This window comes from Lagopus muta, chromosome 8, assembly GCF_023343835.1.
Source record: "Lagopus muta isolate bLagMut1 chromosome 8, bLagMut1 primary, whole genome shotgun sequence".
In the NCBI taxonomy this organism is placed as follows: Eukaryota; Metazoa; Chordata; class Aves; order Galliformes; family Phasianidae; genus Lagopus; species Lagopus muta.
In genome coordinates, this window is record NC_064440.1 from 25,365,383 (window position 1) to 25,612,523 (window position 247,141).

The 247,141-nt window shown below is 40.6% G+C and overlaps 9 protein-coding genes and 1 long non-coding RNA gene across 39 annotated transcripts; 5 read left to right on the plus strand and 5 right to left on the minus strand.

Annotated features, from left to right (window-relative positions):
• The first annotated feature begins 4,677 nt into the window (after nt 1-4,677).
• On the plus strand, nt 4,678-15,870 carry LOC125696915 (uncharacterized). Of its 2 annotated transcripts, none has more exons than XR_007378606.1 (3): nt 4,678-4,788; nt 6,787-6,917; nt 14,951-15,870. It is a non-coding gene; the product is annotated as an uncharacterized LOC125696915 (long non-coding RNA). The 2 variants fall into 2 exon arrangements; XR_007378607.1 differs by lacking the exon at nt 14,951-15,870 and adding an exon at nt 11,918-12,979.
• Nucleotides 15,871-47,183: 31,313 nt separating this feature from the next.
• Nucleotides 47,184-81,186, minus strand: CDK15 (cyclin dependent kinase 15). Its single transcript, XM_048953255.1, has 13 exons — nt 81,076-81,186; nt 80,032-80,181; nt 79,784-79,881; nt 79,114-79,193; nt 74,969-75,063; nt 74,133-74,195; nt 72,058-72,181; nt 71,368-71,488; nt 64,723-64,816; nt 62,463-62,526; nt 55,640-55,688; nt 53,067-53,206; nt 47,184-48,208 (listed from the first exon to the last, which is right to left on the minus strand). The coding sequence occupies exons 1-13, from the start codon at nt 81,184-81,186 to the stop codon at nt 48,099-48,101; spliced, it is 1,299 nt and encodes a 432-aa protein (XP_048809212.1). The 3' UTR covers nt 47,184-48,098.
• Nucleotides 81,187-81,904: 718 nt separating this feature from the next.
• ALS2 (alsin Rho guanine nucleotide exchange factor ALS2) lies at nt 81,905-120,617 on the plus strand. Of its 8 annotated transcripts, none has more exons than XM_048953162.1 (34): nt 81,905-82,021; nt 85,574-85,660; nt 87,756-87,910; nt 88,451-89,370; nt 91,523-91,883; nt 92,556-92,724; nt 93,154-93,250; nt 93,642-93,719; nt 94,694-94,867; nt 97,050-97,221; nt 97,606-97,786; nt 99,577-99,642; nt 102,241-102,403; nt 103,190-103,321; nt 103,562-103,690; nt 104,052-104,122; nt 104,503-104,569; nt 104,763-104,965; nt 105,110-105,175; nt 106,900-106,998; nt 107,395-107,559; nt 108,421-108,532; nt 108,843-108,920; nt 108,999-109,159; nt 110,950-111,138; nt 112,152-112,269; nt 112,825-112,982; nt 113,700-113,822; nt 114,718-114,894; nt 115,296-115,341; nt 117,101-117,162; nt 117,753-117,902; nt 118,193-118,289; nt 119,680-120,617. In XM_048953162.1, the coding sequence occupies exons 2-34, from the start codon at nt 85,641-85,643 to the stop codon at nt 119,716-119,718; spliced, it is 4,998 nt and encodes a 1,665-aa protein (XP_048809119.1). In that variant the 5' UTR covers nt 81,905-82,021; nt 85,574-85,640; the 3' UTR covers nt 119,719-120,617. The 8 variants fall into 8 exon arrangements, with proteins under 8 accessions (XP_048809119.1, XP_048809124.1, XP_048809125.1 ...); XM_048953167.1 differs by having other exon boundaries at nt 110,971-111,138; XM_048953168.1 differs by having other exon boundaries at nt 109,026-109,159.
• Nucleotides 120,618-120,728: 111 nt separating this feature from the next.
• On the plus strand, nt 120,729-147,473 carry MPP4 (MAGUK p55 scaffold protein 4). Its single transcript, XM_048953254.1, has 21 exons — nt 120,729-125,936; nt 127,063-127,184; nt 128,075-128,152; nt 128,824-128,904; nt 129,455-129,586; nt 130,219-130,300; nt 131,536-131,621; nt 132,597-132,668; nt 133,106-133,302; nt 134,371-134,435; nt 135,150-135,167; nt 136,144-136,182; nt 137,424-137,444; nt 138,410-138,424; nt 139,279-139,320; nt 140,124-140,294; nt 141,341-141,421; nt 142,360-142,453; nt 143,198-143,306; nt 144,397-144,531; nt 145,459-147,473. Exons 1-21 carry the CDS (start codon nt 125,876-125,878, stop codon nt 145,648-145,650), a joined length of 1,893 nt encoding a protein of 630 aa, XP_048809211.1. The 5' UTR covers nt 120,729-125,875; the 3' UTR covers nt 145,651-147,473.
• Nucleotides 147,474-147,524: 51 nt separating this feature from the next.
• TMEM237 (transmembrane protein 237) lies at nt 147,525-160,867 on the plus strand. 7 transcript variants are annotated; one of them, XM_048953232.1, is made up of 13 exons: nt 147,878-147,960; nt 149,254-149,285; nt 150,246-150,256; nt 150,774-150,830; nt 152,223-152,336; nt 152,591-152,705; nt 153,411-153,571; nt 154,169-154,292; nt 155,312-155,503; nt 156,312-156,385; nt 156,708-156,801; nt 157,686-157,807; nt 158,766-160,867. In XM_048953232.1, the coding sequence occupies exons 1-13, from the start codon at nt 147,931-147,933 to the stop codon at nt 158,831-158,833; spliced, it is 1,194 nt and encodes a 397-aa protein (XP_048809189.1). In that variant the 5' UTR covers nt 147,878-147,930; the 3' UTR covers nt 158,834-160,867. The 7 variants fall into 7 exon arrangements, with proteins under 7 accessions (XP_048809192.1, XP_048809189.1, XP_048809193.1 ...); XM_048953233.1 differs by lacking the exon at nt 147,878-147,960 and adding an exon at nt 147,990-148,850; XM_048953235.1 differs by lacking the exons at nt 147,878-147,960; nt 150,246-150,256 and adding an exon at nt 147,525-147,544.
• Nucleotides 160,868-163,384: 2,517 nt separating this feature from the next.
• STRADB (STE20 related adaptor beta) lies at nt 163,385-173,943 on the minus strand. Of its 5 annotated transcripts, none has more exons than XM_048953245.1 (14): nt 173,696-173,943; nt 172,946-173,045; nt 172,234-172,305; nt 171,818-171,874; nt 171,411-171,491; nt 170,919-171,018; nt 169,687-169,808; nt 169,136-169,244; nt 168,449-168,572; nt 167,824-167,995; nt 167,338-167,442; nt 166,869-167,098; nt 166,225-166,267; nt 163,385-165,772 (listed from the first exon to the last, which is right to left on the minus strand). In XM_048953245.1, exons 4-14 carry the CDS (start codon nt 171,827-171,829, stop codon nt 165,620-165,622), a joined length of 1,251 nt encoding a protein of 416 aa, XP_048809202.1. In that variant the 5' UTR covers nt 171,830-171,874; nt 172,234-172,305; nt 172,946-173,045; nt 173,696-173,943; the 3' UTR covers nt 163,385-165,619. The 5 variants fall into 5 exon arrangements, with proteins under 5 accessions (XP_048809202.1, XP_048809201.1, XP_048809200.1 ...); XM_048953244.1 differs by having other exon boundaries at nt 173,815-173,938; XM_048953243.1 differs by lacking the exon at nt 172,234-172,305 and having other exon boundaries at nt 173,696-173,942.
• Nucleotides 171,412-205,423, plus strand: TRAK2 (trafficking kinesin protein 2). Of its 5 annotated transcripts, XM_048953175.1 has the most exons (18): nt 171,412-171,508; nt 173,336-173,445; nt 182,805-183,129; nt 184,028-184,222; nt 190,807-190,860; nt 191,393-191,463; nt 191,778-191,894; nt 193,188-193,397; nt 193,949-194,027; nt 195,563-195,693; nt 195,889-195,963; nt 196,824-196,940; nt 197,853-197,932; nt 198,536-198,736; nt 198,870-199,168; nt 199,506-199,781; nt 200,940-201,039; nt 201,517-205,423. In XM_048953175.1, exons 3-18 carry the CDS (start codon nt 183,093-183,095, stop codon nt 202,193-202,195), a joined length of 2,721 nt encoding a protein of 906 aa, XP_048809132.1. In that variant the 5' UTR covers nt 171,412-171,508; nt 173,336-173,445; nt 182,805-183,092; the 3' UTR covers nt 202,196-205,423. The 5 variants fall into 5 exon arrangements, with proteins under 5 accessions (XP_048809132.1, XP_048809131.1, XP_048809135.1 ...); XM_048953174.1 differs by lacking the exons at nt 171,412-171,508; nt 173,336-173,445 and adding an exon at nt 173,996-174,079; XM_048953176.1 differs by lacking the exons at nt 171,412-171,508; nt 173,336-173,445 and adding an exon at nt 174,147-174,292.
• Nucleotides 205,424-205,535: 112 nt separating this feature from the next.
• LOC125696904 (caspase-8-like) lies at nt 205,536-214,799 on the minus strand. Its single transcript, XM_048953228.1, has 8 exons — nt 214,211-214,799; nt 213,343-213,448; nt 212,119-212,257; nt 211,972-212,028; nt 211,708-211,775; nt 211,089-211,224; nt 209,419-209,920; nt 205,536-209,120 (listed from the first exon to the last, which is right to left on the minus strand). The coding sequence occupies exons 1-8, from the start codon at nt 214,513-214,515 to the stop codon at nt 208,985-208,987; spliced, it is 1,449 nt and encodes a 482-aa protein (XP_048809185.1). The 5' UTR covers nt 214,516-214,799; the 3' UTR covers nt 205,536-208,984.
• A 4,779-nt stretch (nt 214,800-219,578) lies between these two features.
• Nucleotides 219,579-228,255, minus strand: LOC125696903 (caspase-8-like). 4 transcript variants are annotated; one of them, XM_048953224.1, is made up of 8 exons: nt 228,141-228,255; nt 226,043-226,372; nt 225,716-225,821; nt 224,542-224,680; nt 223,491-223,567; nt 222,671-222,782; nt 221,091-221,580; nt 219,579-220,518 (listed from the first exon to the last, which is right to left on the minus strand). In XM_048953224.1, the coding sequence occupies exons 1-8, from the start codon at nt 228,173-228,175 to the stop codon at nt 220,359-220,361; spliced, it is 1,449 nt and encodes a 482-aa protein (XP_048809181.1). In that variant the 5' UTR covers nt 228,176-228,255; the 3' UTR covers nt 219,579-220,358. The 4 variants fall into 4 exon arrangements, with proteins under 4 accessions (XP_048809181.1, XP_048809182.1, XP_048809183.1 ...); XM_048953225.1 differs by lacking the exon at nt 228,141-228,255 and adding an exon at nt 227,242-227,343; XM_048953227.1 differs by lacking the exon at nt 219,579-220,518 and having other exon boundaries at nt 221,125-221,329; nt 221,431-221,580.
• A 3,453-nt stretch (nt 228,256-231,708) lies between these two features.
• On the minus strand, nt 231,709-243,425 carry LOC125696899 (caspase-10-like). 5 transcript variants are annotated; one of them, XM_048953211.1, is made up of 12 exons: nt 242,580-243,425; nt 241,214-241,328; nt 239,942-240,279; nt 239,712-239,811; nt 239,275-239,410; nt 238,407-238,495; nt 237,249-237,285; nt 236,754-236,825; nt 235,270-235,358; nt 233,733-233,841; nt 232,561-233,065; nt 231,709-231,865 (listed from the first exon to the last, which is right to left on the minus strand). In XM_048953211.1, exons 3-12 carry the CDS (start codon nt 240,253-240,255, stop codon nt 231,709-231,711), a joined length of 1,608 nt encoding a protein of 535 aa, XP_048809168.1. In that variant the 5' UTR covers nt 240,256-240,279; nt 241,214-241,328; nt 242,580-243,425. The 5 variants fall into 5 exon arrangements, with proteins under 5 accessions (XP_048809168.1, XP_048809171.1, XP_048809170.1 ...); XM_048953214.1 differs by lacking the exon at nt 242,580-243,425 and adding an exon at nt 242,375-242,554; XM_048953213.1 differs by lacking the exon at nt 242,580-243,425 and adding an exon at nt 242,213-242,554.
• Nucleotides 243,426-247,141: the final 3,716 nt, after the last annotated feature.

Here is a 247,141-nt window from a genome sequence, read left to right on the forward strand (position 1 = left end):
TAAATCAGATTTTCCTGCCTCAGTTTGTGTGACTGCTGGATTTAGCAGCTTGCTTAGGTCAGCCTTGGCTGGGTTAGCTCATCTGTCTTCCTGGACCATCATCTGTTAGGATGGGTTTGGTATCCGATCTCGAGCTGTGTTGCCTATGATGACAAAGAGAGTTCTGAACAATGGTGTTATCTTTTTGTCCTGACTTTTGAGTTGCTTCAGTTCTTTATTGGTGAAAATTCTTGCAGAACACTGCAGGTTTGTTAGACCTGGAAGGAAACTTCCCCGGCAGCATCCCATTTCCCAAGAAGAGTCATGGAAGTCGGGGCAGATGACAGCACTCTAGGATATTTCTTTCAGGTTTCTAAGGCTGCTGTTCTGAGTGAGCACAAGGGCTGAACCTTTCTTCTGAGACCTCTTTTGTGCGTGGTCACCAAAATCAGGTCCTTTACATTTGTATCCTTTCCCATCCGTCGGAGTTTTCTTTTGCACATGAGAAACTTGCTAGGAAATAAAATCTGCAGCTTTTGTTCGTGCACCTCTAGCAGAAGCCAGCCTCCCCAGTCTGTGCTCAGGGCTCTCTTCTGTCTGTCTCATTTTTAGTAATGCACGCTTTCTGTTTCTTCAAGCTCAGCTCACACATCTGATTTTATCTGCTGTTCTCCTAATTGTGTTGCTTTCAGAAATGTCAGCATAAGGTGAGATTTCTTCCCTGGACGTTTTGTAACAGGCCAAAATTGTCAGAACAAGATCTTTACTTCCCCAAGAAAAGGAGGAAAGTCCTGTTTGTTTAATAACGAACCCGATACTTTATAAACCTAAAAATGCTTGTGACAGATGCTGATGCACAGGCACTGCTGAGCGGTTCCTTTTGTTCCCACAAGCAGCTGGCTCACTGTTACACCTGAAGAAGTAATTAGGAAGATAAGTTGGAACACTAATTTGCAACATTCAGGCCTTCCCTGGGAAGGTATTGCCATGACAAAGGGAAATAAAGGGACTTGCAGTCAAGAACAGGGGCACTACCCACCATTTTTCACTCTTACTGGCAGCTCTAGGTAACCTTTAACCTCTTCCCACCAGCTCCTCAAAGAAGCTACAAGATGCAGGAGAGTGAAGGAAAAGGGCCCGGTCTCCTCATACAAAATACCCCTCACATTTAGACTTAGAACAAATGCCTTTTATTCCAGTTCCCTCGGGCTCTGTTTCTCTCAGGTACTCAGAAAGGATAACAATAAAAGAAAAAAACCTAAAAATATCACACATGCAAAGAGTGAATTGCTTTATAATAGTATGATTAGGTATCTGAAATCAGTTTTGTAGATTTCTAGTAGTTGAGATGATTTTGTTTGCTGATCTAACCACCTTGGATAGAACAGTGCTGGAATTTGAACCCACTTTGTGCAGATGAATTAATGAACTTTGCAGCACTGGCTGTGGATGCAGCATGGCTTGCAGGGAGAGCTGCAGCTCCGTGATGCCCGCACAGAGCCGTGACGAGTTCCACGCTCAGCTTTAGAGCTGAAATCTCATCCTGTTAGGGAGCGGGGCTCCTCTGCTACTCATTTAATTCTGGGATCAAAGAAAGCTCGCCTTGTGCGCTCTGTGAGACTCTGTAGCGCTTTCACTGAAGCCGATTATTTCACTGAGCAGAAGATGAGACCTTAGAAAAGGAAGCTCTATCAATAACCTGGAATCAACCAGTATAAAATTTCTCCTTATCTGGAACTCTACTGGGAGAAATGCTATCAGCAGCCAGGTGCTGGTTGGCAGGAAATTGCCCGCCCTGGGCTGCCTCTCTGTTCCTTACCCCTCTGCCCCCCCGCTCCACCCAAACTCCTCTCCGTGCTGCACTGCACTCCGTCTGACAGCAGAGATGAATTCCACAAACAGCAAAAACACAACTTTCCGCTCCATCGCAAGGAGCCGGATGGCGGATACTATTTTCAAAGACTTCTTTGTCCATAAGATGGCGTTTGAATTAGGAACTTGTTTAGCCAGATTCTCTTGTTACAATTTACTGATTCATTGGGTGGAGAATGGGAGGGAGAATGACAGAGCCAGACAGATTCAATTAATGATTTTTTCTAAAAGATCTTTTTCAAGTACAAATGCATCTTAAAATACATGCAGAATTAGACAGCAGGAAGAATTATGAATTTTAATCTGCTTGTGCCTTTAAATGGCCTTCTGAGAGGAAATAAGCTATTTTATCAGTACTTTTCAGAGAAAAATTGCTAAGCTGTAGCAGATGAAATCTGTGGCATTTTTCTGAGGAAGCAGAGATGGAGGAGAAAGGCCTGAGAAGAAAAATCTCCAAATCCCTCCTGGTCTCTCAGTACGACCATAATAAAAATTAAGTGTCAGGATTAGTAACATGGAAATGAATTCATGTTTCAGCAATAGAAGGAGCAAAGAGAAGGATCAGATTCAGTTCTCACACCTTTTCTGTACAGATGCAGATCTTTTGACTTCTCTAAAGTTCTACCTCTGCATCATGTCAGCATGGATAAGTCTGGAACCAGATCCAAGGAGATGCTTCCATGTTATACTCCAGCCTGCTGCTTTCTGCAGTCTGACCCGTGCCGCTTGGCAACAGGGGCCATTTATGCTGGGATACCCCAGCACTCACAGTGCCAACTCTGCCTCACTTCTTCCTCTGCCCTTCTTCAGCCAGACCTGAGTGGTTTGTACCTGCCTTCATGCACTCCCGGCTTCCTCTCTGAGATGCTGAACACTGGTGGTTTTCACAGCTTCTACTTTAATTTGTAAAGTTCCTTGGAAACATCCACGGGTGTCTAATCTTTCTCTGGGGGGAAGGGGAAAGGTCTGGGCTGGTCTTGTGTGACTTCAGCCGTTTAATTTGTCTGTCATTACTTCATGGGTATAGGTTACCAGGAATGTAATTCTCAACCTTCTTGCTCACAAAAAAGGCAGTGGTCTAAGTTTTCATTCATTTCTTTGACTGACACACACACACACACACACACACACACACACACACACAAAAAAAAAAAAAAAAAAAAAAAAGTAATGTCTTTGGGAGCTTATTTTCCTGAGTCTTTCTTCTTCAGCACACATACACATGTGGTCATTAGAAATGTCACACACACAAACACTGTTTTATCTAGAATTTAAGTAGGAAGAATTCTGGAACACAGAATAGTGATATAAATAACATATTTTTTTATTAAGTCCATTTTCACATTGAAGGTTTATTTAGAAAATTTTTCAACTTTCAAATTCCCTTTTTTTCCCCATTTGCCCCCTTCAAGATAGCATTTGGAATAGGTAGCTGAGTGCAGGGAAGGGAGACTACTTCTGAATGAACTTTAGTCAGTTTAATAAAACTAGAACAAATCAATGAGCCACCCAGGTTTCTAATGCTCTCAGTATTCCCACTGATGGTTCCACAACATCAAACAGTATGGAAAACATTTTCAAAGTAAGTCCTCCGTATTCTGAAACACGTCCCTACAGGCAGAGAGATGGAGGTTTTCTTGGCCTACCTGCTCAAAATAGGTCGTGCTCTGCATTCACAATCGACTTGGAGTCGGGCGTATTTCTTCAAAGCGAAGCCCCAGCGAAGGCTGCTCTGCAAGAGCTGGGATTGCACCACAACCCAGCTCAGGGAGGTGGCCCGAGAGGCACGGAGCCCTCCTCTTCTAGGACCTGTTCAGAAGGGCTCAGCTCTCCCTTAGCCTTGGCTGGCACAGTGAGACCACCTGTTCCTGACTCCATGCAATGCTCACGCCCCACACCATCCTGAGGCTAACCTCACTTTTCAGGTTTTAGCAGCCACAGCTCTGCAATCAAGCTGTGATACACAGCTACACGCAGCTTATAGGAGACAGCCAAACTGAGCAGCATCTGCAGAGCTGCTGTATAAGCACCTGAACATGAGGCCATGTCTCCACCCCAGCACGCTGCCAGCGCAGCGGAGAGTCATCTCTCCATCTGCTTTATCTGCACCACCAGAGCAGTTTTACTGTCCCAGCAGTGGGAATGTGTCTTCCTGTGATAGTGGATGTCCTGTGCCAAAGGAGCACATTTCTGTTCCCAGGGAGCAAGAACTACACAAGTAAAACTACTTCCATCCATACAGCTACCTCATGGTTTCGTCTCTGTAAAAGTGCAAACCCAGAATGTTTTCACTGGCAAAAGGTTCTGTCTGAGCCTTACGTCAATAGAGGGACATTGCAATAGCGCAGGGCCTTTGGGGCAGGGACAGCTGCTGTGGGTGAAACAAGTAATTTCTCTCTTTTGTCTCTCCTTCTGCCATTCTTTCCTCTTTTTCCTTCCTTTTCTCCCTCCCCCAGGTGAAGCTAGCCATACCAATCCATTTAATGGCATTTAGGCATCTGTCAAACAGTGAGGCTGTTCTAGGATCACAGACATACAGACCTGGTGTGCCCTGTGTTCTGCTAGCAGGGCAAAGCCGGTTCTCCCAGTGTATCCTTTTTTGCCCTCTGTGGCAGGTGGATCACACAAGGACCACCTGCTCTTCCTTTTTTGCTGGCCCACCAGAGCTCTTATTCTGTGGAGGTAAGAGGAAAAGCTGGAAATTGAAGTGATGTGGTTAGTATCCAGCTGTGGTCACAACAATACGCAGCTGTAGGCTGTTTGTGGTTAGCTTGGATCAGTGTATTCAGCTGCGTGAGCTTACCTGGCTCATTGTGTCTGGAAAGAGCAGGATGTCCTGGTGCATGCTGCTGTGGTGCCTGGATTCTGTGGCTCTGGTGGCTGAAGCCTGGTTGTGCCAGCATGCTTTGTTTCACTCAGCACAGAAGATGTCAAGCGGTAATTCTTGTGGATGCCCCCTCAGCTACTTTGCTTCTACCTTGCTATTAGAGGGCTATGAGCACAGACATAAATTTGCTGCTCCAGGTATTTTAGAGAGGTCTCTGTTTCTCCCTTCTGGCATCAGAGATGGAGGTGGGTGCTGCAGCTCTTAAGGCCACTTATCTCTAAGGAGTTAGCAAGTAACAGCTGGCTTTGCCAAATGAGCTGCTGTGTTCTCCTAGTGACAGCACTGAAATTAAGGGGTCCTTTACTCATCCTCTCAAGAGAGGCTTTGGACAGTAACTGTAATTGGCAGAAATTGCTCATGGTTCTGGGATCCCCAGATGCAGATGACAGTGTGGATGCCAGAAGGAATGAGGAAGTCAAAGGGGGGACCACGCTCTGTGCTTTTGAAAGCCAGAGGCACCCTGAATTAGCAGCTGAGTTCAAAAAAACTTCTCCTCATTCATGTTTTTTCATTATGGCATCTTTAGGTCATTATAAAATCACTGACTTCAGCTGGGTTATCCCTAAATTTCTTAGTTTGAGTGCGAAGGAAGCAGTCTGCTTTTCATTGTGCCCCAGTGAATAGCAGCAGCGTTTCCCACTGGCAAAGGAGTGTCAGCAGTGACTCTACGAACCAACCAAACAGGGAAATACATTCAATTGTGTTAGTGGTGGAGGGGATTTATAGCACATTGGGAGCTCTCCACTTAGGCCAGAATGTAATTGAGGAGGGGGGTGGGGGTAAAGAGCTGAGGAAAACACAGTTCCCTTGTTAAAATGAAATAATGAGTTTAATATATACGGGCAGAAAGAGGAGGGAAGTCCTTTCCCTGTTAAATATTTACCATTTGAGCTCTGCTTAGGCTCCTCGCTTTCTGTATCTCTAAAGGTGGTGGCACTGGTGACAGTAGGATATGTTTCTTAATGTATTCCTCCCTCTCAACCCACCTTGCATGGGAAACAGTGGCGGTAACAAAAAGCAGACTGTTCTCTCCTCATGAATATTAATCAGTAAACTCCCCCTGCTATTTTAAATCGAAGGCTGGTGCTAAAGCCCTTTTTTCCCCAACTCAAGCATCCCCTGAGGAAAACCCTGAAAGTCCTGGGAACGCGGTGCACAGAGGCTGCCGTGACTGGAGGCCTTCTCGGCAGTGACATATAAAACTCCGAGGTCAGGGGGCACAGTGAGAGGAGGAATCAGCTTTGTTTCCACTATGTGTTGCTGAAAGCTAAACCTTTATGGAACTTTTCTAGCTGCATTTTTGGCTATTTAGCTTGGAAAACAAAAGATTTATTTATTTTTTCCTATTCATCGCAGTTTTTGTCCTAAGCTGACAGCAGTGACATAAGAAGGACCCTCCCTGCTCTGTGCTGGAGCTGTGCATGCTCCATCAACCATCACTGCTTTGGAACAAATATTGTATGATCTTTAAGGGGAAGGAGAAGAACAGAAAAATGATCGCTGAGAGCCAATGTAAACAGTCATGACATAAATGCATTCTTCTAAATAAGAAAATTAAAAATCTCCCTGGCAAGTAAAATACATTGATCAGAACATATACAGTACTAGATGATGTCCAGAAATCCAGCTGTGTGTCTTCACAATCCACTCAGCTTCACATCAAACCACAGCAATATTCCCAAGGACATGGGGTGATACAGCCGGAGGTTGGCTTGCCTCCTAGATAACCCTGAGCAGTGCTGAATAATTCTTTGAACTCAAAGCAATTTGCGACTGTGTTCAGAAATAACACACAAACTTGCCGAAATCCAGGAGTGTATCAGCAACCAAAGTGTATTTTTCCAGTGCCTATAATGATAAGGTGATGCAGAGTTCTGTTTTCTCTTTGGAGCAGAGCTAGCACTTGCGGTGTGCTAGAGGATTTCCCATGCCAAAGGTGCAATTCATGTTCTGAAGAGTTTGCAGTAAAGAATAATGTTTTAAAATCTTTGTCCTTTATGAAAGGATCTGGATAGACTTCAAAGAACATTTTAATCCATATCTTACAGCTGGAAAAGCTCAGGCAAGGAGAAGTGACATGGCTTCCCCAAGGTGATGTGCTGAGTTGGTGTCAAACCAGGAGGAAGATGCTGTGTTTCCTGCCTGCTGTGTGGGTGCTGTGTCTCATCATGTTGGCAAGGTCAGTGCCGCGTGCTGTGCAGATTGATATGCTGGTTGCAGACTTTAAGTGTGAACTGAATAGTGTTAACAAATGTAGGACTTGTTGTGGGGCACGGGACAAACTCAGGCTCAACAGCCCAAACAGTCTTGTGGTTGCTGTGAGCCTCTGCAATTCTTCAAACATTTCAGAGTTTGAAGAGTACCACCGCGTGAGATCAGCATCTTAGGTTGGGTGGCTGCAGTGATTTTGGTCCAGAGCCCTAAAACTAAATGTTGTTCCATATCCCTAAAACTAAATGTTGTTCCATATCCTGGAAGTAATTCTGAGATAAACAGCCAACTGTGCTCAAAGGAAAAGATCTTCAGATAGAACCTGTGCTTGTACTTGCAAGATCTAGTATGTGTATTTCAGCAGCAAGGTCTCAAATAAAAATCTTGGTAGATCACAGAAGGTTTAATAGGTTTCATCCAGCTGCAGTTGTCTTGTTCAGCACTTCTCAGAGGAGATGGCAGCAGTACAATTTTTCCAGGACACAAGAATGAGAAGCAGCTGTACCTAATAACTGCAGGTATGGACATGTATCTGTAATTAGAGGTAGTTCACAGTGTCCTGGCTTTAAGTGCTTGCAACTGATATATATTCTTGCTTTTCACCCTTCTTTGGAGGAACTGGAGTACAGCTGAGTGGTCCAATTGGTGGAAGATGGAAATAGCACCAATCAATTTTAATTTAAATGCATAGAATGTAAAAAAACAACTATTTTGCTAAAAATCAGGTTACTCATTTCAAATGGAAGTGTTTGGCTATGAATGTATTTTGAATACCATATTGCACGATGGCAAACAACTCCAAAAGAGATCAGAATTACTGTAAATTTGAAAAAAAAAAATTATTCAAAGTGTACAGAAAGAATGCAGCAATTGTCTGTTCAGGCAGTTGCCCTGAAGGCAGTGTTTTGTGAATATGTAAAATAGTTACGTATTAAATGGGAGGCCCAAGTACAAATTGAGAAATGTGTTTTGAAATGGACTTGTAGCAGAAACTGGGAGAGATCAGAAGCACATTGTGAGAACTAGTTATTTCCTCTCAGCTGAACACTTTTCAGGAATCCTTTTACCTCCATGCCAAGAGGCCATATTTATTCTAACAGTTACAGGTATTCACCACTGCGTTGTCTGATGTGTATAACCAATAACAGGGAATTTTCAGCAGGTACATGTAGCACACTGGAGATCAGGTGAAGGTGACCCTTGATCTCAAACTTGTGTTTTTGTCTGGGAGCATTACCTAGTCCTGCAAAGTCAGAGCCAGCTGTACTTATCCATTGTACTTGTCCTCCCTGGTTCTTGGGAAGAGAACAGAAGGGGTGCTGAGACATCAGCAGTCAGTGCTGTGGATGCAGTACTCCTTTGCCTGGCAGCAGTCAGCTATGACTGTAGATGCCAGAGCCAAGGCTGGTCATGTTTTGGAGATGCTTACTGTCTGAGTACTTTCTTATGGTGCATGTGGGAATGGTTTCTACTTTTTGTTCTGCTTTTTCCCCTGACTGCCTTGTTGACTTCTGCACTCCACAAATTTATCAGGTAACATCTCTTTCTCTGTGGTCTTTTCTCTTTACTTATCTAAGGACTTGAATACCTCCCAGTTATGATTCCTGGCAGAACAATGTATGCCATTGATAGCATAGCTCACAGCCTGCTTGCCTTTTCACTTTCCTGTTTGACCTTTTAAATTTTGCTATTTCACAAATATTCTGTCTTGAAGTTTTACACTCTTAGGGTACTTAAGGAAAATTCTCTCCTGGTACACTTGTCTAAACAAGCTAGCCAAACCTTGAAAGGATATCATTTCCCTTGAAAGTGTATCCACATATTGATAATTGATAGCGTAGCCATCTTTCCAGCCAGATGGCTTCCTTTTGGATGCTTACACAGAAGAAAGTCTGAGGAGCAAAGTAGCCCTTGCACCCTCAAAACAGAGCCTGCCATTGCTTCTTAGACTAAAATCAACACTCCAGAAGGATACAAGCTAATGAAGAGAATCCGTGCATTTCACCTGATCATAATTTGCTTCATAACAAAAGAAAAGTAATTTCTATGCATTTATTAGTTCTTTCTCCAATGTTTATCATAGAAAGATACAAAATATGGATGCGTATGTATGTATGTATACATATATATGCAAAGAATTTAGTGCTGCATAAGACATAATGTTACACTGCAATTTATACTTGCTTTTATCTCACACTCTTCTTCACAGAGATCTGTAGAGGAGTAAAATCTGTGAAGTCTTCCACAGAAATGAAGCCACTTCCTCTGGGGAATTAACGTGGTGTTTATAGTCCTTCATAATCATGTCAAATAGCTAAGGTTGAGCTAGTCTCCCTTTCACTTTTGGGACCATCATACAACTTATAGTAGTATCTGACTTCTATGTTGAATGTAGAACATGGCAGCAGCCTCTTCTTCCTCCTTTGTGGAGAAGCTCTAGGCACTGAGTTGTTCACAGTACATGAAAAGCTGCCATTTACTGCTGCCGTGCGTGCTGTATGCTGCCTGAGTAGAGGTTCCCCCTCTCCTCTGGAAAGGATGTGTGGGAGTGTCTTGAAGGATGGATGGTCTGTGGGTGGATTGTGCTGGTTAGTGTACAGGTAGAAAAAGCGATCATCAGTTTAAGACAGGAGGACTTGGGGGAGGCAGAGAGGAATCAACCACATGGAAGCTTGAATGCAACAGTACACTTCGACAGTTCTTGCAGAAAAAAAGCCTCATTTGCTGAGATTATCTGTGTATTGTGAAGGGAAAATATCGTGTCATGAATCAGTGGGAGCCTAACTGGAAATTGTCTCAGATGTTGCTTGTTTGTGCTTTGATGAGGGCAACCACAGGACTGTACTCTCTTGAACTGATGAGAATAGGGGATTGTAATAGAAAAGAGGGGATAATGGAGCCAAATAGGAAGGAAAACACATATCTTCTTAGGAAATAATACTTGGACATCCAACAGTGGGAATCATGGTGGCCATACAGTTCTGCTTATTGTCGCTCTTTGATATGAGCCTAGAGAGCCATAGAATCAGAAGTACAAAGTCTTCGAGATCATCTGGCCATATCTGGCAGAAGGGACTGCAAGACCAGCAATACAGAGATGATAGGAATAGAAAAGCTTAAAGTTTGCGAAAGCTAAACTGTGTAAGAGATTGATCTACTGATGGGGCACGATTGGCATTAGTATTAAACTGGGGGTTAATATACATAAGCATCATACTTCTCCTTATTTAATTTCTTTTTGGTTCTAAGAAACTGCTTCATCAGAACTAAGCAGTTAGGTAGGTGATTCATGTAACACTCATCACTATGTCCAACCTGAGTAGTATTGTCTGACTCCTGGAAGCCTTATCCTTCCCATCTGTTCTGCCCTTCTCTTACGTTGTGTTCAGTCTGGAAGCAGGCAGGGGACCGAACCTTGCTGGCTCACATTTTTGCAGTTTGTGCAGGAGAGCCCCAGTCCTAATGTTTGAGCCTTTGGGGAACAGTGTCAGTCAAAGTAATTGTATCCTATGGCTTCCTGGTGGAGTATGAGAGATTTGCCCTTGGATAAGGAATGCAGAAACAGTGCAGGCTCTTTTATGGCATAGTGTTTGTGGAGGGGCTGCACTCTGCCCAGGGAGCCTGGCTATGCTAGCATTTCCCTCCCTGATTCCCACCAGGAATTCCCAAAATACCAACTGCTCTGGTGAGGCTGAGGCCTCACTGTACCTTTGGAAGGGAACAGATGCCCCTCTGTGTGCCCTTTTGGGTCTTGGCGTAGCCAGGCGTTGAGAAGGACAGAGAGGAGAAGGTCAGGACATGAAAGGAGCTTTATAGTAAGGGAGATGGAAGGAAGAATGACTTTGTCACTCAATTAGCCTGGACTTTCAAAGCATGGAATGAAGTGTCTGGTGCAGTAATGCAGCCCTTGTAAGCACAGTGTGTGGGAAGCAGCAGTAGAGGGGAAGGAAGTGCAGAGTGTTCAGCAGCTGGCACAGCAGCTGGCCCTGCCCAGCTGCTCATGTACAAGTTGCTTCGTGTCTGTCGGTGACCAGATTCTCTAGCCATGGCACTTGGCACTCTGCTTTGTCTGTTCCTAGTTCTTCCCTGGCGTGAGGTACATTGGCAGGCATGTGCCCTGGGAAAGCAAAGAGCCCAGGGTCAGCACTATGCATTATGCAGAGGATTTTAAGGCCTGCTTCTATTAAGAGAGAAACACATTAGAGTTAGTGGCTTCAAAACTATCCCTACATAGTGACAAAACTACTTCGAAAAGCAAAATAGACTTAAATTATATGATTAAATTTCTATTAACTACTCTGTCCTTGTTAAATGTTTTTGCTTGAAGATTGGTCCATTTCATGCACCCTTCTCTCCTGCTCAGTGAACACTGGACAAACTCCCATCATGAACTTGTGGAGCTCAGAACCAGGATAGAGAAAATAGCTCTCTGACTAGATTCAAAAGCCTCCATAGCTGTGCAGAATGGATGTAAATAGTTGTGGGGATCTTCTTCCAAGGCTTTTCTGTCCCAGGCTGTCCAGTCCTCTTGGCTCAAATATACTCAGGTATCATCTGTATATATAGCTAAGTCTGCATCACTTGCTCTTTTCAGTGCAATATGAACAATGAATGTTGGAGACGTGCACATGATGGCTGAGATTTTCAGGTCACAGGAATTAAAACTTTTGTAATGGAGTTGATACCCAAATCTCTGGGACTGCCTAGCAAGTCAGGCACAGACAGTGTTATGAGTGCCCTTCTTTCTCCATAAGCCTACTGCACCTCCTGGATTACAGCAACTGCTGTAGTGCGCCATCATAGAGATTTCTCACTCTGAAAATGGAAATGTGGCTATGTTCCCACTCTGTGCCAAAGGAAAGCTGAAGCATAGCTGAGCATTTTTTCCCATGCTTCTGCTCAAGAAAAGATTGCTTTCACCTCTCTATGTTCTGCTTGACTCAGACCATCCATACTATTCCACTCCAGGCTTTCATCTCCAAAGAGTTGCATTGGATGCACTGCTTGAACCCAGACTCTGGAAGCAGGCATTTCTCTTGGCTTGGAAATCAAAAAGAGAGTAGAATACAGAGGCTCTGCTCCTTCCAGACAGCCATCACTACATTGCTACATTGTGATGACCCAGACTGCTCCATGATATGGTGAAGAACAAAGACTGTATGGCTGTCACCTAAGTGTCCTGGAAAGGATGCTAAAAACTAACCAGATTGGTGGGATGACTTGATGATACCACCCATACTCATCTTCAGTACCCTTGGTGCTACTGTAACTAGTGTTGTGTGGCAAAGGGAATTGCACCCACTGCAGCTTCTTGACTGCCCTGAGTTTCAGCAACTCATTTGTGAATTATCACTGTGCAAAGCAAGGACTTCCTATTATATCTTTTGTCAAGTTTTCCCACACACCACTTGCCACCAGAATCACACCAACATCCATCAGAAAGTGAGAATGCGTGTTAAAAAAGGCCGTTGGCTGCTTTCAGGAATGAAGAACTGGTACCAATTTACAGTTTCCTGTCAGGGAGCCTGACAAGTATCATGGAGAAACTGATGGAACAATTGGCATCGACTGCATGGAGTTCAGCTCCAGCATGAAACTCTGAGTGCACTTGCAGCACCTATGGCTCCCTATGTAGCTGCCTGTGAAACCTGAGCTGCCTTCCTTCCAGCCCCATTCCATCCAGGTTGTCCTTCCTTTCTTTGTTCACTAAATTTCTTGTTGACTAAATCTGCTGGGACAAACGCATAACTGGTGCTTGAATCTTCAGACAAAAGCAAGCACAGATATCTGCCTTTGCTGCTTTGAAATATACATCCTCTTTCTCTGCATACCAAGAATCTGTGCCCTGAATGGACTCCGGGAGGGCAGAAAGAGGCTTGCTGTCTGCAAGGCCTGGTTAATATGCCCCTGACTGGCCGGCTTTGTGCCTTCTCTTCAGCTCCTTGTGAATGAGAATGGCCTGCTGGCAGGTAGCCTAAGGGCTAGATATGGCTCGCTGTGAAAGGATGAACTGCGAAACAGAAGCAGGAATAAAAGTAGGGGATAGAAGACCAATAGAAGGGAACCCTTCTCATTGATGAGCATTTGACTACTGAGACTGCATCTGTGAATACTGTTCTATTCTTTTTTTTTTTTTTTTCTGCAGCAGATCCCTACAGCATCAGTTCTCCTTCTCATTGTTTCTCACCTTCTTGAGGAGTTGCTCAGAGCAATGTCTGAGAGCCAGCCTTGCTTTGCTGAATATGTTTTCAGCTCCCTCAGCACACAAGGCTGAACCACAAGTTCTGTACCTGAAGGCAAGGGTTTCACATGCCATGTGAGAGTGGCACTGATTCTACTTCTTTGTACGTGTTGTTGTTGATGTATTTTCTAGTTTGGGGAGTTCCCAGTCATTTCATTTGCAAGACACACACTGCAGGCACACCTTTATGCCCTGTTATTTGCCTGACTCAGTTTTTTTAGATACTAACAACAATTTTTAGGAGCTGAAGTTTGTTGTTGAATGCTGTAAATCAGAAATAGTGTCCTAAAAGGGTTCTCTGCTTCAGCAGGTATCCTGCTTGCAGCTTCTGGATCTTGCTTCGTAAGTCCAATCACACCAGATTTTTATTTTTTGTTTCATATTCTTACTGTGAAAGCAAAAGTGTGTGAACTTACAGAAGCTCTGACAAGTATGCAAAATATCAACTCAGTTTTCCAGGTATCTTCTAAACCTGTATCTAAAAACCTCACAGTGGGGCAGGCCATCCTCCAGGGTCTGGCACTTGGAGCATTCATAGGAGCTGGCAAGGCAATACATTTCCCTCAGCAAAACATGGGGGTCTCCGTCCTTTGGTGGCTCAAGGGAAGTTTGTTCTCCTCTTCTGGGGGGAGCTCAGATCCTTCAAAAAGTGCCTGTGTCCAGGTCCTAGTGCTATTCTTCAGTCCCATGTCCGTAGGAAAAGGGCTATGTGGGAAGGGTGGGAAAAGCTCTTCATTCTTTTTGTGTGTTGCTGCTATGATTTTTAGCCTGGGAAGCGGTCTCAGACATTTCATTTACAATAAGCATTTCAGGGAGAGTTTTTGGCACTAATTGTCATGCTTTTTACTGCCAGAGATGCAGGATTTAGTACTTCATGCACTTTAAAACTGGTGGAGGGTGGCAGGGTTTTAAGATTTAATCTCTAGCAAGTGTCTCTTTTGTTGGGGGTAGGTGAAATGCTACTATCATCTGTTCAAAGGTGGAATGACAGTTTTGTACCAGAACCCAACTAACTGCATCTCAGAAAAATGCTGATACAATCACACATGAGAACTGGATGAGACGAGACACTTTTCTCTGGGTTTCTGCAGCGCACAGTGGAAGCTGCTAGTATTTGATGAGCAGTAACAAGCTGCCCTACTGTGAAACCGCACCAGGGCCAATTGTTAATGCCAAATCTGCTGAGCAACCAACACGCCAAAGAGACAGAGTCATGTTTAATACAATGAGATCTAGGGACCTGGATATATTACAGTGTTAATTCCTGATTATTGTTGCTGGTGAGAATTTTTCCAGTTTCACAGGTACGGAAAAGTGCACTCTCAAGATGACAGGAAGAATGGAAAGCTGTTGTTTCTGTATGAATTGGTCCTGTCAGGTCAGATCTCAGCCTCCATATGTGCTGGGTGTGCAGATCCAGCGTGCTAGGTTAGCCTAACCTCAGTGTTGAAACTGCAAATTACACTCAAATCCCCCTCAACCTCATTAGTTTTATTATAGAGGAGTGCTTGCAGAGAGCACCTTCAAGATGCATTACCTTAATTCATGGTTTGCCTTGCCTCCCTCCACCTCTCCTTCCTGTGTGCTCTGAAGTTTCCCTGTTCTCTGCTGTGCTCCAGCCTTGCCTGGATGCAGTGCAGTTCCTGGTCCCCAGCACTGCTCTACCTGGCTCTCCTCAGCAGTGGGGCCCCGAAGGGTCACTCTGAGGACTGGGCGTTGTCCTGGCCCAGCTCTGAATTTGGGCACTGCTTCTTGTACAGGTTGGGAGTACCTGCCCAGAGGGGCACCACAAGGATTGCAGATGTCTGCAGGACTCCAGGCTCTCCTATCTCAAAGCTACGTGTTTGGCCAGGAGAGAGTGATAGACCTAGCTGAAACTGTGGAGCCACAAAAGTAGGTGCAAACACCTATTATCCCTGTAACTGCTGCAAAAACATCTGTACAACTCTATATTCCTCCAACAAATCCAGGAGTCCTTCACTACAAGCCTTGGAAAAGCCAATTGACAAATACCTGAGTTAGAAAATGGACTTCTCCTGAAAGGAGTCTGGATACAGTGTTAGAAGGGAGAGAAATTTGGAGTCAATAAATAGGAAAGGACAAACTCATCATATTCTGTACACGTCTTAAACACAGCAGGAAAATAGTGTGACTGTGCCTCTCCTTTCCTCACAGAAATGGCTGGAGTCCTTATTTCAGCAAGTGCTGCACAGCACACAGCTATGTGACTCATTTTCATTTTACAAGGCTTCTTGGTTTTAACTGTGACAAAATTCAGTGCCTGTAAATCTCCTGAATTTTTATTGTTACCTTGAGAAAATGGCACACCTTGATTTGGCTGTCAGTGGCCTCAGACTTCCTCTTCAGAGCTTTCTTTCTTAGGACACATCGGAAGATGTAAGGGTTGGTCAAACAATTTCCACATTCTGCTGTCTATGCAGTTCATGAACTGTAACAGTGTAGGTACAAGGAATATGTTTTGCCATATCAACTTTTTGTGTCCTAAACACAGTCAGGAAGGCTCTAATTCTATTCTGAGTGCTTCTGCAAACCAGTCCAGCCCTCAACATATTCTCTTGCCTTAGGCTTTCTCAAGGGGTAGAGGAATATTCCTCCTCTGTGTCTGTTTAATCCTTTTCTGACCAGCGGTTCTTTGTCCTCTGGCTCTGATGTGGCTTTTACCTTTTCCTAAACTGCAGGTGACCTTGTTTTAGTGTTTACATAGAGGCCCTTCTCACCCCCCATTCATACCCTGGGGAATCTGGTTTTCTTCACAGAATCTCAAGCTCTTTGTGTGGATATGAGTTAGGCACTCTTGAAGCCCAGCCTTAGCAACTGCACTCTGAGCTGGTCGGTCCTTGTGAGACTCCTTGTATCTCAACAGGGTAAATACATACGTCAACCCTAGAGAACTGAGGGCAGGAGCAGCTCACAGGGCTGGGGTGAAAGAGCTCCGAGCGTGTCCCTGCTGCTCTCTGTGCAGGGATTGTGCCAGGGCAGCTGTGGCATCCAGGGTGGCCCAGCATTGCCCAACCTGCCTCGCTTCATTTAGCAGCAGGGGATTTATCCAGCACTGTTGTCCTTATGCCAACACAGCCCTGGATTCAGAGCACCAGCACGACACTCTCAAAATACATAACGAGAGCATCATCTTCCTGATGCTGTCCCTCACACTTGCTGTAAGAGGCTGTAGAAGAGCAGTGTTGTCAGCCCTAGTGCTGCCAACCATCCCATAGCTCCCTTCTGAAGTGCTCAGGAGAGGGGCAGCTAGACCTGGTCATGGCACAGCGGCTCCTGGGGCAAAGCCTATCTGCTGTGAGACCTCACCTGATGAGAAGTGCTCATCTGGTGCAACGCTTCTGGAAAGCTGCCTGGAACTGCATGCATAGTTTGTAGAACAAAAAACATCACCACTGAGGTAATGGTAAATTTGAGCTGGATACATTTTAAGGGGCTACTATTCAATTCATAGTAAGTTTGGGTGAAAGCAGATGTTGGGATCAGCCATCCAAGGGTGAAATCCTTCTCTGTGGTCTTTACACAGAGCAAACTTGTTGACTGAACATTTTCTAATGACCTACTTGGCTCCCCTACTCTCTAGACACAAGAACAGTCTCAAATAAGTCAGTGGATTATTTTTGTTTCAGCTTTGTATTGTGGCAAGCTATCAGCAGTATAGGGAAACTGCATTATTCCCGTAGGAAAAAGTCTCTTTCATCTTCCAGTACACAGTTCACTGTGCAAAAATAACTCAAAAAAAAAAAAGTTTTTTTTTTTTGCCCAGATCGTTCAGTGCCTGATTTGCATCACGGCTTATGAAGTCTTCTTTTCAGGCACAACTGAGGAGGCAGTGAGCAGTGACATGGCCTGGGAAGAAACAGCAAGGGAATGGGACAGGAACTTCTTATTCATATAATTGCCAAACCAGTATATTATGTGAGTGTGTATTAAATTCTCTGATTTGTGTCCTCTTCAGATGTGTCTGATCATGCTGTATGACAGCACACAGAGGCAGGAACTGGTTTTTGGAGATTTTAAGCAAGAGGTGGAGAGGGAGTTTCTAAACTGTATATTTCAGTCCATTGTCCCTAGGAGCATGATGATTATTAGCGTCAATGATTTCAACATACTGTCACAGAAGAGGATTTTTTCTGTTGAATAGAAGAAGTATATTCAGGTGGCAAAAACATAGAAGAAGTATATTCAGGTGGCAAAAACATAATTCTTATCTCAGGTGTTCCCAGTGAGCTAAATCCAAGCAAGCCGTGGATGGGACACAGGAGCTACTCTAAGTAACAGAAAATTTTTGATCTGTAGTTTTGTCAAAGAGGATCATTTTCTGCAGCAAAGAGTTAAAGAAAAAATGTAATCCAAAGAGTGGAGAGTGATTTTTTTATTGCTGTTGTCTGCTAGAATACAGCAGAATAACAAGTTTCTGGCTGGCATTTTAGAGACAAAAAGCCCTTAGCCTCATCACCTCCAGCAGAAGCTGCTGCATGGCACTATGAGTGCTGGAGCCCACAAGAAGCTGCCCAGCAGTGGCAGGCTAGTTGCTCTCTGCAGCAGCATTCTGTGCCCCAGGCACTGGCCCCAGGCCTCGCTAAGTTTGGACAAGCTCTAGGAAAGGGAGAAAATGGCTGTGGGGAAATGCGGGTGTATGTGTCACTGAAATAAAATTTACACTGTTATCTTCAATATGGGCTGTTTTCCCAACACCAGGAACATCTGCTAGCTTTTTCTCCTCTCCTCCTCCCCTGCTACTCTTATTCACCATTTCCATACAGAGTCTGTATCTCCCTATTAATAAAGGAATAAAAATTCATCACTGCAGCTGTCTCACTGCTGCTCTGCTGCTCCACGCTAAATATTCAAGCTGGAAAGCCGGTGATTTTAACTTGGAAACAGGAGAAATACGACTAACACTGCAGATCTGGTGCATCTTCTCTGCTCAGCCTACCTCCTCTCCTTCTGTGCTGTGTGAATACGGTCTCATATTTCAGTGGTAATTTTCTGCTCTTAGTGTCAAATCCTGAAGGGCTCAGCTCCTGGAGTTGTCACCAAATCATCAGACACCCACTGGAGATCTTGCTGAGATTTAGTTGTGTGGATGAGAGGGAAAGAAGGAAGAGTGGATATGATAAGTAAATAATGACCTGGGTGTGAGAACCAAGGGAATTCTCATTTGCTTCCCATCAAATACTATTCATCTTGCCTTAGAGACTGGGTCTGGCGCTGTCATGTTTCACTGAGTTTTTTGGTGCCCAGATGTCATTAAAACTGGGAACATAGGGCAGAAAATTTGCATTGAAATCTCATCATCACACCTTGGTTCAGCCACATAAATACCTTCCACTTCTGTGGTGTTTTCTCTCCAGTAGTGGAAAGTCCCAGGCTGAACCCAGGGGCAGGAAGATGGTATTGCAGCTGTGTCCACCCTGGGCTCTGGATCATATCCCTAGGTCAGCCACAACCCAGTTACCTTCAAACAAGGATTATGTTCCCGTGTCCTCTAATAATTTTTTTGTTACTAATGTAATAATTTTGGTTAGAAACTCCAAGGAGAGGAGTCACTTAAGCTGTAGCACGTTGCTGTACGTGCAAGGAGTCCCTTAGGTTGTATAAGGAGCCGGTGCTATCAGGCTGTGCTAGTACAATGTTGTGACAATAGCTGCATTTGTTCTGCAGGACAAAAGGAACATGGCAGCTGTGGCACAGGTTGCAAGTATCTCACTCTGGTGTCACTCGGCCAGGAGCAAATGAAGCCCGGGTTGTGAGGGCATCTTGTCTTTAAAATAACAGCAGAAATGGTGTGGAGGGTTAAGTGAAGACCTCTATTAGTCTTACTCTTTGGTGCCCTGCAGCTTTTAATTAATCAAGTCCAATTATTCAGCCTATATCCATTTGAATAGTGGATAATACTGGAAGGAATTCACTTTCAATGGGATTTATGGCTCCCTTCCCTCAAGTCATTTTCAGATAAAAGATTATAAATGTTATAAAGTCTGCATGGATCGGTGTGATCCAAGCAGCAATAATTCATTGCTGTTAATGCTGCAGTGAGTTTATTTAGGAAACAAATTGGCAATCAGGAGAGGAGACAGTTAGCCTTTTAATATGCAGAAAAACAATTGTTTATAATTATTCTGCCTTTAATTCAGAAAACAAACACAGCTGTTGTTTGAGGCTCCTAATCTGATTACAGAAGTGCCACCCTTTCAGATCAGAGTAAGCCAAGGGGACAGGCGCTGCCCTGAGCCAGCAGACAGCAGTTTTCTTTTGCATGGGAGAGTCAGGTGGAAAAAGGACTGGATTTGTTTCCAGCTTATGATTAGACCCATGTGCTTCAGCTTGTTTCAAACATACTAAATTCCATCTTCTATTTCACATATTCTCAGCTTGGCTCATGTACCCAAGGTGGACTGGGAACCAGTCAGCTGTGGCTTTGTGCTGCTGAGTGACTACTTCTGATGTGCTGGGAAAGTTTCCAATGGTTTTTCTCACCTCGCCTCCACCTCCTGCCTCTTCTGTCAACTGCCAAAACATCACACTTGTGGTAACGACAAAGGAGTTGAGGTAGCATCCCATCTTACACAGCTGATGGTGGTGTCTGGAAGCTACAGCAAAGCTCAGGACACCATCATAAGGAAGGGTTGTGAGAACGAGCTCCACTCAACTGAAAACCTTGTGCTGTGAGGGATGAGAGGCTCTGGGAGGGAGCAAACATTGCTGTCCCACCTTGCTCCATGTCTCCTCTTCCATTCTGCCCTTCCTGTAGAGATGACCATGTAAAAAGCTTTGTCACCCACAAAGGAACTGCAGAACTGGGTCAGGATGTTTTAGCTCTTACAAATACATGAGCTACTGAAGAATAATTTAAAAACTATTAACTGCCTTTCTGAAATGAGATGGTATCATATTCCTTTTTTTTTTCTCGTAATGGAAACTTTAGTGACTGATCAATTCAAATGAACTTCAATCTATGTGTTAATATAATATATATATCCCACATCAGCTGCTGGTTTGGAGAAAATGGAAACAGCCAAACTGTCATTTGGGTATCTGGGGAAGTTTGATAGGATTCAGACTTTTTCTGCTACCCCCATCCTCTGTAGTATACAAAGGGAAACAAATGTCCTTGAGTGCTGGTGACAACTTTCAAGGAGCAGAGGTGGTGAGCAGAAAATAATATAATGAAAAGAGACTGTAGGGAATGAATAAGAGCATATGTCCTATTTTGCTGCAAGGATCCTCTCTTTAAAGCAAATGCTGGATTTTGGATGTAGCATTGTTCTACCTATGCAACTGGTGCAACTGTTGTTTTTTTTTTGTCTCTGTGCTTAGTCTTCAGCAATGGAGATCTCTCAGGTTTCAGAGTCTCTCTGTAATTAGAAAGAACAGCTTAAATCCTGACTTCAAACGAGAAGCCACCAATCTGCTGTGTAAACAGGGAGCTTGAGAGAGCTCCTGGGAAGATCTTTAAAATCTGTTCTCCTAAATCCCTGGGGAGCAGGAGCCAGATCGTGCAGGGGATGAAGCCCATCGCTGCTACCAAGTAATCGCATGTGAACGTTGTTAGGGGGGGAGGGGGCACTGCCTGGTACAGCAGCACAGTGTATAGATGCCTAGTGTAAAAGCATAGCTCATCCTTCTTTAATGCCAGTTCTCTGCTCTTCTGGGTCCCCAGGCTGCACAACTTTGTCTGTATTGGGGGAGAGTCCAATGATTTCATCCCAGGTAGCTGAATGGTGCAGTGCATGGTGCAGGCTTCTGTCAACTACAGGGAAGAAGGACGTTTGGAAAATACCGTGATGCCAGATCCAGCATCAAATCTGCAAGGATAAAGTTACCTCTTTAACTTTTTTTTTTCCCCTATATAGTTGAACTACCAAGTGACCTCTCAGGTCCTTGAGATGTACCGTGCTTCAAACAACTGGCACAGGGCTCCTCGCAGTCGTGCCTATTTTCCTGGAAGCCACAGCTCATGTGGATTAAGCATGATGTGTCTGAGTCCAGAAACAACACAGTAGGCTGCAGGGCCTTCCCACCATGCTGGATGCCTAGCAGGAACACCATGTGCTGCCTTTCCAGGGTACTGAGGGCATGCTGAAGGGTAGGCTGAGGTGTGAAAGACCATCTGCAAGGGATAAGAAAATCTATGGGGCAGATCTCTAGTTCCTCACTGCCCCTCTTATCTGTGCTAATTGTCGTTAAGGGGATTTTAATGTTGCTAGAAACAGGAATCTGTGGAATTCCCTGGTATGCACTTGCTGCTGACTTGCCCTGGAAATGGCAGTAGAGCAAATATAGCTGAGACGCTGCTCAGTTTACAACAGCTCATGGAGACTTCGGCAGGTCAGGAATGAATGAGACCAGTCCCCAGTAGTCTCAGCTCTCGGCAGAGAACAAGAAAGCTCCTGACAGCTTAAGAACTGATCATGGAGCATGTGGCTCTGTAAATGCACCTTTATTTCCCCTTACACTGCCTTATTCTAGTTTAAATTCTTCATGAAGTGCCAGTCTTAGTGTTGCAAACTTGTCTGTACAGATTTCTCTACTTACTTGCTTTTAAACCTGGTCACTATGAAAAAACAAAGAATAGACCTGGAGAAGGGCATTTTGCCTCCTGTAGGCCTTTCATTGCAAAGCCAGCTGACATTCTCCACAGAAACTGCAAGCGGTGAGTGTGGTACATGCAACCTTCATTTTTAAGGAAAAAGCCTGTGGGCAACCTGTCCAACTCTCACATCTGCCCTGTCACCTCATGGGATTCTGATTCTTCTCATTTGCCTACCCCACTTTCACAGAGCCTGCAGGCTTTGTTAAATCTGCACAAGCTGCTGTGCTACATGGATACGTTTTGGAGTTCTTGGGAACAGGGTGTTGCTTTAACACGGGGGTGTAAAGCACATCAAGCACATCTTTGGCTATTGACACAGGCTAGGAAGGACTTTGCTTCTCAGGGCCAGTACGGTAAGAAGCCAGCCCCCTCTACCATCCTCCCCCATCCTTCCATACTCAGCAGCTCTCCATTTGTGGGATGAATGGTGACAAAGTGGCAGTCGGCAGCACAATGAGTTGGGTCCCCTGGCCTTGCGACCGCTTCCCTGAAGCATCATCCCTGCCATTCCTGGTAGGGACATGCAGGCTATAATCAGCTTTATTATCCTGGTCTAAAACCAGATAACCCTTGAGCAACATTTTGTGCAGCTGGAAAAAGACACGTGCACTGCAGGAGCTAGTTCTGGAAGGGCTCTGTAGGAACTCGCCCTGCAGAATGGGACTGAAATCTGAAACCCGGAAAGCCGTGACGCAGACAGCCACAGCTCACAGATCTCAGCACTGCGCTCCTGGGCCCTGCCTGCCTACCAGAGTTACTGCCACTGAGACCAGAGGTAGGGAAGTGGAAAATCAGGCACAGCATTGTTGGAACTTCACATTTACAGTCATTCTGGAAAGGAATTATCATACCTGGCCTGCTGACTGGAACATGGCATGTGTATACCACATATGCACTGTTGGAAATGAAAGGCAGTATTTTAGGGAATAAAGTGACCAAAGGGGCAGAGCACTCAGTCACCTCATAGACTGCTGCTGGGAATGAGCAAGTGATAGCAGAAAAAGTTACAAACATCCTCTCAGGCAGAAGTCTCCTGAAGCTGCAGAGATCAGCAATATGAGCAGGAAGTGACATGAAATTTGACCTGGTGTAAAGAAGGTTGGTTGGCATAAAAAGGAGGCATTCCAAACAGAAAGCCATATATTTCACTGGTGCAAGTCAGTGTGTGTCATTAGATCAGCTGGGTCATAGGAGCTTATTGAAAGAGGGAGATAGAAAGCAGACAGGGATGGGAGTGTGATCATAGACAGCAAACTGCATATCATGTGAGGCTACAGTGTGTTACTGTAGCAAGAGAAAGCAGGTAATGAGATTCTTATCTACATTTGGAAAGGCATCAAATCACAGCTGAGGGAGGCACCCGTTCCCCACAGTGCCTCTGATGAGAACCCAAGCAAAATATGCTGCTCTCAGTCCTGGGCTGCAGCACTCACACCAGAAGGTTTTAGATAAATTAGGGAGGGTTCAGGCAAAGGCACCAAGATGTACAGTGGGACTGGGGAGGCTGATTGGTGGGGAAAGAAGAAAAATAAATAAGTGTAACATAGATAGTAAGGAGCCTGAGAAAATGAGATTGTGTGTGTCCATGTGCTTGCCAGGTGTGAGTTCCACAAAGGAGGGGAATATAGCTGTAAGAGACTGTAACAGGGAATAATGAGATAAAAATATAAAAGAGAATTGACACTAATATTAGGTCATTCCTCCCTAGGGTACCATACAGAAAAGTCTCCTCCAGAGAAAGGGGCAGGGAAGTGTTTTTGCACAGCATACCCAGCTGGAGAAAAGATGCTTGAGGCTGCTGCTTGGCCCTGATCCTGTCCAGGATAATGGTTCAAGTGACTGCTGCAGTAAGGTTTTGGGTTTCCCTACTCTGTTTTTTTACATCTTTACTTGTATTATGATAGATATTGATAGCTTTGCCCAAAGCACTTCCCTTCTCCTGACTACTTGGATTCGTAGTGTGAGAGCTGTGCACAAAAGGGTCTTGCTTCAGATGTTCTCTATTGAGAAGTGGCAGTGCTGGGGACGAGTTGCTTTGGAGGGAAGTCTGGGTAGATGACTGCCATTAGCAGTCTGTTGGGAGAAAGTTGCCAGAAGTAGGGAAATAATGGTGTGTTGTGCATGTGATCCTTTGCCCTTTTGGCTGATGAAGGAGCCTCAATCAGGCCTGCCCCTCTGGGTAGGGGAAGGGAGTGCACACTGGGCCCTCTGTTAATAGCTGAGAAGAAATTCAAGCAGTCAGCACTACCTCCAACACAGGCAACCCCTCAGTCAGTGGAATAAGGCGTGAGTTTCTTGACTGTAATGAGCTTGTTTTTCCATGAGACTGCTGCAATAAGCTGTAATGAACAGAGAGCTGCAGGATACAGAGTGAGTGGGTGATAGAATGGCAGATGAAATTCTATGTTGATAAATGTAGAAATAGCATGAAGAGAAACAATGATAAAGAGACGTGTATGTACATTAGCAATTACCACCCAGAAAGGAGATCCGCAGCCATCCTGGGGAGGAACGCTGTGCAGCATCCGTCAAACTGAAGGTGGGGAAGGAAATGGTTAGGAAAGAGCCGGCAGCAAAATAGAAAACATCATTATACTGCTGTATAAATCTGTGGTGTATATGTATCTTGAATGCTGCATGCAGTCCTGATCCTCTAGAGAGAATATTGTGGAATGAGAAGAAGTGTGGCAGTGCTGGCAAGCAGACTTCTGTGTGACAGGGGGCTCTGGCTAGCAGGAGTGGCTGGACAGAGCTGGGAGCAGCCTGTCATCTTCAGATGAAACACTGAAGAGCTGCGAATCAGGAGTGGCAAGCACAGAGACAACAGACAGTATGGAATGACTCTCTTAGGAAGGGTGGCGGAAGAGGTGAGGGCTCTTCAGCTTGGAAAGGTGACAGCAAAGGGGGTTATGCTACAGTTCCATCAAACCACAAAGTGCACAGATATGTGAAATAGCAATTATTGTGCACTATTACTCATAGTGCAGGGACTAGGAGGTACCAAAGTTACCAGGCAAAAGTTTTAAGGGAAAATGAAAAGAATTGCTTTCTCATCAATATCACAGAATCATCGAATCATAGAATCACAAGGTTGGAAACGACCTGTAAGATCATCCAGTCCCACCGTCTCCTCATCACCATTGCCACCACCAGCACTACATACTACTACTACCATATCATGCAGCACGTCATCCAGACGCCTCTTGAACACTGCCAGGGACGGCGACTCCACCACCTCCCTGGGCAGCCATTCCAGTGCCTGACCACTCTCTGAGAGAAATAGTTCTTCCTTATGTCTATTACGTCTAATATGTAGCCAAACCTGGAAATTACTGCCAGAGGTCTCAAACAGTGGCACGATTACAGATGAGTTCATAGTTGATAATAAAGGGCTGCTGAGATCAAGGGTGTAGATACAACCTCCAGCTCTGGAAGCTCCTGTACTCCAGACTACAGAAAGGTGGGAGAATCTCTGTTCTGTTCCTCTCCTGTGTTTTGTGCCACATTTGCTGCTGCCAGATGGGATGCAGAAAGAGTTGAATTTGAAGTCCACACCTGGTATTGTCAGATGCACTTACAGGTCTGGTTGTGGGTAGATGAGTGCAGGCTCAGCTTCCTCCAGGAAGCAAGTCCACACTTAGCAATTAACGTACCCGTTCTTGTGATTGGTCCTCTTTCATCACAGCCCTACTCCAGGGAAGGGTTAGCTATTGAGGAGCATGTGAGATTAATTCCTAACAAAGAATGGTTCAACCGTTTCCTTTTGGGGAGCAGTCACAAGAAGACAGACCTTTGTTCTGCATCACTGGACTGCTTTAGGTCATCCCCAGAGATGGATTTAAAGCAAAACCTCTTGAACCCTCTTGAACTTTAAGGAAACTCATTCCTGGATTTTCCATCTGGCTCAAAGGCTCAAAGGCAAGGGGCTGAAATTCAAACACCTCTGAACTGAGGGGAAGTCTGGAGCCAGATCCACAGCTGTAGCTTGAGGCCATTCTGAGCTTTTCATGTCAACTTGCTTTGAGAGCGCCGGCTCCATTCTGCACGGTGCAGCTGGGCCACGGGCAGTGCAGCAGCAGAGAGGAATTCCTCTCACACTGCTCACGCAGGAAATTTACCTTCAGGTAAACTGCACTAAGAAGGCTTCATTATATCGGACAGCTGTTTACTCTGCTGAAGACTGTGAGGAGGCCTTCTTTTCTGCTTTTCCAGGACTTTCATCTCCCCTCTCTTTCAGGAGGAGTAGGTGTAGGAAGATTTAAAGCTCTGCCATGCGATTGTCATGAAGTTTGTATCCCATGATTCCTGTTTGTGAGCAGAAATAAATTAAGCACCTGGACCAGCTCTCTCACACTCCCCTCTTCTGAGTACCAAATACGATGAGAAAACTGCTGAGAAACAACCACAATTAACGATGGGGTCACATTTAGTTCAGCACCATCGGCTGGTTAATTGGCTGACTCCATTACAGTTCCCTTATCTGCGTGCCAGCATTGCTTCTAACAAGCTGCTTGCTGGGTAATTAATCCTGCCTAGGGCTTAGATCCTGAAGCTGGGTCTGCTTCAGGGGGCTGTGCCATTACACAGTGCAGGGCTGGAAGTGATGCTCCACTCAGAGCTCCTCACAGAGCCTTACCAGGGGTCCATCTGGGAGAGGGGGCATGCAGGGACTTTGCTGGTCTGGAGGAAAGTTGGCCTGCAGTTTTGTGAAAAGAACCCAGACTGTATTCAGCTTCTTGTGCTTGATGCTGCCTGACAAATCAGCAGCAATGCAGTGCCTTGAGAAGTCAGCCCCCCTCTATGAAAATGCAGGACATTTTAATGAGGAAAACCATAATGAGATATAATAATATTTACTAAATACTGGGAATGATAACTTCAGAAAGTAATCAAACGGAGATCTGATCAACAGAAAGAAAGAACAAGATGAAAATGGAGATGGAGAATCATTCTCCTCAGGTGCGCCGGCTAGACACTGGCATAGGCCAGGCGGGAGGGCTCAAGCAGAGACAGCAAGTGGGCAGCTGCTGGCCTGGGAGGTCTTCAATCACTGCTATACCTCCTTTTCACAGGCTGGACCTTTTAAGGTGGTCTGTGACCTTATCTCGGCGAATGGATGAGACAGAAGTGCAGATTTTATGCACTCTGATCTAAAAAAGTCCTTTCTGGGATCTCAGATAAGTGAGACCAAGGAAGCATTCACCTCAGCCTTGCTTAGGCTGTGCTGGGGTGCATGTCAAAAAGCCAACAGGAAATACGTACAAAGTGATATAGGGAAGAAAATCCCCATCTGGTGGAGGTGAATTATTGGAAACATTAATTTGTGTAGCCTCCATCTAGTAATGTCTCACATAATTACTTCTAATAATGAGTACATTGGGAAAATAGGCTGCTTTGGAATAATGTCCTTGGAGATAGGGCCATTGGAAGGGCCCATTTGCATCTTGGCCAGAGCAGGAGTACCATGCTCCTCCTGAGCTCAGGACCTCCGCACAAGTCCTCTCCGCTGAGCTGGGGTCTGCTCCAGACCAATGAGCCTGAGGATGACCCCGAGCAGTGTGCAGGGCCCAGGATGCCCAGTTCAAAGCAAACTTCAGAGTAAGAAGAGAAGCCATCTACCTCCCAGTCAAACAAGGCATGAAAGGCTTCTTAGCTTGGTTACTTGGGCTACCAGGAGACGGGAGGGACCTAACACAGCTTGCTGATAGTGAAGGTCTGTGGTGGTGCACATCCTGCTTATCCTCCATGAAGCAGGCACACAAAAATCCTCGTTAATCAATCACTTCATAAATCAAAGTTGGACATTGACCTGCAAACTAGTCTTCCCCTAATCACTTCAAGGCAGGTGAAGCAAACACACCAGAGGTGTGAGATAACAGAGATACTCGTGATGAGAACGGATTGCTTCCAGAAGTGGTGCCCCTGGAGGAGGTGGGGAAGGCTTTGTGGCTCAAAAGTAGGGAGGAGAGATCAGCATGATAAAGACTGGGAGCTGAAAAGACACAAAGGGAGCTAGGGAGCATGAAGGGGAAGGCTGAGCAGGGCATGGGGTCAGCAGATGAAGTCCTGAAGTGAAGGAAGATGTGACCCTTGTAATGAAGTGGGGGAAGGCAATCACAGGAGAGAGGTTTGGATGAGCTAGAAAGTGGGGACAGGTGAGATTGCATGGCAGCAAAAGGACAAGATGGTCATGCTTGTTCGGTTCATTTTGCCCGTAGTCATTAGGTGAGAAGCTAGCTTCAGCCACCCTCAATGAAGAGTTACAAACCAAAGAGGTTTGTAGTATGAAGTACGCCTGATTCTGTATGTTCTCCTTCTCTGTCAGGAAGGACATCTGAGCAACTAGATGGTTTTTGCTCTGTGACCACTGGTGCGAGAAGGGAAAGGAGTTCCAGCCCTTACTGTCAGTGTAGGCTGCCATTTTGTTTCTTTCCTGAAACACATCCAGTAGCAATGCTGGATGTGACTCGCTGTCCACCCTTGAAAAGTGTGCCCATTCAACAAGTTCCCTTTTTACCTAGAGAGCCCTTCTCCTCTTCTCCTGTCCTGAGTCAGGTTACCCAACCACCGTGCTCAGAAGACACACTCCTTTTGGAGCAAAGCTCCCTGATGTGGCCCACCCTTTAGGCATAGGGCTCCCAACCCCACAGCAAGGACTGCACTGTGCTACTGCCTTCAGTTTTGCTGGCTAACAGTGCTCACATGTGAATATCTCTCAAATTACTGCATGGATGAGAAGGAGGTTACATGCATTACAGCTGTTCAGCTGTGCAACTTTGCAGCTTCAGTTATGCCTGCACTGGGAATATTCCCATTTCATACAACTTTGGAGCTCAGAATCTGTGAGAGGTGAACAGATTTGAAGAAAACTATCTTCAGAAGGCAAGAGGAACTCCAGTATGTCAAAGAACAGACGGGGACTATTGATGTATTTGGTGCTGTGTTTTCAAACTGCTGCCTGCTGGAAGCATATCTGTCATTTGTTTTTAATTCCTCCAGAAGTCTGAACTAAGTACCATCAGATTTACTTAGAAAGAAGGAAGCAACCACTGTTCAAGGGAAAATGTAATGCAATTCAGGTCATCTTAACTTCAACACCTGAAGTCTTTGATATCATTACTGAGAATATTAAAATTGGTGAAGCTTTAAGTACTGCATTTAGAGCCTCAGGAAGCTGTTCACTTTGATTGCTAATGGGGGTGATGCAGGAAAATCTTGAGACAGAAGCTAAGAGTTTGTTGCTCTCATTGTTACTATTATGATTGTCTAATGCAGGCTGCCCTTACAAATGTACCAGTGAGAAATCACATTGGTTTTCCTCTGCAACTGCATAGCCCACAAGCATCTTGAATTACAAACGCAATCTGTCGCAATCAATAGTCCTGATGTTCTGCCAGAAAGGAATATATGTATATCTTACAGAAAAAAAATGGTTGGGTGGTTTTTTTGGGTGTTTTTTTTTTCAGAAACTCAACGTTACTCAATGCAATTCTCCAGGGAGGCAAGAATTTTAAGGGGCCAGACACATTCTGTTACCATTGATGGAAACTCACATTTCCAGTGTTCCACTGTTATTAGTATATATGAGTACATTGTAGCTTTCCGTTGGTCGTTGTTTTGTTGTTCTTGTTTTTCAGTAAGCCTAGCTAACATGCAGTTTCTGTCCATTTGCTGACACTGTGGAAGATCTGGATTTTGTTGATCTGCCCATACGTTGTAAACAATGTGCACACATTTTAACCAGATACTGTGCTGCCCTGTGAATGTTGTAGAAGCCCCTGACTATCTCAGATGGAGTCATTTGTGTCCTGTGGACTGCAGCATGTAAATCCAGCCAGCAGAAAGATGCATCAGGCCTCTTTTGATGCATCCTTGCCTTTTCCCATAGGTTTGCTCTGTGCATTCCCTCTGAGACAGTCCGAGCTTGCTTACAGATGTGATGTTTTGCTACCAAAACAGTAATGCTAGCACTAGCTCTGTTAGATGCGGTGATACCAAATGTGCTTTGTAAGCAGTGCTCGTGCAGGGAAAGAGGAAGGGATGGAGAGGGCAGAGATGTGTTGCTTTAGCTACCCTAGCCTAGTAAAAGTAGCACCATTTTTGTGTGTAGACGAGCTGAGGAAATGTGCAGGCCCTAGTCTAGGGGACGGGACTTTAAAGCAGTCACTGAAGCCTAGTGTCGGTTTTCAAGGCTGAAGAATATTATTTTATTTAGGCTTCCAGACCAGCCTTGCTTCAGGAATGCACTTAGGTTGTTTTTAAAGCAAACACACAATCAATAGCCTGGTGTTCTGCTCTGCTGTTTCTTGCCAGAGCCCGAGGACCACACATGGGCTTTCCCTCCTCTCCGTCACACTGCCAGGCATGCTCCTGGTAGCGGCAGGCAGGTCTGGGGGATGAACGCAGAGAGCTTCCAAATGGCCAAACAGGCGTCGGACATCTGGGCAGTTTTTGCTGCAAAGTATTTTCCGTGAGGCTTTCCTCCAGGTACCGCCGTGAAAGGACCAACTCACGCCGCCCCATCACGAATGTTATTCAGCCTCTGGCTTCAGTGGGAGTTTTATCTGAGCGAAGCCCAGGCGGGGGCTGCCAGCTTACCTCACCGTCAGTAATATTCCTGGTGGGGCCGAGCGCTGCGGTTTGCCTCCTGACCCCAGCAAATACCAGCGCCGGGAGCAATGGGGCACTGTGCCTCCTGCTCATCGCTGCGGAGATCGGCCCCGGAGCGCACTCGCACAGACCCTTCCTAGGTGCAAGAAAAAGCCCGTTTACCTCCCTCCCGTGCCGGGCTGCGAACAAGGCCCTCAGTTACAGCACAGGACTCTGAAAGCTCGGCTCGCACGGATCGCCTTGCGGCCGGTACTGACTGCGAGCAGCCACCTCACGAGGTAAAAGAGCCCCGTGGCAGCTGCCGGCCCCCGTAGCACGCATCCCCTGTACGGACTCCCGGGCTCTCGCGGACTCTGCCCGGGGCTTGAAGGCGGCGCTGCGGGGCCCTTGGCTGCCTCCAGCTGCAAACGGAAACCCGCGTTAGCGAAGAGGAGAGAAACAGGCTGAAATTGGAAGTGACCATTCTATGTTTGATGTTATTCAGAGGAGCCTGTTCTTCATTTAGGACATTAACAGTTGTAACAGAAGCTGTAATATTTCAACAACAGCGGTGATTAGGAGCAAAGAGGCAGCTAATCTCCATCTAAAAAGAGCTAACTAGCCCGTCCTTTAGCCCCTACCGCACCGCCACATTTAAATACCATGAATATTCACCGCTTGGCACCCAGCTGGCAGCTGAGCTGTTTTGACACAAAAACCTTCAAACTCAAAGAGTTTTTAATCAGTCTGCAAGAGAGAGAAGAAGAAAGTGAGAGAAAGAAATAGGAACAGAGAAAATGAATCAATGAGTTCAACGGAGGTGGGGGGGGGGGGTACTCGAATCCGGTTAACCCCTTCCCTCCTCTGTGTCCACGAGCGCTCTCTGTAGCTGTGCAGCCCACCCCAGGACTGCAGGGATGGAGAAGGAGCACCCCATGCCCCTGGTACCCCCTGAGCCACCCATCCCACTGACTCCAACATGCTTGGGATTTAGCACCTCATGCCGCTTTTTGCTTGTTTCCACATGCAGGAAACATTTGAACTCTTAGGCTGGGCTGTGTTTGTGACTGGCTACCAGTCACTTTTATTGCAGGCAGTGCAATTTCGCTCACAGTATGGGATGCGCTTTAGTGCAGTCAATCTTGGCCTGTGAGAGTGTTCATCTCAGAAGGATGGCTGGCAGTGCTATCTGCTGCCCCCTCCGATGTCCTTAATGGAGTCCCGGAGTTGCCTGCTGTCCACACAACATCCCTTGCTTCAGTTTTTGATGAGATCTTTGCAGCAGGATGAACCACGCAGCTGCAAACACAGAGAATTTTGCTGTGTCCAAGAGGAAAGTGTCCTCCAGCACTTTGAAGGCCCGTGTTTCACCAGCACTGTGGGTCTGGGCACTAACAGAGCATCCGGCAGACTCCATTTCACCTGGGTTGGTTGTGGACACACAATGGCATCTCTGTCAAAGCCGCCTGAGCACGCAGTGCAGAGTGTGTGCAACACTGTGCTGTTATGTCAGCTATGGACTGGTTGTGATGGGCAGCCCATACCTGAGCTGGCAGGAAGAGTGGGCTGCCATAGGTGGGTATACATGGCCTGCTGCAGTGCCCTCCTTTTGAAACTGATTGGTCTGAACTTTTTAAGAGTATTCAGACTAACATGTCTAGATTTTCTAAACGCATTTTCTAAATGCACTTGGCAAAGCAAGCTCAGGCTGGATCTGTGCTCCATGTCATAAGGCTGTGGCATTTTTGATCTAATATGGGGAACCACTAAGTTAGTTTTATTTCATACTCAAACCCCAGCCTAAATGTCAGAGCTCTGTGGCCCAGACTGCATACCTCTACCATACAAGGCAAATGCACATTTGTACCTTGGCTGGCAGAGCATCCAGAGCACAGTAGGGCACCCCTCAAACCTGCTCCTGCTGTGTGCTCATACTACATGGAATGTTGTCTCATCTGTTACACTGAGGTGCACCTCAGAAACCCCTGTCCTTGTTCCTCTCAGAGAAAACCACAGAGATGGTGAAGGATAGAGGCCGGGGACTGATTTAGGCAGATTGTTACATCCACTGCAAAGAGTGTTTGTACTGAGGAAGGGTCTAGCCAAGGCAGTACTGTTCAGACCTTCACAGACAGGCCTGTCCTGAGGGGTGAAGAAAGCAAGAAGGCAGTTGTGGGGAATGCAAGCAAATGAGGCAAACAGGCATCTAGCCTTGGAGGAGCGTACTACTGGCAGTGGAGAAAAAAATCTGGCAGGTAAATAAGAAGAATCGGGATGAGAGCTTGAAAGTTGTGTGCTGTGGTGTGGTGGAGTGCTGCAGTGGAAGGATATAGAGAAAGCAATGTGGTGGCAGTGCTGCATGAGTCAGATCTGAGCTGCTCTGATCTGTCTGGGCTGGAGGTGGAGCATTATAGATGTCAAGGTATGACCACAAGGAGAAATTAATGTAACCAAGATGGGAGATGAGGGTCTGGGAGCAGGTTTTTCCTGTGTGGGATCCCCAAATCTGGAGCTCTGTAAGATTTATTAGGATTTACTGAAGCTGTGGTGAGTTTTCCCAAATAGAGACTGGGACTCCTCTGGGACGAAGAAGCAAAAAGATTTGGGTTCCACATTTCATTACTGCTCTCCAGATACTCTGATGGTCTCCAGACTCAGATCTCACCCAGCACTTTAAAATTTACAAGCATGCACACAATAGCCAAATGTGCTTTGTAATCTATTCCCAGGCAGCAGCCAAAGTGGCTTTCACATAGATTGGTACTTATATTCTATTCAAGTTGATAATTATTTTGAATGGAATACTCCCCATGAAGCGCGCCTGGAACAGCATCAAACCCTGCGAGCTGTGGGAGGCACATACATCAGCTGTACTCCAGGATGTATTCTGGAAAGGCTCACAGCTGGGTAGGAGGATCCATTTTCCTATATACTTAAATGAAAAAATAGTACGCGCTTTTCCTCACTCTCTGCTTGCCAACATCTGGCCACTACTTCCAGTGAATGTGCACGGTTGCTAAGAACTGTACCTGGGCATGCTTCCTTTGCCTGTGGAAAAAATGTAGGAATCTAATCTTCTAGTACAAAACCAAAGTGTTCCAGCTAATGTGTGTCTTTGAGACCCTGAGGACACATATTTGGAATGTTCTGAAGGAGGTGGATTGCATTGTTCTACTCTGCATTCACCTACAGAGTTTTCTGCTGCCTGTATTTACATGCGGTTACTGTGGTCTTTGCTGGTAGGGAAACCCAGGTGGAGCAGAAGCAGCACTGGGGGCACGCTGCCCTGTCCCAGCATGTTGGGAGGGGACCATGGTGGTGGTGTGGGGGTGATTTGGGGGTGAGGGTTCAGATAGACATAGAACAGAAGCTGTGGCCATCTGTGGTCATTAAAATTCCATTACACCTTTTGGTACTGAAGTGGCGGGTGCTAAAGCTAGCCCATGTGCGGCATGGCAGCCCAGGCTTCCTCATGTGGTTTTCTGGGTGTGTTCTCAGCCCTGAGTGGAGCGTGGAGCAGGGACTCGCACTGCCAGCCTGAAAGTTGGTGTTGACAGAGCCAGGATGCGGCCATAAGGGTGCTGCAACCCTGTGAGCCTTACTGGTGTGGCATCTTGGCACTGAAAAGCAACAGTAGCAGCACTTCATATCCATCCAAGTTATCTTCCAGGGTCATTTATTTTTTGTCCTTCTCCTGTGGAAGAGGACAGAAATCCAGCATCGCTCTTTGTCTCTTCTTTGTCACATCCCATGCACCCAGGAACTTGCTCAGCACCCCACTGTAGTCCCCTCTGTTAGGATACCACTGTGTCTGCACCCTGAGGGAAGAGCTGCTTGGGCTGGCATCATCTGTGGCGTCCCCATGGCACCATCCCACCCTTATGTGCACCCTGGCTGCTGCACAGCATTCTTGTCAGTGGCTGCTGTATTTCATCTCTCTGTGCTGCTGCCTCCCAGGCAGCATGGGGTGCTCTGTGCTAAGCTCTGGCTATACAGTGAATGGGTTAACACTGTAAAATGGTCTTTTTATGGAACCTCTTGGCAACGCAGAAAACTTTCCCATTGCCAGGGTGTTCTTTTTATTCAACAATTTGTTCCCAGAAAGCAACCCATTTAACCAGATTGTCTCTATTAAGGGGTTTCAGCTGCTTTTTTTTTTTTTTTTTTTTTTGTGTGTGTGCTTATTTGGTGTGCTGTAAACTGCAAAGCCTTGTCCTACAATAGATTTGTCTGAGGGAACTGAAGTGTGTACTGCTGTGATTCTGCCTGCTGTGGGAGCTCCTTCAAAGCCAGATGTCACATTCAGAGAGTAATCTGTTTACAAACACATATAGGGAACACTTTCAACAGACACCAAACCAACATTCAAATCTTGCAGTTTTTCTTCTTTACCTGCCCACCTGCTCTGCATCCAGCCAGAGCAAGAGAATCAAGTTTGCAGAACCTGGACAGGCACATTTCTTTTATTCAGATGAGGAAAAAACCAGCATTGTTTGCAGAGGGCTGAATTTAACTTCCCAACTGGGGCCTCTCCTCTGTAAGTTCTTGGAGACAGAAAAACACCAACTGCTAGCAAGATAATCCAATTTCCTTCCCTCTCTCTCTGAGGAAGGCTGCCTACCCCCATGCCACACTGGGTTTCAGTCTAGCGAGAACTTCTCCCCTCCACTCTACCCCCGGCAAGATCCATATCAAAGCTTCAGCCCCCCAGGGTTCATTAGAAGGCATTTATTTCTGCATATTCCTGGGGGCGGAGGAGCCAGATAACTTTATTCACAATGCAAATAGGCTGCCCTTACTTTCAACCCTTCCTTCAAACTGGGAGACATTAAAAAAACATGAGCTCTTCTAAAATAATAAATACATTAATTCTGGGTGTTATATTGCTGGTGCCTCCAGAAAAGTGCCCCAGCACCATTTGATGAGAAAGCCAGGGAAATTTGTTAGCTCTGCTCTTGCCCTCACACCCTGAAATACTGTTAAAAGTTCAGTTGAGTGGGCTGAACCTGGGTCAGAGCACTTGGCTCGTTTAAGAGCAATTGTTAGTCAGGAGTTTTGCACAACAGGACTGAGATGCTTCAAGGGATGAGCCCAATTCTCTCTGCAAATCTGAAGTGCTGGTCTGTGATTTACTAATGGGGAGCAGTGAGTTGTTAAGCTCATCACAATGCAGCATCCTGCTCCCCCGGTCCGGAGGGAGCCAGCTATTAATAAATCAGAACCCAGTGCTAAGCTACAGGGATAAAAGGATCTACATTAATATGAAAATATTAATATCTGGAAGAGCAGATTATCATCTAAATGGGTTAGAATGAGGTAGTGCCATTGTTTAGAAGAAATGGCTTGCTTCAAATCTCATTAGAGCTGCAGTTAGACTGGCAGTGAAGGATACATTCAGACTCCTGAAAGTGCTTTGGATGCTTGGCAAACACGGCAGCTTTGCTGAGGGTTTGCACATCTGCCTGAGGCTCGCCTTTCCTCCTCAGTGCCAGCAGCCAGGACTGTGGGTACTGCTGCGGGAAGGGCTGAGAGTGCTCCTGGTTTGTCAGGTGCTCATAGCACCGTGCTCTTCCCTGCATGAGCATTGCCTGCAGAGACACCAGTGATGGGCTTCTTTGACCCACAGTCCTTCCATCTTCATCCAGAGCCATGGTGGAGGTGGGCAACATGTGCACAATGAGGCCACGTTCCATCTCCCATCTCCCTCACTGATGAAAACTGACAGGCTCTCCATCTAGCCACGCTTGCTGTGCAGGGACGGGGCAGAACAAGTGGGGCCGCATTCAGGGGATGTTTTCCCCTGGCCTGGACTTCGGGGCATCCCTTACGGGTCACCTGCTCCCCAGCTGTCTGAGGCACCATCTGCTCACAGTTTGCTGCCCTCCAGGCCGAGAGTTCTTCCCAGGTGGTACCAACTGGAGCAGAACCTGCCCCCCACGCTGGCTGTGCTGCAGCCTGGCAAGAGCGGGCAGCTCTTTGAGAACATAGTGGGGTTCGTGGTCTGTCTGCATTCACTGCCCAAGCAGTGATGGGCCTTTCTCTGCAGGCTGGGCTGCTGCTTTCCTGGGGTCTCAGCTCGCTTTCACACCCATCCCCACAGCAGTCTCCTTGTTCTGCCTGCAGGAGCTTCAGACACAGCCCGGAGCATGGGGCCTCGCCGCTGCCTTCAGGCTTGCCTCCTGGCTCTTTCTGCATGGAATCTGCAGTGGGAACAGCATCTCTTGCAGACTGCATGCTTTCAGCTGAACAAAGTCTTGAATTTCAAGTCTGTGTCCAGCTGACTGGCTTTTGAGATGGTTTTGTGTACGGTAGAGACAGTCAGGTGAGCAGACCTCAGCAGCACCCAGAGCAGCATGGTATAGCTCGCCTCACAGCATTTCAGTGCTTGCAGGATGCAGGCTTGTGCCTCTCCCTCATGGCTCTACAACATCCACACAGGCACTACTCAGAGACAGATGTAACAGCACTGCATTTATCTTGCAAGGATTATTCCCAGATTCATTAGGGGGAAAGCTGGCTTTGATAGTACTGCCACATGGCAATGAACTCAGTCATTCTTTTCAGTAGCCATAGAATCTCTTCATCCTCTTGATTTTAATTCCAGTCAAAATGTAAAGTAGCCTCAGATTTCATTAGTGGGGAAAGTTCCACAAAGAAAATAAAACAACTGCTACCAGTGAGAAGGCTGAAATCAAAGTTAGACCACACTGCTCAAAGCTTTTATTTTCCTTTTGCACCTGTGGCTACTAAACAACAAAACTTTCCAGCACATCCTTCAGGAAATTGCCCAATCAGGCCACCTTTCCAGCTCTCACTTGCTTACATACAGATGCAGGAGGACCCGTATATCATAAACAAACTGCAGCCCAGCTGTCTAGGGAAGTATGTGATATTTAATCTATAGAAGACATGAAGAACCTTTTCATAATGCGTGTTTTTGATTTTCAAAAATATTAAGACTGTTCTCTGCATTAATGATGGATTGGATTAAATGTGCCCATTTCCTAGGTAATGCCCCTCTGGAGTTCCACTGGGAACCCAGCGAATCTGGCATTTAAACTGAAGAAATCCCTGTTTAGACTGTGCGAGTTCCCAGAGGGGCCACAGATCTGCATTGCAGCTGCGAAATGCGGCGTCTTTTCTGTCTCTTATCAGAGATCTGTGCTTCTCCTGGGAAAATTCATCCCAAAGGGTTCAGCCCTTGCCAAATTTTCAACTGGATTTCGTTTGTTTATTTTAAATTTCCTTTTAAACATCTGAAACCATCAAAATTAAAAACAAAAACAAAACACAAACCAACAAAAACCAAAAGAGAAACAAAACCACTATATCTAACTTGGGTGAATGCCTCTCTTTCTGTCTATGTATATATTAATTAATTCCTTCAGGCTGCCAGCTTGTATTGCAGGACTTAGTCTAAAATGGATTTAAGTGACCGAAAAAGTGATCTGAAAAAGTGGAGTTTAATTGAAAAGTATCAATGTTTTTCTTCTCCCCTGTGGTACTGCACTGTCACCTCACTAATCTTCCTGGTGGCTGATTCACCTGAATTTTAAAATAGTTCATATCGAGCGCTCAGTCATGTGCAAGATGCCGCTCTTCTGGCCCCAGTGCCGCGCTGCAGTGACAGAAAGGCAGTACCCCAGGGCAGGGACCCGAAGGCAAGCTGCCCACCCCAGTCCTGCCTTGTCTCCTCCCATCAGCCTTCCAGAGAGCTTTTCCCCACATCTTCCTTCTTCATATCTATACTGATATATCACACAGAATATCTAGGTTGGCATGGGGCCAGATATCTTGAGTCCAGAACAACTTCATGCATTTTTTCCCCAAGTCTTCTACTGTGCCGCAAGGCAGAATTTTAATATGATGCTACATGGACCCTGGAGGCTGTGTCAAGCTACAAACGCAACTTCATCTCCCTCAGCTTCAGGGGTTCTCTGAGCAAGTGGGAGGGTTGCGCTCTATAAATAGAGTGTACCAATCCATGCTTCATTTTATGGAAAGGGGTGGTACAAAACACACAGCTACAGTCTATTCAGGGAATTTGTTAGAACCTCAGGGACCAGATCTGCTTACTTCTCAGACGCCTGTTTGTTGGAAATACCAGTTTAACTGACAATTTTCTCAGCCTCAGTATCTTAAAAGTACAGGCGTTGCAGATGAGAACAACTTTGCAGACTTTTCCAGTCCTCATGTAGCGTTGTTCTCCCCATTACTGAGGTGTAGTCCATATTTTCTCTCACAGACACCTGCAGCATATGAAACACTTATTTGGTCATTGGCAATTATGACAAAGCCCACAAATGGAAACCTCAAAAGGGCACACTCCTCAGGGAGCCTTGATTCCTCTGGATAAGACCAATCTTCCAGTATATCTCAGCAATAAACATGCCTGTCTTGGAAATAGCTTCAAAATGTGAATGAACTCTCTTTGCTTTAGAAAGAGCTGGTAGTTACATATCTGTATGACCCATACCATTGTCAAGAATGGTGGTAACATATAACTGCACTGTGGAATGTGTGTGGAGAATCCCAAATTTCTGCCTGTTTCTCATGGCTATCCAGGCAATATTGTATTAATCGAGGAGAGTAGCAGATAGGAGCAACCCTCCAGCATAAAGTGGATTCTGTGTTTGTATCCCAGCTATTGCAGAGTGCACACTGATTGTTGTCTTTGAACAACTTTGCGACCCATCCTGTTACTCTGGAAGAGACATTGGAATACAAACAGAGGACAAACGACCCCCTTGTCAGCAAATATCCCCCTAAGCAGTAAATATAGTAGAAGAGTTATACTTGTCCTAGCAGATGTTGCTTGTTAATGTGATCTCACATACAGAGGTTATTGCATTTGACGTTTTTCTGGAACTACTTGGCGAACGTGGCTGTGATGGAGTAAAGGACTGGAATGTGATTTAGCTTTTAAAGATCTGCCCTTGTAACAGTTCATGTCTCTAAAAGATGTACTTCACTGTAAGACCAGCAGGGCCAATGTTGTGCTGTGATGTGGCAGCATCATTGTACTTTAAGTCCTAAGGGCAGTGCTGCATTCAGAACCTGGCTGCAGCTGACATTTGAGTTGTTGCAATGCACTGTTTGGGGCCAGCTGCTGCGGAGCTGGGCAACAGGAGCAAAGTGAAATGCAAGGCTGGATCCTGACCCAGAGTCCCCATTCTTCCGCTGCTAGGAGCACTAGGTTTACCCTACAAGTCTTACTAGGAATGAATGGAACTGCTTTGGTTTTCTTCCAGTCTGGTTGTGCTTTGCCTCATTATAAACTTCCACATGTCCTGTCCTCTCCCTGTGCTATCTCCCAGTCTCTTTCAAGGGCAACACTGGAATGCAAGAGAGGTGCTTTTGTTGAGAGTTGTTCTGAGCCGAGAGGACAGGCAAAAATTAACCTTCCTCCTGCCTGGTGTTTCAAACAGCTTCCACCTGCAGGGAGGGGATGTGTTGAGAATGTGTGAGAGAAAACACTGAAATGGGAGAAAGCGCACAGAAAAGGAGAAAAAAAAGTACAGCGAGGAAGCTGGAGACAAACTTCAAGTTGTGGATTATTTCTCACCCAGGCTCTAATTAGGAAGCCTCTTATAGAACTGTGAAGCTGTCAGGCTGCCAAATGTCAGCGTGTTTATCGGAGATCAGGCGAGTCTCCTGTCTGCAGCACTTACAGTTTGGTGCCATGATCCTCTGGGTTCCTTCCGCCTGTGTGAGTCACACTCAGCACTGGCACATTTTGGGGTGTGCAGGCAGAGCAGAGAGCTTTTCCTTTTCCCTTAGGAAGCCGGGAATGAACCCTTTCCTGAGATCTGGTCTCTTCATCTGGTTCAGTGCAAAGAGGGTTAATCATAGGGCTTGGAGCAGCTTCAGCATTATGTGCCATAGTGACTCAGATTCCCAGGGAAATCCCCTGCTTATCTGATGGAGCCTGTTAGTCTGCTAATTGAATAAGCTCCTATTAAAAGTGCTATGTTTTTTAATGACTGCTAACAAAGGGCCAGATTCGGATCTGATCTTTTTGCTTGGGATCATTTTTGCTGATCATCCAGCCCTGCCTGAGCTCTGAGACGGGGCTCCACAGACCTGGGGCCCAGAGCTGCGCACAGTGTGGAGCTGGAAGCGGAGCACCAGCTCAGGGTGGGACAAGTGAGATGGCACTAGGGCATCAAGCCTTCTTCTCTAATGAGGCAAATCTTCCTGACAAGTGATACGCAGGAAGCTTTTAATGGGGAACTTCACAAAGAGGGAGAACACACCTGTGGGACTCTGTGGCACAGCCCTCAGAGGGAAGCGTTGGTTGGGAGACTACCAAGGCTCCACGTAACGTAATTGCTGCAAATATCTAATACGTGATCCAACTCATGCTCTGAGTAATTAACTTACCCAGTGTTGAAATCGGGTTGATTTGTTGATTCTGCATTTGAGATGTTGTCTATGTCTGCATAGGAAAAATGCTTTGTATGTCACTGCATATGCACATTCAAACCTTAATTTTAATTAAAATTATGTGCATTATATCCGTATCTCCTGTTCCTTGTGAGAATAAGTTTGAGAAGATACTTGTCTAATAGGAACCAAAATAAAAGTGGTTAATCTGTGAAGCGCACGTAGCTGGGTCCCAGCTGCTCAGGAAGAAGGGTGTAATCTGCACTCTGCCTGCAGCTGGGCCTGGTCAGCCCTGGGGCTGCTGGCATCATCCTGGGACCAACATTTCCCTTCTTCATCTCACCTGAAACCTCTGCTGACTTCCCTGAGCTTGTGTGACATCAGACGTGAAACATTTTCTAATAGAAGAGGACTTTTTCGTTTTTCCTTGCCGATGGAGGATGGGATCTGGCCACCTTCACCGCCACGTGTCCCCACGCCTGCTCACTTCTTTGTGCCTCCCGTTTGTTTTTCTCCTCTGAAAGTTTTTATTAAAATGCAGGAGCTTCTTTTAGAAGGTCCCACGTATTCACGCTGCTGCGGTGCCGCTGCTTCAGAAGTTTCAGAAGCAATCCATAAACGATGTTTTTTTCACACAATAACAATAGGGAAGTGTCAGAAATCTCAGGCTGCTGCTATCAGAGGCAGAGTCTAAAAAACATTTTTCAGGCTCTTCTCTATTCCCTGCTCCCGAGCTGTCAGATGCAGTGACACGGCTCCATCACTCTGCCACTCGCAGTCCCAACAAACAGAAAATGATTTCCAACTGGCAAACACGCTGTTTACTTTCCAGAAAAATTGCACTTTCCAATCTGACAGCTGATCAAGGGATCTCCTGCTGCTGTCAGCATGAAGGACTGTTTAAACACAGGGATGGAAGTTTAAACATTTTCTCATTATCACAGAATAAAAAAAAATTAAAAAATAATAAAAAAATAAAAGCATTGAGACTCTCCGACCACCTGCTGTGAGAGTAATGAAGCGCTGTCACATGACCAGCCGGCGAGGACTTTTATCTCTGCCCCAATATCATTACTGAAGTGACACCTGTCACATGACCCACATCAGGGCTTTCATCTGTGCTCCCCAAATGCAATTCTGGGTTGTGCGGGGGATTTTTTTTCCCCCTTTAAAGAGCATTGCCCACTTGTGCCACTACAGACAGGCTTCTCCCAGTATTAAAGCTCTCTGATTTTTTCTTGGGGATGTGTAATTTGGCCAACAGACCTGCTCTGACCCGAAGTAAAACAGATTCTTGGCCTGGGAAAGAAGTTATTGCATTTAGTTCAGGATATTTTTAAAGCAAATATTTAAGTCTGCTGTTAAACTCTCTTTACATAAAAGACGATGTTCTCCGAATTAGAGGATTTCTCCAAAATCTCAGATTTGTTTTCAGTTTTTTATTAGGTGGTGAGAAGAAACAGCTTGATGACCCTCGAGAACAAAAATCTCCATTTACTTGCACTTACAAACTCTTACCTGCTTTACCAAGGCATCCTACATCTGCCAAGAGGAGTTTGTTCTGGAAAAAGGAAAGGTCAGTCTTTACCAGCGTCTGGGATTTTTTGTGAGGTCTTCACCAGCCGACACGAAGATTTGTGACAAGCCCACATATATCATAGCAGTACTGAGCGCTAACTCACCAGAACCTGTTCAGTCATTACCTCAAAACAGAATGTGAAACATCCAGATGTGTCAGGGGGTGCCCAGCTACATCTCAACTGGATGTGGGCAGGTTGGAGATAAGGTTCAGAACTTCATGGCCTTTCATTGCTCCTCCTTTCCCACTCCACATTTAGCCATGCATGAGCTGTAGTACTTGTCTGACTCCTTTGTAATCTGATTCAGTTCATTAAAGCAATGAAAGACTAACCCAGCAAAAGAGTGAATCATTTTCCACCTGTTTAGTAAGTTAAGTCAGCTCGTCTAGGTCTTGGGAAAGCACCAAAGAGCAAAAGTGAAAGACTGTGGCAGTACAAGCAGGTAGAGAAATGGGGAATAATGACCACATTTTGGATGGTGCTAACTTGATCCATGGATCCAGGTGTGTTTCTTGTTCTCTCTTCCTGACTTGTTACAACACAACATCCATTTTCTCTGAGAGCTGTTGTGCTTGAGATTGGGCAAGCCAGGGGATGGAGAATCTGCTGAAGTGAACACTCCTGATGTAAACAGTAGACTGTTAGTATGTGAGGCGGATGGTTCTGGGGCAATCGTCTCTCTGGTCTGATGTATTTAAGGCACTGGCCCTCAGATGTTGTTGTTAATGAGCAGATGAAGAGTGCTGGGTTGCAGCGTATCCTTCTGCTCTGCCAGCGTCTTCCTGGCTTTTCTGTCCTCCAGATACAAAGGTATCAGGTATCATTTGGCCCTTTGGCAATTTAGCGTAAGAGCTTCGTTTATTATGGGAGTTGCTGCAATGTGAAAACAAAGCCATTCTAGGCACCGTGAGGAAAGTGCATCTGTTCCCATCATTAGATCACTTACTGCCCTTGCAAAACAAAAACATTTCATTTAACGTTTATTGAACTGTTCTTCAGTGTCTCTCAATTTGAAGTAGACATCCAGCCATAACCATGACAGGCATTATAAGTGTTGCATCTTCACTGCTCTTCTCTGCCAACCCCAAAAGAGCAAAAAGAATGCAAATCTCCCTGTCCCAAGCTGGGCATCATTTATAGACTCTCTGAACATGTGTATTACAGTGCAATGTAGCTCAGAATTGGAGAGCTATTTCTTACCAACACAGATTCACTTTTAAAAGACATCTTATTTGTAGCATTTTGCAATGCAGCAGCCAGTGCTTATGTGCTTAAGAGTTGTTGCTTTGCTTTGAAAGAGATTCCTGTTGCTCTTCTCTGCACAAATAAACCTGCATGTAGGAAGCTGACACAGAGATACGTGCCCAAGTAGAACTCTATAGGCTCTAGTCAGATTTTGTTTATACAGCTGTGAGGTCACTGTAATATTCATTGCAAAACAAATAAAATGCATAAGGTCCTGATACTGACACAAAATTCTCTTCAGTGTTTCAAAGTGAGGTCAGGCATCCGTACTCACTTTGAGTGCTTGGTGTTTGGTAGACATGGATCCACACAATCTACAGCTGGAAGAACTTTTTGAACGTAGCTGGCTTTTTTATCAAAGCACAGACTATTGAGGTCTCTAACAATAACATAAGGAATACTAATTGTCTTCTTAACTGAGCAATACCTGCAGCTAGCCTATATGCCTTTTTCCTCTGCAATTATGTATACAGCGAGGGCAGAGGGGGACATAAACAGCTGTGCTGCTTTCTGTTTGTATCTGCAGTGCTTAGTCAGCACTCAGAGGAACTGTAGCTCCTTTAACCCTAAATGACTCTTCCATCTCTTTCTGTGGCTGCCATCTACTTCTCCAGTGCCTTGTCATAGCTCCGTAACAGGTTTCGTCCTAATACCTCAATGCCCTGCATAATTCTTGATCAGAGAAGTTGCCCCAGTCCTGCCAGTGACACTATTCAGACGAATAAGAAATACTCAAGAAAGTTTGCATGCCTACACCATAACGATCTGTCTTTGTATTCTTTTTTTTTGCTCCCAGATCTGCTGTGAGATTACAGTGAGGCATCTGACTTCTAAGGACCGAAAATAAGAGAAAGTATCCCAGATAACTGAGACCAAGCACCCCGACCAAGCTCATGAATGCCGTGAGTTGTATTTCTGATTCTTCCAATACAAATTATATGAGGAATTTTACAGTAACTATAGCTGGGAAAGAGCTCCTGCACATTTCCCCATGTATCCTGATCAGCACTCACCTCAAATTAGTTTTCCTTCTCATAGCCTGTCAGCACCCCTTGAGATCAAGGAGATTAAAACACCCTGGTAACTCATTAATGAGCCAGGACTCTGCAACAGCTGGACCAAAAATGGCCTGTGTTTGTCTTCATCTTAATTCTTTGCCATCTCCCCTCTGCTCACCAGCACCTGCACACACTTGAGACCCAGTATAAGAAGACCCCTGAATTCAGCTCTAAGCAACCAGTCTGCAATGCATATGTCTAATGCTCTGCTGGTGTGGAACCAGTATGCTGGTAATCCTGTTAGCAGTGGCAGAAGCTCCCTCTAGGAAATTATAACAAATAGTCTTAAACAATTCCTTTTGTTGACAACTTTATCCAAGAAGCCATCTTCCCTGGAGACTTACTCAACTTTTGACTAATCCCCTCCTTCCCTCAGGAGCTCTTTTGTTGAAGTAGATTGTAGGCAAAACCCAAAGAATGACAGGTTTCTGTAAGCCTTGGATCAGCCTCTACATTCTTTCAATTGTCAGTCCCCATCTGTCCTGTTTGTACAACGATCTTCGGGTCCAGGGATCTCTCTATTAACTGACACATGGCTGCATTTATTCTGCAAGTCCAGTGTTCAGACTATGCTGTTACATCTTCATTGCCAAGTCAATCTTTCTGACGTTGCTTTCTGAAAAACAACAGGCAGGGCATCTGCACGCTTTTGTTCTCTTCTGCTGAAAGGTGATTTTAAGAAGTAAGCCACTCTGGACCAGATTCTGCCCTTGTTTTACACCTGCAAAGATTTTGCCTCATTTTATCAATATGAAAAGTTATTTCAAAGGTCTTTGTTGAAATGGAGTATAGAATCTACTCCTGTTGCAAAGGAATTCTGTTAGCATATGGCCTAAGTTCTGAATCAGAAGGACAAATAAGTCCTAATTCCAAATATTCTGCAGGGCCAGTGACTTCAGTTACTTTCCTTTCTCTTTGTATGAGAAAGCAAGCAGATTCCAACAATCCATACATTTCTTCTCAGCAGATAGAGGGGAAAAGGTGGAATAGAGTAGAAGATAGACGATGTATTGGCATGGAGTGTATGTCACCCTGGGATAGATGCCTGGCACTATCTGGTCCCTTCCTGAAACCAGAAGGAGAACAAGGAAAAGACTGTGATGATGTTTTGTCTCTTGCTGTGTGGCTCAGGGCCCATGGATTCAGGATTGAGCCTGGTATGTTTAGTTATTTGGTTTTGTCTATTTTTATAACTTAACTCAGGTTAGCCAATGAAAGAAGGCTAGCCAGTTTCATTATGTTCCCAGGAAATTCCATTCTCTCATGCACCAGCGTGAGGCTGTTGAGCCTTAGATGCCTATCTACCTCTGATTGGATTTGAAAAAGCACACAGAACCCCTGCTTTCCACTGGTAGCCTATTAAAATGACAAAAAAATTACTGTTTCATTTTTAACTTTGCTTGCCTGTCCAAATCCAGAAAAAAAAAGTTTGATAATCTGAAAAACATCACTTACAGAATGTCTTCTTGTAGTTAACTGCAGAAGAAGAAAACTTGAGCTGACATTTAAGCTTGTTTAATATGTTCTGCAAGCAGCTTAAAAAAAGGGACACCATCACTTTGAAGCCAGGTTAATATTAAAAACAAAACCAAAACAAAACCAACCAACCAACCAAATCACTGAAGAGAATCTCCTACTTTTTTCATAGTTTCGCTGTTTTAAATCTTGTGTTTGTGAAGTGTCATCAAAATCAGGTTAAATTGGCCAGAGCTAAGTCAGTAAACACTGAAGCATGTGTGCCCTCCTCAAGTGAGCTGTGCGAGGAGCCTTACCGGAACTGACAGCCATTTTTATGGCAGGATTAGTTTTTCTCTGATCACAGAAAGGGAACAGCCACCCTGTCTGCCCTTAGCCAAGCAGGTGAGCTGGGAATGAATCCAGGCTGCCACCAAAATCCAGTCTGGCCACAATGTTGGCTCCTTCTCAGAAGTACTGAAGGCTGTCCTGTCTGCCGTTGTCCACATGACGAGGACAGATGGGGTTGAGCAAGGTTGTAAGACCAGGCACTGGGGGCTGGGGTCTGACCTCACAGCAGTAAATACCATCTACATGCATTTAGAAGCACAGGAGTATAGCTGAGATTTGTCCTGATATCACAGCTAAGTTGCAGACAGTAAGTCAAGTTAATTTGGCTTCAAGACCAGCTTCCATGTCTGCCCTGTAAGCACAGGCTCAGCTGGTGACACTGACTGGACATTTGCTGCTAGCAAATGCACAAAAAAAGCAAAGAGACAGGATATATGAAAAGGGTATTTTCGTGTAATTTCTTTCAGTGATGTTAAGTGATCTTTTGTTAATAGAGGTTTTCTGTAATAAAAAGGAGATAAATGTTGGTGCTGGAACAACATTTTAAATCCTGGATGTCCAGCTTTTTCGTTTGCCTGAGCTGCACTGAGTGAAGAGGAATTGCCTTGGGTGCATATGAAATATGCAATATAGTTAATGTACATAAATAACAGAACTTCTTTTATTTTTAAATAATTTTTATTAAAACATAAGAAGAGATGGGCAACAAAGACATAATGTTTTAAAGTGACTCATACTAAAGTACAGGTCAATTAAAACCATGAATGTTACAAACCTGAGGGATTTTTCCTAGGTCAGCTCAGGTTCTGGCACATGCACAGGAAGCTGTTTTATCACAAAATTAGGCAGATCAATTTTGTGACATTAGTCCAACATTGTGCTCATACAGTGATATAGATGAAATCAAAGTATGACATGTGGCAGAGTAACCAAATCACATCAGAAACACCCAAATGTCTGCTTCAAGCCACAGCGTTATATGGAGTTCTGAGAGAAAAAAGACTCCAATGACAAACTCCAGTTTGCTGATCAGTGGCTTGCTGTGGCAGAATGTGATGACACAGGCTGAACCCAAGAAAGGTGGAGCTATGGTTTCATCACTCCAATGGAAGAATACACATTGCCATAACATCCATTGCGACATTGCTCTTTTCCCCCCTGGGTAGAGCTCTTTGTCATTTCTGGTACTTCAGTGAGCAAATTCCATTGTGTGTTAAATCATAACAAGTAAGCTATAAAATGTGAATTCAATAGACATAGACAAAGGCAAACAAAGCAATTTGGTCAGTTTAAGCAATGTGGAAATGAAACCATATTTTGACTGGGGAGGCATCAGAGGAAAGGGCACTGGTCTGAGATTTGAGAACGTGACAAAACAGACCCAGACCTCCCACGATACCACTGTGCATTGTGCACTGGGGGCCACTGGCTTGCTGACCTCTTCTTTCTGAGTGTGAGAAGATTTGCCATTTTGTCCTCAGCCTGGGATGTGGTGGTCCAGCTATAGATATTGGTCGTTTTTCCACCTTCAATGCATAAAAGAATTCATATGCTAGAGAATGATGGCAGCATCTTTCATAGTGGCAACCACATGCTTACCCAAGAAGTAGCCAGTTATTTCTACTTCTTACCAAAACTTGCTTGAACCTTCTGAGAGATGTCCTTTATGATAAGAAGTAAACAGGTCACAGATTTCAGGTTGCAGTCTCACTGCTGGAACTGAGAGCACTGATTGTTCTTTGGAAAACAAAACAAAACAACAAACAAACAAACAAACAAAAAGAACAGGTTAAGGAGAAAGCTGCAAAATAGTCCTTTTCTTACACTGAGCTACCTTCCTAATACTCTCCTGCAAACTAATTCAGGATCCTGTTGTTCACATCTCCTTTTCTCCTGAATTTTTTGGAAAAGGATTTCTTTAATCTAGGCTTCCTTCTCTAGAAATCTCATCTGTGGTTTTTCTTTTTTCTTTTTGTTTTCATGGAGCAACCAGCAAAATATTACTTGGTAGAACAGTAGTGCAATCCACTAATCAAAAGGATTCAAATGGATCTACCTGCTGCCAAGCTCTCTCCTTCCCACCCAGCAGAGGAGGAAAAAAAAGAAAAAGAAAAAAGAGATAGAGCAAAGGCACGGAGCTTCTCTCCTTCAGCAATCTCACAAATGCAAAACCTTCCACTCCAGTGACTCCTCATTAACTTACCAAATCTGACAGTCTAATTATCGTAGCTGCTTCACGCTTAGAATAAATAAATACTAAAGTGGGTGTTTAAAGAAATTGAGCAGTGAAATTCAGTCATCTAGACAGTCAATAGAGAGAGAGTTTATTTTAAAATTTTATATTCTTACGTATTTATATCATTTTAGGAAAGATAATGAGATAGTTGTCTTTCAGGCTAATTGAGTTCCTATGCTCATGGCTGCTTGCTGTCACAATCTCAAACTTAGCTTTAACTTTTGTGCCTTAGAAATCTGATCACTGCATCCCCATTTGCTCTTCTCTACTGGTAACTGGCTGAAGGCAGAAGTGCACCTGAGGACGGGAAATAAGTACATGGAACTTCCAGACTGCATGTCTTTGACAACAAAACAACTAAATCTTCTCAGATTTGCATTTAAGAGCATTAAAAGGAAAGTGAAAGAAATCTTAGATATAACTTTGCAATTAGACAAATAACAGAAGAATCTCTACCAACCTCTGATACAGTAGCATCTGCCTCTGTGAAGGGTATTAGTAGTGCTCCCTCCCAGAGCAGCTCATCTTCCTGAACAATAGGACCTTTATAGAGATTCTCTGGCTAGAGATCAATGGGAGTTAGAGCATTTGATCCATGTCTGTAGGACTTTGTTTCCCCAAGTCATGTGGGCCAAACTTGGTGCCAGTTATCCTTTTGCAAGAGCATGAGCTGGGGAGTGAGCAAAGGAAACCCTCCTTTTTGTCCTTTCCATTGCCTTGTGCTTCTAAACCTGCAAGCATTGTGGCTGCTCCAGGCCAATGCCCAAGGAAGATCTTAAGCAGGACAATATGTCCAGGGACTTGTGCCCTTGCCATGCTGCTTCCTGGAAACATCTATGAGGTTGCAGTGTCTCTTTCTGAGGATGGTGACTTAATGACATAGCATAAGACCTCAGAGTCCTGTCAGTATTTTCACAAGCCACTACTGTGGAGATCAGGCCACAAGAGCTGAAGTATGTTTTGCCTGAGTTAAGAGAAGATTGGCTTTATCAGCTCACAGAAGACTGCTTCTGGTTCAGAAGTGACAGCTGAGTTGCTACTCATCACCAGCTTTGGTTTATTCCCTTATAGACACACTATAAACTGGATTCATACACTTGGTGGAAACGTCAATTTCTAGGTGTCTGTATCTGATTTTCAGTGAAGGATGTCCATTTTCTGTATACAGAGGTGGCAAAGCACACACAAGTGAGTGTAAAAGCCTTTCAGCTATGTAGAACACAGGGAAAGCAGCCAACCCAAACAAGCTGTCTGTGAAAGCCAGCTCTTCTTTATACATGCCTTGTGTTAACAACTACCAGAGTTAGCTGATCCCAGTGGAAATGGGATTTTTGGTAGGCAGCGCTTGCAGCCTTAACATCCCCATGCCTAAACTTGCTTTGTGCAAGTTTAGATGCAGCAAACATTAAAATAACAGTTCTCTGTCACAATCAAAACTATCTCCCCCTCCTTGTCTCTGAAGGCATAAATATGGGGAAGTTTTTGGACAAACAGGGAAGTGTTATCATCACCTGGCACACTGATCTTGAATTGCTTTGGGGAGCCCACCTGTAGCCAAAAGGAGCAAGCCTAGTTTGATCTACAGCTTCATGGCTGGAGCTCTTCTCACAGTACGTTTTGCTGGCAACTCCCTGGTGCTAACTCCAAATGCCACTGTTCACCCTCCCTGCTTACCAGCCTGCTTTAAAGTGTTTGTGGCCAAAACAGATGGAAATAAACCAAGGTTATGACTAAGAATATTGGACTGAAATTGCTATTGTGTCTGACTTGACAACAGAGTAAAATACCTTCTCAAGAAGCCTTTTGCACTTCAGGACTGACACTGGGTTGAGAGCACAGCTCATGGTTTCTTGATTCAAGAATCTCATATTTCTTCCAGGAGTTATTGGAACAGATCACAATTGGTCAGAAAACATTCTGCTTTAGCAGGTGGCAAAGGTTAGGCTGAAGTTTTATCAGAAATACTGTAGTACAGGGCCACGCTCCACAAGTAATTGTCTCAGGATTGGCTTAGGCCAGAAAAAGGATGTTAAATGCTCTCAGAGGACAAAATCTTTTCTTGCAGCATGAGTTACTCTTTTTATTTTTCCTAGCACTTTGCATCCAAATGAGCATAAGCAACAGCAACTTGTTCCCCACTCTGTGAGCTGACCAGGAAGCACAGAACCCCTTGCTCCCCTCCCCATTCCAAGGGCAGCAGCCAGGGTCTGGTCGTTCACGTTCTCCTCAGTAATGAGAAAGATGCTATTCATAGAGGTTCTTTGAAACTCATTTCTCCAATTATTTTTTTCCCAGGAACTGACCTTTGAAAAATATCCTCTGGCTTCCAGCTTGTCATAGCAACTTACAAAAAGGACAGTTATGTCTACAATTACTTCATGACAATAGAAAATAATTTCTTATGGGAACATTATTTTTTTCTAATGTTGTTTCCTGCTTACTCTCACACACTTTGGATCAACCTCCTCCTTTCACCTTTCATCTCCAACTCATTCTTTGCCCTTCTGCTTTAACTTTCTCCTTCAGAGGATGGGAACTAATAGCCAGCATCCTTCAGAACAAAGTAGGAACAGAATATATTTAAAACCTGCACTGTGTTATCATAGCAACCAGAATTTTAAAATGATACAGTTAAATTCTCAAGTAGTGCGATACTAAAATGACACAAGAGAACAAATGTCTTATGGCAGTAGGGATGGGTACATGGGCAATTATTCAGAATTGCCTAATTTTTACAGGCGTAATGAGTCACTCATGAATATGGTCTTGCAGGACCATACTGCTCTGGTTTCTGCCCTGTGCACTTTGATTCTGCCCTCGGTATGTTGGTTGCTAAGTTATTGCCATGCAGTTGCCTGTCCAAAAGGTATTTCTTGCTGCATTATGGAGGATAATAAATATGGGATTGTGTAGAAACCCAGGTGAAATGAATCTCTGGAAATGTGTCTGAGAGACTGACACATTATGCCAATCTGTTTTCTCATTCCTTCTATTTCTCCTCACTTTCTCCCTTACTCTCACACTGTCTGTCTCTGTACCTGTTTTTTTCCACACTCTCTCTCTCTCGTGGCACTGACACTTTCATCTTCTCCCTTGGGGATTGGAGATGTCACTGCGGGAAGTGCTTGTCCGCCTCTCCGGCAGCAGCAGAGCCCTGTGGCTTTGACAAACCTCATTTAATTGGGAGGAAGCCAGGAGGGTTTGAAAGAACTGAAACATCCACGAAACTCCTTTTATCAGGCATAATTTAAACTCTGCATGGAAAAAACCCTATATGTATAAAGAAAAGTCAACTTCCCTCCTGCTGTGCGTGCTCCCCTCCTCCCCCCCCACCCCCGGCACAGGCAGGCTCCTGCGAGATTCCATCTTTTCATTTTTCTAAAAGTGTCAAAGTAGATTTGTGCTCTGTGGCTGGGTGAACAGAAAAGGAATGCAGATGTCTCTCACTCCTGCTCACGCACACACAGCACCTTCAGAAGGGCGGCAGTTTGGGAGAGATGCTGGCTGGCTGCTCCTTCACTTGGGATATGTCACAGAAGCCAGAAATTAAGTTTTCAAATAGCTTGACAACATAGTCTTAGAAGGTTTCTTCTTAATTGCCCCTATCTTTAAAAGAAAAACACCAGAAAACAAACCAGCATAGCTGGTGCCTGGGAGACAACAGAGAACACCAGGGCTCTCTGGCCTGTCTCCCAGTAGGAGGGAGCTCTTCCTGAGAACCAGAACCTATAACTTGTGAGACTCTCTCTATATATTTATCGTCAGCTGAGGGCAGGAAAGGCAGATGTGTGTGTTGTGTATATGCAACTGCATGCTTAAGAAAAGGCAGCAAGGGGAGAAGAAAATAAGTCAGGTAAATCTGAGGGAGAACTGGTGTGACAGGGTATGAGGAACAGCTGTTGCTTCCAAACATCAAAGGGAGCAGGAGGAGCAGACCAAGGGAACTGGGGCTAGCACATCATGCTGAGCAGCTGCGAATTCAGGACATTGGGAAGGACCAGCATGCCAGTTACACTGAATACACAGCTTGAGCCAGCCTGAGGAAAAGCTCAGGGCCCCTAGGGCTATAGAACGGGGGAGAAACAGCCCATCAAAGCACACAGACCTCAGCTTTGAAAGTGCAGCATGGGCATATCCCATCCAGGTCCATTTCTGTTATTCACTCTGCGGTGGAGTGGAAGAAAACGGAAAAACAAGCTGTGGAATTTGCACTGGGATGTAAACTTTGCAGCATACAGGAGTGGGGAGGGAGGGCAGGAAGAAACAAGATGTCCAGGTCCAAAGTACTGAAGAAACTTGTTGTGAATGGCTATTTGAAGTAGGTCTTTGTTGGTGAGGTGAAATCAAGGGTCAGCTTACCAGCGGGCACTTGATAGAGCTGAGGAGGCAGAGGGTTGAAGAAGCCATGAAGAAGGGCATCTTGTGCAGAGATTCGCCCTGGAGGGAAAGCTGTGAGCATTCTGGAGGCCAAGTCCTCTGCAGCTGGCATCCTGCCCAGCCTAGCAAAACAGATGGGAAAAGTAGTCCAGGAGATGAGCACAGGCCAGAAGGCCGGAACAAAATTAGATCCAGCCCTTCTCAGAGCTCGAGGCAGAGATAGTGATCCATGGAAGCTGGATAAGCTCACCACAGATACATGGCTTCCTCGGACATTTACTTTGCCATGTGAGCTTGGTTATGTTGAGGAATATATCCAGGATCTCAGTTCAGGCTTATCTTTTCAGGGGAGTTTTGAAAATTAGTTGTTATTTTTTTAAAGCAGTTTGTGAGTAAAAGGGAAAATGCTGGTGGGTGAACTGTATCTTACATGGCATAACTGGAAAGTTGGAGGTCAGTGTTAACAATTTACAGGGAGAAGTGCAAGTATGCAGAATTACCTGAGTGGTCCACTGAGCAGATCGGAGGTCAAAACTGAAAAACTAAAGGAAATCTCCTACCCTAGCACCAGTCATGTATCTGGTTGTAAAATGTGTTAGGGATTCAGGGAGATGAGTCTGCTTTCCAGGGTGAGAGATTAAATTAGATGCAACACACATGCTCCAAGCCCAGCAGATGCCAAAGCCAAGCAGCTGCTTCCTAGAGGAGCACGCAGCTGGGGACAAGGAAGTGGAGGAGAGAAAACAAACCAACAAGCAAACAAATAAAAACAGTCATTTAGTTTTACAGCTTTTACTTTGTTTGTTTGCTCTGATCATGTTTCAGCACCAGGAGGCCCATGGAGCCCACTCTGCTGGGCTTCATCCCTCTGCCCCCAGTGCCCCATCCCCATGAGACTATGGCCGGGAACCCCCACCCCTCCGCTTTCCCTCTTTCCATTTGACATGGCAGCAATTTTGTTCTGAGGGTATAAAATGTCTAAGAAGCATTTGTGAAAGGTATCCAGCCTCACCATGGTATTTAAGGGCTGAATTCTCACCTCCTGCAAAACAGTTTACGTTTGTGCAGTCAGGGGTGCAGGGACAGACAGGGAGCTGAAGCATCCAGAGGTGCTTACTAGATCCATGCTACCCAGGATATGGTGGGATCTTACCCGAGCCCTGCTGCCCCATAACCCAGCTGCTGCAAGCTGCCACCATGGCAGCCTCCCACCACTGCTCAGGCTTCCTGGTGACAGGTAAGCTCTGCACAGAGCTCCCCTCTGATTTCTTAATTGGCCATAGAGACTCATAGCTGAGCATTCTGTGTGAAGCAGCTCTTTCCTTCTCAAGAAGGCCTTGGGATGCCTTATAGGTCTAGGGCCAGCCCACATGCAGCCAGAGCTCTGCCGTGGCCTGTCAGCATGCAGCACTGAGGGAGCCTGTCAAGGGACCACAGCCAAAAAGCAGAAGTGCAGTATAGCAGAATTTCAAGGAACATAGTTATTTCTTTGTTCAGACTAAGAGAGGGTCTCTTCTGTTCTAGGATGTATGTTATCAGGGGTTGGGATGTACTGAGCTTTGTTTCTTTCTGAAGATGTGTATGACAGTGGCTGGCATCTCGGCAACCTGTGCTTTGCTGAAAACTTCAGCAATTTTGTTCAGCAGCTCAGAACAGTCTGGGAAACACAGCTCTAAAGGACAGCATATTTCCTTTGAGCAGTGGTGAATCCAAAGTGATGAGCGGAACAGATAATGAACAGCAATGATGAAAAATGTGGCTACATCCACAAAGAACAGTTGATTCTTGACCTGAGTCCTGAGGACAGATCCTATCTATGAAGTTTGTTGTGTGTGAGAGACCTGTCAAAATCAGTGTAGGGAGTGCTATGTTAATGACTCTCTGAGTTGTTAGGCACTTTGCCTGCTGATACATTTATTTCACATGTGTATATATATGCATGCATGCATGTATGCTTGTGTGTGCATGCACATCATATATACTTGAAAAATACTCCTTTCCTTTACAGGCTCAGGAGTGTTTGGTGGTGTGGGTGCCTGTTCAAGCTGAGGTATGTAACCAAGGCCCTAGTCTTGTAGATTTTGGCTACTGAAGAATATGAATTTTCCTCTCCTAACTAATCAGGGGATTGTTTCATTGTCTTGTGTATGTCTTTCTTACCACTATTGAGCAATGTTCCTACAGCATGTTTCTAGAAATGAAAATTGAGACAGTGCAAAGTCTGTCTTTGGTCTGGGCAAGAGGGCTTGGGAAAGCAGGACCTTCTGAATCAAATTGTGCCCCGCAAAAAGCTGCATCTAATTTTGCTTATCTGAGAATTGCTGCTTATCTGAGAACAATCCCTCTTCCTCATAGCATAATAGCCCCACTTTGTGCCTACCTCTACTGCCATATCTCAAAACCAGATGCATAGCTGATGTTAGATTTACTTTTTACTGCAGAGCCACCCTGCCCTTCCTCAGCTTGCCAAAAGAGCTCATTTCAAGCTAAATAATTGCATAAAGAAACAAATAAACCCAGCGGCCATTTTGACATTGCTGTTACAGGTTGCTTACCTGTCACAGATCACTCCAAGTCTCTGAGGTCGCCTGGAAGCAACGAGTTCTAGAAAGTGTAATATGCAATCACACGATGAAACAAAAATCAAGCCAAAACTCATTCTTTGAGCCCTTACAAAAACACGTGCTCAGAATTTCAAAGGGCCCTATAGAATCTGTCATCTTAATATTTATAAATATACATTATTCCTATAGGATTTGAGTACTAGCACTGATGTTAGTAAGACTGTTCCAATTCTGTAACCCTTTCCTTTCATGCATCAATACAGGCTTTGGGTCTCCATCTGTTACAGTGAAAGTCTTTGCTCTGACTTCAGTAAATGCAGCATCAGCCCCCAAAGCCTTCACAGTGAGGAAGCAGAAAGAGGTTTGCAGGTCTGCATCCCCAACTTACAAGGGCTACTGAGGTTCATGTATTCCCACATGGGCACATGGGGCTTTTCTGGATGTGGCTGGATTTTTTCGGATGTGGCAGAAGGACTGTGGACAAAACAAAGGCACTTGGATCCCACTCTGTTTTTGCCCACTGCTCTTGCTGTCAGTTCCTCACTAAGTTCATCATTCATCATGTTAACCATTTTCATGCATGCTTTGTACTTATTGATTCAAGCACCTCTACCAGACTGGAACACTGCAGAGTTTGCAGTTTTGGGAAGCTGTGTTGTTGTTGCTATTCTTCAAGGACAGATTTCTAAACAATCCAGAATATGTGGAGAAACACATTCTTCAAATGTTTTCTTACAACACATGAATTTTCTCAAGCTTAGTTGTGAATAAATGGCTTACATGTGGAAGATTCCTCTTGCAGCTGATTAATGAAAACATTTTCTTGCATCAGAAAAGCCATAACATTAACTGGCCTCTTAAGTTTGGCTGGACCTTTTCCTGCAAAATCCTATGGCATCTGCCCTTCTTTGTGCCAGGGAGCACACCAAGCTGCTCAGCTCAGCCACACTGTTCAGGGACAGAAGTGTCCAGCTGCAGATGAAGCAGGAGGCCCCTTTGCCTTCAACCTGTGCAGCCATTTCCAGAGCAGCAGGCCCTGGGGCTGGGTCACTCTGAGTCTGACTTGATGCACAGACAATTTGAAAAAGTGCAAATGGCTGAACTTTCAGCACTTAACCTTTCCAGCAGCAATCTTTCACCATTAAGCCAGGCAAGCAGGTTGTTAAACCTGTCTATCACAGTGTAAGTAACAGGTCACAGCTGAAGCATTCTCTTACACCCAAATAGTAAGGTAATTTGTAAAGCGGTAAATGGCAATATAATCTGGGGTAGGATTCATGACTGCTTAGGTGCAAGAGCTCTGGAATTATCACCATTATATAGAAGATATATATCTTTAGTAGCCTCTTCCCTGGTCAATCACTGAGATTAATTCTGTCAGAATGCTCCTTTTGGATCGCTATTAACATGTTCTCAAGGTCCTCCTTCCTTCTCCTTTCCCCCTCAACTGTAATAAAAGTGTAGAAATAAATTGTCTGTACCAAGTAGAGATGTAAAGTTTACAGGAAAAAGAGAAGAAAACTGAGTTAAAATAATGGTTTGGATTTTTTTATTTATTTATTGCTTTTTTTTGTGAGGCAGGTTTTGCCTCTTCACTGAGCTGGCCTAAAACTTGCAGATGCTGTAACACTCTATCAGAAAGTTTTGATTCACTGGAAACATTTCATGGCAATATATCAAATCCCTTTAATATTTAACAACAGTGCCAAAATTACTTAAATATTGTTATTGAAATCTTTTAACTGTAATATTCTTTAAGGAGTTTAATATAGAAGTTAAAAAATGCAAGTTTGGTTGCTAATGGCAGGGAAAAGGTCTCAGTTAAATCTAACTGGAACATTATTTTGCTTGCGTGAAACAGGGAGGAAACTGGACTTTCCTTACCTTACAGATAGTAATACCAGCTCACTTGCTGGGAACTGGGAGGAATACTCAAATTGCTATGTCTTGAGCAAGATTCTTGACTATAATTTAACATTTATATAACTGAGAGATTAATAATTGTCTACAAGGGGTAGTATAAGTGTCAGTAAGCCAACTACTGCTGTTCCAGTCCAAAGAAATCTCTCAGTACAGAATTCTGCTTGAGTGAGGACAGCCAAACTTGCCACTTAGAGTAGACAGAGCTTTGATTATAACTGGAAGATATGGGTAAGAAAACACTGTGTCTCTACACAAGATTTAATGCAGTTAACTAAACCACTTTAAATCAGTTCAGATTAGTCTCCTGACTGACCCCATATAGGCAAACCCACAGAGAATTCTGAGGCCCCATTGTGTTGAGCAGGGTAAGAGCAGAGCAGTAAATATTTTTCCTACTGTAAAGATTAAGACCAATCTAAAACTGTAAAACAGTGTAAACAGCTTCTCCTTGAAGGTGAGAGATACCGCACAAAAAGTGGATGAACTACTGATTTAATCATCTTACAGTGATGATAGACATACACACGAAATGATGGGATCCTGTAGGGCTGATTGGTTTTTTTTTTAATAGTGTGAGTAGATCTGAAAGGTAGTGCTTGGGTTTGTTATTTTCTATCAGTATGCAGTGCAGTGTGTGCTAATGAGGAAATACCTCCCTACATGAAAACCCAGGTGGAAGTGGCTAATGAACTGATAATGAGGCAAGCAAGCCAGAGGACAAAAGTTAAACTTTCCTAATTGATGAAGAGAGAGATGCCTCGTGCTGTTGGATGAAGGCGCTGAGGTTGCAGGCTTGAAGAGAAAATTTCTCTCATTAGTGAAATCTGTGTGGCTGCAGGACAGGACGAGCTCTGCCCGTGTGGCAGGCTGTAAAGTGCAGGCTGTGCCCAGTGCCAGCCAGATAGGGAGTTTCCCTTCAGTCTGGCCAGCATATACTGTGCCTTAGCTGCAGCACAGCTTTTCCCTTTGGGATCAAAGCCGTATTGCAGTTTATAACAACAATAAGAATTTCATCATTTTAGAATTCAGTTTCCAACCATCCAATTTATTAAATGAAGCAGCAGCATAAAAAAGTGAGATTAAAAATAATAATAATAATAATAAAAAAAGCAGCGTTCAGAGTTCAGACTTCATCTGCATTTTCAAAAATGCCATTTGATGTTTGTGTTTCACTGCCTGCTGCTTGTTGCCTCCATCTGCCGGTGGCATTTTGGAAAAGCAGGAGATACTGAAAATGTTATCAGGAGAAAGAGTTGACTCTTAAATCTCATTCAGCATAGCAAAGCTTGCAGACATCTGAAAAACGAGGATTAATATGAAAACTGTTGGTGTACCTGAAAAGGCAAGTGAGCACCATGAGTCTGCAAAGGGAAGCGATACTACTTGGCATAGGAAACTTTATAGTCAGTCTGTGTGATAAATGGAGGAGCAAAGCTCGCTCACAGCAAATTACAGCTCACAGCAAGCTCACTGCATTATAAACAAATAAGCACTGCTTCCCCTCTTTGCAATCCAAATGTCAGAAAAATGAAGCATAAAACAATGCACTGGGTGCTCCAAGTATTCCCAGTTTGGCAAAAGCACTAGCTTAATGTCATGGGCTGTGATTCTTAATCCTTTCCTGCCCTTGACCCCTGCTGTCTAGATTCAAACTTGTAACCATTAATGGGGCTGGATCAAAACACTGGCCTTCTGGTGTCACCAATGGTGTTTAGAGGGGATTTAAACTCCCTGCTTTTCAGTGCAGTGAAATGAACACAGCAGTAGATTAATGCAAGGATTTGAGCTCACACAGCATGAGAGCTTTCAAAAATAGTGTTAACAGAGCTACAACTGCCTCTTTCAGGGAAAGCAAAATGAGGGGAACTGAACAAATGAACAAACACAGGGCAAAGTCTTGTCGCTACGGGCTGGGCTCCTAAGCACAGAGAACTGGGGAGAGGGCCAGTGAGCACACTGGGCATGGGGCTGGAGCTCTCCCAGCCCTGCACATTCTGCAGCAGCCAGTTCTGAAGCCAGGGCTGGGGGAATGTCATGCTTTCAGGATCCAGGTCTGTGTGTAACTCCCTGTCCCAGACCTCCAGTGGAGATCAGAAGCTACAGGGCTGGCCAAGGAGGAGTTTCTCACCTGTCTCCCTGCTCACCTGGGTTTGGATACGGGCTGAGATTTTGCCAAACTTCAGGCAAAGGGCATGGGGACCGTTTCTGAATTTCTCTAAGCAAGATGGCAAGGGCGCAGGTGGACAAGTATTGCCTTGCACAGTTCTCCTACCAATTTTCCATAGGGGAGCTAGGGGAGCCACTCTTCCTGCAGCTGCCCTATGTGTGCCTGACTCTCACACTCTGTCTCCTCTTCAGGGTTTGCAGCAGGATGTGCTCAAGCCCACAGTAGTGACAGGAAAACATCTAAAGGTTTCCAGCTTTCATTTCAAAGATTCCTACTAATCCACCTGGCTCAGGAACCCTTCCAGTAACAACCTCAGTCTGGGGCTGAGCGTACACTGCTGAATCCAGTGGGAGTTTTGCCATCAACTTCAATGAGAATAGGATCACACCTCAGAGCTTTGTTTTGCGCGTGTTCGTGCATTGCCTCAGGCAGGAACCTGTTTGTTTGTTTGCTGCCTGTGCTCGCTGCAAACATCAATAGGACTAGCTAAAAGCATTCAAGCCATCAGATCTGGGGAAGCTTCCCAAGTTTGTTTGCTTATCTGAACTGTCCCAGGCACTGGAATTCACTCCACTGGGCTGGGAAGAACCTCAAGAGGGAAGGTTTCCTCAAGCAGCTCCAGAGCTTTTCCTGGGGGGACAGCAACATTTGTGCCTCGGGGAGAGGGGGGAAGTACTCAAGGCATGTTTAAAGCAGATAGCTTTAAACAAAGAGATTGATTTGCCTTTTTACTGGCAGCCTCATCAAAAACTGACTTGGTTTAGTTTATGACTAGAGCATAGTCTAACCACATATGCACAGCCTTATTCTAAGTGGGCTGGTTTCTACATCCCAGGTTTGAGCCACGTGTGGCTCCACTGTGTGGCTGGAGCATCTTGGATCTCCTTCAGCAGGAAGGGAAAGGATGCTGGCTCTCCAGTTGGCAGAGGTATTGCCCCAAGCACTGGTTCAGCAGCCCTCTTCCATGTTCTTGCCAGCACGGTGGGATGCTTCCACGGGAGGGTGTCCTCTTCTGCACTGACTCCTGCATTTCTGTCTGCTGCAGCCACAAATACCACCAGCATCATGGCATCATGGCACAGGGCACTTCTGGCCCACTGTAGTCCATTAACAAAGCATTCTACCCAGTCTGAAAGCAATTCAGGTTTGAAAACTGTTTATACTGACTGCAGCTATTTCCATGCTGCCTAGGTGCGTGTCTTCCCCTCCCAGCCCTGTCACTGGCATCCTCCGCAGCGGCAGAGGACAGTGCTGCTGCTCAGGCAAAACAGTGCTTGAAGGAATTGTTGCCCAGGACAATTCTGGGCACCCAGATATTCCGTGTTGATTCTACTAATTTCTTCATTAGTTTACCATTTGTGCTCCCACTTTTCAAGTATCGCTCAGTATTGGGAGAGTTTTTGGCATTGTATGCAGAGATGACTGCTGTCAAAAATTGTCATTGGTTTGTCATCCACATGAGCATGTCTTCCCCCCCTTCAAAACATGTAGAGTACCCTACCAAGCTTTCAGCAAGTTAGAGAAGAAAGTGCTTCCTCCAGCTGTCTACTCTGTGCTCTCTCCCTATCCAAATTAAACTTGCTGTGGACAGCGACACATTCCCATTTCACGCTGGTTTGATTAATGTGTCTCAGCTAATTGTGTGAAGGATTCCAGCCCCTTCGACTGTGAGACCAGGTTTTTGTTCAGCCAGTCGTGGCTACCATGTGAAAATGGGGGCTGTTTAGTGTTCATGCACCAAAATCAAAGGAGGGGCATCTTGGACTGGGTCACAGAGCAACACCCACTTCTTTGAAAAGATGTTACTATGCTCTACTAAACCTGTAAACCTCTTGCTCAAAGCACGTCTTCTCCCTCCTCCTCTTCCCCCTGCTCTCTTTTTTTCCCCTCTAGAGAGACAGACTCCCCCCACGCTCTCTTAGGGTACAAGAGAGAGAGAATGGCTAGAGTGCAGATGGGTGGATTTCACATTCTAGGGTTTTTAATATTTCACTTTTATATTTCTCTTAGAGAATGATCCTGCTGAGAGGCTGAGAATCAGTGCTCATCATTTCCCCCTCACTGACACTTGAATATATTTTCCCAAGAGAAAACATTAAACAAAAAGAGAGAGAAAGACAGAAAGGGGGAGAGAGAGAGAGAGAGAGAGAGGGAGAGTGACTGAGCTAGCTTTTCAAAGCATACTTCTCAACCTGCCCACATCAAAATAAGAGACAACTGGCCCTTTGAAGTCCAGGACACAGACTTCTCTACCAGCCCATGTGGAAATAAAAGAAGCCAGCTTTATAAATCACACAGATTTCTCACCTTGCCCACATCAAAATCAGGGACAGTGACCTTTAAAACCGAGGCTTACGGCCCCCAAACTAATTTCCATAAAAATAGGAAGAGTTCAGATAAACTGTGTCCCCCAGTACCTGTCAGCTTTCCCAGTGTAAAACAGGAGACATTGGTCCTTTGCACTAAGGACTAACTAGATTGGGACTAACTACTTGGGACATTGAAGTCTTCCATCAGCCTAACATGTATCTCAGTGAGGCAGCTTTGCCATGCATGTACTTTTGCCTGTATCTTAGGGCACTGTCTTAAAACAACACTGCTGTCAAGTAGTTTAAGGGATTTAGTAACTCTGTCTTTTTCCTAATATGAATTAACGATCCAAAAATTATTAAGTGATCAGCAGCTCTGACCAAAAGCTCCATATTCTTGTGAGTTAAATCCTACCTGGCTTATAGTTGGGGAGTTTGGAGAGTCCTGGCCAGGTGTCTTCAGTTGGGACCCCTAATACCTGTGCAAAACAAAAAAAGAGACTGAGAAGAGCAATAGCCTCACTATACTGTACCCTGCAGAGCAGGATGACTTGGTCTCAATGCAGAGAGACTGCCTTAAGTGGTACTGGATCTACCTCTGCACATAAATGACATTCACATTTTAGCACTTGATGTTACAACGGAAGGGTTCCTGCTGAGACTTCATGTTGTCACTCCTGGGAACATCACTGGAGGTGTATGCAGCTTCACTGCCAGGTGCCATTCATGCATATGTTCACCAGCCCAGGGGTCACACTGCTCAGCTGCTTTTGCTGCTGGAGGCGTCCTCCTGTGCCAGCACTGCACCGGGAACTGCCCACTGGCATTGGCACCCACTGATACTTTCAGTGGCAACTTAGGCTGCAAACTGTGATAGAAGCTCCACTAAGTGAGGGGTAACACAGGCAGGAAAGACAGCCAGGAACATAGAGGAGGATGGACACCATTTAGGGTGGTATTTGCCTCTAGAAGAAATGCTGATGAATTCACAGTCAGACTGTCCGATGGTTTGACAGGATGAACACATATTTCACAGCATGGAGATTTTCCAGCTGTATGTCTATATGGTGTTTTAAACAACAATCTGGCATGTAGATAAGTGTCTGGATGACATAGAGTCATGCACACAAATGCAAACGGTCTCTAAACCAGTGCCTGATGCCTCTATTATTAGTACATGAAAGGAGCTGACTATTAAAAAACAGTAGGAATCCCCATTCTGAACCTCCAACTATGCCAAATATCTCAAACTAGGCATCGAAAGCCTCTAAGGAGCTTTGAAATCTTGGCCTAACACAGAGCCTCATTCCAGGCTGTATAATAACATAAAACCTACTGTGAAAGGCACTAATTATTTCATGGTTCTTAAAGCTTCCTCATGATTTTTAAATAAGTTTTTGCCTTCTATAGCACAAATCCTATTAATCACGGTATCAGTTCTAATACCGGAGAAATGACGATAGGGCTATAACCCTCCAACTGTAAAACCACAGGAAACGTATCCAGAGATTTCAGCCATATGTGGAAGGGTAGCCTTCATTCACACTGCAATTCACTGAGTCCTGCCCTGATCTTGAACTGTGTTAATTGGCCAAGTCTGGATTTCTTTTTTCCTCAACAACTCTCTCTATTCACTTTCTATGACAGAGAAATTCAGCATTTATTTCAGTGAACTGAACTCAAGTCTAATAGCTAGACTTACTTGTAAGTCTTTTTAACAAATTCTAGGTAGAAGCAGAGAGGAAAACCCAACCTGACAGGTGTGCTTCTGGATGAAGGAATTAAGAAGTAAAAGTTTGATTTCAACAAACTTGAGGCTATAAAGTCTTCTCTCACCACTTCCCAACTTTAAGTCTTCTCCACTTTCTGCTTTGACACCCCATCATTGGAAAACTGCCTGTGCAGAAGAGTTAATCCCTGGGAGATGTGAAAGGGCAGATACCTACGGCAAAACCTAACGGGAACCTCTGGCTTGACCTTTCTGGAGAGCCAGTAGTGGGATCAGCAGCGAGTAGTCGGGATCATACAGAATCCACCAGTGCCAGGAACTATCTCAGTTTTGCCAATAACCACTGAGGGCGTAGCAATGTGGTTTTGTTTCCCCTGCAGAAAAGTCATCTTAAGAGGCTTTTAAATCTCTCTGTTCTTATTCACTGCTACTTTTGTAAAGTATTTTTCACGCTTTTCATTGTACCAAAGCAGTCCCTAGGGCTGCACCATAATCTGGTTGATAGAAAATGTTCCAAGTCAATACAAAAAGGACCTGCAAAAAAAACCTGGGCCTTGCCATTTTCCAAGATAGCTTACTAGCAGTGTTAGACTTCTTTGTGAGATTATAGTATGCTGTATCCTACAATAAGTAAATGAATTAATGAGAAGGAATAGAATTTGCAGTACCTGCACACCTTTTATGCCTACTTCAATTTGATGTCACTTTAATTGGCTTTAAATTTTTGATGAGATGACAAACATCAAAGGAAAGTCATTTGATTTACTCCTGTGTCTGTAAGAAAGTTGCCAAATATAAAATGGGTTACCAAGTCTGCTATGAACTTGGCAAACCTAACCAAATTATTTCTGCTGTTCACAGGACCTATGCTCCAGACTTCACAGTCAAGTACAGAGCTGTAACAACAGATTCCTTTCTTTCCCATTTCAGGATGTATTTTACTCACCGTCCAGATCTTCTCCAGCTGTTCAGGAGCACTAGAAGTTCCTGCAAACGTCGGCTGGCCCTGGATCATTTCAACAAAGACACAGCCTGCACTCCTGCAAGAGACCCAAGGTATTAACTCATTCACATGCTTCATCTGCATTGTGTTTGTGTGGGGTTATCAAGGGAGAGAGAGCAACTGTTGGAATGGAAATGTAAAAATCTTGATCTGCAAATTCTGAAATCCTGACATAAGTAAATACTACATGTTTTGCTTCTCTTGCAAAAAATACAAGTCTGATGTATAGATACCACGCATCCACCTGTTTTTTACCTAGTGCATGTGTATAGGAAGCAAGGCAGGACACGAGGTGTCTGCATACATGTACCTAAGCTTCAGCAAAGGCTGATCTACCTCTATGGTACACTGTTAGGCAGGGTAATTCATTATCAAAAATCTCTACTTCCTATGGGAAAGACCATGCTATACAGCCCTGGGCTTCCAGCACTGTCCTAAGTGCTTGCATCTGGCCCTTGTTCCCAATTGTTTGCAGTAATCAGCAACTTCATCCAAGGCCTACACATTGAAACGTTTGACCTAAAGACCCAGCAAGCAAAATAAGACCAAAGGAGACTAGCGATTCATCACATTCGCATCCTTCCACGTTAAATGTTTTAGAATAACACGGAGCAGTCGAAGCTGCCTGTGAGTTATGGTCCCATCCACTTTTCTCATCAGCCCCGCCACTTAAAAAAAACAACATTCTTCACCAGCAAAACAAGACAGGTGATATCCTTGGAAGAGAAACTCACTAAGTACCATCTTTTTTTTCCCTTTTTTTCTTTTTTTCTTTTTTTCCCCAGCAGCAAACTGTTTCTTTCAGGTCTCTTTCAACCTATCCTATTAAAAACCCACTTCAATAAAGATAGTCAGGGCAGATGCCTGCACAGCTGTAGGTTGTTTTCTGTGAGAAAAAGATACAAAATCTGTGTGATAAGAAAAGTAGAAAAAATAAATGGGGAACTACTAGACAGTTTATGGGCTAGAAGGGTACATTAGATGCAGATAAAACACAGAAGAACTAACCAGTAGAGTGATTTCCCTTCAGAAGCAATTAGCCCTCCTCTAGAAAACTGAAAGCAAGATTTCACAGCATAAAAAATTCAGTGGCAAAGTAATCCTAGTTTTATGTCATCTTCTGCTCTACACTTTTGCTAAAGCAAACCAGCTTAAAAACAAAAACCAAAAACAAACAAACAAACAAAAAAAAAAACAACCAAAAGCAAAACCAAAAATCCCAATACACCAAAGCCTGCAAAAAATGCTTAGTTTTATTAAGGTGGATTAGTCCTGTTGGGAAAAATGATTAGATAGTTGTGGTCAGGATAGATTTATCTATTTGCAGGTGTTTCAGTCTTTTCTTACGTGTTGTAAAATTCTGCTCATTTACTTTTTATCTTTACCCTCCAAACGTTTTCTAGATTTTCTGCCTTTTCATTAAGCCCCAATCCAACTTTTCAAGTTTCATCTTCCTTTTATACCAGATTTGAGTCTTTCAAGCTTAAATGTTGAAACCCCAGGTTTGTCTAACTGACTCTGACAGTATTATTCTCACTCACAGAGCTACAGCTAGTAATCTCCTCTGGTCATCTGTACTGCTCTCTTACCACTTACATCTTGTTTTTGCAATGCTGCAGATGCTTTTCCCACCTGGCTGTAGTTGGTTGAAAGCCTGACATGCAGCTCATCTCTGATACTCATTTTGGTCATCCTCCAGTGATGTCAAGCCTGTTTGCAGATCCATATCTAATGCTGTTTTCACAAACAACTCTGATGCACTTTGGGTCTTGCGAGCTTAGCTCCTTATTCGTCAAATGTGCTTTCACACAATCCAGGCTTGTCATGAAACTTAACCCACACTTTTGCAACACGGATTTTTGTGTTTCACAGTACTACCACATCACTAGATATTATTTTGGAGCCTACTCTGCTGAGACGAGTGCCATAACAACCTTCTGTTTTCACAGCTGATATATGTACTCAGCTGGCTCACCCTATTTTGCAACCACAGGGGCTGCTGCAATCCACTGATGCCATTGCACAAGTCTAACCACATGTGGTCAGTGCAATTTAGGTACTTTTGATTTGTGCCGTGAATAGAATCAACTTTGTATGTTTTTGAAGCAAGAAATCCTGACATTTATCCACAGTTTGGGTTCTGATATCCTAGCTAGAAATGGCCGTTAGACTGGCAACAACAGAAACTTCATATGGATTCATTATAGCCCCCATGTCAGATACCACTAGACATCCTGCAGACATTAGTTCTGATGTGCTGTGAGGTTTTCTGAACTGAATCTAGACATACACAACACTAAGGAAAAGGGCTAGTAACACTGAAAGTATTCTGTGACTGTGATCTTCATGACTTAAATTGCTCTGATGAAAGATTTGAGGCAACATTGAAGGCAGACCAGATACGTTATTGCTGAGAAGGCATACAATCCAGGCAGAGCAATACATGGAAGTAAGAACTCTTTTTTTTTCCGTCTCTTTTTTTTTCCCTAGATTTTTCTAGATCCTATCTAGCTCTTTCTAATAATTTCTTAAGAGCAAATTGTTCAACTTTCAAATCTAATGAAACAGTCTTTTTGCTACTGGGCAAACTGTCAGTTTGAGGAGAGGAACAACGTCTGAGTTCTTACAAATTTGCCTTCTGATAGAACTCTTCTTTGTATTCCTGGTTTATTCCAACAATATCTGGATCTCTTTCTACTCCAGTGTCTCTTATAAAGACAGAGCTATCAGGGCAACCACAACAGCTGGGAAGGAAGAACTGTTTCCTGTAGTGTGACTCAGCTGATGGGCTTCCTTTAATGCTTACTTGATACCGCATTGATTCACCAGTGACAATTGTAACTGTTCCTACCTCCGTGTGCTTCCAGGCTGATATATGCTTTTCCTTACAGAAAATCCAGAAGTAGCTGGAAGTAGTAATGCAGTGACATATGGGCACCCACCTCTTTTCCCAGGTAGATTTTTCTATGGGCTAAGGTAGGACTTTGGGAAAAAAGACCTCTTCGGTGCTAGTCATCTGATTAAACTCTCCAGAAGCCCCAGTCTTCCAATATATGAGAGCTATAGGCACTGCCCTTCCAGCATTATGGAGATCCTTCTGTTAATGCGAATGGTCAGAAAACAACCTTTTGTTTTAAGTATTTCTCAAGAGTTAGGCCTAAGTCAGAACTGGTCTGTTTTTCTCCCTCTTCCCCTTAGTGTTCTGGTGTTCATTCCTGAGGTGCCCTTGCCTCTGAAAGCCCACACACTTCTCAAAACATGTCAGTTCCACAGAGCAGTCTAGGGAAGCACTGGGGCAGAGCAAGAAGTGCATCATAAACTGCAGAGGATTTAGATGGGGTCCAACAGAAAGTTCTGCCAGGAGGAGGAAATGCAGAGCAGCCCTTCACTGACTGCTCTGTGGCTGTTCAGTAGTCACAGCTACCTTCTTATACTTGCTGTATCCCTCTGAGACTGGTGTATTTTCATTAATGGGATCCTAGTAGTGAGAGGGGAAGACAGAAGTGCTGTGCTAGGGCTGGTCTCCCTTGCAGTGGTGTTAGACAGAAGTACCCTGCTGAGATCAGTAGTGTTACATCAGTGCAAATAAGACCAAGGACTTTGTGGTACCTCCTGGATCAGATTGTTTTCTCTTTTGTCTCCTATCTTAAGCAGACATTGTATCATCCTGCATGAGAAAACAACAGGCAATTTTACCATCTGCAGGCCCTCATGATGTCTTTCAGGAAGGAGCCTGGGCATGATGTTTCAGCATGCACCAGACATGTATGTGAAGCAATACACTGACAGCTAAAGTAGCAGGAGAGTTATAACTGGTTGCACATAGTGAACATAAACAGGGTTGGTTCAGACAGCGCTATCACATCAGCCTGCAGTCCCTGGGACAGATTGGATACTTCAGTTAATTCTCAGTTTCCATTACTGCATCACACAACAGAGAAACACCTTCATCGGGATTAAGATCTAAGGATTCTCTGTGGCATCCTGCAGTTTCCTCTCCACAGATTTTCTGTCACTGGGGAATTGCAATTTGGCATTTAGCCACAAGTATATCTTTCTCCTTGTACCTTGCCAGGCAGTGCTGCACTTTGGAGCCCCTGGCCTAAGTCTCCCAGTTTGACAAAATAGGGCAACATGATCCAGATTTGGGACAAGTCTGTAGTGGCCTGGCAGATCTATGTCAAATGACTGCATAGGAATTCTTATTCTAGGTGAATCTATGTGGGGAGATTCCTGCAACTACCGTAGAAGAAATTACATGGAAAATGTGTCTGAAAAGAAGACATGACTCATGGGTACTCATGACGTTGAAAACTGAATTTTGAAAACTAGTACTGAACATGCATAAAGCCTTCAGTGTTTAAAAAAAGTCTCCCTCATATGCGGCGTAATCTTGCTGAAACATTGTCAGTCTCCCTGAAATCCCTTAATTGAATTTTCTAAAGTCTTGAAGTGATAGTGAGGGAGAAAGAGAATAAAAAGATACAGAGAGATTAAAGCAGCTTTTCTAGTTAGTCCAAGAGCTAGTGAGACTCCTTCTGTATCTCTTTCTTCATCTATTCAAGGCCTCATTCACTTCCCGTGTGCCTCCCACTGACAGTATTGCTGCTTAAGCACACTATGCATGAATTGCCATAATGTTTTATTTTGTTGTAATTGGTTTCTTTAAACCAAGGCTTTAACACCCACTGTCTCATGCCATTAGCAAGGGCATTCTGACCTGCCTTCATGTAAATTGCAGTATCCAAAAGAAATAGTTTTTTTTTTTCTTTCTTCCCAATAGACAAGTAACATCTGTGTGAATTCACATTATTTCCTAATAGACAAAAATTGAACTTAAATGCAGTGTACATCAAGATAATAAATGACCCTTGTTAGAGGAAGTTACTGAATAGAGCTCACTGAAGAACTCTCTATTCTCTCAGCGTGACATCTTTCTTTAGGGCCAACACTTGGAATGTTGTTATTATAAGGAGGCGTTATAACAAAGGTGCCTATAGTGTGAATGTTGTTCAGCACTCAGTTCAGGGACTGAGTACTCTGCTGTTAGAGCTGGACAGAGTGCTGGATGGGATCTTTGTATTCCAGCCCTCTGTTGCCATTCACTGCTCTAGAGCAGAGTTATGTAGTGGGGATGCTGGATTTGCACAGGCAGAAATGCCAGGCTTCATGCATGCAATCAGGACTTTGGACAGGCCCCAGCTTTCAGGAAAAAAATACAGGTTTCTACCAGCATCTTCCTAATGCAACCCCTCCAGTCTGTTAGGCAGGCATCACAGCAGATGTTCCTGAGAGACTGTCTGGAGAACAGAGGTGGCAAGGAGTGGGAGGGAGAAGTCAGGACATTTGGACTGGCTTAGCAGCTGGAAGCCATTAGAATTTAGCAAGGTTTTCTTCCTCAGAGAAATCTTTAAGCAATTAAATTATCATCAGCCCTAGGGAAGTTAACAAACAAATCTCCTGTTTCCCTGAACTGCCCTCCAGGCTTAGTTCATCAGAGTCTCCAAAAAGCCACAGATCTCTGACAGGAGATACTGGCTGGAGCTTTGCAAACTTACAAACCCTCTTCTTATGCATACTTCAGCCTTCTGTGCTCCCACCCTTTCACAGCCTTCAACTCTGCCCAGCAGTAAAGTGTCAGTGTGACATGCACAGGCAGAGGATCTGCTGATCTGAAGAAAGGGCAGAGCTGCAGTACTATCTACAAAGGTAAAATTGGCCTGAATAAAGATGCTCTGCTGCTCCTTCATGAGTTCTACATTGTCCATGAGTAATTCAGAACTGCGTTGCTGGGAGCAGGTTCATGGTGATGCAGGAGAGAGCCAGAAAGTGGATGCATACTCAGACCCATCCAGGCCAGCTCAAAAGGTCCAGTGAGAACCCTGTGAAACACTCATTCTCTCCTGCATTTTACCTGCTCTCAGGAGCTTCTCTCCCTTCAGTTTTGCTATTGCATAGCTTCCTTCCTGTGATTCCCAGGCATTTTGTGATTCTGTGATAGGGCTCATAAGAAGCCTTAACAGAAGACAGTTCTTCTCTTATATGAAGTGTAGAGTGCATTTAAGATGTTCTTTAAGATGAATGACAAAGTATTTCAGAAGTAATGAACATCTTAGACACTTTTATACCTCCAGACCTATTCAGAAGTCCTTTACTGCCATCTTTTGTTACAAAGCCCAGAGTCATCATTTGTGTATTCATGCTTGCATTCATTGTTTCTTCACAAAGCCATAGCTGTAGAGAGCTACCACTGACTTAGCCAACCACATATCTACAAAACTGTAAGTGCTTTAAGGAAACACAAGACCTGAAAGTGCTTTATAGATGTCATCAAATGAGATTTACATACTTTATAAATATTGCCAGGTCAGATTTATACAACTCCATAGCTGATACATACTGACACCATTCCCCAAAATGTCTACGAACCCTGCAGTACAAAACTCCTCCATGCTCACATGCTTTCTACTCACAGGTGTTAATTCCTCTGCTTACAACTGTAACTACCGTAACTTGGTTGAGTTCATTTAATTCAGATAAAGATGGTTTTTCCCAAAAGACCCCAGATGATTTGACATAGGCCAGTACCAGATATCTAGATCAGAAGAATAATCTGTAGCTCCAAGCAAAACATCAGGAGGACGGTACCAGAGTGTCACCACTTCAGAGGAGTATGTCTGACTGGGGATGGACTTGGCACGAGCGAGGCCTGCTAGAATAAAAAATACTGAGTGCTGTGGCAGAACAGTCTTTCTGTGGGTACAATACATAAATGATAACAATAATTGGAAACAGAACATTATTTCCTCTCAGTTCAATAAACACAAGGAGTGCCAGTGCAAATTCCAATCAATTGACAAAAAATTGTGTCTGGAAGATACCTCTAGGGCAGATCAGATCATGCAATATGCTAAGATGTGTTGGGCTTTACCATTTTTGACTGAAGCAGCCATCACAAACTGATGCCAAGAAAGCCCGTCTGTTCAGTACGTTGTTGTGGACTTTACACGTCACTTGATTTTCTGAAGATAGAGGGGTTGATTCTCAGTTCTCTTGAACTGACTTTATGTGGCAGTAATTGCTCTGACTTAAGTGAGGTTACTCCCTGCAACTAGTAGTGCAAAGACAAGAAAGACAAGACTGACCACAGAAATACTTTTCTGAAGTTCAGTAAGAGGTTATGCTTCTGTGCCTTTACTGGCTGTGGATGCAGATCTATATGCATGCTAAAGCTTCAGTCTGAGCAGATATATTAGCAGCATACAAATTGTGACTCACCGAAGTCAGCTAATTTGAGCTCACCAAGACAGCTGATGAGCAAGTTCTGGGGTTTCAGATCACGGTGAAGAATATGTTGCTGGTGGATGTATGCCAGGCCTCGCAAAAGCTGGAACATGAAGAGCTTGAAAAAGCCAACAACAACAGAAAAAGAAATGATTTGGTGTGAATTTGCATTCATACATGAGCTCTGAACTTTGTAAGTCCTGGAACAAAGCAGAGGCAAAGCAACTGAGAAATGAGTAAAAATCTCAAAAATGAATAGAGTTGTCTGAGAAGTAGAAAACTATGGTGGGATATGATTGCTTTCAGGTGGAATATTTCTCCACTAAGGCAATAAAATGCAGTCCCTAATTTTGGAAATTCAGCTTCTCTCTAGAAGTGGAGTGTTGACTGCAGGAGCTACGTGCCAAAACACAGTCTGAGCTTTCGGAACAGCAGATATTCTGACCTCAGTGTTGATAACGAAGACATGAAGCTAAGCATGATGAAGGCTTAAGGAGCTGAAGATTTTCCCTGTTGAGCCAGTTATACCAGCAGAGGGAGATGTGGGGCTGCTTCTCACACCTACACTGCCTCTCCTCGGCCCAAGCTTGACCAGTGAACTGACTCGTTTGGCAATGTGAGCTGTTATCTTCAAGCTGGGAAAATCAAGAAAAGAGAAAGGCAAATAAGAAAGCAAACTAGAAAGAAATATCTAACTCCTACCGCTATGGCACTATAAATAAGCCTTAAGCAAAATAAGTTGGATAGAAACAAGGTATGAAATTGGATAGTGGCTAGAAAACAAATCACAGTAGAAGTATATAAATAGTTATCAGAGAAAAGATATTTTTCACAAAAAGCTTAACCTGAAGAGGAAGATAAACAGTGACACCCATAGGTAACTTTTTGTACCAGAAAAGTGTCCCTATGATATTCTGCACACTTGCATAACACTCAATAGGAATCACTCAGAGGAAAAAAACATTTGCCAGCAAAAATGAAATGAACTAGATTAACCCCCTGGAGGACCAGTAAATCATTTTTGTGATTTGATTTCTGCTGACAGTGAGGGCTTGAGGCAGGAAAGAAGAGCAGCTGGCTAGTTTTACTCACACAAATGCCAGGGAGTGCATGTTGCAGCCGTGTACTCCATGTGCTTTACAAGCCTGCCTGGTAGTAGAGCCCTGGAAATCTGTGCCCAAACTACAGCACCGCATCTTGGACATATCAGAGCTTTAAGGATGTTAAAACTCAGGGCCCCAAGAAACTACATTAGAATTGGTGTTGCTTAACAACTATCCGAAATAAGATGTGAACAAGGTGGCAGCATTTGAAGATGACAGAAGTATTTAGATTAGCCAAGATAAGAAGTGACAGTGAGAAACTTCAGAGAGATCTGACAAAGTCAGATGAATAGGCGGTTTGATAAGGTACAAAGTTACTGTTGACAGCTGTAAGATAAATTAACTGACGCTACTCAGGAAAACGACCCAGGCATTCACCGAGGACATCTGCACTGAAACTGTAAGTCAGTGTGCAGCAAAAAGCCTGAAAGTTAATTAAATGTGAAGATGTGTACAAAGAAGAATCAGAGACTATTATAACATCAGTCTACAAAGTAATGGTACATCTTCAGCCCTGCTCAGTTCTAGTCAACCTATCCCAAAAAGCTGTGGCAGAAACAAAAGAGGTTTAAATGACTGAATATGAAGACATTATCAAATAAAGAAAGAGTGACATTTGAGAGCTTTTAACGAGAGGGATTAATAAAGTATTCTAATTATAAGAAGATACAAATCTGTGTAAAGACAGATTTGCTTGCCACAAGATTTCATTGTCCACAAAAGCTGAACTGGGCTTATGAAGTGGAAAGAACTAACTGCAGAAAGACTTTGGAGACCAAGAGGTAGTCTGTTACATCTTTTATCAGTCAGTTTTTCTCCAAAGTGCTTGTCATATATGGAACAAATAGATACTAGTAAGAGCTTAAAGATGTTCGAAGCACTGCAGCAATTTACTGTCACCATATACAGAGAAAAATAACATTTTCGTTCATACTTTAAGGGATGTGAGTCTTTTAAGGAACTCACCATAACATTGCAAGGATGAAGTCCTCCAGGATGCTGGGCCATGTACTGTGCCAGATCTGTGTGCTAAATAACAGCAGATAACTTGAGGCAAAACAGTGAGAGTAAAGTGCTTTTACCAACTGTGTCTCTTCTGTATGTAGAAAAAATGAAGATATCGCTTTGACCTTGGAGAACATTTAATTTGATGCAGCACATAAGGATGTGCCTAAGTGCTTGGTCACATCGGGGAGCTGGCTGACCTGTTATCTCTCCCTAGCAGTTAATGGCCTGAAGTTGATAGTTAACAGAATTCATACTTGTGCCAGAATTAATCATAAAACTGCAGAATGAATAAAACATTCTCATAATTTTGTTGATAGCTGTTAGCAAAAGCAACAAAAGTAGTAAAGCTCATGCAGAGAACTCATTTAATTGGCATCCTGCCCTACCCATGATAGTATCCTGCAGCTTGGTCTTGGTGAGCCACATGAGGTCAGGGACAAATTTGATACCAGGATGTGAGCTGGCATCGTTATTCCCTGTCCTTGTGGTGCTCAAGAACAGTACTGTTATTGTATTGTCATGGCAGAAATGGACATAAATAGTTTCTGCCACCTTCGTGTAGACGAGATGTGGAATCATTTTGCGTACAGCTGCTGCATACACTGAAAAAACAAAAGCAAAATTGTGTGTGGTAATCAGGAGATCAATAAGGGAAATCAGTCATTGCACTAAAGGAATGCAATTTGTTTCTTTGCCAGTGTCTCATAATGCAGCAAATTCATTATGCAGCCACTGGTCTTCCCAGTACTTCCCAGTACTAGCTTCACAGGAAGCCAGAAAAAGGAATAACTCACCATGTACTCAAGGACAAATGTTAGGGTCTCCTTGGTCTGGATAATATCATGGAGCAGCACAATGTTGGCATGTTTCAAATGCTTGAGAAGAGAAGCTGGAGAAACATAAAAGTAAGATCAGCTTCAGTATGCTTCTGCAAGTTCAAGGAGACTGTACGTGCAACAGAAAATAAAATTTGGGGGGAACTATTCCAATCTCAGCATTTCTGTACAGCAGCATATACTGAATGTGGAAGAGGATGGAACAGCTCCTTAGAGAAGCAGGAATTAGTGCTCTGGGCTAGGCAGGAGCCCATCTTCTCTCAGAGGCACATTGCAGTCCTCAGCTGTCAGCTTCTGAGCCAATGAGAAATCATTCTTCCAGGAAAACGCTGAGAGAAGCAGGGGCTGGGAGCTCCCAGTGCCACAGTGTGGCAGACTTGGGTCACCACTGAGCTTCACGTTCAGTCTGCCATCCACCTCCCCGCATATGCCCCCAGAAAGGCCCTTACTGGACTTATGGGGATACATAGGTTTCCATCAGCTTCCAGCTTTTGGTGTAAAAGCTGACAGAAGAAATCAGTCTATGCTAAGCTGAATTTAGCTAGGTGCTTTTAGCATATTGGTAACTTTTTCCAGCTTTAGACTCAAAGAACAGAGATGAAGTCATTGAGTGCACAGTGATTTATGCAGCTCTGGCATGTTTTGTCTATTGGCCTGTCAGCCTCAGAGCTGCTCCAGCAGTTTGCTTCAAACAATGCAAACAAACAATATTTGAAGGTTTTTAGATTGGCAATGCAAACTTTGCATCTTACAACCTAACAATTTAGGCTGGTTCTAGAAGCCTTATAGGCCTAAGTGCATGTCAGTAGTGAGACTGCTGAGCAGTAGAGATACTTGGTAAGTGCTGGAAGCAGCAGAGAATGTCAATTAGCTCTTGCACGGAGCTTGGTGCTGCTGGAGCTGAACTGCCACTGGTACTGCCACGAGTGCACTGTGGTATGAACCTTAAATATGCTTCACACTGTACCTAATAGCCTGTGAACTCAGTAATTATACTCTGGCTATATCCCAGCCAGACTCTATCTGCTATCAGAAGAGACTGCCAACCTGGCTATGTGATACCCTGAAAATCCCACATGGCCAAACTAATCTGTTGCTCCAGAGGAGCAGTTCAGAGGGTCTGCAGTGAAATGAAGAATTCGGCCCCTGTGCCTGAATCAGGCCCCTGGGAACTGCTCCTTGTTGGTTGCTTCTACAGCCTCCTGCTGCGGTGTCTAGGTGCTACAGCTAGAACTGAGCTTAAAATGCATTTCAGCTCTGTGGTGCTTCCTGGGGTGAACTGGCTCTTTGTCAGTGGTGTACCATTCCTCCAGGGTAGATGAGAATGTGCCACATGAATAAATCTTGTGCTTTGTTTGCACTACTGACTTACATTGTAAATTTGAAGTGTCAGATGCTGCAAAGCTGAGCAGTACACAAAAGATCTATTTAAAGTAGACTCTTTGTGAAATCACCCTGGTTTTCTCCCATACTGAATGAAGTTAAGACTCTCAACCTGTCCTAAAGTAGAGCATGTTAAAGGGGTGCTGATCATTAGAACATCATTAGTTCTACATAGATAAAGCTTTTAAGACTTATTTCTTTAGTGGACAAGTGTAAAACCAGAGCAGAAAACACCACAGCAAGTGGGTGTATGCAAACTGTATAGCACAAACCATTCTGTAAAGAGCTATACTTTGGTATCTCTCTGCTTTCACTCAGAAACAAGCTAAAGAGTTTGTTAACTTTCTTATCTTAATTACACTGGTATAAGCCTGGAGCGAGTCCACTGACATCTCCGGTTTTTTCTGAGCTTCAAAGGGAGTTGTATGATGTGAGAGTCCCTCTGTGCTTGGGCTGCTGTGAATGCTGGCACATCCGGCCTCTGACACTCCATCTCATGAGCAACAAAGTCCGCCCTAGTTTTGAACTATGTAAGAAGTAGAAAACAAAATACGTGTGGCCTCTTACATGTGTAGCTCTCACTGACACGAGACAACAGTCTGGTGCAAAGGTTACATACTTCTGTGAAAGGAAGAAACTGGATTATGGTCCTCTTGGGATAGTTGCACAGATGAAAATAGCAGCTTAATCAAGCAGGCAGTTTGTGAACTTGTGTCTGTAGGGATGCATAAATGCATTCAACCAAAATCAAGCACTTAAACAAAAGCATTTCTTTCTCAAGGAACTTGAGAAAGCAGCAGATACTTTGCCCCGTGCTCTGTGAAGGTGACCGATAGAATTTCTCGCCATGCTGAAAAGGTGAATGTTGTTAAGCACTGGATTTACTCAAAGTATTTCTCTTCAAGCTGGGATGTGTGATTCTCCACATATCAGCTGTGTTTGTGCTAACACCATGCAGACTTCCAGTTCACAACTGCCCAATGTAAAAACTGCTATGCTCTGCTAGTTCCTAGCAGACCTAGCTTGTGGAGGTGGTTGTGTGGCTTTGCATTTGTCAAAACAATAGCATTATAGCTGTGTCTGGATTTAACCTAGCTCACTCCAGGCTTCATAGAGGCCTCTAGATTAGGGCAACCTTGGCTGAATGTTGAGTGAAAGGAGCACAGGTCAGACTTCTTACAGGCAAGCCCAGAGCCTGTGCATCTGTGCACTAAAAACAATTTGCATGTGTATATTTAGATGTTTAAAGCTGAGCATAAGGAATCTGAGCCTGTTTCAGTATTGAACACTGAGACATCAAAAAGACATTTTTTGAAATGGTTAACTCTGAGCTGTGGCCTGTGGATACCTTGTGGATGTGCAATGAGCATTTCTGTCAGCATGCAACTCTGACAGGAGGAGTGAGCTGAGAGACAGAGCAAACACAGGAGAAGCTGCCTGCTGCCCATGTGGCTAACGGTACAAAGGCTGTTCTTCTCTTTTAAAGCATGAAATTTGGGAATGAAGGTCAAGCAGTGCACACAACTGACTGACTTCCTCTGTCCCACCAGGAATTCCCTGCATGCCAGGTTCTCTGTCCTTTGACCACTGGATCTGTTAAAGAATTCATTGTGGTGAAGCTGCATGACTTCCATGGAATTACATCCACTCAAGCCCTAGTGCGGAGGTGGGCATGGCACACAGCAGGATTGATGCCAGGGAGGTGAAGTGTGTTGACAGAACAGAAGCCAGGTGAGTCCAGCTCTGCTTAGAGCAGTACATCATTAATGAAGTTTGATCCCAACACAGTCAGTGCTGGAGCATCCAAGGACTGCTCTGGAGAGCAGATTTGACGCATGTTATTATTGATGTCATTTATATTTTTATTTTTAGTGTTCAAAATATGGACAGTGAGGGAAGGCTTCTCTCTTATTACACAGCCATAAAGGGTATAGCATCAGCCAGGCATCATACTTCAAAAAAGATGATGCCCACTAAATAAAATCTTAAATCTGTTCCAAAAACACAGAGATTGAAAACCTAGCCCCTCTTTGATATACCTTGTATTAAGCTCCTTTATTACATATACTATGTTTGTTCCATTGCTTAGAGCCCAGAGTCTGCAGCTGCAGCCCAAGTTGTTCTTCCTCTGATTCTCCATGTAACTGGGACAAAACATGTATCCCAAAACATGTATCCAGAAGCTGACAGCTGCAAAAGAAGTTACTTATCTCCTGTCATATCTCCCTCAGCTTTGGAACTTGTATCTGATACATCTTGACAGGCAACCTGTCCCACATCCAGTAGCCCCACCTGGCAGATGCAAGTCACTCTGATCTGCCACTGCCAGAGGAGTTTAGAAATAGCAGTGAGAAAGCAACCTGGATTGCAGGTAGGAGGTGTGAAGGGGTCCTATACTGCTGGAACAGACAAGCTGTGGCTGCAGCCAGCCCTTTCCTTATCACAGGCTTGGCTGTATCTGCCTGTCACATGAGGGAATACACAGGCCAGCAGGTTCCCCCTCCTTCTATCACATGCTTAGCCCCTACAACACAAAGATCTCCTTCATGAAGGGATCAGGACACTGAGAGTTTTGTGAGAAGCACAGCCTTACACTCAGTCAGCAAGAAAGGAATTAGGAAGCTGTCACACAGAGTTTTTTTCAGATTAAAACAAGTACTCTTCAAGAATGATGTTCCTCCTCTATACCAGTGTTTGACAAGGTTCGAGAAGGTCCTTACCTTCTCGAATGGCTGTAAAGGGCACTCCCTCCTCTGTCTCCAGGCTGATAACTTTCAGTGCCACCAACTGACCATTGATCCTGTCAGTTCAGAGCAGAAGGTCACACAGAGCACCTCAGTGCTTGGCATGATGACAACATTAACAGACTTCTGAGATGCTTCACACTCACCCAAGCAAAAGTATTTAGGACTCACTCTCCCTTCCAGGCCAAACTTAGAAACGAGTTACAAATCTCTTGTCTTCTTGAGAAGTGGAATGGAACCAGCCCACCAGAAAGAGCAGGTATTGCTAGTGTGCCTTAGTGCTCCCATTCTTCCCTCTCACAGCTTTCCTGCCCCCATGTGATGGCAGTGTGCCCTCAGCCTCAATTTTGCTGTCACTCAGGAATTCCTCATTCCCAGGAAAACCCTTGCTCCATTTCTGATCTCCCTGGCATGCTGCCATGCAGCAAAATGCACAGGCAGAGAGTCCATTGCTAAAGTGGAGGAGTTCTCTGAAAAAATTGGATGGGTCTTTGCAAATATTCCACTTAAAAGCAAACCCAGACATTTGATTAGTCTTTATCTTCCTACAAGTACTCCAAATTGCCCAGCTTCAAGCTTATTCTTCTGATTTCTGTAACTGATAGGCATTGGGAATGCACTTACAGCGCTGGTGGTCCATGCTCACCTGCTGATCCCCCTGTAAACAGTTGCAGAGGACCCTTCACACAGCTTCTCCAGATGTACATAGGATGTGGCAGCTCCAAATGGGATGCCTTGCCTCTGCTTCATGAAAAAAAATGGTATACATGTTAGGTTGCCATGAAGAACTACAAGCTACCAGCATGTAATTCACCAGTTAAATATGGATTCACGGTTGGAATAATCATAAGATGAAGTATCTTCTGTCTGTCATTGTGGATGCTGCACACTCACCCATTTAAAACTCTCCACAACATCCTGTTCTTGGAAGGGATCAGTGTAAGTCCAAGGCCTCCACATTCTGCACCTTCGACTCTGGAGAGTGTGGAAATGCTGTGGCTGCTCTGAGAGCACAGGAAGGGCTGCTCTGGTTACATCTCTCAGCTGGCACAAGAACAGAAGGCAAACCATATCACTGGTGAACAACCATTTAACTGCAGTGGTTCTTCCCTTTCTCTTTGACTGCACTGGCTTTAAGCACTTCATTTTCAGCTCCCTCCCCATCATTCATGCTTTACAGTGATGATTTCCAAGACATGCAGAAGGGGAAAAACTGTCTGTATGTTTCTGTCTTGGTAAACGTTAGCTCTGACAGCACACAGAGATAAAACTGCTGCAACTACTGAAGAAACTTCAATCTGAATCATTCTAAATACATGATATTTTATCTTACCATTGATTTTTTCCTTTCAAGATAGTAATCTGTTAGGGCAGGGAATAAAAAACAAATGCAGGAGTAAAATTTAAAGAAGTTTAAATTTATGCCATTCTTCTTCTTCTCCCCCCTGCCACATTAAGCCTTTCTCACCACTGTATGCTTTGCACAGCCTGGTAATTTGGCCCACACTTCGTAACAGTGCCATAAACCATAACACCAGTAGTAACGAAGGGCAGGCAGCCTGCAGTCTCCTCATGGGCAGCTACATGGGACAGATGCCTGCATCGTCATTGAATTCAAACACAACAGGACTTGTAATCTAAGGCATGATGCCTCCTTCAGAACACTGATAGATAGATCATTAGCTCCCTGTTTTATAATCTCTCAGTGTCACAGAGCTTACTGGAGTGCAATCTCTTCCCAGATCATCACATCAAAGGAACTTATTTGCTATCTAAGGCATGAAGCGCTCTCTCAGCGGTTTCACAAGCCTGAAGCTGCAATGTTTGATGCTGTCTAGTTAGAAGCTAATGTGAACACTGGCGCTTCCTTACAACAAGGGGAAGAGCCCAGGTGCAGTCTCTCACAGTGCAGAATCATTGCATGGTGATATTAAATACCTCTTCTGTAGGTGCTCCTTCCACGTGCTGAAGGCCTCTGCTGTGCTGGGAGCCCCTTCCCTCAGAGCAGCAACTGCAGCACCGCGCCCTGACAGCACTCACACACAGCATGTCTCCCCTGCTGTCCTGAGTCCTGCTAGCGCTGTCTCTTTTCCCATTTGCTCCCCCCTCTAGCTGGTCTTATGACTTGCGTGAGACCTCTGCCTCGAGCGTTCTTATGACTTCTGCAGTTTTTCTTTTAAAGTGCAATATGCGGTGATCCAAACTCATGCTTGCAGTAGCTCTGTTGGCTTAAGCTCATTGGGTGCATGTCCTCTAAAAATATCCAACATATTTTCACAAAAAAGGAAGATGGAAGATAGACGCTAAATCTAAACCTGCTCATATGAAGCTCTTTTGCTTAAGTAACTCTCAGTGTGATAGATGAGGTAATTAACAGATTAGGTAATTGTAATGTATTGCGCAGGAACAGGCTGTGACTTTACTCATGTCTTTACAACTACAGTTTTGTATGCCGTTAGCTTTAAGCTGAGCTGCCCGAGAGGCGTGGGTGAGCAGCGCACACAGCAGCTGTGCAAGCGTTGGCTGCCCGTCGCTGCGAGGCTTCCCACGCAGGAAGGCATTTCTGGGCGTTATGATCACGTTCGTACAAACGGGCTTTGAAAATATATTTAAACACAAACAACGCGCGCGGTTTTGCAGCGGCGCGACCCTCCTGACCCACGCTAACACCACGGCCCGGCACGGAGGGCGGAACGTTTAAGCGCGGCCGCGCACGGCGGCGTTTTGTCTCAGGCGGGGACCCGTCGATGCGGCCGCCCGAGCCCGCCCCCGGGCTCCTCCATCCCGCCCGCTGCGCGGCGCAGGCCCCGCCCCGCGTCCCCCAGCTGATCTGTGCCCCGGCGGCGTGGGCGGGCGGGCGGTAGGATCGAGCGCGCGCGGCCCGGTGAGGCGCGAGGCGGCGCGCGGCGCGTTTTGCTCACCTGAGGCGTCCGCGCGCAGCTGCCGCTCGCTCGCGCTTTCACGCCGACGGTCTCTCCCGTGGGGGGCCGAGGGGCCGCCGCCCTCCGGCAGCTACCGAGGCGGCGGGACGGGTAACGGGTGCGGGAAGTTCGGGGGAGGCGCGGGGACGCGGCCGGGCCTCTGCAGGAGAGGGGCTGGAGCGCGGCGCCAGGCGGAATCGCGCTGCCGAGGGGCCCCGCGAGAGCTCCGTGCGTCGCCCGGGCCGTAGCGCGGGAGGCGGCAAGGGGCCGCGCTGCATAGGTGAGCCTGTTGTGGGCCTCCGCCGGGCCGCACTGACGGGGTGGCGGGGAGCGGGGCTCTGCGGAGCGGGGAGCGGTGCGTTCCTAGGGGTTCCTGAGGAATTTTCCCTTTTGCCGTGAGGAGGTCACCCGAAGTCACTCTTTATCTCTTTTCACTTTCGCTTTGCGTGACTCGGTTTCTTAGGGCTGAGCGCGCTTTCACCTTTCGGCGTCCCTCAGAGGCAGCCCGGCCCGGCTGTGCGGGCGGTTACTGGCGGTGTGGCGCAACCCGAGTAGTTGTAGAGGGGCCGGTGTTCTCCGGGGTGGGGGCCTCGTCGCCGCTGTCACGGTACGCTGCCTTCATCGAAGGAGCCGTGCTCGGCAGCTGTCTGGCTCGGGAGGGAAAGCATCTGCATGTGTGCTGAATGAGGAAGGTGTGGTTTCAGAAGAGGGGGCTGAGGGATGCTCACAAATCTTGGAGCTTCTTGTCTGTTCGGTAGACCTTAAATTATTAATTGGCTGTGTAACGGATAATTTTCATCCCAGTTCTTTTGGCTTTCCTAATGCTAGGATCTAGGAAGCTTGGAAATAACGTTTTCAGCGGCTGTGTGGATAACTTTGTGCAACGAAGTTGCAGTCCTCTTAGTTACATGCTTACCAGCTCTACAGTTCTGTAGCAGTAAGCCAACATAGGGGGATGTTATAGAAGGATTTGTTTTTATCTGTCAACTGTAGCAGGTAAATAAACTACCAGACGGTGATACGTTTTCAAGGCTGATGGGAGTTCCCTTATCTTTGCAAGTCAGAGGTGTACAGGTTCTGTTCAGCCTTGTTTCTGTTCAGCCTTGAATATGAGATTACTTTTATGTCTGTGATACTCAGTACTCAATGTCCAGTGAGAGCTGTAGTCCTGTAGTAATCAGATGAATGTTTACGCCAGGTCATTCCTTGCAGTAGCAGTTGTTGCAGTGTGGCAGTGTTTGATTTCTGGAGAATTGGAGTTAGCAATCTGCTCTGCTAGTGGGAGCCATGACATCACTGTCACAGTAGTAACCATCTGTTTGTAACAAAAATCCATTTCATAATTTGGATCCGTTTGGCAGTGTTTGCAGTTCTTCTCTTGCAGTGTTGAAAAGAAAAGGTAGAAAGTAAGCATGTGGGCAGAGCAGCGCAGGTGCTGATAACTTGCCAACCCTTCATACCATGAAAGTGATATGTGGTATCTGTTTTTTTCACTTCTGTGATTATTAAACTTTGCTACTTACAACAGTTCAGGTGAAATAATGCAATGGTAAAGCTACAACATTATTATATACAAATGAAATTAGGTGATAGGCTCAATAGAAAATGGCGTATTCTGATTGTGAGAAAACAACTTTATAATGAAAACTTGTTACTAGAAGTAAAATAGTAAATTTTTGTGCAGTCGAACTTCATGAGGCATATACATTTTTGAGCCATTAAAAATAAATTCCTCAATGATAGAAGCCAAGCATATTAAGAGTTAGTTTCTCTGGTCTTAAATATTTATTGTGTGATACGACTGTTGATACTCTGACAACTCTATCGAAGCTTCATATAGTCCACAAGGAAGTTATATATTTAGCTGCAGTCCTTCACAAAGAAGTGCCAACATCTTCAATAAAGAAATTCTAAGAACTGTATTTAAATGGACTTATTCCAAGCAAGAATGCATCACAAAATCAGAAGTTCTAGGAATGATTTCTTTTGATGTTTCATCAGCACCTGCATTACTGAAGTGTTGTGTGGCAGTTTCTTTATCTTCAGACTTCCTCTGTTAGTGTGAAAATTGACAGTAGTGGGTTTGTTTTAGTTATTTGTTGTTGTGGAGAAAGAAGAGGAAGAAATGTCTTGAAAGCAGTATCTTTCTGATGATGAATGCAACTGTTTCTGATCCTAGAAAGTCTGATCTGACTTGATGTTTCTTAAGTGCAAAGTGTGTATGGCTCATTACAACGCTATTTTGTTATGTTAATTTGATTTTTTAATTTTATATTTTGTTTTATATTTTTGTGATTCCTATCTGTTCTTTGCCAGTTCTGAAGCGCAAATCACTATTTTGGTGTCCTGCATCTGGTGTTACAAAGGTCTGCGTGGTACCTCATTATTCAGAGCACCCTAGTGCTGGAGAGTACTGGAATTTGTGTGTTATTTCAGTTATTTGTCACCATGATGAGCATTATTTCTAATTGTGAATTGAAACTTTTCTGTATGCAGTTTACAGCTTTGTATATATTATCTCTTGTGATCAAGACTTGTCTTTTTCTGTATGAGGGGTTCAAATATTCTAGATTTTTTTCTTGGAGATGAACTGTCTTTAAAAGGCCATTGTGTTAGAATATTTTTCTGTTTTTGTTGCAGTAGATATGAGACAGCAACCATGCTGAGATAAAATGGCCGAAAGAATTAGTCTGAAACTTATTTCAGTCAATGTGATCACGTGTTCCTTAATGTAATTTTGAGTACTTCATCTAGCCAGGTAGTGCACTGAGGAAAATACAGATCTCTCTCTACCCAACAGACTGTAAGAAACAGGTATTCTCTGTAGTATCACTTTTCTTACAAGACAAGTAACACAAAGGTATCTTTGGGAAGATGGAAAGGTGTGAGTGTAGATTTCCAAAATTCAAAACAGAAAAGGATAAAGGCATTAAATAGAGCAGCTGCTTTTTCCTCGTTGGTTCATGTGGGTTTATCATATAGCTACTCTGCTACCAGATTCTGTGAAGAAATGTTTTGAATTCTTCCATTGGTTTTCTGCATTCCTGCACAAGCTTTAATAGAACTGTACTGTTACATACGGTAATGTGATTTGATAATGTGAATTCCTAACTGTTATCTGTTCCTATAAATATATTTTCCTTATACATTTGGTTTCAGTTTAGGATTCTTAAACTGAAAACAAATCAATTACACTGCTTCAATGTTTTTTTGAGTGTGTACTGAGAATTAGAGAAGGTTTTTCTGCCTTTGAACTAGATTTTGATCAGTTTGCCCTTACAATGGGCCTACTGTGAGAAGAGTAGGTAGGACAAGTCTGACTGCTTAGCTTTGTCTGCTGGCTCTGTGTGAGTGAACCAAACCATCCTTGTGTCGTGGAAGTGATGATTGATTTCTACATGTGGGATCTAACACTTTGCTTCTTGTTTCTTGGGGTTCTGGGATTATTATTATCTTGGTTTCATGTTGTTTGCAGTTAAATAGCTGTATATATATATATTTGTTTTGTTTAACAGTTTGTGGAGAGACTGTTCCTTTTGAAAGAGACATGATTTGGTGGTGATGGAGTGCTGCCACTGACAGATGGCCTCACAGGAAAGAAGGTGAGAATGAGTGAGCAGCTAGAGGCTCCCAGAAATGTGCCAGCCAATGATTGCCCTGTGAAACTACTGAGTAATGTCAGCATACTCTGTGTGTAACCTAAGGTGGAGGAGGGAGGAGTAACATAGCTTCAAGTTTCAGTTATGTCTGGAACAGTCAACTTATTAAAACAGCAAATTCTTCTTTATTTATTGAACCTTGTGGACATGGGAACTTAAAAGTAACATTGTCTGGTGAATGGTAAAATCATCCCTGCTGCTTGAGATGGAAAATTAGTATCTTGTAATAAATTCTGGGATATAAGTACCCACACAGTGATCTGAAGGTTATCAAATGAATAATATCTGGAGTATAAGGCTGTAAACTAAATTGAATGCACAGTATGCTGACAAAAGCTCTGTTATCCAAGAACACAGCACTGTAACATGTCCTTTGTCCATCTCAGTTAAATCCATGTTCTTGTTTCTAGCCAGGTACCCTAAATGTGGTGTTGGATTTTTCACAGAATCACACAGTCACAGAATTGTGAGGGTTGGAAGGGAGCTCTGGGGATCATCAAATCCCTAACCTCCTTTTTCTGGCCTGTACGTTACTTGGTTCTTTTTAAATGTACTTGTATTCTAAACTCAGGTTCTCTGCATCTAAAATGCAGGATGGACTCTGCATTTTAATATTATGTTTGTCATTTGGATTGCATTACTTATCTGAATCATAGAATAGTTCTTGTTTGTCATCATGAAGTTCTTTTTTTTTCTTTACGTGGAAGAAGAGATTGAGGATAGGTACTGGAGCTGAGAGAGGCATAATTCAGTCTTGTGTAAGTTCCTCTCAGCTTAAATGTTGCAAAGGCAGACTGTACAAAGGTGTTGTTTGGCTGATGCACCACAATGAGCAAAACTTAGTTTAAAAAAAATTAAAAAATCAATGGTCTTCATGAATAAAGCTTGTAGCTTTTGAATGTGCTTCTTGGGTGTTAAAAGTTGTCCACAACATGGCTTCTCAGACTTTTTCTGAGTTTGCTTCAGTAATTGAATATGTGTGTTATTTAATGTCTTTATTTTAAACAAACATTGCTATTCCATCAAACCTCTTTCATTACCTTTTTGTATTTAATTTCAGGTTCATGCAAAGCTGAGAAAACTGTTTTATGTAGGCAGTAAATGACTTGACAGTAGCCAAAGAAAGAGCTAAGCCTGCTTTTCCTGCAGGGTGGAGAAGTATTGTATATAAAATTGGAAATCTGAAGAAAACTCTTAATTTGAAAGTCTCTACTGATGTTTGAAAAAACTTTTTTTAAGAATACCAAGTGACTTCACAATTTACTAAAAGTATGCTTGCTGTCAAAGTCCAAAAGAATTTCTTTTGCTGAATGGGAAATGTTGCTGGCTGAGCATTCAAACCAGAATGCGAGTGTTACAGAACCTTTGGATAGCTTCAGCTGTCTGTGAGCACAGATACTCCCATGATGTTTCAGGGTTGTTTCTTTTCCTTGGTCCAGTTGATATGAATGACTGGTTCATTTAAACCTGAGAAAGTTGCTAAGAATTGAAAGATCAGAATGTTTTTTTTTTTCTTCTACATCCAAATTTCCCCAAATTAAATAGTATAAAATATGAATAAACTTAGCAATCTAGAAGTATTCTTTCTGTTTTCTAAGATGGGAAGAGTTCATGTAAATCTCACTGCAGACAGGAACAGAGTTGCTCGGAAGAACTGATGCAGCAGTCTCCCCCAGCACATCCACAGTGGCAAAACTGTGCATGGATTTTATCTTCTTGCTATGAGCAACAAGTACAAGATGTAATTAGTTGTATTATTTGCAAATAAATGTCTTTAAGGGTTGCTGGTAACAATTGCTTTGAGGGTAGTAAAGGAAAAATGAAAAATCAATAAACTCAAATAAAAGATTTTTGTTTTTAATTTAAAGAGCATTTAATTTAAGATTACCAAATCGTGAGTTCTGTTGATGCCCTGAATTTAAAACTAATATAGTAACCTCTAAGTTTTTCCTACATACATGAAAAGCAAGCTTTTGTGATATTGCAGTACCACAGAAGATTTCAAGCCAATTCTGCACTTCCTTCAATCTTTTTGTAGCTCAGAAGAGGCAGAAGGAGCCAAAGAGAGAGGCCTGGTCTATACCTGGAGGGCTGGTTCCTGCTCTATAACTCCAGAAAGGCTTCCAGGCCTCTGTGGAAAGACTGTACTGCAGGCAGCCCTTGGTACAAATCACGGCTTACTTCTAACAGAAGGTAATAACTATGTTAATATTTAAGATTTGCATCAGTAACAAACTTTAATTATCGCCAGCCTTTCTTTTAGAATGTTTCATTGATTGCATCTGCAAGTCTCATGTGCAACTTTCAAACTGTTTTTTAATGTTGCCAGTATTTCCTTTTTAGTTATGAATACCTTAAAACTATGTTGGAGCAGAGTTTAGTGTTTTCTTTCCTATTCTTTTTGTGATGGCTCTGGATTTCCCATTTGAAAATGGTAACGTAGTCTAAACTGTCCTAACTCAAAATGATATTTATGCGGTGTATTTCATTCAGAAAAGACATCACAGTGAGAAGTTCTCTGGATTTCTAGCAGCCTTGTTTTCCCATCAAAAGAGGCATAGAACTCTGCAGTAGTGGAGGGCAAACAGCAGTCTTCCTATATTAGTAATCACAGTTTTGTTGAGATGGGATTAAGCTAGAAAATGGTATTTATCATAATGTTTTCTCAAACTGCTGTATTGATTTAACTTCATTAGAATTGTGAATAAAATTTTTGTTCTTCTTTTTTAATAGGTGGTGAGGTCTACAGTTTTGGAAAACTGCCCTGGAGATCAGGACCAGAGGAGTTCTGTGCTAATAGTCCCATTTTAGAAAATACCTTGCTTGGGCAGCATGTTATTACAGTGGCAGCTGGCAGCTTCCATAATGGAGCTGTGACAGAAGGTGGTGTGGTGTACATGTGGGGGAACAATTCTTCTGGACAGTGTGCAGTTGCTAATCAACCATATGTGCCAGAACCACAGCCTATCAGTATTTCTGATTCTGAAACCAGTCCTCTGCTATCAGTAAGGATTTTGCAGCTAGCGTGTGGAGAAGAACACACGCTGGCACTATCGCTAAGCAGAGAGATATGGGCTTGGGGGAGTGGCTGCCAGCTGGGCCTTATAACAACAACTTTCCCAGTGACAAAGCCACAGAAGGTAGAGCACCTGGCAGGACGTGTTGTGCTCCAGATTGCTTGTGGAGCCTACCACAGCCTGGCTCTGGTACAATGTCTCCCTGTGCAGGAGATGAAGCCTATTCCAGAGAGGTGCAATCATTGCAGTCAACTCCTCATTACCATGACAGACAAGGAAGATCATGTAATCATTTCTGATAGTCACTGTTGCCCACTGGGTGTAGCATTGGCTGATAAACAACCAGAAAACCATGCCTTCTGTTCTTCGTTGGAAAACCTGGAAGGAAAAAGTGTAACAGGCAGTGAGAGTGAAGACTGTAAGAAGCCTCTTGTGGAAGAGCATGCGCTCGTTGCTTTAGAGTCTGATAGAGCAAGTTTACTTTCCAGCAATAATGGACAAGAAGACAGTGGAATTTCTAGCCCTGGAAATATTCTGTGTGCTGACAAAAAAGAAGTGAAAGAGTACTTAATCAGTTTATCTGATCACACGTTAAATGAGAGCCTGGAGAAAAGTATCTGCACAGGATCTGAGCAGGTTGGTAGCCAGTAGATTGCTCTGATGTGCTGCAACTCCTGTTACATATGTTGTGCTTGATGTTACTCATCACAAATGAGATACTCAGTTTAATGGAGCTGTGGTATTCCTATAGTTTCGAAGTGTTTCATCACTCAATTACTCTCAATTTTGAAGTGTAAGAGTTTTTGTCCCCTATCCTTGTTGAGTTGTAACCCTTTGATGCAAGTAGCAGTGACAGTGCTATAGTCTTAACTCCTCATGCTCCACAGTATCAAAAGCAAGTAAGCTTGTTTGCCTTTCTCCTCTCTAGTCCTTCTGTGTTGTGTGGGTTTCACACTTGTGCGGGAATTGTCAAATTTACCTTCAAGGTAAAGCTTCCTTTATTTTGCATGGAATAGATTCTTCACAAATCTGTTTAATTTCTTGATGTTAAAACATTGAATAAAAGGCTTCCGATATTAATCAGTACACAGTGGCACAAATGGATAAACAGGGGTAAGAATTCATAAATACTGCTCTGTTTTCAGCAATGCAGAAAATAGTTCAACAGTACTATTTTGATGCTATAGCAGAGCAGTTAAATAAACTTCCTTAAAAAGGAACAGGTTGTTGTTTGATGTGACTGTTTCCCAGCTCCCTGACAAAATATCACCATTTCTATTGTTTGGAAAAAAAAAAGTTGCATATCAAAGGGGGATAAAGTATATATAACCCAAAAGCTCCTAGGCTAAAATCTAATGCAAAACTTGACAGTACAGTCTTGGCAGTACCTTCCTGAGTACTACATGATGTGTGATAAAGGTAACTTCTGTAAGGTAAACTGCTACTCTGGTTCCATTTGTGAAAGTTAAAGCAGAAATAGGAAAATTTCTTCCATTGTTTCAGAAGTGAGTATATACATTTCTTAAATTCATTTTACAATTATCTGGGATGTGTTGTTGTCTCTGCTTGCTAAAACAAACGTAAGTAGTATTAAGAACAAAAGGCTGTCCTGTAATTTGGTATTTCAACATGTTCTGTTTTCCTATTGAGAGAGATCTATTTAATAAACATTACCTAGACACAACTGTCCTGGCTGGTACAAATGCAGTCTCACACTTGTGAGCTCCTGATAATCTTGCAAGCACTCCTGCCATTAGGAAATAACTGAAATAAGTAATTTCATGCTCTGTCTTGATTTCTTGCTCCAGGAATGGTTCTAAAATAGTTTTTCTCACACAGTTCCAGGAATTAGACAAATATGGGATTGATCCACTGAATCTTAACATAACTGAGCATCTTTATCTCTGCTCTTCAAGTTACTCATGGATGCTCATGTAATGTTTCATCTTAGTTTTGGAAAAACATAAATGACGACGAACCTGGTCTCCCAAATTATAATGTGCAAATGAGTGAGACAATCCCAGCCCTTTAGGCTACTTTTTCACAAAAATATCAAAGATTCTTTCCTTTCTGATGGGATAAAAATAAGTTATAATGTTTTCCACCAAATATTGGGTGACAAAATAGGACTTGCTATTCTGTTTTCACTGTACTATCTTGCGTATCGGCTCTTATTTGATAGGTAAAATTATTGTTGTTGCAGGCAATGATGCACTGATACTAATAACTGCCTTTAGTCAGTTTATCACTAGTGTAACTTGATGACTTACCTAAGTGTTTTATGGCTGCAGTAGCAGCGTGGGAGAATAGATAGAATAGAGTGGTCTTAAGGCAAACCTTGGAAAAGAAGTCAGTGAATTATTGTTTACCTTTTAGTGTATGAAAAGGAGACCTTACATTTCTTTTAGTACACTGCTCAGTGATGCACTCTGTTTGTTGACAAAGTTGGTAATGAGCCTAAAATATATGTTTGTAAAGATCCATTTTTCTGTATTTAAAAAAAAAAAATCATACCCACAGAAATAGCCTTCAGCCCCTTATGAATGAGCTACAATGCGTCAAGTCCAGAAGACACTTGGAGGTATTTTTGGTCATATCCATAGAAGTGTGCTCAATTGTAACCTGTGATTCCAGGGACCAGTAGCAGTTTATGACAGACTATTAAAAAAAACCATTTCTTATAATGTCTTGTGCAGTATAGCTCTTAGTTTGATTAGTGGATCAGCCCACTGTTACGTGCTGTCTTTGTAACACTTTGACTTCTGTTGTTGTTTTTATTTTATTTTAGCCTTCTCAAGGAGAACAAATTGGTGCTTGTATCCCTGGTCCTCCAGGTACAAGTGCATCTGCCTTAAACAGCCTGGTGGCCTCTTGTGCATCAGCAGTCGGTGTGAGAGTAGCTGCTACATATGAGGCTGGAGCGTTGTCTCTGAAGAAAGTAATGAACTTCTATGGTACACCTTCAAATGAACCAAGCCCTCAGCCTGGCAGTGGTTCCACAGGGCCTGAAGCTCTGAAAGACAGTCGAGAAGAGCAGGTCAAACTGGAATCAATGCAGGGGAAGAAGAGTTCCAGTTTAGTAGATATTAGAGAGGAGGAATCAGAAGGAGGAAGTAGAAGACTTTCCCTGCCTGGCCTGTTATCACAAGGTAAAAAAAAAAAAAAAAAAGGACAAAACTGAAAATATGACACATTTATTGATCATAAAGTTACTCTTCAAATGGGCCCACTGTGTTAGTCTAGCCATCTTCTTGCAACGTGACTGTCTATACACATTGTATAGCAGATGAAATATCTGTGGCCTCTGATCCCTGCTGTGCTAAGGTGGTTTTGATCAATGGTTTTTGGGGTATTCCAGCTCTCGCCACCAAGATTCAAAGCTGGTGATGTTTCTCCACCATAGGCTTCCATAATATTAATTACTCTGCATATGTGGTTATGTAGCTTGGTTCTGTATCAGTCTGGTGTCTGTACAGAAATTTCAGAAATTGGAATATTTCTGTTTGCTGCAAGTGTATATTTTCCTTAAAAGTATACTTACTGTACATAGTTTGTTTCGGCACATCTGCAGTGTAACTGCGCTGTTCTCATATGCTGTTAACTTCGCTAGCTGGTAAAAATTACTTGGGATCCATCTGCCTTTAGCCCATCCATGGCTGCTTCTTGTCAGTAACTTATCTTCTTGCACATCAGCCTTTGCTCTTAATCTTAATTAAAACTTCTTGCAAAAGCCTTGATTTTGCATAATGCTGAGTAACATGCCTGTGTAAGTGATGAATTTAAAATGATGACCTATTTTTTTTCTCTTGGCATGTTTTCAGTTTCTCCTAGGCTCTTACGGAAGGTAGGACGGGCAAAAATGAGGACTGTAGCTCTCACTCCAACCTACAGTGGTGAGGCAGATGCTCTTTTACCGTCTCTAAGAACAGAGGTATGGAGCTGGGGAAGGGGGAAGGATGGACAGCTAGGACATGGTGATGTTCTACCAAGGTAAGGTTTCTTTGATAAATGTTTCTTTATTCAGTCAATCACTTGAAAATCATAAGTATCCAATTTAATTTTGATCATCTGCCTTGCATTGTTCATGTTCTTTGAGGTGTTCTGACCTAAATTCTTCCACGAAACATGTCTCATGCTGTGTTGTTACTGATCTTCAGTTAGTCAGAATTTCTCCCTTGCAATTGCTAGGAGTTCTGGTGATATTTTGACCATGTTGCCCACGCTAGGGTGACACTTGTGTCTACTTTTGCACCTTGTGGCCTTTTTGATTAAGTTTATTATTGGATTATGGATTATTGTCAAAAGACTTAATATATGTTTGCTATGTTTGATTTTTCTGATGTTCTGTGGGAGTGGGGTAAAGGGAAGAAAGACCTTTTTTATTTTAAACTCTTCTTTATGGGTTCTGGAAATTGACAGGCTTCAGCCACTGTGTGTGAAAAGTTTAGATGGTAAAGAAGTGATTCACATCTCTGCTGGCGGTCATCATTCCTTAGCACTCACTGCCAAATCCCAGGTACATGTTACTGTATCATTTATTGCTCATCTATCACGTTACTGTCACGTTGAATGTTTTCTAGGTTTCTGTTTCTTGTAAGCTCGAGTTTCTGTTTATGGGAGGGGACTTGGAAGCAGTGTGCCTCATGAAATTCTGATTGTATTGAAGTTCTCTATGGGCCATCAGTATTATGTTTGAAGACTGTAGTGACCTGTTGCATTTCTGTTTCTATTCTCAAACTGTCTTCTCACATTCAGAAAGACGCAAAAAAATTAGTGAAGAGCTTCTTAGTACATTCTTTGTATGCCTTTGGCTTGTATTTGCACACTCAATGCATTGTGCTACTACAATTCAGATTTCATCTGTGTATATTGGTTGTTAAATACTGATATTGAGCTGTTTCTTACAGGTGTATTCATGGGGTAGTAACATTTTTGGTCAGCTTGGTCATACGAACTCCCCAACAACAGTCCCTCGACTTGCAAAGGTATTTTGTTTTCTGCATTTTTCTTCTCTGAGGTTAGGCCTATTCCTACAAAAGTGAATACAAAGCAATTTCTGAAAACTGACCTTATTTATGGATCTGCATGCTATATAGTAGCAGAGTCTTTGCTTTCTTTGGTTTATACAGTGACTGTTATTTTTAAATGAGCTTGTGAAAAAGGTGTTCAAGAAATCATATTTTTTATATATATACACTTATATACTCACATATATACTTGCACTGTTTTTGACTGCTTCAAAGTTCTAATACTGAGAGACATGACTGTTTTGTCTCCTTAGCAAACCTGCCTAACAGTTGGTTCTTCTGATACAGATATGGAAGTACTGAAACTTTCCTATCTGTATGGAATAGCTAAACAAATGCTTCTAGCTTTTTCCAGTTTTGCTAGATCATGACCATATTTTTTTCTTGTGTATTTATAGAGCTGTTAGTTAAATCTTACTCCTTTTAATAGGGTTTTCAGTTTGAGTTTTTCATTATTTTGAGTGAATAGGTTAATAATGATTTTTTGAGTCAGACCAGATCCTTGCCTGTTTTCCCCTGCGACAGGCAAGCACCAGAAAACTAGCTGCAGAATTTTTCTGCTTAGGCCGTATGCAAATTAAGGTACAGCATGTTAGCTTTCCCACATATTTGTGGGCTTCACAGCTAAATGGACAGGGAAAACTGGTGCCGTAATTTTCATTAAACCTGCCTGATGCCACTTAAATTATAAACCAATTTTATTTTTAAAGGTTAAAAGAAATATCCACTAGAAAGAAGAGTGAGAAGAGATGATTTTCAGTGAAGGACAGAAAATATACTTGTTATAAAACGCTGATGTTAAAAAAATTACCATTCCTGTAATACATTAGCTTGTTATCAGGTGTATTACTTGCATTCTTGTCTAGAAGCTGTGCGTACTCTCCTTCCAGTTGGAGATGACTTCTAATTCTTCCTCTTCTCATGAATTTCAGGTGTGTGGTAATGGTGTTTGGAGTACAGCAGCAGGATCAGATTATTCTCTCTTCTTAGCAGATGAGGAAGACTTCCAACCTGGATTATATTATTGTGGTCAAGAGACAACAACAGATAGTTTGAGTGAAAGTAATTGTAGTAAGAGTCCAGTTTTGTTACTATCCTGTAGTAAGGTGAGTGATATTTCCCCTAAGTTAGTACAAGTCATACTGATTGAAATTGAATCTTACTGTTAACTACCAAGAGGTTGGCTTGAGGTGAGGGAATGTGTACTCTGATTCTGTGTATTATTTGGGCTAATTTGAGTTTAAGATAGCAAAAAGGAGATGCTCTGCGAAGAAGAAGGCTGCTCTTTTCTTTCAGTTAATCTGAGCCTCAATCCTACATCCCTAGATCTAGTAGAAACACAATAGGAGAGAGGTTTTGAGGTGGGGTGGATTTATACATATGAACAAACCCAGTATATGTACGTGTGTGTTTCCAAGGAATCCTCTTTTTAACAAAAAAAAAAAACAACAACAGGGAAGTGGAGTTCAAGCACTGAGTTATGATATAGTATTGCATATGAACTGAAACTGGTGAGGAACCTCAGTGCATTTAGATTAGTGGCACACATACTGACTTGAGGGAATTTTTTTTCCAAAAACTGTAAGTTGCAAGTAGTATTAGTGCAGGTATCAGTATTAGTCACAGAATCACAGAATCACCCGGGTTGGAAGGGACCCCAAGGATCATGTAGTTCCAACCCCCCTGCCTAGCAGGGCCACCAAACATACACATTCAGATCAGGTTGCCCAGGACCCCGTCCAACCTGGCCTTAAACACGTCCAAGGACGGGGCATCCACAACCTCCCTGGGCAGCCCGTTCCAGGGCCTAACCACTCTCCTAGTAAAGAACTTCCCCCTAACATCTAACCTAAATCTTCCCTCCTTCAACTTAAAACCATTTCCCCTAGTCCTGCTGTTGTCAGCCCTTTTGAAGAGTTTACTCCCCTCCTGGGTGTAGGTTCCCTTCAGGTATTGATAGGCTGCAATGAGGTCACCCTGCAGCCTTCTCTTCTCCAGGCTGAACAAGCCCAACTCCCTCAACCTGTCCTCATAGGGGAGGTGCTCCAGCCCCCTGATCATCTTAGTCGCCCTCCTCTGGACCCTTTCCAAAATCTCAATGTCTTTCTTGTACTGAGGGCTCCACACCTGGACACAGTACTCCAGATGGGGCCTCACAAGAGCCGAGTAGAGAGGGACAATCACCTCCCTGTCCCTGCTGGCCACCCCTCTCCTGATGGAGCCCAGGATCCCATTTGCCTTTCGAGCTGCCAGAGCGCACTGCTGGCTCATATTCAGTCTCTCGTCCATCAGGACCCCCAGGTCCTTCTCTGCCGAGCTGCTCTCAAGGACCACTCCTCCCAGCCTGTACAGGTGCCTGGGGTTCTTCCGGCCCAAATGCAAAACCTTGCACTTTGCTGTGTTGAACCTCATCAGGTTCACCCGAGCCCAGCCCTCCAGCCTGTCGAGGTCCCTCTGAATGGCATCCCTTCCTTCCACCGTATCAACCGCACCACTCAGCTTGGTGTCGTCAGCAAACTTGCTGAGGGTGCACTCAATTCCCTCATCGATGTCATTAATAAAGATGTTAAAGAGCACCGGTCCCAAGACAGACCCTTGGGGGACACCACTTGTTACCGGCCTCCACCTGGACATAGAGCCATTGACCACCACCCTCTGTCTGCGGCTTTTCAACCAATTGCTTATCCATCGGGTCGTCCACCCATCAAATCCACTTCCCTCCAATTTGGAGATGAGGATGTGGTGGGGGACCATGTCAAAGGCCTTGCTCAGGTCCAGGTAAATGACATCGAGGTCCAGGTAAATGACATCGGATAGTCCAGTTTGTTAATGCTGTAATATTCCTCTTAGCAATAAATTGACCTCTTTCAGATCGAGAATGCACTGTAGTTCAGAGCACAATTACATTAAGCTCTTGTTATCCTCAGCTCCTAATTATCAGGAAAAAAGAGCTGATGTGGTATTATATTGATATCAACATTGTTTACATAGGCGTGTCCTAAAAGTGGCTAAACTGAAGGTAACTGTTTCTTAAACAGGCAATGATTGTTGTCTTTAAAAGCTTTTTTTAGCAGTAGTATAACGAACAACATTGACTATAAATGTTTCCCCTACACTATTAATTTTGTATTAAGCCATTGAATAGACTGCTTGACTTTAAGTTTTAACTATCTGTGGTAACCCTTGGCACTAACGATGATAGCCTTTATTCTGTATCATCCTAATTTTTATTTATTTTTATTTTCAAATGTAAGCTGTTTTTCCTTTTGTTGTTGTTTTGTCTTTCAGATAGGATATATAAGCAATGTGATAGCTGGTGGAGACAACTGTTTGGTCCTGGTAGACAAAAACATAATGGGGTATATTGCCAGTTTGCATGAGTTGGCTTCTACTGAGAGAAGGTTTTATTTCAGACTGAGTGAGATCAAATCTCAGGTTCTTAGACCTCTTCTAGGTTTAGGTAAAATTTTTTAAATATTTTCTTTAATATTATTTAGTCTGTGATCTATAGTAAAGTCCATTATGTGAGACTTAGGTCATTACGTATTTTTAAGTTAAGCCAAGATTGTTTTTGTCTCCCTTGTTTCATTCAACTACTGAAACACAGCTGCAGTTTGATACCTGCGCAATGTTACTGGTATTTGTGCTTTCTTAACTGTTTCATCTGAAATAATTGTTTGAACCATTATGTAATGTAAAGTCATTGAATTCCTGAATGTGGATAATGTTGCTGGGAAGTGAAATGAGCTGATGTAACGTCCATACAGTGTACTGGGGTAATTCTCTTATTAATGGGTTATCTACTTTTATAACGTAAGCTAAACTTCTTTCTGATTTATTACAGATAATTTGGGCAGTGCAAATACGATCCAGTTGTTGCAAGAAATGGCAAGCAGGTTCAGCAAGCTATGCTATCTCATTGGTCAACATGGGGCTTCCTTAAGTAGCTTCCTTCATGGAGTTAAAGAAGCCAGGAGTTTGGCCATCCTGAAGCATTCCAGTCTCTTTTTGGATAGTTACACTGAGTAAGTGTCTGTCTCATCTTGAGTGTCTGCAGGCCTAATCCACTGACCACAGCAAGCCCTGTATCAGGAGAAAATAGATCATAAAGGAAGTTATGTAAGAAACTATAATTCAAGTTACATTCTTGCAATTTAAAATTTATTCAGTTTTTCACAGGCTAGTTCATTTTGTAGTAAGCTTTGTATTTCAAACTTTGCTAGTGTGCACGCTGGACAATTTTGGTGTTGGGAAAGCATTAGGAATGTAAAATTCTGTACAAACACTGAATTGACTGCTGCATGTATAACAGTAAAGCATGACATACTTGTTAGTTAAAGATATCCTAATATAAAGCAATAGAGTTGCTGTTACTTGGCCACTAAGTAAAAATACCTTTGGAATTTACTGTGGTTACTGTGGTCTTTTGGAAAGTCATTAACTAAAAGTTGTTTCCCAGAAGAACAGTTCTTTTGTCTGGTATCTGCTCATAGCAGACCTTATGCCTAGAAGACACGGTTGTGTTAGCGCTCAAACTGTGGTCTGAATTATCTTTATTATTATTATCTTAATTATTCTGGGAGAGGATGTCTATGCGATTGTTTGCTGTCTTTCCTCTCAGTAAGCTTTGCAGTTGTTGGATAACTTCATCCAAATTCGTTTCAGAAATCTCAAATTAGTATCTACAGGCTTTGTGAAAAATACTGGCTTAAGAGGAAAGGGTCTAAAAGTATCTTATCTGAATGTATCTGTCTTACTAGATATCTGAAAATCCCTAAAGGAACAGAACTTTGTGATTGTAAACTCAAAAGCTTCACTTGTTTTGCAGTAGCATTCTGAATGTGCACTTGCACATTTTATTAAATACAAGTTGTCTTTCCTGCTGGGTCAGTGACAAAATTAAGCCAGGTCACCCTGAAACAAACTTTTCATCTCTGTTTATCAGATGAGTGATCAACAATTTTCTCCATTTCATCCATACTGACTGCAGTTTTTATTTTAACTTGGATGCCTGGAAATAGTTCTCATTATTACTAGAATTTCTTCTTTTTATCCTGTCACTAACTGCTGTGCATAAAGTCTGTTCTTGATTATTTGCATGGCTTCTGCTCTTCCCCTTTATTTTCTTAGTTCTTCAAATATTAATCTGTGTATGGTGTCAAACCTATGCATGCTTCTCAGTGTAGTGTCTTTACCATCTTCCAAGGATCCATCAAGCCACATGAAAGACTATCAGTTAATTGGATTAAACTGAGACCTGCTTTTGTTGTGAATGGTATCTCTGTTACAAGGGAAGGAAAGAACCTCTGGAGGCTCTCTGGTCCAGCCCTCTGTTCAAGCAGGACCATCCAGAGCAGGTTACCCAAATTGTATCCAAATGGTCAATTTTAATTTTTTTTTTTTACTAGGGAAGAAATGAAGGGTATAATGATAATACAGGAAAAAGAGACATTTCTATCTTTAATACTATTAGAAGCTAGTGTTATTAAACTGTTGAAACAGATGACCTATTCTGTACATGTTCAAACTTGGGGAAACAAATACTTCAAGTTTCTGTTGTAAAATAGTTCCTCTGGCAGCAACAGTGTGTAACAGTAATGCGTATTCTGTCCTTCATGTGGAAGGTGAGTACTCAGTGTTCTAGTAACATTGAGTATTTCAGTGTTTGATATTTTCTCAAGCCCTTAGGCTTTTGATCACTTGTGTAACAGGTAATGAGGGTCTCACTGATATGCTGATGGAAACTACAATAGATGCCATTTCCAGGGTTGTTCCTAGTTTGAAACTAAAGGTTTCTTTTCTTTGACCATTTTAGGTACTGTACTTCAATAACAAATTTCCTTGTAATGGGAGGATTTATGCTTCTCGCAAAGCCTGCAATGTAAGTAAACTTTTACCATGATGTGGAGTTTTTGGTCAGCTTGCAGTGTTCTAAAGAAGTATTTGTGTGCATGTGTGTGTGTATAGTAATGAGCATGTAGTGGCATTGCCTCAGCATACTTGAGTACAATAATTCATCTTCCATTAGATGAAGAAAAAGGTTTCTCCCTTTCAACTATGATAATAATTCATGTTAAAATGCTGCTTAATTAGCTCAATTGCTATTACATCTAGGTGTGGAGAGAGGAGGAAAAAGATCATAAGTGATGGCAAATTCTTTGAAAGAAGCATAAGTGGATTTCAAGTAATTCTTGAAAGCTTAGGAGTGATGTTAAGTTTTCATTATAGATTATATATAGAATAGATTCAGTGTTTGTCAGTATTTTATGCTTTCAGTTATTGCTCCCTAGATTATACAGAACGGTGAACATTTCTTTAAGAGTTAGTGAGAGTAGATATTGTGAATTCAGTTTAGTTTGAATTCTTTTATGTTTATATTCTTTTAAGTTTGTGGAAGCTCTCTAAAAGGATGGAGAAACAGCACACTTTCTGCATCAGACTTGCTTTACTTCTTGTATAGATGCTTTTAGGCTTGAAGAAAGAAACTGTGCTTTTAGATCTTAGAATACAGCCTTTTCTCAGTGAAACAGTATTTTTGCCTATGAATTGAAGTAGTGATGCTGTACAGCTCTCGCTCTACTGTTGTGAGGAAATCGTTGTAATGAAGGAGTTTTTTTTTTTCCAAATGTTGTCAGAAAAATTGCCAGTTTTCATTCCTTCCTAAAGTGCCTCATCTGGACATGATTTTGTTACAGCTGACTATGATACACTTTGAATGTAGCATAAGCAATGGTACTGGAAGTTCTTTAAAATATTGGGGTATCTAACACAGGGAATTTTCTACACCTGTGGAGTAGTGCCAATGACTGAATACAAAATCCCACTGCAGAGAGACATTGAGAATCTTTCCACAGTGGGCAGGATTCTTAGGGTGACTTGCAAGAAATCCGAGTTCAAGTATAAGCTTATTTATTATTAGCAGTGACAAGTTCTGGATGCTGAAATTGTGTACCAGATTCTTCACACTGGTTGGCACTGTTTGGTATCAAAGCTTCTCCTACTGCAGCCAGGGTCTCGTAAGGTGAACAGCAATTTTTAAGGGTTCTGAGACGTCAGAGAGCAGATATCATGGAAGTTTTGGCCCTTACCTGTAAAGGGAAGCCAAGAATATCTTTGCTGATAACGATTTTGTTTTTGCAGTGAATTCTGTCTCAGTGAATGGTTAATGGCATCAGTGTGTCTTTTCTGGATGTTCCAGGATATTCCAGAAGATGAACAGTTAGCCTTAACAGTTAGTCTTAACTTTCTTTTAAGCTAGCTGACTTCATTGGGAAGTTTAGTTATATACATCTATAGTATATAGATGTGTATAAGAGTATACGTGTACTTGCCATTATTATTTGACACTTTCCTATGGAGAGAACTCCCTGTGAGGATCTTGAAGCTCTTCAGAAATGCAAGCCACCCATTTAAGTGGTTGACTTAGTTTAAATTTACAACTAAGTTAAATAATTAAATTTATAGTTAAAAATACAATCTTGTCTCTAAAGAAGACTCTTCTTAATGCTTATTGAGCAAGAGAGTTCTTAATATCATTAGCAGACCTAGAGAAGATACATAAGATACCATTTCGTGCATCAAATTAATCATGTAGAGTTCTAGGGAGCCTGATGTGCAATTCTCTGATCTGGCTCTTTGTCCCTGGGGCTTACTTTCTCAGCCTCACCTGGTTCTTGAACTTCCTGGTTTAAATGCTTCCCAGCTGGATGTGTATTAATGCAGATATGTCACGTGTGCACATGTGATGGCACAGGTACTGCGAAGGAGAGGGAAAAGCAGATTTGTTTTCACTTTTATGAAGAAATCCTGGTCTTGTGTGCTAATGCATTGTCTTCAGAATCATTTCCCTCTTCTTCTCTGAACTAGATTAGTTCTCCCTCTTGGAAGTCAGACTGAGGATTGAACAGATTTCCTGCCTTTCTTTGAGGTAGGATGTAATTTTTCTAGTTAGGGGAAAAACTGTTCAGCTTTCTTGAGTAACAGGGGTGGGGAAGAGATTATTTGGTTATATTTAGGAAAGTGTACTGGAGCAAAGTTAAGATTCATTCAGGCCTCCTTATATGAGTCAACACTGCTAGAAACTCGCTACTTTAACAATAACCATGACAAAGCTAAAATGTTCCACCTATTTTCTCTTTTACTCGCCATGTGTCAAAGGGGAAAAAGGCAATTAATTACTCTTCAAGTGGGGCAGCTAAGTCAGCTTTCTTCAGCCAGCATAATGACTGAGCTTGTGCGAGCAGAACTGAACTCCTGTATTGCAGTTGGTAGAGAGCTACATGATTTTATTACAGTACTTGCTTAAGTTAAATTGGGAATAGATTAATAAGTAGCACGTGTTTGCCTTTGTTATTTTTGTTTTATGGAAATCCAAAAAGGTGCATTCTGTGCTAGTACAGTGCTCACTGATGCAAAGTATCACTGATGTCTTACTGTCATTCTTGTTTCCTTCCTGTTCCCCAATGGTCCTATCGTTTAGAGACTTCTTGAGTAAAAGTCAGGAGCTGTTACAGAAATTGTCTGAGTACAATGAGGAAAACCTGCAGCTAGTGGATGTTCTAAATGCTCTGTTTTTCATGCCGTTTGGACGACTTCATGATTATGCCAGAACCTTGCTAAAGCTTGCCACGTGTTTTGAAGTGGTAAGCTGTCTTTATTATCTATATCTTAAAAAATATCACACAAAACATATTGCTTGGAAATAGCAGTGAGAAAGCAGATGCTGGGTAATTAGAAGTAGCTTAGCCCTCAGTGAAGCTACCTTGGATTCAGCTTTGCTACAGAGAAAGATAATGTACATTTACTTGCAAATTCATAAGCCACACTTGCGTAGATCACATAAGTAAAATGTTGTTACTCTGCCAGAACTTTCTAGTGCTTGAGTGCCTAATTGAAAATTTTTCTTGCATTATTTTGACGTCCGCGTATTGTTTTTCACTTCCATCTGGCATTTTTAGAGTAGTGATCCTTGGCTTTAGCACTACTGAAAATAATGTGTAATATTAGATATACGTCTTTATACATAGCAAATGTCTACAACTGCATGCTATTGAAAGAGCAGGTGACTACCCAGCAGTAAAAATTACATGCGTGTCCGTCCCAGTGCGCTTATGAGAGGCGTTACTCCTGAAGTTATCATTTTTTCTGCTAATCTCGTTAAGCTGCAAGAAAGTGAGCCATGTAATTATGTATGTTAATCATTCTGCCTTTAGTGTTGATGGAACTTCTCTGGTCTAAACTCCTGTCACACCAAGAGAACATGTGACCAGGAAAATTACCTAGCTTCCATTGTTGATTTTATTAACTAGACCAGCTGTGATACACTTGGTGCTAATTTAATAAAATGGGATACTGTCTTGCAGCTTGGTTATTGTTATTGGTACAGGCCCTCAGAAACTCTGTCAGGTCTGTCTTGCTTTGTGCCCTAGGCATCTCCAGAATACCAGAAGCTACAAGATTCTAGCTCTTGTTATGAGAGCCTTGCTGTCCATCTTGGCAGAAAAAGGAAAGAAGCGGAGTACACACTTAGCTTCTGGAAGACGTTTCCTGGGAAAATGACGGTATGATGACAATTGTCAGCCTGTTAGTAGCTGGTATGTCTGGCTGTGAACTTTATATTGTCTGTTATCTATGCTACTCTCAGTTGCAGATTGCATTTTTTTGGCTTGTGTTGCTGACGTAATGTAATTTTAGAAAATTTTGGCTTATGAAAGTACACTATGAAAAATAAATAGCACTGATCTTAAGTCATAATCAGTGAGAAGTAAACTTCTGTGACTATTACTAATCTCTACCTGTAGGATTCTTTGCGGAAGCCAGACCGTCGTTTAATCTGTGAAAGCAGCAACAGGGGGTTGTCCCTACAGCATGCTGGAAGATTCTCTGTGAACTGGTTTATCCTCTTTAATGATGCTCTGGTGCACGCTCAGGTAAGCCTGCTTGCATCCAGGAGCAAAGCTTTCTTTCAAACAGTGTGACTCATTTTTCATACAGCGAAAGTAAGTTTTTGCACTATTCACTACAATATTTCTTAACACAGAGTGGTACTTTTTCATGTTTACTAAGGAATTTGAAATGATCTACTAGTGTTTTCTTTCAGTGTATGTTTGGTGTTGCCTTGTGGTTGGCATGGTTTCTGCTCTCTTTTTTTTAGAGAGGAAAGTGTGCATAAGGAGCCCGTAATACCATTTTCCTTAGTCTGTAGAGGAAGAAATTATGTTCAGAAAAATCATGGGCAGGTGTAATGAATCAGGTAGTACTCAGTGAAGTTTCTCTTTTCCTTTCCTTCAGTTTTCAACACACCATATTTTTGCCTTGTCCACACTGTGGGTAGAAGCTCTTTCAGAAGAAGCTGGTAATGTGTGAGTATGAGTATTTATTGTGTTGTGAGGCTGAAATAATCAGATGTCTTGGGTGGGAGGATTAGGGCTTTGTAAACAGTTACTGTAAGCTAGGAGCAGAATGAGGTGTAATCATGTTTAGCCCCTTTTCTTTCAGATGATTTTCTTTTATTTCTGTTTAAAAAAAAAAAAAAAAATTGTTTAGAAATTAAGAACAACAAGATAGAATAAAGAGATTAGCCAGTAGTCTTTTCTGCTGCTTTTTTACTCATGACCTAATGTTAAAGTGAATTCTAATGAGTTAGGGCAACGGTGATACAATATTCATGCTCTAAGAAACATTGCTCTTTCTTTGGATGAAATTTCACTAGATTACAATGACTCTCTTGCCTTCCTTGTAGGAATGGATTGAAGATTACAACACCAGAAGAACAGTTTGTTCTGCTTTCTTCAACACCACAGGAAAAGGTAGGCGTATCTGCAAGTTTTTCATGGCTTCAGTGACACAAACATTTTTCTCTCCTACTGTAAAAGCAGACAGGGAGAAGTAGCAGTACTGTACTGCAGAGCGCAAAGGAGATAGCTATAGTTGCTGTAAAGGAGAGAGCTTCTATGCAAAAACAGATGCTAGCTAAATTCTGTGATTAAAACTCTGTTTCAGACTAAGTGGCTGAGGGCAATAAGTCAAGCAGTGGATCAGGCCCTTAAAGGGACTTCTGATATAATTCTATATGGAGCTGGAGGGAATGTTCCAAGACAGGAACCTCCTATTTCTCGCAGTGCCAAATACGTCTTCTATAAGGACCCAAGATTTAAAGATGCTGTTTATGATGGGAGATGGCTCTCAGGAAAACCCCATGGCAGGTAAAAGCATTTGAACATAACAGTTGAAAACAAAATGAATTGGTAAGTGGGCTTATTCACAGAAGCCTGTTTGTGAAGTGCTGAGTGAACTGATTATCTGGTATGCATCTTTGTATAAGAAGTACAACTTTGTTTATTTTCCAGAGGGATCCTAAAGTGGGCTGATGGAAGAATGTACTCAGGGACCTTCCGAACTGGACTGGAGGATGGGTAAGATCTTCCACTACTTGTGGAGGGAGAGAGCAAGAAATACTTTTGGTGTAAGTTATAGCAAGGATTATAAGAAGATAGTAAATAAATCTTTTAATTAAAAGATTTTGCAGTGAATCTCATTGAGCCAGGGTTGTGAATGTTAGGATATCCCTGTGCATTGATACTTGAATAATCCAGAGCTATGTTAATTGTCTTCAGAGTAGACTCTGTAACTGCAATTAAAAGCTTGCTGTTTAATAAACTGGAACTAATTGGGGTAATCAGCTGCAGGATAGAGAGAGAGAGAGAGAGAGAGAGAGAGAGAGGTAAAACAGTTGAGAAAGAATGAGTAGGTGATGTGAACTTTTAACTGGGTTCCTCTGCTTAGAAGCTGTACAGTCAGGTTTTCTTTATATAGGTATCTAATGTTTTGTGTTGCAGCGTTCTTTCAAAATGTCCAGTTGGTGCTTTATTTTCCCTTCTAGGAAAGGCAGTGGTTTTCATACAGTGTAGTGATGCAACTTCTTTCTTTCTTTTTTTTTTTTTTTTTTCCAATGTTTGTTGTGGAGTGGGGGTGTAAGAATTTTGGAAGGAGATGAAGTCTTGAAATATAAGCCTTTTGTCTTAAAATGCATGAATATGTGATCCTGGTGACTAAGATAATCATGTCAGAGGAGTTTGAAAATAGGATGCACAGGAGTGAGTCCTGGATATTAATAATTTATCTTATGAAACAAGTGAGACCACTTAAAAGTAAACTAGTAGTTGATTATACAGCTTTGAATTAATCCATTGCTAAGAATCTGCTTATGGCATTATTGAGGCTGCAAGGTTAACTTCTTTCCAAACATTCTTCTACCAATCTTGTGAGCAGACATGTCTGTACAGGGCAAGGTTAAAATATCTGAAGAGTCCTGTTGAATTCCAGTTTATTTTTGAAGTATCAAGTCAGAGGAGACGTTGAAATGTGATCAGGCTGTGGGCAGATTGTTAGCATGCACCTTAGTTATTGGCATATGTTAAACTGTAAAACCAGATCAGAGCTTTTTGCACATGTAACTAGTAAATGTAACTAACCACGATTCCTTTGGCATTCTTGGAGATTCCTAACATAAATAGATTGATATTTAGCATTATTTACTATGATAATCAAATGCATATTCTTGCGTTTCAACATTTCAACATGCACGCTGTTCTCAACATTCAGCAATAGCATTATGTGGTGGGCTAGATGTGCTCACAGGAGAATCTTTTATAACAGAATTTTAGCCTCTTTATAAGATCAAGTCCTATGAATAAGTTGTCTGTTCAGGTGTGAAAATATGAACAATTTTGTGCATCTGCTTGAGCATAATTAGAAGCTAGCATCTTGTTTTCTTTTAAATGTTGTTGCCTTGGAATAATGGTGCACTTGAGTTATCAAGACTTGAAGACAACCAAGGTAGACACAAGATGTGAGAAGTCTTGTGTCCTTTAATAAGTCGAGAAGAATGCTGCAGCGCAGTAGAGAGGGGAAAGCTTAGAGCAGTGTCAAAATCCGAAACCAGAAGAAGCAGTACAGATTAAATTGACCTAATGATGCTGAAATTTTTGCTTTCTCTCTTTACATCAAAAAATCTAACTGTTGTAGCTAGAGATCTGCAAAACCATAGAGCATTTTGATTTTAGAATGGGTGTTACATGTTTTTATTGAAATGAGTTAGTATTATAGCTGCTTGTGTTCCATGTCTGTGCGCTGACAGGTATGGTGAATACAGAGTGCCAAATAAAGCCTTGAATAAAGATGACCACTACGTGGGGTACTGGAAGGAAGGCAAAATGTGTGGGCATGGAGTCTACAGGTAATACAGCATTTGTGTTCCCATCACTGCAGAAGGGAGTCCCCTTACCAACCAGCCCCATGTATGTAGGTGTATTGTTAGCTTAGCTTATTTTCTGCTTTTACTTTGAATTGCTCACATTTACACTCATGTTGTGTTCTGTTGATAACATATGTTTTACAGTTGCCACCATCTTTCAAAAATTCATGATATTCTTTTCTTTAGAGATAAGTAAAATATACCAGTGTTGCTTGCTGGGGAGAAGTTGCCTTTAAAACACAAAAGCTCACTTATGTCCCAAATATACTTTAACTATAGTTTTTGTTTGGTATGACTGTGATGTAGTTCTTATAAGGAAAGAAGGGGTGGCAAACTGGAGGAATCTTGCTTATTCCTTTTTTTTTTTTTTCTTCATAGCTATGCTACTGGTGAAGTATATGAAGGGTGCTTTCAGGATAATATGCGTCATGGCCACGGGCTGCTGCGCAGTGGGAAGCTTACCTCTTCCTCTCCCAGTATGTTCATTGGACAGTGGACAATGGATAAGAAGAGTGGTTATGGTGTTTTTGATGATATTACAAGGTAACATTTAAGGTGCTTGAATTCTTAAGCAATAATACAACATACACGTATACAAGTAAATACATTAAGTAAATGTTTTCTGAGCACAAATTAATATAGTTTTGTCTTTCCAGTCACCAAATCAATGTTTTTTTCATCCCTGAAAAGAGGGGTTTTAGTTGGAGCTCAAGAAACCAGTTTTGGTTTAACTGGACTGAAAGTGCACTTAAAAAGCAGAATAATAAGAAGACTGAAAGTGGAAGAAGTATGTGTGTATTTCTTGAAACAGAGCTAATAGTATTTTCAAATGTCAAGTGACTTTGAAGGCCTCCTTCTCACTCCCTGCAAAGAACTTTTTTTTTTTTTTAATTATCCCCTCAATTTGAGTCATCTAGCTTAGGTAAAGAAACCAAAACTTAGGCAGCAAATTGCCTAAAATAAGCTTATAGCATCTGTTCTAAGTAACTGTCAAATATATCAAGTAGATGCCTAATGAAGCTGAAGGTCTCTTCACATACAATTTGTTTGCTGAACAGGATCAGATTCAAGTTTCTGTGTTTCTTATTTGCTGCAACTACAGCTTGGGTTCCTTTAGGTAGAAATTGATCTTAACTGGGCTTCAACTATTCCAGGCAGTCAGGAACAGTTTGCTTGGATGTAGCCAACCTGTAATGTGACTTGTTAAAGAAAGTTCTTTAGAACTCCTTTATATCAAAAAGTCTTATTCTCTTTAATCTAGTGAAACTGGATTGACAGGCTTGTAGCAAGTGATGCGTAACTCATTTATAATGTTTTTTTTGTGATGGTCAAATACCAGAATAAAGCCATAGAAAGAGAAAATATATATTAAGCTGCATTATTTCTACTTCATTTTTTCTTCAGAGGAGAAAAGTATATGGGAATGTGGCAAGATGACCTTTGCCAAGGCAATGGTGTTGTAGTTACTCAATTTGGATTGTATTATGAAGGAGCCTTCAGCACTAATAAAATGATGGTGAGTTGAATACTAGGATTTGTGCTACAGTAATTTGTCCTTGAGATGAGGTACTCTTCTGGGGTAGATGGTTGGTCATATAAATAATCTGTTAGGTTGTGTAAATCTTTTGTTCTTCTAACCTTCTGTTGTGCTGTTCTGTTTTTTAAATGTCTATATTGCAGTTTTGTTTTACCTAGGACTGCTGCAGAAGTTGCTTCAAAAAAAAATAAATTAAGAATTAGTAGCAAATATTTCAGTGTATCTTCAGATCTGTAGTCTGGCCTTCTGTTATAATTACAGTGCTGTTTTTTTCTGATTCTTTTTGTAGGGGACTGGCATTCTGCTCTCTGAGGATGATACAGTTTATGAAGGGGAATTTTCGGATAACTGGACTCTGAGCGGAAAGGTTGATATTACAATAATTTGTTAACTGTTATTTTTAAAATAATAATAATCTTGTACTTTGAGTCCTAATAGCTTTCAGTTGAATTTTTGTTGTCTTTTTTTCAAGGGAACACTGACCTTGCCAAATGGAGATTATATAGAAGGTCTCTTCAGTGGAGAATGGGGATCTGGAATAAAAATCACAGGAACCTACTTCAAACCTAGCTTATATGAGAGTGAGAAGGATAAGCCTAAAGCATTGTGAGTGTTGAGTTGAAATATTTTCTGATGAGGTTCAGTAATGCTGTCAGATGTAACCCTTGGCTTTTTTCAGAGGCTGATTAAATTATTTTCCAAAGAAAAAAATGAGATTTTGAGAAGATGCTTCCTCCTTTTTTATTCCTTTTCTCTCCTCTCTAAAAAACAAGATAAAACCCTATTTCATAGCTGTTGTGGTATTTGTTACTACTTGAGTAATGATATAAAAATTACAGGATACTTGACACGTTGCTACTGACCTATAGCAGTCCCAGAACTACTTGTTTGTACCTGGACTGGCTGTTAGAACCTGAATTCGTATCTAATGATTTATGATTATATTTGCGAGAGAGACTAAGTTGCATTTGAGGGATTAAATCATTCACGGAGTGTTCTACCTTCTGCTAATGACTCTGATGGTAATTTAAGGTCAGTAAGGGTGTGTTTTAGCTAACAGAATTAGCTAACTACTACAACTTTTCCAAACAGCAGAGTACTTGAACTGCTGAACTGCCAAAAATGAAACAAGGCATTTTAACAAATTATTTTGCAAAGCATATATAATAGTAACAGCTGTCTAATCTCTGGAAAGAAACAGTGTGTTTGTTCTAGTTAAATCATAACTGAGATCTTTAAGTAGAATAAATTTAAGTAAATTTTAAGAAGAGTGGTAGATGAAAGTTCAGTGTTTAGTAGTGCTGTATATTGGTCTGCAATACTAATAATAGTTGTACAGAATTCAGCGTCTTTGAAGCTTACTCCGAAATTTCAGATTAAAATGGGAAACACAACTGTTTTAACCCAGATTACTTCTTGGTATGCTTCCAGAAGCGTTCACTGCTGATTTCTTTTGACAGTGCTGACACCCACAATGGGATGTAGAGTTACGCAGGCCTCCCCGCTGTACTGCGTACTTAAAACCTTAGCAACTGCCTGTTTTTACCCCAGTAGGGAGTCTGTGAATAAATGTATGTACATGTTTGTGAAGACAGCTTGTGAAATAAGGGTTTCACCAACCCTTTCCAGTCTCTTGAGACTGAAAATCTTCTGATATCAGTTGTGGAAAAAGCTTGAAAGCCTTCTTTTTCTGCTCTGTGAGACTGGAAGCGTGGAGAAATGTCAGTGTTTCTAGTTCTCATCTAAGTTTGGTGGGGAAAAAATATTTATGAAAGATCTGGCAGTTTCTGAAACTTGATTGAAATCAACAAAAGCACTGCCAGACTTAACAGTTCTATTTGCTTTCTGAAAGCTTTTTGAAGCCCTGAATTCAATTTTATGTCTTATGAATATGGATGGGCAGCAGCTCTTGGTTTTGTGTATAGAGAATCCTTGAGCAATGGCTGTCAGGGAAAAGATGCCCGCGCTTGTTTTGCTTGCTATGACCTCATACCTAACGTGATGCAGCGTTATCTGTAGATGATGCTTTTGGGCCAGAGACCATAGATGGATGTTTTTGTCTGTGTAGGTAGGCTATTTGTACATCCCAAGATCGTGAGATGCTTGGGATATCTCTGTACTATGTTGTTCTTATGTTAACATGTACAATCTTCTGAATCAACGCCAGTGATGTAAATAAGCCTCATCAATCACAGTATGTCCTATTTGATTGGAAAAAAAAAAGATAGTGCTTTTATGTTTAAACAAGTACTGGGTTTATTCTCAGTGATGAACAGTAAGAAACTATTAAGTATATGAGGTTTTGGTAAAGTTCTTTGAGATGTTAGGTTGACATTAGCTATGAAAAACCACTTATGTCTAAATGCGTTGTTTCAAGTGTGTTTGATTTTTAACAGACTAACTGATTGCTTTATTAGGCGGAAACTTGGAATCCTGGCAGTGCCTCCTGATGAAAAATGGAAGGCTGTGTTTGAAGAATGCTGGAACCAGCTTGGCTGTGAGAGCCCAGGCCAGGGTGATAGATGGAAGGCTTGGGACAACATAGCAGTGGCTCTGACCACCAACCGACGGCAACACAAGGACAGGTTGGTTCCTAGAGAATGTAGTGTGCAAGATGAAGAAAGTATTGACAGAAACTGGAATTGTGCTCTGCTCTAGAAACTGATTCTGGTAAAAATCATTTGTGTTCTGTAAGCAACAATAACAAAGCATCAAAACAGAACTCCTAATACAAACATCTCTCTCAGGGACATGGTGTCTAGGATTAGTTCAGGTGTTACAGTCTGTTAGATTATTCAGTGTGTATTAATAAGATGCTAGCTAATTACTACTGAAAGATCTTTAACTGATAAGGGAATGTTCAGTTGTCACAACTGAAATAGTGCAGAAAAATCAGGAGAATATAGGGAACAGAAATTCAAGGGGTGGAAAGAAAAGGTTTCTTGGATAATAATTTTTTCTGTGAGATTAAAAAATAAATAACAAACCAAACCAACAACAAAAGCCACAAAACAAACAAACACAAAGAGGCTTAGACTTCTTAGGATATTGCACAAGAGACTCATTTAGCAGACTTTGCTAATTAAGAGAAAAGTAGCTGTAAGTGAGCTCAGAAGATTAACACAGGAAACTGGCTTCTAACATCAAGAAACTTACAGTAAAAACAGTAGTGTGACACTTAGTTAAATACTGCTGATGTCCAGGAAATGTGTAGTGACAAGTTGCTGGTGGTTCTTGAATGTCTGTCAGAGTGGGAATTGGTATCTTCCATGTTCCTGATTTTACAGACTTGGGATTTTATGGTAAAACAAGTCTGTGGATGTGTATTTCCACAATGTTATTTCAAATTAAATTTGCTTAAGTGAAATTGCAGAATTTTTGTGCAACCAGTGTGGAAGATGAAGTTCAGGCTGAAGGATTCAGTAAGACTTTGAAAGTTCAAGGGCATAAGAGATTGACTAGTTTCCTATGTGTATTTCTACCATCTTTTTCTTTCTGGCTCATCGCTTTCTTGTTGAAACTTCCATGTTTTGCTTCAGTTTTTATTCCTTCTCTGTCTCCAATAATCTGTATGTATTTGTCCTTTTTATGACTGCAGTCCAGAATTACTGAGCCGTTCTCATACTCAAACACTGGAAAGTCTAGAATTCATTCCGCAACACATTGGTGCCTTCACCTTGGAAAAATATGAAAATATAAAAAAATATTTGATTAAGGTATTGTGACTATCAAATGCTCATATAGCTTGTTGGCAAGGCATTATGTTAAATTCATTTGAGTTATAACTTGTGTAAGAGCTTCCTTGAATCCCTGTAGTATTTGCATGTTTATAGTCCATGTTGAATTCATTCATATTTACTTATAACTTTCTGAGTCACTGAGTTCAACAACCATTAACTAAGACTAAAATCACTGAGTATTTAACAAATATTTCTTTAAAGTCAGTTTTTTCTCAGTTGCTGTTTTGATTTTTATGTAGTGGATCCCAGCAGAACATTCTGAAGTACTTATTATATCATGTTAAATTTGGTATTTATCCAAGCATGTTCTCGAACTGTCTTGACCACTGTATGAGTCTGTATTCAGCAATGCATAAATTTCTTAGTTCTTCTTAGTTTAAATGGTCATTTATTGATGCATCTGCAATATTTTTGTTTCAAATTGTGTTGTTGTTTTTCTGATCCATCTCTAGTTCGACATTTTTTTTTTTTTCTTCAACCTGCCTGGCAGGTTGATCTATTTGACCAGGCAATTGGTATCTTTCACATCAGGCATGTGATACTCCTCTCCATCCGTTGGGCAAGCTTGTGGAAACATTAGTAGCTGTCTACAGAATGACTTACGTTGGAGTGGGAGCTAATCGACGATTACTGCAGGAGGCAGTAAGAGAGATCAAGTCCTACCTCAAACGCATCTTCCAATTGGTTAGGTAATGAGATTCCAGTGTTCAAGTTACTGCTTATTTAAAAATATGTCCAATACTGAAACAGTCTAGTGTTTATGTAGTCTAAGCATGCCAGTATTTTTACTCTGTTTTGGGTGTTGATTGTATTTCCTTAAACTTTCTAAAAGTTCTTCAATATTCTGTCAAAATAATAATAAAAAAAAAAATCAGACTTCAACCCAATGACTTACATCCCACATTGCACTTCAAAATGCACATCAGAAGAGTTCAGTACAGATTTCCAATTTCACGTCTTTGGATATTCATGCTGTGAGAGGACAGTGTCCAAAGGTTTAGAAGAGTAGCAAGAATAATGGAATATGCTGCAATTCCCTAAAGTTCTAGGAATCAACTATGGCTCATCCATGTTGATATGAAGTCTTTGCTTGAATTCTCAGTGCAATTGCAGCTTTCAATTGAGTGTTTTTGCTTTCAGTTTGGCAGGATCCAAATCAGTAACCACTAGAAGCCTTATCTGTAGGGAGGTAATGTCAGATTGGCCAAGGTCTCTTTGACATATAAGGATATGGCCTTTCTAAGTTTTCTTCCAGGTGGGTGGCACTGTACATATATTATCTGTGCTGTCTTAGTTATGCCTCGTTGTAATTAAGGAGACTTTTCTTTCTTCTCCAATCATCTCTTATGCTGTTTTGTGGAAATTTCTATGGATTTTCATACATTACTCTGTGTGTTTCTATTTAGGTTCTTGTTCCCTGATCTTCCGGAAGAGGGCAGCACAATTCCATTTCAGCCGACGGAAGTGAAAGGAAGGCGTTCATTCTGCAGTGGGAAATCTGACTCCAGATCAGAATCACCTGAGCCAGGGTACATGAAGCAGAACATGAACTAATGAAAGCCTTGCTTTATTTTCTGTTAATTTTCAGGTTTTCTGTTATTTTCAGGTTTTCCTTGAGAAGGGTTTAAAAAAAAAAAAAAAAAGGCAAAACAAAAACAGAACAACAGAATAAGCCCTGTGTTTTACTGGTGGACATAAGCAGTTATTTTTTTTCCTTTGGTTTTGATGATGGTTTTAGAAACAAGTTCAGACTTAGGCCTGGATTTCAGAAGGACGTTTGGAATATGGGTATTGGGCTAATGCAGATCAAGTGCAAATGTCATGTGGAGCTTGGCCTTGATTCCACCATTGTCCTGTCCATAAGCACTTCAGGTGTGGACAACAGAAGGAAAGAGGGATCAGCAGGGAGAACCTTCTGCGAAAGGCCCCATTTATCTGTATAGATGATATTAGTAGGTACCTGACATTCAGCTTTCCCTGTTAAGGTTATGGCTTGATGCGAAGAGACTCGTGTCTTCACGATGCCTTATGGTATGAGTATGTGGAGCTAGGTCAGCTAACTTGCTGGGGCGTTGCCTGTTTTTCAGCTTGTGCTTAAAAGGTAAAGTTACATTATCAGTGGAGTGGCTAAGAATGGGTGCCAGATAATAGCCTTGAATATGCAGGTAAAACTTGAACTACAATATAGTATACAGCTCCCCAGGGGAGTGTTCTTTGTGTGGATGCAAAAGAAAGTAATTGCTAAGCATTTCTTAACACAGATTTTTTTCTTGTACTTTCTATATTGTTAATTCCTCACAGAATAAATCCATATTAAATTAAAAATCTGTTTTCCAATCAGTATTTTTTTTATTCTGCTTTTATAGTTTTCTCCCTTCTTAAATATCTTTCTCTTCACCCCATTTTCTATTTCTTGTGTTATAGCTATGTGGTAACCAGTTTTGGCTTGCTACTCCCTGTACTACTGCCACGACTCTATCCACCTCTATTCATGTTATATGCCTTAGACAATGAGCGTGAGGAAGATGTTTACTGGGAGTGTGTCTTACGTCTAAACAAACAAACAGATATGGCACTTCTAAGTTTTCTTGGAGTGCAAGTGTAAGTATGCTTCAACGTTAAGTACTTAAAGAAAGATAACAGTATGTAATTAGATAAAGCAAGTCAGTGATTGTCCAGAGCGCATTTCTCTGATTAAAATACATGTAAATATATTTTCAAACTAATTACTATGGTTGAGAGAATGAATCAAAGCTTCTCTTAAAAAAAATAAATTAAAAAATGCGGATAGAATGGGAAAGAAGATAGGTATCACTACAAAACCAGAGGGAGGTATTTCAAATCTGAGTATTTTTCACTTATCTGTGCTAGATACAGTTCCACCTGTTGGAACAGATACTCTGACTCAGAAAAGAACACAATAATTTCGTTTTCATAAGGAAAACAATACTTTAAACTAATAGGCTCTGTTATCTGAATAGATTGTTTTGGCTTTCTTGCAGGAAATTTTGGCCAGCAACTGTATCCATCCTTGGTGAGAGTAGAAAGGTATGTTCATTGGGTCTTGACTTACAGTGTACTTTGTTCAGTTTTCTTTAGAGAAGTCAGTCATAAAGAATAGGTAGGAGAACTTTTGACAAACCTTTTTGCTGAAGAGATGCTGCATTATCTTGATTCCTAGAAAATTCTGCTACTTAAAAGCAACATCAGTGATTTCTTAGAATAGCTCTTTCTCCAGCTTTATCACTTACTGTTTTACTCTGTAAGAAGTTCTAGTTCAGGAAGAAATTTGAAACCCTTTTGCTTGGTCTCCAGTTATGAAAACATATGAGGGGAAAATACCAAATAAATTTTCAAGATGTTTGAAAGTTGTGCTACTGTATGCACTGAATTATTTTTATTCTTAGTCAGAATGTTTACAGAGGCTGAATACTGGTCTTAAATAGTGGTAATATAGTGCTCAGTCTGTATGCTCCACTAATAATTAATTCAAATAATCATGACTTTGAACAATTTCAACTTTTACAATATATTTTACATTACGTTTGTTTATGAGCCAGTGGATTTTTATTTGAAACTTTTGATTTCTTGAAGCCATTTAGATCCCACTACCTTCAGAATTACTTTTTCTGTGTTAATAACTGTAGCTTGGCCAAAATTTTAAATATACGAAGTGTGGTTTTGGTCATGCTAGTTGCTGAACATAAGCAATGTGCCATTAATAGAATCTTAGAATCACCAAGGTTGGAAAAGATCCACAGGATCACCTAGTCCAGCCATTCCTTGATAGATGTGAAATGTTACAGATTTATAGTAATAAGCAAAGCTGCTGCTTATCTTCCCCCCCCCCCCCCTTTTTCCCCCTCCTCCTTTCCCTGAGGCTGTGGGTTCCCAGCAAGGCATCTTCCCTCTTTCCCAAAACATGAATGGTGGGACACTTCAGAGTTCAAGATTCACCTAAGGAAACATGATGCAGACCTCCACTTATACTTGAAGCATTCCAAAATCCAGCAATATGTTGAGTTGCTGCAAATCTTTTGTGTTTTTAGGTACTAAGCAAAATTCTTATTAGCTGCCTGAAATTTTTTACCCAACTGTATGTTTGGAGCTGTATTTTCTGTTGTAGAGCAGAACCCTTCCACTACATACATGTACTATGCAACATGTCTTTGAATTACATGGTGTCTGATGCTGTCTGCAACTATTTATTTGCTGTGGTCATCCATCTATTAAACAGGATGTGTTCAGCGAGACGTCATGTTTATCTTGCTTCTCTCATTGTTTTCTTATTTCTTTGAATTTCTGTGCGTCTTTCTGCATCCATCTATTATTTCTCTCCTTCATTCAGAAAGTTGTAGGCTCAGCTGCTTATTAAGAGCTCACAGAGCTCACAGTTATACCAGTTCTTTTCTGTTTTCTCCAAGCCTATGGATCTGCGATTCTTAACTGGTATGACCTTTCTGGATTTGAACTATTTCAGTCTTAAGTTTCCCTCTAGCCACTAGGATTCTAACCATGTTAACCATTAAGATTCACTGATTCTCAGTCTTCCTTGACCTGGAAGATATCCAAAAAGTCTCTGATTCTCATAACTTAACCACTTGTTCAGTATAGGCTTTTCTGAATTTTGAAGAAACTCAGTAATACATGGACAGCTTCCTAAATGACTTTATCTTCTGGGCATGTTCCCTTCTCTTTGCACTGGAAATCTGAAAGTCTTTTATGACAGTGTTGCACGATATGCTGCTTCTTTCCCTGAGTAGTGTGTTGTGAAACTTGAATGACAAATCTTCTCATGTTTACACAGGTATCATCGAATACAAAAGATGCCTGTTTTGCCTCTGCAGTTGAATGTTTACAGCAAATCAGGTAATTCTCTGAAGCTTGTCTGTTAGTTTTTTACTGGTTCTGCTCTAATGGCATCTACTTAATATGATTGTTCTTGTCTTATCTTTGTTCACCTTGTTAGGCAAGGTGTATTTTCAGGTAAGCTAGAAGTTTCAGAGTTCCTATTATAAACATTAAAAATTGTCTTGGTGGGGAATGACATGTAGCCTTGGAAAGGTGACTGTTTGGAAATTTGCCTGTAGACACTTAAATTCAAAAGCAAGAGGATATCTAATCAAGTATGCATGTGAATTTTTAAGCAGTTAGGATAAAATGACCTGTTATATCAGCGTAGTTTGTTTCTGTCAGCTGGCACAAGGAATTCTGTTGTAAGATCTTGAGTTCTTTTTTTTTCCTCCCCCTTCCACAATGTTTAACTAGCTTTAAACTGTGAAGCCAGTCTTGTTCAAAGCACACTGCTGCAAACTAGTAATTATAGACCAGGGTGTACTGCAATGAATGATCTAGCTTCTTGCATGGAGGGAAGGCTAGCTAATAAGTTGTCTCCCAAATTTATGTGCAGATACATTGCTTCTTATTGTTATCCTGTTTTGCTTTTGCTCTCCAAACAGTACCACATTTACACCAGCTGACAAACTGAAGGTAATCCAGCAGACTTTTGAAGAGATATCTCAGAATGTGCTTGAGAGTCTTCAGGAAGACTTTCTGTGGTCCATGGATGACCTTTTTCCCGTTTTTCTCTACGTGGTGCTACGAGCCAGGTGGGTGCTAGCATTGGCATCAGGCACAAGTTGGGCGTGGGCTGTTTGAGAACTCATGCCTGTATTAAACTTTCAAGCTTCTCATTACATGACTAATTCTTAGGGTTTTTTTTTTTTTGTAGTTTAGTCCAACTTGTGGTTTAGTTGTTTGCTTTGACCTGAATAAATATTGGAGAATCAAAATTGAGATGACTGCTCTCAGAATGGGGATAGGAAAAAGGCTGTTTCTTGCCCAGTATCTCATGTACCATGTCATCATCACTTGTCCTCTTTTGTCCCTCGTGTGACAGGATAAGGAATTTGGGCTCTGAGGTGCACTTAATTGAAGACCTGATGGATCCTTACCTGCAACATGGGGAACAAGGCATCATGTTTACCACTTTGAAGGTATGAAAATTATCCAACATTATGGAAAAAAAAAAAAAAAAAGGAAATTAATCAGCTTTAAGCAGTGATGACTGACTTATGTCAATTGTGTGAATGTTAGGATTTAACTTTAAGTTTTTGTCTTATTTTTATCCAGGATAAAAATAAGGAAACCAAGGAAACTTAAATTAAAGCTTAGGATAGCCTAACAATTATAGAAACTGCTAAGAAAATGTTGCAATGTGCAACTGTATTTTATTCAAATATAAAAACAAGTTGCTCTTGACTATTGTGTATGCACAGATGTACCATGTCTTTCTCCTGCAACTTAAGAAACCTTACTCCTTTTATAAACATTGGAAAGAGGTGTTGGTTTTTTTGGGGGGGACTAAATTCTGATAATGCTTAAGTCAACGATTCCATCAAGGTGGCTTAAGAATTCAATTTTGTGAAATAAAAAAGTTGTCTTCATTTTCCATATGCTAATTAGTATCCTCTTTGTAAGTACTGGGGAGGGGAGAGTCTGTCCTCACAATAACCCACTGTACAACTAGGATCTCCATAGCAAAAATTGTTTCATCAAGACTGTTGAAACAAGAGTTTCATGACAAGTCAGGTGTGTAGAGCTTTTCTGTGGAGTTTTGGGGGATGCTGTTAATCTGAAAATTAAAAATCTCAAGCTGATCTCTAAATTGAGTATGATTGTTTTTTTTCTGTCTGTGCAAATTGGAAAAAGAGTAGGGTGCAGAGTATTTTCATATCTATTGTAGTACTGTAAAAAGGAAGGCTTCAGTTGCTTAACTTCCTTCAAGAATCTATTTAGTGTTAAACTATTTAGTTTACTGAAACAGATCAAGTTGCTGGTAATGGCTGATCCGAGGCATGTTTGAGGCAGCATTAAGGAGTGAATAGCAGCAGATCATGTGTGAAAGTTAAGGTCTGAGTATTTCTTCAGGAGACAAACTTCGCTCTTCAGTCTGCGTGCTTTTGAAATGCATTAATACCTACATCCTCGTGTAAGGAAATGCTTTCATTTTGAGGTCCTTCTGTCAAAGGGCAAAGAAAGACTTGTGAGCAAAAAAAAGTACGTCGTCTTTGCAAAGCGGAAAAACAAAAATATTCAGAGGCCCAAGTCATATATCGTGCTATCTTTATTAAGAAAAAAAGTTGAACGTAATTTATATCTTAAAAGCTCCTGTTCTTTCTGATTGTTTACTGTGTCAGAGGATTGTTGTGTGTTGCAGTTTTACTGTATCATACCTGCTTGCTGAAAGCCTACTCCTGTTCTTTTGGACAGGAAGGAAGGGTTGGGGCGGGTTGGAGGAAATCAACCTCTTTGTATATATATGATTTTTTTATCAGCTTGCTGAGAGCTGGTACGTATGCTAAAATGACCTTTGTTTTAATTTAGGCGTGCTACTACCAGATTCAACATGAAAAGCTTACCTAGTCCACCATTTACGACGTGTCTGGGATTATCTACTGAGTGAAACTTCAGTGATACACTTAATTTCCTGACATGACACTTAAAATTGAGAATACTCTGATGTTTCAGTTCTGTTGTTACAGATGAAAGCATCTCAATTTTAATATCAGAAAACTGCAGCCAGAGGTTATCTGTGAAGTGCTGATGAAGAACGGAACTTGATTTGTTGAATATTTGCCAAGAGGAAATAATTTCCTGTTCTAACAGATCACTTATTAATTTTAAATTAAAAATACTATGAAAAGGCATGGCATCTACATAGAGTACATGTAAAAGTCTGGATCGCATGGCTTCTAAAGCAGTAGGTTTCTTTTTTTTATTCCTGGTTTGTCAACAGAAGCGTTTAAACGGGATGAGTTGCACCATAGAACCATTCAGTCTTCCTGAATTAATCCATTAGATTTGTTTACTTAATAGAAATGTTAGTATTTATAATGGATATCCTATAGTGTGTTTTGGCTGTATAAGTTCTGAGGCATCTTCGTAAAAGAGAGTTACTGAATGCAGTATTAATGTGCTATTTTAGAACTAATCACTCTATTATGGACTTGCCTGTTTACCAGAATTATGTACAGGCATTCACCATGCTTTCTGTTTATGAAATGATTAAAATGGCACTGACCGATTCAAACTCTGGCACTGAATTAATTAATAAATCTGAAGAGTGTTAAGTTTCATTAACCAGGGGTGTAAGGACAAACTTTCTTTAGAAGCCCATGTGATAAGACAATGGGATCATGCTATTGAGCAACCTGACACTGAATTAGATTTGAGACTTCTGCTTGTTAACTTATTTGGTCGCTTACATATCAGGATTAACAAAAAAAAAAAAAAAAAAAAGACAACCTTGGTGCATTTTTGAACATTCAGAGAACAAGTAATTTCCCTGGGGGATTTGTGTGAGTGTGTTCTTCTGTGGTTTATGGTTAATTTAATTTATATGAATAACACTAATGGATAATTTGGGTATTGTAGAAGCTGTTCTTCACCGTGGCTGGCACAAAAAATGAGGAGGGGGGAACTGGTAATAGAATGTTATAATGGTTTGAGATATGTCAAACTACCATAGATAATGCTAATAATATTTTTGAAATAGTAATCATGGCTTGTGTATTGGCACTTAAATGGAAAGAAACCCAATGTCAAAATACTGTTTTGAACAGTGACTATAATGTAGCAATTTTCATAATAAAGTGAAAAAAGATTGGTCTTTCTGAAATAATTTTTAGCATTATCAGCAAAAGGGGGAGAGTCATTCTGGCAGGGCAGTGCTTAAAAGTATTGTTATACTTGTTCTCCTTGCAACCAAGAATAGAGATAGACTTCTTCATGTTCATGAACAAATTCTTTTTATTTCAATCCTACATTTAAATTATACTGAACAATATGATAGACGAACGAAAATATGTTTAGAAGGTAAGCTATCAAATATTTGGGTTTTTTTGGGGAAAAAAAAAAAGTGACTAAGGGTGGAGAGTGTATTGAAGTATAACACACCAGCTCTAACGCTTTATCTTTTGTGCTGAGTATCTTTCCATGCAGTCATCTTTTAGAACTCGATGTACAAAAACGTTTAAATGAAAACTGCAGGAGTAGGATTTCTTCTTGAATAGGAGTTACAGTGAACAGCCAGGTAAACTAATTTTCATCTGCACAGATTAACTTGTTATTTATTTAGCTTTTTGTAGGAGTGCAAATGATTAAAAGCATTCTTTTTCCTTGTAACTGTTCAGCATCAGTGATCCTCCTTTTTAGGTATTTCAGAAGAATAAACAATTTCAATCATAAGCTTTGACACATGAAGAACCCTTTTCTGTATGACTTTAATTCCATATTGCTTCTCTGCCTTAAGCTGAGAATGCACCTGCAGATGGAAATGTTTTTCCATTCTCTTCCTACCATTGAAAAAAGATGGTGTAGCTACAAATATGTAACAGCTTCAAATGTTTAACTTCATTAACTGTGAATGAAACAAACTTGAGTATTAAAAAAATCTGCCTTTTCTACCTATATACAAAATACTGTAAAAATAGTAATGAGATCACTTGTGAATTTAGTTTGCTGATTATTAGAGACCTGGGCTGGATTTTCTTTTTTGCCTTTCTGGCAAAGCTAACTGATAGCTTAGTTATTGGCTGAAGTGAATCCTCGGATTAAATGCGTTTCTGACACAGATTCCAGTTTACAGCCTACGTGGGCTTGATGCATTGGGCAAGTAATGCACAGCAGCTTTGATTTTCATATTTCTGTAGCTACCCAAGGAACGAATTAACCTGCAGGACTTCCGTCTCTATTGCATCATGGTAATTCATTTATTTTCTTCATCTTTTCATTTTTCTGAAGTTGAAAGCTGGTTGTTTCTTGTGTTGCAGTGGAAATCCTGTAAGGAACAATGGAAGATGGAGGCTAAAGTATAACACACTGTAATTTGTAGGCATGGTAGTTGAAGACAGACCTGAAAAGCTGCGTATCCTACTAAGTGGGGAAAGTTGCTGAGAATGAGAAACTACTTAAGTGAGAGACAAAGTATGCTTTTTATGCAAGAAAAGGGTTAAGGGGATTTGTTCTTCATGGTAATGAGTAGTTCTAAGGTTAGGTTTCTGCGGATTAGAAAGGAGGGGGTGTCCATAGATTAGCTAGGGCAGTGAGGATACTTGCTCTGTTAACGTCCAACAAATATTCTTTCTCTCCAGAAATTCTACGAGAGCTGAACATGGTGTATTCTGCACTATTTGCAGGTAAGAAATTATGTACTGTACTGAAACCATTATGCTACACAGATGCATTTCCCCCGTGCAGTTGTGAAATTAATGTCTTTTGATAGTTACGGCAAAGCTAATTAAACTTGTGTTAGGTGTTCAGTTCCCACCAGCCAAATACTAGAGATGTGTATGAATGGGGAGTAGGAACTAAAAAGATAATTTTTCCTCATTCCCAATCTTCACAGAATAGTCTGACTTGAATGTCAGGTGCTATGTTGACCCTTTTTGCTGAAAGTAAATTGACTTCACAACCATCCCTGTTGTAATAACAGTCTAGGAAACTACCTCGTGTATAGTGAGAGATACTGTAGAAGATGGATGTGAATGGAAAATTTTACCTTTGAACTCCCTAACCTTGTAGTGTTTAAGTTGATTTAGTGATCAGTGTGCTCATCTTGTCAGTTTTGTCTTCAGTCCAGGTGGTTGGCAATAAACAGCTGGAAGTAAAGCTGCCTGCTTCCCAAGACTATGGTTTGCTGTGCTCAAGTATTCTTTGAATGTGCTGCTCTTCTAGGAGGTGATGCTTCAGAGGTGTTACCACCATATGAACAAGATAATAGCACCATCAGTGTAGCAATATGCTTTTCTTTTAGAAGAAAGGAGGATGAATCAAATCATCAGATATATCTAGTTACAGTTATAACATACTTTTAATCAGCAACTTTACATATGCAAGTGTGATTATCTAAATACTGTAGAATGGCTTACTGAATGAATGTTCTTTTAAAAAAACAAACAAAAAAACCCAACACCTGTGCCACCTCAGACTTGCAGTAGTTATCCTTGTATATATGGTTTTAAACAAAGTCTCAGCTGTTGCTTAAAATGTATGTTCTGCTTATGTTTCAGATGGCAATTTAAATTCAAGCACTTCTTGCTTTGAAGTTTTTTTTTTACACTCACTTGAGAGTGACCTATGTCAATGGGAGGACTAATTAAGTTTTTAGTGTGGGACAAAAAAAAGGTCTGCATGGGCATATCATTAGAAGAAGCTTATTCTTCTTTATTTGCCTTTGTAATTTACTGGCATTTGGTGGCTTACTTAGGACAAAAGCTCAAGGATATTCTCTGCCCTCAAACTAGTTTACTATCTTCAGTAATCCAAACAATTCTGACAAATTTAAATTGAGTGGTTTTCCTTTTTAAAAATGCTCAGTAACCATGCAAAGGAAACCCTAAGTATGACCCTTATAGTGTGTGTATATGTCTCAGGGAAGGAAGGTGCAGTGTTTTTAATTAGCTTTCCCCTTAAGTAAGCAATTTGGTAACTGATAAGCTTGCAGTCTTCTCTTTGATGCCAAAAAGGTAGTCAGAGCAATGAAGCTATTTGTGTTTCTAAATTAATACTCAGTGAAAAGTAGGGTACGATGTCCTGAATGTAGTTTGCAATGTATTTGCTTGTCTAAACCATCCCACAGTAAAGATTTCTGGCCTACTCCTAATGTCTTCAGTAATTAAGAAACAGGTATTCATGGCTAGATTTATATGGCCTGCTTACTTGATCTGCCTAATGATGGATTTAAGGAAGCTTAACAAAGGAGAAGGAAAACCCTTAAAGGAACAGAACTCAAGAATATTGAGGGATAAAAAATACTAATTGTGGCTCAACCCAGTTGCCAGTGAGCATGTGGTAGGAGGATTCAGTGTTACATAAACTATTACATAGATAAAATATGGAGAAACAGTTTTTCCTCAGTGGAAGAACGGTTATGCAGTATAATGCAGCAATTCAATGGAAATGTTGTGTTGGGTGGGGGAGGGAGATCAAACTATGTATTTGCTGGTGTCTGAAAGGAGAAATCAGAGTTGTAAAAGTGGTCTTTGGGTTAGAATTTCTGCAAGACATAGAACTGAGCATCCTGTGGAGGTAGCTTGTAATGAATTAGCATTACTCAGCAATAAAATGTTTGAATCAGAATTTCCTAACTTCTGTTCATTTTTTCCTCCTTTCATTTCCACTGCCTTCTGAAAACAGTTCTGTGATTTAACAGGAGAGAGGAAAAATGGTCTAAAAATAAGTATTAAGATGTGCAGTAAAAGTGGCAGTAATGCCTTCTGCTTTTATAAGCAGATCAAGGTAATACATTTCCTGCATTTGCCTTTGATATGTTCTGTCCATAGAACAATTTAGAGGAAAATGGCTGCATTTTTGCTTTACTAATCTAGGAGATGCGCTACCGTATATTTAACAGAATTTGATGAGGCATTCTCTGTGCATACAGTGTCATAGTGGTGTTCACTGCTGGCTGATGTGCTCAGATATTTGGTGTTGCAGACTTTTTAACTTGTTAACTTTTTAAGCCGTTGACCTGTTCAAATACGTAGTTCTTCAAGAGTAATCTTACAATAACGGCAGTCTTGGCAATATCTTATTTGTATCAAATGTGATTTGAAGTTGGCTTAACTGAGATGTGTAGTAATTCAGCATCTTTGTTACATCTCTCATACATGGGTTTTTGATACTTTGGTGTAGAAGTACACCAAGTTATTTCACAAGTCTAGGGAAATAGCACAAGTAAGCTCAGGACCGTGTAAATGAGAGAAAACAGTGTGTTACCTGAGGAATTCCCATGCTTGTTGGAACTTTTAAGTGAAGAATTGTGAGCATTCTCTAAGGCAATCCCCTACTACATTGTTTCTTGCTAGAAATAGATGGAGATCTTCCTCCACTTCTAGTCTAACGTATCACTTAGTGCAATCAGCTGTAAACGCCTGAGTCAGATGAGGTAAGGTGTGGGATTTTTTTTGTTTGTTTAATTCATTCATATTCATTAATTCATAGGAAATTATGAAATCCTTTCAAAGATGTTGCATTTATTTTAAACAGAGATCCTTTCTTTGCAAAATTATGCCTTCAATTGTTTCAATTTTAATAATATCAATAACAACAAGAATAAGTATAATTTGTTTTCCGAATATGATTATTTTTCAGCTATGTAAAACTTATTTGTTTTATGTAAAACAAGCTTTTAAAATCTTGGGGAAAATAACTTTCTGTGGTAGCACACTTAGAGGTGGGGAACACGTTATATAAGTAGATTGTTATTTTAGACAACTTAATAAAGCAAGCTACTGACAATTCTGTGAAGAAATAAAATGATATTTTGCAGCTTAGGTTTATCTCTGCGTTTTGGGTGGTGGTGGGTAACTGACTTTACATTTGTGGCTCACGTGTCTTCAATTTATGCTTGCAACCGTTGTTGCATGTATAAAAATGATTGTCATTGCTTTTTTTTGTTGTTCTAATTTTGTATCAATTTAATATACTTGATTTTTCAGTGTCAACATACACTTTTTCCCTAGCTCAACGTCTGTCTGTGAAAACCTACTTGGTGTGAATGCTGTAGTCAAAAACATAGATGGAATCTCCTGGAATGAAAGCAAAAATGGAGGTGCCAGCAGTCTGCGGTCAAGATAATGGTACTTGTAACTCTTGCATTTCTCTTGCCAAGAAAACTGGCAAAAAGTTTTGTTCCATGCATGTATGACTCTGACTTGTGGAAAGACTAATTACATCTAGTTTTACTACTTAATAATGGGAAAGACTTTTGGTCTCTAATGTTGTTAGGTAGTTTATAGGGTTTCAGAAGAGAATTACTGCCATTTGTTTCTGGCTTAAAGTCAAGTTTCTTTAACTGTATGAAAACATTCTAATTTGTAATAGGGCTTTTTTCTTCTGAAGTAAATGATTCTTTTTATTTAAAAAACTTATGCTTCTATGCAGAGTATTTATAAATATTATAAATAATAAATTATAAAATATAAATTATAAGTAATAAATTACAATATTATAAATATTGTATTATTTGAGTTTGCTTTGTGTAGGTATTGCATTCTTAGAGGTACTTAGTGCAAGTTCTTTCAGAGGAAGGCAGTGAATAATGAGGAAGAGACCTCAAAAAGGCACGTTCTCTTGGGTGATAGGAAGTTCTTGCAGCAGATAATCCTTTAAAGTTAGCTGTGCTTTGAAAGACAGATTTCCCTGTGGGGCTTTTACAGTCATGGTTCACAGAATTCATAGATCGTTATTCTTACAAGTGTTTAGACGTCTGCTATCCTGGAACAGATTATTTCTTTGGTAATGAGGTACATTTCCAGGCTTCCCAATTGGGATATTCGATAATTCTGCCTGATGGTTGAGGTAAGAGTCCCATCTGGAGAAGCTTAGTGAGGAAGTACCTGTATAAAAGATTGTATAAAGAAAATAGCTGATTGAAACTAAAGTTGATCGAATATAAGTGTTGTCATCGTTACAGTGTAGAGTTGGTATAGGAAATAGGGAACAGTTAACTGTCAGTGACTAAAAAATCTTGTTCAGGAGAGAAGTAAGAGCTGGTTTCTGTGTTCAATTAGCTGTGGTAACTGGATAATGGCAGCTGGTTATACAGTCCATTGCAGAAAACAAGTAAAGCAGACAGAGGAAATCAGTGCGTATTTCTTGCAAGCATAAAGATGTTGCTTTTCAAGGAATGGGTCACTGATTAGCTTTGGTTGATCTTCTATTTGTGCTGAAATTGTGTTGCACTTTTCTGTTTCTTGGGCTCAGGTTTATCTCATGTTCTGACTCTAGTGCTACAAGAACTGAGTTTGCTCTGTAAAAGGGATGTCAATGGCGTTGGCGTGTTGTATGACCTGCTCAGATCTCGCTGGCTGCAAGCACTTTTAAAGGTAAAATAATATTCAGCTGTGAAGACGGCTGTTTCCAGGTGATAGCTACTTTATTTTGCCATGTAAAGACATGTAAAGAATAATTCACGCTAAGTGCTCCTAGTCCTTATATTAGAACTAACATCAGCAGTCCAGGTGAACAAAACTACTTTAGCTTTATGGAAAAAAAAATATTTTTATGAGACAAGCTCTTTTACTTGATGCATCCATAATAAGGTTAGGGCTGTAGAGGCACGAGTTGAATATGGCATTGCTCAGCTGTCTTTTTCCACTCTTCAGTGTCAGTTTGGCTGTGTATCTTGCTTGGCATAGATACTGATTAAATAATACTTTTTGGTTTTTATGATCTGATGTGCAGCTGGATGCTGTGTGTTGTTATAGAACAGAGTTTTGGCTGGTACTTCTGTCTGAATCAACTATATCTGTTTATAAAACAATGTTTGTACAAATTTTGTTTTTCTTTTGTGAGGATTCTAAAAATATTTAAAATTTAAATAAAAAATGCCCTTAAGGCTGTTTTAAATATGGCTACTTGGTATTAAATTTGTTTTGTTAATCTGGCCTTCAACTAAGGGCAAGGAAGCAAGCCACAAGTCAAAATTGACACTGCCTTGCTACTGTCCTGTGTAATCAGCTTTCCTTGCTAGAAAACTAAACACCAAAGCATAACTGGCTAGCTGAATGACCATATGGAAAAACACTTAGTTACAGACTGAATTCTAGATGCAATAGGCATTAAAGATTGAGATTACAAGCTCTCTGGCTCTAGTTGAAATGACAAATTCCTAGAAATGCAGTATTGTCTTTGGTATATTGTGTATGTATCTATATAGTCAAGAAAACAGACGATGCTCTCATTGCATTGTCTTGTCTATTGTGGCATGCAATAGATTTATGAATGCCTCCAAAACTACCTCAGAAAAAGACCAGTTCCTGTCATGCTGCAGGCACATGCGTTGAGCTGTGAGGTAAGACCATGTATTTCTTTACTTACTAATACCAAATCAGTCAACTTAACTGCAGAAAATAATGTTCTAGTATTTGTTTTGTGTCTCAGGTCTGAATATACTATATAAACTGGAAGGATTCTTTATCTATTCAATAGCTGATTACTTACTGTGTTAAGAGAGGGAAAGAAAATGTATACAGCTGTAATCATTAGACTGCACAAGCTCTGGCCATATGAGATCATTGATTGTTTGCTTTAACCATTGACTGTGTGTGTGTGTATATATACATAATTTCTTATCTCACTGTAGTTCAGTGTTACGGATATTATAAAGCACTTTGACATGGGGTTTTTGAAAAGCTTTTTAGATGTTTTTTTCTATTAGCTGATTATTAAATAGTAATAATTAACATTTAAGTGGAGAAACTGACAGTAGTGATGATATTGGTTGAGGCATAGAAAAAAGTAATTTAGAGCACATGGCCTGAACCAAACTAAGTGTTACACAGTTGCATAACATGCAACCAGACTTATTTTGGTCCAGTTTTAGAGCAAACAGTGTAGATATGCTTTTAGTCATATAACATGCAGGACTTAAAAGTTTTATAATGTTGTATTCCTCAACTTATTTTAGAACTTCCTTTTAATTAATTGGCCTTCAGAATCAGTCTCTGTGCTTACTTTTATCAGGTGATAGAGTTGCTGCATGAAGCTCCTCCGTCTGGAGAGATCAAAGAGCTAAGACGATTGCTGAGGGCTCCTCACTTAAGGGTAAGTAATGCTTAAGAAAATAGAAAATTTGCTCATAGCAGTGTGTGCAATGGGGATGGAAATAGATGACCAGCTGCTCACAGGAATCAGGAAAGAAATAGGAAGAGGCTTAGTTTCCTAGTCATGGGCTAACCTAGTTGAGAATTCATTTCGGTACTGTGTGTCTGCAGTACCTGCACTGGGCTGTGTTTTATTAACAGCTACTTTTTAGAGATTTCTTTAAAAGATAAATTCTGAGCAGTTGCTGCAGACATGTGAAATCAGAGTTTATTTGATATTGTGTGTAAAGCCTGCATTCTTATCTTCCAAATAGAAATATTTCAACTTCTGTAAGACTTCCTAAGGAAACACAGAGAGAAACTGTTCTTAATTTTTTACAGTTGGAATTGCCAAATGGGAAGAAGATAAAGTCTATGTGAAGGAAACCTATGTCCACTTAAGGACTTACCCTCTGATTTCTGTTTCCTGACCAATCACTGTTAAAAGTAAAATCTGTTCTGATGTATGTTCTTTGCTGATGGGTTGATTTCTTTGTTTTCGCTTGTAACAGGCCTTGCTATCTGCTCATGATACTGTGGCCCAGAAAGATTTTGAACCTACGCTTCCACCACTGCCAGACAACATACCTGAGAATGAGGAAGCCATGAGGATTGTCTGCTTAGTGAAAAACAACCAGCCTCTGGTTGGGGAGTTTACTGATATCTGTCAAATCACTTCAGCTTACACGAGTGTTGGATAATGCATCGTATGCATTTTGGTTTATTTCCAGGAATATCGCACAGAGTGTGTGTGTTCTGGAGGCTTTCACAGAATTGGAGATTTGCAAGAATTATTAAGATTGGAAAGGGCCCTAAGGGATCATCTGGTCCTGCTCCGTGCAGGGGCAGCTAGAGAAGGTTGTTCATGGCCATGTCCAGTCAGGTTGTGAACATCTGGCAGATGCTTTTATCCCATTAAATTTAAAACGTAAATAGGACTGAGAGCTGTTCCCTTAGTCAAAACAGTGAAGATAGAAAGGAGGATAGAATGAAATGTTCATTTGTGCTTATATGCTGAAAACATTGTAATCTGACTAATCATCTTGGGAGAAGATTTCTAGGAGTCAGATGCTGAGGTTAATTTAGTGTGATATTGGATGATTTAGTATTATGGAATAGTGCTGCTAGTGATACATTCTTCCTGGATCCATGTGGTGTTTAAAAAATATATTTATCCTTTAATGCCTTTTTGTCATTGCAAAAGAGATCAGACCTGTAATTTGAAAGAAAACTTTTAAGATCTTAAGTGATGAAAGTGTTTTTTTCTGTTTGCCAGGGTGCCACTATTAAACGGGACGAGATAACAGGTGACATAACAGTTGCCCGTGTGATCCATGGTGGTCTAGCAGACAGAAGTGGTAGGTATAACTTGAAATAAGGTACTAACAAAAATTCAAGGTAAAATAAGGTATTTTTCAAGTATATTTTATTTTTTCAAGATAATGGCTTTACTTCTACAATTAGCCTTCCCTTGTGAATAAGCAAGTGTATACACCATACAGCACTGTATGCTGTGATGCATTGGAGTGAGTTTGATTCTGCTTTAATTTTTGTATGAACATGATATGTTTGAGAGAGTTGAGGTACAAATCGAGTTTTTCATTATTCAGATGTTAAAAGTCACACAAATCTACTATGAGATTGGTCATTAACAATCAAAACTGATGTATTATAAAGCTAGCAGCTTATTCTCTGATGGAGAAATAGAATTATAGATAACTTTGTGTAAGATAAAGGGCACTAAGGAATGTGTAGTAATACTTTTCAGCAGTAGTCTGTCAAACACTTTGGTATTATTAGTTGCTAAGCAAAATTAAAAGACTTTCCTTGGAAACATTACTGCTTTGTCATCCTAGAATTATATGCCATTTGTGTTTTTTGGGAAATGTAACTGAAATGTAGAACATAAGAAATGACATTTATCTGTAATCATTGTAAAGTTTCTATTAGTTCTGGATTCTGTGTAGAGAAGAAAACCCATACTGTAGGTAGTAGCTGAATATATTCCTAGTTTGATTAATATTTTAAGTTGAAGGAAAATGTGATATTCTTAATTTTTCAGCACCCAAGCAATTAGGAATTTCTGAAGGTTTGGTTCCAAGTTTCATGGTTTATTAAGATGCTCAGAAATGATTTTAGGAAAGGAAGCTATATTAAAATGTTTATGTAAACTTTTAAGGCTAATTATCAGTAGATTGCATGTTGTGTAGGGGAGGTGAAACAGGCTGCCCGGAAGAGTGCTGGAGTCACTGTCCATGGAGGTTTTCAAGGAGAGATTCACGTGGCACTGAGGGACATGATTTAGCAGGCATGGTGGTGTTAGGTTGGTGTTTGGACTTGGATGATCTTAGAGGTCGTTTCTAAGATTCTAAATAAGGAAACTGAAGTGTTCAAAGTTCTCATGTCTCACAGAATCTGGGTCTTATCCGGGGACAATGTAGCGTATTCTTGTGTACCTAGTGTATGGGAACTTCTACAGCTGACATCTAAACCTGTGATATATCTTTGTTTACCCCCCTCCCCGCCCCCTGCCAAGATCATCCATGCTGTGATAAAGCTTCTGCTGCTGCTTTCATACTTGTTTTTACTATAGGGTTGCTGTATGCTGGAGACAAATTAGTGGAAGTAAATGGAGTTTCCGTTGATGGACTCGAGCCTGAGCAAGTTATTAATATTCTGGTACTGAATCTCTTTTAAATTTTATTTGGACTTTGAGGGTAACAGTATACTGCTCCATTTCCCTACCTGTGCTGCCTTCCACTCCCTAGAAAGATTGTTTCTTTGCTGTGGATGAAATTCACAGCTGCTTATAAAATCGAAGTCTTGTGCAAATTCAAGCCTGAAAGTCCAACATGGATATAACAGAATCAAATCTAACTTAATTGTGGCCTTTCCACCCCCAAATTCTGTGCGGGGAAAAAAAAAAGGTAAATTATTAATTTATTCAGACTTCACTGATGCATAATTTCCTTGGAAAATCTTCCACATGAATGAAGTGGCAAGGTGGTATTCTAATAAAATTCCATCTTATGAAATGAACTAAAGCAGAGTGAAGTGAATAAACTTGAGTTACATCCCTTCACTTGCATGAAAGCACAGTAGTAATCTCTTGTCAAAATCTTTTGAAGAAAGATCTGTCTCTTTTATATACGAACCTCGCACACAGTCTTTCAGGTTTTTTCACTGCAGAGTATTAGTGCCAGTTAGGAATGCCATATGGTCATGCTATGCTAATGTCAAGTCTTCTGATGCGTTATTTCCCTCGGCATACTACTTCTAGATAATTTTTAGCTTAATTGAAATACTTAATTTTCAAATATTAAATATTTTTCCTTCCTCTTTTACATCACTTGTCTAACCGAACTTGCCACTAATTTAAATAAGATTTCAGTAGAAAAGTTAGGTTTGGATTCATGTTGAACTTGCATATATTTATAACAGAACATGGTTTTTCATTGAATTCAAACTATTCAGTGACATTTGGAAGTTTCCTTCTTGATTTTACTTTTGGAAAAAATATAATAGTCGTATTAACTCAGTCTACCTAGTTCCATTTGTAATAACATAAAAGCCATGTTATGGTAAGTCTGTGTGACAAAGTCTGGTCGTTTGTGTTGAATGCCAGTCATGTTTTATTCCTCTTTAATCATTTAGGCTCTTTCTCAAGGAACAATTATGTTCAAGTTGATTCCAGTTTCTGATCGTCCTGTTAGCAACCAAACAACGGTAAGAGTTGGTCTTTTTTCTATGTTGCTACTGCAAAGAATTGCTACAATTGCCTGTCTAGTAGCGTGATGCAAAATGTGGCGTTGCTTCGAATTTTACTGCAGTCCCTAAAATGTTACTTGCCATATTGGCTACCTCTCAGCTAATATGCTGTTGCTGAAGCAATAAATAGACTAAGCTGAAATATAGTTGTGTCTCAGATAATGAAGACATTTTTAGAGCTATGTAGAGGTTAAAGCTCTATTTTTATCGTAATTTACAAGTCTTCTCTCTTTGCTACTCTACTTTTTCTCCTTCTTAAAGAATTGATAGGATTCAGAGTTTGATCTCGTTTTTAAAGCTCAACTTAATCATAGCAGATATACTTGGCTTTGTGATTATAAAGGTTATGTAGTATCTTGTTGGTTTTTTTTTTTCATTTGCTTGTTTTTTACCAGCTGTATGTGCGAGCAATGGCAGATTACTGGCCATTACAAGATCCTGCCATACCATGTGCTGATGCAGGTTTGCCTTTTAAGAAAGGTGAAATACTCCAGATTGTGGACCAGAACGATGCTATGTGGTGGCAGGCTAGGAAATTATCAGATCTTAGTGCCTGTGCTGGACTGATACCCTCAAACCATCTTCTGAAAAGGTAAAGTAATCTTAATTTTTACAATTTCTAGTCAAGTCTTGCTACATAAACTTTTGTCATTCATAGCAGTGATACTCAGTTACATCTGACAAGTGTCTCTCCTTTTACTGTTCTCAGGCTTATTTCTCTCCTTCTTTCCCAGTGTGTGTGAGAAAATGCTTTTCAGAACACCTATGTAATCTGAAATTAAATCTTATGTTCATAGCAGTTATCTAATCTCTGTAGTAAAAGCCCTCTAGTAGTTAGAGTATAGAAGCTACAGTTTTAGTGAAAGTGAAGAGCTCTGTTTGGAATCATAATTCATTTTTTTTAAATATTCAATTTTGTTTAAATATATGTATTGGATGAGGGATATTAAAATGTAATATGTGAGGGTAGGCTGTATCTAACACAGATGCGTGTGTTTTTTGTTTCTTTTTTGTAAGGTCTCTTATGAGCCATTACTGACTTTTCAGTTTTGGTGAAAACTTATTTCATCAAATAAATGGAACTGCTTCATAAGAGGACAAGGATCTTTTGCCTGTTCTCTACATATATAACCCACTGTTTGTTTCTGAAAGCATAAACTGTAAAGATAATTTAAGCTACTATAGCACACTTATTCAGTTTGATCCTCTAACCACGTGTCCTATCTGTGTTGCCTCAGGAAAATATAAGGCCAAGCAATCATAGATGAACTTTGATTTATGCTCTGTATAAACCTACCTGTGTTTTTATAATAGAAGTTGAAATCATACTAGGTTGTGACTGAGGCTGGAAGCAAAAGGCTTTCTTCTAATTCTACAGGTCTGTAGACTAGAATGGCTAATGCTTGTCCTTATACATTAACGCAAAATATTTTTATGCTGCTGATTTGCAAATTACATTTGAACAGTTCTGATAGCATGTAGTTTTCCTTCAGTATTCTGCATTGGGCTGAAACTGCTAGTATTTCCATTTTTTGATGTTTTGCATTGGCTCAGTAGTGATTAATATTAAACATTCTGTGAATATGGTTAAAGCATCATGCCCTTGTGGACTGGTTTCTTTTTTTCTTAATTTAACTGTGCTATATTTCTTTCTATGCAGGAAGCAGCGAGAATTCTGGTGGTCTCAGCCCTTTCAGCCCCATCTCTGTCTCAAGTCATCAATGTGTGAGTGAAAAGTTATTTGAGTGGTAGAGCAGGAAGGAAAAGTCTTGTTGCTGCTTCCAGGAATACCGAAATTACAAGCTCATACAAATTCAGTTTAAGTCAAAGACATTATTTCTAGAGCCATGTTGTAACTTCAGCAGTGTTTTAAGTGTTCTCTTGAAAATAATTACTTAGTGGTAGTTGTGTTTGGAGGATTGGTGGTGATTGCAGTCATCTCTAGTGTACTTGATACCTGAGAGAATCTGTGAATTCAGTTCCTTCTATAATCTTAGTGAGTCAGGAGCACTTTGTGCCCACAGGGTCAGGTCTGAAGTGACAGTGGTACGAGCCCCATGACTTTACAGGGGCATAGACAGCAGTTCTGCACTGGAAGGTGATACAATACTTTTAGAATAGAATGGAGTATTTTTTCCTCAAGGTACAGTTACACTACATTGCCCATGGGAGATCCAGAAACATCACCTTCCAGCTACATAACCTAACTTTCCATAAACTTGTAGTTATTCCTAGACACAAGGAACGTTCATCCTGTTTTCTCTTTCCATTTTTTCTATGGTTCTTTTTACTTATATAATACTCTTTTTCTTTTGTGATAACTTCTAGATTAAGTGCTTCATTGCATAGGATTCTTCTGACTCAAAATGGTTTGTTAGAGCTCTCTTTTACCATAATTTTATTGTGTTTTAACTGCTTCAATGGATATACTGTGGATAGTAAGCGCTGTGGAAGAAGGTAGGAGATGGTGTCTGGGCTATATTGCATTTTTGTACTTAGAATCACTATAGTACTTGGTTTTTTTAGGCTTTGTGAACGTTGCCAGAAATAAGGTAGTTTGAGTTCATTTTCCATGTATTTGCTAAGTTCTTACATTTTGCATGCAAGTCTTTGGTTTGCTTGAAGTGATGGAAACTTAATTATCCGAAAGTGGAAGTTTAAGCTATGCACTATCTGGTGGGGAACTGAGAGTTTGGATGGGGTGCTTAGAAGAGGGGAAGACAGCTTTTTGCTTCCTCTCTTCAGTCTTCAGCAGATGATGTGAGCAACTCTGGGAGAGTATCTCTTGAAAGGATATCTTTGGGCAAATACTTAGGATGGAAGCAGGAGTTTATTGGGATTGAAACATGGTCAGCTGGAAAGTAGTTCCTACTGGGCCTATCTGTAGAACACAGAAGAGCAGAACACAAACCTGAGGTTGCCCAAATCCGTGACATTGGATTTCAAGGACATAAATTGATGTGATCTGGGCATAAAGAGGAAGCTGAATCAATCTTTTATTTTTCTTTCTTTGTGAAATTAATATCAACCAAATAAAACCACTTCTGTGAGCAAAACATAATGGAAAGATGGACCTAAATGTGATGAGAAAACAGAGTGAGTGGAACATTGCACTCTGTAATTATAATATTTAATAAGTAAGTTTTCCCAAGCTAAGCAGAGCGATTACCATGTTAAACCTTTTGTTATTTCAAAAAGATAATTCAAGTTGGACGTGTTCAGAGCAGGAGCTAAAGAACAATATTCTTACTAAAGATGGAGAACATCAGGAAGATGTGGTTGCAGTGCTTGAAATCCATAAATGTCTGAAGCTTCAGATCTCTTCTTTCAGTTGTCTGAGTTCAGTCTTGTTATGTGTAAAGCTTTTTCCCTCCTCTGTTTTTTTTTTTTCCTGATTTGGATAATTTTTTTGTGTGTGTTGATCTGTCTGCAGAGGACGACATGCAAATTGATGAGAAGTGTGTGGAAACAGGTAACTGAATTGACTTCAGACTACTGTTTCCTTCAAGGTAATAGCTAGTCAAAGCAGATTTTATTTTCTACTTAAAGATAATAATTCTCCAAGTGAACTGAACTGTAGAAAATTCTTGTTTTCATAATCTGCTAACATATGTCACTGTAAGAAAATGAGCTGTCTGCAGTTCTAGTGAACAGTGCGTGACTGCTTACAGTGAAATGTGCTGAAATGAGGGACCACCCAAAAAACATCTGAATGAGAACCAACATCTTTGATTCAAGTTTTGAATTGTGTAACAGCATCAGTTTTGCATATTTAATGCCAGAGATGATTGGAATTTTTGAGAACCCACACAATTCATTGTCAAGAGACTGAACTGATGTGAATATATTTCTAGGCAGTGAGCAACAATAGGGTTTCACAGGTAAATAGTATATATGAAGAGTGTGAACTTGACATGTTTCTTGAAGTGGCACAGCTCATTCTCCTTCTACTGAGGTATTTAAGAAAGTTCTCAAGAGGGGATGTGATCCTGTAAGTACCTGCTGCGGAACTTTTTCCAGTTTTCTGAAACAGTTGTTACCATTCACATCTGGACTGCATGAAAAACTGCTAGCACATTACTTGTATCACGTCAAATTTGTTAAATGGAAGTTTAAGAATCTGAGACACTGCCCCCAAGCAGTATTGTTTATAAAGGCAATGCGACACCTAAGTGCTTTTGTAGATGTATTGCCTTTAGGTGCCTGGTGCATCACAGGATTAGTGCGTGCATGCAGAATGCCTTGAATGTGGTGACCAAAGTCCCCTAATCTCACATACTATGCTGTCGCATCCTTAGTTGGAAACCCAGGTCCTTGCCTAGGTTACTTCTGGCATCATGGGAGGGTTTGAAAATGTCTTTGCCTCAAACACAAGTAGGAATTGTAGATTTGCTGTCACATCAGAAGGGAACATAACGAAGAAAACAACAGCCTGTATACAAAGAATCTTCCAATTCCTATGCCAATCCACTTTCTGCACGTATTGCTATTGGGAAAGAAACGTTTTCTAAGCAGATTTCCAGAAGAATGACTGTGTGGAGAGAGGTTAGGCAGTTAATTCAAGCATGGCCTCAAATTAGGAGGCAGTGAAGAATATGTGTATGAAGCAGACTGATGGGAGCTGGAAAATTCAGTTATAATTCCAAAATTCTATAAGAGGAAAATTTATTTTGTATTTCTTTTAATATCTTTGCTATCCGGATTATTAAAAAGATGAAGAAACATTTGAGTCTGGTAAGTTCTTCTGACCTAACTCTGAATTCCTTGATATTGTTTTGCTTTGAGATGACTGTCCACAAAAAAAGCAAGTGGCTTAAAAACAAGCAGTTGACAAAAATGGGAATACTGTTCTAGCTTTAAAAGCCATTCTAAGTCTATGGTGCCTGTAGGAGCTGCTGATGTATGAAGAGAGAAAATGTTCTATATTCTTGGTTGTGTGCATAGTCAAGAATATATAGAAAGAAAAATGTTTTTATAAAAATGAATGCGTTATGTGTAAGTCAATCAGTGAGGGTGTTTCTTTGTTTTTGGTTTTGTTTTTTAAACCAAGCAAATCGTTATAGCTAACAGCTCCCTATCTATTGCATATTGAGAGTTCTGCAAAAATGTTAAGTCTTCTGAAATAAATGTTTTCCACTAACAGAAGTTGTCCACTATTAAATTTCTTTGAGGTGTTTGGCAGGGGAAAAAAGTCATTCCAGCTCCCTTTCCTGCAGCTCTTCCGCATTTCATTTGCCAGCAGGATCATCTTTTATCACAGTTTTCTTTCACTCTCAATCGGAGCCCAAATCTCTTAAGACGGGTCTACATAGCTGTTTTTTGTTTTCAGGCTAGGCCACTTGGTAACTGCATTTGGGGTTTACTGTTGCAAATCCTACTCCTTACCACTGAGTCTGCTCTCTGCTGTAGCTAAGCAGTTAGAGCAATGCTGAAGCAAATATTTCCTATCCTATGTCTTACTAAACAATTAGCTGGCTGTTTTTATGATTTATTTTGCAAGTACAATACTGAAATAGATGCTGTAGATGAGACTCCTTCTGAACATTCATGCTCTGTGCTTCATAGGGTGTATTTTGGGGTCAGAGCCTACAATACCCATTTCCTAAATTCAGTTGGCCATGCTGGTTGGTTTTCTTCATTTTAGTTTTGAGAAAACAGTCCGTACTAATTGCTCTGTTTGTCTTTGTCTGAACCCTCAGAGGAGCTTAAAGAAGGTAACACTAACTTTTTTTTTCTCAAACTCTGTAAGCAGCAGTCTATTAGAATTTATCAGGATATATTGTATGATGATAGATTATACTCCTGTTATAATATCTGATAGCTATTATGTTTGCTCACCGTAAATTACCATGCTGCACTCTGTACCATGGAAGGACAGGGTAGATAAAGCAGGTAAACTCAAAGATTTGAATGACATCTCAAAATTAATGAGGATAGAAAGGATGTAAGCATAGGTGGAATATTTTCTGGAATATTGGAGCACAGATATATCTGATCCAAAGATGATTTAAAAAAAAAAGTGCTGAGTGGTCTAACTAGATGTGCATTGCATATTCCAGGCATGCTGTTGGGCAGAAATTGACCTGCGTGGTTACTCTAAATTGGTTATTTTTGACTTTGAGCTATTGTGTTGTTGGTCGTTGTAGTGTTGTAACTGAAGAATTCTTGTAAGCTAGGTTTCACCTGCAAAGCTTAAATTAGGAGGACTTTTTTTTTTTTTGCACTTCAAGTATTTCGAAACATTGTCTGGTGTGTAGTTATCATAGAAACAGAACAAATAAAACACTGAGGTTTCTGATCTCACTTAGAAAAAACCATGACTTTCCAAGCTTTATTCAACTAGTTTAAGCTTAATTTCCAGGCTCTTACAGAAAACGTCGTCTTGTTCGAATATTTCATATTACTGTGTAGCGTAATCTAGTTTTTAAACTAGATTAGTTGTAATACTAGCTTGTGTTTTCTGCAACACTTTTCTTACAGGATCAGAAATAATTGCTAACAGTGTAGCTTTGAAACTTTCACTTTTTTTTTTTTTTTTTCCTTTCATGAATATTTGTTCTTATTCTAGAAGAGGAAGAATTCGGTGAATTTGGTCAACGAGTCTTCATTGGTACGCAGTGACTAAAGATAAGTAAGATGTTTAGGGCTTGATCTAGATTAAGTGTTTGTGTGGAGTTTAAATCAAATGCTCTGATCTTCACCTAAAGAGTTACTGAACTGAATTTTGCTTACTTGTTTTCCAGACTTCAGGAAGCCATTTTCTTCGTATTAGTACTTGCTCTCTCCGTTTAAACCTCTGTTCTTGATAGATTTCTAATGAGACATGGCCACCTTTTAAATTGACTTTGTTAGATTTGTTATATTTCCCTTCAGGATTATCTTTATTAGAACACTGTTCTGCTATCTGTCATGCATCAAGAATAATTATGAGGGTTTTAATTAGAGAAGCAAATGTAAAAATGAAGTTCTCAGAGTTGGATAGTAAAGTGAAACAATAAGTGTATCCTTGGTACTCAACCATAACAATCTCTATAAAGTATTTGTATTCGTTTTGTAGGCTGAAGCAAAAGTTCAGTATCTGTTTCAGCAGAGTAGACCTTAAAAATAAATAAAGTCTGTTGGCATATTCCTATTGATACTTTATAAACTTATGTTTGGGCTAGTTTTGGGCAAGTTGTTGTGCTCTTTAATTGTGGGCTAATTTTCAGGTAGCTTTTTAATGAGACTTCATTCATCTAACACTCAGAGGTCCTACCAAGCTAATTTGCCAAGAATGCTAGTGAAATTAACTATCCCTTACCTTGCTAAAAAATGCAGCAGATATTTAGCTTAAAAAGAGACACTCTGGGCTCCAGAACTACCTGCCTGCATTTTAGTTGCGGTTTCTAGTGCCGATGCCTTTGTCCCTTACAGCTGGCTTCCGCAGAAGTATGCGCCTGTGTCGGAGGAAGTCCCGGGCCAACCAGCAGTCATGTTATGCTCGGTGCCCCGGCAGCTGCTGTAGCACTTTTGCAGCTCCATATGAGGAGGTGGTTCGGTACCAGCGGCACCCAGGAGATCGGAACAGACTGATTGTACTAGTGGGTAAGCTGTGATTACTTTCTGATGAAACATCCACAGCCTGTAATGGAGAGGAGGAAATGGTCAGTTTGTGTCCGATTGATGGAGATTTACTGCTGCTAATTGTGACAAGCAGTGGCTGAGGACAGCAGAAGTAGCTCTGAAAGCAACATTCAGGAATGATTTCTTGTAATTTTTCTCCATTGTTGATTTTAAATTCTGACGTATGTATCATCTTTAAATGAGACAATTTTCTAAAAAAGAAAGAAACATCAAAAACACAAAATCTTCAGAAGAAACCATATGGTTGTGAATTCTGGTTGAATATATATTTTATTAGGGAAATGGTTCAGGTAGGACTGATGCATAAAAGCAATGAAAAACATTTGTATTTTACTAGGAAAACATAAATACATGCAAGCATTTCTTCTACTGAAATTAAAAAATGCACAGGTATGGCAGCAGGAAAAAAAAACTTTGGACTAGAAAATCTCTATCCTGGGTGGAAGGGAAAACTAAAAAGATATCTTTAATCGTGGTTACTATAGTAAACATTGTCTTAACAAGCAGCTGTTTCTCAAATTCTCTTCACCCATTATGACTGAAAGAAGTCTGGTTTTCTGTAGTGTTCCATGTTCCTGAAAAAGCAGACTGAGTAAAAGCAGGTTATTTTCCTTTCCAAGTTTGAAGGTTTATTTAGTGTCTTGTTTTAAAATGATTCTGCTGAGTTACTTCCTAGGAGTGACCATATTGCTAGGAAGTTATTTGTACCCTCATCCATCAAGATACCTCAGTCACATTTAGTATATTTTTTCAGGAGCTTCGCAAAATCAAACTTACAGAGTGATTACTTGCTGCCAAATAATCCTTCAACACGAGTAGCAATAGGGTTTCTATTCTGATGATAGGTCATTGCCTATTACCTAAAAAATATGTTTATCCTATTTACAATTCATTTGTGTATGTGCAAAATATTAGAAAATGGTTGTCTTTTCCAACCTTAATGATTCTGTGAAAATGTGGGGGGTGGGTGCAAAAAGTGCCTCCAAGTCGTTTTTTCAACTATTCAGGTCCTGCAGGAGTGGGAGTGAATGAGCTAAGGAGAAGGCTTATTGCAAGCAACCCACGAGAGTTTCAAAGCGCTGTGCCTCGTATGTAATATTCTTCTTTCCCCCACCGCCTTCAAAAATGGTGATAAGGAAATGTGAAGTACCTACCTCTTGCCTTTGTGTACTCATGCTCTTTGTTGTGTGACCGTTTTGTACTACAAGCCGTAGTCATTTGTGTTTAGGAAAGTTGGTTTAAAATAGTACCTTTCTGTATTGGCAAATCGGCCAAAGGCACTTTTCAGTTACACCTTTTGAAAGCTTAGAACTTTATGTAGCAATAAATCTGTATGACTCTCTAATCTTTGCCATTTCCTTTTCATAGATAAAGTAAGAGTATTTCTTAGGTGTGTTTTAATTTCATAGCATTTAGGTGATCAGGTATGAGAGAGGAGGCAACTGAAGATGGTGCTTAATAGGCTTTGTAGCTTTCCTTATTAGCCTTCTGGTCTTGAATGAGACTAATACAGATTAATTTCTGACTTAATCATAGAAATTTCCTCTACCTTTCCTTATTGAGTTCTTGTGATTTGGATAACTAAAGAGTATCAATGTATCAATGTATCAATCTGAAACTTGTTGAAAACTTAGGAATTCCATTATATTTAAGGTCCCAAATATGAGGAGAGTGCAGATGTGAAAGTACTTGCAGAATGTTTCACAATGAACATAAATCAGCTTCACCTCGGAGGAGGAAAAGCAATTATGCAACTAGTTCCAAAGAAGTTTCTGATTGACTGTACTTCTTCCATTCCAGGAAATATAGGTAGCTTAGTTTTCAAGGATTTTCTGTTGGTCAGCCAGTAGAGTAGACAAGGCTTTTGCTCTGGACTTAAAAAAAATAAATAAATAAATAAAAAATGAAGACAACTGATTTTGGTACCTACAAAAATATTTGTATGTCTTCATGAAAGCTCCCTTATTTTCATCTATAGCATTGCAAGAATTTACTTGCAGCTGATTTCGACTGTCTCTACTTTCAGACACCACTCGAGTTCAGAAGAGTTATGAAATGAATGGTCGTGAATATCACTATGTATCAAAGGAAACTTTTGAAAACATGGTGTATAGCCACAGGTAAACTGTAACACTATCTGATAGCCAGTGATTTTGTAGTTAGGATTTAAGTCTGGGTTCCTCTCCTTACACTTGCTATGTGAGTTGGGTGTGTATTTGGGTCAAATTACTTGAGCCCATTGTTTCACAAACCATTTGTGCAATTGCAAATAAGCTCCTCTACAATTAATCTTGGCATTCTTCTCAAAGTGTGGCCTCTAGTCCTGAGCTTGTCTGGTGTGATTGGTAAATTAGGAATATAAGCCCTCTTAGGAACTGACCTGGTTTCAGGTCAGGCCTGTCCCTAATCTGTATCGCTGTTGTGGAACCTCTGTGGTGATGACATCTCCATGTAAGCACCTCAGGTATAAGGCCCAAACTTTAAGAACTGTTCCTTTCTCTGCCTCAATAGGCTCTCTGCTAAAATAGACCAGCTTAGCAGCAGAAGCTATACTCCTTAAGTGTATACTCCGTAAGCTATACTCCAAAGTGCTTTGAAATCATCTCATCTGTGAAGTTATTAGCACTGAGTATATAACTGACAAGCTTTTTGTTGCTAGACAACACATTATTTGTAGTAGTAAAATAAGTAAAAGATAAGTATGCATTCATTATAGCTGTAGTAGTCCTTGAGTTGTGTTCATTATGTTTTACAATTTCTCAATCTTAATCACTGGATTACTTTGGAAAGTTTCACACTTAGATGGAATCTTTTTGAGACTGAAGCTCTTTTTTTGTTTTCCTTCTTTCTCACCATTGTTGCAGAATGCTGGAATACGGGGAATACAAAGGGTACATGTATGGTACCAGTGTTGATGCAGTGAGAACAGTCCTTGATGAAGGGAAGATCTGTGTAATAGATTTGGAACCACACGTGAGTTGTAAAGGGGCAGGGAATCTACAACTGGTATCTCCTGGAAAGAAAAGTAATTCTGTGTGCATTCATGAACTACTGGAACACTGTTAGATGCTTTGTCTTGTATTTCCTGTTATAGTGTTTAGTAATAGTAGATTTGTCTTTGCGTGGGTCTTAAGGGAAAAAGCACTACTGTGACAAGTACACGCAGATCAGTATTATTCTCTTGTTCATTTGCTTCCAAGTAAGCAGCTGCGTTGTCAGGTGGAATGATGCAGAAGGGAGTTTTCATACTTGCATACAGCAAGGACTATTCTTTCATGTGGAAGCTGTGATTACAGTGAGCTAGACTGAGCCTTAGTTTTGCAGTGGTTTGTTATTTTTTTTTAAAGTTACATACCTGCGGAGCACTACTCAAAATCCAAGCTGCTGTAGAAGCAGTTAAGGCTACACTTTGGTATTTGTTCTGCGTCTGAAAACATCCATAGGTTTATTCTGCTGCCCTTTTCCTGAACAAGAGGGAGGAGGAGGGAAGAAATTTAATCTCGCTGCTTCTACATTATATGCCACCATGAGTTTCTAGAATGCGAGTTTGTGGGCAGGTTTTAGTAAGGGTATGAAGTAATGGTACATAACCATTCTTTAGTGGTCACTAGGAGGTAGGAGAATTGCTGTGTATTTGCATACTTATATTTTAAATGAGGTAGCTTGGCCAACTTTACATGCTGCAATTTTTATCTTTATTTTTTTTTCTTTTCCAAAAATACTTCTCCAAAAGTAGCTCAATAGGTTTTTTGGTGGTTGTTTATTTAAAATCAGAGACCTCTTTAATGTTGTTAGTTAGTTAAAGGCCGTGTCCAGATACTCACTGACATTGAAAGCATCTTCTAATAAGGTTGTCAAGCAGAATTAAGTGACTGGTATGCTATGCTTGCTTTAATAATGTCTGGTCCAGGGATTATCAGTGAGGTCATTCTAAAGTAGGTGTTTGTGGAAAAGATTACTGCTCGGTCTGGAGGTAACAGTACGTTGTAAGCAATTGGTTTTCTATTGAAATACAACTGGGATGAATACACCTGAAATAGCTGTTTTTACTCCTACTTTGCAGGGCATCCAAATAGCCCGGACTCATGAATTAAAGCCCTATATTATATTCATCAAGCCATCCAGCATAAGCTGCATGAGGCAAACACGTAAAAATGCCAGAATCATTACAGATTATTATGTGAACGTGAAATTCAAGGTGAGATGTGGGAATGGAAAAGACACAACTTGCTACACTGGGGTTGTGTGTTTAGAACATAATGCCTTCTACTGTGCTGCTCGGTTACATCTTTACAACTTTATGTCCTGAGGTTCAGATCTAAATTCTTTTTTTTTTTTTCATTTTATTTTCATATTTTCCCCCTCTAAATTTGCGTTGAAGTAGGAGGGTTGTGATTTGTGCATAAGGAATTGAAGCATTTGGTCAAATGCCTTTATGCAAAGAGACTATTTGAGATACTTCAGTTTTAACTAACTGCCTTGTGACAAGATTTGAGCCAACACACACATTTACTGTTTGTACTGAAATGTATGGATCAAATGTGCTTCATTCAGTGATGTAACAAAATGTTTTTCATGCAGTTTTAAGTGTGTAATGCTGTATAATGTATTACTGGCAGTACTGATATCTGTTCCATAGTGACTTTTATAGATAGAACACAAATCCTGCTTGTGGGAAACACATAGCTTGCATTTGCAACGTGTGTAGTGTATTTATCACCACTGTTTCCATGCAAATCATAATCAAGCTTAGCATCTTAAAGTTTTAGAGACCTCAGTGCATAACCATACATGGAAATAAATCATATTTGCTATGACACAAAGAAACATGAAAATGGAGAAGGTAAATTAAAATGCAGAGTAAGAATGTGTGCAAAAGAGCAAGTGGAGCATACTGAGACTCAAGGTACTTTTGTGAGAAGCATATGGCAATCAGCTGTTTCAGAATTCAGAATGATTGTAGCCAACATTTTTCAGTTGTTATAGCAACTGTAAATTGAAATGGTGTACAATGGCATTGTCTTGGCTACTCGCTTGTTTTCGTAGCGCAGGGTGTTCTGCAGGTGCCATGCTGACTGTTTCTCTCTAGAGTACTAGAGCTTTAGAGATTTGTTGTGTCTCACAGGAAGAAGATCTACAGGAAATGGAGGATTCTGCTAAGAAAATGGAAGCTCAGTTTGGTCAGTTCTTTGATCAAGTGATTGTGAATGACAACTTACAAGAAGCATCCGCTCAGCTGTTATCTGCAGTCCATCATGCACAAGACGAGCCCCAGTGGGTCCCTGCAATATGGATATGCTCAGATACTGAGACATAATTCAGAGTGGCAGGCAGCTCCATGAAGATTACAGATTGTTTTACTTCAAGAATAATCCTCATGTCAGGATTGTGAGAATTTGTCTTCATGTGCAAGGGATTTGGAAGAGGATTAGGAAAGAAGCCGCTATAGGAGATATTATCATACTATGTTCTGTGTAACTGTACAGCTTTTATGCTACAATTGCACCTTTTTTTGTACAAAAAGGAAACACTGTGAGCAATCCACTACAAGAATAAATAAAAATCTATTTTGTTGCATGTATAATTTATTCATGGGTGTCCAACCTTTTGGCTTGCTTGGGCCACACTGAGTGAAGAGGAATTGTCTTCAGCCACGTATACAGAGGCTGCTCTGAAAGTAATTACTCCTATTTTACTTTCACGGAAACTACAGCAGATAAAAAGAGCACAACATTATTTAATAGTGTTTTGTAGCTGAGAATCTGCTCTCTCTTTCACTGTGATCACCACCGTTAGCTATGCATTTTGTCAGCGATGAACAAGAGCCTACATGTCATGCTCATCAAAACCTGCACCAGCAAAGGTGGCCCACTGTGTTTGCATCCTGTTTGGTCTCCATTAATGTCCAGAAAGTGTCAATGAATGGTGGCGTTTTTTCCGCATGGAGGAATTCAGTGACAGAATTTTGCCTCAGATGCCAATTTGTCAGACTGCCCCTCTGCTGCCATTTGTCACATGGCAACAAAATGGAATGGAATATTAGTGGGAAGGTTCAACTCCACTCCGTATCACCAACATTTGCTTCTGACATTGCAGGCCAACATAATAAAATAAAAGGTGTTACTTTCAGAGCAGCCTTCATAAAATATGCAATACAGCTACTGTGTAAAGAGCAACAAAAACATCAAACTAGTGGGATATGTGACCTTGTTTTTGTGAAACTTAACACGCTGGCCTGGTTTGATGGCAGTGGTTACAATTCTCAGGGAGGTCTCAGAGTGTTTGTTTTGGTTTTAGGTGAAGTTTTGCTCGTACTTCATCCTTGACAACCGTTCACAAATGTGTGTACTGCCAAAAAGGGATGATGTGAATAAGGTGTGATTGTGAAATGAGAGATTTTTTTCTCTTGCAAGAGAGGGCTTATGAAAGTCTGGTAAAGAGATATGACCAAACTTTGAAGTGAATGCCTGATTGAACTTTTGAAAATTCACAGGTTATTCATTTATGTCGACTGCAGTCGTAAATATATAAAAAAAAATTTTTTTTTTGCAATCTTGAAATCTATTCTCAAATTCCTGTATCAAAGTGGACAGTATGGCTGCATGGTTTTTTGTTGTTCATCAATCTGTGTACAGCTAATGTATCAAAATGTACACAGTTATTTGACATAACTTGAGTTACCACTGCCCTGCACCCTCTGTCTGTCCCAGACCAGCCCAGACAGTGCTGATCACACACTGACATGCAGTGGTTATGAGCAATGAGTGTACACCTGAGGCCACTCGGTGGGGCAGAGCTGCTGCCATGATCTAGCAGGGCTTGGCTTGTCTTCCATCAACTCAAGTGAATGAAAACTGACGAAACGCAGATTTATTAAAGAGAAAAATCAAATCCAAAGCCCCTTTTCCTGTTGGTTTGAGGCAAGGCAGCATGTTCTCTTCATAGAGAGTACAGTGATTACAGTTGGCAAGTTCCTCACTCTCTTCATCTCGCATTACAGGTGCATTGGATGCTGAGGAAACTGCTCATTCTGTCAGCCCAGCTTCCCCGGAGATAATGAACTGGTGAAGGCTGTGCTGCCTACAAGAGGTGATTCCTGTACTAAGGCTGCTCTTGTAGCTAGTGCTGCGCCAGCTTCTTGTGAAGTCAGAGCCGGTGTTCTTGGTGAGAAACGCGCTGGAAAGCAGAGCCCACCATGGCCCTGGAATGGGGTGAGTAGGAGCAGTGGGAGAGGGACCGGTGCACGGGCTGGTACTGTGCCCCTCACAGCAGTGGGACATAAATTGAAAGGCAGCTGGCAGAAAAGCGCAGCATCGTGTGTTCGTTCCCTTTGCGGTTTAATTTTCTTCCCGTTTAGAGCTTATCGCTTCATTTGCGAATAGTGTCAGTGATAACGAGACGAAGGAAGCCAGAATCCCAGTTTGGAAAAAGCCTTGCTTCCGCTCCCCCTCCCGCCCACCGGCCTGAGAATCCGTGCGGGCAGCTCCGCTCTGCGGCCGGCCGTGCAGCCGAGGATCGCGCCCGTAGCGGCGGGGCGGGGCGGAAGCGAGCGGCGGCTCCTCCCTGCGGGGTCCGGGACGGCGGCGGCGGGCGCGGCATGGCGGAGCCGCGGGCGGGCCCCGAGCGGGTGAGGGCGCGGCGGGGCTCCCCAGAAAAGGGCGGCGGGGGGCCGGGCCTTCAGCCTTCTCCGGCCTCGGCCGCGGTGCGGGCGTTGGCGGCGGTTCGGTGCGGCCGGGGAGGGCCTGCCCTGGAGGAGGGAGCGGGGCCGGGGCTGAGAGCTGGGGCAGCTCGGTCACCGCGCTGGCAGGGCAAACGCGTTGCTGGTGCCGCGTTACCGGAGCCGCACTTCTCGCTCTGCTTCCCTGAACAGACCCCCGGCCGCGGGTGTATTTCCTCCTCGGAGAGTTCCTAGGCGCGTTCCCGCGGCTCTGCGGCTGCTCACGGAACGGTAATGGTGCCGGGAGTGCGCGGTGTGCGGGGCTGGTGGCTCCGAACGGCCCCTTCTCCTGCAGCCGGCACTGCGCTCTGGGTCTGCGGCGTGCTCCTACGGGCCCTGGGGAGCTGCAACTAAGGGCTGCGGATCTTGGACCTGTCCTAAATAATTAACGATAGATTCCTTCCCAACGTAGGAATCGATGAAAGCAATGAGCCCTGAGCTAAACTTAGGTTGTTTTTTTTTCTCCCTTCCTCACTCAGGGTGTTTCATCTGTCAGGTGAAAATCCCCGAGTAGTGCTCACCTGAACTTCTAACGGCGCATGGAGCGATGCGGTTTTGGGGCGGGTGCCATTTAGGACGAGCTTTGCTGCCAGAGCAAACTACCATTGATTCCAGCAGGAGTAGCACTGGGCCCTGGCCCAGGGGCAGGGAGGTTCATAGCCAGCTAATCCGGGCTGCCAGAAGCTTATTTTTAGTTCAGAATTAGCGGGGGTTCAGCATGAGCGACGTCAGGAGTGGAGAACTGTTCACAGTGCCTCTTCCAGGGAACTGCTTCCAATGATATGGGGAAAAAACAAGTGGTGAGTTGGGGACCCTTGAGCCTTACTGGTCAAGCAGCCTTTTGTGTTGCTGGTATCGACTGAATTCTTGGAACATGGGAAATGTTTCGTGCTGTACTTCTTAAATATAATTATGTAATGCAAAATCAGCAAGTGAATTGCTCGCCTGCATCTGGATGGGAATCATCCAGTGCAATAATTGTATTTCAGATTGGTAATGGGAGATACTTGTTTCTTACTTTTTATGTATTTGGTTATGTATGAGATGTTTAGAATCTGGTTTCAGAAGCATAGGTGGCAAAACATAGATGGTGTGAGTTCTTACTGCCTCTGGAAGCAGCTGTCCTCTGTGGAGTGGTTTAACAGACCTCGGGATGGTTTTGCACTGGGAGAAGCTGACTTCTGTCTCTCTGTTACGTTTCAGTGCCCCCCACGTGCCCTCCCTCCAGTGCCAAGGTAAGATCAGTTCATTTTACAGGATTGATTGTGTTTTTACCGCTGTGTTTTTGAAAGAAATGAAATGAAGAAAAATCGGTTTAATAAGTACCTGCATAGTTACAGTAGCTTTTAAAACATTGCTTTTCTTGCCACTTTGTTATCCTAGAATCCCTTACAAAAGGTATAAAGCACATGATGTTTTTAGAGGCTGAGAAAACTTACCTCATTTTTAATATTCAGGTAGATTAAACCTTTTAAAGTCTTGGACAAAGAGCAGCATGAGTTTTATTAGCATTTCAGTCAGTCTTGCTGATGTTTCTCTTTTCACTGTCTTCTCCCTTAACTCTTTGTTGCTGTTGTTTTTTCCACATTCTTTGACATATTTAAATTGCAAATCCTTCAGGACAGGGATTTTTCAAATCAAGCTAGATATTATCAAATGGAGACATAGGTGTTTATCAGTTTGATGTAATATAGGGAGAAATTTGGGCTTTTTTTCCCCCAGCATTTTAATGATCAATGTGGAAGGAAAAGCAACTCTACAGATTTTTATGGCATATGGATATGTCAGAATTCCTTCAAAGTACCTTAGAGAAAATGTGGTGTTCATGATTGGCAACATATAAAGATAGTGTGTTTTTAGTAAGGTATATATTCTAATGTTTCGTAACTTCTGTTAGTTTGTTATATGTCAGGCAAGTTTTAATTAGCCAGGTGATTATAGCTTTTAATCTGATCTACAGCTGGCCAATCAAGAAACTGCACAGTCACTAGCAAAGTGTTGAGTCTGGTTGATTGCTTTGTACACTTAACCCTTTTGTATACAGTTGCCAATAAAAAGACATAGGAATGAAATAAGGGAATTAAATAAAAAAGTAGAGAGAATGTCACTGTTGTGAGTTGATTAAAAACTAACTCTCTTCTTACCTTTGTTCCTTTTGTGCTGCTCTTCAACGCCTTTTCTCATTAAATGTGAAGTGGAAACCAGGGTGAGTTATTCTGTCATCAAAGAGAATCATAAACACGGATAGTTCCTCTTGGTGTCGCTTCATCCTCTCTTGAAGGATTGGTCCTTACAGTTTTCCTAAATGTAGGCTGATAATTGTTTAAATTGCATGGGTACTAGGGCTGCTACTGTGAGAACTATCTGGTATTTTCCTCTGTTCTTTTTACCAATTGGTAGTTCCATAATAAATCAGGGTAACTGGAATGTTGTCACTATGATCTAAAGAAGCAGTTTATTCTTCAGAGCATCATTTGGTTTTTCGCTTAACATGCATTAGCCTTTGTTGCACGAGACAGGCTTGTTGTCTTGCTTTCCTGTTTTCGACTGCACTTTTCCTGCTTGTGCAAATCAGTTAATTGTCACCTTATCTTTAAAAGCTGAAGGATGTGTTCGTTTGTAAAAAGGACTCTATTTCTTAATTTGGAATGGTATGGTTGTTAAAAAAGAAAAATGGAGATTTTTCCATGCTGTGCACATTGACTTATGTTTCTGTTCTGCAGATGACATTCCACTCAGTCGTCCCAAAAAAAGAAAGCCCAAAGGAAAGACTCCTTTAGGTAAGGTTCCACCTGTGTTTGTAATCCTGAGTGATACCTACACTGTAGCCAAGCTCCTGACAAATATGTTTTTTTCAGTCTTGTACTCTGTTTTGGAATAATATTCTTCTCAGTTTCTTTATTAAAATTGATTTTGTGTCAAGTGCTTTCCCCAGCACACACCACCACCGGAATACAGTCTGTATGTTTAGAGCAAGTCTGCAGTGCTACCTTAAAGTAACTTCTTCAGTCTTCTCTTTTTCCCTGGATCCATTCCCAATACTGGTAATAGAGCAAATTTTAATAGTGAACTGCAAAAAATGCTTTAATGTTTATTCCTGCTATTTTTTTCCTTTCTCAATTTTGTTAATACTTAATTAAATAGTCACTTCCATCTGTAAGCTGCTTGCAATGTTGAGTGTGTTAAGTGCTTGAATTTTTGAATGAACTAAGATACAACTAGTTTAACAAATTGGCTCAACTTAAATCCTCGGCCCAATAAAGTCACAAGTTAACCGTTCCACTGTCACCTGAGAGTTAAGAGCATGAAGCATGGCTGACAGCAGAGCTTTGCATTTTTACGAGAAGTGCATCTGCTGAATAAACATCCTTTTAAGCAAAATTACAAGTCTGATCTGCTTTGATAAAGAATCGATGTTGATAGAATCTACTGGATTTCTGTAAATCAGCTGATTTGGGACTGATGGTTTGATGAGTAAATCTCCCTTATTTGATTAAAAGAGTGCAAAATATCAGGCTCTAAAAGCACTCTAAAAAGGTTTGTCCTCCTGTATGAAAAGATGCCACTTGATGCTAGAACATTTGATGAGATTTCATGTTTACCTGCCATGAAAAGCTGGTTCCTCCAAGGCTTAGCCCTTTTTCTCTCAGATTGGAGTAAGCTTTCTTCAGAATTGTTTTTTTTTTCTGCTCCTCCTGGATTCTTGTGCTGTTTGTTCAGCAATTAATTTAAATTTCCCTTTGTTATTACACCGTTTTGCCTTAACACATTTATCTGTCAGTCTGAATCAACTTGTTACTGTTAATTTTTCTGTCCCTTGCATCATTGTTTCTGCACATAGAAAGGAAAAATACAGAGCTATTGTTCCTTGCTGTAGTAGATTCCATTCCGTCAGTCCTCTGTTGTACACCCGAATGGGAATCCTGCTACTTCCTGCATACCTACATTTCCTCCCAGATGTGAAATTGTTATGATGAAACAAAGACTGTATGTTTTCATCTTGTATATTCTTATTATCATATTTGCTTCCCATCTCTTATGTATTCTAGCCATTATGTTTTCACCTCATCTGGGCAGATACAGATACTCTACGCTGTGTAACAGGTAGCAGCATTTTCTTGCCTTTTTCTCAGCAGCTTTGAAGTTGCTGGAGGTTTTTTTCTGGTTTTTAGATGACATTGTCCAAGCGACTGTTCGTCGGCAGTCTGAAAGCAGTGAGCCCCTAACTCCTGAACCTCAGGATGTCCCTCCTCAGCGGAAACGCAAGAAGAAGAAAGTACCTCCTGGTACGTGAATAACGGTAGGCTGCAAAGAAGGCTGAATAAAACCTGGTGACAACAATATGACTGGCCAGTTTGTGTTTTGGTTTAAAGTGTTTCAAATCGAGTGCCCTTTTAACAAGTGGAATTAATCTCTGGGTGAATGATAGCTTAGAGTTGCCATTTCTGCCATCTTTATGTAGTAAATGTGAATGTGAATGTGTCTCTAATCCCATAAAAGCTATACAATTTTCATGTGGCTTGTTTTTTCAAATCTCCAGATTCTGAGACCTCCTTTACCCAGCAGAACATTGCATCCTTATTTCAGAATGGAAATGGCATGGATGTTCCTGAAGCTGAAGAACCAGTGGTCCGCAAACAGAAAAAAAGAACCAAGTGAGATGAATAGCTCATAATTCGGAATATCTGTGGCAGTAAAAGTAACTGAATAACATTTTAGTGTCACTTTACAAAGACACAGGATCTTGGAAGTTCACTGTACCATTTACGTTGCTTAGCAAATTGTATGCATGCAGTCCTGTCCAGGGCTAAGATCTCGCTTTCTTCACATGTTTGTTTTGTGTGTATCTGGACGCATTTCAGTTCAGAGTATGGTAGCATGAGCCTACTGTTTCAGTACATAAAAAATTAAAACACATAACTGCTTTCTTTCATTTTTCCTGTATTTTTCTTAACTTTCTGAGAAACAGCTGCTTTCTTATCCTCCTGAATGGCCTTTTCTCCAAGAGCTATGCCTTTACAACATTCTAGTTGCCTTTCCAACCACAAGCATCCATTCTCTTGGCCTTGTGTTTAATTACTACGTATTTTTCCTGGTTGTTAATCTCTTGCTCTGTACTTTTCCCAAATTATTGTTTTGACACAAGAAGGTATCTAAATTGAAAGAAAAGCCCCCAAATCAAGGCTTAGTGTTAGTGCTTTAGTGAGAATAATAGCTTTAAGTTTATGTGGTGGTAATATACTGGTCAGTAGCTTAATCTGTTTGTATCAGTGAGGTTAGGAATGGTAAATGTTCATTGAAATCTTCAAGTTTTAAATTTTTCTCCTTCTTCTGTCCCATTGTATGACTTGTGATAATAGGAAGGCTCGGCCGGTAGAAACACACTGTTCCAATGAGCTGGAGGTAGAGGAGGATGACATCATTGAAGATGAACACAGAAGGAGCCCAGATCAGCAGCCTGTGTTTGCTGCTCCCAGTGGAATTAGCCAGCCTGTCAGCAAGGTGTTTGTAGAAAAAAATCGTAAGTGCATTGTGTGATTTTTTTATTTTTTTTTTAACTTAAGTTCTTGCATGAGCACCTAATTGTATTTAAAATCCAAATATTTTGCTATTGGGCAGAATTTTAAAAGGGAGTTGGCCAGCAAAAAAAAATACTTGAGAAGAAATGTACGTTGTAATCTTTCAGCAGTGAATGCTAGTGTTGCAGGGTTACTGATTTGTTGGATTTTTTAGTTCTGTGGTTCTGTGGGTGAAAAAAACCTGGTAGTACAGAACTGCGCTCACTTGACCTAATACTGTCACAACAGGTTGAGAAGTATTTACTATATTGCAAAAAATCATGCATGTGGAAGGTTATTTTTTTGTTGTTGCTGTTTTTTTTTTAGTACAGAACACTGAGTACTTACCCAGTTGTGCTGTAGATTCATAAATCTTGGTCTGTGAGGGTACACCACACTGACAGAGGCATCATAATATGAATGGAAGCTGGCAGGGAAGAAAAGGGGGCACAAGAGAGAAGAAATTTGATGGAAATTTTGATAGGAAGTTCAAGCATTAATGTCAAAATATTGAGTGAAGTTAATGGCTCTCTCTGAAATAAATTTTCTCATCCTCTTAGGGCGCTTTCAAGCAGCCGACCGTGCAGAATTGATTAAAACCACTGAAAATATCAACGTGCTTTTGGATGTGAAGTCGTCTTGGACCACCAGAGATGTTGCCCTCTCAGTGCACCGAAGTTTCAGGTGATGGATTAATGTTTTGATGTAAAGAAACTGAAATCATTGTGTGGATTTTTATTTATTTTTTTATTTTTTTCTTTCTTATCTTTAAGACTTCAGCGTCTCTTCTCTATCTCTGGATGTATCTTTACTTCATGTGGATACTTGTAATAGGTGGTGGTTGGGTATGCAGGTGGCATAAGTGCTCCAGCTTTTTTCTGTTGACGGTAATATCTATTTCTACTCAAGACATCCATTTGAAATGCAACCTCTAAAAAGAACAGAAAGCTGAAGCTAATTAAGAAAGCTGTATTGTTAAGATTCAGAAGAAAGATGAATAGAAAGAGATATGTATGATAACAGAAATACTAGGGACCTACAGAAAAAGAAAAATGAGATTTACCTGTCAGCTGTGATATGAGCAGAGTTAAAATGTCTGAACTCTTTCCAGTAAAAAAGGAGGAGTGAAGTTGGACTGGGCATAAATTGCAGAAAATAAATACACAGAAGTAAAAAATGATATATATTTTTTTCCGTCTGTGGTTGTATGGTGTTTCAGAATGGGAAGATGACAACTTTTTCATGTCTCTGTATTTTACCTGGAAACCCATGCTTGATCCTAGCTTAGCGAGGAAGGCAATTACAGATTGAAGAAATTCTGAAGAGACTGACTTTCTTTCAGGGGTGGATTAAAGAGTCTTGCATAGATGAAAGGGGCAGTGGTCTTGGGGAGCTACAGATAAAATGGGGAAACAGACAGAGTGAAAGTATTTGATTCCAGTAGCATTAGTAAAGGGATGTAGCAACACCAGACAGAACACCTGCACTTTCCTGGTTGTGTGCTCACGCTCTTGTGCAGTCTGTCAGGGGAGGAAGCAGAAGTCTTATTGCTTAGGATTTTTGAAACTAGATCAGAATAAAGCACTTGAAAACAATCTATCACAGCAGCAGGATTGAAGGGGTGAATTTGTAGGCCTTTTCATCTGTAGTTTAATGCCTAATTAAAGGCATTAAACTTCTCAAATATTCTGTTATCCTTTCAGGGTAATCGGACTCTTTACCCATGGCTTTCTTGCTGGCTATGCTGTATGGAACATCGTTGTTATCTACATTTTGGCAGGAAATCAGCTTACCACGGTTTCTAACCTGCTCCAGCAGTATAAGATGCTAGCCTACCCTGCTCAAAGTTTGTTCTACTTGTTGCTGTCTATCAGCACGGTCTCAGCCTTTGATAGGTAAATTGTTGATGATTTAATGATACTCTTGCTGAATGATTTTGCACATAGCTGATGTATAGTTAAAAGGTGTACTTGTATATTCAGGCTTTTGTTACTCATTTCTGTCCATTACCTGCTGCCTTGTCTCAGTGTACGAGTGCTGTTTGTGTAATCAGGAAGTAAACCAAATGGGAGAGCTGTGGTGGAGGGGAGTAGAGAACAGCTGTTTCTGTTAGGTTACTTTTCATGTGAATTCCTTATTCAGTTAAGTTTGCAACATAGCTATATAAACAGTTTACCTGGCTCACCTGATGCTTCTGCATTATGTCTCAAAGAGTGGTTTCACTGAAGTTTATTTTAATGATGCATTGTTTCCTTGGTGGCGTGGTAAGACAGGGAAGGAGTCTATTTCGTGGAAGGAATTGTGTCTTTTTTTCAATAAGTGGTGTCAGAAAGGAATCTTGAGTTTATTCTTAATTACTCCTGTACCAATGTGAGCTTTGTAAGTAGTTTTATTAACATTAATTCTGTTGGTGGTGCAGACACTGAAATGAATGGGAAGGACTGGGGGGAGCAAATCGCTCCCCACTCTCCCTGACTGCAGTGTGAAAGCTACAAAACTTATGGAACATCATCCTTAATTTCAAACTTTCTGGAGCTTGGCATAATGAAGATTGTTGCTTGTGTGTGCAGCATAGTGGCTTATTAAGGCACTATAACACAGACAGGAAAAGGTATCTTGAAAAAAGCAAAAGCAACAGAACACTGTTAGAAGAACAATATTATCTTACTGAGCTGTGTTAATGACTCCTGTTTTTCTAATCAGGATTGATTTGGCAAAAGCATCAGTTGCACTGAGGGGTTTTCTTACCCTAGACCCAGCGGCATTGGCTTCATTCTGTAAGTATCCTGAAATGAATAGGATGAGGAAAAATAGATGATTTTTCAAGAAATAAAGTAAATGGAAAAAATCCTGCGTTCTGTTTTCAGTGGATTTTTCTTCCACAGTTATTGTCTACCTTAAAATAAGTGACTTGGGGAGCAGATGAAAATAGCATTCAAGGATTACGGATGCTTTGCGCATTTTTAAAGTATTTGCAGTAGTAGCATTAGTGACACTACTGCTAGGATGGTTGTTTCTCCTCCTACGAATGCATAGCACAAAAGATGAGAAAGCATTTTCTACTTGCTTTATACCTGACACTAATTTCATTTCTTCCAGTGTACTTCACTGCTCTTATCTTATCCTTAAGTCAGCAGATGACATGTGACAGAATTAACCTCTACACACCACCTTCAGAAAATGGCAGCATCTGGTAGGAAACCTAAGAAAGGCCTTCTGTAAATTGTAACATCACTCACTTATGAATCTTAGTCAAACTGTTGGATTCAAAAGGTTATATAAGATGCATAAGAAAGTATTAACGAAGAATTCCATTACTGCGTTTGCCTTTGTCTGAGTGTGCCTTGAACCTCGGAAACCTTCACTCAGAAATGAGAAGTCATATTTGGTCTCAGTCATGTTGGTCACGAATGCATCGTAACTTGAACATCTTGTTAGAACGATGCTGAGAGAGCATGGAGGGTGACAGAAACTTTAAGTATCTCTTTTGCTGTGTGCAGTTAGCTATTTTTTTCCTTTTTTAGAGCTTTTGTAAGTGTTTATTGAAAAATCTGGATTCTAGTAACAAAACCTCAACCTGCTGGTATTAATGACAGTATAAAACGTATCAGCCAACTTAAATCCTAACCTTTTACCTAAACCCCCATCTTATCTGGCCTCTGTCTACAAGTTCTTGCACTGGTTTCCAGGCAGATTTCAATGACTTGCTGCTCATTTGCCTGCTGCCCTACAAAGAAGTGATGAAAATAAGATCTGCTGATGACTTCATATGATATCTTTCCTCATAGTGAAGTTTGACAGTGTGTTTTGGTTTTTGTTTTCTATTTCTTAGCCAGGGAAAGGAATGCACTGCTGAAATCTGCAAGTGAATGTTCTCTGTGAGATAAGTTGCTGTCTTTGGTGTACAATCTCTTTACCAGATCTTCGTAAAGCCAGACCATTAGGATGATAGTGATATTATTACATCTGACTTAGCAAGCTTTTTATTTGTATTTTATGATATTCTGCTGACGTTATTATTGTAATATGTGCATACTAGTGTGTAACCTGGCTAATTGGTTGATGTGCTTTTCCCAGGACTGCAGGTATGGAGGAAGAAATTCTTCAGCCATGGATTGTGGTGAATCTGGTAGTATCTATTCTAGTTGGGGCAAGTTGGATCTTCTTGTCTTACCGACCGGAGCTAGACCACAGTGAAGGTAGGAAATGTTAATTGGCAAAAACTTATTTGTTCAGACTTTTATCTAATATGGTCTGCACTGGGTGCTCGAGTTTAGTACTGAGAAATGTTATGACTGAGGAACAGATTTGTGTTTGGGAGACCAAAGAAGGTTGGTTAAATATGCTTCTTTGAATTAATCTAGTATGTTAATTTACAGCTTTCTATATTTCAGCTGCTGCCAGTTATCCTAATTGATTCTAGTAATTCAATTAGTTTAAAAAACAAACAAACAAACAAGTGGTTGGCAGCTTTTACAATTATTGGAAGTAAAACTTACAGTAGATGTCTAAATTGTAATTAGAAGTCATTTTTGAAGTAATAAAAGGCTTATTCAAGGAAGACAGAGGTGTGATCTAGCTCAGGTTTTGATGAGATTATAGATATTTACAGATGTCAACTAGGATTAGGTAACGTGCTTCAGCGATTTCAGTACAAAAATTCTGTTAGGATTTATCCCAAGTAGTAAGGAAGTATTAATAGAATGGCAAAACAAAAAGAAGTGTGGGATTTCAAAACTTGAGTGGATAAAATTACAGTGCTGCACGTTCAGATTGTGTAATTTTGCCACATTGACGAATTGTTGGCAAACAGTAAATGATCAGGTCTCTAAATGGAAATCTTCAGTCTTGGTTCTGACACTTTCAAAACTGGAACAATTTATCAGTCTACTTTCAGATACACATTTAAATGTCCAGGCTGAAGCCTACTTCCTATGATCAGTTGCTAATGTCAGTACTAGTTGTGTTAATGTGGGAGGACAAATGCAGTTTTCTAAAGACAGTGGTGGGTCTTCCCATTACTGAATTGCTGATACAAGGGCTACAAAGAAAAGCAGGAGGCTTGGGGAAATTCCATAGAACTTTTCTGGAATAATGTAATAATATTCGGGTGAAACTTTCTTCAGTAAAAGCAGTATTGTTTTCTCTTTTTTTCAGAACTGATGTTTCATACTGAAATTGAGGAATTTCCTCAGGGAGTCATCATACCCAGAGTCCAGCCATAGAGTGGAACATGCACCTTGTAGCTGTAACTGATGGCTCAAAGCTTTCTGTATTTTAACCATGTATTATAACTTTCATAAAGAAAAAAAAAAAAGTATTTTTATATTGTATATATTTCATGGATCTTTTATGTATGCTAATTTTTAATTATTCAAATGTGACTGAAATCTTTTATATATCCTCTTTTTATTTTGTAATCTATGTTATCTCCAGTATGTAAAGTCAAGGTACTTCTGTAAACATTGCTACCTAGACAGGCAGAGGAAATGGGTGAGTTCTGAAGATCTGCTATTCAGTGCTTTTTTGACAGCAGTGCTATATTGTCATCATCAATCTGTGTTTCGTTACTGACGCTGTTAGCAGTTGAACTATGTCTTTTTTCTAAGATATTCCATAGAGATGGGAGACGTAAACAAATCTTAGGAAGAAAGCAGTTTAAGTGAATAAATGCAGATGTCTTGCAGGATAAAACTATCTCCTTAGCAGACATAGGCAAGAGCTAGTCTGAAATAGATTTCTCATGCAAGTATTACACAAGACTAGATTTAAATTTTATTTAATATGTATTGAGTTTTGCATTATTTTATTTAATGTGTCTGAGGGTGGTTTTAAAAGCTGTGCAGTGTCAAAATTCCCTGGAGGCTACTGTGTTTTATAAAAGTAGTGGTGAGTTTAGCTAGATGAATGAGTGGAAGGGAGATGTGAAAGAGCCAGTAAGGTTCTATACTGTTGCCTAAGTTGCTTTAAAACAAGAATGGGAACATGAATAACTAGGACAGCTTCTGCTCTGTCAAGAACTTGAGTTCTAGGGTGCTTATTTAGCAAATTTAAGTAATTATGTAATTCTAGAGAGGGGAGAAAAAAGAGAGTTCTACTGGAATTGAAACATTTTCTGTAACTGCTGGCTCTATTTTAGGGCATTCACTTGTTTGTGGGAAGGAACTGCTTAACCTTTTTGTCAATTATTATGAGGTGTATGTATTCTTGTAATACCGTGGAGCTCGATTACAGCCGGTGCTGCATTGTACATTATAACAAAGAGATTCAGGATGCTGCTCCCCATCAGTGTTACTTTGGAGGTCCTTGTGATTTGCTGTAGGAGATGAGAGATGAGGCCACTACTTAGTGTTCCCACATAGGTTTCTACACAGTAATTTCCTTGCAAAGTGGGAAATGCACATCACAGATTCTTCAAGCATCGTGTGTTTGGTTTACAGAATTGCTGAGCTCCTGAAGATGAGATTAGTAATGGATTCTATTTGCTATTTCATGCTTCTGTTATCTTGGCATATATATAAAAAGTATAACTTCTCTCATAAGGTATGGAGCTCTGACACAACAGTGTGAAGGCATCCAATCAGTATAGAGAAACATGAGGAACGTCACTGCTTGATTTCATTTCTGAAATTATTCCTAGGAATTGGCCTTCTAAGTATCCCACAAACAAAGCAATGCTAGCCAGGAGCCAGATTTTGCTCTCATTGTGAGATGGTTGAGCAGTGATTTTTTGACTTAATTAATGGCATCAGTAGTTCAAGCCAAACTTGCCTTCCTAGTTTGTACCTTTTTTGGAGGACCTGAGTATAACCTAGATGAATGAAAGAGGTTTGAGGTTTGCCATTTAAAATCACAGTTAGATAAACAATTTCATGGCTTATTACCTCTTTTACAAGGTAGTTTTCATTCTGTTGAGCCTCACAGTGGAATTTAGCTGCTTTTTATGTGTGTGCATTTAGTTACTTGGAAAACTTTAGAACATCTTAAAGTTTACAGAATAGATGTTTAATTGCAGAACGTGCAGTATATGTAGAAGCCTTAATTGAAATGCCTTTGTGCATTTCCATTACCATTGTTTTCAATGCGGTATTTTGTGTTGAAGAAAAAAATTGCAGAGAAGTTGGTGCCAATTTTTTGTTTTTAAGTATCTGAAACGAGTGAGGAAGTGGTCAGAATGAGTGTCAGCTTGTACTACTTTGTACTGTTTCCAAAAGCTTACTTTGTTTAAAATAAATCAGTCTAAGTTGTTTCTTTCTCAACGCTAACGTTCTGTTACTGTATACAAGCTGATTCTGTGATGAAGTGCTGCTCGGCGTCTTTGCAGCAAAGCTCCGTGGGATGCTCGACGGGACGAAACGCGGAGCCGCGGCCCGCCGCCAACACGCCTTCCCGCCAACAGGAGGCGCCCTGCGCGCGCCTAACGGCCGGTGCAACTGCACGGCCGCCATTTTGGGCTCTGCCTAAAGGAGGCGGTGCGGCCACTTCAGTACCGCCTTTCCTTCCTCCTCCGGGCAATCGGCGCTGGAGTCTCACGAAGGGGCCGAGCCAAAGAAACGTGTAGGCTTCTGAGGTACGGGCGGTGCTACGGAAGGGGAGGAGCCGGGGAGACGAGCGGGTTGGGCCCGGGTGGGTTTGGCTTAGAGGCGTGTCTGCAAGTGGTTGCAGAAAATGGAGGGAGTTGTGGCGGTTTAGTGGCCTGAGGGACGCGCTTAAAAAGCTTATAAAAGTTCACATTGCAAAGGCTTTCAGAACGAAGTTGATGCAAGGAATGTGTTCATAAAATCTATCACTAGAGGCCAGAGCCATACCACTGATGGATGTGGAGGCATTGGTGCCCAGGGCAGGGCAAGATCATCACCAGCAGAAACCAGCAGTAAAGTACATTTCAGCCAGAACTGCTCATATACTCTTACAGCGAGAGTTTTGGAAACAATCTAAAGCCTCTTTTATATAATTTCCTTCAAGACAATCTTAAAATCCAGCTAAATGATGTAATAACATGAAACTCTTCATTAAGCAATGGTATGCAAAACTTTAATGAAAAGTAAGCCAAATACAATTGCAGCTAATTTGTGTAATTTGCATTTTGCAGAAATTTGTGGGGCTTTTTGATAACTAGCATGTTTAAGTAACTGATCTGCGGAGTAAGATCAGTTGCTTGCTTTTGGGAATCATGGTGGTTTCCATAGCAACCAGTTTAAATCTAATATTTATTCCTTCATTGAATCTTGAGTTTCTGGACAGATTTAATTATTTTGATTACCGAAAGTTATTCTGCTACATATTAGTAGACCTCTTTTTCAGTGCTTTCTTTTCTAAGTCGTTAAGTCTGTGCCTGCACTGTTGCACCAACTAAATTGATTTTGCAGTGTGGTTCATATTCCTGTTCTTTGGACATTAGTCTCACAGGATGTGTTGTGCAGGATCTCTGAATTATAGTATTTCTTCATCAATCAGAGAAGACCATCATTGGGACAAGTCATTACAGCTAGCTTAGGTGTTTTAGTGGTTTATTAGACAACCTAATGTAGTTTAGCAGAACTACTTGCTAGCATTAAAGACAGGGCACATAAGTCACCTACTTTTGGTACCTTCCTCTTGTCAGACACATTGAGAACAGTCTTTTTTAAATATTTTTCCATGATTACACAGGCTAAAAACTGCTTACATCACTTTTGAGTAGAAAAAGGGAGTAGGGAAAAGAGAGATGTAAGGTAAAACTAAGTAATTTTTTGGTAATGCTTGCTTTTGTTCATTGATATCAGTTGGAAGAAACAATCATTTCTCCAATGGATACTTATTGACATACTTTATATAGAAAATCAAGTTTATTGTGACTAAATCACATTTTTATCCTATGTTCATCCATTCAGACATTCACAAGCTGCTACATCTGTCATTAGACCAAGACAGTAGGAAACATAATAACATGGTTATATTAAGGATGATTGATATATAACAGAAGTTTTCTTTTGTGACAAGTTTTTAATTATATTACATAGTGTTAAATGCTAAATAAGAGAAAGATGGCAGCAAAAAAAAAAAAAAAAAAAAAAAAAGAGGAAAAGAAAGAAAAAGAAAACCAACAACAAAAAAGCCAACCCAGACCACTTGTGATCTTCTATTTCTACAAATGTCAAAATTGCAGAAGCAATCCATCTATTAATTTCTGTTTCATAGGGCATGAGAACATTTTGTAAATGTATGAAAATTCTTACAATGTCTCCCATTGAGCTTACATGTGAGATTCTTTGAAAATTTTAAGTCTGACTTCAGCACTAGTTCATATGCTAATAAGATGTAATTGGTATGAGTAAGGGTTAATACATGGATGTTCTGAGAAATTAGAGCTTTATTGTGCTTGGAAGCATGTCAGTTTGGAATAGGAAGTCCGTCAACCTGCATTTATCAATGCAGATCACTTATGTCAGATTTTGAAAATACAAATTGTATGCAAAAACTTCTTCACAGCACTGTATCTAATTTTCAGCGTATCTTGTTTTCAGTGCCACGCAGCTGTGACTAGTTCAACAGTATGATGGTTACACATTTGCTGTTGTATGGGAGCTGCTGAATCACGGCCTGAACCTCTGATTGATCACCTGAGGCGAGCCATGAGTCAGCCACAGGAGCACAGGTGAAGGCAATTCACCTGTGCTGCTGGAAGAGGTGAAGCCATACTCCACCCCTCCTAGACCCATTTAAGAGCTGGCTACCAGTGGGGAAGGATCTCTTCTGGAGATCCACTCTGCTGCAGTTTTGTAAGCGAGCCCAGGATATGGGTAAGCTTTCAATCTGTTCTCTTTTTGTTATTATAATCTGCTTTGCCTAACTCTCGTTTATTTTGTAATTATAACCTTAATATTCATTGATTATACAACTGTGTTAACTGATGCATTAACACACATTTGTGTTAACACATTTTATGTTATTTCTTAGAAGAAAGTATCACAGTTAATGAGCAGAACTGCAAAAAATCTCTCTGTAAACTTAATCCAGAGACTGGAATATTTGTCTGTTTAAGTCAGTCTATGCTTTACTTCACTTTGCTATGAGTATTCAGGTTCATTGTTACAGAGAGTGTAGAGTGCTGTTATTTCAGGTGAAGCTTGCAAACCTAGCACTTCAGCTGCCTGAGATGTTTGGCATCAGGCTTTCTCGAAACAAACAAAAGTGAACTAATGTTCGTTCAGACATCTCTAATTTAAGTATGTGCAAAATATCCGTTTTCACTTACTTGACTTGGGGCTTACGTGTACAGTTACACAAAAATACTTGTAAGTGCTACATAGTTTATTTTATAACAATCAAGATTTGCAGTGGTTAGGGATAAAGAACCCTATGGGGTTTATGTGAGTCTAATGTCTTCTCTGAAGAGCCCACAAGCTAATATTGGTATGATTAACAAGAGTAACTTAGTGGTTTAACAGCTATTTTCTTAACTGATGACTGACGTAAATCTGAAACATTTCTTGCAGTAACAAGAAGCTGTTAGTATGATTGAATTGTGGTGAAAACAGGAGTACAAGAATTATAGAAATATATGGAGGCAGACAGGGCAAGTTTATTGAGAGGCTCTTAAGCTCAGTTGTACCTATTATGTTCTGAACTATGAGTTCCCTTCACAGCATAACGAGTAGTGTCAAGTATTTTGTTAATATTTCAGTGTGATTGTTTAGAATTGTTTGTGCCTTCCAGTGCATTCAAGACTTTGAAGAGAAGCTGCTGGCAAAGCAGAAGCATTTGCAGGGCTGGTTACACATAGGCCCAGCTATGTCAGATTTGAGCACTTCACAGTGGAATTTCCGTGTGTTGAAAAACTGAAATGTATCCATTCACTATTTATACATTTTCACTGTTGTTAGAACCTATGTCAGCAAGTAGTAGTGGCTTGGGACACAGCTTTTTCTAAAACATGATGAGGTTGCAGTTTTAATTTAAAAAATATAAATAAATAATGCTGCTTTTGTTCAGCTTGAGTTGCTTGGTGTAGTGTGGGAGATGAGAAGTTAGTGATTTTTGTGGGCACAAGGGCAGTTTTTCCTCAGGGAAGAGACAATGAAACCTCTCAGATTCTTGTGAATTTGTGCTCTGAATTGAATCATGGGAATCTGACTGCAGAAGATGTTTGCAAGCAGTAACACGGATGAAGCTTAATGTGTCTTGTAACTTCTTTTGAGAAAACAATATTAGGTCCAGATAATTCTTGGTACACAGTATAAACAAAAACACATACAGTGACTTCAGATCATTTAACAAGTCTTCAAAATTAACCTATATGTGTTATAACTTAAGACTTCCTTTACATTATCGGAGGTTCTCAAATTGCTAGTTAAGATGATGCAAGACTAAATGAAGATGCAAAAGCACAGATCTGTATTAAGGATGCAGAAAAATGCAACAGCGTTTTCAACTAGCTTCTTTGGTCAACATGCAGTATTGAAACTGCAGGAAAGTCTTGCTAGCTAATTCAGGGCAAACACTGACAGCATGTCAACTGGCCAACACACCTTCTGAGAGGCAGGAAAAAGAAACACGATTTGTATAAGAAATTCATTTCTGCAGTTTCAAATTTAGGCTTGAAAATGGAACATTACTCTTCACTAAGATAATTTAGGCAACAATGAAAGATAAATAGATTACTGAAGAAAAGCTGTAGACAAAAGACAAAGCCTGAATTCAGAAAGGCACTTGGACTGCAGTAATATGAGCTTAAAAAGTGCAGTAAAAAGTAAAGATACAGCAGGAACCCTCACGTTAAATATTTCAAAAGAGGAGAACAATTGAATTCTTATCTCCTACATGCAGTTTTGCTTGAGATCTGACAAAATGAGGCATACTGCACTTCCTGATGCAAACATATGATGAAGTTAATGGAATATGGCCACTTTAACTGCATTTTCAAGTGTACAGTGTCTAACCGTATTTTAACCATACAAACTAAAGCAGCAAGTAGAAATCACATTTTCCTTCTTTGAAGCACAAGAGAGGTATGATCGTTTGGTATCTACTTAGAATTCCCAGGCTGTATCATGTTGAGTTGCAGCAATACGTCCAGGTTCAGCCTCAGCTGCTGCCGAGGGCAGCGTCAAGAACTCTGATCTGTTGTTTTGAACAGGGGGCGGTAATAGGGACAGGAGCGAGTTCTGTGTTTGTTCTTTTACCTATGAAGAAGAAAAGTTAATCAAAAGAGGCCTGCAAAAAAATCTGTACGAACTCGTGCCTGACTTAATTAAAAACACGTAAAAGTCGGAGAGCCAACTTCTTGCATGTTACAGTATTGAAAACAGGGTAAGAGGTTTATCTTTCCTCACTCTACAGAAAGTTGAATTAATCTTTCATGAATTAGCTATGGAATTCTTCTGCTTGAAATCCTGATTATTTACCAATTTTCTCATCAGTTAGGCTGACCTAAGTTATAGCAACATTATCAAAGGGAAAATAGATTATTCTAATGATGTGCCTTTTTACAAAAGTTGTCTGAAGCAGATGAGCTGTTACAGGATGGTTTTGCTTCCAGCTGACCTAAATATTTTGTAATCCACTCCAATATTTTAGGACTTATTTTGATTATTTTTGATAACTGTGTCATTTAATAAAAATTTAGTGAACTCACCTGTTTGAAGAACGTATGAGAAAGCAAACTGCTTGCTGATGGCCTGCATCGTAAAATGAACAATATGATTATATTTTGCAAAGTTAAATTAGTCGTCTTGGGAAAGGGCCTAGTCTGACAAAGCAGTTTAAGGTGTGTCGTTATTGATGCATGTGATCAAATGTGAATCATGAGAAAGGCAGCATAGGATTCCTATGTTCTGTGTCACAATTTGTAACGAGGGTGCTACTAAAGAGATGAGATTACTTTTAAAGATTTTATTTTTACTTTTCTGCTTAACAAGGGATTTTGTCTCAGTCAGAAGAGGTGTCATACTGAAAACATATACTTAAGTTTGCCATTGTTTCTTGAACAAAGTGCATGTTTAAAATTAATTTTACTTGTCTAACTGCAATACAAGACAGATTCATACCGTAAGAAAATCAGGCCTAAATGGAGTCAAACAAAACTTTAAAAGCATGATTCCTTTGTCAGATAACACAGTTTTTAAATAACAAGACCAAAGGTAAGTGTAGGGTTTTGTGTAGTAAGTCTGGTCTGAAATTCTGATTGTAACAGTATTCAACTAATTGCTGTATCCTAAGCCCTACTAGACCTGGTCTAAGACTAAAATGACACAAAATTAGTTTTCACCAGAGCATTACCTTTTCTCAGGATCCTGTTGCAAGCAAAGTTCTACCAAGTTGTAGAATGCAGGGGAAAATGTTTTGGAAACAGGACTTTGTAGTCTTTCGCTCGTCATTGTGCGTGTCAGACTCTCACTAATTCCAGAATCAACACCTGATTGGGAATTCTTCATTCTGGATTCCCCATGGGGGAAGGCATTTATATCCCAGGGATAGCATGTGGGACCTTTCAGCTTCTGCAGCAGCATCTAGTAGAAAGGAAGAGCAGTTCTACAAGTGCACCACCCACAGACCTATTCAGGCTATGCTGTGAGTCTATGAGAAAGGATTATTTACTCTAGCAAGAAACATGCATGTTTGAAATAACTAAAAGCGGCCACTATTTCATCAGTGAAAGCACTGCTTTCTCTCAGTAATGCTTTATGTAAAAACAGAAAAAAAAAAAAATCTGTGTCCTTTGAAGTAGAAATGGAGGTTAGCATCATACCTGAGTGCGAGGCATATCTTGAAATGGAACATGTCCATTGGCTAATTCACATGCTGTTATTCCCACACTGTAGATGTCAGACTTCATATTATACCCAGACAAATCCTGTGGGAGAAATAAAACTATTCTGGACCACAGAAGCCATTGATGGGTGCAAACAGAAACACAAATACCAGTGTCAAGACACAATTCTAAAATTCTGTAATCTAAACGGGATTGAGGCAATTAACAACTTGAAACAGGCTTTTTTTTGTGATGTTGCACTGAAGACAGGGTCTGCTCTAGTTTTCAGGAAGAGAATCAGGCAGATTCAGTTGTAAGTACCACCTTGCCAACAGATGTAAAACCTGTTCTCTTTAGGAGAATCACAAACTTTTAAGTTGCAGTTCAACAGCTTCTATTGCACTTGTACAAGCAGATGTAAGATGGAAGTTGAGTACTTCATGTTAACTTGGAATAAGAAGAGTGAAGTGTATTTTAACTGACCTGTCTCAGTAGCTCAGGGCTCAGCCAAGGAAGTACAGATGTACTAAACTGAGGAAAGTCATACACCACCTTTGACTTTTGTCCATTGTTAACTAAACTGTAGAGGTTGTTTAAGCCAGAGAGAGAAACCAGTCCATCCCCTGAAATCAGAATGTGGCTAGCTTTAATATTCCTGTAACAAAAAGTGGTAAATTTTAGTTAGACAAATTACTCAAAGCACTATTAAAGTAGAAATATGAAAATCTTTCATTAATTTATATTGGGGAGTTTACATGCAGTTTTGTTTAACAGATTATTTTCATAAGCTCACTTAGCATGAGCTGTCTTTTGAATACACCCTGAGAGATGGTTAGCAAGAAAAACTGACTGCCAGACATCAGAGAAGGGTCGTCTTTCCTTCCCTGCAAAGAGGATAAAGTAAGGAAGGATTTATTTATCCTGCTGTATTATTCAAAAACAAACTAACAAAATGAAACAGCCTGTACTGTCTGCATCTGCCATAAGAAATATATGGAAAAAGGAAAGAAGATGACAGTTGAACCGAGTATGGGTTTTGTAGCGAAACTAAATTCCTAATCAAGTAGATCCTGTAATCTGATTCTTACCTATGGCACTGATGTCCTACCTGTGAATGTAGCCGTTCTGGTGCATGTAATTTAATCCTCTGATTGCACCAAACAGGATGTTCCCTATCAAAGCTTCACTCATTCCTTCAGGAAAGTAAGTCTTCAGCAGGTGTCTAGCAGAACCTGGAAGCAGCGGGGAAAAAATACCCTAAACCTAACAAGCCACCTTGAAGTTGTTTCTATGCCTCTTTTGTGGTATGCATTTTCCAAGAGTGATATTCTCACCTTTATATTCAATATGGTACGTCAGGAGCACTTAATGGATGCAACTGAAGCATCCATCAATCATAAGGATTGCACTCATGTCATGCTTGCAAACTGAAAGCCTATGCCAAACCTGCACTAAAACCAACAAGTTTTCTATTCTGTAAGATCAAATGCATCTCCCACTTATTACTCAGTACTTTGTGGGAATTAGGACTAAGTGAAATTTAATGCAGTTCAAATGTCAATCTTTTCTGGGGAGGAAGGTGATATACAGAAGACTTATCTAAACAAGTGCTTTGGGAAAGTGTGTCTGTTAGGGTTTTTTTTCTTCTCTCTTCCCCCCCTCCCCCCCTTTTTTTTTTTCCTCCCCTTTCCTTCTTTATGAGGAGTTTCTTACAGAAAAAAACACTTCTCAACTGCATAGCCCAAATTTCATCAGTCCTTTTGCTTACTCCAAAATAGTAGTTAACAGTTCTTACCATAGGCCATGAATGGAGAAATGACCCAAAGCCAACTACCAGCTGTAAACACTGTCCAAAGTGTCATTATGTTGGGATGCTGGAAAAAGTGGGATAAAACCACCTCATTCTATGGAATTAAATGAAAATGGATGTATTAATCATAAAACATTAAACGTCTTACTAAAAGCATTGTCAATAATCAGTAGAAAAAAAACTGTTCAGTGTATTTATTCTAAATTGCATATGATGAGCATAGCTGCAATAGATATGCAAATAGCTTGGATGTGATTGCATTTTTCTGAAGTCTAGTTTGTTCACAGTCGTAAGTTTTGCTGTTAAATGCAGAGCACAAAATGTGTTTCAAAGGAAGAGTTGTAAAATTCCATGATAATTTCTAAACCATTCGTCAATGGTTTCTTCAGAAAGCAATCTTTCAAACTTGCACATGCCTTTTCTATTCCTTTGAAGAGAAAATTTGAATTCAACTGCCCAGTAAAAGCACGAAGGCTGCATTGGTTTACTAAACCTTTACATGTTCAAAAGTGGCTTCAGAAGTGCTGTTGCTTTACCTGTAAGGCTTTCAAATGCTCTTCTGAGCAGCTTTCTAGGTCTGTGATCCTTATGGCAACTTGTGTGCCTGTAGGGGTATGCCGTGCAAGGTAGACTGAAGTTAAGTTGTTGAATCTCCTTCCTGAAACCAAAAGTTGATACCTTAATATTAGAAAATGTAGTAAATCACCACATAATTTTCTTTGTAGTTAAAGAACTTTACAGTTCTGAATTGTAGTGGATAGCAGCATGATATTTTCTTTAAGCACACCAACATCTTAAGTAGTTGGGGCAAAATATATACACAAATTAGATCTTGATTCTGCTGTTTTTAGAATTTTTGAATGTCTTTAGAACAAAGAACATTTAAACATTTGTCAGCATCAGTAATGCATCTACATTAACAGCCCTTTAAACACAAGCATTAGAATAAGCAGGAGAGACGTGGACCTGTTAGAGATCATCCAGAGGGGGGCCACAAAAATAGTCCAAGTGATGGAACACCTCCCCTACAAGAGGAGCAAGAGCTGCAGTTCTGCCTGGAGAAGAGAATACTCCAGGGATACTCGATAGCAGCCTTTCAATATCTAAAGGGGGGCTACAAGAAGAAGGGGACAGACTCTTCAGCAGGTCTGTTGTGATGGAAAAGGGTTCAAGCTTAAAAAGGGGAGATTTTGATTGAACATAAGTTTTTTTTAAAGTAGGGGTGGTGAGGCAGTAGCACGGGTTGCCCAGAGAGGTGGTGGATGCTCTGTCCTTGGAGACATTCAAGGTCAGGCTGGATGGGGCTCTGAGCAACCTGATGTAGGTGTAGGTGTCCCTGATCATTGCAGTGAATATGGACTAAGTGACCTTTAAAGGTCCTTTCCAAATCAAATAACTCTATGATTTAAAGCTTCCACAGTGGGATTCAGTGCAGCCATCATTAAGACAATCAAATCAATTAGCCAAGTGACAAGCTATGATGTTACTTAACATTGTATTTATTGTTTGCATGCAACAGATTTTAGGCAATGGCATCCAAATGCACAAATACCAAAAGAAAAATTTGTTAATTTGTCTTATGTTTTAAAGTAATTGCTAACTGAAACAAGACGATCTATATTTTTCTCAAGAATAAGGGCAGTAGAAACAAGAATAGTTTTAGTCAGCTGATAATACGTTTTCCAAACTTAATATTTATTGCCGTTAGCAATAGCTACAGAGAGAATGCATCTTCAAGAACAAGAATTATTTTAAGCTATTGTGTTACCTATTTCCACCTGGAGTTCATAGTGAGAGACGTTGGAAGAGCAAAATATCGTTTCATTCCCTCCTTTAGATGGGGGAATCCAGGCTAGCTCAGAATCAGCCTAATAGTGGAGAAAAACATAGTTCTTAGAATTACTATGTGCATTTATGTTTAAAATTAATGCATAAATAACATCAACTGGAATGCTAAAATCAAGTACTGAAGTCGGAATATTCAAGCTGGTGCTTGAGATTTACTACACCGAGACTTGCACAAATAAGCTACTGGGTTTTTTGTTTTGTTTTTAAACTAGTAAAAGATTATGAGTAATGCTTAGTCAATAGCAGTCATCTTCTGAAGTGGAAGCCCCAGAGTACTCCAGTTATTTTTCCTCTTAGTATTTTATTAAGTGCTCGCTAATGAGATCACTCTTTTTTTCCACGTGTGCAACTTCATACTGAACTTTGTCAGTTAATGCTTTTTTATTATTATTATTTATGGTTTTTTTCTTACCAGGGATTCATGGCTGCTGCTCTGAGATTGCTTTTCTGGTCTGATTGACTCAACTGGTGTACGTAGAATACAGGAACAGTCCTTGAGAAAAGAAACAAGTGAGTTATTAGTGGTCTGGCTGCAATTTATTAAACAAGGCAGTGGAAAAATAACAGAAGTAACCCAAGTAAGCTGTAGTTCAGAACGTTTTCAGCTACAAGTCAGACATGCAAGAGGTTAAAAAACAGTATAGAGCACACGGTAGGATGGGAACTAAACAGCCTGCATCAAAAGTTGATATAAGAAAGTTTCGATATCTCAGAACTGTGGAAATCCCCCTAAGCAAAACATTTCACCAGGCTGTTTAACTTAAGGTGTCGCTGACTAACAAGGTTGCAACCATTGAGGGTTCCCAAATACAAACTTACCAAACAAGACATGGAACCACTTTAGATGAGGTGAGAAGTCATATACACCCATTGATCCTAGAACAATTAAAGTAGCAATGTCACATTGTGCATGAACCCACGATAAAAGTCTTTTCATAAATGAGGACACTGAGGGATTCCTCTCAGTTATGTCACACTAGAACTTCTACAGAGCTGGGAAGGCCTGCTTTTCTATTAAGCCTTTAAGCAGCCTATGGATGTCAAACTCCATAACCAACGATATGCCACGTATATTCCAACTTAAAGATTTCCTTTTTAATTCATGACTTTAGACATCTTATTACTATTTCTGAACAAACAATTTAACTGCAAGTCAACTGCATAAGTGCAGAAAATAAAACAGAAATAGATTTGTGTATCATTAGCAGTTCATAAGAAAGAGAAAAAAAAACTACCTTATTTTAAAGAAGCACAGCTGAACTAGCTCACAAACCCAGCCAGAAGCTATTGCACTTCACATTTCACAACTGAAAGAAGAAATACTATTGTAGGGAACTTGAATAAGAAAAATCAAATCACTGATCACAGAATCAGCACTCAAACTCCCTCACAGATCAGAATCACTACAAGTTTTCCAGCAGACTTTTCCATCCAACACGCTGAAAGCTTACACGGAGAGGACAAAGAGAGATGGTTATGTGTAATAAGCACATTGCAGCTTCTAGCATACAGTGGGACTACCTCACTTACTTTAAGCTACCTGATGATTCACAGGGAAGTCTTCTACTGTGTTGAATCAATCCTACTTGACAGCTGACATGAAGTCAATTGCTGGGGGTTGTTCCATGTTAACATGTAATTATTGCTTGAAAGTTAACTTCAAAAGGTGAACTACTGCATCCAAACCCAATAATTTTATAAATCAGGGACCTAAGCTTGATTATATCCTTCATGAATATTATGAATGCTCTTTAATCTAGGCAACACTGAAAAGTGAACAAGCACCAACCAACCATCTCCTGCCAAATAACTAAGCCGCCAGTAGTCCTTACTATTCTTACTCTAAACAAAATGCTTGAAGATATGTGCGATTCCTTTTCAAATATGAAAAATGGAGAGACCCTTAGTAGGTATTTGGCTCTGTTAAAAGGTAAGGGCTTGACTTACCCGCTTCACCAAAGAAGTCTGTGGTAGGGTAGGAAAAAAATGCAGATACCTCAAGACCAGTTGAATTGGCCAGTTCAGCGCTACAGTATCCTTGTTATACCTGGAAGAAGAAACCTTGTTTCATTATACAAATTTAGTTACTCTTGCTTGAGACAGTAAGCCACAAAAGGCAAGGCAAAGATGTGTTAGTAACTCGGGTATGCTAAGGCGAAATCCTCGGAGAGCTTGTACAGAGCTGTGCAGGAGTATCATCAGGCAGCAGAGGTGTCCCTAATCCGCATTTGTTCTAATAATGTTGTTTCTTAATTTTTTTTTTTAATTCCACTGTTTAATATGTCCATTTTCATTATGGCTTTGGGTCCCTAACCTAAGCCTTTTTTTCTACTGCAGGTTGTGACAGCGGCTCACAGCTGAGCTGACCATCACAGCTCAGCTGAAGCTTAGGATGTAAGTTCCATCTATTTCCAGAAAGACGTGAGTTGTGGAGGCCTAAAGCCCAGGTACCACCAATGTTACTGCTGTTCTGTTGACGCGGGGCTGCAGCTCTTACTTGTGGGTTTGAGTGGCTGAAGAGGTTGGAGTTAAGCGATCTCTGACAGATACCGACTCGAAGTCCTCGACAAAAGGAGCGGAACGCGAAAAGCGCTTCCAGCCTCCCTTAGCTCCCTTCAGCTCACACCTTTCCCCCGAGTCGCCCAGCCGCCCCGCCTCCCTCAGCCCCGCGGCGGCCGGCACAGCGCTACCCCGCACCCGGCTCCCGGCCCGCCAGGCTCCCCGATTCCAGTTCCGAAGGCGCGGCCGGCTCGGAGCCTCTCGGTCCCCAGTGCGGCCGGGAAGCCCCACGGGGGTGAGGAAGTGCCCGCTCGTACCCGCCGCCGCAAGACCGGAACCCTGCGGAGCTGCGAGGGTTGGCGGGGCCTCGGCAACGAGCGACCCGGTGTGCCGCGAGCCGGCCCCTGGCGGCGGGTGGCCCGGCCGCACCGCGAGGCGTGCCGGGGCCTGTAGTTCCGCGACGGCCGGGCGGAAGTCATCGTCGCGCTTCCTCGGTCGCCGGCTGATTGCACGGCGGGCGGCTGCCCGTCAGCCGCGGGCGCAGGGCGGTGGCGGGGAGGCGGAGCTCTGGAGGGAGCGCGGGTAAGGCGCTGCTTGGCGCTGATTTGGGGTGTCTGTGCCGCTTATGGGCGCACTGTGAGTTCTCAGTACAAGCTGCTGAGATGCAGCGGGCGCGTGTCGAGAAGCGCGAGAGCTGACCGTGGCATGGCCTGGCCCCGGCTGCGGGCCTGTGGCTGCGGGTGGGCTGCGCTGTTTCGAGCGCGAGGCAAGCGGCAGCCCTCGTCCGTTCTTGCGGTGAGGCTGGCGGAGATCTTTTCGGGTGGTAACGTAGATATATGTGATGCTAAGCTTTATTTTCGGGCGGTAGCGTCGATATGTATGATGCCAAGCTTTGTGCCTACAGTATATACGTGTCTGACTGCGGTCGAATGGCAGACCTTTGCTGCGGCGATGGCAGCGACCGCAGGCTGTGCGTCGCGTGACCTTCAGCGTGCCGCCAAGTTCGTTCCATGGTAACAGTGTCCTTACCCACACGGGCTCCATATGGGGGGGGGTTGCGTCTCTGCTCACAGAAGGCAAAGTTTGGCGAAATATCAGTTGTGTCTCAGGTTTTGCATGGACTTTAGGGCAAGGCGACTCTGGGTTCCATCAGCTTCTTAATTACAGCGTTGCATTCTGAGCTTCTGAGTAAAATGCAGTAATTGCTTTTTTCCTGTTGGCTACCCAGTGAAAAAATGCTGCATGGTGCTGCACCCTTGTATTATTATTATTATTATTATTATTATTGAAAGTAATCTTCAACTGTAAGCTGTTGAAAACATCCTTTTTTGTTACGTTTCAGAGTTATTGTTGTCTGTCAGTGAGAATGTGGATCAGATACATCAGATACTATGAAATAATTCTTAACACAATGTTACAAGACATGGTGAATTTTAGGTTAGCTTTCACATACTTTCTATTTTAAAAGTATGCATTTTATTAGCATTTATTTGGATTTTTATCTTTGCTGTTGGCTAAGAATACTATGTAGAAAGTATTGAAGTTAATCTGTTGTCTTCACACGTATTTCCAGCACTAATCTTAACATCCCTAGAGTTTGATGTGATGGACAAATGAGGAAGGAGAACAGTAGAACAAATGCATGGGAAGCTAGATCTCATTAATTCCGAAGCTTTTTTTCCCTTCCCTTCCAGTTCCCACTCACACATAATACAGCCTGACTAGATGTGCAGACAGTTGGTGTGATACCTCAGATGTGATGATACCTCAGATGTTGGTGTGATACCTCAGATGTGAAGGTGTTCAGCACTCTGTACTGATAGAGCGAGGCATCAATTTGTCTGTTTGTTTGTTTGTCTGTTTGTTTTGCTGGTAAGGAGGAATTGAAGGAACAAAAAGGAAATGTGCCTCCAACAATTAGTACATAATGCTTTTCAACCAGGCTAAATGAACTCAGCGTTCGTTTTTCCTCCTGTTTCTTGTCTACATTGCCTGTGCTTTGAATGTCTATTTTCTTGCAGTTGGTATAAATACATTTCAGGGCAGTTAAGTAGGCTGTTTACCTTATTCTTGTATTGAAGGTATGCATCCTCAAGGTTTTTTCTTTTAATTGTACTTCTAACACTAAAGGTAACTTTAAAAAAAAAAAAAAAATTGCATGTACCTGAAACTTAAGAGCTCTTTAGTGATGGCATCCTCTATTAGATCTGTATCAGCTCATCAAATTTGGGATGAGGATTTGAAATTACGATTTAAGAAGCAGAATGCTGGAAAATCTGAATGTTCTGTTGTTAGTTTGCATCTAATATAGTAGAGGGCTGACTGGGTTGAATATCACCCTGTTGAAAGGCAGTGTTTCAGGAAGGATGAACATGTGATTCATTGATACATTTTCCAGGAAGCTACCAAAATAGCATTTTTGCAGAGATGTTAACAAATGAGATGACAGATCCTTTTATCTAGTTAGGTTGCTAGCAATATTCTGATGGCCGGGTCACATTGATCAGACTAGTTTGTTTTAATAAATTTAGAATTGTAGCAATTAAAATTCTGAGTAGTGATTAGAGTGTATATTAAGAAATTTAAACTGCTTACTTGGCTGAATCCAGCTATGCATCAACCTGAAAATGTTAGTGATCTTAGTGGAAAATATTATTTAAGTTCATCTGAAGTATAGGCAGTAAGCTTCAATTTTTAAGGTAGCCTCTAACAAACCTTTAATGACATACAAGTACAGCTCTTGCTTCAAGAGTGTGTGTGAAGTCTTTATACTTTCTGACTAACAAATAGAGGATAGTTCTTTTTTTTTCTCTCTCTCTCTCTGAAGAAAGAGAATTTAAAAAGCCACCGGAGGTCTACCTGGAAGAATGTGTACATTTGGATGTTATGGCTGTGCTTTTCGGAAGTTTTATTGATTCCCAGTTCTTTTCTGTATGTTTATTTCATGTAGTGAGCCCCCACAGTTTCTGCCAAAGATAGAATTAATTTAAGCATGTATTTCTACATTGTGTGGTAGGGATGATATAGACAGCCTCCAAGCATGTAAACGCAATTGAGTTTGTGGTCTCAAGCTGTGAAATTTAGCAATTTCATTTAGCAACAATTCATGCATGCGTAAGCATAAAACATATACGTGTGTACTGAACGGCTGGTTTTGCTGTGTGTGGAGATACAGGGCTGACAAGGAGCAAAAGTGTCCAGCTTGGCTTAAGGCCAAACAAAGATCACGAGAGAATTGTTAGGGTCCGTGTTGTGGCTTCCTTGATACACATCAGCTTCTGAAAGATGCCGCTACCCCAAGTTTAAAAAACATCCAGGAGATGCATATGGAATTCTGGTTTTGTTCTATTTTTTCGTGTTAGTTTCTGGAAGTTGTTACCCTCTATATTTGATGGTCTGATACAGGATTGCTTATGATGATTTGGTAGTGTTTGAGTATCCTATTATTCGGATTACATTTGCCTATTTTTTTGAAATGAAACCATTTCTTACATGAGAGGAAAAACAAGCATTAAGTAGGCTTCTGTGGGGATAGTAATGGCTGAGAATAATATAGGTGTAAGGTACACAGCAAGTGGTAATTGTGATTGAAAAAGTTCACTTTCACAGATCCTTGTTTTTCAGTGTGTGTGTTCCTTTGTCTTCCATAGTCTACTATATACTGTTGGAAGATTTGGCTTCTGCTTCTGAGCATGAGTCCCAGGAATGCTTTGGCTGCAATTCAGTGTGGTCATGTTCACTACAAGAATAGAACTGTTTCGTTAACCTTGACATGCAAAATATTTTTCTTGTTATTAGCTGACTTGATAGAATTCCAATTGTAGTAATAAAAAGCAGTGTGTTTAATACTTGATACAATTATTTTCTTAACATATTAATGTAATAATAAAATTTGGCATTCTAGGATAACTGGCTTGTTCATTTGGCTTCTTTTTGGAAAGGTAGTGTTGCTTTGGCATTGCTTTCTTGTTGTCAAAATCTCCTTTGAGTTAGTTGTGGCCTGTTGTCTCACATCCTGTAACTACACAGAGGAACAAATCTCTTTTACTCCTTCCAGGTGCTGGTGAGAAGGCAGTTGCTCACAACAAACAGAAAACAGAGAGAATAACAGGATGTTTCTGTTTGAGTTTGGATGTTGTCAAAATAGATGCTAGTATTTTGAAAGCTTTTTTTTTATGCAGGAAGAAATGAACGCCTACATTGTTTATCTAGTCTTTCCTGCTGTAAAAGCAGCTCATCTCTGCTTTCAGATCATTGTAATTTGAAGTAACAGAGTTCTCTAGTGGTAGAAAGTCTTTAGAATTAAGTTCTGAAATAAGATGGCACAACTGCCATTTTACATTTGTCTTGTTCAGAGTGGCAGTTACACAGAGCAGAATAACTCATTTGTATAATATGTCATGGCTATTTCAACTTTTCTAAGACTTCCATCTATCTTGCTTTTGCAAGTTAATCTTGGTTCAGATTTTTTGACTTGCTGAAGAAAAAATTAGTGTGATCTCCTGCCAGGTTCTCGAGGAAATCGTTTTTGTCTCCTTGTTTCTAAGATGGAATGATATTGAAATAGCAGTGCTTTAATGGAATGTGTAGTTGTGATAGCTGAATGCTGTGATGGAGAGTTTAGTTTGGAGAGCATGGAAATATACACACATGTGTATCTCATGTTTGTATGTATAATGCTGTCTGATGTGTTAGCTTCTCTTCAGAGGGCATCACTTCTGCATGTAAACTGTTCTTCAGTATTTGAATTCTACTTGGTTTTTCTCATATTCAATTGAATTATTACTAAGAGACTTCAACATCAATGGGAAATGGGTGTATGAGAGGTGTGGGGGTAAAACTGATGGCAAGTACACTTTTGTAAAAACAGTGTAGTACACTAACAATAGAAATGGTATTTTGTTATAAAATCTTTTAACAATTATGTAAAATAGGAAAAAAGGAAGTAATGAAAGTACTAAATCAGTAGTTTTTGTGCAGTGTGGTTGCACTCACGGTCTGCTCTTGATAGTTTATAGCACAAGTCCTTCATGTTTTTTACTGTTCAGTGGTTAATAAAGGAATGTGTGGCTGTGAAAGAGGGAACAGAGAAAGGAAGAAGTTCTAGGGCTGTCATTTTTGTGCAGCAAAATAAGAACAGAAGGTGTCTTCAATTCGTAACTAATGTCTTTGAATGTCTTTACTGTTAGTAAATTGTCTAACAGGAAACTGAAACCTCAGTTCCTTTTTATAAGGGGAAAATGGGATGGCTGTTAGCTCTAACTTTAACTCTTTGCCAACTAAATTAATCCTCTATTATAGTGAGTTGTGTGAGGCTATGTGATGAAGATCATAAAATATACAGAGAGGCACTTAGCATTCAAAATTTAAAATAATTAAAGAAATCTGCAGCAAGAACACACTTAGTGTGTACATTTTGACACTACAGTGTAGTACTGGAGCCAGAGGCTACTGCAGGTCTATCAGAGCAGTTCTTCTAAGGATAAATGGCCCAGAAGGCCAGGTGGTATCAGCGAAGTATTACAGTGCTTCAAGTTTTGTCATGTAGTTGTGAGGCAGAAGATAAAAAAGGCAGAGCTGTGGTTACGCACTGTACAAACATCTTTTTAGACAATTCATTTTCAAATCTGAACAAAAAATAAATTGTATTTGTGAAGAGAACAGCATCTAGGTTTAACTCGGGCAACAAGAAGTGTTTTCTTCCTTGTCTCTGATAGCATTATTTCCTCTGAGCCCTCAGTGGACATTAGACAAAGTAGAAAGAACTGCACAGATCATTTTAAGTAGGTTAATGTAAGTTTCTGCTTTTCTGTAACTTGGTGTTGTGTATTGCAAAATACCAAAGAAAAGTTTATGGTCCTATTTTACTTTTCAGGTGCATAGATGCTTCAGTCAAGCTTCAGTCAAGTTACAAAGGAGTTAGCAGTTATTTCCCCAAATTATCAACTTTCTTACTTTTTTTTTCCTTTTTGATACATTTTTCAGTTTAAATAAGTAACCTTATTTAGTGTTTTGCCCTTTAATTTGTTTCTATACACAAGAAGAATTTTCAAATTATTTTCATTTGTGTTGTGATTTTAGTCAATGCCACACTTGACTTTTAATTCCTGATTTGGTTTCTAAATGTCTGGCAGAACTAGTTTAAATTTAGTGTTTAGATGTTAGCAAAGGCATTAAAAGTTTAGTGTTTTAGTCATTTTCACTATAAATATCAGACCTAAGTTGTGTGATACTTTTTCATATTCGCTCTTTCCAACTTGTGTGGGATTTTTATTTTTATTTTTTATTCAGACTAGAAGAATACCTGAGAAAGTCTCTGGCTCCTGTTTTGGGCATATCTCTGTACAACTTAACTACTTAATTTGAATTTCTAACCATCTTATAGTAGAGCTGTGTGTATTAAAGCTACATTATAAACGTTGAGGGTGTTATCCATGTGGATGTAAGTACTGTTGTAACTTGCTGTGCTTCAGGAATAATTCTGTAATTGCACTAATTCTGTAGTTGCACTGTAGCAGACTAACAGGGTCAGGGAACCTCCTTCGGGCTTTTATTGTGCAGTGTATTGGCTGGTTGAATTTCCAGAGAAATTATCCCATGGTACACTGGAATAAAGCTATCAGAAACTTTGAAAGTGGTGATATTGATTTCTGCGGTGTTTGCTTCTCAAGGGTGTTGCAAATGAGGTTGCCCTTTGAAGTCCGTAGCTTGTTATTGGCATGGTGCTCTAGAAACTTCGACTCATTATTTACTTTTTTCCCCGTGATTGGCTGAACTGAGACTGACCTGCTAGAAATGCTGTTTCTGCTTTGGACTACATAAAAGAGAGATTAGCCTCAGTCTTGAGAGGAAATGACATTCATTTTTAGACTATTAAAACTCAAGGGTAGATTCAATCAGACTTGTGAAGAAGCAACTGAGTTCTGAGTTTTTTCTTGTTCTACAGTGACTTGTGTGTTTCTAAAGTCATCCCAGCTGCGCACATCTGAACTTCTCATCATTCACTATCATGAACTTCTACAGTTACGGCAAATAACTGTAGCACACCTAGCATGGTGCTTTTTGCTTAGTTCTTTCTTATAATTTCTTTGGTTCCTTTTGACTACCAAGTTTTTAGTTTAAAATAAATATAGAGGATGTATTTTGTTATAGGATTAACCAAATACAAATAACACATTGACTTAAATAAATATCATCCGGTGTTATGTAGTTATGAAGTGAATATACTTTTCAGAAAAACAAGTATTATTGAGATGTATTATTGTAATAAATCCAGTTTCTCCTGGGATGCTTAAGAAATCTTTGAAACTCAAGGCAGATGAATTACAAATACACATACAGTCCTACTCTCACATTTGCTTATAGGAAATGTTGAGAATAGTAGCTGCAAAAGTGCCAGATTAAGGAAGGATTCCGCCTTATAATATTTTTAAAATTGGATAAGAATATGAGTTTTGTCAGAGGGTTGGGGAGAAAAAAAAAAAAGGCAGAAAAAATCAGTTGTTAATATGTGCAGATGGCACAGCCCGCTGTGTCTACTTTATCAGGCACATATGCCCCTGACCTTATTATGGGTCATTGGTATTATGGGTGTACAATGGTTCCATGAGATGTCTGTGTAAAAGGAATATAAGATTAAGTTATTTATTGTAGAATTGTAGCTTAAAAGTTCAGCTTAGAAATAGGATTGATTTGATGTGTCCTGTGGTGATTATTTTCTGGGACGCCTTCCAGCTGTTTGTACTGCTTTTAGTACCTTGTGTAACTGCACTGTATACATTAATAATGCAACACGTGATGTTGGGGTAAGCCATCTGTATGGACGCTGGCATATCCCATATGTGAGGCAGGATTGCCATTGCAAACTGATTTATTACTGGCCTCAGGCTCTTAACTGTAGTCACAACTGCTGTAACACTGCATTGTCTTGTAACTGCCTCTGATCATTTCTCCTTTAGAGTGATTTGTATTTTCTAATTGGCAGCTTTTTAATATGGTTTAGAGTAGATATCATAACCACTGTTTATACAGCAATCTAACAGTATCAGGATTGAAGCTTGAATAACCAGATGAAACAATAATTTTTCATTTTTATGCAGTTTTAGGCTGTTTGCAAGCATCTCCCTATTAACATTATCTGCTAATATGAACTATTAAACATTTGGGTCTCTGTTTTTTTCTTCCTTCTGATTAATGTCTAATAGTGTATTGAAGTCCCTAAGAAGGACTTGCAAGGAAAGGAATGTAACATTGGCATGTCTGGTGGAAAACAGAGCACAAAATCACCTTGCCTTGTGAGGAGATTGTTTCTTTTATCAATCATGGTTGCATCATAAGCACAGTTAGAACTGCTCTGAGGCTTTTAGTTTTTAAGCACTTGCTAAACTGAGAAGTAAAACTTAAAGAATCTGATGACACGAAGCACTTCTTATGAACCTGCATTGCTATCTTAAGTGACTCGCAGAATGGTTGAGATTAGAAGGGAACTCTGGAGGCCATCTAGTCCAACAAATCTGCTCAAGGCAGAGCCGTGTGGAGCTGCTTGCTTAGGACCATTTCCTACAAAAAAGATGACTTTTGAATATCTCCACAGTCTGTCTGGACAGCCTTTTCCAGTTCTCAGTTACCCTCACAACAGAACAAACCACAACAAAAAACGCTTCCAATGTTCACAATGTTCAGACAGGATCTCCTGCATTTCAGTTTTTGTCTATTGCCTCTTGTTCAGTAAAGGCAAATGCCAAGTCCTACACCTCAGAATAAAACTATGTAAGCAGGACATGCTGGGAGGTGACAGCCTGGAAAGAACCTTTGCCAAAAAGGACTAGGGAGTTCTGGTAAACAATAAGTAGACCATTAGCCAACAATATTGCCTTGTGAGCAGGAAAGTCAACAGCCATCTTGGGTGACATTAGGAGGATCACAAGCTGGTTAAGGGTTGTGATCTTTCCACTCTGCTCAGTCATGGTGAGAAACATGTACAGCTGTGTGTTTAATTCTGGGGCTCTTAGTACAAGAGACAATACAAATTGTGTGTCCTGCAGAGGTTAAAGAACTGGAGCATCTATCGCATGAGAAGAGCTGAGATAGAAAGCTCAGAGCAGAATCTTATCAGTGTGTGGAGAAGACATTTTTTTAACGCTACACTTAACATACGATGATGTAATGTGTAAGCTAAGGATTACAATGATTGTTTATTTTTTTGAGTTAAATGGTGATACAGAGAAGAAATAGACTGAAAAAAATGAGGTCATATTAATCTCATTTGAAATGTGTTAAATTCTTGCACTCTTTGTTTTATTTTTAGGTTATGGCTGAGCTGAGGATCTCATGCAGCTTTTATGAAATAACCTATAGATGTTCCTGCTGATGAGTAGTGCCTCAGATGAAATGAGCATGTCCTAAGAGATTTGGAATAAGAACCAGTCAACAGAAGGGAACTGATGCCTGATTTGTTGGCATCTCGGTAGCTTGATGGCTGTCAATTACTCTGTCTCTAAACCAAAGCCATCTTTCTACCAAAGCAATAAAGGGACAGTGCACAATCTGACTACAGAATGCAGTTTCCAAAGAAGTGAACTGTAAAGAAAGACTCATGAATTTTGATCACAGGATCTTGGAGAGCATCTCTGGTGAGTTGGAGAAATAATTCTGGTACAAATCTTGAATGTATCTAATGTTTTACAGATTGCCAACTTGAAAACAGCCTTGCATTTCATATTAATCATTACTGGCATCTCTTCTATTGGAAGTTATTGAAGATAGCCTTCATCTTTAGCGGGCATGTTCAAATGATAATAATTATATACCTTTGAAATGCAGAATTTTAGCAACTTAATGTTTTTGTTTGTTTTGTTTATTTGGTTTTTTTTTGTTTGTGTTGCTTTGTTTTTCAATAATATCAAAGAGGAAGAAAAGCAGGATGAGTTAAATTTCCTGTTCAGAATTTTTAGGTACTGTGTTTTCATAAATCATGATTCCAGATGTATGATAACAGAATTGTTATCATTGTTATCATATACAAGTTGCCTAATTTCAAGGCAGCATTCAGTTGCTATTTCTAGTCACTTTTTAAAAATTTATATTAATTGGCAAACAAAAGCATAAATGGAAGAAACAGAAAAATATGAATTTCCTTCAGGAAAGAGAACTGTAATCTTGCTAAAGCCAATGAAACCTTACAAAATTGATCAGTAAAATGTAGATCTCCGTTTTAGTTCAATAAGCAGGAAAAGATAGAAACTGAAACTCATTACACTTATTGAAGAAATCAGGGGGAGTAATGGATAAAACAGCTTTGCAGGAAGCTTTGCAGTAACTTGGGAATGAGGAACTTGCAAATACTCTAATATCAATTAAGTATTAAATCAATAAGTATTCTGCTCATTTGTTCAGTACAGAATAATTATTTTCAAATCTACTGAAGATTTATGAAAGTATAGTAAATAGAATCTGTACTACTATAGCATATACTAAATACATGGCGTATTTTATAGTTATGTTCTCTTACTGGCATTTAATCATTTTTAGATGTCTGCTCCACTGAGGACCTCCCTGAGGTAGAGTTGGTGAGCATGCTAGAGGAACAGTTGCCAGATTACAAACTACGAGTGGACTCTCTGTATCTTTATGAAAATCACGACTGGATTCAGTCTCCTACCCGCCGTGGTCATCTTCCTGAAATCTCTTCTCCGGTTCATGATGAGGAGAACTTCCGTTACATGAGTGAGTATATCCAGGCCGAAGGATTTTATTTTTTTTTTTCTTTTTCTTACATTTATTTAAGAGAAAAATGTAAACTGATTAATGTTAAAAGTGTAATGTTCAAATTTGAACGTTTTAGCACAAGTGAAACAAAAAGCTGAGTTGAGAGGAAGTGCTTTTAGTGTGACTGCCATCCTTAGAGCTGAGCTGGCATGTCACATATCTGCCTGATCATTAGGTTTCATTTAGAAACAAGGTCAGAAACATAATGAAGGGGGAAGAAGAGGGGGGAAAAATTGTGCTAGATTATATGAGAGGTGAGCAGTATGGCATATGCAGCAATTCTGTTTTCAGAAGCATTAATGATGCTATGATTTTTATTTTTTTTTAATGATGTTTGCCCTGATGCATTGTGTCACTGTTGCTTGTAAGATGCTGTTAGATGTTTCTTCTGCGGATATAAATTGTGTGAAAGCCAGGTAGGTGAATATTAGATCAATGTTGATCACTGCCTTCTGGTTCTGAAAATAATAACTATTTTTTGCTACCAGTCAATTGTGATTCACACACACACAAGAATCACACAAGAATCACAAGGTTGGAAACGACCTATAAGATCATCCAGTCCAACCGTCTCCTCATCACCATTGCCACCACTAGGACTAAACCATATCGCGCAGCACGTCATCCAGACGCGTCTTGAACACTGCCAGGGACGGTGACTCCACCACCTCCGTGGGCAGCCATTCCAGTGCCTGACCACTCTCTGAGAGAAGTTCTTCCTTATGTCCAACCTGAACCTCCTCTGATGTAACTTGCGGCCATTGCCCCGTGTCCTGCTCATTGCCTGGGAGAAGAGGCCAAATCCCTCTTCACCACAACCTCCCTTCAGGAGGTTGTACAGTGCAATGAGGTTTCCCCTGAGCCTCCTCTTCTCCAGACTAAACAATCCCAGCTCCCTCAGCCGCTCCTCATAAGGTTTGTGCTCCAGACCCCTCACCAGTTTTGTTGCCCTTCTCTGAACACGCTCCAGGATCTCAACATCTTTCCTGTAGTGAGGGGCCCAAAACTGAACACAATACTCGAGGTGCGGCCTTACCAGTGCTGAGTACAGGGGGATGATCACCTCCCTGCTTCTGCTGGCCACACTATTTCTGATGCAGGCCAGTATGCCGTTGGCCTTCTTGGCCACCTGAGCACACTGTCAGCTCATGTTCAGCCGAGCATCAACCAACACCCCCAGGTCCTTCTCTTCTTCACACTCATCCAGCCACTCATCCCCAAGCCTGTAACGCTGCATGGGGTTGTTATGGCCAAAATGGAGGACCCGACACTTGGCCTTGTTGAACCCATCCCATTCACCTCAGCCCAGCGGTTCAGCCTGTCTAAATCCCTCTGAAGGGCCTCCCTACCCTCAGGCAGATCAACACCACCTCCCAGCTTGGTATCATCTGCAAACTTGCTGAGGGTACACTCAATCCCCTCATCCAGGTCATCAATAAAGATATTAAACAAGGTCGGCCCCAGTACCGACCCCTGGGGGACACCACTTGAAATGGGTCGCCAGCTGGACTTCACTCCATTCACCACGACCCGCTGGGCATGGCCCTCTAGCCAGTTCCTTACCCAAAGAAGTGTATATCTGTTCAGACCACGGGCAGCCAGTTTCCCCAGCAGAAGCCTGTGAGGGACTGTGTCAAAGGCTTTGCTGAAGTCTAGGAAGACTACATCAACAGCCCTTCCCTCATCTATCAGACTAGTCACCCAGTCAACATTACAGCAGTCCTTAAAGCTAGCAGATCATGAAGAAAACAATGGATAGCATCAGATCATGTGGAGAAACCATTAATATGTTAAAAATCAAATGGTATAGAAAGGTTGAAGAAAAAAAAAAAACCTAAATGCTTACATGTCATAATTTCAAGTGTTTTTCATGTAAAAAGAGGAAAACACCGTAAGAGCTTTTAGGTAAATCTACCCTCTTTGAACAAGGGGAAACTGCTTCAAGCTCAAAGAGGGTAGGTTTAGGTTGAACACAAGGAAGAAGTTTTCTACAGTGAGGGTGGTAAAGCACTGGAATAGGTTGGCCAGAGATGTGTTTGATGCCCCGTCCATGGAGACTTTCAAGGCGAGGCTGGATCAGGCCCTCGGTGACCTGACCTAGCTGTGTATGTCCATGTTTACTGTAGGGGAGTTGGACTAGATGGCCAATCTCTTCCAACTCTAAGGATTCTATGATTCTGCAAATGGCTAAGTCCTCTTTCTTCCACAGAATCACAGAATCACTCAGGTGGGAGAAGACCTTAAGATCATTGAGTCCAACCACGACCTAACCATACTACCCTAACTCTAACAACCTTCCACTAAATCATGTCCCTGAGCACCACATCCAAACAGTTTGTAAACACATGCAGGGCTGGTGACTCCCTGGGGAGCCTATTCCAGTGCTTAACAACCTTTTCTTTTAAAGCTTTTCCCGATATCCAACCTAAACCCACCCTGGCACAACTTGAGTCCATTTCCTCTCATCCTGTCACCAGTGAGAAGAGACCAACGCCGCTTTCGCTGTAAGCACCTTTCAGATACTGGAAGAGAGCAATAAAGTCTCCCCTCAGGCTCCTCTTCCCCAGATTAAATAGCACCAGTTCCTTCAGTCTCTCCTTGTAGGGTGCATTCTTCAAGCCCTTCACAAGCTTTGTTGCCTTTCTTTGGACCTGCTCCAGTACCTCAGTGTCCCCTTTGTACTGAGGTGCCCAAAACTGAACACCTGGGGGAATGAACTTGGTATTTGGATTACTGTTTCTCTGTAATGATTACCTCTTCCACATACTTGCCACCTCTGAACAGGGATTTTTTGTTGTTTGTGCTTTCAGCCTCCACCCAGGGCGTATAGCAAATGATTAAATAAAAGTAACATATTGCCTTCTGCAAATACAGTATTCCATAATTTAAAGCAATCTTGTTATCAGTTGAACTTTCATTCTTGGAATTTTTTTAAACTGTGGAAAGTATATTCAAAGCCTTAATGATTATTGCTCAGCCTGTTTCTGATAACAGAACTGGAAAAACAAATGAATTTTGAGTTGAATGAACGCTTTCATAGTTTGTTTGAATTGATTGTGTGTAGTCAGTGGGGTGTGTACTATCCTCAAAGTTTTTTTTTATAAAGAGGTGGAATCAAAGTCTGTCAGTGCTGGTAGCAACTTGACATCAAATGTGTCTCTGGTCAATGCATGCATTTCCAGTGTGGTAAAGCACAGAGCTCCAAGAGAAGGTTCTTCAGTGAACGTGAACCTGCATTTCCAATCAGTGAGAGGCAGGGGTTTTAAGTCATATATTATTTGGCAGTCAAGGTATTACAAAACTGTTGTTTTCCTCCTTCACCCAGCAAAAAGTTCTTTTTAGCTATAAAAATGTGTTCTGTGAAAATAGTGAGCTGCTTGTGAGAATTCTTTGGAATTGCTGCCATAGTTTTCCTGGCATTCTCACAAGTGTTCAGTAACTATGACTGTAAATTTCTGTCTAAAACTGAATCTTCTGAATGAGTCCATCTTAGAATTTTGCATTTTAGGATTATGTAGACACTTCTGTATGTAAGATTCAAGTGTGGTTACCCAATCTGGATGTGAAATGCATCACATTAATTTAAAACATTTGTAGTTAGAGTTAATTCTGTATGTTAAATCTATCATTTAATTGGCTAGGTAGTGATAGAATAAGGGGTAATGGTTTTCAACTAAAAGAGTGCAGATTTAGGTTAGATTTTAGGGGGAAATTCTTTACTTAGAGAGTGAAGTGCTGGAGCAGGCTGCAAAGAGACTCTGTGGATGCTCCATCCCTGGAGGTTCAAGGACAGGTTGGGCTCTGGACAGCTTGAACTAATTGCTGGCAACCCTGCCCATGGCAGGGTGTTGGAGCTGGACCCAAGCCATTCATCATCATCGTGATGATTTAAGTACACTGTTGTAACTGCCAAATCATAATATTCAAGATAAGTACAGTTTATTTTATGTTTGTCTGAGAAACTGTCCAAAGAGGAGTCATCATATGAGATTTTTTGAGCCTAATAACTTACAGGAAGATGCTGAGGTGGTCCCAGGCAGACATACAGAAACGCAAATCAGGATCTAGTTACAATCACATCCGAATCACTTCTTAGCTGAAGTTTGCATCTTTCTTATAATTGACTGAAATTGGGAGTAAGTATGGTGATTATATTCTTGAAGCATAACTAGGGATTTTTATCGGTATCTGTCTCCCTCTCTCTATACGTGTATGAAAACATTGTGGAAGCTTTTTCCTAAAAAGAATGGTGAAGATATGATTTGCTTCAATTTGTAGTTGATATCTAAGGAAAAAAATAGCAGTGCACTGCTTACTTCACTTGAACTCCTCCTCCTTTTATGGCTGCTGCTGCCTATTAGAAGGTTGATCCAGTGACTGGCTGACTGCCACTTAACTAGTTTCCAGTGAAGTGGAGGAATGCTTTCTTTGAGACAGAAGAATACTTTTGCTTCATCTGTGGTAGCATAAGAAACCTAGAATTAGAAAATATCTGTCCTTAGAACTACTTTGTGTATGTGAATATGGCACTGCATAACAAGAATATTAACCAAAGTGAAGAGTTGTTTGCAGCCTTCACATGGCAAGGTGAGTGAACAGATATGTGTGCTCATAAGAAAGTGGTGTAACAAACTTATGCGTAACTTTGATTCTGTACTGAAGGAAATTAACAAAGGTTGTGTGGAGATGAGTTTCAAAGCTGTTAGTTCTGAGATGTCATTTGCCAGAGGAGATAGGTATCTTTGTTTTTAGGAACGTATGTCTCTGAGTAACTCTGCATGTACTTAGCATAGATCTTCATTGAGTTGATTTAGCAATGGGTAGAAACTTCCATCTGAAGTCGTCTGGTGGAACACTTAACCACAGGAGAGCTGGCTGTAATATCCTACCTATAAGGGCTAATAGTTATTTTTGTGTGCAGTTGAATTTTCAAAATATTAATAAGCAAGGTAAGTGCTTTCTTGGCAAACTGTGGAAATGACACAGTAAAACTTTCCTACAAAATGCATGTCTTGCCACAGGTAAGTACTTCACATTTTGAGGAGTTAGTTTTCTATTTTCACCCCACCTTAAAAGAGGATTAGTAAATATCACTGCTTGAAGTTCAAAGCTTGTTAATATTTGGATGGCGTTTGTTGGTTTTTTATGCTCACTAATCTACTTAATAAAAAGTATTTGACTTGTTAGTTTCATTCTCTTCCCTGTTAAGCTATTACAGAAACAGTTCAGTAAATCTTATTCTTCTATATTGCTCTTTCCGTTTTCCTCTTAAAAGACTAAGTTTCTTCATATGCTAAAATGCAACTTATTTTTTTCTGAAGCACAGACTTAGTGATATGTTTTGTGAGGTTAATTGTAGGCATTACCTTTGTAAAGGATATATATATAGCTTACATAAAATACATTAATAAAATTACTGTGCACTTCAGTGTAGCTGCATTGTCTCATAACTGCATCAGCAGCCCTCAATAAGAACTAAGACAAAAACACTCTGAACCAGCACCACAACATACTTGGAGTACGGATCAGGTTTAAACAAGGCATAAAATTATCAGAAATAGGAGTGGACCATAATAATCTTATTTCACGATGCAGTGGTGATGGAATTAGTTTCAAAAGATGTTAATTTACACCTTTGGCTGAAGCAGTTACTTCTGTATTTATTCATTTTATATTGCTGCATTTGTTTTGCTTTCTTGATCACTATTCCAAGTGAAAATAGCAAATTTCTGTTGAACTTTAAGAGGCGTAAACATCCTTCACCTGTAAGATATCCTCATTTTGAAGAGAATCATATTTAAGTGGTTCCTTAAAATTTCCACAGAAGTTTTAGGAATAAAAAAAGATATGCTTTACACTTCTCTACTTTTTTTTTGTGGTGGAGGATATATGCAAGTAACTATTCAATTTGCAGTGGTTGCTTTCTATACCGCACCACACCACTCTCTCACTCCCCCTCGCCAAAAGGATGGAGGAAAAATACAATGGAAGAAAAGAGACTTGGGTTGAGATAAGGACACTGTAATTAAAGGGGAAAAAAACAAACCCAGCAGGCTGAAGAAACATAGGGTAAAAATAATTGTTATCTGCTTCCCATCAGCAAACAATGTTCAGCCATGTCTTGGAAAGCAGGGTTTCAGTACGTGTAGTGATTGCTCAGGAAAACACTTTCATAACAAAAGTCCCCCTTCTCCTTCCATTTCCTCGGCTTTTTTTACAGTACAGAATATCCCTTTGGATAGTTCAGTACAGCTGCCCTGGTGGTGTCCCTTCCCCACCTCTTTTCCACCTCTCTGCCTACTGGGCTTTTTTTCAGGGTGGGAAGAAAGTCTTGATGCTGTGCCACCACCACTTAGCAATGGATAAAATATTGGTGTGTTATCAGTGCTGTTCTAGCTACAAGTGCAAAGCGCAGCAGTGTATGGTCTGCTGTGGGGAAAGTCAACTCCGTCCCAGCCAGACCTAGTAGACTGTTGCCTTAAATTTTAACTCTTTTTCATCTTCTTTTTCTTTCTTCTGTCTTTCATTTTCTGTTACTATAGCTCTTATTGAACTTCCTCCCTCCTCCTTGTCTGGATCTTGCAAATTTTCACAAGGTAATTAAGAGTTTTCTTACTAGTGTCTTTTGTTTCTCAGGACAAGAACTAGAACAGGATAGGGATTTATGTTTTAGCACTGAGTTTTGTTCAGAATTGTCGTATGTTCTTCATGCCCTTACATCCCATTTTCAAGTCCTGCTTGTTGTGGATGAAGTCTTCAAGTGTTTTCAGCTATATTTGGATCGCGTTACTCTCCCTTTGTCCCCAGCCTGGTGGATGATTTAATAGCTTAGCTATATTGAAGAAGTTGATCTAAAGATTCTTCACCATTTTCTAATTTTACAGGATATGTAAACACCTCAGTTTCTCGCTAATATTGCTGAGAGCTGCAAATACTCAATACCTCATTGAGATCAGTCTCTCAAATAAGCATTGTTTCAAATTTCTGAAGTTAAAATGCATTTTCATAAGTCACTGCTAGTTTTCTCAACTGATTGCTGTATTTCTGCTGTGTTTTAGTTCTCTGCCTTCCCAGCAGTCCTCTTATAAATTAAGGTACTTCAGTAAGTGTGGTTTTTTCTCTTGTCAGTTCTAGGTACAGATAATATGGAGCAGAAAACCTACAGTGATGCTGATATGGTCAGACATCTGCTAGCTGAGGTATGTTCACCTCTGTAATGCTGTGTTAATGCATTTGAGGACATGTATTTGAAGAGGTTATTCAGCTACTGGAATCCTGCCTGATTCAGTTGTCTTCATGAGCTGCTTATCAAACACATGGGTCCTGAGAAGCTGTCTAGTCAGTTGCATCATCGCAGGAACCTTTTTTTTTGACAATGTTGAAGAACCAGTGCATTTGACAGTGGAGCTCTCAAAGCGGTGATGCATTAAACAGTAACTAAGAAAATCAAAATTACTATGAATTTACACTTTATCTGATCGAAAGTAGACATTCATTTGCTTTTCATGTGCAGAAAGATCGGGACCTGGAACTGGCAGCACGAATTGGACAAGCCCTGCTTAAGCGAAACCATCTGTTGACGGAACAGAATGAAGCACTAGAAGAACAGTTAGGACAAACTCTAGATCAAGTGAGTGATTCTTTTTCTTTTGTTTCCTTTTTTTCTTCTTTATATGATGATGGAAATGGGATTCATAGAAATATGTTATTCCATTGTGAACACACACAATTGCTACTTTCAAACTATGTAGTGTACTTCGATATCATCGTCCTCATTGTCATAGTTCAGTCAGCTTTCTTGGGCTAAGGGTCAACTATAAAGTCTGCACATGGTGGTTACTGAGAAATTGTTAGGTGCAGGAACGTTAGGTTAGGAACGTTAGGTGCTATTTGTGATATACTTAGAGCAAAATTGTGCTTTTAAAGTGTTTGTTTTGACATCAGTCTGATATTTTGGTTTTAAACTAAGAATATAATAATATAAATAAAAATAGACTATGTAGTTGACATCTGTTGTGACCTTTTACGTAGCAACTTCTGAGAAGAAACAGTCAGAAAATGAGTTGACTTAATGGAGTGCTTCCATTTAAATATAAAACAAACAAACAAAAAAAACATGCAAAGGGAGTTTTGTTCCATATCTTCATTCCCTTTTTTCCTTATTCTTTATTTAATCTTTTCTTGATTATTCTTGCTTAAAAAATATGTATATATAGTTGTCAACCTAGAAAGTGTCCCAAGTTTTTTTTTGTATTTTTTATCTTTCGGGACAATACGTGTAGGCTGAGTAATAGTGAAATAGTTTCAGCTGCTTGTGTTAAACACTATGCTGGTGTTTACGTACAGTCAACTGTAGGCCAGCATAGCTTATTTATTCACATAAAAATATCAATAAGCAAAATTGAATCTGTCTTAACTTGAGATTTGTCTCATCTCTTTTTTCCTTTGTCCTACAGTTCGTTTATTATATAGACTGGTGGGGACCATTCTGTGCACACACACATATCTACTGGTTCTTTTCTCCAGGAAGTTACAGTGCAGAAAAAGTCATAAACAAAAAGATACTAGCTTGTTAAAATATAAGATATAACAAGGCAGCTGGAAAATTATTTTAAAGTAAATTGTTCTTAAAAAAAAGAAGAAAAACAATAGTAAGCTGTGTTGTCCATTCCTATATTACCTTAAATTTTCAGTTTCCTTTACAGTGCTAAAACTATGATTTTGTGAACTTTGTATAGGATACACAGGGCCTGGATCTTCTGTGCAAGTATATACAAATTGATCGTGACCAGTGAGCAGTTTTTAATCTCATGTTAGAGTAGAGCAGTGATATCCCAAGAATTGAGAGGCTGCATAAATAATATAATGTAATACCGTTTAGCTAAACAGTAGTTCACAAGCTGGTAATCTTCTTTTGTGCTAGGTTAACCAGCTCCAGCATGAACTGTCAAAGAAGGATGACCTGCTTCGTATTGTTTCAATTGCTTCTGAGGAAAGCGAAACAGATTCTAGCTGTTCCACACCGCTTCGTTTCAATGAGTCTTTCAGTGTATCACAAGGTCTCTTGCAGCTGGATATCCTGCAAGATAAACTCAGGGAGTTGGAGGAAGAGAACCTTGCTCTCCGATCGAAGGTATAGCTGAGTTATAGTATGTGCTATGGATGCTGGATATGAGATAAATTAGAACTGTTTAAACATCTAGCATCTGGGTTTCTCTTTAAACATACAGGTGTTTTGTTTCATTGCATACACGTCATATCCAACCACATTTCCTCCACTCTCCACATCCTTCTCTTTCCTTCACTACTATTATGTTCAAAGCCTCTACTCCTATCACAGTGCCTTTATGTTGTATGTGAATCCATGTGAGCATACACCTGAAGAATGTAGATGTATCAGACCCTTGAGTGTTTGTGACATGTTCTGGTGTAAATCTAACTGCAATTAATAGCAGTATTTTGGAAATTTCTATGTGTTGAGATGACATCTTAGTTTGGCATTAGGGATTGAATAAACAAATCCTTATGAAGACAAAGAGAGGGGAGATTCTTCACTTGCAGCAATGTCCAAAATAAAATTTGTAGCATTAACATATACATATATATATATATATATATATATATATGTATACATATATATATACATAAACTGAAATGGGAAGACTAATTTTTTTTTTTTTTAAGGCCTGTCATCTGAAGACAGAAACCATTACGTATGAAGAGAAGGAACAGCAGTTAGTTAATGACTGTGTCAGAGAGCTCCGTGAGTATCCAAGTTGTATCTTACAATAGCAAAACAGTACTTGAACACCTGCTGCCTAAATTTTCTCTTGTTCATCCTTGAATTAAAAAATGAGCTTCAGTAATTTCTGCCAATTTTTTTGAGTTTTGCTCTTTTACCGAGTGCAAACGTCTTTTGTTCTGTATTCCGTGAAGTTTCATTGTGGTATTCAACTTCAGCACAAAACCTTGTGTTTATAAACCTAAACTGAAGACTACAAACACTGGAAAATAGATGAATTTGAATTGGCAAGTGTTTTGATGTATCTGGAACAGTTGTTTAAATTTGCTTTGAGGACTACTTACTTGCAGGGAGTGGCAGCTGTTCTGTTACTTAGGGTTTTTTTTTATGATTGTGTGTGTGTATATATATATATATTTTAATCAGTAGTCATTTTATATGGCCTGATTCTTTTGTGCATAATAACCATATTTTAAGTTTGCTTTTTTGTTTTTGTACGCAACCGCCATGAAGAAGACTGGCTGTTTCTTCTTTTTTAAGATAACCATGCAACAGTATGAACTGATACCTAGGTAGTTGTTAATTTACTATTTTGTCTGTAGAAACTTATATCCATTGCAAATAAATGTTAATTTCTTAAAACCTCTCTATTTTTCCTTCAGTGAGAATGTTCATGAGTTCTGTTTTGTCTAACTTCATAGAGTATACAGACTTACTAGCCAGTTTAGGCTCTCAGAATCTTCTTCCACAGAGTGCCTACTGCGCAGCTTTAAAATTTGTGTCTTCAGGAAAGTGATCCTAACTATTGACATCAAATGCCTGTAGGCCCTCAGACAGGATTTTATCCTGTAGCAAACCTGTGAGATACAATAATCACTATCAATTAAAGATAATTTGTACTGCTTTAAAAGATAAGTATTTAGCACTTCTAGAGAATCATTTTTTTAAACTCAAATTCCATTAACACTGATGATTTTTTTTTTATTTTTTTATTTTTTAAGAAATAAGATTTTTCTTGCTCTAAGGTTATCTTCTTAATCTGTAGTCTGACCTTTTATGCAAGGTAGATCATACTGTATTATGACTTTGTACACATGCCCTGAAAGCATAGCAAGAAGCTATCTGAATAAAATACTTCAGCCTTTTGAGGTGCTTTGTCACTTTTCTTCAGGAAACGTTGAAAGAAAATAAGAATAACCACTGGAAATTGTGTGCAGTGGGTCCTTGGGGAACAGACAGTTATAGAATCAAAAGATAGATTAAGAGGTGTATGCTGTATTGAGAAAGTGTGAAAAAATCTTTGTATACAGAAAATGGTAGACTTGGAGCCTGCTTTCCTCAGCGTATTCCAGTAAATCTAGTGTTGACTATGGATCCGTGTGTCACTTGAAATAATTTGTAGTGGCTTGTCTTGATTATGTTATGGTCATTGATCCTATCTTTGCTATGCATATCAGTTTCTGCGTACTCAATTTTCAGCACGTTACACCTACATTTGAAGTTAACTTTTTCTTTTAATTCCAAAGCCCTTGATTGAGTTGCTTTTATATTTGTAGGGCAAACAAATGCTCAAATTTCCAGAATAACAGAGGAGTTGTCAGAGAAGAGTGAGGAACTGGTCCGCTACCAAGAAGAGATTTCATCCCTTTTGTTTCAGATTGTTGATCTTCAGCACAAACTCAAAGAAGTAAGGGACTGCTGATGAAGTGTGCATGCATGTGTGTATGTGCACACAAGGAGATGTGTGTACTTGCAGTGGGTGAAAATAGACTTGCAAGGTGGGGGTTACATCACTGTGACTGTTTCAGGAAAGTATGGCAGAGAATCAACTCTCTCAAGGAAATCAGCTAAGAAAATAATAGACACCTTTTTGTGCTTTCAGCATGTGATTGAGAAGGAAGAGCTGAAACTTCACTTACAAGCTTCCAAAGATGCTCAGAGACAACTGACAGCGGAGGTACTTATGGTGCATGTGCACGTTTGTGTGTATAACAGAATACAAGAGAAATAAAACTAAATGACAAGAACAGCTTTCTTCTTTTTAATTATTATTTATTCATTTTAAACTTATTTATTTATTCATTTTTTTATTATGGTAGGAGCCAAATGATAGGAGGAAAAGAATAATTGCTTTGGACCATACTTTCGTGATTCATAAGAGTCTGAAAGGCAAAGAGGATGTTCCAAGTAGATAGATCTTACTTATTTTTCTTAGTTGTTATGAAAAAGAATGCATTAATATGAATATTACTGATTACATCAACAGTGCTGTAGCTCGCTGTAGCTTAAGGAAATTCTCTTCCTTCTTTTGCATTTGTAATTATGGTATTTGCAGGTGTTTTTATGTACTTTCGGTTTTAATTCTGTACTCCTTTGAGTCTTAATTTGGACTTTGTCCCTCACCACTGAAATTAGTGTGAGTGTTATGCTGAACGTAGTCATAGAATCATTGAATGATTTTGGTTGGAAGGGACTTTTTAGATCATCTGGTTCCAACCCCCCTGCTATAGGCAGGGATGCCTCCACTATACCAGATTGCTCACAGCCCATCATCCAGCCTGGCCTTACGTGCTTCCCCTGTAGAGGTGCTCCAGCCCTCTGGTCATCTTCACGGCCCTTGACTGGACCCACTCGTAGAGCTCCATGTCTTTCTTGTGTCTATTATTGCTTTCAATGTTAGATGTTAGCATGTGCTGTGTAATAGTGGAAACATGGTACTGAATCCATCCCATCTGTACAAGTTACTCAGTTTCACTGCGTCTTTTTGTTTTGCTTCTGTTGGAACTTAATGGTATCATGTCATCTTTTCTCTTTCAGTTACATGAGTTGCAAGATCGGAATGCAGAGTGTTTGGGGATGCTGCATGAATCTCAAGAAGAAGTAAAGTTGCTGCGCAGCAGAGCCAGCTCTGTTGCTTGTCTCTGCCATCCTCAGGCATGTGGAACATTTCCTGTGGTAACAAATACTGCTGCTATGGTGTATACCTACTGGCACAAATGGCCTGGAGTAAATAGCTGTTACCTGCAGTGCAGAGGGAACCATTTTGTTATAGGCAAAGAAGCTGAGTTTTTCATTTTTTTAAGGTGTACACTTCTGAGTGTACACCTTTCATATTTAGTAAATGAATCATTCACTTGCCATTTTATGATATTAGGATGGCTTTTCCTTTTTATGTGACTTTTATTTTAAGTACAGAAATTGATATGTTCAGTTGTTAGCTTGGTTGTGCAAATATATTGTTAAATTTTATAATTGACAATACTTAAGAAACCATTTTTTTTGAGAGTTCAAACAGCGTTTTTTTCCTTTAAGTATCTTATGATGTGCTTTTATGTCCTTATCTCCTTATCTTGTGAAATTGAACTTTAAGCATAATCAGAAATGTGTTAGACTAATTGAAGATAAGTAAATCAATGGAAAAAAAATGTTAAAAGCTTTTATTTTCTTCTTAGTATCAGGAATATTCTGAATAGTGTATCACAAATTTCTGGGCCGTGCTGGGATTTTGTCAAGTTTTGGTTTTTCATTCTGCTTATACAGAAACCCTTGTATGTGTTTGGACCTTGTAAGAAGTGCTCTTACCAAGTGTTGTTTAATTTAAGAAGCCAAGAGTACCAAGAAAGTACATTTTGCTAATGAAAGCTGAACAGTTTTATGTAGATGTTACTATGGTGTAAAACTTACTTCTCTCCACCTTCAGAGACTGGAAGGTCTACGCATTATACTCTGTGTGAAACATATCTATGAGGAAAAAAATTGAAAATTTTCAAGTATTTTGAGAGATGTTTTCTGCTAAAATTATTGTATTTAATTTGTCAACTCTTCTGGTTCTCTTTTTTTCCTTAGGATTCCCTTGCAGCAGAAATTGAAGGGACAATGCGGAAGGAATTGAGTCAGGTTGATGAATCTCTCCTATCCAAGCAAAAGTATGTTTTCAGATATTTTGTGACGTTTCAGTACTTTTCCATATGCTTATATTAGGTAAGGTGAGCTATCTGGAAGTCTATAAGTGTGAACTTTCATTCTACAGTAAGTTTTCTATATAGCTTTAAAAAAAATAATTAGCTGGTAGACTTTTCGACTTTGAAATCTGTTATTCTTAATTGTTTCCATGAAGAAGCTGGAAATTTGCTAGAAGAATGTTATCTCATTCTTTGATTTCTGAAATATTTTTATTCAGATCCTCTGACAAGCAGCACTAGTTTTGTCATTTTGACTACTTACAGAAAAATTATCTGGCAAGTGATATTAGAGCTTAAACATTGATAACAATTTCTAAAGCTCTGAAGGTTTATTTCTGAAGACCACGTTTCTGAGCAAGAGTTAAATATAAGCTTCTAAAATTTCTCAGATAGTTATCAGTAGAATGTTTTGTTCTTCCAGGTCAAAGTAAGCAGTAATTCTGATATTAGTAGAGGAACATTTTAGGTAATTCTGTTCTTCTGTAGCAAATTTGTTGCACAAAGCTTTATTATCCTTTTAGAAATGTTTCCGAAACCCGTATTTGTTTCCTTGCTTTTTTTCTGCAGGAGTCAACAGAAACGAATATTTGACACTGTCAGGGTTGCTAACGTTACTCGTAGCCGCTCTTCTTCTTTTCCTGCTCCATTACCAATCCCTGGATCTAATAGGTCAAGTGTTGTTATGACAGCAAAGCCTTTTCAGTCTGGCTTACAGATGGAAAGCCATGCACAGATGATCCAGAGGAGCAGCTCTGAGAAGAATTTGAAGTAGGAAACAGTTTATTATTGTCTTTCTAAACTGATTTACTTAAAACTGAATCCACACTGGACCCTTGCTATGTAAGAGAAAAATATTGAATTTAGTGGTCTCCATATCTGTTATTATTTCTTGTTCACACAGGGGCAGACATAAGCCTGGCCAGCCAGGAACTCCTGGAGACAGTGACTTAGTCACAGCTCTGCACAGGCTCTCTCTCCGTCACCACAACTATCTGAGTGAAAAGCAGTTCTTTGAGGAGGAGTGGGAGCGCAAGATGCATTTGCTGAATGAGCAGAAAGAAGGGGCTAGTGGTTATAGTACACCAACAGAAAGTTGTTTTTCCTTGGGTACAAACTCAGAATTCACCGATCTCTCTGCCAGCTCCAGTAACCTCCGTGTCCTTCTACCAGAAAAACTGCAAATTGTCAAGCCCATCGAAGGTAAGCAGAAGATCTTCCTTCTTCAAGCAAAAATGATTTGATATTCATTTGCCAACTAACTCATTGTGTGTATAGACAGACATGATGATAATTAATAAGGAGAAAAAGCATTCTTGTTGGCTTTGTGCCAACTAGCTCACCAGTATCACTTTGTATTTGGCTTTTTTACATGGCGCTAAATGTTCAGATTTTTCTGGCTGTTGGTGTCACCATCCAAGTGCTCTGTGTGCTTCAGCAACGGCATCAGATGGCTGAAATTGTTGCGATCAAGTGTTCTTGTAGCTTGATGTAATAGTAGGTGTTGGCTCTCTGAAACCATTCTCTTTTGTCGCACCAGGATCTCAGACCCTGTTTCACTGGCAGCAGCTTGCTCGACCCAACCTAGGCACCATACTTGACCCAAGACCAGGTGTTGTTACAAAAGGTTTTACCCCTCTGACCGATGATTCTGTGCACCGCATCTCTGACTTGGAGGAGGATGATGAAGAAGGGGAAGGAGGTATAACGTTTCAAGTGCAACAATCCTTCCCGGAGAAAAATAAGTCTGCAGTGGCAAAACCAGTGTCAGGGATTTTCCTGTCACCTATTACTTCAGTAGCAGTACCACTCACTGGTAAGAAGCAGTTACTGATTTTTTTCCTCCTTTTGTGTGCTGATTTCTGAGGTTTTAACGCATACTTGATGCCTTGATAATTGTAGCAGTTTACAAACTGTCCACCCTCTGCATTCCAGTCTGCAGTAAATTTGTTAGGGAGACATTGTCAATTTCATCTACATGCTACAAAATATAGTGCAGGGCGTTGTAGAAGGTGATGTTTGTCTTCTATGTCAGTTTTTTAATTAGGTGGTACAAGACTGCTGGAAAACTTAGCTGGGATAAGGTTACATCTGAATAACTATATGCTAAGCAGTTATCTTATAAAACAATAGAAGATGACCAGTATCTTCCATTTAATTATCAAAAATGTGCTACTTTTGTTAGTAAAAGGTGTAAAGCTTAGATTCTGTGGAAAACAGGGCCTTAAAAGGTGAGGATGGATATCCTAACATTAAATTTGTATCAAACCCCTCATGGGAAAATTCGTGTTGCAAGCACTGATCTTATTTTTGTCAAAATACAAATCCCTAAGGAAGGCTGATGTCAAAGAATGGGAAAAACATCCCTGCTTTCTCTTGGCACATGGGCTTTGTCACTGTTTATGTGCTGAGCTCTCTGATTGCAGTGTGGGCTTACAGACCAACATTTTTTATCAGGACTCTACTATTTGTTAGGTTTTATTTAGTTTAGGAATATATCTCCAATAACTTAGTTTTCTGCAGAATTCTGTACTACAGTAGTTCAAAGTGCTAGTTCAAATGCAACTTAATACACATGGTATAGTTTCTTCTAATTCTTTTCATCTTCAGAGCATTTTATAAAGGCTAGATAGAAACTTGTGCCTTGTTTTTTGATTTAAGTTGGATGTCCGTATTTCTTGTACTGCTAGTTAGCTTCTGTGGTTATTGATGTTACTAACATTTGAAAAGCATTATTTCAGCTCATCTTAAATGAGGAAATACATAAAGCAAGAAAGTTAAATGGATTTTAAAATAAACTAGTAGTAGAATCTTTTTCTCAACTGAAATAGCTGACTTTGAGACAATACTGTCTTTGTTATCCTTTAAAAAAGATAAAAATTAGCAGTGACAACATCATCTCAAACATTGCTTTCATTAATTATGATTTGTCTCTACTTTTAACCTCATGGGATGTGAATTCTCCACATTGCAGCCTTGAATCCTGGCAAGTGTCTGTCTTCAACAAATTCCACATTTACTTTCACTACCTGTAGAATCCTTCACCCGTCCGATGTCACCCAAGTTACTCCCAGGTATGGTGACTGCTGACATCCTAAGAGTTGCTGCATAGAATTAAATGGTTGCATTCTGGCTTTTGATATATAGACAGGTTTTAAAAAAAATACCAGGATATTTAGGCAATGCATAAAATGTTATTCATTGCAGGGGTTGCAATTACAAAGGGGAAACTTGAAATTCTCCAGAATAAAATAGGAGTGGTTTTTTTTTTTCCTTTGGTCCTTTTTAAAAAAACTAAGCTATTGCTTAGTGTTGTAACAGTTATTTTTGTTTCCTTTCTCCATGTTCAGACATTAAAAATTATACATGAAAGATAAATGCTTTGGTACATACATTAAAACCCTTTTGTCAATCAATACCCACGAATGCTGAAACTGTCAAAAATATTAAGTTTACTTTTTCGTGAACCTTTCGTATACTAAAAAGCAAATACAGAGCCAAGCTGTCTAATGCATATATCTGGTATCTTCTTTGTTTCACTTTCGTTTCAGCTCTACGTCTGCCCCATTTTCACTTGGAAATAGTGGCAAGAGCTTTGGAAACCATGTAGTGAGCACTCCAGCCATGTCTTACAGGCTTAGTATTGGAGAATTTCTCACCAACAGAGGAGATTCAACTACTACCCTCAGCAGTACCAGCAGTCTGGCTCAACTCTTGCAGGAGCGTGGCATCTCTGCCAAGGTTTATGATAGTCCCCTATTAGATAAACTGCCTCTGCTACAGCCCCCTCGTACAGTCCCTGTTCCTTCTACTCCGCCAAATTCTCCTTCACATTCACCTTGTCCTTCCCCTCCACCATTTGAGTCTCGAGTGCATCACTCAGAAAATTTCCTGGCTTCAAGACCAGCAGAAACATTCTTGCAGGAAATGTATGGCCTAAAGCCCTCCCGTAATGCTCCAGAAGTAGGCCAGCTGAAGATGAACCTGGTGGACAGGCTGAAGAGGCTGGGTATTGCCAGGGTCGTCAAGCCCCCTGATACACAGGACCACAAGAAGAATCAGGGGGCAGAGGTTAGCTTGCGGAGGCCAGACTCGGCTGTGTTTTTAAATGCAGGTAGCAACTTAATGGCAGGACTGAGAAGAAACCAGAGTCTTCCAGCCATGATTGGAGCATTAGGAGCCCCAGTCTGCACACAGTCAACAAAAATGGATATCCTAAAAGAGGACTGATTGCTCTGGACACTGGCTTAGTAAATAATTCAAGAGGGATAAGCATCCAGTACAGAAAAGGTTAGGTGTGTTACAGAAGAGTTGGAGAAGGCATGTGCATGTTAAAAGGGGTGGAGAGAGAAGTGATAGGGTCAAGGAGAAAAGAACATTGCTTGGGTCTGGGAAAGAAGGCTTTTGTGGAAGATAAGAAAAGAAACAAGAAACCAAAGCTTACTTTTGAGATCTCTCCAGCATCTGTCTTAGCTTAAGTAAAAGTCCCACTGTAGACGTTTTCAGTATTTTAACCTTTTAAACTGTACTTGTAGAACTGTCTTGCAGGTGCTGTTCTATTTTTTCTACCATATGGCTATAGTATTTATAATTTGTTAGCAGTCAAGCTTATCATTTAAATACGATATTAAGATAATAATCAGTCTGACCAGCACCATTTGTCCAAGTTCTTCTCTGTAGCAAATACAAAAACTTGGAACTACTTTAATTCTAGTATTTTCTAGCTCAGAAACTGCTCTTTTGAACTCCCCATGTTGAGAAGCAGAAGTGAGAACCTTTAATTTGACATTTGAGCACAAAAATAAATAATCAGGATTTGTTTTTTTGAAAGAGTGCAATTGTGCTAGTGAGTTACTCACGGAAGTTAATTTCTTTCTAGAGCTTCTGAAGCATACAGTGGAAAGTGCAATGAGTGAGAACTAAGAAGAATAAAAGTATGTATTAGGGTAAAAATTTCAAGCTAAGAGATCTTTTTTTTTCACATACAAAGAAAAATCTTGGGCATGTTTCAATATTGCAAAAGGAAATAAAAACTAGGTGCTTGATTCAGAGTTTATTTTCGTTTGGCATAAGCAGAGAGCATTTACCTAAATGCTTGAAAAATAAGTAATCTGAATCTTGACAGCTAGGCATTCTGTATATTGGAGACTTTGGCAGCAACATCATGCCTTTTGTTCAGATATTCCTGATTTTAGGCAGGATTTTGTTTGAAAGATTTCATTAAGATCAAAATTTATCATTCTGTATTCAGAAAATGGAAGATGAAAGCCAGTGTTCTTTTGTAGCATTTTATGAATGCAGATCAATTTGGCCTGTGTTGAAATCATGTTTGAATGATGAAAAGTGGCTCTGACCTTCGTTCTGAATTAACATTGAGGCAAACTTTTTGTCTCAAAAGAAAACACCACTGGAGAAATCTGGTTCCAGAGTGACATTCAGCAAAGTATTATTGCCTGTCCTGCTTTTTTAATTCCTTCCTGACCAAGCTTCTAGTCATAACTGAATAATCTACAATAGATTTAAAATGTATCTTAAGAATAAATATTTGTCCCACATTCCTTGGGGGAATAGATCTTGGGCAGTGATCAGAATGGAAACAGGTTCTTAAATCTGTTTGTGATTTTTTTTTTTTTCAGTGCACCTGACCTATTTGAATGGTTTTAAGGTTTGTTTCCATATAGTTAGTTAGAACAGCCAGTGTTTGTTTACCTTGGCTGTTAGAGTGTATGTGGGACATAGGTGGCATCTTTCTGGATGTATGGTGTGAAGCACTGGCATAATTACACTGATTTGCATTTGGCATGTGGCACATCCACACCTTTGTTGCTGCAGGATTGATTGGAGTAGGGCAGGAAAAGAAAGCTTCTTAAACTGATTTATTATGTGGCCTTTCTGCTTTTACAGCCCTATGGATCTCATGATGACTCTGATATAGCAGTCTTTTTTTGTAAAAGGAAAAGGACTAACCACTTCAAACTTGCACAGGGACTCTCAGCAGAAATTTGTCTGTCAGCAGCGCACAGAAGTATTCAGGAACTCCTGGAGTTGCCTTTTGCTCTCTAAGAATCTTATGAAAGGTGAATTTTATTTGAAATGCTATATACGGGTTAATTTGTTTTTTAAATGAAAAATATTTAATTCCTTCTTGTAAATATTTATGTTTGTACTTCCCTAAGTGTTCACTGGGCCTTACCTAGCTAAATAAGGTAAGAATGAAAGAGCTGGGGGGAGGTATTCTTGCTCTCCAGTTGACTAAGGAACGAGTTGACAGACGATTAGTTTGATATAAACAGGGAAGTATATGACATGTCAGAAGTCTGTCTGTTTTATGTACGCTTATTGTAGGAATTCATCTAAGAGACAGATAATTTTTAAAGGTATTTCACTGTGTTTCTAACTAGCTTCATTACATAACTCCAGATCATTGCGTGTGTTATCAGCAGAAAAAGGAAAATAAATCAAAATTCCTCCACATTTTCATTAAAAGCTATGTAATAGCACATTAATTAAATGCATGTTTCTTTTCAGGACAATTCCATTTTCTGTAGCCTAGCAATAGGGACTGATTCCGTTCAAATGATATGATAGATGCTGCGAGGTCTGTTGGTTGCTTTCTGTAGGATCATCAGATACTTACACAAGCAGGAAGATGATCAAAGAGTTTGAATACTGTTGTGTTTGTATCCAGTTTTTTGATGCCGTGGTACAGTACTTTTGAAATTCTGTTGTGCATTTTGTATACGTGTGCCTAGCTTGCAGCAACAGGGAAAGTTGCTACATCTTCCAAGTTTACTTCTTGGTGCCAAAATCAAGCAGACAAACACATGTATTTCTGATAACATACTAAAGTTGCCATTATTCTAAGAACTCATTTGGATTCCATTGTCTCCTGCAAGAGAGGAAATGAACTTGGATGACTTAGGTAGCTGAGATCTTTCTCAAGACCTTTTTGTCCTGCACAGATGTGATTTGGTTGAGTGAATTGATGGAGAATTGCACTTGTAAAACATTCTGCTACCTTGCAAATTTGAGACAAAAAATAGATGCTGCAAAGAAAACAAGTGCCATGTTTGTGAAATTTCAAGACACTGGAAAGGAAAATTTTGTGGTGTCTACATTTATTCAGGTTGGCTTAAATCAAGTACAAGTTTATAACTTTGTAGTTGTACAGGCATACGGTTCAAGCTTCACGTGTTTGATAAACTTGGAGATACCTGCACACTCAAAATACCTGTGGGCTGATGAAGTCAAAAGTCTACTGCTGTCAAAGAGCATTACAGAGGGAATGAGGATAATAGGTTTGAGCCTCTTTTGGCTGCTACACAAAGGGATTACACACAATGTTTGAACGGTCTGGGAACGTTTTTTTTTTTTTCCATCTGCTTTTTGCACCTACTGTTGTTTCATGGTGGAATGTAAATTTCATAATAAACATGCATACCATGTCCTTTTTCAGTATGTTGGTCATCTTGTGTGGTTTCTTCCAGATGTCATCATCTGTTCTGCAATGTTATTTAGTGAAATTGAAATTAGAGCTTTTTGACAGTTGGCTAGAATTTAGTGATTGGTGTACAGACTTAGTGAATTGGTATCTGCGTAAGCTATCTTAGAAATTGATTCCAAAACTTGATCAGGCTGTGCTAGTCTGTTTGCAGTTGTGTTCATACTTAAGCAATTAAAGGAAATATGGATGTGCAATACAAGTTGTGGTCAGACTTTGACTGCAGTTTAGATGTGTTGGTTAAATCTAGAAAACACCCCTTAGTATGCTGCTTTTTGAAAAACATTTTACTTAGGAGTGATAAAACTTCACATAAAATCACAAAATGCTCTTTAGCTTCTAAGCAGAATATTTGAATGTGAGCCTCAGTTGAAATCAATGTGCTTATGCTTTCTGGTACTACAGCAGCTAATGCTGCATTCTTCTAGCAATATTGTGACAAGTAAGCAAGAAGCAGAAAAGAGACTAGACTACTCTGCTACAATTAAGTATCTATCTAGGTCAGTGGCTTTGTTTGCATTTATTTTATGTGCTCCTATTTGGACATATATATTCTTCCCTTGTTTTTTCTTCAGACCTCCAAGGGAAGATTGCTTGAGCTTTTTACAGGGAAGTGTGTGATTTCCTATCTCAGTAACTGTGTTTTTATTAGCCTTCCTCTGTGTTTGTGATAAAGTGGGAGCAGAGACTGAAACCAAGCTACTTATCCTTGAAGAGTACTCCCTCTGTGCATGTCTCATGAAATTCCATATGCACAGAGGTGCCCAATTTTTGCCTGCAGCTGTGCATACCTCCAGCACATGTCCTTGCACCTGCTTTTGTGGCAGAAAGGCTCAGATTGTTTTCCTTGATTATTTCCATGGTACAGACTGGGAACAGCATTTATTGCAATTAATAGGTTTTTACTAAAATTTGTCTAATTTAATAACTGATAGCAGAACACCGCAAGAAATTAGGAACCACCATTATCCTACGGTAAGTATCTTGTATTTATTTAGCTTGCTATCTTTTCTGACATGAGAGGGTGGCAAAGGACTGGAACCCTCGTCTGACTGAAGCTGACTTTTCAGCTCAGCATTTCATATGCAGAAGATTGAGTTGGACGTCCTGAGGAGAGATTCTTCTCCTACAAGTCTCTGCAACTGTTGTAACTACAGGTGGTTAGGCAGGGTCAAGCCAAAAGATAGAATGCCTGCATCTGCATTGTAAAAGAAGTTCCCCAAGTTTGCTTCACCAACATGTATGCAACTTAGATTGTTGCCTAATATTCACCATATCTATGCAGCTACAAAACTGTACATCTGTGTAAGAAATGGTGATCTATGTAGAGCTGCACTACTAGAGTAATACTACTGCGAATACACATGAGGATAAAAGAATGGCCTAACTCTCTGTGAAATTTAGGCTATTACAAACTAGTCCTGGGTGATGGTTCTAACAATCTTCTCAATTAAAACAAAACAACCAAACAAAAAAAACAAGGGAAGCAAGGAGGGAGTGAAGAAAGCTGTTCTTGGCAATTGGTAGTACTTGTTTGTTTGTCACGAGTCACCTTAACAATTTACTGTTGTTTGTATTTACTAGTTGTGATGTTGATATACAAAGAAAAAAATTTACAATGAAAAAGATTTACAAAGATTTACAAAGAAAAAAAAACAAAAAAAGAAAACAATTTTTTCTTCTTTTCTTTGCAAAGAAAGCAAAATATCTGCTGCGGAGAGAAGCATCAAGAAGAAAATTACATCAGTTGAAGAAAACCACCAGCTCACTGCAGTTTATCTCTGTGATGAAAATGTTACCCTAAGGTAAGCACTGCAGAATTAGTGAGAGCAAACAACTGACATCAACGAGAGTTAGTCTAAAATGTGCAAATGTTTACCTCACTGTGTGTGCTGTGGCCTCTATGGCTGTCCACTTGTAACTTATTGGTGCACTGTCCCACTGGCAGGGGTGCTTGTACAGGTAACTGCAATACATGTGCCTCAGCAGCACACACAGACCCTTCAAAACCTTACTGGTGGTTGTTGTTGCTTTACATATCTGTTACAAGACCAAGAGCATTAGAGGTAGAGGGAATTTCCTTTTTTCTTCATATGCATGAGTGTAATTAGTCTGCAGAGCTGCTGGGATTCCTTGTGAATCAGTGAGATAGTTGCTTTATAAGAGGAAACCAATTATAAAAGAGTTTGAAAGGGCACACATTTAATTCCTATTTGAAAAAGAGTTGCCAAACTGATTATGTGAGGAGATTCCTAGTAAGACCTTGCTTATGAGATGCATTTATCTTGCTGGAAAATTCCCCCAGATTTTTTATATCATGTTCTCCTGGGGAAATTATTTCCCTCAGAATAGGTAATTGTAGTTGCTGTAGTTTTTTTCCTTTAATTCTTACGAGTTGCCTATACAAGCATGCTGTCAGATTCTTCTGATTTCAAATCTCTGGGCTCACTTAAATTTTGTCAGCAATACAAGCTTAAAAGACATTCCAGCCTCTACCCAAAGGAAAGAGAACTGTGCAACTTGTCATTTGGCTGTAACTGGTCCCAAGCTGGCTGATCTGCAGTGTGACAAGCAGGACAGTTAGAATAGCAGGAGCCCAGGGTGTATGTACAGAACAGAACGTTGCTGAAGAGTACAGGTGTGATGTAAAAGGTAAAGTACTGAACAGTATGCATGGAGAGAGAATCTTGGATGAAAATCCAAAGTAAAAAAGGTCACACTGGTAGCAAAGAGTGAAGAAATATTCAGCAGAGGAATCTAGGGAATTACTTACATTCCAAAAATGGTTCAACTGAAGACTTATCTAAAATCAGCTACATAGTCACCTACATTAATATTGTTACTGTGCACATAGTAATCAGAGGAGTTAATGTGTCTTTAAAGAGCTGTTCACTTATCTAGTAAAATCTTTTTTTGCTATGCCTACAACAGAGACTTAAAGTCAGCAAGGTGAGTGAACATAAGCGTAATGCTGCACCTATGCAATTGATTGGAATGTTAAGAGTACTGTAGGTAAAGGATACTGTGAAATGCAGGTCACAGCTCAGGATGCTGGAGGACAAGTTCTTGACTTGTTTTTGAGAAAGACTGAGACTAAGTCTGAATGATTTAAAGCAGAGGGGTGTGTAAGAAAATACTGATGAGATGATGCATTCTATAAAATTTGCAGTCCCACGTCTTTTATTTTATGAAAAGTTAAACATAAAGTACACAAGGCTCTATATGAATTTGTATTTGAAAAGTACCTTAACAAAACAACAGCAACGTATGGTAGGTACATCTGGAAGGGCCTTCAATCTATTGTAAGGTTGCAAACTGGAGACCAGCTTTCAAGTATAAAAAGCATCACCTAAATTAACTCTTACATTCATAAAGCTTTTATTCCTTATCTGTTACCAATAAAAACATTCATATATATATATATATATTCTGCTAGGAGCAGACTGATGTTTTACTGAATTCACAGCTGAGATGAGTGGTTTTCAGGTTACTGCAGTGCTCTCTGCCTCTGCTCCCATTTAGTTTACAGGAAATATAAGTTTTTTCCTCAGTGTGAAACTGGGCTGTGGCATTTGCTTTCCTGCATTCTGCTTGTCAATCTTGCTGCTCACCTCTTGATTCACTGCTGTCAGTATGGTGAGAATATCTTCTCCTCTGCAAAAAATACAAGCAGTTTTGTATTAGAGTATTTGTATGTAACATCAGAAAAGTTACTGTGTTCTTATATATCATCTTGACCTGTGCCACTGCTAATGGCTCTTCCTTTAAGCCATCTTTAAAGCAGTTGGGTGAACTGCTTCAAACAATCAGTGTTGCTATTCTACATTGCTCTTTTCACTTTGAGTGATCACTCCCAGTGCACATTATCCACCTCTGCATTCAAATCAAACTTGTGTCCTCCAAAAGGAAGATAAAAGGTGTTGCTAAAAAGTATCTTATGAAGTATAGTTACCGAGGACAGCTGTTCTCCAAGTGTTGGCACAGTGACTGTATGTACCAGGTCCCCTGGCTTGGGCTTCTGTAGGAGACGTAATCTTGCAGGGTAGCCATGCCCAAGAGGAAGTCTGCCTCTGAGGGGATGCAGTCCAGCTGAAATCTTGCATCCGTTTCTAAAGAATGATCTTGCTGCCCGGAATCTGTTTCAATTGTTACACCTTTCTGATAAGCATCACCTTGGCAAGCCTGAACGAAGAAGACTTTTGGTTTTCCAGCAAGTGATTGGCAATTTTGCCCAGTGAAAGAAGTGGTCAGTTCCTGGATAGGTACTTCCTGCCCATCAACACCATATATGATGCCTTTTTTTCCATGAGAGAGAATACAGCAAACAAAACAGTCTTTGTTGTTGTGGTCCATGCACCGATAGTTGTTCACTATCTTACGAATTTCCTCTGCAGTGCAGTCTTTGTATTCTGCTACTGTAAAATGAAGGTTGCTAAAGACTTTTCTCAGAGCATCTGGAAAGTAAACCAAGGAGTAATTAAAGCAGTTTTCTAAAATTACAAATAAACCTTTTTCTTTTTCTTTTTTTTTTTTTTTTTTTTTTTAAATCCTGCCATCCTGTTATCCAGGTATTTACAGTTTTTATGTGAAAATAATGTAGTAGTCTGATCACTAATCATATTTGTTTTACATTCCCTTCTCTCTCAATAAAAGAATTCCTTGTGATCTTGCTGTTTAGTATTGTCTACAACCTAGCTGCTCGCTCTCACACAACTTTACAGCTAGTCTCTGTGTCTTGCAACACATGTCAAACAGTGCGACTCCTTTCCCCAAGAGTGAAGGACATCAGCTGTTTGTCTAATTCTACATAGATGGGAGTGATTTCTCTTAGAATCATCTAGGTTGGAAAAGACCTTCAAGATCATAGAATCCAATTATCAACCAGACCTACCACATCCCATCACTAAATCCTGCACCTTAGGGCCGTACCCACACAGCTCTTAAATACCTCCAGGGGTAGATACTCTACCACCTCCCTGATAGCCCATTCTGGTGTTTGACCATCCTCACCCTTATGAAATTCTTCCTAACATCTATCTAAGCCTCCCCTAGGACAACTTGATCATGCATTCAATAAAAACAAAGTTAGCATATTGATTAAAATATTACAAAATAAAAATACTGACATACATTTACCTCTAAGTTTTCCTTTGATAATACATCCTTTGATAAAATATATATAAAATATTTCTGTCAATATATTTGGGTAGTATCTGCATCTCAAGAATATAACCTGCACTCTGCTAATGGATTTTTCTCTCCTGGTCAATGTAGTGCAAATATACCCATTTCATAGACCCTAGGACCTCCAACGAGCAGCACTGCTGCTCTGCAGGACAGCCTACTGAAATGATTCCCTTGAATAGCAATATAATAGTGCCTGAATTACATATCCCCATCCATTCTTAAGTTAGAAGTAAAGTAAAATTCTGGTTCTCCAGCAAATCTGCTTTTGATTCTGTGTATTTTAGTAGTATGTAAGTCTACCACTACAAGAAACATAGCCTTGACGTGGAAGATTGAACTTTAGACTCCTAGTCCAGAACACAAAATGGTTCCTGTTTTTATGTACGGTCCACTTTCCCTGAACATATGTAAACTCATTTGTAATGTTCACTGTACCTGCATCCACGTCTGTCCCATTCCGATTTTTCATCTTTCTGAGTTCTGGCACTGCTTCCCTGGCTTTTGCAAAATTGTGATTATTCAGGATCAGGCAAACTCCACGGGGTCGGCTGGTCATTTTATAAACTTCAAGCTGTTAGAAAGAAAGATTTCTTGTGACTGCTTCTCAGCCCTTGTATTGGCACAGAGGGTAAAAAGCCAGCTAGCTTTCCATCTGGGCAGCTCTTCCCATACAGCTCTGCTACCAGGACTTGGCCATGTGCTGCCTCACAGCAAGACAGAACCCATCTCTTGCAGCCTCCATCGTTACACTCCGCCCACAAGGGGTGTTAACATTCATCCACTTCTCTGTGCCTATTTATCTACCTGCTGCCTGTCTCCCGGTATTAAAATTAGGGGTATCTTCTACTCTTAAAAACATTTCTTAAGCTTAATGCTTCTGCTGCTTCTGCCTGGTACATAGTTTCAAAATAAACAACATTAAAGAGTAGTACATCTTTGTTTTTCTAGACAGTGCCTTTAGCAGCTGTGCTTATTATAGTTCATGTGTACTTCATAAAGGAATGGTCTCTTCTGAGACAAAATTGTGACATTTCTAAGACACAAACTGACTTACCTGTGAAGGCTGATCACAGTTGCCAAGAGAATCAGGTGCCACAGATGATGCCAGCCATATGGCACTGTCTGAATACACACACAGAACATATGTATAAGTAAACAATTAAAAGGGAGTTTAAAGTGCTGCAATCAGTTAGTAAGCAACAGGATACTTGATCACTTCTCAGATAGGTGCATGTTTAAAGGCAAGATGCAGGTAGAGGTCAAAAGCTGGAAAAAAGCCAAAGATCTAAACATTCATTTTGGAAGAAGTTTCAGTTACCTTCAGGGGCTCCTCTGCTGCTGCTTTGCCCCTCTGTTACAAGCATCTCTCCTTCACCTGTAAAGCATTCATTATTAGTCCTTTAAGACACCTTACATATCACTTCAAAAATAAAAAGTATGGGAAAGAGGCCTTGTTTTGTTTTACCAAATGAGTTTAATCCATACTCTTCAATTTTCTTCAACAGGCTCTTGTCCACTTTTCCACAAATAGTCTTCAGGACAGTTAAGTTGTCTTCTCTCAAAATCCCCTTCTTCTCCATCTCAATGAAAACGTCGAGCATTGTCTGAGCAATCAGAAAAGTAGTTTGCTCTTAGGGCAGATCCATGCTGCTACTGAGAAGGAAGCTGCAGCATGTTTAGGGCACCCAAGCTGGCTTTAATGTACTGACAACATAAGTGACCCACTATCAGTCTCAATGTCTCAGTTGATACCTCAAGCTGATTCAGTTAAATGTAGGTTGACAAAAGCTAGAAGTACAATGACTAAAAATATCTTCCCAAAACAAGCTTATTTCCCTCCCACTGCTCAAAGATGCTGAGAACTAATGGTGATCACATAGGAACAAATAATGTCATTTTTAATGACATTTATCTGACTCACAGCAGCAACTTTGTGCACTTGACTGAAACTAAACATCATTGGAGCAAAAATGGGTATAAACATGCAAATATAGTATAAAGAGTTCTCTGAAGAGAGAACCCAAGGGACAGAAGCTGTTGCCAAAGAGAGTGGCAGAGCAAAGCGGTCACCCATGGATTTACTAGAACAGCCACCACTGAACAGGCACAGTTGATCCTCTAAGAAAAGAGGAAAGATTTTAAAAGAGATTTCATTAGGCAGAACAAAGTACCTAGCAGTCTAAAGGGCAGGATGACACAGTGTAAAGAACAGCTGTATCTCTTGCAACGATGTAAGTTAACTCCAAGCTCTTGGGCCTTAGCTCTCTGCCTGGATCTGTTTGAGGTTTTCTTCTAGGTTTGGAAATAAATAGAACCAGAACATTACAGGAATAGCCCTAGTGGGTGATTCTTCATTCGCTAATGACTTACTTAGCAACCAAAAGAAAACCAGCTGGAAAAGATGAATGAAAGTGCTCAGCCCTCTACTGAGTAAAACCAGTCAACCCTACACAGAGCTTGGGTGTGCAGGCATCATGCCTGGCCCAGGGCTGAACTGTGCTTTCTGGGCTGGAGCAGTACATGTCACACTGGCACACAACAAGTCCTCTATGCACCATTCCCAGTCTTCCCTTTTCCTTACGGAAAAGTGACTCTCAAATCCCTCAGAGCAACCTAAATATTGCTATGTATTATAGCAGTTATTTAAAAGAAAGAAAACAAAAGAAAAGCAAAACAAAATAATTCTTACAGTTTCAGGACTTAGCTTGCATTTTGGTAATTCTTTTCCCAAAAGAAACTTGAAACACTTCATGTCATCTTTGGTGATGTTTTCTGACAGCTGAAAGAGCAGATATCTAGAAGGAACAGGAGAAGACAGTTTCATTGTGTTTTCTAGCATTCACCTTAGCACAGTTTAATGCTGTACCATTGAACCATCCCCTCTGCACCTCCAGCTGCCTTCCCAGGGCAGCTTTTTTTTCTTTTTAATCTGAGAACATTAGTCCCAGAACAGACAGAAGTCAAACCATTTTCAGCTGCAACCAAAAAATATGTTTTTTCCCCAAATCAGAATTGCACAGAAAGTTTCTGCACTGGGACATGAAGGTAAAGGCAGTCACACCCAGTCACTGACTGTTGCCCATAACAAAGGCAGGGAGGCCTTTGTAGTCTGCAAATTATCTCCGAATCGTGGAATCACCAAGGTTGGAAAGAAGCTCTAAGATCATGTAGACCAACTGTCCACCTACTGCCAGCATTTTCCCACTAAACCACGTCACTTAGTACTACATCCACATGTTTCTTGAACACCTCCAGGCACAGTGACTCAACCACCTCCCTGGACAGTCCATTACAGTGCCTCACGACTCTTTCAGAGAAGAAAGCTTGATCTTCTTTACTGGACAGAAATTTTCTCTACTGCTTATACCTGCTTTTCCTAGGAAAGACGGAGATGCTTATGTTCTGCCAAACCTTACCTTGGTGTTAACTCATCAGTAAAAATCTTGCACCTACCCACCCAAGAAGGATAACTGATCCCCAGAGAACAACTCCGGGGTCAGGCTCTGCCAGACTTTCGCCTCCAGGACCCTGGTGAACCCACACTGCCAGCCGCTCACCTGAATGGAGACACCCGTGCCCTGCCTGGGACCTGGAGCTCCCTCTCCATCTCCTCTCGGCTGGAGCCCAGGTGGGAAGCCAGAAGGTCCATCCGATTGATGCGGTAGAGCAGCTCCTTCAAGAAGAACAGGTCCCCCACTTCGATCATCCCTTTCTCTTGTAATGCTTGGAAGAAGGCCTTGGGCTCCTCAATATCTTCCCGCTTCCTTACAGTGACGTGCTCCAGGCTGAGAAACTTCAGAGATGCCAGCTCAGTCCTGTCCAGCGCCTCGCTGATCACGAAGAGCAGCTGGGAGAACTCCATCTCCCCGCAGCAGCTCCAGCCCTGGGCCGGGATGGGCACCACTTCCTCGTGCACCCGCGCTTCTGCGCTTCCGTCCGCCTCCCGGCGGGCGGGGCAGCGCCCAGGCTCCTGGGAGCTGTAGTTCCGTCTGGATTTCTTACTTGAAAGCCCACAGTTCAACTCAGAGACTGCTTGTCTGCCAGACGGGGAGCTTTCTGACAGAGCTGAGGCTGTCTCCGTTCACAGTTACGGAGCGCTATTTTTAAAAAATAGAAAGAGGCCGGAGAAGTCGAAAATCCCTGCTATGCGCTTGGCACGATCGGGAGGAGAGCGCAGGGGCCGATCAGCGCTCACCAGCGCCCACCTCCCATACGCCTATCTCCACAGGCGTCACTGCTGTCCAAATGCTGAGCTCCTTCCTTCAGCCTGAGCGGCACTGTGCTTCATATTTCCTTTTCTTCTCTTACCATGAAATACCAATACTTCTCTTTTTACTGTTTTTTCTTTATGTCCAATAGCACATCAGTGCTCTTTTTCCAGCGGACAGATTTCTCATATCACTTCAAACACGCATACTACTGACAGGAAGAAGTGAATTTTACACGTGTGAGTGGTTTTGTAACACACGCAAAACACAGCATTCTGTGCCGTTTTACATTAACACTGCTCCCTGCTTTTTTGAATTCTTCCCTTTTTGCTTCATAAAATTCATACACCCACTGAGCAAAACCAGTAAGTGGAAACGTGGGGGAAGCAGAAGGAATAGCTTTGCCTCTGTGCTGAAGTATTTCAGAAGAAACACACAAACAGACACATGAAAATCAATTGCCAGAGTGGCACTTCAGTGGTTAAGCAAAGTAAATTAGAGGACTTCAGAGTTCTCCAATAAGAGTTTGAGCTCAAATCACACCACTATCTTCACATGCATCCTGAGGATATTTCCAGCACAAAAAGGAGTCTTGAGAAAACTGAACTTATTTGAGCAGGTCAGGAGCTCTCCCTCTGCCTGCTGCAGTCACACCTCCACAGTCTAAGGGCACTAACAATTCATCGCTATTTTAATACAAGTGAAAAAAGTCTCGGAACACATTTCCTCCTCGCAAGCCGCCCCCAGGCTGCTGACAGGAAGCACAGCACACTCAGTCGAGGTATTCAACCCCGTTCCCCAATAACAGGCACAAGCCACTGAACCAACTTCCTTCCCAGCCCTCGGGATTTGCTGGAAGCTTTCAGCAGCAGGAGCAAGCCCACAGGAAGCAACACGATGGGGTGAGAACTTGGAATGGTGCATAACCTCTGTTATAAATTCTAACAAAGAGATGGTATTTTACAGCAACAGGAGGAAGGAGGGAGGTGTTTTTACTGGTTAGAGTTTCATGGTTCTGAAACTGAACATTAACAGCACAGAGAGCTGCGCTCAGCACTGATTTTAAAACAACCTCTTCCTACCAGTACTCCCTTTGAAAAAAAAAAAAAAAAAAGGAAACAGTAATCTGTGAGCATGCTCTCCCCGCCCCAACCTCATCCTTTGGCCTGGCTGTTACACCCAAGGCTGTGTTCAGGGCCGATAACAGTTTCATCACGTACTGTGACTGTGCTAATCATCTTACCCCATAAATAGTGAAAGCCCCAGAGCCCCTTGAGCTCTAATCCTCATAACAAGGCTGCACATGTCCTCTCAGTTCCTCCTAAATATTGTGAGTCTTGAGCATCTGTAGGCAGAGGATCAATTATGTGGAATAATCACTGGCAGTCGCTTATTGGGATATTCCCCTCCCAAAAGAAAAAAAGTATTGTAGACACCTCCAGGATGGAACGCAGTAAATATGCACAGAGTGTATTCCGTGACAGTTCCCTAAGCCCAGGGATGGGAACTTGGTGGTACTATAGAACAGATAACTGCATAGCAGTCAATTATGGTACTATGGAACAGATAAATGGAACAGATAAGTGCATAGCAGTCAAACTGAGTTAGTTTTTCAGTTGCACCAATTGCAACAATGATAAGTAATATTAGTCATTCAAGCTCCACATGAAAGTAAGAAAATAGTATAAAAAAGGGAGGAGGAATTTTTGGGAAAGATACTATCGCAGGCAAGTTGGGAGGACATGCTGACTTCTGGAACCAGTCAATGGGCTGAGCCTCTCTTCCCACCCCCACAGGGACACCTATTGGGTGAGATTTGCACACTCAGTTACACCAAGTGCTTTCTTGGGAAACACAGAAATCTCTATGGAGGTATTCCATAGTTCAGAGCTGCATTATTCATATTATTGGTATTCAGAAGAATCTGCCATATTGGATACTTACCCTTTAATACAGCAATTAACCAGAAATATTTACATTATTATCATACAAGTCACTAATGTTCAAAGCCCTAAGCAAGATGTTTGATTACTGCCTGCATATAGATTGGGTCAAAGGTGGAAGTAATCTGAGTGCAGTGAGACTTATTTTTTTCCCCTTTTTAAACAGCGTATGAGTTAACATCCCCTCAAGTCCTGTTATAACAAACTCCTACTGAATAGACTGCAGGAACTATGGATCTGTTTTTTTGCACTGACATGTCTGGACAAAACAGCTTAAACACAAAGTGGCTACAGGAGCATTTGATATATAAAATAGCCAGGCGAAGCTCCAAAGATACGTGCAGAATAACTTTGCGTCTAGCTAGGAATGTGTTACAGTTGAGAACTGCAGAAGTCAGTCACATCATGTGACTGGGGAATTCCCGCGGATGTCAAACATAGAACAAATACAGCAGTAAGCAAAGGCACAGCTTCAGAAAGGAAAAACAAATGAGTACTTGGGAATTCCCAAAGATCTCAACTATCTTTTAGTACACTGCACAGAAACCACTGTAAACTAAACAAGTTCTCTGTAAGTTTGCATCTCTTTATCAGAAAAAGATAGATCTGAATAATTCCAGAAAAGATGTGCCCATGTAAGTTAGGGGTCAAAATAAAAAGGATGGCCATCAAGGACTTAACATTAAAAATTTCCTGAGAACATTCTAGCTCCGAACTCCCTGCTGCACAACTGGTTCTTCTAAAGGATGTGGAGTTTGTTTCCACTTTTCATGAGTTTCCAGGATTTCCTGTGTGAGATGTAGATGGCAGACATAGCCAACAATTAAATATAAGTAATTAAATAAAAAATCTCCTATAGTCAAACTTTTCAGTGCTCTAAAAACTTTGAAAAGAGTGAACCCTTACCAAGTTAGTGGATACTTAAACAGCAGCCTGTGCTGAGAGAAAGCAGCAGTGAGCAGGCAGGCTCCTAATACGTGCCAAAAACCCACCCTGGCAGCAGCAGATTACCAGTTGTCCTAAAGACTGAATGATAAATTTCCCAGGGAAGACTGGCATCAACAACTCTCTGGGACACTGACTTTAAACTGATGTTCAACTGAAGAAATAAGAAGATTCAAATCAAAGAGCAGACATTCATGGCTCTGAACGAACACTGTTTCCACCTAAGCAGATAATGGCCCTCCCTCGGTCTTCTCAGCATTTTCTTTCCCAAACAGCCTCACTTTGACTGCTTGCTTTCTAGCTTATCTCTGCAGGACCTAACTCAGCCTTGCCTTCCTGCCAATCTTGTGATTCACTAACCACTGGTAGTGCTTCCATTGGCTGAAAGCATAACAGACTCAAGTGCCAGCATTGCTTCAGTGCAAAGTTCTGCCTCCCAGACATGAGTTGAAGAAAAGGGAAGGCAGGCTGACTAACTATAGCCTTCTGAACAGAGAGGCAATCGCCCCTCCCCCTTTCCCCGAGTTGTTTCCCCGAGAGCTACAGAGAAGAAACAGTCAGGAAATTGTACAGTCTTCAAGTTTCCTTCATACCTCTCAGCTCTGGTAGAGGGCAACAAATATGGTTGGAAACATTGCAGCCACTCTGCCATGGGGCTGCGCATATTTATTGTGCTCAGAACCACAAAAAATGAAAGTGCATTTTCTCCTTCATTGAGTCACATATCAACTCAAAGTATGATTTCTTCCTGAAATTACTTGTAAGTAACAACAGCTTCTCCAAAAGTCATGCCTCCTATTATATGATAATATGTTTATTATTACTATATAAAAAACCCAAGTAACACCAAACAAGTAAATTTGATATTAGACATTAAATTCTCCTCATGTGGAATAAAAGAACCTAATCTGAGAGGACAGAACTCTGACACAGAGACACCGAAAGAAACAGAAGTGCTGTAGATTCACCACTTCACTAATACCAATAATATTTTCTCTAAATTCTACTGGAGCAGCTGCTGCCTGCCAGCAAGCTTCTCCCGGAGGAAGCTACATGCTGATTTCATTTAAACCATATTTCCAGAAAGTTTAAAAGAAAAAAAAATTAACTTCTACATTTATAGCAAGGTCTCACTTATGAAAATGCTATAGAAATGTAAATTGTGATGTTTCCTCAACAGTTAACCAAACATCAGCTATAGAAATGCATCATAACCTGTAACACCTGTTAACATCTGCCACAAATAGCATTCTCATTTATATAATACTTGTAATATCTATTTATTATTTATGAAACCTGTATGAATAGAACTGTGATTCTAAGAACAGACATTCTTTTACTTGGAAAGTAAACATGGTAAGCAGAGCAACTGTCAACAACTGTGAAGAATTAGGAGTAAAAGGCCTCACTTCAGGAAGACAAACAGGGCTGAATTAAGAATCCCTGCATTACAGCTAGACACAGATCTATTAAGAAAAAAGCATAACTTATAAAGTGTTTCACACTGATCCTTTATCTTGCTACAAAGCTTAAAAGGGATGTAGCCATTAGAGTTTCAGATGGCTCCCAGATACTGAAAATACAAGGTAAGAGCAGCTTCACTGGCATCAGCTGCCGTTATCAAGAATGTCCTAACTTTAAGTTTATTCTTTTCTACCATGTCTCCATCTGCTAATGAAAGAATATCAATGCGCCACCTCTCCGTCAGGGTGTCTGCCATAAAATACTTCAGTGAAAGCAAAAATAACTTCTTTAGCTGAAGCAAAGGAGGTTCGTTGTGCTGACTGTCCCTCAGTTAGCTCCTGAGAGGAAAACACCACAAACAAGGGTGATGTGACAACAAACAGTGTTTATTACAAAAGAGATTAGGAGCCCATAGCACCTACAGCCAGGAGGTGACAGTACCTCAGAATTGTGTCTCATGGAATGGAACCTTACTTGCAGTGGTCAACAGCCTTTCAAAAGATAATGCTTCCCAAGCATTCTGAGAAAGAGCAATTGGAAATTATTAAAAATTCTAACCAGCAATGCTGCCCAACCATGCAAATCAATACATAAAGCAAACAAACAAACAAAAAAATGTGAAGGAAAAGAACCAGATATATAACAATCATTTTTCTTTTACCCTTCTGGATGGAGATATTATTTTCTGTGAAAAACTACACAGCTTCCAGAGATACCCAGTCACTCACTTCAGTGTAAATCAGTTACAGCCTTACACAGGCTCTCTGGGAAGGGATCTGGTGCTCTGAATCTTCCTGTTCTTTCCTTCAGATTTCAAGGACTTACTCTCCTAACAGACAGAAATTATAATTCCATTAACATAAAATACTTAAAAATCATACTGCTTGGAGGTGCTTCCTCACTTAAGACCAGGACTGAACAGATTTCATTGCTTCTGCACGACAGGAAAGCAACTCTTTACTCCTCCATTGCCTACTGATTTAAGTTTGGGCAGACTCATCACACATGGCATTTGAAAAATTTAGGTCAGACGGCTCCTTGCAGGACAGCAATGAACTACACAGACCCAGACCATTTCTCTTGCAAGTTCTCTTAAATTCCCTGTGAAAGTCCATTCCAGAAGCAATTCCTAATCGAGGACGTTCCTAGTTTTCCTGCTTTTCAATTGACTGGCATTGTGGAATTTGGAAGATAAATTGTTTCCGTAGGGTTGATGTTATCTTTGGCATCTGTTTCCACCCATTTAATATTAGTCTTCCCACTTCCTTGTTCACTTCTGTCAGGATGGTTATGAGATCCTTGCGACTTGAACAAAAATTAAGAAAAGTTACATTAAAATACACAGTATGTGCTGCTAGGGCAGAAACTGATCTATTTTTGCTCCAATAAAGTGAGATCTCAGAAAGTTATCTTCCCTTCACCTTGCCCGCAACTAAAATTGCACATCCCATTTTGTAGCCAAAGAATTCCATATGTTTTGGGGAATAAAAGCAACCTCCATGTAGGATCACCTTACAAATTAACACAGCTTTCCACTTCAGTTGTGGTCACAGTAGCACAATAAAATGAAACAGAACCAATCTAAGCATTCACCAAGCTGCCCTTTGAACATCATAAGAAGGTAGCGTCTGGAGGAAAAATTCCATTTTCTAAATTAAGTTTATGAGGGAGGCAATGATGAGAATTATGAGTAAAGAATACTGATTTTCTGCCTGTGTACTAGCCAAACAAATTTGCCTCTCATCAGGTGTCACTGGAAGAAAATCCACTTACCAGTCAATAAAATGTTAAGAGTGTGCACACATAAACACACCTGCCTATATGTAATGTTCCAGCATTACAACCCCAAATCTGTACTGGGTTAAAAATAGACTTACAGTGGGCAAAGTAACTCCATCTTGTCACAGAGGCACTGAATGTAAACACTGCCCGTCTCTATACAACGGTAGCACTCAAAATCTTCCACAGTAGCCATGCCAACCAGAACATCAGCCTGGTCAGGAATAGAAAGCAGGGGGATAGCATCCGTCTCAAGATGACCAGAACAGTCTTCCTTTACTGCAACAGCTGGATGACCTACGTAGCCCTGGCAGGCCTGTATGAAAAATAGCTTGGGCTTGCCAGCAAGAGAAGGACAATTAGATCCACTGAAGCAGGAGAGTAAATCTTTAATATTTACAAGTTCATTATCAACGCCTTTTATTTTGTTCTTCTCACCATGTGAAAGAATGAAGCAAACAAAACAGTCCATGTTGCTGTGATCTTTCTTGCTGTATTCTTTAATTTTTGCAAAGATTTGGTTTGCTTCTAGATCCATATACTCAACTGTGTCAAACTGAAGCCATTTAAATACTCTCTTCAGAGCTTCTGGGGAAAAAAAAAAAGTCAGAAGGTACTTATTAAACATAAACATCAGGCTATCCGCAGCAGAACAGGTCACCTATCTCTTAGCCTGCCAAGTCTAATTAGAGAATGGCCTAATTTTCTTTTATTTTTTTAAAGGAAAACAAAAAACAGAAAAACCCCATGCAGTCAGGTTGAACACTACTATTTAAAACAAAATGCATGTTTCAGACTGCCCTAAAATTTATCTGTACAATTTAGTGAAATGTACGTTTTTTTTAAACAAGGCTTTCACTATTTGCATAGCCATCTCAGATGCTTAACAGAACAAAGCTTGGCTAGTTAAGGAAGAAACAACTCTTTACAATAACAAACTACCATTCTTAAATGAATTTGATCCCTCATTCTGTGAGAATGATTTATGCAGCAAGAAGGAATACAGAGTAACCTGCTAAAGTGCTAGCAAGGACAGAGTGCTACATAGACTTCCCAGCAAATATTGACTTGTTCAGGGAGAGATCAAATAGCTGGGAAGAAAGAAGCATGTAGACAGGCAGGGTGGAGTTAAAACATCATTGGTGTGCGCTTTCAAGAAACTGATTTTAGTTTATTAAGTTAAAGTAGTGATTCCTGCAAGAAAGCAAGCATTAAGGACAGTTATAAAACAAGAAAATAACTGCATTTATTTGAGCATTATTGCAAACGGGTGTCCATACTGACTAAATTGGAATGCTTTCTCAGCTTGCAGCATGGCCAAGCTGTAAAGCAAACAAACACTGAAAGATATTAAGGACCTCAGAAGTGCTACTCTATGATAGGTAAAAATTAAAAGCAATCAGAAAGTGAAAGAGCAGATTAGTAAACTCTCCTTCACTTTTTGTTACCTATGACCAGTTAAGATGATGCTTTTTACTGACAACATAAACACCTTCCTTAAGTCATCAGCCAAACTGTTGGACATGGTGTATTTCAAAATTCTACAGCGATTGTCACTGCAGTTAATTTGGAGGCAAAGGAGCTCAGTGGAAGCAATCATTTTTCACAGTAAAAATAACTCTTTCAGAGGGTAATACAAGAGACTAAATTAGTCATTGGATTAAAAAAAAGTACACACTTCCATCTTCCACTGTTCCTTCTCTGGTTTCATCTGGATTTTTGAAACGATAGTTATTCAGAATCACGCAGTAACCATGGGGGTTATTTTCCATCTTATATGATTCCACATGCTGTAGAACAAAGAAACCATGTAAGAAAGCAGTGCCAATCACCCAAAAAAGAAATATGCTATGTACAGATTGGTGCTCCTCCATGTCCAAACACACACACACACACACACACACACACACACACACACACACAAAAAAAAAAAAAAAAAAAAAAAAAAAAGTCTTGAGGGCAAAGCTACAAGAAAAATAGCTTAAGAGTACAAGTCAGCCCCAGGTACAGGTGAGAGGAAGTTGCTTGCTCTTCTGGAAACCCTCCTCCTCTCTCTCTTTGGTTAGGATATGATTTTGGAATGGGAGAGAGAATTCGTTAACTAAATTCTGCACACATGGAGGAAAAGTTCCTGCACTATACCATTCACTCTGAGAGTCCTGGCTTTCCAGCAAGGTAACAGATGCTTCTGGGCCCTTCCCAGCTGTCCAGGATATTCCTGGACAGGACTTTACTGTCCTAGTCTCTTTAATATTGCTTTTCTTCCCATGACAAATAGGAAAACGACCTTTGTTGTCTTGTAAGGTTGCTGACAGACAGGTCCTCACTAATGGATAAGGCTTGGGTCTTGTTTTGAAAACAGGAACTCTTCCACAGCCAACATAAAAACCAGAAGTCCTCTCTTTTAGCTCTTCCACTCACTTAGCCTTAAAAATTTATTCCCCCTGCTCCCAAGAGTTAGATGAATACTTCAAAGGCAATCTTGAGGCATTTCTCACCCCACCCTCCGCTCCTTGTCCTGGTGGACACGTAGACACACAGACTGGAAAGCTCAGACTTTCGTTAGAATCATTTTCTAAGGAGAAGATAAACAGAATATTTTAGGATAAATATTCCACTTTGCGTATTTCAACACCAAATAAACAAAAACCAACACAAAGAGATGAAGCTGTGCAAAGTTTGGAACAAATTATACAGTTGTGTTAACACTGTACAGCCCTAATCAGATATTCTTAGTATTATAGCTATTAAGCAGAAGTGAACTTCTGGGCCTGTGCACGTACAGCAACCTGAGGCAGGAGATGGCAGGCACTGCATTCTCACAACAGCTGTACCTTGATCAATTTCTTTGTTCTTTTATTGGCAGCAAGGTCCAAATAATAGCAGCATGAATGTGATAGTCACCCCAGGAAAGCCATTCACTAGCATCTCCACTACGGGATACATAAGTAAAAGAATAAACCCATTTTTATAATGGTACACCACAGCCAACTGATTTACTTCTGAAGTTACTGTCCCTTCCCTAGAGGGTTTATGTTGGTAGACACACCAGGCAAGCAGAACGCTAGCATAACGGAAGATCTCTTCAAAGCAAGAAAACACTGCTCTAAGTACAGCTGCCAGGAATAAGTGAATAAATCGTCACCTTGGATTCTACACAAGGAAATAAATGACAATACTTGTTTTAAATTGAGTTTAATTGTCAGAAAAGCAAGATCTACCAACATGCTCCTTTCCTGCTTTATCAAGGGGGAAAAACTATACCAATAATACTAAAAAGCTATTCTCCTGACAAGGGGTTTGTTTATCCTGACCTTCCTTAGCCCAGGACAGAACAGAACATGTTTCAGGGAGAGGTACAAGAAAACATAATGCAATAGTGAAATAGCAGAGAACATTAGAAAGCAAGGGTAACAAAAGCTGTTCTGCTCATCTTCATATACTTTAAGAGGTCTCTCTTATCTCCAGATTCTAATATTCCAAAGATAGAGCTATGAAAGTCACATACACAAAAAAGAAGTTATCCTCCTAAACAGCTGTTTAATTTACCTTTTGTTTTTTCTTCATAGTTATCAATTTTGTTCTTTAGGTCAGGTCTAAATGCCTTTAATATACTCTTCAACATTGTTAGGTCATCTTCCTTAATTATCCCATTTCTTTCCATTTCCACTAACACCTTCAACATTGACTGGTAAAAAAAAAAACAAAAACAAAAGGACAGCAAACAAAAAGCATAACCCAAAATCATATAGTGACTCTCAATAACAGCATTATCAGACACTTCTGGAGAAATCAGCATCTTCAGTTCCCAAAGACTGATCAACTTGAAGATCGATTTATTTTTCCCCCAAACTTCATTAAAACAAAGGTCAGGATGCAATGTGAATGAAGAAACAAACCACTAAGATAAAGACCATACTGTAGAAATTGCCTATGGCTAGGTTATCCTGCTTTGCTTCAGCAGTGCAAAACACTTAAGCAGATAATAACACAGCATCTTCTTGTGCTTCTGCATTCAGATGAACTGCTGTAAGCCATTCAGCTGCATGACTCTACATTTCCTAACACAGGAAATACCTTCAGTGATGACTTTATTATTTAAAGTGGATTTGTCCACCAAGTTGGAGGTAAATCTGCTCATTTTGCAATAGTTGCTACAACACAAATAGGACTTTTAAGGAAGCTTCTTTGTAATACCAAATACTTTCAAAGCACTATACATTATTTACAAAACAGGTGTGAGACTAGCTCACCAAACCTCCTAATATGATTGTGAGGGAATTAACAGAGTTGTTACCTCAGATTACAATGAAAAAGAAAACGTACCCAGTAACACACAAAAATTTGTGGTGGAACTCACTTGAGAGCTCATTTTATGATGTCTGAAAGATTGCCTTTTTTTTTTTTTAAACAGCAAACATCACTTTTATTAGATACACCATATGCACAAATGCCTTACAAAAAGTCAAGCAAAGATGAAAGACAGAGCATGACAAGTATCGCAAGAAGATGAAAAGGCATGTAGTGTAGACAGAATGAGAACAGGAGAGTAAAAAGCAGTGAGAAAAAAGGGTCCATGCTGTCACAGCACCTGTTGGCTACCATCACAAATCTTTGAAGAACAGAAATTTCATGAGCGCACTAATCTCTCCCTACTCCTGTCCTAAAATAGGCAGACTCTGAGATAGTTTTGCAAGAAACTTCTCAAGATCATTTTGCTTACAACATTATCCCGGAGCTTGTTCTTCGGTAATTTTTCTTGCAGCAGGAATTTCACACTCTTGACATCTTCTGCAGTTAAGTTCTCAGCAATTCCATATAGCAGTTGTCTGGCATTAAAGGTCAGAGAAAGACTGATTAAGAAAGTTATGAGAAGTAAACGTGGCAAAATGTAAAACACGGTCTCCAAATTCACAGCATCAAGTAGTCATGCTGTAATAAATACAATTTTGCTGAACAATCCATAAAATAACACTGTAGACAGAAAACAAGAAAGACAACAGAACTGTTGTACATTTTGCTTGCAAAAGTATACTACTTTTATGCCTACCTATAGGCTGACACCTTTGCCATCCCTGGGACCTGGAGCTCCCTCTCCATCTCCTCTCGGCTGGAGCCCAGGTGGGAAGCCAGAAGGTCCATCCGATTGATGCGGTAGAGCAGCTCCTTCAAGAAGAACAGGTCCCCCACCTCAATCATCCCTTTCTCCTTCAGCACTTCAAAGAAAGCTTTGGGCTCCTTAGTATCTTCCTGTTTCCTCACAGGGACATGCTCCAAGCTGAGAAACTTTAGAGCTGCCAGTTCTTCTGTGACCAAAGCCTCAGAAATGTCAAAAAGGAGTTTCCAGAAGTCTGAACTCATTTCACATGAAGATTTTGATCTAAACACAGACAGAATTTGATTTGGTTTGTCAGTAACGGTAGTGCAACCACATGATTATAAAAGGTATCATGCCATACAGAATAGTCTGAGATAAATACATGTAATCAAACATGCTTCAGTAGACAGAAGCTGTCCCGCAAACATAGCTTTGATACTTAGCCCTTTTGGTTCTCTGAACTCACTTCCTACGGTGTATTTCAATAACCGGATGTACTGATATGTAAGACATACTATCCTGGCAAGTCAGTGGTTTTTCTTTTGTCACTCAAAATCTGAAATATAGACTACACAGTAAATAAGACTGACAGATTTTGTACTATGACAAAGATAAAGGTTTTACATCCTGACAAAGGTAAGGGCCCATATGAGCATGTTTCTAAGCTATTTAGCTGCTTCAGTATACTGCTTCTGACCTTGGTCAGTGTAAACACTTTGTCCTGTTTTGGTTCATCTGGAGAAAGTAAAATTCAGTCCCCATTTCTCAGTAATATTCAGATCATGTCGACCTCTTCAAAAAGACCAGGAGAATTCTTGTCAAAGCAGTTCTGTTTCACTAATCATCAAATATCATCCTCCTCCTCCATCACTTACCACCTCTATCAGCTTCACCAGTATTAAATTTGACTTGCACATCCAGCCTTTGAGCACAATAGAAAGTCAGAAAACAAGTTTCAAATCTACAACTTACTGCAACTAGAACAGATGTGCCATCTACACGCTGTATTTAAGCCTGTCGGCTTAAATGTAAATACAGGAGCACACTAAAACAATATTTAACTGCATCTGTCTTCTACTTCACTACAACAAAACCGATACAACGGCAAACTATTTCTTCTACACCATAAATAGCCACTTTAACACACTTACTTGGGAAGGTGGGCTGGAAGACTGCTGAGACAACTCTGAAAAATGAAAGTAATTGTCCTGGAAGTTTCGGGAAAAGTACTGGATGTACTATGGCCTGTGTTGTCATGTGACTTACAAAATGAAAGCTGTATCGAAGCTGTGATAATTTTGCAGCAATTTCCTTCTCTACTTATCACTCTTCTGGAATCAGGAAATTGTTACACTGGCCATGAGAAAAATTAGTAAACCTACAAAAGTAACCAAAGCTTTTGAGAGTACACGCTGAATAGCATAGCAAGGACTTGCTAGCATATGGTACTGCTCATTAAATGGTGATTAACTATGAATCCTAATTAAAAGATAGCAGTAAAGACGTGCATTAATTACATCTTCCCATTTAAAAATATCTCAGTTCCATCATCCTGTTGTGTCACCAGATCTTTCACACCCTACCTCCATTCTTTGAAGTCCCACCTGAACTCACCTAGCCTACTTTTAACAAGCATATTTATGGAAGATTATTTCCTAAAATCAAATATCAGCACCATATTCAGTAGCAGTACTTGGTCCATACAGTAAACTGAAAGGCTAAACATCTCCTTGAAATTATTTCACATTTCCCCATTTGCAAAAGAATTTAAACAGTATTTAAGTTTTGGCATTTACATCTTTTTTCATACATAGAACTCTGCCCTTCGTGATGAAGTTCCAAGAATGATCTGTTGGTCACTGGTACACTTCATGCATTGGGAAGCATATGAACAACAATCAGTACAGCTACCAACCCCTCCATCTACATCTGAAGCTCAGTTCAATAATATGAAAAGAGACAGGAGAACAGAAATTCAAATTTCACAATGAAAGCTACCTTTCATTGATTTCAACCTACCTGCCTTTAAGAACTCAAAATTATAACATACCTTTCAATAGAACGAGGCCTACAAACTTCTTCCATAGGTCATACTCTTGTAAGAACTCAGAAAATTTGTCTGATGTTCAATTGCATGAGTCTTCCTTTTATCCAAAGGTTAGAAATTACACCAAGGAACAGAACAAGCACTGTCTGATCTTCAGGTCCAAAACAGTTCTGTTTCACGTTATCCCATGCCTCACTGTCTCTCTTCCTTCTTCAGTCACTCTGTGTCTTAAATGAATCAAGATTCCAGTTGCAGATTTAAAGAGGCAAAATACCGTGATTAGTAAAGCACGAAAAATATTTGCAGACAAGTCCAATCCTAAGATAGCTCTTTCCAGACAGAGACCTCTCCCATCATGCAGTTGTTCCAGGGAACACCCCTTCTGGTACTGTTCTTCCTGTTTTTATGATTTCACTTCTTATTTCTCTTTCATCTTTCCCCAAAATATCCCTGCTCTTTTATTAACCTGTAGTCACTCCAATTTCCCTCAGCTTTTCTGCAGCTCTGTTTGGTCCCTCTGGCTTCACCAAGAACAATCTCGATGATCCAATTAATTCCGTGTACAGCAGACCACAAAAAATTCAGCTCTCCCAGAAAGGCTGGCCTCAAGGAAGCGAAAAATGCTGACGGAAATTGGTGACTGGCCTCTACTGGCAAAAGCCAGGATAAACCACTCCTACACAAAAAACTGCCAGTGTGGAAGGACTTGTCAATTATACAAATCCCACTTTAAAGATCTTCTGAGTAAATTATATGCAATTATAAATAAATTGTAACAAATCTTCCACACGCCCAACCTAAATCTCCCCCTTTTTAGCTTGAAACTGTTTCCCCTTGTCCTACTGCAACAAACCTGCTAGACTCTCCCCTTCCTTCCTATAGCCCTCTTCAGATGCCAAAAGGCTGCTATAAGGTCTTCCCGGAGCCTTCTCTTCTCCAGGCTGAACAGCCCCAGCTCTCAGTCTGTCCTCACAGGAGAAGCGCTCCATCCCTTGGATCATTTCTGTGGCCCTCCACTGCACGCACTCTAATAGGCCTGCATCTCATCTCTCTTGTACCAAAGACTCCACACCTGGATGCAGTATTCCAGGTGAGATCTCACCAGTAGAGAGCAAAGAAGCAGGATCACCTCCCTCAACCAGCTGACCACATTTCTTTTGATACAACCCAGGATACAGTTGGCTTTCTGGGCTGCAAGGGCACACCGCTGTCTCATGTCCAGTTTACCAACCATCAGTACCCCACACCCTTTTTGACAGGGCTATGTCCTATCCTTTCATCCCCCAGCTTGCATTGATAGTACAGTTTGTCCAATAATGCAGTTACACCGTGAATGTCATTAAAGTCTCTTCTGCAGCATCTGATGCACAGACTCAGATGAGAACAACTCAAATCGTCTATTACAAGTTCTCACATTACTCATGTACCTTCAGAAGTTTCCTTTTTCTAGCTTTCCCATCCACCTTCACAGGTCAACAGAGCATTCTACAAACACTCTTCAACCGTTCATGCAGGTGCTTATCCAATCAGCCATGAGACATTCTTTCTTCTTCTAGGTGTCCTTGGTTCTCATGCTGTTTATCTTGCTCCACAGCTGCTGCTCTGAACAGTTTTTCTTGTATTCCCAAACTCTTCCAACCCGAATCACTCTTATGATTCTAAGATTCTTGTCAGTGCTTGTACTGATAAAATTCAATTGTTATCTGAACATACGAAAGAGGAGTGCACCAAATCTGAACACTAATTTTGAGCCAGATACTTGGGGACTCTATTATAGTGAATATATATATATGGTGATATATATATACACTATATATATAGATTCTAATATAAAAAATATATATTCTATATAGAATATTATATATTCTACTAGTAAAGAAAATATTTTCTACCTGTGGCATAAATGAAACCCCAAGCGTAGGACCTACACTAATTCAGAAGCCTTAGAATGCAGTCATGAATTGACTTAGAATATAGTTCAATTCATAACGACAAAAAGTAAAAGATGTTTTGGCAGATTGACTGCATTTTAATGTTTTGAGTGATGCAAAAATCATGTATACTGCAAGCAAAAATTGGTTCCAAGAGCATCAGTCCATGCTCTCTCACTTTTACACCCCAAGTCTTGAGCTATTTTACAGCTAGTAATTATAGATAATAATCACTGTTTTGTTGAAATAAACAAAGCTTCACTTTCAGTTTAAGTCCTGAAGTAGTAAAAATCCCATCAATTGATGAGACCCAACAAGGATGTAACACAAGGGAATGGCAGAAATCTGTGCCAGAGTAGGTTCAAACCGAATATTAGGAAAAATTTCTTTACCATGAGGATGGTCAAGTACTGGAAGGGGCTTTCTAGAGGTGCCCCATGCCTGTCAGTGTCTAAGAGGCATTTGGATAATGCCCTCAATTACACGCGTTATCTTTTGATTTGCCTTGAAGTAGTCAGGCAGTTGGACAAGTTGATCTTCAAAGGCCTCTTTCATCTGAATTATTCCATTCCATGCTATTCTACAGGTAGGCAAGCAGAAGCAATGATAAGCTTTAGCCCTGTACAAAATTTTTATTATTACTTTCTTCCCCCACCCCCACGTTCTTAAAAAGAAGTATAAATTAAACTCAGCAACAAACAGGAAGGACACAGATACACATAGTAAACATCTCTAACAAAATAACATCACCTTATTTTGGTTAACTCTAAAACATACTCCGATAGAAGCTTAATAAAGAGCCTTCTGTCCCATATGAATGCATTTTATATCTTAAAATAAGAAATCAGAAAATTTAATGTTTCCAGTTAATCAGACTGATCAATGTATGCAGATACAATGCTGAATATTATCATTTCGTAGTGCTCAGCTGTTCCACACTAACTTGCCTGTGGAAATGAGGGTTAACAACGTTTCACAGAGGGAATACTGTAGCATTTTGTCTATACTGAGTCTTGGAAACATCTTGTACGCGAGTTGATGTTAGCTATTAGAGGGCATCAGTGTGTACAACAAAAAAATCAAGTGATTTTCAGTAGTTATAAGTGATCTAAGTTAGGAATGAAAGAAAAAATTCTCCTCCACCTACTACTTGAACTTTCTCTTCTTCATTCCTACCTTTGCCTTTCTCCGTGAACACAGCTTATGGTTTTAGAGGTAGGTTTAAGCATTATTAGTATGCAAAATAAAATTTGATGAGTCTAAACCAGACTGTTAATATCCTCGTTTAGATATAAAGGAACATACAGAAGGCTACATATGCAATCGTTATGCTGACCAAAATACACTTTTACATCTGCAGGCTGTGTCAGTACAAAAATGCTTAACATCATAGAAACTTGCTTCTCCCATCCTTGAAAATTCTGAATATACAGATGATGTAAATAGCTGGCACACTGATTGTGTTAACTGCATCGCTTCCAACTCAGTTTCAAAGTTTCTCTGGAAGAAAAAAAAAAAAAAAAAAGAGGCCCTGCCTTGACACCAACAGTTCCTCAGGAGTCAGTAACTACCTTAAAAAAGCGTTGTGAATTGCATTTAGAGAGACATACTGACAAAAGGATGTATTAAAAGTCTCAATGTCACTGTGAAGGAGGAGGGTCTCTAGGTATTGGGAATATAAGTTTTCTTCTTAAGGTATATGCTGGCTGCGGCATCTGCTTCTTTGTCCCACAAGGGTCAACACGCTTGCTAACATCTTCATTAACTTCTGTAAGGATGGACAAAATATCTTCACCCCTGCAGCCAAAAAGAAAACAAAAATAAAAAGTGACTTATTAATGAGCAGATGGTACAGTTTCTCCATGTAACACCTCTCAGATAATCTAGAAGCTACAGTATAAACACTTAAAGCCAAAAAAAAGGTAAAACAAAGCACACCCTTTTTTCCAAATTCCCCTTCTTTTGATATTCACTTGAGTCACACTAGAAATACAAAACTTTTTCTCTCTCTGACTTCTTGTGCTTGATATATTGGCTGGCAATCCTGCCTATGGCAGGGGATTGGAACTTTATGATTTTGAGGTCCCTTTCAATCCAAGCCATTCTATAATTCTATGACTGACATTCAGTAATGAAAGAGAAGGGAACAAAACATTTTCATCTAAATCCACTAAAGAAACGGATAGCTTCATCTAATATGATAGAGATTGGAAGTTCAGAGGTTTTTAGGTGTTTGTTTTTGGTTTGGTTGTTTTTTTTTTTTTTTGAGGGGTAGTTCCCCAATAAACTTCACAGTGACCTGATTGACACTAAGCTACTACTGGTGTTAATGTAAATTTATCAAAGATGAATTATCAATCCAGTAGTTTCACTGATTTTGCCTATTTCAGAACATGGATTAATGTTACTCCTTGAGTTTGCCTTCAGAGAAAAATAAAAGAAGGGGAAGTTCCTCCCATTTTTTCATAACAGCTACCTAAATAATTATTTACCTTGGTACCAACAACTGTAGCTTGCTGCACAAGGCCTGAATATACCAAGTACCCTCTTGAACATGTCGGAAAGAAGCATATCCGTCAATTGTGGCCATGCCTAGAAGGAAATCAGCCTCTTCAGGAATACTTTCAGAAGGAGAAATGCTCTGTTGTACAGAAGAGAAGTCAGGAACTCGTGCATCAGTTTCAACATAGACAGGACGCTGTATCTCTTTACCCTGGCATGCTTGGATAAAAAATAGTTTGGGTTTTTCAGTCAACTGTGGACATTGTTTGGCAGTGAAGTAGGTCATGATAGTGCGGATTGATACAAGCTTCCCATCTTTCCCATAGACTGCTCCTGACTCTCCATGAGACAGAATGCAACAAACAAAACAGTCCCTATCCTTGTGGTCTTCTGAACGCTGCCATGCTTGCATCAGTTCTTTAATCTGATCAGATGTCTGATCTGTGTAAGTCCTCACATCCAGACCAAGCCATTTGAATACTTTCTCCAGTTCCCCTGTAATTAAAGATAAGAAAGAAAAATTGAGGCAGTAGAAAACCATTTTATGGTCATCGTGCAAGCTAGTTTTAAGTGTAAAAGACATCATATGCTGATCCTTCTGTAAATTCATCCATATACTACTATCAAATAAAAGTTAATGGAATAAAGGTTGCATCAGCTCAAACACAGTAACTGATTCCTTCAAGTTTCAGAAAATACAATGACATTGTACAGTGTACAATCACAAACTGAGTTCAAAATTACATATGGAAATTAAGGTGATCTCTTTTGAAACCTTCTTAGAATGTTGTTTTCCAACTGCAGTTGACTGTTACAGAGTTCTATCAAAAAGATACAAACAGAATAAAGAGTACACATGGAGCTGTTTGCTTAAGGAGTTACGCATTATATAAAATGACAGTCTATATCTATAATAATTAAAACTGACTAAAAAGGAATTCTCAAAATGTTTAAAGAACAATCTAACTATGGAAAAACTCAGTGGTTACTCAGTCATTAGTCCTTCCTGCAAGGATACACAAGTGACGTAACATCTCAAAAATTTTACTGTTTAAAAATATTTACTGGAACACATACAAAAAATATAGACAATACAGGAAAAATCAAAGGAAATAGAGGAAATAGAGATCAACCCTTCAAAAATCTTACTTCAAGAACTTACAGGCATCTTTATAAGAACCCTTTCTCTCTTGAAGAACCCCATCAAATTTAACATTATTAATAACAAGACAAATTCCTCTCTGTGGCCCATCCATTTTGTAAGTTGACACCTGTAAAAAGCATAAGAAAAACAGCTTACAGCTTCAGAGAACTTATTCAGCACGGATACGTGATCTCTAGAAATCATATTTCCTTAACATGTTTAAAAACTGGCAACCAGAACACCAGAGGTGCCCAAGACTCCAGGATATTTCCGACAAAGTGGAACTCATAATGCCTCCTTGTGTGAAGTGGCATGGATGAAGTCTCAAGCACACTATCACCAAGCCATCAAAGTGCAGAAGAAGGGTTTAACAACTGAGTTGGTGATCTGTATGCAATCTGAACTGGCGTTAAGGTTAGCAGTATTTCACTGTCAGGAAAAGATTATAACTTTAAGTGGCAGAGGGTTTACCCTCAATCTTGACAATGTTAGACACCTCATTGCATTCTGTGAGGACTGTTGAGTGCCTACTGGTGGTTTTGGAAAGGGATGCAATGAGAACAGAGATTTCACACAGGAACAAACCTGCCACACTAGCAGTTTCACTGAGACTTAAAAATTGCCACTCTCTTTTAAGAAAAAATGCTTTAAAAATTGAGAAGTCACCAAAACTTCAAATATTATCCCTAATTTTAACCTCAGGTAAAAATTAGAGTTCCACCATTCCAGTTCCTCTCTGCTAGCTGGAAAGAACAATAAAAAACACCCAATTTTGTGCATTTTAGTTAAAGGAAATCAAGACATCACCCCAAAAACTCTTTCAAGAGTAGCAGACATTAGTGTTCGCTTGAGCATTCTGACCATCAGTTGATAGCACAGAACTTCGAGAAATTAAACAGGTATAAACAAATGCAGCAACATGCTCTCTCAATATCTGTGCTTATCACAAGGAAAAAGACACGGGGAGAATTAATGGTTACACTGCTGTGCAAGCTTAAAGAACACTTACAAGACTTGTAAAAAAGTACCTCACAGAAGGCACGTTTTCCCCTGAACCAAGACGCCTGGTGCATTACACGCCCATGATTACTGAACACGCTTGCCTTTCCTTCTCTTACCCTTCTTCCATAGTGGGTAGAGTGCAAAGGCAATATTATTAATTTCAGGGCACCCTGAAGCTTTTTCTAAGCCACATCCGGAGAGGGAGAGAACTGTGAAGGTATGTTTGCCTCTGCTTCTACCTGCACATTCTGCTGCCATCTCCAAAATTTGCAACTCAAGATTATGCCAGACGATTTGCCTCTATCAGGGAGATAATGATGTGTGTATAGCACCCAAGGCAATATGCCTGTTTTGCTTCACTATGTCTTTCAATATGGTGAAGTTCCTGACCTCCAAGGTTAGAATACCCTCCAAAATATTCTGGATTATCAGACTGCTCAACCACCTTCACGAGACACAGAAAAATCTCACATGCTGTTGCATGCCAGTGCAGGGATAGAGACCTTACATACCTACATATTCACAAATAATCATTTAAGAGATTATCTCAAACCTTGGATTCATTTTCTACACCACTGAATCCTCCAGACAGCTGCAGGCTTGTTTCAGAGAAGACTTGTGTAAGATCAGGCGCTCTGTTATCTAGGAAAAAACAGCAAATATTTGTGAGGATTAATCTAGTATTGGTGTATGTAGCAAAAAGGAGTTTAGCTACAGTACAGCCCTTCTTATATTTAAAATGGCTATACATTGAAAGGAATAATTCTTTCCATATGAGATAGCTACTATCACTTACATGGCACGACATGTCTGAACATGTCTCCAGTTATTTTATGCATTTTCATGCCTAAGGCAAGGCTTCTGCTTGCGCCGGTTTTAGGGAACAAAGACATTTGTGGTACAATGATAGAGTTTACCTGCAACAGTCAAATTAATTTTTCAACTGGAAATATTTAGAAAAACTGCACTGTAAGAAGAATCTGTGACTTACTAGTGAAGCTTCCATTACATAATACTTTCAGTTCCTGAGTGATTCACAATAGCTCTGAGACAAAACTTTCAAACAGCATTCAAAGAAGTTCAAAGTGGAAAACCACAGGTTATGCTGCAATACTTTTTAACAGGCCAATAAGTAGTGGAGTCTCAAAGATAGCTATATACATACCAGCCACTGTTATTTGCACATAACCCTTTCAGAGATCTGATCCAAGTTGTAATTTATTGCCATATAATCAATGAATATACAGATGTTATAATTAAGAAATGTACAAGAGAGTTTGGCTAAGCAGGTTATTACACCAAAAAAGAATAGATGAAGGGCTTACCCTTGTGCTGGGCTTGCTGGAAAACTCCAAAAGGAGGGACCTCCAGAAAGAGATCCTTCCCCACTGGTAGTCAGCTCTTATATGGGGGCTAGGAGAGATGGAGCCAAGCTCCACCCTTTCCGGCAGCACAGGTGAATTGCCTTCACCTGTGCTCCCAGGACTGACTCAGCACTCATCTCAGGTGATCAATCAGAGGTTCAGGCTGTGATTCAGCAGTTCCCATACAACTGTTAATTTATTTATGTAATTCTCCCCTCCTTCTCATGTCTATCTCAGGCTACTCAATGCATTCAAAACATCCATTTCCACTATATAACACCTGGTGACTTCCTCAACTGGTAATCTTTCTAACTTCACTTTTCCAGGAAGCCATGGAAGATGTGCAAACGTTAACTGTACACGTTATGCTCTCTCTAGTGTATAAAGGTGCCAGGAACTAAACCAATTTTTGTCTGTTTGCTTATTTCTGTTCTCAGACCTTTTATTTTCTGCCATTTTAACAGCTGTTCAGCAAACGTCTGAGAAGAACTGGCATTCCAGAACTGGAATGGAGAGACAAAGTCAGCGCATCTTCTCATTTCCTCTGTAAGGATCCCAGAGGTATGGCAGAAAGGGCTACAAGAATTGGTGTGGTCCTTTTAAATAACACATTAAATTTCAGGCAGCACAGAATAAAAATTTCTTAACAATTAAACACTAAGAGAATACAAACCTTGCCTGCCAGGTACAGAGCTCACATTTCCAGTATATTCCCATGGGCTCCCAGGTTCTTCAACGTAATGATCTATATAGCAAAAGAAGTCTGAGCTGAAGTCTCACACACACAAAATTAACAGTTCAGTTCTATAAACAGTCACAGAGATCTATTCCTTCCAGGCATATTTAAACAGAGCACTTGTTTTTTCTTCTCAAGAAGAACAAACTATCGTTTTACTACTAATCTTTATTCCACTTCCAAAAAAAAAACAAAAAACATGCTAGTTAGTTTCTAGTGAATGACTAACAAAGTGCATGGGATCTGCCAATTTTCTCCCATTTACGTAAGAGTGGAAATCCTTCAAATCTTCTTGAGTAGAAAGCAAAAAGGTAAGACAGCAAGGTAAGTGTGTTGCATTAAACCAAATGCTAGAAATTTACTACAGTAAATAATCATATGCAATATTAAACATAAAAGTAACAAACTGAGTGTATTTTTGGAAAGTCTTACCATGGATATTGGAACTGACAAATTTGATTGAGGTCTCCTATTTTTTGAGTGGAGGAAGGGACATGTTAAAATTATTGTGTGTGTGTATATATACATATATATACACACACACATACACACACCTCATAGTGGCTTTAGCAAAACAGGCTTAATAAACACCAAAGCTTTCTAGTAGCAGGTAACAAGGTAACAAAAATACCAAATTCCTAAGAGCAGGAAGCATAATGAAACTATAAAAGACTTTTTCACTTACTGCAAATGTCATGGAACTGCAAACAAACATTTTTTCATACAAGTAAAAGAAACAGCAATTTTTTTTTTCAGTTTCAAATTATCTTCCAGTATAGGGGTGGGCAATCACTAAAAACAAAAAAAGTAGTCTGACACTGCCCCCTATCAATTCTCTTGGATAGTATAATTTCTTTTTTCTATCTATGTTTTCGTACTCTGACATTAATTTTCTTACCATGCCAAATGTCATGCATGAAAGCAGAGCAAAGCTCAAAGCTGCAGTAATGCAAGCCCTTTTGATACTGAATAGCACATTTTCCTCAGCTCTTGTCTACCACGACTGCACTTCTGGGAAGTATCATCAAAAAGACCATTGCTTCCCTCATTCAGAACTGGAATAAAACTCCCTCCCCTAAAAAAGAAATCTGTCATAAGCCATGCAAGTTAGGTTTCTTAATCTGCTTCATCATTCAGCTGCAGAAATGACTTAACTGAGCAAGGACTGCTACTCTGGAGAAATGGGAACACTCCTTCAGAAGCAGCCTTTTGAACTGGTTGTCAGTACACGGTGTTAATCCTTGGAGATAGATAGTTTTGTGATGATCAGACAAAACTTTAAAGATCTGCAATTCATGTCTCATTCTCTAGAAGGCCCTCTTATACCTCTCTCTCACATTTCTCCTCCTAGTGTTATCTTTTCCTCCAATTGCACATGACCAACAGTAGTTTTTCAGTTGAAACTATTTGATGCTACATAGAGCTGTATTTCTTATATGCAGAACAAATATGCTTGTCACCTTATTAAATCAAGTGGAAAGAATCAGTGAAACAGAGAGCCAAACAAGTATGGTTTCAAAGTGAAGGCAAAGAAAAAACAAACCCCAAACACTAAAACCCTTGACCCAGACAGCATGTGTTCCAGTGTACCTGAGGGGAATTGAAAACTCTGATGCCTACAGCGTAAGATGGTGAAGATTCCTTGACTGGAAGAGTATTCTCCTGCTGAGACAGAGACACTAAAAGGAAAAAAGGAAAATAAGTGAGAGACGTCATGTGCGTTTTAGTTAAATCCCTATGAACCTGCACATTAGGGCAAATGCAGATCTATACTTAATGAAAGGTGCATTAAAATAAAAAACAACTTTGAAACACACAAAGGAAGCACATGGGACTGGACCCCTTGGAGGTACTGAATGCCCTCACACCTGTTTAAAACATAGCTTTTGACTTCCCAGAATTTGCTTCCCATTGCTAAAATAATTGGAAGCAGAACCTTCTCTCCAGCATGCTTATAGTCACTCCATAGGACATTAAGAGTAGCAGTGTCACAAACTGCAGTACAACACCCCTGAGAACATCAATCACACATTCTAAAATTAAAGTTACCATGTATCAGACAAACACAAATTGCCTTTCCAGCTTACTAGCAAGCAACTGCTTTGTAGATGTATACGTTTATGAATCACAGAGCGTCTTTTATAGGATAGTCATCATCAACTCAGTGCTACCCACATAGAAACTGAGGACTGTGGCATAACTATAAATGGATTTTTAGTTTCTCAGGCAGTTCGTATGTGCTGGACTGCTCTGCGTGGCCTCAAATATTCAAACACATTCCTACTGGGGAATAATGATGTAATACAAGTTTGGGACAGTTATGCTGAACTTGCGTGTGAAGATACTGAACAAACCCAGTCTAGTAAAGCACACATAGATCTTTCAAGTTCAGTTGCCCAGACCCTCATAGAGCTTCCTGCATTTTAGCAAGTATATTCTCTAACTCTGAATTTCTCACCATTTGCCATTCTGTAGCAGTTTACTGTTTCCAGGAGATCAGGTGAAACATTTCTAAAGACTTCCTCCAGTGTCTGCACATTGTTTTCAGTTAAAAGACCCTGTTTTTCCAATAAAATCAGCAACTCCAAAGCAGACTGATAAAGAAGACAATAAAATATATTTATTGTTCTTTAGAACTTCAAACCATTTGTTTCAGCCCTGTCTGTCTCAAATAATCCCACAATCACCTGCTTTGCCTCCTATCAATAAAATCCAAACAGTCAATTTTACATCACAGGGAGAGGGAGCTTCCTGCTTGCTCACCCTATGAACATTGACCAGCTTAGTCACACGGCATCTTTTCTGCCAAAGACTTCTCACACTTCTCCCATTTCACTCCCACTCCAATCTTCTTCCCTCCCCGCCATAGGCATATTTGCCACTCTCCCCACATACAATAGTTCTGTGTCGCTTTGGAAGATGGTTTCTCAGGAGGAATACAATTTCCTGCAACATCTCATTGGTAATGTTCTCTGACAATTCATACAGCATCTGCCTGTAAGAGAGACTCAGTGAGACAAAGGTAGAACAGAGCGTGGAGAAAGCTAAAAGCAATACGAAAAATTAAAGGAAAGGGAAACAGAAGGTTATAGACGGCAGATAGCAGAATCTCGTTTCATACTTACCTGTACATAGACACTTTTCCCTTCTCACGCAGACATGCTTGCACTTTCTCCTTGGTATAGCCCAGGAGACTGAGCAAGGAGTGGTATTTAATTCTGTATAACAGTTCAGCTAGCAGGAAAGTATCTTTCTCATTCAGATAATCTTCATCCATAAGAAGCTGAAAAATGTCCATTGCTGACTGCACGCTTTCCAGTTTTCTGAAGGGGATCAAGTCAGTACAGAGAAATTTTAATGCTGCTACATCCTCAGCCCCCAGTTTTTCATCGATGAGCAGGAGCAGCTGACGAAACTGCAAGCTGTCAACATCCTCCATGTTGTTAGCACTGATGATCTCTGCCTAAAAGTCAAATTAAATGTTGGTAACAGTTAAATCTCCAGCAATCCTCATAACTATAAATAATAATAAGATATAATCCAAGGAGGTTTGAAAGACTTGAATTCTCTGCAAAAGAGAAGTTTCCTTTTAAACCAATCCGAAACATACTTCCTTCTCCAAGTGCAAAACAACAAAGAATAAATTTGGCAGTGTACAATCAACAAATATACAATTAGCAGAGTGGCATGATAAGGCTGGTATTGTATAGATCATATAACTAGAAGGATTATCATGGTGGAAAGAGACAATCTAAAACAAAAGAAAGGCTCACTCATATCCTAGGCTTGCAGAAAAACTCCAAAGGGAGCTATCTCCAGAAAGAGACCCTTCCCCAGTGGGGGTCAGCCCTTAAATGGGGTCTAGGGGAGGTGGAGTCAGGCTGCATCCCCTTCTGTCACACTGCTGAATTGCCTTCACCTGTGCACCCAGGGCTGGCTCAGCGCTTGCCTCAGCTGATCAATCAGAGGCTCAGGCTGTGATTCAACAGTTCCCATACAGGCAGGTGTTCTATACAACCCTGTGCCCTGTGACCCAACTTTGATATCAGCCCTGTGCTGATCAGAAATCTGTGCTTGATGACCTCAAGAGATCCCTTCCAACCTAAATTCTTTTATTTCTTTGTATCATCTTTAACGTTCAGAGCTTCACCTCTTCACACTGTTGGTGGGTGGGAAGAGTCCCTTTGTAACTCTCAGTGGGGAGAATGTAGCAAAATCACTTATTCCTTGATCTTCTACTAAACTCTTTTGCATTTAGCGCAGGAAAGCCTCTGTGCAAGCAAATTAATCCTACTGAAGTTTCCAATAGAGAGCAATTATCCTTTTATGCACTAGCTTCTTCAGTGTAGCTTATGCAGTTATTATTTGCCTGTGCAATGTTGTATAGGGAAGCTTACTTAAGAAAGAGCTTTAGTGCCTTCCTTCAGGCACTTCCTTCAGACAGGCAGGTAGGTTCTTAGTCTTTCGTTCAGGGCAGTTGGGATGAGCAAAGCTTTCTACATAAGAGAGCACCTAGGAAAAAAAAAAAAAAAAAAAAAAAAGCCAGGGAAGCAGAGCAAACAAAGAAGCATTATCTACATTTGAAGTAAGAGAGCTGACAAGTTCCAGGAGTCCTGCACTCTCTTCTGTCCCTTTGTCATGAGTGAAAAACCACATGAAAACAAACTAGCCCTCAGATCACTTTTTCCTGTATTCAAAATGTAATAGCTCGTTAACTATTGTTTACAATCTCTCCTCAATTTGAACTCCATGTTGTGAAACTTTCTTCATTTAAGAAACCAGTTACTATCAAAAAGGCCTGGAATCAATTCAAATCAGTTTAGCCAAGCTACTTCTGAACCTTGTTCTTGCTTTAATCAAGTAAATTTAGCAAAATAACTTAGGTTAAATTGATTCCTGCCTATGCCAGTAAGCCCATATAAACCAGGTTCAAACTGAATAGTGACTATCTGTAATTTGGAGCCGATTATTTGAATTAAATCTGATAATAAATCATAGCTTTAGGAGAAGAGGGTCGTGCATAGCCCAAGCATACATAATTGTTTCATCAGCAAATCGAACTGAAGCAAGACCCAGAACAGATTCCTTCATCTACCCTTAAAACAGTTTTCAAGTCGTGCTGCTGCCGCTCCTGGAATGCCCTTCACTCCAAACACTTTCTGCTTGAGTTCAGAATATCCTCACAGCCACCTAACCTGTGCTGAATTTACCAGTTGTCCTGAAGTCTTTTTCCGCCCACAGTAAGGCCCAGCCCTCCCTCCTAGCAACGCTGGGAGAGGAGACACCACCACTTCGTTGCTTGAAATCCCCCGCTCGGTTTACAGCTATGGTATTTCTGGAGCCCTCTAGCACTTATGCATTTTATAAGCGACACTCGATGGCCAGGACCTCCTCACCCCCAGGTTTGCCACGGCTCACGGCTAGGCCAGCAGGGCACTAACAAGCACAAGTCGACGCACGCAGAAAGGTGGTGGAACTGCCGCTCCAATCTACGTTTTGCATAATATCCGTAGGGAAGGAAAATCACATAAAATAAGCGATGAAGATTATCAAATTACTTTTTCCTCTAACGTTTCACAGAACGGAACAATGCCTAACTTAACGATTTTAAAAGAACGCAAAACCACGAACGCAGAAGAACAGCAAAGCTCAGCCCGCGGCCCCGCAAACAACGGAATCAACTGGCCGCCGGGGGCAGCGGCGCAACGTGGGAAGGAGGAGCGTTCTTTCGTTCCCCTTCCGTCCCAGACCCTCCTTTCTTACCTTCGAAAGAAATTCGCGCCCGCCTCCGCTCCCGGCGGCCGCCGTGCGCGTGGTGCGCCGCGCTGCCCGCTCAGCGCCCCGCCACCAGGCGCGGCCCCACGTGCTGAGTCACAGCGCCGCCGCCAGCCCGCCACCCTGCAGGAGGGGCGGAATTCCCAGGAACGGGACTGCAAAGCGGGACAAAGCCGACAGATGGAAGCCCCTTGGGACCCGCCTCCCAGCGCGACGAGCTGCTAATGGGCGGCTCTGCTCCACGGGGTTCGGCCGAGCGCCGGGCCGCCCTTTCTCCTCCACGCAGGGTGCGGAGTCACGCGGGCAGCGCCCTCCGCCCGATGCCGCGCCGCAGTCGGCCTCGGGACTATTGGAACTCCCCGCCCTTGCCCCAGCCCAGGAATTTCGCTAAATAATCTGAAAAAAAAATATGGGGACTCTTGCAAGGCGGAGCGTAAGAAGCGAGAGGTAACTCTTCTACTACTTTCACTTTCGGTATCAAGCCCCTTTTAAAGCACTTTACATTAAAAAAAGGAAAAGAAAAAAAAAAAAAAAAGCAAAGGCCGAGTTTATCACACACGTGCAGCTTGAGATCAGTGCTTGTGGGAGACGCCTTCAATGGAGCTTTCACGCACGGCCGTCCTTCCGGCCCTTTGCTGCCGGGAGGACGGGGAGTGCGCCCTGCCCAGCGCAGCCTCATACGTAACGCGGTGCCAACTCCACGCCTCCGGGATGAGCCCTTCGCGCGCGTACTGCTGCCCAGCACACAGCCAGGGGGTGAATTCTCTGTGAAACGAGCAGGTTCTCTGACCGTCATGCTCTCATTTCGCTTTTACAGAACCGTGGTAACTCTACAGCCACGTTTAGCAAGCACTAAAGAGATCCACTGGCCAACAGTTCCAAGGGGTACTCTGGGCTGAAGGGAGACCGACAAAGCTCATGCATTTTACTAACGGCATTAACTGAAATCACATTTATTTTGACATTATTTATATAAGTTAAAAACTGAAGATACATTCTCAGAGTGACACAAATGAAAAAATAATGCACACAAAGAGGCACAATCCTGAAAACGCCCATAAACACTTTCAACTTTTTTGACTAACACAGAAACTGAGAAAACATCCTTCAGTAATAGCTACAGAGCTGTCAAATAATTTAGAAGATACAGTTTAAATGGAACATAATCACATACACAGCAGACAGGCTGCACATCATCCGCCACAGCCAGCATCTTCTCAGCAACATCGTGCTGCGTGTCAGAAATTAAAAGCCGTGCGTATCACAAAAACATTCTCAGGAAGCATCATGTAAAGATTCTCTGACTCAACCATACGTAACAGGAGTCACTGTTACTTCTTCAACTACAGAGTTGAAGAGGTATCAGACAGAGTAGGGCATCAACTGCGAGCACTGTAAAGTTCCTCTTCAATGCAACTTCCAAATCATGAGCTGGCACTGATTGTAATTCAGGACACAAATAGATAATGGTATAAAGTAAACTAGATTTAAAGTAAACTAGATATAAAGCTCAGAAAAATCATGCTAATTAAGACTGGAGTAAAACACCAAAGAATCTCCTGCTGCAGAGTTACATCTTCTGAGCCAATGGGAAAGCATCATTTACATTTGACAATTCTTTTCCCCATTCCATATATACAACACATACAGAAGTACACTACATTTGTTTTTCAGCTCTCAGAAACCAGAACTGAAGCTATGCCATGGAGCCATGAGTCCAACAGCCTTGCTCTGAGCAGGAATAATGCAGAAGCAGGAGGTACAGCTTGCATATCCTTGTTCAACAGCAGGTTCAGAAAACTGTATGTTTTGGCAGCCCTTTAAACTCTACCAGCACCTGCCACTTTCTATGGTCCTATGTTAACACAGTTATGATGGATCCAGAATTGTTCTCCCTCTTTTCTCCTAGCTGCTGAATGGAATTCAGCTAGACCATGTCAAACGCATGTAGGGCTTGATCCCAGCATTCAATTTCCAGACTCAAATTTTAGATGGACAATGCAGCAAGAATAAGTAGTCCCTACCACACACATGGAGGGGCACAAAAATCTACTGGAGAGGTTACAGACAACTTCTGCCACTGCAAAATTCCTGCACATCAGTCCAGGAAATCAAACTCTTGACTCCTGAAGGAAAAGCAAAGGCAATAAATGCTGCTTAGATGAATGACTCCAGAATGAGTACTAGTGTCAGTTAAGAATCTGCAGAGGGTCAAGGCTTCAGGGTAGAAATCCAGTATCTGATGCCCATGAATGCTGCTCGACACAGGACATGTCCCCCCAAACACCCTGGTCATTAGAGGACTGCGATCAATTCTGATCTAAGCAGCCAAACACAAAGCAACTCCTTTCCTTTCTTTACTACAAGGGTTATTTACAGGCATCTCCACTGTTTTCAAAACAGTGCTTCTTCCTTTATTTCCTAAGAAAGGGAATACAGATTACACTACAGCACAGAGTACACCTCAACCTTCAACACAAACCCATGTCACAAACTCGTAAGAAACAGAATATATCCTATTGCTAACATTCTAATAAATAGTTGGACTTAGCATCACTCAAAAAAAAGTTTTCAGATCTCTTAATAATATCCACTGTTATTCTTACTTCCTATCTTTTCTCCTTCCTCCTTCCGATATTGGTGTTGTACATCTCCATATCTTCTTTTCCTTATGTGTTCTTCTCTTGGTTCTTCCCTACCACTTCCCTTTTCATTTCTGCTTGAATTTTCACTATTTCTTTACCTCATCTCTCTGCCCTCTCTTGGTTCCATTTTCCCTGCATTTGGTGTCTATATGGCAGCAGAAGTACTCATCACATGTAAAAGCTAGTAAGGAAAATGGGAGAATGATTAAGTTAATTTGTGAAGGAATGGCATTTATTAAGATCACATATTTATATAGGCAATTATGAATCAAACCTGATTTACACAGCCACAGAAGAGTCTATATTTTTTTGCCACACCATTTGCTTCCCTTACCAGTCGCAATAGGAACTAGTAAGACTCCAAATTTGTCATTTTATAATCCTTCTCTCACCCTATGGAAGGAACATCAGCAAGGTGGAAGTTCAAAATTACACTTGTGCTATATTTTATTATAAGCTAGTCAGTTATGAAATATTCAGAGTCAAAAGTGAAGGCTATTTTTATTAACCATCACATACAACACAGATCCTTCTGTTAATGCAAGACTCTGAAGCTTTCTACTTTTGTGTGTGAAATACATCAGATCATATTTTTAAGACATTATCTATCATTAAAGACAGAAGCAATATGCAATTAGTGTATGAAAAGAGCCAGTCTGACAGGCCCTTTCTTATAATGTAGAAACTGAAAGGAAGAATTGACCTTCCCACTCAAAAGTATAAATGCATTTATTTCCAGACCTACAACATAATGAAATTCAATTTTGTATTTTTTTACATTAATGCTTACTGAGAACAAGTTGTTACTATCTTTGTCTTCCTATACCTGGACCTACATAAAATTACAGTAACACTGACAATACACATACCCCTAATTTAAGATACAATTAGGAGTCAGATTTTTCAATTCAAAGCTATTAGAAAAAGTTTTCATTTTTTTTAAAAGGGAAACTACCTTATTAAGTGAAAAGATAGAAGTATGTTACACACAGGTCTGTAATGTAGCAAAATATTTTTCTAATTTGTGCAAACATTCTTCATCACAATTATGTATTTCATTTTCTACAGTTAACACAAAAAAGATACAAAAACAAATTTTTTAAATTTAAAAAATTAAAAAGGCATAACTGAAGACTTCAGTTAATGATATAAAATGTACTTTATATATATTACATAGAATTGTATATTAATATAAATAAATAGATATTGTGATCTTAACATCACATATAGATGGCTAAGGAAAGACTGTAAGGCAAAACCTGTTCAGTGGATTTCTCCTCAATCAGCAGTTTAGGAACCTCTCAAGCCAGGAAGAAACTGGACCTATACCACGTAACAAGGAAGGACTTCTGTGAGCTTAATGGAGTTAGACGTCTACTACACCAGATAAACGTGACTTTACTTACAATTATAGAAGCTACTTGAAAACTCATTTGCTATTTATCTGAGTTAATATATAAAAAGATTGTTTTACAAGAAAAAATAAAACTTGGGGTTACCAAAAACAATGTCAATCCAACATTTAGAAGTACAACATAATACTGAGGAATGAAAAAGCATTTTTTCCTGATCAGGAAACTATAGCAGTATTAAAAGTTTGCAAGTAGACTATATAAGGAGGGAAGAGAATGCAATAAACTCATTAAATTTCAATATAAATCCTCCAGATTATACTGTTACACAACAAGCAGGTCAGCTGAACTTTCTATGTTAGTTATATGTTGTATTGGAGGGGAAAAAAAGCTACAGCTTTCACTACTGCCTTTTCTTGACAGATTAGAGAAACTTAAAACAAAACAAAACCAAACCAGTTAGTAAACTGATAAACCTTTTTCATATTCAAAAGAGGTATGTGTGGGAAGGTGTTGGATTAATTTTATCTGGTCTTAAGAAGCAGTGGTTGCT

Bases quoted from the DNA above. Each gene is read 5' to 3' on its own strand.
- TRAK2 (XM_048953175.1), top strand. From the start codon at position 183,093: ATGAATTTTGATCACAGGATCTTGGAGAGCATCTCTG. The intron at 195,694-195,888 runs GTAAGGGACTGC...TTGTGCTTTCAG, and splicing joins TTCAGCACAAACTCAAAGAA to CATGTGATTGAGAAGGAAGA. The intron at 195,964-196,823 runs GTACTTATGGTG...TTTCTCTTTCAG, and splicing joins AGAGACAACTGACAGCGGAG to TTACATGAGTTGCAAGATCG.
- ALS2 (XM_048953162.1), top strand. From the start codon at position 85,641: ATGGCCTCACAGGAAAGAAG. The intron at 85,661-87,755 runs GTGAGAATGAGT...ATCTTTTTGTAG, and splicing joins ATGGCCTCACAGGAAAGAAG to CTCAGAAGAGGCAGAAGGAG. The intron at 108,921-108,998 runs GTTGATATTACA...AATAGCTTTCAG, and splicing joins ACTGGACTCTGAGCGGAAAG to TTGAATTTTTGTTGTCTTTT.
- CDK15 (XM_048953255.1), bottom strand. From the start codon at position 81,186: ATGCTGTGTGTGAGTGCTGTCAGGGCGCGGTGCTGCAGTTGCTGCTCT. The intron at 72,182-74,132 runs GTGAGTTCCTTA...GGCTTTTTCAAG, and splicing joins TTCATCCTTGCAATGTTATG to CTCTTCATGTTCCAGCTTTT. The intron at 71,489-72,057 runs GTGAGTCACAAT...TTATTCTAGCAG, and splicing joins GCTCAAATTAGCTGACTTCG to GCCTCGCTCGTGCCAAGTCC.
- TMEM237 (XM_048953229.1), top strand. From the start codon at position 149,047: ATGGGAGATACTTGTTTCTTACTTTTTATGTATTTGGTTATGTATGAG. The intron at 154,293-155,311 runs GTGATGGATTAA...TTATCCTTTCAG, and splicing joins TCAGTGCACCGAAGTTTCAG to GGTAATCGGACTCTTTACCC. The intron at 157,808-158,765 runs GTAGGAAATGTT...TCTTTTTTTCAG, and splicing joins GGAGCTAGACCACAGTGAAG to AACTGATGTTTCATACTGAA.
- LOC125696904 (XM_048953228.1), bottom strand. From the start codon at position 214,515: ATGGAGTTCTCCCAGCTGCTCTTCGTGATCAGCGAGGCGCTGGACAGG. The intron at 212,258-213,342 runs GTAAGAATTATT...CTGATTGCTCAG, and splicing joins GCAAGCTAAGTCCTGAAACT to ACAATGCTCGACGTTTTCAT. The intron at 209,121-209,418 runs GTAACTATACTT...TATTTTTTGCAG, and splicing joins TTGGAGAACAGCTGTCCTCG to AGGAGAAGATATTCTCACCA.
- LOC125696899 (XM_048953211.1), bottom strand. From the start codon at position 240,255: ATGGAGGATGTTGACAGCTTGCAGTTTCGTCAGCTGCTCCTGCTCATC. The intron at 238,496-239,274 runs GTGAGAAATTCA...TTTTCCTTTTAG, and splicing joins CTGCTACAGAATGGCAAATG to TGTCTCTGTCTCAGCAGGAG. The intron at 233,066-233,732 runs GTAAGTTCTTGA...CTTTAATTACAG, and splicing joins GGGTTCTTATAAAGATGCCT to GGGAACTGGAGAAAGTATTC.
- STRADB (XM_048953245.1), bottom strand. The intron at 169,245-169,686 runs GTAAAGCAACAG...TTAATTCCATAG, and splicing joins AGCATTTGAAAGCCTTACAG to AATGAGGTGGTTTTATCCCA. The intron at 168,573-169,135 runs GTAAGAACTGTT...CGCTGCTTCCAG, and splicing joins TTCTCCATTCATGGCCTATG to GTTCTGCTAGACACCTGCTG.
- MPP4 (XM_048953254.1), top strand. From the start codon at position 125,876: ATGGAATCTCCTGGAATGAAAGCAAAAATGGAGGTGCCAGCAGTCTGC. The intron at 132,669-133,105 runs GTAAGAGTTGGT...GTTTTTTACCAG, and splicing joins CTGTTAGCAACCAAACAACG to CTGTATGTGCGAGCAATGGC. The intron at 133,303-134,370 runs GTAAAGTAATCT...CTTTCTATGCAG, and splicing joins TCAAACCATCTTCTGAAAAG to GAAGCAGCGAGAATTCTGGT.
- LOC125696903 (XM_048953224.1), bottom strand. From the start codon at position 228,175: ATGGAAGAAGTTTGTAGGCCTCGTTCTATTGAAAG. The intron at 223,568-224,541 runs GTAAATTAAACA...TCTTCTCCTTAG, and splicing joins CTATGAAGAAAAAACAAAAG to AAAATGATTCTAACGAAAGT. The intron at 221,581-222,670 runs GTGTGTACTTTT...TTTTTTCCCCAG, and splicing joins AGGAACAGTGGAAGATGGAA to AAGCTCTGAAGAGAGTATTT.